General features: G+C 41.9%; 6 protein-coding genes across 11 annotated transcripts; 2 read left to right on the top strand and 4 right to left on the bottom strand.

Moving 5' to 3' along the window:
- Positions 1-653: 653 nt before the first annotated feature.
- On the bottom strand, positions 654-121,564 carry CFDP1 (chromatin remodeling protein CFDP1). The gene is made up of 7 exons (XM_004437105.2): positions 121,418-121,564; positions 113,769-113,886; positions 112,062-112,281; positions 111,609-111,736; positions 101,036-101,155; positions 13,505-13,663; positions 654-992 (listed from the first exon to the last, which is right to left on the bottom strand). The coding sequence occupies exons 1-7, from the start codon at positions 121,479-121,481 to the stop codon at positions 902-904; spliced, it is 900 nt and encodes a 299-aa protein (XP_004437162.1). The 5' UTR covers positions 121,482-121,564; the 3' UTR covers positions 654-901.
- Positions 121,565-122,208: 644 nt separating this feature from the next.
- Positions 122,209-123,870, top strand: LOC101394087 (tigger transposable element-derived protein 1). The gene has a single exon (XM_004437141.1). The coding sequence runs from the start codon at positions 122,209-122,211 to the stop codon at positions 123,868-123,870; it is 1,662 nt and encodes a 553-aa protein (XP_004437198.1).
- A 3,521-nt stretch (positions 123,871-127,391) lies between these two features.
- TMEM170A (transmembrane protein 170A) lies at positions 127,392-145,812 on the bottom strand. Of its 4 annotated transcripts, none has more exons than XM_004437104.3 (3): positions 145,540-145,812; positions 133,327-133,497; positions 127,392-130,580 (listed from the first exon to the last, which is right to left on the bottom strand). In XM_004437104.3, the coding sequence occupies exons 1-3, from the start codon at positions 145,670-145,672 to the stop codon at positions 130,450-130,452; spliced, it is 435 nt and encodes a 144-aa protein (XP_004437161.1). In that variant the 5' UTR covers positions 145,673-145,812; the 3' UTR covers positions 127,392-130,449. The 4 variants fall into 4 exon arrangements, with proteins under 4 accessions (XP_004437161.1, XP_014648163.1, XP_087276046.1 ...); XM_014792677.2 differs by having other exon boundaries at positions 133,396-133,497; positions 145,540-145,811; XM_087419920.1 differs by lacking the exon at positions 145,540-145,812 and adding an exon at positions 144,472-145,428.
- A 2,274-nt stretch (positions 145,813-148,086) lies between these two features.
- CHST6 (carbohydrate sulfotransferase 6) lies at positions 148,087-162,424 on the bottom strand. The gene is made up of 4 exons (XM_004437103.3): positions 162,352-162,424; positions 161,902-162,211; positions 156,160-156,235; positions 148,087-155,146 (listed from the first exon to the last, which is right to left on the bottom strand). Exon 4 carries the CDS (start codon positions 155,127-155,129, stop codon positions 153,942-153,944), a length of 1,188 nt encoding a protein of 395 aa, XP_004437160.1. The 5' UTR covers positions 155,130-155,146; positions 156,160-156,235; positions 161,902-162,211; positions 162,352-162,424; the 3' UTR covers positions 148,087-153,941.
- Positions 162,425-164,273: 1,849 nt separating this feature from the next.
- Positions 164,274-187,700, bottom strand: TMEM231 (transmembrane protein 231). 3 transcript variants are annotated; one of them, XM_087419918.1, is made up of 8 exons: positions 187,428-187,680; positions 187,152-187,321; positions 185,940-185,994; positions 185,611-185,693; positions 177,649-177,777; positions 177,168-177,311; positions 168,051-168,132; positions 166,167-166,607 (listed from the first exon to the last, which is right to left on the bottom strand). In XM_087419918.1, exons 1-8 carry the CDS (start codon positions 187,564-187,566, stop codon positions 166,486-166,488), a joined length of 924 nt encoding a protein of 307 aa, XP_087276044.1. In that variant the 5' UTR covers positions 187,567-187,680; the 3' UTR covers positions 166,167-166,485. The 3 variants fall into 3 exon arrangements, with proteins under 3 accessions (XP_004437159.1, XP_087276044.1, XP_087276045.1); XM_004437102.3 differs by lacking the exons at positions 185,611-185,693; positions 185,940-185,994 and adding an exon at positions 164,274-166,142 and having other exon boundaries at positions 166,502-166,607; positions 187,428-187,673; XM_087419919.1 differs by lacking the exons at positions 166,167-166,607; positions 168,051-168,132 and adding an exon at positions 174,435-175,086 and having other exon boundaries at positions 187,428-187,700.
- Positions 187,701-193,456: 5,756 nt separating this feature from the next.
- On the top strand, positions 193,457-203,512 carry GABARAPL2 (GABA type A receptor associated protein like 2). The gene is made up of 4 exons (XM_004437101.3): positions 193,457-193,601; positions 193,931-193,986; positions 195,139-195,311; positions 202,905-203,512. Exons 1-4 carry the CDS (start codon positions 193,568-193,570, stop codon positions 202,993-202,995), a joined length of 354 nt encoding a protein of 117 aa, XP_004437158.1. The 5' UTR covers positions 193,457-193,567; the 3' UTR covers positions 202,996-203,512.
- Positions 203,513-208,977: the final 5,465 nt, after the last annotated feature.

Genomic DNA, 208,977 nt, shown 5'->3' with positions numbered 1-208,977 from the left:
AAGAAAGGGTCCTTCACAGTCTTCTTTGACAAACCAAAAATTAAAGAACTATTGAGGTGGGAGCACATCTGAAGTTGACTTTAACTTTGGGAAGAGGAAAAAGGCTGAAGGGAAAAAAATCCCTAATTCAGCAATAATATATCCTTATTTTCAGCTTTACACTATACCAGTAAATCGGAATTCCATTCAGGAGGGAGAAAGAGATCAGGGGAGAAGCACGAGCAGAACAGAGAACAAAACTGCCCAGGACCAGGCCGGCCCCACGGCCTAGTGTTTAAGTTTAGTGCGCTCCACTTCGGCGCCCAGAGTTCACGGGTTCGGTTCCTGGGCATGGACCTTCACCACTCGTCAGCCATGCTGTGGTGGCAATCCACATATAAAATGGAGGAAGACTGGCAACAGATGTTAGCTCAGGAACAATCTTCCTCAGAAACCAAAACAAACCAAACCAAAAAAACCCCCCAAAACTGCCTGGGCCTGGTGTTCCATTGGCACCAGTGAGCCTCCTTCCCTCAGTCTTCAGGGCAAGGCTGACTTCACAAAGAGTCCCATGGCCCCAGAACTGCACATCCAGGCTGGTCCAGACAGGCCTGGAATGTACTGACTTGGCCTGGTAGACTTTGCAGCAGAATAAGGGAAGGTAAGCGGTGTCATCATCTTCGCCAGCCTCTCATAGGACCAACTTGTATCTATTTATTTATTTATTGTTTTTTAAAGAACAAACTTTTAAAAGTAAAATGAATGAAACCACTGAGATCAAGATACAAAGACAGAAATTCAAAGTAGAAAACAAGACCTTGCTGGGAAACAGTTGATGAGAAACACCGGAAACATTTCACAGATGCACAAAAAGCTCACATTGTAAACAGGATTAAGCCGCTATTGATTTTCCCCCACAATATCAGGGTTTCATTTTGCTCAGCCTGAGATCTCGCTCAATTTCAAACTGCCTGTGATCCACTCGGTCTAGAAAAGCTTTCCGTTCAATGTACCTAGAAAAAAATGAAAAAGATGTTTGTCAGCAGAATCCAGCAGGAGAAAATGCCTCCTCTGCACTGTCCCATCCCCGCCCCCCCGGTGTGAACGGGTCCACTTCGCCAGTGGGATCACCAGGTTACAGCAAATGCAAACAGATGACCACAGTTGGTGCCCAGACTGACCACCCACGACTCAGTAACATCCAAACCACTCAAGTTGGATCTAAACAAGGATATTTTTGGTTCAGATGTAAAAGAAAATAAAATGAAAAGGAGAAAGGAACAACTTATCAAAGGAAAGTACGTTAGAGACTTGGATGTTCCAATTTTGCAACAAGGTTTTAAGGAAAGCAGCAGCAGGCTTAGTCAAGCCCAGTTCAGAGCCCAGCTCCGTTACACATTAGCTGGGCCACGCTGGTCAAGGACTGACCGTCTCTGAGCCTCATTTTTCTCAACAGCAAAGTAGTGATGCCATATTTCCTGGCCTTAGTGGTGTGCAGAGTTGGTAGCAGAGAGAAAGCTATGCATCCTGCACATATACATCAAAATGTGAAAAAAAAATGCATCTGAAAATGGAAGAAATAGGGTAGTAAAAACTACCCCCTAGGGCGGCAGTGAAGGTGCAGTGAATTGAGAGGTACATAAAGCGCTCACTGGGCCGGCCCTGTGGCTTAGCGGTTAAGTGCTTGCGCTCCGCTGCTGGCAGCCCGGGATTCGGATCCCGGCCGCGCACTGACGCACCGCTTGTCCGGCCATGCTGACGCCACGTCCCACATACAGCAACTAGAAGGATGTGCAGCTATGACATATAACTATCTACTGGGGCTTTGGGGGAAAATAAATAAATAAAATTATTAAAAAAAATACCAAAAAAAATTAATCATTAAAAAAAAAAAGAAAGCGCTCACTTCAGAAGGGATTTAACTGCCTCCAGTCCCCCACCCCCACCTTTCTCTCCTTGTATTCTCCACCCAATTGGGGCCAGGCTGCTTCTGCAAGCTTGACAGAAGAGCCCTTTCCCTAAATTCCTCTAAGGGAATCTTAAGTGCCTCTGCTGCCCGAAATCCACATATAAAGGTCAGGGCTCTGCTCCCTAATCTGGGGCCAGGTTCAGTTGACAAGGGTTCCTTTGGTCCTCCCAGGCAGGATGGGAAGGCAGCAGAGGGCTGAAGTGGGCAGTCTGGCTGCTTAATGAGACACAGCTGCATTTCAATGCACCTTCTTGCCATAAAGTGTGCTGCGATTTGCCTGGGGGGAGGGGATCTCTGCAGCTAATTAACCTATTGAGAGAGCAAAATTGCCACTGAAAATGGGAGACATAATTGAATCTCTGCACTAATTTTTCTTTTGTTGCACTGTGGAAAATGTGCACCTGTCATTACAAGGTCGTTACGTTTACGGTGAGAACACTACCAGGTTCAGGAAGCTGTGTTCCTTTGCTGAGTTCAGGGCCTCACATTCCCTCCCAGAGCACCCTGTGAAATGCAGTCCATCCTCTTTGCTTTCCAGCCAAGCCTGTGGCCACTAACCCTATGCCTTACTACAGAAGGGGTGGCGGCTCTGAGTTCGAATCCTTACTCTGCCACTTGCTGGCTGTGTGATGCTTGGTAACCCATGTAACCTGCCAATTGTGTTTCCTAATCTCCCCCCCCACAAAAAGAAAGGATAATCATCCCTTCTCTGAAGGGCTGTGTGAGGACTAAATGAAATAGTGTACATATAATGCCTAGCACAGAGCAGGTGCTCAATAAAATGGCAGCTAACGTTGTCACCATCATTTTGGGAAGCCAGCTTCTGCCAGGGTCCTGAGGACAATCGATCCAAGAGGAGCAGTCAGCTCTCTTGATGAGTGTTATCAGTGACCAGAAACCACTACCTGGTCTGGGATCAGGAATTAAGCTGCTGTGTCAAAACCATCACCAAGGGCCAGCCCTGGTGGCGTAGTGGTTAAGTTTGGCACTTGCTGCTTTGGCGGCCCAGGTTTGGTTCCCAGGCGCGGACCTCCACTTGTCTGTCAGTGGCCATGCTGTGGCGGCAGCCCACATACAAAAAGGAGGTTGGCAGCATATGTTAGCTCAGGGTGAATCTTCCTCAGAAAAAACAGAAAACAAAGCAAAAAAACAAACAAAACCCGACCACCAAGAGGCCAGAATGGCTGGAAACACAAAGGGCAGGGCCTGCTTGTCTGACACAAGCCCTCAGGGTCAGGCTGCCAGATTTAGCAAGTGAAATGCAGAATGCCCAGTTACATTTGAATTTCAGACTCCCTGGCACAGAGGGAAGCCACAGACATTGTGGACCCCTTTTGCTAAAGAAAGAAAACGGGGGACAGTGGTGGCGAAGTAGACACACAACAGAACAAACTCACCTTCCATCTATCACCAAGGGACCCATAATTCTCCAGAGGGGGCTGTTAACCAAAATTGACGGATGGGCTTTGTTACACTACGACCATCATCCCTCTCCACCCCAAGCCCCCTGGTTCTGGGTGAAGATTGTGATGGGGACCAATGTTTTGACAGCGGTGTGCTTTAACTCCCTCTTGAAGGTCCAGCAGAAAAAAAGGGGTGAACTGTGGCTAGAGAGGAATTTAGGGCATGTTTCAAGAGAGCCATTACCCAGTGCTACCTGTCTGAGAGAGTGGGCCAGGGGGAAGGAAGAGAAATATGCAGCTTTGAACATTTGTGGTCTTTCTTCTTGACTTTCTTTTAAAGAAGAAGAAGTGATACTTAAATTAGGATGCTCACTGAGCATGAATAATGGCCTTGCAGATTCCTGGAAGCTTCTCTGGGTCCAGCTGAACCTAAGACTATCCAGAGTGAAGCCAGGCTGGGTGCTCAGCAGGCAGGGGCAGGCAGAGTTCAGGTTTAGGGAAGGCCTCAGGCAGCAAAGAGGGGCACATGTGCAGAATGCTACTAAATTCCCAAGGGCAACCCAGACAAAGGCCATCAAGGCAGGTTTGGTGACTTCATTCTCCCATTCACAGCCATCTGCAGCTGCTAACAGGATCCTTGTGATGGCTTTAGTTTACTGCCAAGAGCTGACCAGGAACAAAACTTCCATTAGACATGGACTCCCCACCTCCCAGAGATAGAAAAGGTGCTGAGGATGAGAGTGGCTCTGACATTTACTATTTGTGAGACTTTGGGCAAGATACTTAATTTTCTGTGTCTTATTTTTCTTCTCTGTAAAACAGGAATAAAAATTACAATACTTCTGACAATTTAATGAAACTGTGAAAAGTGCTTTGTAAACAATAAAAACAAAAATAGCTGTTGAGTGTTGCCGGGTTCTTGCTTCCCATTTCTGACTTGATTCTATCACTACAAAGCCTCAGAACCTGGGACAGTTGGAACAGGGACCAAGAGACCAAATGTTCCAGAAAGAGGAAGGGCTCGTGGGGAAGGCCACCTCCTCCAAGGTGGCCTGAGTGGATGGCCTATTTAAACTGAGCCTCAGGAAGTTTTCAGGCACGTTAAGTGGGTTACAGTCTCGGCACAGAACCGCCAGCTGACAAGTGCAATGATGCTTTTCTAGCCTGGGTGCAGCACTCCCAGGGACCCAGCCTGATTTGGCCCAGTCCCCTGGGAAGCCAGGGGTGGGGGTGGAAGGTATCATACCTTCCCCCTATTACTGCCTTATGTGGCCCATTTAAGAGGCAGCAGCTCTTCGCTTTCATTAATAAAATATGCTAACAGCATCAAATTCTAAGGGATTTTCTAGCTTTTCCCTTCAGAACCAGGTTAGATACAACAGGCTTTGACATATTTTTGATCTTTCAACCCAAATTACTTTTCTGCCACCAATTCTCTTGAGATCCAGGCCAATGGGGAGAGAGAGAAAAATGGAAGAGGACAAGAGAAGGGTAGAAAATGCTTCTAGGGAACATGTCAGTGCCTACTTCTGGGAACCCATGCTGCAAATTAAAGGATGGCCATCCATCCTCCAAGACGTCAAAGGTCTTTGAGGGTAGGAGGGCCTAGTGGGTGTGCTGGGAGCTCCAAGAGCTCTGTCATACGGTTGACCACTCACGAAAGGCTTCCTGCCCACTGGCCAGGAAAAGAAAGAGCACAGGGAGGTGCAGGGAAATCTGAAGAAAGTACATAACTGAGGGCATTTCAGGGCTGTGTTACTACTCTGCTCCAAGCACAGCCAGCGTTCAGTTCCCCAAGCAAGCATTCAGCGCAGCACAAACATGAGAAGGAAAGTGGGTCAACTTCAATTCCCAGCACCAGAAAGCAATGGGCAATGCAGGCACTCCCAGGCTAGAGTAAAGATCTGTGATGGATGTAATAAGATACGCACTTTTTTACTCTGTGAAATGCAACTGAAAGAAGTAATCTGCCCAATATTGCACAAGCCTGTGGCACCCCAACCCCCATGGAAGAGGCTGTGACTTGCAAACCTCTTGAGGGCCAGAGTGAAAGAGTGGTCATTTTAATTAAGTTTCTTCTCCATTGCTTTCCTCCCATCTTACCTCAAGGTTGTGCTGGTTCTGAAAGAGCGACTCTTGAGGGTCATAGAGATAGATTCTTTGGGAAAAAAAATTATTTTCTCTGGTCTCTCTTTCATGCCTCTCCAAATCACAAACACACCTGGTTTCCAATCATCAAGCTCCATGACCTTCAATCTGACTGCCAGCAGCCCCAGTCTGGGGGCTTTATTTCTCTCATTTTCTGTGCATTGACCCCTTCCCCCAAGCCTGCTGGGCCTCTGCCTCAGCAGTGTTGGCGAACATTGCCGGGGAACCTGTGTGATCGGTTACAGGGCTAGACGGAAGCAATGCTAACCGCCTGAGTGCAGACTGCTGACACCAACCCTGAAACGCTGGACCATGCTGGACTAGGCCATGGGAGGCCGGGGCTCAGAGTAAAAGCAGTGATTCTTTGCTGTGCAGACAACTGTCTTTGGTACAGGCATTTTAACCAACTTTGCTGACTGAAAATGATGTGTGGGTGGAGACATCATTCTGATGTAGCATGCCTTTCTTTTCTGGGTAGTTAATTCCAATCCTACTAGGCCCCAAAACAAAGCCATGGCCATCTGATATCTAGTGGGATGGGCATTTAGACAGTGCGATGGCTCAGCACCTGCTCCGGGCTAGGTGCTTTTCTAGGTGCTGGTGACGGAGTGTGAACCAGAAGCTGCCCTTGGGGGCTTATTATACAAGAAACAAGGCACCACGATACATATCAGTTGATAATAAGTGTGACGGAGAAAATCAAACAGGGCGATGTGATTGAGGGCTCCTGGGGGGAATGGGGGCTACTCCAGAGAGTGGCAACACGTTGAGCCCTGAGTGACAAACAGGAGCCTATCATAGAGGAGGAGCCGGAGGAGCATTACAGAGGCCAGACTGCTGTGAGCAGGGGGGAAGAGGATAAGAAGTGGCCAGGGGACAGCTCAAGGAGGGCATGGAATGCCAGGGTAAGGAGCTGAACACTGATTTTAAGTGCAACTGGAGGGCTTTCAGCAGGGAAGAGAAGGAAAATGGTTTGTATTTTTAAGAAATCATTTTCGCTGCTATGTGGAGCAGAATGGAGAAAGGGGTACAGATATAGAAGCAGGCAGCACAGCAGACGTCTGTGGCTTGTACTGGAGTGGTGGCAGGGGGCTGGACAAAGAGGGATGGACTGGATATTTTACTATAGAATTGTCTATTGGATTTTCAGGATTTGAGTGGAAAGAGAGGAAATCAAGGATGACTCCTAGGTTTTTCTTTTAACAGCTTGGTGGATGGTGATGGTGTCATTTTCTGAGAAGTCTGAGGAAGGAGTCCATTTATGGAAAGAAAGCAAGTATTTGGTTTTGGATGTTAAGTTTGATGTGTGTCTTAGACATACAAATGGAGCTGTCAACTCAACAGCTGAGATGGCAGTCTGGAGCTCTGTGGAATGGTCAGGCAGGGAATAGCTTTTTTGGGAGTCATCAGCAGAAAATGGTATCTTAGCCATGGAATGTGAGGACAGAAGGCCCTGGGACTTCCCAAGTTCAAAAGCCCAGAGAAGGAAGAAAGTCCAGCCGGGAGACTGGAGGAGATGCCCCCAAGCTGTATTTGCCACCATTGTGGAAAGTATTCCTGAAAGGTTGGCAGGAATATACCAGGAAGGGATTTAAAAGAATAAAAGCACCTGGCTTTCCAGTAAAGCCCTAGACTTGGCGAGGTCAGGAATAGCAGATGGAAGAAGAGTGAGCAAAGGACTTGAGGGAAAAGGGAGAAGATTCCTATTTATAAACATGCTAGACATTTCAACTACTTATTTAATTCCCATAGTAAACCTGAGAGGTATACTGAAGAGTTTCCACTTTACAGATGAAGAAACTGGGGCTAGAGCACACGGCAGGTTTGTAATAGAGCCAGGATTTGAATTCAGTTTATTGTAAAATATCACGCACATACACAGCAAAGTGTTTAAAATGGGCAAGGCAAATGAGTCATTATGAAGCAAGCACTCACAAGGCCACCACCACGTCTAGAAGCAGAATGCTGGCAGCCTCGAGGAGGCCCCTGCACACCTCTTACCCCAACACCTGCCCAGCCAGGTGTAGCTCGCCCACATTTCCCTGCCTCCCTTTCAAGTTTCTGTTCCCTCGACATTACAGTCTAGTTGTGCCTAATTTTGAACTTCACATAAATAGACTTACACTGTGTGTATTCTTTTGTGACTTGCTTCTTTCACAAATTGACCTATTGGACACATTGGTTTTCCCTGTTTTTGACCTTCATATAAATGGAATTATACTGCATGACCTTCTCTTTGTTATTATGTTATTGAAATTTATCCACGATCATTCTCATTGCTAAAGAGTATCCAGCGTGTGAATATATCCCACTTTGTCTATTATACTATTGATAGACATTTGAGTTGTTTCCATTTTGGGATATTATGAAAAGTACTGTTATTTAAATTCTCACACATGTCTTTTGGGGAACATATAACCGAATTTTTGTTGGGAATACAGCTAGGAGTGGAACTGCCAAGTCACAGGGAATAACTACACTGAGCTTCAGTAGATAATGCCAAGTGGTACATTTGAATCTGAATTGTCTTATCTCCCAGATAAACTGAATTTGAGACTGCCCTCTTTATTTCTGGTAACGTTTTTGCCTTAAAGTTTATTTTGTCTAATATTAATATGGCTACGTCAGCTTTCTTTTAGTTACTGTTTGCATGGGTTATCTTTTCTCCCATCTTCTTATTTTCAACATTTCTGCATCCCATTGTTTTAGATATGTCTCTCATTTTTTAAATTTTATTTTTTTTCTGCTAAGGAAGATTCACCCTGAGCTAACATCTATGCCAATCTTCTTCTGTTTTGTATGTGGGTCGCTGCCACAGCATGGCTGCCGACGAGTGGTGCAGGTCCACGCCTGGGACCCGAACCCATGAACCCACGCCACAGAAGTGGAGTGTGCCCAACTTAACCACTATGCCACAGGGCCAGCCTCTAGATACGTCTCTTTTAAACAGCAAATAATTGTTCTTTATTTTTTAATTCAATATGTCAATCTCTGTCTTTTAACTGGAGCATTTAGTTTATTGATATTTAATGGAAGTTCTGATAAATTTAGTTTTAAAATCTATCATCTTATATTGTGCTTATTATTTGTCCTGTTTGGTTTCTTTAATTCTCCTTTTGTGTTTTCTTTTGGTCAATTAAAAAAAATCATTCCATTTTTCTCCTTCCATTACTTTGGAAATTATATACTCTGTCTCTACTCTAGAAATTTCAATATGTACACTTAGTCAACACCTTTACCCTCCTCCTGGATAATACAAAATCTCTGGAAAACTGAAGTCCGTTTACCCCCTCCCAACTTTTACGTAGTTGTTGCCAGGTATTTTAATACTATCTTGCTTTAACAACTTACAAGACATTAATATATTATTTTATATAGTCAATGCTCTGGGGCCGGCCCCATGGCGTAGTGGTTAAGTGCACATGCTCCGCGGCTGGCGGCCCGGGTTTGGATCCCAGGCTCGGATCCCTGGCGCACACCAATGCACTGCTTGTCAGGCCATGCTGTGGCGGCGTCCCATATAAAGTAGAGGAAGATGGGCACAGATGTTAGCCCAGGGCCAGTCTTCCTCAGCAAAAAGAGGAGGATTGGCATGGATGTTAGCTCAGGGCTGATTTTCCTCACCAAAAAAAAAAAACAACAAAACACTATATAGTCAATGCTCATTTAAATTACCACATATATGCCTCTTTGCTCTTCAATGAGTCTTAGACCTTCCATCTGGAATGATTTTTCTTTTTTGGGGGGAAGATTCGTCCTGAGCTAACATCTGTTGTCAATCTTCCTCTTTTTTCGCTTGAGGAAGATTAGCCCTGAGATAACATCTGTGCCAATCTTCCTCTATTTTGTATGTGGGTCGCCACCACAGCATGGCTGATGAGTGGTGTAGGTCCATGCCTGGGATCCGAACCCATGAAGCTGGGCCGCCAAAGTGGAGTGTGTGGAACTTTAACCACTCGGACATGGGGCCAGCTCCTGGAATCACTTTTCTTTCACTAGTGTATATCCTTCATCCTTTGGGTGAAGATCTGCTGGGGGCAACTCTGAGCTTTTATTATTCTGAAAATGTCCATATTTGCCCTCATTCTTGAAGGAGATACACACACACACACAGTCATTCATATCTATATCTACACACACATATGTAAAGCAGAAGTAGTTGTTTATTTCAGCACTTGGAATAGATCATTCCGGTGTCTGTTGGTTTGCGCCATTGCTGATGAGGCCACCTGTCAGTCTAATTGCCTCTCCTTTCTTTTTTCTGGCTGCTCTTAAGATTTTTCTCTTTGTTTTTGGTTTTCTGCAGTTTCACTTTGGTATGTCTAAGTGTGGATTTCTATTTCATTTATCTTCCATTCTTTGGGTTTAAAAAAAATCTATAAAGAGGTTTCTTTTGTCTTTTTCCACTCTGTCCTCCAGGCTGCTTAACTTCTCTTCCATTATTTTGTCTTTTTGTCTCTCTGAACTATTTCCTGGATAATTTTGTCTGACTATTTTCCAGTTCATAGATTTTCTTTTCAGCTGGCCTAACTACTGTTAAATCTATCCATTTACGTTGTAATTACGGTTATTATATTTTTTATTTCTAGAAATTCTGTTTGGGTCTTTTTCAAATCTCCTAGGTCACTTTTTATAGTTTCCTCTCCCTGCAAATATTTTCAAGTTTGTTGTTTACTTCTGTAAACACAGTAGGCATAACTGTTTTAAAATCCGTATCTGATATTTTCATTATCTAAATTCTTTGCAGATTTGATCCTGTGCCTGCTGTTTCTCAAGGTGCCTTGTTTCCTTATGTGAATATTTTAAGATAGCAAAATCACCTTTTAAAAAATTGGACAGGGGCTGGCCTAGTGGCGCAAGTGGTTAAGTGCGCGTGCTCTGCTTTTGTGGCCCGGGGTTCACAGGTTTGGATTCCGGGCATGCACTGACGCACTGCTTGTCAAGCCTGTCATGCTGTGGCAGCATCCCATATAAAGTGGGGGAAGATGGGCACGGATATTAGCTCAGGGCTGATCTTCCTCACAAAAAAAAATAAATAAAAATGAAAGCTTCATTTAAATAAAAAATAAAAAATTGGACAATAATAACCCAATACTGACCAATCTAGCTTCGAATTCTATCAAATATTTACAAGGAGAAAGATATGATAGCACTTACTGAACTGGAATTACTATCAAAACACAGAAAGCATGACATAACCTTTTAACCTCAATCCAATCTTATTTTAATCAGGACTGCATAACAGGAATGTTTTTATCACCATTCTTTACCTAAATTCTACGTATGAGGATCAATTTAAATAGGGTGATTGTAAAAAGGTCATGGTCTCATAATAAACATCGCAGAGGCCAATCATTACTTTTAGGTAGCTTTTCTGAGACGTTATCAGTACAACCTTTCCCCCTTCAGTTTCAGCAAAGATCACTTTTGTCCCAGGGGAATGCTTCTTGGGATTCTCCACATATTCCCTCAGAGTATCCTCTCTGCAAGCGATGCCTTTGCTCTTGCTGGCATGTGTGTAAGAAAATTTGGGGGCCTGACCTGCCTCTGCCCAAACAGACCTTACCGGTTTGGTTCTTATGCTTCCCTCCCTTCAACACTGTGGCACTGGGCATCCTTCTTAATAGAAATCTTCTTGCCCTTCTCAACATCCCCTGTTTTGAAATCAGCTCTCTAGTTACATATGTGCTGGAAAGGCTCACCCAGCAGCTGGCTGTCTTGCTCTCGTCTCTAGAATTTTGATGCTGTGGTCTAGTGATTCTCAACCCTGGCTGTGCATCAGAAGTACCTGAGGAGCAATTTAAAGATATAGATATCTGTGACACTCGATTCAGAAGCTCTGTACAGGGGCAGCTTTGTCACCTCAACTTTGGAAAACCCCCCAGAGGATTCTCATGTTTAGCCAAACTAAGAACCAGAGCTACAGTCCCTTCTCTGGACTAGGGGCTGGGCCTTTTAATCTGCCTGCAGGAGCCAGGGAAGGCAAGGGAGTGGAGGTGTGGGGGCGGGTGTTGGAGAGGGCAGGTCAAAAGAGCCGAAGGCAGAGCACAGAGTCATCAGAGCTGCACTGGAAAAACACAACCAGACCTGTGGAATCACCTGGCCGGGGAGAATGTCTCACAGAAGGGAAAAGCAGAGCGCTTAGAAGCTGAATGCTATTTGTTGTTCACCAACCCAGTTATGTGATTTTCCATTGCCTGAAAAAGTCCTCACTGGGCAGATGACCTTTTTAATTTTATTTTCTCTTCCAGTCTACATTTTATTAACTCTCCCTTATCTTCAACAGCACCACTCCTTATTTTTATAAGCCCTCTATTAACTTGAGCAGAATGAACACTGTCCAACCCATATAATCAATACTCAGAGACGTAATAAAGTGTAGCACACACTGGCAGTTCCTCTGCTGCCTTAGATCACTAGGCAAAAGTGGAGAAGAGGGAGCTGTGAGTTATTAGAGCTGAGTCAAAGAGGTTTGGGGCAAATATCGCGGGCCTTCTCTAAATACCATTGACTCCTGCCTGTGCTTTATCCTGGGCCTACCCCAGATGGCTTTGGCTCCACCCCTGTTCTGTGGCATTCCATCTTTGCAGTCTGACTTAGAAGTCTGGTAGTTAAATAAGCTGATACAGTCATAAAAAAAAATATTTTTTTAACATACTGCTCAGCTTCCAGGTTCATTCAAATAATCTTGAAGCCTAATTTAGAAATATGACCCTCTGGGCCGGCCCCGTGGCCTAGTGGTTAAGTGTGCGCTCCGCTGCTGGTGGCCCGGGGTTTGGATCCTGAGCGCGCACCGATGCACTGCTTGTCAGGCCATGCTGTGGCGGCATCCCATATAAAGTCGAGAAAGATGGGCACAGATGTTAGCCCAGGGCCAGTCTTCCTCAGCAAAAAGAGGAAGACTGGTGACAGATGTTAGCTCAGGGCTGATCTTCCTCACAAAAAAAAAAAAAAGAAGAAAAAGAAATATGACCCCCAAAATAAATCCACCTGTCTTTATTATAATTTAGCTTATAAATAACCTGAATGACTACCACTTAAAGCACACCTTTATGTAACAGACACTCTGCAGAAGGTTTCATGTAATTACATATATGTATCATACATAGATTACATATATTATCTCATGAGACCATCACGACCACCCTGAGGGTGGTATCATTATCCCAATTTTACAGGTGAAGGAGCTAAGCCTCAGAGATACCCCATGTACTCCAGGGAGAGCCCTTACAGACGAGGGGCAGGGACGATGAGCACCCAGGGCTGTCTGATGGGCCTCGTAACACTTCCTTTCACTCTCAGGGGCCGGAGTGTTGACCTGGAGCCACGGACCTACTTCTGTAGTAACTTTGTTCCTTAGCTCCTTCTGAGGTTCCTAAGTACTCACTGAATATCATTTCTTTCTTGATATTCCTGAATACATAGGTTAGGGACATCCTCCTCATATTCCAAAGTGACAAGGAAGGGGGTGCAAGTGATGACCTGGGTGGTGTCTGAGGGCTGGCACGTCACAAAGGTTGAAGCCAAGGATGAAGCCCCACCCTTGGCCATAATGACATGGACAAAAAGAATCCCATGATAATGTGACAATATCTAAGCACTCTGTTGGCTCTGCTTTTGAAGCATTCAGCTAGCCTGGTTTCTCAGAAGGCCAAATAATTCAGATCAAGCCAAGGCTGATACAGTGAGCCAGATCTGACCATGTGAATCGACGAGGTGACTTACAGTTCACAGGAGCTGTAATTCAGCAAATTCAGCTTGGCAGACATCACTGTCCCTGAGAGAAGTGCTGCTCACACGCCCTCCCTTCCCATCACTCTCAGTGTTTTTCTCACCAACAAGACCTGCCCCACATTAGAATAGAGCTTCACTGACAAACCCAAGTACTCACACTTTTCGTTTCACCATGAAAAGCTCCTGCTTGCTTAGATTGGGTGGGCTGTCTGCAATAAACTATTTCAGAGTTCTTAAGATTTTCAGAGGAATGGAATCTATTACTTCTTACCCTTCCTTCCCTCGATTATGGATGGCTAGTTCTTCACCAATGCCCTCTTCCTCCTTGAAGCTCTCCCAGTCCAATTTGGACTTCTCTAGGGTGCTCATCTTCTGCTTCTTGGCTCCAATTTTCCCCAAAAGGCTGCTCATGCCACTTGATCTTTTTAACCTAGGGAAAGCAAAAACATGAAACATGTAGCACATAAAAACTATAATTTCTTGATTAATGGTTTTTCTGATTGGCATGGGGCTCCCTAGATTCAAGCTATTTATCTTAATGGCAGCCGTGTTCATATCTAGGATACTTCCTGTCTGGTGTGGAGAATACCGTAAGTAGGCCAGCTTTCTAATGCACTTTTCCTGTTTAACATCTCTGACCGCTCTAAGGACCCGGGGAGAGGAAATCCTAAAGACCTCTGTATGCTCTGTATGACACGTCTCTGCTTGCAAGGAGGGAGAAGCGCAGCATGATTCAGACACGGTTTTAGAATCACATGCCTAGGTTCATATTCCAGCTTGAACTGTGTAACTTTAAGCTAGTTACTTAACCACATCTGCTTCAGTTTCCTAATCTACAAAGTGAATACTTACTCAGGGGGCTGTAGTGTATCTTATGTGTAAAGTGCTTAAAACAGCACCTGGCACAGAGTAAAGGTGCAGTAAATGTTAGCCATACTGAATCACCATCATCGTTTGTGCACTAAAGCCCCAGGGAATTCTTTTAAGAGAAAGAGAACCAGATCCCAACACTGACGAGCAAGAAGTCACAATTATCTTAAAAGGACTCCAAGATCAGTTTCCTTTCAACTCCAGTGAGTCAGGGCCCTGGTTTTTCCCAGGAGGTGAACATTCCTTACCCTGTAAGCAGGGAATGTACAGCCTGTGGCCTACTTGCTGGTGATGCTATCATGGACTGTGGGAGAAACCCCATATGCCCAAGTTCAAGTCTTGGCAGGTCAAATGCTTCTAGTCAATGTTAAATGTACGAAATAAAACAGGAAAAACAGAATACAGCTAGTTAGTAAGAAGGTGATATTAGGGGAAGGAACTATGGAAGGAACATGGCTTTTGGTCTCTTTATGAAACTAAAACAAGTTATATACTAGCATGTAGGAAACTGGAAGTTATCTTCTGCTTTACTGGGATATGCAAGAAAATTAAAACATTTAAAAACTTTACGAGCTAACATCACAAGGCCTACTGATAACATTGATAATAATACCTTTCACTTGCCTAGAATGCTAATTCTTCAAGTGCTTTCATAACCATTTTCTCATCTTATTCTACCATGGCCTGTGAAAGAGGACCACTGAGTCTCAGAGTTGGAGGAGCCTTTGAGATGATCTAGTGTCTTACTAACCATTTTGAAACCCCACCTCCCTGCAGCACAATGCTGGTGAAGGACAGCTCACGACCTCCGCCCCGGAGTGAGCTGACAGGCCAGTGTCCACACTGAACACAAGACTCTTGGGGCTGAACAACTGCCCTCCATACTCTCATTCCACTCATGTTGGTCGAGAGGATGTTAGCTTCCCTGTTGTGGTTGTATCCCACAACATGCTATTAGCTTAAGATCAACTCAGAATAGGCCGGGCAGGTATCATCATTTTCATTTTGAGTTGGACAAATAAAGTTCAGAGAGGTTAAATGATACAACAAAGGCCAAACTAATAGAAAATGCAGATCGAGGACAAAGCAAGGTCTTTCTGACTCCCAGTGTGGTATACTGTGCTGTCTCTTCTCTAAGGTGAGCACTTACTTGAGATATTTTCTGACAGTAATTTTACTTCCCAATTTGCCTAAGAATTTTCTAAACAGCTCTTTATGAGTTTTCAATTCACATTTTCTAAAAATTATTTTCCAGATAACTCAATCTCTACAACAATCTCTCCATCAACACAAACACAGAAACACACACACACACACACACACACACAGACTGTATGTTACCAGGAGTAGAGCATGAGTAGGGATACAGAAACTTAATACGTCTCAAATCTTTTCACTTCTCACTTGCCTCACTGCCACTGCCCTGGTTATTATTATTATATTCTCTCACCTGGATGATTCAACAGCCTCTTCACTGGTCTCCCTGACTTCTGTTTTGTCCCACTCTCACTCACCTGCTCCATCCTGTCATCTAGTCTACATGCTGTCAATAGAATAAATTTTCTAAAACACAAAGCTTATCATTCTTTCTGCTTAAATGTCTCTTCCTTGACTCCTTATTGCTCTTACAATAAAGTCTAAACTCCTTAATGTGCAAAGTTCTTCCTAAGCTTCTCTCGCCACATCTACCCTTGCAATCTATGCTCCAACCATAGAGTCCTGAAGCTGCATTTCGCCTCTACCTGCCTCCCTCCCATTCATCTGGTCTTGTCTCAGCTGAGAAACCACCTCCTCGGGGCCGGCCCGGCGGTGCAGTGGTTAAGTGCGCACGCTCTGCTTCGGTGGCCTGGGGTTTGCAGGTTTGGATCCCGGGTGCACACCAACACACCACTTGTCAAGCCATGCTGTGGCGGCTTCCCATATAAAGTAGAGGAAAATGGGCACGGATGTTAGCCCAGGGCCAATCTTCCTCGGCAAAAAGAGGAGGATTGGCACTGGATGTTAGCTGAGGGCTGATCTTCCTCACAAAAAAACAAAAAACAAAAAACCACCTCCTCCAGGAAGCCCTCCCGGACCCTTCTCCCAATCTCTGGATTAGATACCTCCTGGTGGTGTTTCCATTGCACCCAGTTCTTTTTCTATTATAGCACTGATCCTTTACACAGCAGATGCTTGAGGACTCTAATTTCAGCTGCCGCCCCACTGGTCAGTTCTGAGCAAGCTCAGAGTCATTGCAGACAACATCCTACCAAAGGCACATACCTGGAGACTTTCCATTTCTGGCTGCAGGGCCTCATTTGACCCTGCCTACATGTCACAAGCACTGCCTGGACATGTGGTGGAGTTCATGCCATTAGGGCCTTGTCGGGGACAGGAGCTGGTGGCTACAAGGCCCAGCCACCTGTCCTTACACAGGCATTCTAGGAGGTACAGGTTTCCCCTGCTATCCAAAACTAGAGGGTTCCTATGAACTCTTTCATAAGCTGAACTGGTGTAAAGTGAAGAAGCAGTTACCTTAGGACACATCTTGCTAATGAACGCACAAAATAAATCGAGATGCTCACAGACAGTTCAAAGCTATGGTGGCTTGATGCTGAGTGTAGTCCCGGGGAAAGAGCTTGGTGGTGCCACTCTCGCTGCTTGGAGTGTGCGCTGCCTCTATGACGGTTCGAAGCAAAACAAATGCTGAACACTATTTTCATAAAAGTGAAAATCCTCTTTGGATTGCTTTTGGTTAGCAAAAATAGGTACTAATGTAGGCTTTTCGTAAAAGCAAAATGGTGTAAAGCGAACTTTTGAAAAGTGGGGGAAATTTGTACTCTGAATGCTTCTCAGTTCTGGTGGCATTGAGCCCTCGTGGCCTCGGAAATGCACTCTTGTATTGGCTTTTCCTCCTTCCCTGTCTCACTCTCCCCACCTCCTCACTCCTGCTTCCTAGGATGACTTCCCAAGTAAACTACCTCCAGTCAAAGCCTTAACTCAGGTTCTGCTTTGAGGGGAATCTAAGTAAGATGTTTAGGAGAAACATGATTTTCCCTGTGCATCCTCTCTCTTTGCGGATACTTAAGTTCTGGGTCTCCAAATCTCTATAGCACATGGATATAGTTCTGCAAGCAGCTGAAAGCTCGATAAAGTCAACAAAGTCACCTGGATCCTAGAACCAATTAGTGGGAGAGAATCAGATCTTTGTAGAATAAAAAGCGTTCGGAACACTTTTAAATTGGGGAATTCTAAGGGGAATAATTTCCACTCCTATGCGCCAATCTCTCTCAACAAGCTCTCAACAACCGAGGGCTTCCCATTTTATCTGGGCACCACCACAGGCTTTGTACACAATCTCTCCCCCTTAGCCTACACTTCCGACGGTTTCCCAGATTATACGATCTTTTCAACAAATCACTCTGAGAAGTCTATGAGAAAATGATTTTTCGCTGTATAGCAGTGAAGAGGGTTCCAGAAAAGGAAGAAAGCCATAATCCCCCTTTGCCTTGTTCACCGTTAAACATCAGCAAAATGTCACCTGTGCTATTATGCTTTAGGGGAAAGCTTCTAGGTCTGCCTCACTGGATCATTAACATGGTAGGATTTCCTAATCTGATAGTCTCAAAAGCAAAATTACCTGTCTTTTATTTGAGGCTAAATCAAAGTGAAAGACACATTTAGAGTAACAGCCAAAACATGCAGAGGCTCATCATAACCGAAAGACTGGCACTTTCTTCCTGGAACCTGGCATGTGGGGTCTCTGCAGGCTTTTCAGCTCTCACATTAGCTCTCTCACCTTGACATTGGGCTTTATCTTGGCATAATCCTGGTGTCATACCATTGCAGCTTTCAGGATGGCAGATTTCCCATGACCTTGGCCCTATCTCTGCTGTTAAGGTTCATCAATCAGGTTTTCAGGAAAGCTGAGGCAGGCCAGAAAGAATCAGATTCTGGGCAGGGGCTGCTGGCTCTCTATGCTGTGAAAGAACATTGCCGAGAGAGCACTGCAGCGGTATGTCTCCCCCTCTAAGAACTGTGCTAACTAGGAGGGAGTAAATCAGCACTGATTTTCCATAGGCATTTGGCAGCTGTGTACACTGGAAAACTGTGGAAAGGGGGAGGTCAGAATTCCCTTGGAGACCTCTTCTGCTGTCAGCAGGAACCAGTGCAGTTTCAGACACCAGATCAACAGAACCACTGACTTCTCTTTGTTCTGGATCCTAAACCACAAGGGCAAGGTACTACTAGAAACTTGACTTTGATAGACCACCCCTGCCCGCAGCCATGGATTTTCTGGTCTTGGTTCTAAAGTGTGGTGAGCTGCGTCACAGAAGACCACAGTACGTCATTCAAGAGAATCCTCATCCACCTGCTGCAAGTCAAAGTTCAAAGAAATGCACCATGCATCTGCTCACTCACAGATTACATCCAGAATGTTATACTCAGACATGCCCAGAATATTGTTGCCAAGATGTTTCCAACGTAACAATGACATTTCAACCACCTCCTCCTGAATGTCATGCTACTCTATTGACCTTACTACCATAAGTTTGATGTAAAAACTAATCCTCGGGCCGGCCCCATGGCTTGGCGGTTAAGTGCATGCGCTCCACTGCTGGCAGCCCAGGTTTGGATCCCGGGCGCGCACTGACGCACCGCTTCCCTGGCCATGCTGAGGCTGTGTCCCACATACAGCAACTAGAAAGATGTGCAGCTGTCACATACAACTATCAACTGGGGCTTTGGGGGAAAAAATAAATAAATAAAATTATTAAAAAAACCCAAAAAACAAAAAACTAATGCTGTCCAAGGAACGTGGCCTTTGCTCTAACTAGCTGGCTTCCATGCTATAAGAGAGCATGGCTGAGTGCAGTAGGCATATCGGTGCAAGAGACTCTTACCAAGCTTTTCCTTCTTTCGTATTCTGTCCAGTTATCCATCAATCAGCAATTATCTTCAATTCCCTTCCCACCGCACCTAGCCCAAAGACCTATCCCAACACCAGACACCAACCAAGACCTCACACAAAAGATTCAGAAACTAGGAAAAGCTCAGGCCAAACAGGTACAATGACAGTGGTCTTTTTCCTTCCTGAATTCAAAGTTTACAATAATTTGCTAGAACTTACTCTGCTTCCCTTTAGCCCCAGAAATTTAAGTTTAACAAAATTCATTGCAACTAAATGATAAACTCCACCCTGTTGAGTCTGTCACAAAGACATGATAGTAACTTTTCTTTGCTTCAGCCCCATGAGCATGGACTCAGATTCACTTGTAGCAAAAGCACTCCTCTATCTGGCCACCCTCAGTGATGCTCTGGATCCTCCCGTTTATTTATAAGAGATACTAAAAAGGAGCTGGGAAAATAACTTCTTAAGTGGAAAAAGAAAGGAAGACAGGACACAACTGGTTATGAAGGAAAAGTGGGAAGATCTTTCCCCATGATCTTCAAAGTCAGCCTCAGGCACACAGCCATCCCACAGAATAGAATTTTAGCTTTGGGAATGAATTTAGAGCCATTCATTCATTTTACTCATCCAACAGAGATTACTGAGAAATTACTATATACCAGACGTCGTGCTTAGAATTGGGGACACATAAATATACATAAGGCATAATCTTTGGCTCCAAGAAGAAAATCTAATAGAGGAGATCATCTTACAGGCAAATTATAACCACATACTATGAGGGCACAAAAGAGGGAGCAGCTGAGAGGCTGTTTAATCCAACCTCCTTATTTTAGAGATGAGTTAACTAAAATCCAAGAAGGTTAAGAAAACTGCTCAAGTTCACAGTGGGAGACTTGGGACTAGTACTCAGTGTTTTTGACACCCACCCTGTTTTCTCTACCTTGCTGATGTTAGAGTTGGGGATAGATAACCTCTGGGGGCCCTTTCATGCCCCAATTTCTATCATTGCTAATTTTGGGAGGGTATTCTTATTTTCCCTGTTGTCCTGGCCCTCATCTTACTCACTCTTGACTCACCCACAGTGTAGGACAAAGCCTTGCCATGGTATGTGATCATATCACTACATGTTTAACGAACTAAATCTCCGTGATTTGACAATAGGCTTATTCAAATGAATTTTTTCTCATAACAAAAAGATACAACATTACACTTGAACTGACAGGCCAGAAAAGGTAGCTCCAAAACTGGACCAGCAAGGATAGGGTCAACACACGTGCACGGAAGCACTACTGACCTTTACTTAGAACATGAACATACAGAGCCTGGCTCAAGTTTATGCCTTCCATCTCATAACTTGTATAACCACTAAAATGCAAATTATTTGGAACAAAGATTCTTTGGCAGAGATATGTAGTTTCCTTAGTATATGTCATCTGTTTACAAGGCAGTAATGGACTTGTTTGTAGCTCTCACATGAACTATTTTCCAGAGCCACACAAGGGTCTGGAACTAGCATGGTACTCCCTAAGAAATGGGAAGAAAGTTTATGATGATAATTCTTCAGTGAGAGCTGTCTGCTTGGAACTGCTGTTCTCTTTCAAATCTTTTCTGGATTTTGCTGAAATCTGTAAGGATGAAAAGTAAAGCCCCAATCCCTGGGCCAGTTTCACTCCCAACCTGTATAAATCTCTAAGTAATCTCCTCAAAGCGCAAGCCCAGACCACTCAAGGAAATAGACTGGAAACCAGTGGCATATTAGGGAGAGACTTTAAATCCCATTCACTTCCCAATATTGATTGTACTGACAGTATTCCATGGGACATTGGGCTTAGGAAAGTGGAAAACTAGAAGTAAGACAAGAAGTTCCAAATGATCTTAAACATTTTGTGGCTTGAAAAATTTTCAGTACTCTTAAATCTATTACTGACATTGATACAGTGCCAGCAAAAAAAAAAAAAAGGTGGGATCTATCAGCAAAAGGTGAAAATAAAAGCTGGCAAATAGCAGCAGCTTCACAGTTTTTATACAAATAGAAAATGATTTGCTACTCAGTTTTACTGCTCTTATGCCCATCCTAGAATGAAGAGCACTTAAGTTTGTCTGATTTGATTTCAGCTGCTCTACATCTTTATAACATGTCTATAAAACATACCTGATTATTCTGGTGGCAAAAGTCCTGAATTCTAATCTCTTCTGAAACAATATGTTACAGAAAGCCCTTTCCAATTCTTCCTTCCAGATCTGTTAAACATAGAGGTCTGTTTGCCCTGCTCTGGCCTCTCAGCTGATGCTAGAAAGACTAATTATTCTAGCTGACTTGGTTCTATTTAAATGGACAGCTCTTCCTATAGAAGACACATCATCCATTCATCATCAGTAAGACAAACTGTTCTCCCCAAAGCAGTAGATGTCCTCTAAGCGCACAGTCTCCTGGTCTCTGTTGTGCTCAAGGGCATTCATTTCGAGACAAGTAACTGAGGTTAGGGGCTCTCAAGTGACATTGAAATGGACCTTTTCTCTGGGACAAGCTAATTGATCTGCTGGGCAGTATGTTTATTAGCATCATATGCCAAGAGAAAGTTAATGTTCCTCTTCTCTGTGAAGAATAGTTCTCTACTGGTCTATTGTTCTGCTGAAACCAGCCAGCTCAGTGGGCTTGGATCCCTTGCCACAAAGGGTAATTGTTTTTCATTGTTGTTTGTTTTTATTAATCTGCCTAGTCCATGGTCCAGACCTTTCAGAGAGGGTCAAAGTTAGACAAATGTTGGGAAAGAACAGGTCCTTTTCTATGCCCTTCCTTGGTGTACATCAGGCATCTATAATGCTTGATTCGCATATATAATACAGAGAGAAATGTTGCATGAAGATTCAAAAGGATTTGTATTACCAGTCGGGCGTGTAAGCTGTAAGGCATGTGAGCATTCATTTCACTCCTGCTTCTGAGGGATAGAATATAATGGCACTCAGCACAAGAACTCCGGTATGGTCTGGTGAAAAATCTTCCCCAACTTTCTAGTTTGAAAAATGGCAAACTGACGGAAAAGTTGAAAGCAGGAAATAACTATTATCTGAATATTTTTCACTTAGATCCACCAATTATCAACATTTTGCCACACTTGCTTTCTCTCTCTATATATAAATATAAATTTTTTTTAGGGGGCAGGGTGTGGATCCATTTTTAAATAATTTGCAGAATTCATGCCACTTCACTTCTAAATACTTTGGCATGTGTCCCCTAGGGACATTCTCCTACATAAACACAACATATTATACCTAAGAAATTTAACACTGATATAATGATGCAACCTAATTTAAAGTCCATATTCAAATTTCCATCAGTGCCTCCCCAAATGGCCTTGACAGTTGTTCTCCATTCCCTCCCATCAGGCACCATATCTGAAGTTTCCTTAGTCTCCTTTAATCTTTTAATCCAGCACAGTCTCCTGCCTTTTGTTTTGTTTTGTTTGTTTGATTATTGGTCTTTGATGTCACTGCCAATTTTTTGAGTCCAGGTTGGTTGTCTTATAGAACATTGCTCGTTTAGGATTTGTCTGTTTCCTATGCCAAATATGCCACATAGATGTGGCTGGGTACTTCTTACTGCACCATCACATAGTGATGGGCACACAGTGTCAGGTCAGCCCAGGACTCATGATGCTAAGTGTGGTCCCTTGGGTAAGATGGTGACTGCCAGACTTCTCATTTGTAAAGGTACATTCTCTCCTCTGTAATTAATTTGTAATTAATGTGTAACATGTAGGAAAATACTCTCAGGAAGTTCAGGAAGTTTTGACTGCTTCTTATTTCTGATGCCTAACTCTATAATGCCCTGGCCATGTCTAAGGAGAGACTGGGGTGAATGGATAGTAAAGGATCCTATTTGAAGGACAAATATTCAGAAAATCCTGAAGGGATCATACAGCTCTGGCTGTAAGAAAGTCTCTAAAAAGTGAAAGAGCGGTAACTAGAGAAAAGGCCAAGGGTTATGAGATCATCAGCAGAGTCCTAGATTGGACGGGCCAATGGCAAGTACCGAGGTCTCTGGCCAACGCTGAAGTATTCACCTAGATATCTGAATACTCTTCTCAAGGGCCTGGTGGCCTGGTATGCATAAGGGTTAAGTGACACAAAGTCAGCAGCAAAGAAAAACCCTTCTGGCCCGCCCACTAGACCTCTAGGAAATGATACTTCTGAATTTCCCTTCTCCTTTGTCCCACTCCCATGTGGTTTCATCTCATTCCCTGGGAAAGAGATAATGCCACATCCCTTCCTGTCTCTGCTCCAGCAATATCCTTCCTTACACCATTCCCATGGTGGGAGGATCAGGGCAAAGCAGGGAAGGGCCTCCACCATTTTATAGCAGTTGGGGAGTGAAGAAGGCCTGAGGGCTCTCCAAGGAGGAAATGTTTAGTTATTGAGAATGAGGATTATGCCTGGGGAGGATGCTTTCCCCCCGAGGTGCAAACTGCTGTTGCTTTAATTTGTATGATCAGGCACAGCTGGGAATAAGAATTTACTGACCAACATAAACAGACCATTTACATTTGTGAGACAGAATTTTAAAGGAATTATTAAATACAGATTCTAACAAAGCCCATAATGACATTTTTCTTTATGCAGAACCCTGGGAGCTCAAATGAGAAGGGCAGGGCTTGTTTTCCAGATACTGGTTCCACATGGGCTCCCAACCCATCACAGCCACAGAGGCAAAGAAGAGATGAGGCAGAATCAGGACCTGGCAGCTAACAAGTCAATGACCTCTCGAAAGGAGAGCTTTGTTGGCTTTTTCCAGGGACAGCACTAAGCCAGTGTGGGTCTGCAGACTACCTGCCTGGTTCAAGTGCAGGAGCCATGCTCACCCTGATCACTGCCATCAGGAAAAACGGTTGGGCAAATAGCACATCTCTCCAACTAGCCAACGTGAGAAACAAAGCACAAGGCACAGAAGATAAATGTGCCTCGATTATGGGTTGTCTGGCTAACTGGTGATTAGGGAGTTGGCATGCTTTCTCAAACCTCAGTATTCTGCTTTTTCTTTCAGCTTTCTTTTTCCTCCAGGCAGGTCTCTATCTCGTCATGAAAAGGTCTGAGGATGTCAACATAAAATAAATTTTAAATTCTTGGGCACCTCCTAGGTTGATCTCAGGTTAAAGTTTCAGCATGTGGGGGTATCCTCGGTCAGACCAGAACTATTCCTTTAGTTTTACATCATAAAGACCTCACTGAAAATGAGTCATGCCTGTGCTCCTTTCTAGAAATGGGTAGGCACATTAACCACACGGCTTTAAATGAAAGGCATATGAGTTGGATAGCACACATTTTGCAAAATTACTCCCCCTCCCTCCCAAATTTCTCACTGCTACTAAATAAACATGCTAAATTCCAAATGAGAAGGATATGGACGTTGGACACATCTGTGAGTCCTGACACCTCAACGTTCTGTCTAGAGGGGAATGTGCTTTATGGTCCTTTCATTAGACAAGGCTGACGTGGTAAAAAAGCTCATTTTGCAGCACTTGTCGCTCCTGCTGGGGCCCTGACTCAAAATCCCTCTCATGATGGCATCTGCAACATGGCTCATTCACTCAGTTGCCAGGGTATCTTCTCTGGCCTCCTAGAAACCACAATCCTGCCAACCTCAACAGGCCACTCAACGAGGTTCAGACCCCAACCTGCTCCCCTCCCTGGGGCAGATCCTACCTCTCCTCAAAAAGCCAGGACACACCATCATCAGTACCAGCAGTCTTCCCCTTGTCACAGCACCCCTCACAATCTAGGATTTAATTATCTGCACAAGGGTGATCAAAAGAAGGGGGTTGTTTCAGCCTGTGCCCAAGATGTCACTTTGCTAAGGGAATGCAATGGATTTTAACAAAGAAATATCTGTTCCCACAAAGTTTGGTAGAGAAAGCAGAAAACTTTCTTTTTATTGCACACAGGAAATGGTTTTCATAGATGCTACCCGCAGCTGGGCAATCTGTATAACCACAACATAGTTTCTCTTTAATAAATGGAAGATTTTTACCCATTGCATCACTGACCACCAAAAAGAATTTCCACCCTCCATCTCTAAGGCAAAAAAACCAATAAGTAGACTCTCTTTCCTTAATCTGCCAGCCAGGGGTTGCCAAAGCAGCTTTTTCATTCAGAAATATAGATTGTTCTACAAGGTTCCTGTCACCTGACTCTAGTGCCAAGTGATGGATGAACCTTGAACAAATACAGTTTCTTTGCACTCTGGCGCCCCCTCAGAGCACCTGCTTTTATGACCACGATCCACAATGGGTCATAATGTACATGTATGACTATGGGTCACGGCCAAAAAGTTTGAAAAAGGTGCTTTGGCAATCGCTGGCTGGGAGATGAAGGTCTGCTGAAAAAAAGCTGGCCAACTCTGCCATGCATAGATGGTATGAAGGAATTAAAACAAAACAAAACAAATGTGATCAACTAAACCTGCAAAGGGTGGACTATTCAGTTCTTCGACTTACCCTTGTATATTAACCATTTGCTCTGGGAAATTGGCATCACTCTCTCCCTGCTGTGAGAGCAACGCCTCTGACCCGTGGCTCCTTGCCCTGAAGCCAGCAGAGCAGCCTGTGAGAGTCTGTGCCCCTCTCCCGGGAGGCCAGTGGCTTCATGATGCCCTTCTGGTCACTGTGAGGCTCAGCTGGTAATTCAGCAAAGACTGCATGAGCGTGTTCATCATTCTCACTGCCCAGTGGAAGGAAGGAGGCTCAGAGCTAGGGGACACTGACAGTCTCCTCTGAATGATACAACTAAACTAAAAAGGGCACGCAACCAACCAACCAACCAAACAACCAAAACCCCCAAATGACCTAGTTGTACTGAGGAAGAGTTTTCCTCTAAGAGTGAAGAAAATGGAGACAATAACCCAAATATATAAGCTACTGAATTTATTTGTATTCTGAAAGAATGCTGGAAAATCTGATGACCAATCATTTCTTATTCTCAACGAATACTTTTAAAAACAGCATTACTGAGATACAATTCACATACTAAAGAATTCACCCAGTTAAAGTATGCAAGTCAATGGTTTTTAGTATATTCAGTAGTGCAGCCATCACCACAATCCAATTTTAGAACATTTTGTCACCCCCTCAAAAAACCCTCATACCGATTAAGTCACTCCCGTTTTACCAGCTCTAGGCAACCACTAATCCACTTTCTGTCTCTAGAGATTTGCCTCTTCTCAGCTAATACTTTGTTAAATCATAAGTTTAAGACTATATTAAAGTTTTCAGAAGCAATATCTCTTAGCTGGTATCTACTACAGCTTCCTACAGGAAATAGATTTAAACTTTCAATTTGTCCTGTATGTTGCTGGTCATATATAAATTTCATAGGGGCCAGGAAAATCAAAAATCTAGACTTCAGACAACAATACTGGAATATTTGAGCACTGCTTGTATCACTAAGTCCCACATGTCAACAATACTATTTTGGAGCTGTGTTTTTAAAGCAGTGGGGTATAGTGGGTTTGCCGTCAGTGTAGAAACCTGCCCCTGCTACTTAATCGTTTTTTTAAACCCTGAGTGAGTTAATTTTTCTCTGAGCCTCAAGTAACCAATTAGTAAAATGAGGATAATAACAACTACCTTGAAGGGTGATGATTAAATGAGATATTCATCAACTTAGCCCTTACTTATTGAGTGCCTTCAGTGTGCCAGACTCCTTGCTGGCCACTGGAGAGAGAGAGACAGATTTCTTACCCTCATTTAATTCATTCACCCAACAGACTGATATGCAAACAAGTAATTACATTGCAGAAAACGGCTACACAGCAAGTGCATAAGAGCGTGAGTTGGGGAAAGCTGCAGAGAGGGAGGTAGAGGTGTCAGAAATTTGAAGGATGAGAAGGAATTTGCCAGGGGGACAAGATGGGCTAGAGAAGTCCAGAAAGAGGTAATGTTTGCAGTGTTTGTGAGTGCACTTAGCACAATGTGTGGCACATAGCAGATAATCAATACTTCCTGTCGTCCCCACTCTTATCGTCTTATGTCCGTGAAAAAATGCTCTCTCTAGAATCCAGAAAGAAATTAAAATCTTGCTGCTGCTAGAGAAAAATCAGTGGATCTGGGACTTTAGGAGTTGCTTGTTCTATCTTTTTTCTGAGGGAGCAAAGTATATTTTAAATTTCGACTCCCGGGGCCGGCCAGGTGGCGCAAGCGGTTAAGTGCGGGCGTTCCGCCGCAGCAGCAGCCTGGGGTTCGCCAGTTCGGATCCCGGGCGCACACCGACGCACCGCTTGTCAAGCCATGCTGTGGCAGTGTCCCATATAAAGTGCAGGAAGATGGGCATGGATGTTAGCCCAGGGCCAGTCTTCCTGACCAAAAAAAAAAAAAGACTCCTTTTTTCCCCACAAATTTTTCATTTTGAAAAATTTCAAAGCAAGATAAGCTGATCTCCTTTAATTTAGAACAGTCCCCCTGCCTGTAGAACGGGCCTAAGACAGCTTAATTAAAACACAAACAAGGGGGCCAGCCCCGTGGCTTAGTGGTTAAGTGCGTGTGCTCCGCTGCTGGCGGCCCGGGTCCGGATCCTGGGCGTGCACCGACACACCGCTTCTCCGGCCATACTGAGGCCGCGTCCCACATACAGCAACTAGAAGGATATGCAACTATGACATACAACTATCTACTGGGACTTTGGGGGAAAAATAAATAAATAAATAAAATTATGAAAAAAAAAAAAACACAAACGGGACAGAATTAAGTGGAATGCTGGATAAATTGTTGCTCTTTTTTTTGTCCATGATAACAGAATTCGCAAAAAAAAACAGGTGATATTTGGATTCATTTCATGTGAAAATGAAGTTGTGGAACAACCAGGTCAGGAGACCTACAGAAAGACTTAGCTGTGTGGCAAATGAGTTCTTTCCCTTGCCATTGGCTACCTCACAGCTGGGCTGCTTCTGTTTGTTTGGTTTTGGGGGGCTAGTTTTAAAGTCATATCCACTACTATGACTTATGAGCCAGAAGCAATGCCTGAGTCCAGTCTTGAAGCTAAAACCAACACTGAAGGGATGTAATTGCAACGATTAGCTAACTCAATACTCAGTCAACTGAACAACTTGTTGTCAGAATCTGCCGTAATTATTCAGATATACAGATCTGCTACAAGCAGCAAGCTGAGCTGCAGCAAAGATGACCACTCCCTCCAGCTGTCACAAACAACCATGTCAACGTAAGAGAATTATGCAGATCCTTGCTCTCTTGTTGAGTGGGAATTGAGCTGGTGTACACAGTGGAAGGGATAAGACGGTGAAAAGGAGCTAGAAAAAGATGCAAAAAGGAACTGGTGCTTCTCACTGCTGGGGGTCTTTGGTGCCTGGTGAGAATCCCAGGGATAAAAAGATCCTAAAAACTTCCAAAGGCAGGGGAAGAATGAGGCCATATACAAAGATTCAAGACTTCCAAATGGCTTCAGACTTCTAGAAGCCTGACCGTGGAGGAATGTCCTCACAGTTCTGAAGGAAAATCATTTTCCATCTATAATGTTATACCCAATAAAACCACTAATAAAAAAGTGAAGGTAGAACAAAGTCATTTTCAGACATGTGAAGTTTCATCTCCCATAAATCATTTCCTCAGGATGTTACTGGAAGATGAGCTCTATCAAATGGAGAAATAAACCTAGAAAGAGGAAGACAAGAGATCCAAGAAACAGGGGAGCTCCGGAAAGAAGCATAAAAGGCAGGCCCAGAACAAAAGCTGCACAGAAAGCCAAGAGAACAAAGAGCCCCGACTGAAGCAGGAGGATGGAAGGCTCCAGAAGGGATGGGGGGAGGGGTAAGTGATGGAAATGACTGATTATACGACATAGTCGACAACAGTATTGAGAGGGATTTTACAGCCCTGTTGGAGAGTCTGGAAGTATTTGTAATAGAAAACCAAGCACACTAACAAATATACATATATATACGTAAAAGGAAATATAAGCCTAGTCTATACCCTGGTTCAGTAGCGAACAATGCTAACAGTGATAATAATGTCATTAAATTGGGAGAACGGAAGGAGAACCGGGAGGCTGAGGGGCAGGGGTGGTACAAGAGTGTTAATTCCTCCTCTTCCAAAACAGGAGTTGGTGCTTCTTAAAAACTAGAATTAACAGGAAGTTAATAAATTAACGTCTAAAATTGATAAATCAAGAAATAACAGTATACTAAACACATTAGTTTAAAATATGAACAAAAAAATAGTAGAAGAACTAGATAAAAGAGTTTAAAGAGGTTGCCTCTGGAAAGCAGAACCCAGGACTGGGTCAGGAGGCTGCATAGTATATTTGGACTTTTCAAACTATGCACCTGGTTGACTTTCATTTGATAACCAATCTGGGTTAATAAATCTTAATGTTCCTTTTAGCAGAAAAAGAAGAGAAAGGGATTCTTCTGAGGAGCCATCAATCTGGCCACATGAGGCTCTTGGTCTTCCTAATTTCGCATGTGTCCCCTTTGACCTCAGCTGTGATTGTCACTTAACATGTTTCTTATTCTTTATTCTCAATACAGACTTTCTACATATATAATCCTTTCCATAACACTGAAGTACCTGAATTAAGCTGTATTTAATAGCGTTCTGTGTGTAGGTCACTTGTTCACTTGTTTTAATTAATATATTGACTCGTTCAAAAGGCCTTTACATTTCTACTATGTGCTAGCATTCACGCTGATGCCAGGGATACAAAGAAACAGCAAGCCTCCTTACTGTTCTTAGGGAGCTGTAGCCCCTGACAGTGCCTGACACATAAGAAGAATGAAATCTTTCTTGCTTCTCCCTAAACACCTTTAATAATATTTTTTAGTGTTTCTCAGTGCTGTCCTTCAGAATCCCCTCTGGTTATTAAAAACGCAAACTCCAGGGCTCATCCCTGACCTCCTGAATCAGAATATCTGGGAGCAGGGCCCTGGGATCTACACTTTACTAGCAGCACACTATGATTTGAAGGCCACTGTTTAAGAGGAAGTTCCTGATGTCTCGCATTGAAGCACATTACCGCATAAGTAATGATCCAAACACTATGGTTTGAAGAGAAACCGAATGGGCTGTCCAAACATTTGGGCAAGGCTATGGACTCAATTTGGGTCACTCAGGCCAAGTCATTAGGCAGTTTTCAAAAACAACGATGGATGTATAGATTTAGGATAGAGGAGAGGCCAGGATGGGGGTGGTTCTGTCTTCTACATCTGGTTCTGAACTCATTAGGCAAAATCACTCAACTTGTTGCTATTACTCCATTGGAAAAAGTTGGTGAAATGCATCTGTTCCCCAGTGAATGCACTGCTAAAATGATGAAAGAGATGAAAGCTAGAACATTCTTCCATAAAAGGTTTTGCAGAAACATATTTATTTCTCAGTAGGTTTTGTATGCTTTTAACTAGAATATGAAGAGCATAAAACTGTTTATAACTCTCATGAGAATTCCCCTAGTTTTACTAACAATCAAGCTCCACTGTCCATCCCAAGTACACTGAGTCCAAGTAGCACAATTTTGCTATTATTTTGAAGGCTGTCTCTCAGGCAGACAAGCCAACCCTTATGATGACAAAATGAAGCAAATTCCAGTTATTAAAAGTTGGAAAAAACACAAAGTGGGCCTTATTCACCAGGGCTACTTCAGGGGCAATGGGACTTACTAACCACAGCTATTCAGGATGGGCCTCCTCTTCCATCAGACACTGCTCCACCTGCTGTGTGTGGGCATCAAACACTGACGGCTGGCTGTGGGCTTAGAAGGAAAAATCAAAGGAGCAGCACCGCAATGACTGGAACTTGCCTCCTTCCAATGGTGGTCAAATGCAGTTTGTCCAGCCCCCTTCCTGGGCTCAGCAAGTGTCAGGATTTGTGCACTGGCAGCAAAGGAAGAAGGATGAGAGGGCTCTGGCTCAGTCACTCCTCTCTTTCCTAGCAAGCCTCCACTCGCTTTTTTTTTTTTTCTGGCATTGAAATTTACATAAAGTGAAATACACAGATTAAGGGTAGAGTTTATTTTCCATCAGTTTTAGCAAATACATACTCTGTGTAACTCTTACCCTTACTCAAAACACAGAATACTTCTATCAATGCTGAAAGTTCTCCTTCCAGTAAACTGCCCTCCCACCCCCACTCCACTATTCTGACTTCTATCATCATAGATTAGTTTTGCCTTGTTTTGAACTTATGGAATAATACAGTATTTATTCTTTTGTGTCTGGCTCTTTCACGCAGCACAATGTTTCTGAGGTTCATCCATGCTGAGTGTATCAGTCCATGCCAGGGGTATCCGTGGTTTGTTCCTTGTTATTGCCACCTTGTTTATCCATTCTCCTGTTCATGGGTACCTGGGCTGTTTCCAGTTTTGTGCTATCATGAATAAAACATGCTTGTACAAGGTTTTGTTGTAGAAATGCTTTCATTTCTTTTGGATGAAAACCTAGAAATAGAATTGCTGGGTCATAGAGTATGTATATGTTAAACTTAACAAAAAATGTAGAACAGTTCTCCAAAGTTATGAACTCTCATAATTTACACTCCCACTAGCAATGTATTAGAGTTCTGGCTGCTCCATATCCTCACCAACATTCTGTGTCGGCAGTCTTTTTCATTTTAGCCATTTCAGGGGGTGTGAACTAAGATCTATTATGGTCTTAATTTGTATTTACCTAATGACTAATAATGAGGAACATTTTTTTATGTGCTTATCTGTATTCTTTTGTGAAATGTCTGTCAATTTTTTTTTTGCCATTTTAAAAATTGGTTTGTCTTTTATATTATTGTCATAGTTCTTTATATACATATGTCAGATATATATTTTGCAAATATTTTCTTTCGTTCTGTGGCTTGCTCATTCACTTAATATCTTTTGATGAGCAGGAGAGGCATCTACAAGGCTACTGGGTCACATTAAAAGGGAAAAAAAGTATTAATGTTACAGATTTAAAGAAAAAAACTGATCAGCATTTCTTCTTTAAACGATTTGTTCTTTTTTGTTGTTTATTGCAGTAACATTGGTTTATACAGTATATGCAGTTTATGCAGTAACATTGTATACATTTCAGGTGTACTTCATTATACTTTTATGTCTGCACGGATTACATCATGTTCTCATGTTCACCACCCAAATACTAATTACAGTCCATCACCACACACGTGCCTAATTATCCCTTTCACCCTCCTCCCCCCCCCTTCCCCTCTGGTAACCACCAATCCAATCTCTGTCTCTATGTGGTTGTTGTTGTTATTAAACTATTTGCTTTTAGAAGCTAAATTTCAGAAAGACAAAAATCTTTGATGGCTGCCCCTTCAGATATATGCTGTGCTGCAGAGCCCAAGTCAATCATAGGAAATGGCTAAATAGGGTCATGCCTCTGTCAAATGAGAATTAGGAAGGGAAGTCCTGAAATGCCACTGAGATTGTCATCAAACCAGCAAGTTTCTGTTTTCGTTTTAAATTGGGGGAGGGAAGTAAAAAGGCAATAAAAGGAAGTCTTTAAAGCCTTTCATACCACATTCTGGTTATTATACAGCCCATTCCTTCTTTCACTCTCTCCACAAGCTGATTAAAAATAAGGAAGGAAGTTACGGTGGTTAGAGCAAACATTAAGATGGTATGACCGCTGGGCTGCATTCCTAATTCATATGCTGTGTGGGGTGCCCCCACCCTGGATAAATCACTCTTTCACATTTTCTACTTCAGTGACTGAGACACAGAGAGACCAATTTAACTCTGTGAGAGGCCATGAGCATTATTAATCACTAATGCTCTGCAAAAGCCTCTGTGGAACAGAGGTATTGCAGTATTAGCCACTCATGATCATCTGGAAAGGCCAACAATCATCACTACCCTCCCCCATGGATCCATGACTTGTCTCCTGGTAGCACCTGACCCACTGCAGCTGTGGAAAGGTTTGCTTTTTCTTTCTTCTCCTGTAATTAATTAATCCAAACAGAATACTTTAAAACAACAGAAACAGGTGAAAAGGACCAGGAAAGAGGATAATAATAAGGATAAACTGTTGCAGAGAATCCTGCCAGCCTGAAATGCTCCAGAGAATATCTGCACTTCCCTAGGATGCAAGGCCCAGACAAAGGCTGTGGGCCAGCCGACCCAGCCTGGGGCTGCAAAGCAGAAGCCAACAGCTGGAGGCTGTGCACTGAGTAGAGGAGGTTTCCAACAGAATAAAGGAAGGAGAAGGGAGAAAAGGTCATGTAAGGCACAATAAGAAGTCACTTGCCCCACCTTTTACTATTCATGTTAAACTCTGTCAAAACAAAGTTAAAGAAGAAACAAAAGGTGGCACACTCTCAGCATACTCTAAACCCTACCGAACTATCTAGAGACAAAGAAAAACGCCTATTCAGCAAGCCAATTGATGAGGTAAGGGAACGCATACGGAGGCTGATAAATTGCTCAGGTGCCCCTAAAATTAGTCTTCCAGTGGGTATAGTCCGTGGACCAACTAATTAAATGATTCTTCTGGAGCCAGCCATCAATTTTCCGTTGGTCTTACCATCTTTTAAATGCTGTAACCTGCCCTCTGGTCAGGTTTCAAATACCCCCAGCTCTCTTGATTTACAGTGAAATGTTTTAAGCTATTAAAATATCAAGTATGGAGGCCCGCCTGGTGGCTTAGCGGTTAAGTTTGTGCACTCTGCTTTGGCAGCCCGGGGTTCGCTGGTTTGGATCCTGGATGTGGACTTACTGCTCATCAAGCCATGCTGAGGTGGCGTCCCACATAGAGCAACTAGAAGGATGCACAGCTATGACATACAACTATCTACTGGGGCTTTGGGAGGAAAAATGGAGGAAGATTGGCAACAGATGTTAGCTCAGGGCCAATCTTCCTCAAAAAAAAAAAAAAAAACCAACATGAAGTATGTATTTGCCAGAAATCTTGTCAGCAACTCTTTGCCCTTGGGCAGGGGGGACCCTTAAACCTTTATTTGACCATATGCATACGGTCAAAATTCAAAATGAACAAAAAGGGACCCAGAGAAAAATAATGTCCTACCAGTTTCCCAGCTACCAATTCTATTTCTCTGAAGCAACCACTGTCACCAGTTTTTTGTGTCCTTCCAGAGATATTCTCTGCCTATGCCATCATTGACAGCTCCTAGACTACTCCCTCCAGTAGCTGATTTCCTAGCGTTACGAAGAACCTAATTTCCTAGCTGATCGTTTGTGACAAATCTCCATATATTTAGTTTTTGTCTGAGTCTGGAAATAGAGCTCTGCAAATCAGATTTAAAAAATCTGTTTCTTCCTCTCAGAGCTATTTCATGCATGTACAAACAATGGATATTTGTATATATTCTCTCCTCTTGAACATAAATGGTTGTATGCCCCTGACACTATACTGCTCCTTGCTTTTTTCACTTATTTCAGAGATCATGACCTATCAGTACATAAAGTACATCCTCCTTCTTTTTCAAAACGCATGTTGTTCTATTTTATGAAAGAACCATCATTTATCAGGCAGTCACTACTGATGGACTGTCAAAGGCAATCTTTTGCCACTATAAACATGGAGAACCACACCCTTGTCAAAGCACTGTTATCAAACTTTGGGATCTCTGCCAATCTGGTGAAAAACAGCATTTCCTTGTCATTTAAATTTGTTTCTCTTTTTATTAGCAAAACTCAGCATCTTTTCTAATGTGTAAGAGCCTCTCTGGTGAGCTTTCCTTTTCCCTGTTATTTTTTTTTAATTAATTATTTTTTTTGTGAGGAAGATTAGCCCTGAGCTAACATCCGATGCCAATCCTCCTCTTTTTTTTTTGCTGAGGAAGATTGGCCCTGGGCTAACATCCGAGCCCATCTTCCTCTACTTTATATGGGGCACCGCCACAGCATGGCTTGACAAGCAGTGCATCGGTGTGTGTCCAGGATCCGGGCCTGTGAACCCTGGGTAGGTGAAGCAGAGCGCGCGCACTTAACCGCTACGCCACCGGGCTGGCCCCTCCCTTGCCCTTTTAAAAACTGGGCAGTTGATATGTTTCTTATTGATTTCTAGAGGCTCTTAAGAGGGAAATTTGCACCTTGGTTGGATTTGAGTTGTAAATAGTTTTCTCCTAGTTTACTTGTTTTTGTTTATGGTGGTCTTTGCCATGCAGAAGTTTTTTATTTTTATGAATATATCAGCATTCTTTTAAAAAGGCTTCAAAGGATGCTGTGTCTTAGTTAAAATAGACTTCCCCACTAAGGTGGGTGATATCAAGAACAGTTTGCTGATGGGAATGGTCCAGCTGAAAGGGAGAAGACGGTGCAGGAGAGTGAGGGCATAAGTGCAGGAAGGAGCACAGTCACCAAGAGGAGTGGGGCACAAGTGCAGAGGTGGGCCAGAAACTGTACTAGAGAAAGAGGGCAGGATCCACAGGTACAGGTGCTGGAAGGATGGTGGAGCTGCTGCTTCCAAAATTTCTCTTTTTTTTAGCCAAAACCTGTCCTACTTTGAAGCACAGGTCATCAAGCTTTACTGCCCTTTGTCCTTCCTTATTGTTACCACCCACTAACTTCTCTGGTCACTCCCGTCGCTGACTTACCCCTTCACCCCACCTTGCTGGCTCTTGTCCTCCCTCTCTCTGTCAGGACACTTCAACATCCACAGATGATCCAAACTTGGCCTCGCAATTTTTCTTTCTTAGAGCCAACTAACCTTTTCTTTAGCCCAACTCAGCCACCTATTCACATGTGCATTCTCTGATACCCAACAAAACCTCCACAACCTTTATTTCAAAGCTTCCATTCTCTGATCATTTCCTCTTACCCTTCTTGGCTCAAATACTTTAATACTTCCACTAACCTCAATGGCAGATCCAGGAAGGAGAAGGAAAGAGAATTTGGAAGTAGTAACGGTGTATAAGGGAGACATTTACTTCACATCCAGGTCTTGGGAAATGTGAAGTGTAGGAGAAAAAATAGCTTCCGCTTGAGGTTGCTTGCAGGGGAAGCAGTGTTTCCAGGAAACCACTGGGCCCAGTTTCAGTGAAGGCAGAAGGAAAAGGGATCATTCATCAAAGAATCTAAAACTTCTTTGGGTTTCAGAATGTGTCACCCCAAAATATGCCACTTTGGCATATTTTATTATTTTGAATTAAAGGTACTTGAGAAACAGCCAGTGCAAGGAGAATACTCTGACCCACTTGTGTTCTCCTAAAAAGGAGATAAATCTCCCATGTGAAAGGCACCCTGCTTGTACCAGAAGGGTAGAGGTCATCCTTATCACCAGAGACAGAGAATTTAGGGCCAAGAAGGCTGTATAAACAAACCTTTTTACTTTTTCACTAATTTACTACCTCAAGTCCAAATCCCTTTGTCAATTCTTCACAAATTTACTGTTCCTTTATCTAAAAGGTATAAAAGCTTCCTGCTTTGGTCACTTCTTTGAGTCTCATATTTTTATGGGGCTCCTATACATAACAAAATTAAATTTGTTTTTCTTTTGCTAATTTCTTTTATGTCTATTTAATTATTAGACCAGCCAAAGAACCTAGAAGGGAAAATGTTTCTGCTCTTACAAAACTGAAGGAAGATCACTGGGTCCCAAAATGCAAGTGGGTATGAGAGGATGGGGAGGGGCAGGGTGCGGACGAGCATCTTAAAGATGAGCGTAATCTGGAGGCCTAGACTTCTGGTGACAACCCTGATGGATGTCAGAGCATACTGTGATTGAGGACCTCTGGGTGGCTGCTTTTGCCTCTGTCTACAGATGTCATTGCCATCAGGAGCACACAGCAGCTCAAGTTCCAGATTATTGACCTAACACATTTCCTGGAGTTTGTTTTTTTTTCCCCATCAATACTTCTTTTGTTTCCCTTTTCATTTTTCTGGACAACATCCCTCTGGTAATTCTATAAAACAGAGATCATGAACGGGAAACTGAGTTCTTGCATACCCGAAAAATGTCTTCATTTGCCCTTAATACCCAAAGGATAGCTTCCCTGGGTATGGACTTTTAGGTTCTACATTATTTTCTCTAAGAACTAGAAACACGTTGCTTCATGTTTTTCTTGCATCCAGTGTTGCCAGTAAGACTCTGATGCCAATCTGATTCTTGCTTCTTTATAGGCTGGACTGTTTTCTCTGTCTGGAAGCTTTTAGGATTTTTCTTTATCCTTAGTGTTCTGAGACTTCCATTATATGTGTAAAACACTGAGTCTTCTTAAATTGATAATTCACGGTGGGCACTCTTTGGAGGACCCTTTCATTCCAAGGATTCTTGCTTTTCTTCTGTTTGGGAAATTTTCTTCCATTATTTCTTTGAGTATTTGTTTCCCCCTCCATTTTCTCTCTCTTCTTTTCCAAGAACTCATACTGGATGAACCCTGGAACTTCCGAAATGACTCCCTTTATTGTATTTACTTTTCTGTCACCCTTTCTATCTCTTTTTATTATTTTATATTCTAGGAAAATTCTTTGGCTCTTTCCTCCTGCTCACTAATTCTCTTTAGTTTTATTCACTACATTATGCAGCCCCTTGAACAAGGCTCTAGCTAAAACTCATGTTTTATTTCCAAGATCCACGAAATAAAATACATTCTTTCCCATAATAGTCTGTTCTTGTTTCATAAATGCAATATTCTCTTTTTATCCCTTTCAGGGTATAAACATACTTCCCTTCAAGTCTCCTTCTTTATCTTCTAATTACTTGGACCCTCCAATGCTAGCTTTTCAATTTCTTGAGTACAGAGCTTCTCTTTTATGACATTGGTTTTCCTCTGATGTTTAGCAACTCTGAGTTATGTGCTTGCTAATGTGATGTTTTAGATACCCAGTGTATAAAGGCTCCATCTATTTACCACAGCCCGTGTCTAGTAATTATGAGGTAGAGAGGGGGGACATGCAGGGCTTTTGGACTCCGATTTCTACCTTTAATATGATTCCATCTGCCTTCTGCCCTTCAGGAATTCCTCCAATTTCTAGAATACTCAGGACATTCTTTTTTTTCAGCATTGCTAAAGACATATCTTTCGGATGTATTTAGGGATTTGGGGCACATGTGTGGTGGCATGTGCTCAATTTACCATCTTGAGCCATCTTAGCAGTGGCCATTGAGCACTGACCAGGCAGATAGTGTTCTAAACATGAACTACTAATACCAAGTACCTGATAAATACATGCCTTATAGTAGAAGACAAATATTCCTTAAAAGTCTCCAAATGGTATATGGAGAAGGTATCTTTAAAATGATGAATCCAGGGGCCAGCCCGGTGGTGTAGTTGTTAAGTTCCTGTGCCTGGGCGTGGACTTACACATTGCTCATTAGCCATGCTGCGGCGGCATCCCACATACAAAACAGAGGACGACTGGCACAGATGTTAGCTCAGGGACAATCTTCCTCACCAAAAAAAAAAAAAAGAAAAGAAAAAGAAAAAGATGATGAAACCATTTTTCTTTTCTTTCCTTACCAAAGTCTCCTGTCACTTTTTATGATTTTCCAGGTACTGGTTTTGGGATGCCTCAATAGGACAAACTCTGCTGGTTAACGAAACAGTAATTATAATTAATAAATAAGCATTATGGTTTTCTTTTTTGTGTGTGTGTGTGTGTGTGAGGAAGATCAGCCCTGAGCTAACATCCATGCTAATCCTCCTCTTTTTGCTGAGGAAGACTGGCTCTGAGCTAACATCTATTGCCAATCCTCCTCCTTTTTTTTTGTTTTTCCCCCAAAGCCCCAGTAGATAGTTGTGTGTCATAGCTGCACATCCTTCTAGTTGCTGTATGTGGGACGTGGCCTCAGCATGGCCAGACAAGCGGTGTGTCGGTGCGCGCCCGGGATCCGAACCCGGGCTGCCAGTAGCGGAGCGCACGCACTTAACCGCTAAACCACGGGGCCGGCCCGCATTATGGTTTTCTAAACCAAATGTAACATGAGTCTTATGAGTATGGCTGTCATGAATCAGTTCATCAGACTCTGACTGATACAACCACATTTCTAGAATTTCAAAGCCGAGAAATAATCCTATAACAGAGGTATCTACAACAACCCTGGGGCCCTTTCACATCATGGAACATCACCAACAATCAATCACTAAAAGAAAAAATAATTTGAGAGAAGAAATAATTTCTGGTTCTCAAAGATAACCTGATTTGAAGGAGACTGTTCTTTCTCTAGTAAGCCGAAGAGAGGATCTGCCAACTTTAATAAATGCTAGGTTAATAATGTTTGCTTACAGAAGTAAAAATTTCTTTTTTTTCCCATACATTGAAATGCTTACATAAAACTCAAATACTTATTTTGCTCAATTCAAAGTAGTTTCTTGTGAGAGTAATAGGTGGGGAAATCCTTCAAAAAAAAAGTCATTGCCTTACGGTAAAAGGCAACATAACAAACACAACACCAGTTTCATTAAGGTTCTGCAGTAAGAGGCAAATTTTTTTCTGAAAGAAATTTTTGTCTGCATGTGAAGTTAATGTCCAAATAAAAAATATTAAGAAACAGAAGCTCCTTGGTAGACCCTCCACTTCTCTGCCATGTAGGTTCTTTTCTCCCCTTCTGTTTCTCATTTCCTAAGTAAGAAAGAGTTAACTCATAAATTAGAGGAATGTTGTTTCAGCTCCACAGAAAGCTTTTAAGGATAGGGTCAATGCAAGGACCAGATTCTTCATTAACTCATTAACAGGACAGGTCACTGTGGCCTCTGGGTTCATTTATCAGCAGGAAAACCTCAGCTGGTAATGGCTGGTTGTTTCCTGCACATCTCAAAATTCAAAATGGAGAAGTAGACTCCATTGTGAGTCTGCTTCCTGACTTGGAAGGAAAGAAAATATTTTCATGATGACTATTCCTTTCTCAGGCTGGTGTTACCTTTGGCTCACAATGGGCAAGCATGGGGCTTCTATTCCCAGAGCACTTTCTAATGCTTTTTTGTTCTCAATTATGTTCTAATGTTAATTATGTTCTAATGATGCTATGTGTAACCTCATTGGGTTTTACTGACAAGGCACTAGTTTTTAAATGAATTTTTATGTAAATGTTAATAGCTGTAAATTAGGCAAGTCTCAGCAGTAACTGCCCATCCACCTGTACCACATACTATCAACTACAATTCTCCTTGATGGCTGCTGTTCTTGACTGTGACCTACTGTTCATAATCCAAAATGGATTCAAAGCTATTAATAGCCCTATGGAAACCCAACTGGTTTTGCTATGATGCTCAGAAAGGCTTTCTTTTGTAATGTTGAGCTTGGCATCTACCATGAGGAGGAAAACAATGAGAGACTGAGAAATCATTACACTGTCAAAAGAAGACTGGTAGTTTCCCTCCAAAAAAAGCATATTGGTTGGATTAGCAGTGAGTTTAAAGCAAAACTCCAAAGTGAAACTTCTCAGTGGGGGAATTAAAAGTAGAGCTCCTATGTATTTGTTTTTTCATGTGTGTGTGTGTGAGGAAGATTGGCCCTGGGCTAACTAACATCCGTGCCCATCTTCCTCTACTTTGTATGGGACACCGCCACAGCATGGCTTGATAAGTGGTGCGTAGGTCCGCTCCTGGGATCCGAACCTGCGAACCCCCCGGCCTCCAAAGTGGAGTGCACAAACTTAACCATTATGCCACCGGGCCGGCCCAAACTCCTATGTATTTGGCATCGCTCTGGCAATTGAGCCTTCAGAAGGTTTCTTTGGCCTTACCAAAGAAGCAGATTTCAGCTAGGGTATAGGAAAAAAAGACCTGATTTCCCACTCTCCCCTCTCTGCCTTGAACCAGCAATGCTGACACACCTTCCACAGCTCCAAGAAAAGGCAGCCCCAGCATTTCTGGAGGAAGCAAAGCTGCCGTGTTCTCTTTCCACTTGCTTTTGCATTTGGTACCATTTTTAAGACTCCCTTTCTGTGCTCACTTGATTGCTTTTCTCCAGCAGCCAGTTCAGGAGGCAGTATGGCACAACTGAAAAGACCTGGCTGGAGGAATCAGAAGGCCCAAGTGTTTTGACTCTGCTCGAGGCCTTAGCCTCTCTAAGCTCCCTTTCCCATGGTCTCTTTCACTTCTAAAATTCTAGTGCCATTTTCTTAATTCCTAATACTTGTATAGCACACACATTCCAAGCAAAACCCTTCAAATATGCACCTCAGGCGCGTGAATATTACAGGCCGCACAGGATGCTCCCAGCTGCTAGCACACTGCCACAAAATTCACTGCCAGAATCAACTTGAGGAGCCTGCTACGCTAGGGGTTTTTAATCCTCTGTTGACATCAGAGTTTACTTTTTACCACAAGATGTAGAGAACAGTGGTACTTTCCAACTATTATTGTTGGGAAAGATCTGAGATTTACTATTTTGAAAAACTGCTACTCACTATAGTCACAAATCCTTGTGGGCACTTCTATTTTCACTGGTATCCTTCCCCACTCTCCAGGAAGAAAAAGTCAGTATAACAGGAACTTATGTGTACAAAACTCTATGTCTCTCTTCATCATAGCTTTGGCAAAAGAAGATTGTTTTCTTTACCAGATGACTCATTAACAGAAAGACTGTAAAAGTTTGTTTAATTGGAACAAGAGGGGAAGGTAGTAAGGCGGTCACTGCTGGCTCAATCACGTCCCATGCTCAGTGGTGCCAAATCCAAATCCAGTTACAGTTTTGACAACTCCTATATATCAGCATACCCGCTCTCTCTCTCTGCACACAAAAGCAGAATAGGCATTCTTTCTCTAGGCTTTTACTTGGGAGAAGAAGAAAAAATATTTTAAGGTTAGGTGGCTGGGTTAAGAGTCAGGAACTCTCTTGGGGCTGGCCTTGTGGTGCAGTGGTTAAGTGTGCGTGCTCCGCTGCAGTGGCCCTGGGTTCGCAGGTTCGCAGGTTTGGATCCTGGGCGCCCACCGACGCACCGCTTGTTGAGCCATGCTGTGGCGGCGTCCCATGTAAAGTAGAGGAAGATGGGCACGGATGTTAGCCCAGGGCTAATCTTCCTCAGCAAAAAAGAGGAGGACTGGCATCGGATGTTAACTCAGGGCTGATCTTCCTCACACATACAAAAAGAGTCAGGAACTCTCATCTTGCCTTTGGGAGAAACCGTAGGTCAGTTGATTCTCAACCTTGGGTGATTTTGCCCCCCGGGAACATTTGGCAATGTCTGGAGACATTTTTGGTTGTCATAACTTGGGGACGGGGGAAGAGGTAGACTAGCATCTAGTGGGTAGAGGCTAAGGATGCTGCTCAACATCCTGTAATGCACAGGACAGTTCTCTACAATGAAGAACAATCCAGCCCAAATGTCAGGGGTGCAGATTTTGAGAAGCCTTCCCCAGGTGAAATGGCACTCCCTCTACCCAATGGGAGCAGCTCTGCAGATCTGCTGCAAGAACAGTAGTCTCCCTGATAGAGCACTGAGAGCTCCTTGGAAGAAAACAACTAGATTTAAGGTCTGGTCGACCAGTGAACACACCCCACGAGTCCCAACTTCTGGCTGTTCTTGGGAAACATGGAGACTGGCTTGGTCCTTCAGAAAGTGGAAAAAGTCTCTGGGCTGAATTTAAAGATTCTACTGCACGGCACTAAACATTTCTAAATGCCATTCAGCAAAAACTCTTTCACATTTTAGCTGGTTAGAGAACAAAATGCTGGTGGCACTACAAAGCCAGTTTTCTCTGCATGTACACGTTCTTCTCTCTTGTTTAATGGCAGTTCCTTTGTTGAGGATTCCACCTCTGAGCAGCCTTCAAGTGGTCTGGAAACAGCCTAGCTACAATTTCCTCATACTAGTGTGTTGATTCCATTTTTCTCCAGCAAAAAAGGCACTGGTCCACATCATGCAGATGAGAAACAAATGCTAATGGAACTGTTCCAAGATGGAAAGGAATTTTAGAGAAAATATATGTATTTGACAAAACAGCTAGGGAAATTCCCACAGTCTTTAGGGGAGCACAAGGTCCCAGAGCACACGAGGGAAGCCTGGGAGGGGGTTCATGACTTCATCACTAGTTCAATTATTTTAAAAGCTTCCAAACAGAAACTAAGCAATAAGCTTTGGAACTGCCTTAGATAGTAAACTAAGCAGGACTCTCAAAGGCAGCCTGATGAACTAAAAACGATCAATAGCCTACCACTGACTAACCCTGCTCTCCTTCCCGCCATACCACTGTAAATCAATTAATCAATGCAATATCAGCTCATGCAAGGTTGATTTCCTAAGAAGGCAAAGAACAAGGAATAATTTGGTGGAAGATTTGATAGTTGAGTAGACTGAGCAATGGATGAGTATGCCACATTTTATGCCGAATTTTTTAAAGGTATTTGTTTAATTACGAGGACATTTCAAGAATCTCTAGTAAGAAACAGTTTTTCCCTTATCCCCAAATTAAAGCAGCATGAACAATTTTAGAACTCTTATTTAATGTAATTATGGTAGGACAATGGGCTGTAATAAACCATAGTTACTTAAAACCCGGGGGACCAATTCCTTGGCTGTTGGATGGAACTAACTAGCCTCCAGCACTAGTGCACAAATTCTGAAGCCAATGAAAAGCTTGCCCTGTCAGCATATATAAGGCTTTGGGGGCCTGTATGTGTTTTTTCATTGCTATATACAAACACAGAAAGGAATCAGGGTGATGACTGCACAACAATGTGAATGTACTAATACCAATGAATTGTATGATTTAAAATGGTTAATTTTGTGGTATGTGAATTTCATTTCAATAAGAAAACAAAGGAATCAGGAGTTAAACCATTTTAATTGCTTTAGAAAACAAAATCATGGGAAGTATGCCCATTAGAAAAATACCTATAAAATAATGGTACAATTCATGACCAAGCAACCATATTATATTATAGTTCATGTTCAGATGTTTTACAGAAGTGTATTCACATGGGAAGAAAAGCAAAAAAAAGAAGGAAATTTGAAATGAAAGACTACTCAAAATAAATTTTGAAAATGAGATGATCCTTAAGAACAGCCCAGAAACAACACCTTTTAGAAAGAATGTCCCCAAAAGCTATGAGAGTTTGGTAACAGATCAAGATCATTTGTTTTTCTGTTGTGATTGGTTTGAGGCAGACCAATGCGGAAGCTGGAATATATGAAAGTAACTGAGTGAACTTTAAAATCTTTGGGGGGCCAGCTCCGTGGTATAGTGGTTAAGTGTGTGTGCTCCACTGCTGGCAGCCCGGGTTCGGATCCTGGGTGCGCACCAATGCACCGCTTGTCAAGCCATGTGGTGGCGGCATCCCATATAAAAAAAAAGTGGAGGAAGATGGGCACAGTTGTTAGCCCAGGGCCAGTCTTCCTCAGCAAAAAGAGGAGGATTGGCATGGATGTTAGCTCAGGGCTGATCTTATTCACAAAAAATAAAATAAAATAAAATCTTTGGAAATGTTGTTAAGACACATGTTGTTTGGTCTTAAGTTGGTCCCAGCTGCCACAAGACCTGGCCAAGTAATCAGTGAGGCTGAGGCTGTGCCAGGGAATAACCAAGGTCTTCTTGAGATGAGGTCTGGTGACTTCCACGTCTCTACCCAAGAAGAAATCTGAATGTCCAACAAGAAAAAATAACAGAATTGGATGGTAGTGTGAGCAACAAGGAACGATGGCTCAAATATAAATGTTCAGTGTTCACAATACATCTCCCACGAAGACTCAACATGCTTAAAATCTGCTGGACACACAACGCTTACCAGCACCCGTCTAGTGTTAATAACAGAAAGGTGGTGAGATTATGCCTGGATTCTGACATAACTCTTGGTGAAACGTAAACGAAGTAGCCCAAGGACAGGAACGTTAATTTGCCAAAGTTCTCTGGGAGTAAATGCTCTACTGCACATAGTACCAGATGGACAGACAGGATGAAAGAAGCAAGAATAAACTACTAAATTTCTAGATATCCTACACTATGAATACTTTGATTTTCTAAGATAGCTCTAAAAACTTCCACTCAAAAAAAGTCAACACTCCCTACAAAAAGATTAGTATGCCATCCAAACTCCGGAAATAACCCCACTCCATTCCTCTTCTCTGAAGTAGTATTTTGCTGCCTAATAAAGACTTGGAAGTCCAGTCAGTCATTAGGACTTCCCCACCCCACCCCAGAAAAGTGATTTGGCTTTCCTTAGGAAAATGCAGATGGTCTCATCTATTTTCCCTGTGTAACAGCAAGTGAGTGGCTGGTGTCACAATGCATTCTGGGAGCTCAAGTTCAGTAACAAGTGTCAACATTCCTTTACTAATACCAAGAGAACACTGATCCAAAGTGGCCTGAAAAAAACTGAAAAATGAAGCAATAAAAAAAGATCAATTTAAAGGGAAACAATAGTAACTTCATGGTGGAGAAACCTGGCAGACTCCACTTTAACCAAATGATCAAGGTTAACATCACCAGTAATACGTTGATATCATGTGCTGTAAGAAGGGCATGTCATCTCTCCAGCAGTCTTTACAAACATCCATAATTCCAGACTTATCAAGAGAAAGCATGAAGCAGACTCAAAAGGAAAGACATTCTACAAAACATCGACCAGTACTCATCAAAAGTGTCAGTCATGAAAAATAAAGACTGAGAAATTGTCACAGATTGGAGGGCACTATTAAGACATGACAACTAACTGCAAGGTGAAATCCTGGTTTGGATCCTGAACACAAAAAGGACATTAGTAGGAAAACCGGTGAAATCCGAATAAAGTCTGTTTAGTTAATAGTATTGTACCAATGATAATTTCTTAGTTTTGATAAATGTACTAAGGTTATGTAAGATGTTTTAACATTAGAGGAAGTTGGATGAAGGGCTCATGGGAACTTTCTGTACTCTTTACAACTCTTCCATAAATCTAAAATTATTTCAAAATAAAAATTAAAAAACAACAAAAATAAATAAATTTAAGCCCAAAGCCCAAAATTTCTTGGGCTCTGCTTTGGTGGTCATTGTCTTGTCTTGAATGGGCAAGAAATGCTCATTTAACATGAAAAATTAGAAAACTGAAGTAAACGGCACGTTATTTTTTTCTGTTTTGGTTTATCTTAAACTTTACTGAGTCAATAATTTACTGTAAGCTCTTTTTTTGTATTGAGATATAATTTGCATATCATAAAATGCACCCTTTTAAACTAATTTCAGTGGTTATTCATATAGCCACAAGTTGTTTAACCATCATTACTATCTAATTCTAGAACATTTCCATCATCCTTCCCCCACCCCAAAAAAACCCGGTACCCATTAGCAGTCACTCCCCATTCGTTACCCACCCCAGCCCCTGACAATCATTAATCTACTTTCTCTCTCTATAGATTTGTTTATTCTGGACACTTCGTATAAACAGAATCATACAATATGTGGCTCTGTGTGTCTGGCTTCTTTCACTTAGCACAAGGTTTCCAAGGTTCATCTATGTTTTAGGATGAATCAGTAATTTACTCATTTTCATGGCCAAATAATATTCCACTGTATGAATTTTATACCATATTTTATTTATTTATTCATCAGTTGATACGCATTTGGATTGTTTCTACCCTTAGGCTATTATGAAAAAAGCTGCTATGAACATGGATTTGTGGGGACAAGTAATATCCACTTGTCCTAGTACCATTTGTTGAAAAGACTCAACTTTCCCCACTTAATTGTCTTGGCATCCTGTTCAAGAATCAATTGACCATAAATGTGAGGATGTATTCCTGAATTTTCAATTCAATTCCACTGATCCACATGTATATCATTATGCCAGTACCACACTGCCTTGATTATTGTAGCTTTGCAGTAAGTTTTGAAGTTGGGAAATGTGAATCCTCCAATTTTGTTTTTCTTTTTCAAAACTTTTTTTGCTATTCTGGGTCTCCTGAGTTTTCCATAAGATTTTTAAAATCAGCTTATCAATTTCTACAAAGAAGCCAGCTGGGATTCTGATAGGAATTACAGAATCTGTGGATCAATTTTGGGAGTACTGCCATCTTAACAATATTAAGTCTTCCAATCCATGAACATGGATGTCTTTCCATTTATTTAGATCTTTAATTTCTTTCAATAGTATTTTATAGATTTTAGCATAGAAGTCTTAAAACATCTTTGCTAAATTTGTTCCTAAGTATTTTATTCTTTTTGATGCTTTTTAATATGGAATTATCTTCTTAATTTCATTTTTGGATCATTCATTGCTAGTTTATTGAAATACAGTTGACTTTTGTATATTGATTTTGTATTTCACCTTGCTGAACTGGTTTATTAGTTCTCCTAGTTTTTTTTTTTTTTTTTTTGTGAGGAAGATCAGCCCTGAGCTAACATCCAATGCCAATCCTCCTCTTTTTGCTGAGGAAGATTGGCCCTGGGCTAACATCCGTGCCCATCTTCCTCTACTTCATATGGGACGCTGCCACAGCATGGCTTGACAAGCGGTGCGTCAGTGTGCGCCCAGGATCCACACCTGTGGACTCGGGCTGTCAAAGCGGGGTGCACGCAGTTAACTGCTATGCCAGCCCATAACGGGGCTGGCCCCAGTTCTCACAGTTTTTTTTTTTTAAATCTTTTTTTTTTTTTTTGATAATTTTATTTATTTATTTTTCCCCCAAAGCCCCTGTAGATAGTTGTATGTCATAGTTGCACATCCTTCTAGTTGCTGCATGTGGGACGCGGCCTCAGCATGGCCGGAGAAGCGGTGCGTCGGTGCGCACCTGGGATCCGAACCCGGGCCGCCAGCAGCGGAGCAGGCGTACTTAACCACTAAGCCACCGGGCCGGCCCACAGTTTTTTTGTGTGTGTGTGAAGATGATCAGCCCTGAGCTAACATCTGCCAGTCCTCCTCTTTCTGCTGAGGAAGACTGGCCCTGAGCTAACATCTGTGCCCATCTTCCTCCACTTTATATGGGATGCCGCCACAGCATGGCCTGACAAGCGGTGAGTTGGTGCGCGCCCGGGATCTGAACCCAGGCTGCCAGCAGCAGAGCACACGCGCTTAACCGCTACGCCACGGGGCTGGCCCCTCACAGTTTTTTTTTTCTTTCGTGAGGAAGATCAGCCCTGAGCTAACATCCATGCCAATCCTTTTTTTTTTTTTTTTTTTTTTTTTGCTGAGGAAGACTGGCCCTGAGCTAACATCCGTGCCCATCTTCCTCCACTTTATGTGGGATGCTGCCACAGCATGGCCTGACAAGCAGGGCATTGGTGCGCACCCGGGATCCGAACCCGGGCCGCCAGCAGCGGAGCGCACACACTTAACTGCTATGCCATGGAGCCAGCCCCATCTCACAGTTTTTTAGAAGATTTTATTTATTTATTTTTTTAAATTATTTTATTTTATTTTATTTTATTTTTATTTTATTTTATTTTATTATTTTATTTTATTTATTTTTCCCCCAAAGCCCCAGTAGATAGTTGTATGTCATAGTTGCACATCCTTCTAGTTGCTGCATGTGGGACACGGCCTCAGCATGGCCGGAGAAGCGGTGCTGGGCCGCCAGCAGCAGAGTGCATGCACTTAACCGCTAAGCCACGGGGCCGGCCCTAGAAGATTTTAGAAGCTTAGGATTTTCCATATACAAGATCATGTCACCTGTGAATAGAGATTTGGATGCCCCTTATTTCATTTTCTTGTCTTACTGCTGTGGCTAGAACCTCTAGCACAATGCTGAATAGAAATGGCATGAGGGGACATCCTTGTTTTGTTCCTATCTTAGGGGAAAAGGAAGAATCCAGTGTTTCATGATTAAGTATGATGTTAGCTGTGGTTTGGTTTTTCATAGATGCCCTTTATTAGGTTGAGGAAGTTCCCTTCTATTCCTAGTTTGTTGAGTGTACTTCATTCTCTTTTTTATTTTTGCTCTTTGACAACTGAATAATATTCCACTATATGGATGTGGTATAATAAGAAATATATTTGGTCTCTGTCCCCAGTTCCTGGAATACAGCTCCTAAAACCCTTGGAATTTCCTGAGCGATAGGAATGTTTTTTGTTATTCATAATGAGAGCTCCTTTTGATCACACTGGGAATTTATGCTAATGAGGTAACGTAGGATGGGGCCCCTAGATAGCCTCAGGACGTAGCTGGTAACCAGAAAGACCAAATTATTAGAGAGTTGGAACATTTGACCCCACTCACTGACCTCCAAGAATGGGGTGGGGGGCATCAGAGGAGATTAAGCTCTATAAAAATTCTAGAACAGGGAGGTGTGCTGAGCTTCTAGGTTGGTAAACATATCCAGGTGCTGGGAGGGTGGTGCACCTGGGAATGGCATGAAAGTTCTCTGCACACTCTCCTCAATACCTTGCCCTATGCATCTCTTCCATTTGACTGTTCCTGAGTTGTATCCTTTATAATAAACTGATAAACTTAAGTAAAGTGCCTCCCTGTGTTCTATGAGCCATTCTGGCAAATTATCAATCCTTAGGAGGGGGTCATGAAACCCCTGATCTGTAGGTAGTTGGTCAGAAGTAAGGGTGGCCCAGCGCTTGCAACTGGCATCTGAAGCAGGCAGCAGTCTTGTGGGACTGAGCCCTTAAGCTGTGGGGTACACACTAACTCCGGGTAGTCAGTGTCAGAATTGAATTGAATTGTTGAACACTCAGCTGATGTCTGGAGAATCAGAGAAGTGGGTGCTGGTGTTGCAAAAGACTCTAGAATGGATGTACAACATTTTGTTTATCCATTCATCAGCTGACAGACATTGGGTTGTTTCTACTTTTTGGCTACTATGAATCATGGTGTTATGAACACTTGTGTACAAGTTTTTGTGTGGACATAGGTTTTCCTTTTTCTTGGGTATATACCTAGGAGTAGAATTGTTAGGTCATACAGAAAATCTTGTTTAACTTTTTGAGGAACTGCCAAATTCTTTTCCAAAGCAGCTACACCATTTTACATCCCATCAACAATGTATGAGGGTTTCAATTTCTCCACACCCTCACAAACACTTGCTATTTCCATCTTTTTGATTGTAGCCATCCTAGTGGGTGTAAAGTGGTATCTCATTGTGGTTTGATTTGCATTTCCCTAATGAATAATTATGTACTGCAAGCTCTTTTAAATTAAATATTGTTGTTATTTTAAAGTTATTGCAGACATTTAATTGGACACGACTTAAGAATAGCCTTAAATCACACTGAAATCCCTGCCAAAAACCACAAAAACACATAGGCATAAGACTATTCATTGCAAGACTCTTTATAATAACAAAAGACTAGAAACAACTCAAATGTTATCAAAGAAAATTAACTGAATAAACTCTGGTACACTCATACAGTGAAATACTACCTTGCATCTGAAAAGAAAATGAATGAGGAAACTCTAAGTAGTACTATCAACTGACCCCTAGAATATATTATGAAGTGAAAAAAAGGAAGGCAGAGAAAATTGTATATAGTATACTATTGTTAATCTAAGTAAAGGGAGATAAATGTATCTTTTTGTGTATGTGAGGAAGATCAGCCCTGAGCTAACATCCTATGCTAATCCTCCTCTTTTTGCCGAGGAAGATTGGCCCCGGGCTAACATCTGTGCCCATGTTCCTCTACTTTTTATGGGACACCGCCACAGCGTGGCTTGACAGGCGGTGCATCGGTGCGCGCCAGGGATCCACACCTGCGAACCCTTGGGCTGCCGAAGCGGAGCATGTGCACTCAACCACTATGCCACCGGGCTGGCCCCAAATGTATCTTTTTTTTAATGGAAGGATCAACCATTAAAAAAAAGATTACTTATGGTATAAAGAGAGAATAGGTGGAGGGAATACAGACAGAAGCTAAACTTATTTGAAAATTTGTTCATTTTATAGATTTTGCATAAGTACAAAATAAAATTTAAGTAGAAACCAAAGCAATCCCTGAAAATAAAAAACAAATGAACCTAATATGTATCCAATTGGTGGCATTACTATAAAAAGAAAAACTAGGGCCGGCCCCGTGGCTTAGCAGTTAAGTGCCCACGCTCTGCTACTGGTGGCCCGGGGTTCGGATCCCAGGCGCGCACTCACGCACCGCTTGTCCGGCCATGCTGAGGCCGCGTCCCACATACAGCAACTAGAAGGATGTGCAACTATGACATACAACTATCTACTGGGGCTTTGGGGAAAACAAAAGGAAGAGGATTGGCAATAGATGTTAGCTCAGAGCTGGTCTTCCTCAGCAAAAAGAGGAAGATTAGCATGGATGTTAGCTCAGGGCTGATCTTCCTCACAAAAAAAAAAAGAAAAAGAAAAACTATTCCAAGTGACTTTAGAACACACTAATTTGACTATGCATTTTTAGTGAAATTTACCCTAAGGATAAAAAGAACTACAAAAACAAAACAAAACAACCCAACTTAAACCATATGTACTAATCACACTTGGTGGTGGTGTCCGTACTGTCATTCTGAGACTTTTGTGTGTATATCATGAAACAAAGCAATTGGATATTTACAATATTCTATCATTCCTCTTTTTTGTTCTCAGTTTAGGAAGGCAGAAGCTTCAGATTTAAGATAACCCAAGAGTGCTAAATTTGGTTTGGAAGTAACAGTATTGCCCTTAGAGTAAGGAAATGAAACAAAAGTCTTTGCTTTGTGTACTGAAAAGTCCTTGGGACAATGACCAACTCAGTAGCAACTAGCACTCCTTATCCCTAATGTCCTGAAATAATGTTTCCCACTAAAAGGCACTAGGGGTCCTAGGTTAGAAAAATGGATACCAGGGGCAGGAGATGTACAAATTGGGCCTGGAATATTTTGTCATACCGGATAACATGGAAGCTATCAAAGACTACTGGGTCATTGTCAAAAGGACTACTTACTTGAAGAAGTACTTATTGACCAGATGAAACAATTTAAGAATCGATAAGGATAATGACTGCGATGGACTAAAACAACATCAGATGTTTAAATTCATGAGTTCATAATAAAAAATACTAATTGGTTACTATTGCAACATGTTAGTGAACCAACTCATTTTGAAAATGGATAAATAAAAAGGAAGAATCAAGCATCTATCCTGGGTTCCTATATGACTTGGGAACCAAATATATTAAATTACATTTACAGAAGCATTACAGCTAATAAATGAAGAAGAAACAATAGAATCAGACTGTCAATGCTACTGATCGAATGTTTGTGCCCCCCCAAAATCATGTTGAAACCTAATCCCAACGTGATGGTACCTGGAGATGGGGCTTTCGGGAGGTAATTAGGTCAAGAGGGCATTAGTGGATTTTTTTTTTTTTTTTTTGTGAGGAGATCAGCCCTGTGCTAACACCTGCCAATTCCCCTCTTTTTTTTGCTGAGGAAGACTGGCCCTGGGCTAACATCCGTCCCCATCTTCCTCCACTTTATATGGGACGCCTCCACAGCATGGCTTGCCAAGCAGTGCGTCGGTGCGTGCCCGGGATCCGAACCGGTGAATCCCGGGCCGCCGCAGTGGAGCACATGCACTTAACCGCCTGCGCCACCGGTAGTGGACTGAATGGGATTAGTACACTTAAAAAAGAGACTCTAGAGAACTCCCTTGCCCCTCTTGCCATGTGAAGACAGTGAGAAGAACACGAACCAGAAAGCAAGCTCTCACCAGACACAGAATCTGCCCCTGCTTTGATCTTGGACTTCCCAGCCTCCAGAACTGAGAGAAATCAATTTCTGCTGCTGATAATGGTAATCTGCTACAGCAGCTCGAATTGACTAAGACAATCACCATTTTGCAACCACAAATGGATCTAGGATTGAAACCAGGGACCTGAGGGTTAGTGTAAATATTCAATAAGAACATGATTACCCTTCGACCTTGTTCCCAACACAGACACAGATGGAAAGAAGTTAATCTTGTTAATTTGCTGTTTTCTTGTTTAACTTGAGGGGTGACTCAGGGTCACAAGGATTTATGAGCTTGTTTTGCAGAAGAAAAAGAATGCCTTTAAGGAAGTTATGATCACCAGAAAACCAGTCCCCAGCTTTGGTTGACACCCAGAAGTCTGACTGCCCAAGGGCTTATCTGTAGTGAAAGAAACACGGATTTCCCCTTTGCTTCTCTGAAACTCCTCCTAAGCCCCTTAGCTCAATAAAGACCCCGTTTTCTTCTTTCTTGTTAAGGTGGATTTGAGAGAATCTATCCTTCTGCCTCCTCATTTTGGCCAATTTGAATAAACCTTTCTCCATCTCCAAGAACTGGTGTCTCAGTGATTGGCTTGTTGTGCCTTGGGCACATAAGCTTGAGATTAACAGGTCTGGTATCGGGATCATCCATAGCTACCAACATCAGAAAAAGAGAAAACCAGACATTATGTCTATCCTAATAGAACATCACTTTAAAGATTTTTATTTATTTATTTTTTTCCCCCAAAGCCCCAGTAGATAGTTGTATGTCATAGTTGCACATTCTTCTAGTTGCTGTATGTGGGACGCGGCCTCAGCATGGCTGAAGAAGCGGTGCATTGATGCGCGCCCAGGATCCGAACCCGGGCCGCCAGCAGTGGAGCGCGCGCACTTAACCGCTAAGCCACGGGGCCGGCCCTAGAACATCACTTTAATACAGTCTTGAAAATACAATTACGAGCCACATAATGACATTTCAGTCAACAATGGATCACATACACAACAGTGGCCCCACAAAATTAGTACCATATAGGTGTGTAGTAGGTTATACCATCTAGGTTTGTGCAAGTACACTCTATGATGTTCGCACAATGAAGACAATGCCTAACAACGCATTTCTCAGAATGTATCCCTGTTGTTAAGTGATGTATGACTGTAAAAATTATATACATATATAACTGGAACCTGATCAAGTCTTTAGATCCAGCTACCTATTTACAGGAAACACAGAGACCAGAGGAACATGTTAAACTCTACCATATGGATGTAACCAGCAAAATCCAGGATGTGGGAACTCTACAGAACAACTAACCTAGTTTCTTCAACAAACACATTTCAAATGTAAATAAAATAAAAAAGATGAAATGGAGGGGGCCGGACTGGTGACGCAAGCGGTTGAGTGCGTGTGCTCCGCTGCGGTGGCCCGGGGTTCGCTGGTTTGGATCCCGGGCGCGCTCTGATGCACCGCATGGCAAGCCATGCTGTGGCGGCGTCCCATATAAGGTGGAGGAAGATGGGCACGGGTGTTAGCCTAGAGCCAGTCTTCCTCAGCAAAAAAAAAAGAGGATTGGCAGATGTTAGCACAGGGCCGATCTTTCTCACAAAAAAAAAAAAAGATGAAATGGAAATCTAAAGATGAAAAGGGACTAAGAGATATATCAACCGAGTACCATGTCTGGACCTTATTAGATCCTGATTCAAACAAACTAAGACAAATAACCAAACATATGAGACAAACTGGATATTTAAAAAATGACTGGATATTTGGTAATATTATGAAAACAATTTTTTTCTCAGGTGTGGTACACACCTCACCAAAAAAAAAAATTCCTTATTAAAGTTTTTAAATCCCTTTTTTCTTTTTTTGTTGAGGAAGATTCACCTGAGCTAATATCCATTGCCAATCTTCCTCTTTTCTTTGCTTGAGGAAGACTGGCCCTGAGCTAACACCTCTGCCAATATTCCCCTATTTTGTACGTGGGTCACTGCCAGAGCATGGCTGACAAGTAGTGTAGGTCTGCACCCGGATCCATACCTGTAAACCCAGGCAACCGAAGCGAAGCGCTAGGAACTTTAACCACTAGGCCACGGGGCCAGCCCGCACCCTCCACCTTTTCATTTTAAAGCTTTTAATCATTTTACTGGATCTTTGTTCTATGCCTCTTTCTGGGAACAGAAGAGACTATTTGTACTTAAAGTGGAATGCTTATACCCTCTGCTGTAATTACTTTTTTTTTTTTTTTTAAAGATTTTATTTATTTTATTTTTTCCCCCCAAAGCCCCAGCAGATAGTTGCATGTCATAGCTGCACATCCCTCTAGTCGCTGCATGTGGGACTCGGCCCCAGGATGGACGGAGAAGCGGTGCCTTGATGCGCACCCAGGATCCGAACCCGGGCCGCCAGCATTGCAGCGCGCGCACTTAACCACCAAGCCACGGGGCCGGCCCTGTAATTACTTTTTATGTTTAAAAGAATTTCCAAAGAAACTACCATAAAAATTCATTCTAAGAACCTTAACTATACCAATCATGTCTCCAAAGAAATAGATATTTACCTGATACCAATATTATAAAATATTTTTTTTACTGTAAGTAATGTAAAACGTTAACAGAAAAATAAGCTTGCTTACTTAATGAAATAAGTGGTTTTCACTGGGAGTATATATAAATATATAAGAAAAGTTAAAGGTGGATCACAACCTTCACGTAATTCCTGTTTCTCAAAGAATATTTAAAGTCCAGACAGAATGAAAGCCATTCATTTAGAAAACTGACAGGGCAAATAGCCAAAGGGAAAATTATCACTTATAGCAGGAATGGCAAGTAACTAGCAACACGTCTATGGTCTATGTCTTTGCTTCCTGGCTTTTGTCTCCTTGGAAAAGCATCATGATATTGTGAAAGGAGACCAAGCTTTGAAGTCAGGCAAACCTAGGTGTGAATCTGCTGTTCTGCCTCTTATTATTTTGGGCAAATTAACAAACCTACCTACACCTGTTTCTTTATCTGTAAAATGGGCATAAAACTATTTCATAGGATTAGAGACGATACATATTACGCAGCCATGGTAGGTGTTCACTAAATGATAACTACTATCATCATTCTCTCCTGAGACTTGGAGGAAGAATGTCAACCCATTACTGCTACCATTACCGGAAGGGTGGCAGAATGTATAGCAGAGTTGAGGAAAGGAGACATTGGCCCACAAAGAAATGCTGAACTATCTGCCTTTAAGATCCACTCTTAGGTGAGCATATGTGGAAACCTTGCAGTGAACTCTGGTGATCTGTGAAGAGCAGACAAGGACGTACACAAGCCAAATGATTCTTTAAGTGGGCTAGAGATGACTGCTTCAGATCAACAAGTAAGAACTTGTTTTAGAGTTAGTTGTTAGTTGTGTCTTCTCCACTAGGATTTGAGTCCTCGGACAAAGGACAGAGACCTTTTTCTTTCTTCTTTGTATCCCTAGCACAACACTTTACCAAAAGTATTTTACATTGCTAGGCAGTTAAAAAAGAAATAAAGAGAGAAAAAAAGCCAGCCTCACTTAAGAACGAAGCAGCAGCGTGTTGAGTGCCTGCCACCATGCACTGCATATGCCCACTTGTGAAGGAGGAAACTGCAGCTCAGGGAGGTCACACAGTAGGACATAGCTGGGGTGAGATGCAAAGCCCCGGTCGGCCAAACTCCAAGCTTGAAATCATGCATGAGACTCACAAATATGGAGGTTTCGAAAAATATAAGACATATCTCCAGGTGAGGAGTCCTCATGATAGTATAAAAACGTGGTAGCCTCATTAGTCTATTAGTTCAGACAAAGGCACTGTGGTCACGCAAGATGTTCATGCTAAGGGAAGCTGGGTGAAGGGTACATAGCACTCTGTTCTATCTTTGCAACTCTTCTACAAATCTAAAATTTATTTTCTTAAATGGGGTGGGGAAAGGGAGGAAGTGCTGTTTCAAAAATTGCTGCCTAAATGCAATGGGGTATTCTAGATTGAATCCTGGAACAGCAAAAGGACACTCATGGGAAAACCAGAATAAAGTCTAGAGTTTAGTTAACAGTATTGTCCCGTTGTTAATCTATTAATTTTGACAAATGTTCCATGATTATGTAAGATGTTAACATTTGGGGAAGCTGGGTGAAAAGTATATGGAAACTCTCTGCATCATTTTAGCTACTTTTCTGAAATAATAATCTATTTAGATTACTCGATACAAAATTATTCTAAAATAGGAACTTTGTTTTTACAAAAAGAACAAAGCAGTAAAAATTAAGTAAAATAAATATTTTATATACCATAATTATATTTGTAATGAAATAAAATACAATGTTATTAAAAATGAGGTTATTAATTTATTAAATCTTAATACTTAATTAGGTATCTTTTTAATATTCTATTTTACAAAATGGGAAGCATCAAGCACTTCTGCCAAGAGTGGTGGTCTCCAGGAAAAGCGTTTGTGCAACTGAGTTGTGAGCTAAATAATCTGCTTTTTCCAGATAAACTATGGTTATTCATATTTGGGTACTTGGCAGACATTTTCTCATTTCTGAAAACTGAACTGTCTGTCACTTCAAGGAGACCAGCTGACAGTATTTGCTGCCAATGATAAATTTTGAGCTTTAGAATTTTGAAAAACTTCTATCTACCACTGTGAGCTGGACAGCTTCCCAGTATTTAAAGACTTTCTGATGAGACTGGTGGTGATATTAATGAATGTGACTTGTTAATGAAATTAGTCAACATTAGTAGATCTGTATAACCCAGTGAACTAGTACTTTCCAAATGACTAATGCATGGTGTCACAAATCACGCATATTGGTAAAAGAAAATTCATTCTAAGGGTGAGACCAAAGATTTTAATGTAATAGCACAAAAAGTTTATCAGTATGGTTTCAGATTCCACATTGCAACTAAACTTTAAGAAACTACCACTGTTCAGATTTTGGTGTAGTATCACAGAAAGAAATCCAAAATTATCCAAATAGGGGCCAGCCTGGTGGCGCAGCAGTTAAGTTCACGTGCTCCGCTTCAGCGGCCTGGGGTTCCCAGGTTCGGATCCCGGGCGCGGACCGACGCACTGCCTGTCATGCTGTGGCAGGCATCCCACATGAAGTAGAGGAAGATGGGCATGGATGTTAGCCCAGGGCTGATCTTCCTCAGCAAAAAGAGGAGGTTTGGCAATGGATGTTAGCTCAGGGCTAATCTTCCTCACACACACACACAAAAATTATCTAAATAGCTATTGAAATACTCCTTCCTTTTCCAACTACCTATCTGTATGAGGCTGGATTTTCTTCATATAATTCAACCAAAATAACATATCAAAACAGACTGAATGGAGAAGCAGATCTGAGAATCCAGCTATCTTCTATTAAACTAGACACTAAAGAAATAAAATCACAATACCACCACTCTCCTCACTAATTTTCTGGGAAAATATGGTTACTTATTTATATTATGTTAATATGTAATGGGTTTAATATTATTATTTGAAAATAAATTAATAAATATTTTAAACTATTCTCAGTTTTAATTTTTTATACTATAACTGATAGTTATAACCCACTCAATAATTTTGAAGAGTGCAGAGGTCCTGAGAACAAAAAGTTTGAGACCTGTCGATGCAGAGAAGTGTGCACACAAGTTTCTTTTTTCCAAAAGGAAAAAAAAAGTGCCAGATGCTTACTAACAGGGAATAATTTACACCACTGGCTCCAAAATAGCAAAGCTCTGCAGAGGCTGATATGCTGTGAAGTGGATCAAGTGTTGAATCTTTTGTTAGTCTGTGCACTGATTTTTTTTTCCCTAAAGACTCTTAAAAAGCAAAAAAGTAAGACAAAGCAACAACAAAACCACCAAATCTCATGCCTTGGGTTTGCCAAACCATTAAGCCAGCGTTTCCTGACACTCCATGCCTTCGCAACCTGTAGGCAGTTTCCCTGACCGTAAACACCTCCACTAATCCAAGTGGCTCACCTTCTATCACATTCTCCTATCTTTTCTCCAGGGATAACAGCCCTAAGCAAATTTGGAGACATATTCAGGACAATTAAAAATAATTGGTTTTGAATTCAGAACAAAAGGATAACAACCTCTGGCCCAATAGGGATGTGCTTCGCTGTCTACTTGACCAAAGTCAGTTCTCTGAGTGCCAGTGTTTCATTATTACCATCTAAACTTTTCAACGTTTTGCTTATTGTGCTATTAAACCTTACATTTGTCTTGCTAATGGATACTCTCCAAAGAAAGCTGCAAATGCTCTACTGAGAGACAATTAATTTTCTACTTGGCAGAATCTTGTATACTTTCTACCTTTTCAAAGGCTGATCTCCCAACAGAACTTGGAATACTTGTTTTGTGACTTAACCCACACACGCCCCTTATCACATCAAATAAAAGATGGCCTCTGGGAGGAAGTCATTTCAGAAAGTAAACACAAGGGTCCTTATACTACAATACAGCTTTATTTCATAGACTTGGGGACTTGGGGGTGAAAAGCAGGGAAGAGCTGGAGGCGTCACTAAAGAGGATAATGCATCTAATTAGTCTCAACCCCTGACTGGGTGGTGAGTCAGGTGGCTGGGTAGTGATAAAGTTCCTTGGAGCCAAAGTAGTGGGACTAATTTCTAAATCCTGGCATTAGATAAATAAGAGAAGCCCTACGGGAAATAGAGCTGAAAAATTTCTATGGTACTGACAGATAAAGAAAGCATAAACCATTTTTCTTTTAAGATCAATTTACACATGTAGAATTATATCCACCTATCAACTACATCAGTAACATGAACAAAGTATGTTGTATGTAAGTGGGGTCCATGTAACTCTTATCAGTTACCAAGCTGTCACCAAGGCCTCCAGGCTACTGGATTATCCTGTCTATTAAGATTTAAATAAAATTGGTTCAATCTATCATCTTATATATAGAGAAAACATGCATCCCACCCACTCTCTTCTAGATATTCTTAAGGTCTTTCATTAGTTGCTTCCAGCTTCAATTTTTTGGGTTGTGTTAAATTCCTAATTTCTGCTCTGTGACTCATCTTTAGCACACACCGTTTATAGACACAGCATTCTATATGTTGGCGCTCCATTATGGACACCAACCCATTTCTGGAACCAATGAAAACTGTAGGGCCTATCAAACTTTTACAGAAGGTTTCAGGATTTGGAGGGGGGGTGTTGGTGTGGAGGCATCTCTCTTTCTGGGAGTCCCTGAGAACTTCTCACCAGCTATCTTTTCCCCTGAAAGTCCTAGAATGGTCAAGAACTCTCTGAAATTGTATGTCAAATTTATGTACATGCATATACATTATTTTTCTAGTAAGTAGGTCCATAATTTTCAAAGGCCTCAAGATCCAAGAAAAGTTATGAACTACTTTATATTTAGATGAACATCAAAGTGCACTCTAATAGTTCACAAAATTGTCACCCAACTAGATAATATGATCAGTAATAGGGAAATACAAATTAAAACTATAGGACATACCATTTCATACCCATGAGACTGGTAAAACTGAAGTCTGCCAATACCAAGGGCTGTAGCAAGAGGAACTCTTACTTGCTGCTAGAACGGTTCAACCACTTTGAAAAACATATCAACATAATCTTCTTAGGTTAACATTTAAACATATTCTAGATCCAGCAAATTCATTCTTAGAGTAGTTTTTCAAACTGCTGGTTGTAACCCAATAGATCAGGCATCAATTTAGCGGGTCACAATCAGTATTTTAATGAAAGAGAATGGAAGAGAATGTTATATTTTTACTTCATTACACATAAGTATTGCATTTTACCTTATTATATGTGAAGTAGTATGTAGTAAAATTTTTGTTTCAGTAGTGTATGCAGGTTAGTGTGTGTGTGTGTATTGGGGTCACGATGAACACATATTTCTTACTATGAGGTCATGGTTAAAAACACTTCCCAAAACAACGACCTGGAGAAACCCCTACACATGTGCACAAGGAAACATACACGGGAATGTTCGCAGCAATATTTTTACAATAGCAAAAAACTGGAAACAATAGAGGAAAATGCAAAAACTATGGCATGTTCATACTATGGAACATACTAAAGCAATGAATATGAATGAATAAAGCTACTGCATCAATATGGATCTCAAACTAAGGTTCAGTGAAAAGAAGTCAAAGAACAATATATACTGTAAGAGATCATTATTTAAAGTTCAAAAACAAGAAAAACTAAATGATTATTTAGGGGTATTCACATAAGTGGTAAAAAAAACCCTAAAGAAAAGTAAGAGAATGACAAAAGCAAAAACTAAGATGGTGGTTACTTACCTCTTTGGAGTTGAAAGGAGATGCAATACAGAAGGATACACAGGGAATTTCTGAAGTTTAGTAATGTTTGCTTTCTTAAGCTAGATAGTGAGTGTATGGCTGTTTGTTTTGTTTGTATTTCTTATATATACATTACGTATATGTCTTTTGTAGGTAGGAAATGTCTTATAATGAATAGGAAAACAAAGCTCTGTCACTAAAATTAGTTTAACAGCAACAGCAGTACTTGTGCTGGTCACCACCACTCATGAGCTCCCTTGAGCCTAGATTTTGATCTCTAATACCTCAGTAGTCTCCTTTTATCCACGATTTCACTTTCTGTGGTTTCAGTTACCTGTGGTCAACCTCAGTCCACAAATATTAAATGGAAAATTCCAGAAATAAACAATTCATCAGTTTTAAATTGTACACTGTTCTGAGTAGCGTGATGAAATCTTGTACCATCCCAATCCATCCTGCCCATGACGTGAATCATCCTTTTGCCTGGCGAATCCACACTGTATATGCTACTCATTCCTTAGTCACTCAGTAGCCATCTTGGTTATCAGATCCACTGTCACGGTATTGCAGTGCTTGTGTTCAAGTAACCCTTATTTTATTTAATAACGGCCCCAAAGTGCAAGAGTAGTGATGCTGGCAATTCAGATATGCCAAAGAGAAGCCATAAAGAGCTTCCTTTAAGTGAAAAGGTGAAACGTCTCGACTTAATAAGGAAAGAAAAAAATCATATCCTGAGGTTGCTAAAATTTAGAGTAACTTTTACTACAGTATTTTGTTACAACTGTTCTATTTTATTATTAGTTATTGTTGTTAATCTCTTACTGTGCCTAATTTATAAATTAAACTTTATCATAGGTATGTATGTATAGGAAAAAACTTAATATATATAGGGTTCGGTACTATCCAAGGTTTCAGGTATCCACTGCGGGTCTTGGAATATATCCCCTGCGGATAAGGGGGGACTATTGTATTACTCTCCATTAAAAGGCATCAGGACTCCTTGGATGGGAGATAACTCGGTGGCTTGGGGCAAGAAAATAATCAAGACTGTTCTAGTCCTTTCTAACATTGCAGAAAGCAAGAATACTTGTAAATCTGTCAGAGTTGTGCTGAAAGGACAAAGGAGTAGCTTAAAGACAATGCTGTTAGTCAGATTGTGACAATTTGAGCATCAAAAAGAAAATAACTATGGTTAACTGAAACAAACTAATCTTCTAAAAATAATTTAGCATTTTTTTTTTTTTTTAAGATTTTATTTATTTATTTTTCCCCCAAAGCCCCAGTACATAGTTGTCTGTCATAGCTGCACATCCTTCTAGTTGCTGTATGTGGGACGCGGCCTCAGCATGGCTGGAGGAGTGGTGCCTCGGTGCGCACCCGGGATCCGAACCCGGGCCGCCGGCAGCGGAGCGCACGCACTTAACCGCTAAGCCACGGGGCCGGCCCTAATTTAGCATTATAAATAGGATTTCCTCAGGGTCTAAAATGGTTTTCTTTTTTTTGCATGGAAAGGAATAGAAGCCCTCTTCCATCTCAGTAACACCCAAAGGGAGCATAGGGTAAAGACAAAAACAGCAGATATGACAATAAGCTCTTTGTAGCTGATTAAAATCTCCCCTTCCTAGTTTTCTATTAACTGCAAAAAAACAAGATAACTAGAAAGTAGCCACCAGTTTACTCCCAAACCAGACAGTAATAAATTTTATAATAATCATATTTTAATACATTTTTAATCTAAGTTGTTTACAGTGTTTAAAAGAACAAGCCACATTAAATTTTAATTAATGTTTAATATTTAAATAACACTGATTTTCAATAGACAAATTAAGTAATTGACTATTAAACAAACCACAACAATGTTACAGGTAAAATGTTAAAAAGTTGCATATAAGACTTTTTTGTTTTTGCTGAGTAAGGGTAGCTCTGAGCTAACATCTGTTGCCAATCTTCCTCTTTTTTTGCTTGAAGAAGATTCACCCTGACCAAATATCTGTGCCAATCTTCCTCTATTTTGTATGTGGGTTGCCACCACAGGATGGCCGCTGACAAGTGGTGTAGGTCGGTGCCCGGGAACTGATCCTGGGCCACCAAAGCGGAGTATGCTGAACTTAACCACCAGGCCGCGGGGCCGGCCCCAAGACTTCTTTTTTTAAAGCAGTAGTAAGAAGAGCAGTTGATTGTCTAGATGGTCCCTATAATATTATCCAACTTCTTAAGTGTTAAGTTGCATTTCTGGCTATCCTTTTAAACATACCATCCATTCACTAATTTTCTTTCTATAATCATTCATTAATTCAACAAATATGTATTGAGTGCCTATTTTTAACACCAACTGTTCTAGGTGCTGCTTGATATAGAGGTGAGTAAACAAAGCAGACTGGGTTCCCACTGTCTTGGGGCTTATGACCTCATTGTATAAACATGGCCCTGTACACATGACAATACCTAACCACTACCCAGTAACACAGACTTTCACAGGTGAAATTCTGGGTTTAGTTATAGATTCAGGTCCCCATAAATGCTTCCCAGAATGATACTGTTATCAATGTTACAGAGTTTGCTGCTTTGGGATAAGAGATCCAGCAGGAACTATAAATCTCATCTCAAAACAGAATGTTAGGTCAGATATTACAAAAACTTAGAAAGGCATAATGATTTAAAAAGCTCAAAGAATGAAAAACTTTTACAATACACAATAGAACTGCCAAGGCACCTGTACCCTCCATAAATATACCATAGAAAATAACTCTGAACACACAGACATGTTCTCTACTTGTCTGGTTTCTTTCTGACTTTCTCACGTCTGTTTCCCCTTTGGTTCCCCTGGTTTCCTTCTATTTGTTTTCAGAACTTTTGTTATTTCTTTGCTCTCTTCCTTCTCCTATTCCACAGTGTGCACCTATGGCCTGGGCTGGAAGCGAGGCCCAAGAAAAACAAGCAAAAGAGACTGTCTTGACCAATAATTCCCATACCTACAGGAAGTTATTTGTATAAGACGAAAAATCAGAAAGACCCAAAGTAGTCAATGAAGTTATTCTTTTCCAGAGGTGCTTTGCTGCCATCAAACACTTGCTAGTTCCTACAGTGTATGATCTACACAAATTAAGTGGTGAGAGTGACATGGGACAGTCCTGGGTCATTACTGTCTTCTCCTGTTTCCACTTGTCTGCCGTATAGGCTTCAAGGCAAAAATATCCTTCATACTAGAAAACAAGTCTCCATACAGACCAATGGTTTTGTCTATAGTCTGTGGTGTAGCATCCCATGTTGGGTAGAAAGGCAGGGCCAGGATGCAGCTCTAGGAGTGCTGATATCAACACTGTGCTGAAAAGATAGTAAAGTGGAAATTAAAATATAGGCTATTGCTCTTTTAAGAGTCAATCTCCTGTCTTCCTTCCAGGCAAGGCAACCCTAATGTTCTGGATTTTCCAGGACAGTCCCAACTTTTTTACTTTACTCTTTAATGTATAACTACATCTGACTTATTTTCCATTATGAGACCTTTCTGGCAAATAAATCCAAAAATAAAAAAAATACTGTCAGAGCAGGTGTGCTGCTGATTTTTGGCTTGGAAAATATGCTCACCATAGCTCAAAGAAACATGTAGCACAATAATAAAGCCAGTCTCAATCTATAACACAAGTTGTGAGCTAAGGTACCCTCCAGAAGAGTACTCTCTGCTCTTCATTCCTACACTTCAGTTCAAGCTCTGCTTATAAGAGGGAAAAGAAATACTTTACTACAAAACTGTAGTTCACTGTGGGCCCTCCTACTAATGACTACAAACCTTCTGCTCCATGGGGTTATTTTATATAGAACAGACGCTAATTCTTTTTTTAAACAATGATATTACATGGAATCAGAGGCCAGAGCAGGAGGCCTCTGAGTGGACCTCAATGGCTGCAGCAAGAGCTCCAGCTGAGGTTTTGTTACTATGGCAAGGGCAGATCTTGTGGCAAAGGAGGGTCTTGTAACTATATAAGCAAACTGCTGGTTCTGAAATCCAGCCGCTTCCTCTGCCGACCCCGTGGTGAATGGGCAGAGAATACTGAAAGAAGCACCACAAAGAAACAGATGAAACATTTGGCCAAGTTCATCCAGGCACAAAGAAGTGTTTGGTGTAATGCTCTTTACTCTGACACTAGAGACAAATTTGGTACAAATCCAAAGGAGGTCTTTTTTATTTTTATTTTTTTAATTTTTATTTATTTATTTTCCCTCAAAGCCCCAGTAGATAGTTGTATGTCATAGTTGCACATCCTTCTAGTTGCTGTACGTGGGACGCCGCCTCGGCATGGCCGGACAAGCGGTGCGTCGGTGCGCGCCCGGGATCCGAACCTGGGCGGCCAGCAGCGGAGCGCGGGCACTTAACCGCTAAGCCACGGGGCTCCCTCTTTTTGCTATTTTAAAGATTTTCTTCTTGGGCCGGCCCCCTCTTTTTGCTATTTTAAAGATTTTCTTCTTGGGCCGGCCCCCTCTTTTTGCTATTTTAAAGATTTTCTTCTTGGGCTGGCCCCGTGGCTTAGCGGTTAAGTGCCCGCGCTCCGCTGCTGGCCACCCGGGTTCGGATCCCGGGCGCGCACCGACGCACCGCTTCTCCGGCCATGCCGAGGCGGCGTCCCACGTACAGCAACTAGAAGGATGTGCAACTATGACATACAACTATCTACCGGGGCTTTGAGGAGAAAAAGGGAAAAAAAAGGAGGAGGATTGGCAATAGATGTTAGCTCAGGGCTGGTCTTCCTCAGCAAAAAGAGGAGGATTGGCATGGATGTTAGCTTAGGGCTGATAGTCCTCACCCAAAAAAAAAAAATGTAGCAAAAAGATTTCACGTATGAAAGCCTAAGCACAAAAGAACCATTTTGTGGCCCCCTCCTGTGACATTCATCTTCTAAATTGCTTATTAACACTCACTGCTCATCTAGTGCACAATCTATGGGGAACTAGAACAAACGCAGGAAGCTTTTTACCCACGCAAAAATGGTGTTTGGGCAGGACGTGTCTTCTGGCAGCTGTCCAGAACTGCTCAGCACTGACAAACGGGAAATTGACGTGAGTTCCCCAAAGATCCTCATTCATTTAATAAATATTTACTGACAAACTACTATGAACCAAATACTAAATTGAGAATAGTGAACAAACAGCTTTGATCCATGCCCTCAGGGAGCTAACAGTTTAGTGGGGGAGAAGAGGGGGGAAAAAAATAAAATATACACTAAAATCTATGTAATTACAAATTGAGGTAAGAGCTACAAAAGAAAAGAATAGAGACTATGAGAGATAATGACAGTGGGAACCAAATTTAGATTGGAGAGAGGTGTCTCCTGAGGCTATTTTCCCCTCTAAATATATGTATCTAAAATAAGATAATTAAAAAACATATTACTTTAAGCACCTTTCTGCCAGAAGGAAGATAAGGGCTTTTTAAAAATAATACACCTTTTTAAAAATGGTAATTAGGGCCGGCCCTGTGGCTTAGCAGTTGGGTGCGTGCGCTCCGCTGCTGGCGGCCCGGGTTCGGATCCCAGGCGCGCACCGACGCACCGCTTCTCCAGCCATGCTGAGGCCGCGTCCCACATACAGCAACTAGAAGGATGTGCAACTATGACATACAACTATCTACTGGGGCTTTGGGGGGAAAAAAAGGAGGAGGATTGGCAATAGATGTTAGCTCAGAGCCGGTCTTCCTCAGCAAAAAGAGGAGGATTAGCATGGATGTTAGCTCAGGGCTGATCTTCCTCACACAAAAAAAGAATAAATAAATAAAAATAAAAAATAAAAATGGTAATTAATGTATAAGGCACAAATTCAAATTCAAATTCAAAAAGTATTTGAAAATAAGCCTCCTTTCTTCTCTCCTCTGTCTTCTAGCTACCAAGCACCCCTTCTCCTGCGACAAATACTGTTATTAATTGCTCAAGTATCTTTCCAGCGATATACTAAACCTACAGTACTCAAAGTGTGGTCCATGGACCCCTGAGATCTTTTCAGGCAGTTGTGAAGATTAAAACCATTTTCATGACAACACTAAGATATTATTTGGCTTTTTCTCTCTCATTCTCTCACAAGTGTACAGTGGAGTTTTCCAGAGGCTACACGATGGGTGACGGTATCATCTGACGGCTAACGGAACATGTGAAGCAGATATGAGAATCTGGCTATCCTCTATTAAGACAGATATTAAAGAGATTTGTAAAAATGTAAAACAATACCACTCTTCTCGTTGAATTCTTTTTTTTTTTTTTTTGGTGAGGAAGATCAGCCCTGAGCTAACATCCATGCCAATCCTCCCCTTTTTTTTGCTGAGGAAGACTGGCCCTGGGCTAATATACGTGCCCATCTTCCTCCAGTTTATATGGGACACTGCCATAGCATGGCCTGACAAGCGGTGCATTGGTGCGTGCCTGGGATCCGAACCTGGGCCGCCAGCAGCGGAGCGCGCGCACTTAACCACTACGCCACAGGTCCGGCTCCTCACTAAATTCTTACGTGGTCTGTTGTTGACCAAAATGTCATCACGTGCTACATGACTGTATTTGAAAATAAATATTTTAAATTTCTTAGTTTTATTTTCTAGCACAGTAAATATCAGTAGATATCAAAAGCTCTTTGGGGTCCGCAATAATTTGTATGAATGTAAATAAGTCCTAAGACCAAATAGCTTGAGAAACACTAATCTAAGCATTTATAAATGTACGTCAATTGTTCATTTTTAACCCTACTAGTCATCTATTGCATCATTTTGGTGGATGTTTCAGGGTGTGTTTCAAGTAGATGGGTGATGAGGAAAAAATCAAGTTACTTATTTGTGGCTACAATGTGTTGTGGGTTATTTGGCCATCAACACAACACAAATTTCACCATGGTGACTGGCTAGTTGTTTTTCCACATCATCTTAAACTTTTGGTGTATTAATATGTGGAGTTACCCCAAGCCAATAAAGAGCTTACAAATCAGAAAGTAATTATAACATACATGTGATATCTGAAGTTGAATGACAAGGTTAATACATACCTGTGGTGAGAGAGTAAAGAGAGAAGCTATTTTTCAATGGAATAACACGATAACGGTGGAGTAGCTTTTTTGGACTAACTCTCTCACAGTCAGATAACAATGATAAACTCTGGACAAACACGAAAAACAAGTATATAAAGGCACTAGAGAGCAACCAAAACCAGGCAGAAATTGGAGTGTAGTCAACCCTCAGACCAAGGGAAACAAGTATGAGAGCTGAGTTATATATAGCGTTTTGCCTGTGGGCACTCGCCAGTTCCTGTGCACAGAATGGCTAGAACTCAAGGAGAAAACTGCATCTTCATGGCTTGAGGAGACAGAGTACTTAGTCTGGCTGTCAGAGCAGCTGAAAAATGAGGGGGGGATATCTCAACTCAACAAAAAGATACACAATCCATAACCCTGTTCAAAAATAGGCAAAAAATTTTAAAAGACATTTCATCAAATAAGATACACAAATGGTTAGTATACACATGAAAAGAGACTCAATATCATTAGTCATTAGGGAAATGCAAATTAAATACAACGAGGTACCACTACAAACCCACTAGATCAAAAAGACTGACAATACTAGGTGTTGGTGAGAAAGTAGAGAAATGGGAACCTTCTTACATTGCTGGTGGGAATGTAAAGTGGTGCAGTCACTTTGGAAAACAATTTAGCAATTTCTTAAAATTTCTTTAAACGTAAATTTACTGTACCATCCAGCAATTCCACTCTTCCGTATCAAACAAGGTTTTTTTGTTAAAAAAAAAAAAACCTTACGATACTATTAAGGAAATATGAACACTCCATACTTGATGAAATCAAGGAATTATTGTTATTTTTCAGATGTAATAATGGTAATTTTTTCTAAAAGAAAACTTACTTTTTAGAGATACATATTGAAATATTTACAGCTAACATGACATGATCAAGTTTTGCTTTAAAATATTTGGTGGGGGTTGTGGTGGGAGAGTGTATGGGGCTATCATAGATGATACACAGATGGGACATGTGATAAGTGTTGAAGCTGGGTAATGTGCATATGGGGATTCATTACACTATTCTCTACTATTGTTTGAAATTTTCCATAATAAAAAATTAAAAAGGGATAATAATATCTACCTCGTAGATGTAATTTGTGTATTCAATTTGATAACACATACAAAAGGCTTATCATAAAACAAGTTTGGCAAAATGTTGGTAATTGTTGAAGGTTGATGATGGGTAGAGGGATTCATTATACCTCCCTCTTTACTTTTGAATATATGTTTCAAGTTTTCCACAATAAAAAGATTTTTTTAAAAAAAAGAGTCTTGAGACCTACATACTTCATTACTGGTATCAGCTCTTTGATTTTTCCATTTTTCAATAATTTAAAGTAAGAGTAAAATGCAATAAAATGTTCAAATATTTACACACAAAAGTCAAAACTCAAAACTAAATACAGTCCTCCTTTCCTTTGTATAGTTTTTAAAAGTAAAATGAGACTGATTTCTTTAAGCATCAGAGAAATTTATTTTTATTTTATTTTTTTGAGGAAGATTGGCCCTGCACTAACATCTGTTGCCAACTTTCCTCTTTTTCTTTTTTCTCCCCAAAGCCCCAGTACACAGTTGTGTACCATGGTTGTAGAGTTGTAGCTCTTATATGTGGGATGCCGCCTCAGCATGGCTTGACGAGCGGTGAGTAGGTCCAGGCCCAGGATCCGAACTGGTGAACCCAGGGCTGCCAAAGCAGAGTGCACAAACTTAACCACTATTCCATTGGGCTGGCCCCACTTTTTTCTTTTTTGCTGAGGAAGATTTGCCCTGAGCTAACACTCATGCCCATCTTCCTCTTTTTGCTGAGGAAGATTTGCCAATCTTCCTCTATTTTGTATGTGGGTCGCCGCAAGAGCATGGCCACTGACAAGTGATGTAGGTCCATGCCTGGGAACTAAACCTGGGCCACCGAAGCGGAGCATGCCAAACTTAACCACTGGACCATGGGGCTGGCCCCTTTAAGGAATAATAATAATTAAAGAAGTTTAAAGCACATATTGCTATGTAGAAGTTTAGCTAGATAAAGGCTTCTGCTTTAACTACTCTATACATTTAGACTCAAGGCTATGCAGTGGGTAGCCTATTTATTCTGTAATAATCTAAACACAGACTATTGCTAGAGATGTATGTCCCCACAACTTGCTTCCTCTGATGAAATTGGAAAAGCAATGATTGCAAATTTGTCCACCAGACACAAAGGGGATTAGGAGGAGGAAAAAGAACCAGTCTATTCTCTACTCTAAGCTCAGTCTATTCGCTACTATTCAGAGTCTCAAGAACTGGTTAAGGAACCAGATCAGAGTTTCCCAACTGGCCTGCTTTTGTTTGACCCCCCACATTGTTTTAAAAAAATAGAAAAAAATTCACACAAATTCACATGAAGTCCACATCTCCAACATCTCTTGAAAAACCATAAGATCTGGTAACCTTTCCATGTGGCAACAATTAATTGGTAGATGTTAGAGTTTGGGACCCCTGTCCTAGACTGATATAAAGACAGACATGATGTTCTCTGTCCTTCTGTCAAACAGGTACAATTAATTCAATTATAATGAATGTGGTGGAGTGTGTGGGTGTGTGTGTCAAGAGGTTCCTCTTAAAATTTTTTTTCTCTCTTTATAATGCTATATATCCTGGCACTTAAATATAGTCCACCTTATATTTTTTGCTGCTTCATATATTATATACACCCTTAATATAAGGGCTATATCAAATACTTCATTTATATTCCTTAGGAGCTTTTAATTGGCACCAGACTCATAACAGTCAAAAAAAAACACAAAACAGTCCATAAATCTTACTAAACAAAATTTAAGATCTGCAGAAATCAGCTCATTTGCAAAAGGACCTGCCCACAACAAAATTCAAGATGAGACCTACCTTTGTTTGTTTATTCATCAAATATGTCCTTATGAGCATAAAATGTGCCAAGTGCAGAAAAAGGCCAATTTCAGAATTGTAAAAAGCAAACTGCCAAATGTTCACATGGGCTTCACTGTAGTGCTATGCAGAGTTTCTCAAGTACTGGGCAGTACTGATATTTCGAATCCAACAATTCTTTGTTGCAGGGGGCTGTCCTGTGCACTGTAGGATGTTTAGCAGCATTCCTGAAGCTCTTACCCACTAGATGTCAGGAGCAACATCTCCCCACCCCCCCCAGGTTATGATAACCACAAACATCTCCAGATACTGTCAAATGTCCTCTGGGACATGCTACAAATGAAAACTTTTTAAGTAATGTCAGTAGAAATATACACAACTTCATAATTAATTATCTCTTTCTCTCTATATATACATATACAAAATGATCAAACACTGGCTAATTAATGATATCTTATGTAAATGAAACTGTGGACATAAAGAAATAGTGATGGCAAGGCAAACTAAGAAAGTTAAATAAGATTCCTATAAACTCAAAAAATATTTTTTTAAACTAATATCTCCATCTTTAAGTCCTATAGTTAAGCTTCCTCTGTAGTGGAGAAGTTCTTATTCTGCTAACTCAGGCTCTTATACATTCTAATACATTAATATAGCCTAACATTCACAGGAAGAACCTCTGTTTCTGAGTCTTCCCTCTCAGATGTTTCGTTACACATTACGATGAGCAGAGGAAAGAAAATTAAGTGAAATTTCAGTCAGGGAGTATTCTTCTCTAATTCCAAGGTTTCATTTAGTAAGAAGAGGATGAAAATATTGATTAAACCTACACAAATTTTCAATTAGTTTTAAGTTTCATTTATTTGTTAACTCTGCTTCCTATTTTTCCTGATGATTTTATAATTTCCTTGTCCAAATATTAACTAGCAAGTAAAGATCAACCTTGTTGTTTAAAAGGGAAAAAGGGAACAAGAACTAATTTTTATTGAGCCCTTCTTTGCCAGGAACTGTATTAAGACACTTTATCTCATTTCATTCTCAAAACAGCTCTATGAGACAGGAATTACGATTCCCTTTTTACAGCTAAAAGAATTTTGCAAAACTAGGGTTTGAAGCAGGCAGGGCTAGCCAAGTCAAAAGTACATATAATTATACTCTACCTACTTCCAAAGAAGGAGCCAGTAGTAATATTCATGACAGCGTCCTCTTCCCTCTACTATAAAATATAAGAGGCTCAAAATAATAGCTATAAGAAAGGTCTTAATCTGAAGAATTTGACCAAGAGCTAAGAATTCCCAAATAAAAAGAAAAAAGCGAACATAACCTAGTGGTAACAAAATTCAGATGTGTATGGTTTTCGTATCTATTCACAAATAACTCAACACTGGGCAGCAGGAACACACCCACAATTTCAAGACTCCAGCCAGGAGTGCTGACTAGCCTCAATAAAATGTCAACTTACTGCCAAATGATCCAGATCAGTGGAACTTTCCAGTTCTCTAAGGAAGCAATATATAGCAGCCTGCAAAATGGTTCCAGAATCCACTAAGAACTAGAAATTAAAAAAAAAAAACAAACCTCAGACCAGGCTCTGAGCATCAAATAGCTTCTTCATGAAAGAATCAACAGAAAATCTAAGAGAGGTACTCTAGTTGTGCCTCAATCCAGGGTTTAAGGTCTGAAAGTCAGTCTACTTTTTCAATTGCGTGCAAAGTTTTAACTTTTCCTTTCAGGTTTTGTTTCATGGAAGAAAAATAACACCATCATCTTTAAAACACCACGGAGTGCTAACTTTTCCTCCTGGTACCCCTGTCCCCTACATATTTAAAAGAAAACAGACACACACACCCCCCTTCGAATGCCTGTTTGAATCCTAAATAAACCAGAACACATGTGTCAGGGAGGGGACAATAAAAGCCTCAGAAAGGAAACATTTTAGTTCCAAAGTTCTAAAGGCAAACTGCTAACTGAAAATGGAAATTAACTTTACCAACTGTAAGATAAAGAAAAAAGTTCATGACCCTGTTGTTTTAAAGGAATTCCCAGGCATGGAATCAGATCATAGATTTAATTCCCAGTTTAGGAACTGAAACAAGTCTGGCCTGGAGATAAAATGGTGACGATTTGCTTGACACACCTCTGCCGGAGCAGCTGCTCCCATCTGTCCACTTCCCTCCCTTCCTCTAAAAGCTACTTTAATGTCTGGATTTATCAGTTACACGTGCTAATTGAAAAGAAGGCACATTTCCCAGGCCACATTTATGGAAATAACATGATGCCACATTTATGGAAATAACATGATGACCCATTTCAACACTCACACACAGATGTTAAATTGACCAAAGTATATTTAAATAATCTCATCTCATTCATTCTTGCTAATGCTTACAGATTCATTCTCTCATGGGACTTTCTTCCCACAAAATGACTGGCCATATACTAAGTTTTATAAATATTAGGAAGGTTGTTTTGCTCTGAAGAAAGGAAAATAACTGAAGAAGAGGGAAGCTTTCCAAAAGAAATTTTCACACGATGGGCATTAAAAACTCCCTTAGGGGCTGGCTCTGTGGCGAGGTGGTTAAGTTCGGTGCACTCTGCTTCAGCAGCCCGAGTTCACAGGTTCGGATTCCGGGCATGGACCTACACCACTTGTCAGCCATGCTGTGGCAGCGACCCACATACAAAGTGGAGGAGGACTGGCATAGATGTTAGCTCAGGGCTAATCTTCCTCAAGCTAAAAAAAAGAGGAAGATTGGCAACAGATGTTAGCTCAGAGCGAATCTTCCTCAGCCAAAAAAAAAAAAAAAAAAACCCTCCCGGAAGCTAAGACACAGAACACTGGGTTCTTTTTATTTGACCCTCTATCCTGCATAAACTCACTCTGTAACTGATCATGAACAAAAGAGAGGCACAGTTTGAACTCAGGCAGGAGAAATATACTATATTTAAAGGGCCTGCTTCCCCTAAGACTGTTCTGACTATAGCTATGAAGCCATTTTGTCATTCACAAAACAAGCCTTGACTTCCTTTACACAATTCACCCATCTTAGCTGTAGTAACCACTTCTTGTTTTTTTTGCTGAGGAAGGTTCGCTCTGAGATAACATCCACTGCCAATCTTCCTCTTTTTTTTGTATGTGAGCCACCGCCACTGCCATGGCCACTGACAGACAAGTGGTGTAGGTCTGCACCTGGGAACTGAACCCGGGCCACTGAAGCAGAGCACACCAAACTTAACCACTGGCCACTGGGGCTGGCTTGTAACCATTACTATTTGAGAAGAAAACTCTGAGTTTTATCACCTTTCTAAATATGAAGCAGTCTCTACAAACACATTGTTTATCAGAAAGCAAAATGGTAAACAACCTAAATGTCCCTATAGGGAAGTGGTTTTACAAATCACAGAACATTCAAAGCTGTCCAGTTGAAATATAAATGGGAACCACAAATGGAAGCCACATATATAATTTTTAAATTTTATAGTAGCTATATTAAAGAATATAAAGGTGAAATGCATTTTAATCATTTATTCTATTTAACCCAATATATTAAAAATGCTACCATTTCAATAATAAAATTGATACAAAAATTATTGAGATAGTTTGCTTATTTTTTTCTTATGAAATATTCAAAATTTAGTGTGTACTCTACACTTACAACACATCTCAATTTGGACTAGCCACATTTCAACGCTCAAGAGCAACATACTGCTCACTAGTGATTCCTGTACTGGACAAAGGAGGCCTAAAAAAGAGAAGCATCAATCTATTAACTTTCATTTTGTCTTCTACATCTTCCTGTACTGTTTGAATTTTTTAAACAACAGCCAGGTATTACTTTTATGATACTTTTAAAAAATCTAAAAAGTGACTGTCTATATATAAAAATTAATTCAAGATAGATCAAAAACCTAAACATAAAAGCCAGAATCATAAGGTTTCTAAAAAATACAAGAAAAATAGGAGAAATCATCTCAACCTTAGGAGAGGTAGATTTCTTAGGACACAAAAAGCACTAACAATACAAGAAATGAACTTCATCAATATTTAAAATTTCTGCTCATCAAAACACATCATAAAAAAGTGAACAGGAAAGACAGATTGGCAAAAATACTAAAAATAGTATTTATACCTGACAAAGTACCCATATTTAGAATGTATAAAGAACTACAAATCAACAAGACTGATGAAGAACCCAATAAAAAATGAGACTGGAAGTGACACTTCACAAAAGAAGACATACAAATGGCTAATAAGCACATGAAAAGAGGCCATGATTATGAGTCTTCAGAGCACTGCAAATTAAAACCACAGGAGATACCATTTCACACCTACTAAAATAAAAAAGACTGACAACACTAAATGTGGGCAAAGATATAAACTAAGTGGAATCCTCATACACTGCTGGCAGGAATATAAAATAGTACAATCATTCTGGAGAACTGTTTGGCAGTTTGTTATAATATTAAGCACACATCTACCCTATGACCTAGCAATCCTATTCCGAGGTATTTACTTACCCAAGAGAAACAAAAACATATGTCTTCAAAAAGTTTTGGAAACAACCCAAATGTCCATCAACAGGATAAACGGGTGGTATATTCTCATACAATGGGAATAAAAAGGAACGAACTACTGATAGTCACAGCAACATGTCTGAATCTAGAAAACATTATGCTGAGTGAAAGAAGCCAGGCACAAAAAAATTACACAATGTATGATTTGATTTACATGAAGTTCTGGAGTAGACAAAACTAACATATCATAATAAAAATGAGTGGGTTGCCCCAGGGTGTGAGGCGATGGGGAAAGAGAACCAACTGGAAAGGGGCATAAGGGAACTTTCCGGGGTGATAGATTCATACTACACTTTATTTTGGGTGGTGGCTACATGAATGTACACAACTGTCGAAACTCATTGAACTGAACACTGAAGGCCCCTGTGATAACTAACCTACCTCCTGTCACGAAGGTCAAATGCTATAGGGAACTAAAAAACACTTAATGGATGCTATTTAATATATCTTCTGAATAGATGAAGATGGAGAAAACAATGAAGCTTGGAATATGCAGAACTATCACTAAAATGCTCTCCATCATTCTTCTTTATCAGCCCTGAGCTAACATCCATGCCAATCCTCCTCTTTTTTGCTGAGGAAGACCGGCCCTGGGCTAACATCTGTGGTCATCTTCCTCCACTTTATATGAGACGCCGCCACAGCATGGCCTGACAAGCGGTGCATTGGTGCGTGCCCGGGATCCAAACCCGGGCTGCCAGCAGCGGAGCGTGGGCACTTAACCACTATGCCACGGGGCCGGCCCCTCCATCACTCTTCTTGATGCAAGTCCACACAAATCTCTTCAACATATTTTCCTCTAGTTTTCTTATTTATAAATGAGATGAAGGAATACTAACCACAACTAAAATGATATCCTTATCTCTCTAAAGTCTCGCTTTATTTATATATCTCCCCTTTTCTTGAATATTTTCAACAAATGTCCATATAACAAGGCATTTGGCTGAAGTAACAACAACAAAAAAAAAGGTGGCAAAGAAGAGAAGAAACCAAGCATGAGAGAAGATATAGGAAAGACTTCCTGTGCTTAACTGGCTTCCTAGCCAATTAAGTTTCAAAGGAGGAAAAACATGAAGCCATTAAACATATGCTCATAATTGAAAGTCAGGGAAATCACTCAAAAACTTTTCCCCATCTCACTGCCCTTCCCCACAGGCTTATTCAGTTCTATTTTTTCTTGCAGTAAAAGCCATAAGAAAATCCCCCAAAGCAATGAGGTAGTCAACCACAAACTACCTTAGCAGTAAATAGGATATAGTGCCAAGCGGCAGAATGTTTAGCTCACGTCCCTGTAATGTCTTCTACAGTTATTCAATCTACTCTATATAGAGACTTTGCTAGTGGTCACCAGCTACAGCGTGGACACTTTAATAATGGTGCAAATTATACATCAAAATCCCTTAGGTACATTTTAACCCAGCACCTATGCTAAATAGGAGAAAACAACTGAAAAGTTGCCCATAAGGAAACCCAAAGTTAAGTGCAGGAAAGGCTGAGGGAATACCATGTGCTTCCTGACTAGGAAACACGGCTTCCAGGCACACAACAGAGCTTCTGCTCACTCTGACAAGAATGTGCGTTGTGAAATGTATTGCTGTGGAAACATTTCTACAAGAGGACAAGTCAATCTGAAATAAAGGAAATAGCAGGAGTTGCGAAATAAGTCTTGTGGAATGAGTAAGGAACTTCCCACATGTCTATGCTTGAACTATGGCATGATTAAGCTGAAATAAAATGTCATTCCAATCATATAACAGACATTACCGTCTGTTTCCGGGGTCAGTTACTTGTCGAACACAAGCTGTAGAACCAAAAACACTGTGCTTTTAAGATTAAGACTGATAGGAGAATACATATAACCAAAAGGATAATAAATGAAATCTCCTTAGATCAACGTTTACCAAAGAATTTTAAAAAATAGTAATCATTAATAAAAGATATTCATTTATTCATTCATTCAACAAACATCTATAAATTATTTACCATGTACCAGACTGGACAACAAAAAAAAGACACAAGGTCTAAGCCCTCAAGCTCATAGTGTAGTGGTAGAGACCAACGTGAGTTGACAGAGTACGGTATAGCAAGTGCTACAATAAAGGCTATTAACAAATGCCATTGGAAAGGGATATTTGGGTTTTTAGATTTAAGACACAGACATTGACTCTGGCTGGTTTAGACAAAAAAGCAATTTATTTAAAAGATATTGAGGGCCAGCCCCGTGGCTTAGCGGTTAAGTGCTCGCGCTCCGCTACTGGCGGCCCGGGGTTCGGATCCTGGGCGCGCACCGACGCACCACTTCTCCGGCCATGCTGAGGCCGCGTCCCACATACGGCAACTAGAAGGATGTGCAGCTATGACATACAACTATCTACTGGGGCTTTGGGGGAAAAAATAAATAAATAAATAAAATTAAAAAAAAAAAAAGATATTGAGGATAAAAAAAGATATTGGGCTTTTCAAGCGTCCACAGAACATATACCAAGATAGACCACATCCAGGGCCATAAAACTAATGTCAACAAATTTAAAAGAGTTGAAATCATAAAGAGTGTGTTCTCCAACAATGGAATCAAACTAGAATTCAACAACAGAAAGACAGGAGGAAACCTCCAAACATTTGGAAACTCAGCAATACGCTTCTAAATAATTCATGAGTCAAAGTGAAAGTCTCAAAGGAAATCAAAAATTATCCTGAACTGAATGAAAATGAGAATATAACATATCAAAATTCGTGGGATACAGCTAAAGTAGTGCAGGAGGGAAATTTCTAGTACTAGATACATACATTACAAAGAGGAAGAAAAGTCTCAAATCAACAGTCTAAGCTCCCAACTCAAGAACCTAGTAAAAGAATAATAATATATATGCAAAGAAAGCAGAAGTAAGGAAATAATAATGAGCAGAAGTCTATGAAATTGAAAACAGAAAGACAACAGAGAGAAATCAATGAAACAGAGCTAGTTCTTTGAAAAGATCAATAAAATTGATAAACCTCTAACAAGACTGACAAAAAAAGAGAGAAGACACAAGTTACCAATATTAGGAATGAAATAGGTGATCACTACAAACCCCACACACATCAAAAGGATAAGAGAATGCTACAAAGAATCCTACCCACATAATTTTAACAACTTAGACAAAATGGGCCAACTCCTCAAAAAACACAAACTACCACAACATATAATTTGATAAGACTTACTAAGGAGACAGAATTTATAATTTAAACACTCCCAAAAAGCAAATCTCCAGGCCCAGATGGTTTCACTGAAGAATCTACCAAACGTTTAAACAAGAATTAACATCAATTTTACATAATCTCTTCCAAAAATCAGAAGAGGAGAGGACACTTTCCAATTCATTTTATGAAGTTAGCATTGTCTGATACCAAAACCAAAGAGAGTAAAAAAAGAAAAGAAAATTAATACCAACATCCCTCATAAATATAGATACAATCTTTAAAAAATATTAGCAAATAGAATCCAACTATATACATACAGAATTATACACCATGACCAAGAGGGGTTTATTGCAGGGATGAAAGGCTGGTTCAATATTAGAAAATTAATTAATGTGTACTGGCATGGGCCGGCCCTGTGGCTTGGTGGTTAAGTGCGCGCGCTGCGATGCTGGCGGCCCGGGTTTGGATCCCGGGTGCGCATTGAGGCACCACTTCTCTGTCCAGCCTGAGGCCGAGTCCCACATACAGCAACTAGAAGGGTGTGCAGCTGTGACATACAACTATCTACTGGGGCTTTGGGGGCAAAAAATAAATAAAATCTTTAAAAAAAAAAAAAAAGTGTACTGGCATAAGGATAGACATATAGATCAACAGAATAGAGTTGGGAGTCCAGAAATAACCCTAACTAAGGTCAATTAATTTCTGACAAAGGTACCAAGACAATTCAATGGGGAAATAGTTTTTTCAAAAATGGTGCTAGGACAACTGGATATCCACATGCAAAAGAAGGAAGCTGGACTCCCACATCACATAATATACAAAAATTAACTAAAAACAATCAAAGACCTAAATGTAAGCACTAAAACTAAAACTTTTGGAAGAAAACATAAGGATTAATACCTGTAATCTTGGAGTAGGCAATAGTTTCTTAGATATGACGCCAAAAGCACAAGTGACAAAAAAAACAGATTAATTGGATTTCATCAAAATAAAAAAAAACTGTGCTGCAAAGGACATGATCAAGAAAGTGAAAAGGTAACCCACATAATGAGGGAAAATATTTGTAAATCATATATCTGATAGGGAACTTGTATTTAGAATACATAAAGAACCCTTACAACTCAAAAATAGAAAACCCAACTAAAAAGGGGAAAAGGATCTGAACAGACACTTCTCCAAAAACGATATACAAATGGCTAATAAACACATGAAAAGATGATCAACATCATCAGCCACTAGGGAAACGCAAATCAAAACTACAATGAGATAGCACTTGACAACCCTTAGGATGGCTATGATCAAAAAGAGGGATAATGACAAGTGTTGAGGAGGATGTGGAGAAATTAGAACCCTGCTTGTGGGAATGTAAAATCTTGCAGCTGCTATGGAAAACACTCCGGTAGTTCCTCAGTTAAACACAGTTACCATGTGATCAAGGAATTCCACTCCCACCCAAGAGAAATGAAAACATGTCTACAAAAAAACTTGACCACGAATGTTCATAGCATTATTCATAATAGCCAAAAAGTGGAAACAACTTGAATGTCTGTCAACCAATGAATGGAAATCCATACAATGGATTATAAGGCAACAGAAAGAAACAAAGTACTGAAATACGCTACAACATGAATAAATCTTGAAAACATTATGCTAAGAGAAAGAAGCCAGACACAAAGGACCATATACTGTATATTCCATTTATATGAAATGTTCAGACTAGGTAAATCAATAGAGAAAAAATAGATTGGTGGTTGCCTAGGCCAGGAGTGGGAGGAATGAGGGGAGTGGGAGAAAATGGGGAGTGACAGCTAATAAGTGCAAGATTTCTTTTTGGGAAGATGAAAATGGTCTGAAATTGATGGGTTTACATCCCGATAAACCCATCGTAAATCAAAAATATCTTAAATCCAAAATGCATTTAATACAACTAACCTACTGAACAGCACAGCTTAGCCTAGCCTACCTTAAATGTGCTCAGAAAAATTACATTAGCCTACAGTTGGGCAAAATCATCTAACACAAAGCCTATTTTATAATAAAGTGTTGAATATCTCATGTAATTTATTGAATATTGTACTGAAAGAGAAAAACAGAATGACTGTATGGGTACAGAATGGTTCTAAGTGTATTGGTTGTTTACCCTCATCATCACATGGTGAACTGGGAGCTGCGGCTTGCTGCTGCTGCCCAGCATCACCAGAGAGTATCAAACCGCATATTGCTAGACCAGGAAAAAATCAAAATTCAAAATCTGAAGTACGATTTCTACTGAATGCATATTGCTTTTGCACCATTGTAAAGTCGAAAAATCCTACGTCAAACCATCGTTAAGTCGGGGACTGCCTGTACTAAAAAACACAGAGTTGAACATTTTAAATGAGTGAATTATATGGTATGTGAATTACATCTCAAGAAAGCTGTTATAAAAAAACAAATCAATGTAATTCATCACATTAACAGACTAAAGGAAAAAAATCACATGACGACATCAATCTATACAGAAAAAGCATTTGACAAAATTTAACACCCATTCATGATACAAACTGAAAAAATCAGAAACTGAGGGAACTTACTCAACTTGATTAAAAGTATCTACAGGGCCAGCCCCGTGGCTTAGCAGTTAAGTGCGCATGTTCTGCTGCTGGCGGCCCGGGTTCGGATCCCGGGCGCGTACCAATGCGCCGCTTCTCCGGCCATGCTGAGGCTGCGTCCCACATACAGCAATTAGAAGGATGTGCAACTCTGACATACAACTATCTACTGGGGGTTTGGGGGAAAAATAAATAAAATAAATAAATAAATAAACAAACAAACAAATAAATAAATAAAGTATCTACAAAAAACTTACAGCTAACCTTATCCATTGCAGTGAAAGACTGAATGCTTCTCCCCAAGACTGGGAACAAGGGAAGGATGTCGACTCTCATTGCTCTTATTCAGCATAGTGCTGGAAGTTTGAGCCAGTACAATAATGTAAGAAAAGGAAAAAGCATACAGATTGGAAAAAAATAAAACTGTCCATATTTGCAATAATGAGGAGCTACACAGAAAATCCCAAGGAGTTTATTAAAAAGAAATTCTAGAACTAATATGTGAGTTCTGCAAGGTTGCAGGACAAAAGATAAACATACAAAAAATCAATTATATTTCTATATATTAGCAATGAATATGTGGACGCTGAAATTGAAATACAATACCATTTATAATCACTCATAATAAAATAAAATATTAGGTATAAATCTAACAAAACATGTATAGGACTTGTATGCTGAAAAGTACAAAATGTTGATGAAAGACATCAAAGAGTATCTAAATAACTGGAGAGACACACCACATTCATGGATTGGAAGGCTCCACATAGTAAAGATATCAATTCCTCTCAGACTGACATACAGGTTTGTATTAGTCTGCTTGGGCTGCCATAACAGAACACCACAGACTGGGTGGCTTAAACAACAGAAATTTGTCTTCTCACAGTTCTGGAGGATGGAAGTCTAAGATCAAGGCGATTGGTGAGCCTTCTCTTTCTGGCTTGCAGACAGCTGCTTTCTTGCTGTCTTCACATGGCCTCTTCTCTGTGTGTGCTTGAAGAGAGAGATTTCTGGTGTCTCTTCATCTTCTTAAAAGGACATCAGTCCTATAGGATTAGGACTCCACACTTATGACCTCATTTAACCTTAATTACCTCCTTAAGGCCCTATCTCAAAATACAGTCACACTGAGGATTGAGGCTTCAACATACGAACTTGGGAGTGGGGCACCATTCAGTCCATAACAACGTTTAATGCAATTCCTATCAAAATCCCAGAGTTTTGTAGATACAGACAAAATTATTCTAAAATTTATATCAAAAGGCAAAGAACTAGAAATAATTAAAAGACTTTTGGGAAAAAAAAATAACAATATGGGAGGAATCAGTCTACCAGATTTCAAGACTTATTATATAAAGCGAGATATTATATAATCAAGATTGTGTGGTATTGGCAGAAGGATAGAGACATGTCAATGGAACAGAATAGAGAGCCCAGAAATAGACAGACCCACACAAATATGCCCCATTGATTTTTGACAAAAGTGCAAAAGCAATTCAATGACAAAGGTGCAAAAGCAATTCAAAGAATTTCAACAAATGGTGCCAGAAATAGGATAGCACAGGCAAAAAAATTAATCTTGACCTAAATCTCATACATTATAAATTAACTCAAAATTATCATGGACTTAAATGTAAAACATAAAACTATAAAAATTTTAGGAAAAAGCAAAAGAGAAAATCTGTAGGATCTAAGACTATGCAAAGAATTCTTAGATTTGACACCAAAAGTGACAATCCATAAAAGGAAAAATTGATAAACTGGACTTCATCAAAATTAAAAATATTTGCTCTGTGAAAGATCCTCTTAAAACAATAAGACAAGCTACACACTGGGAGAATGTATTTGTAAACTGCATATCTGACAAAGGACTAATATCTAGAATATATAAAGAACTCTTCAAACTCAACAGTAAAAAGCCCAAACAATCCAATTAGAAAATGGTCAAAAGACATGAACAGTTATTTCACCAAAGAGGATATACAGATGGCGAAAAAGCACATGAAAACATATTTAACACCGTTGGCCATTTGGAAAATATAAATTAAAATCATAATGAAGTATCACTACACACCTATCAGAATGGCTAAAATAAAAAATAGTGACAATGCCAACTGCTGACAAGGACATGGAGAAACTGGATCCCTCATACATTGCTGGTGGAAATTTAAAATGGTACAGCCCCTCTGGAAAAGTTTGGCAGTTTCTTATAAAAACTAAACAAAAAACTACCATATAACTCAGCAATTGCACTCTCTCAGAGCATTTATCTTTGAGAAATGAAATTTTATTATGATAGACAGGATAATGGCCTCCCAAAGATGTCCACCCTCTGCAATCTGTGAATTAGTTTGCTTATCTGGCAAAAGGGACTTTGCAAATGTGATTAACGGTATGGACCTTAAAATGGGGTAGATTATCCTAGATTGTCTGTGTGGGCCCAATCTAATCACAGGAGTCCTTAAAAGCAGAGAAATTTTCCCAGCTGGGTTAGAGAGACGAGACAGGAAGGAGCAGAGATTCACAGCTTGAGAGGGAATTAATCAGTTGTTTCTGGTTTTGAAAATAGAAGGGGGTCATGAGTCAAGGAATGTGGATGGCCTCTAGAAGCTGGGAATGGTCCTTAGCTGGCAGTAAGTAAATGAGGACCTTAGTCCTATAATCACAAGGAACACAGACCTGCTTTGATTTCAGTATAGTGAGATCCATGCTGCACTTCTGATCCACAAAATTGTAAGACAATAAATTTGTAAGACAACTTAGTTGCTGTTTAAGCAACAAAGTTTGTGGTAACTTGTCATAGAGGTAACAGTAAACTTATGTTCACACAAAAATAATACATTTATATTCACACGAAAACCTGTATATGAACATTTTTGGCACTTTATTTGTAATAGCCCTGGAAACTGGAAACAATACAGATGTCCTTCAGTGGATGAATGGTGAGATGAACTGTGGTACATCCAGACCATGGAATACTAGTCAGCAATAAAAAGGAACGAACTATTGATACACATCACAACCTGAATGAATCCTCAGAGTGAAGAAAAGCCAATCTCAAAGGTTATATACTATATGCTTCAATTTATACAACATTCTTGAAATGACAACATTATAGATATAGAGAACAGATTAGCAGTTGCCAGAGTTGGGGGCAGGACAAAAGTGGGTATGGTTATAAAAGCAACATGAGTGATCCTAGTGGATGGGAACTGCTCTCTATCTTGACTGAATCAATGTCATTATCCTGGTTGTGATATTGTAAGAGGTCACTATAGGGGGAAACTGGGCCAAGGGTTCAAGAAATCTCTCTGTATTATTTTAATCAACTGCATATGAGTCTACAATATCTCTCTCAAAAGAAAAAGATATTGGGTTACTAACAAAATCCAGGAGGACCCAAGAATCAAGTTCAGAGGCCAGAAACAATGCCCTTAAATCACACCATAGACCCAGGCTGGTAAGGATGCTGTTGTCATGGCTGCCATGCACACACTGCAGTGGGCACCCCAAAGCGGGCCCAAGAAGATTTTTGGAATTCCTTGCCTCTGGCTCACTAGCCCTGGACTCAAAATCCTGAGATGTCTGATTGATGAAGCCAAGGTTCCTGACTGAAAACTAGATATAAAAGAGGCTGGGAAATCAAGGGTTTTGAATTTTCAGCTCCTTGCCTCCCATGAAAGGTGCCATCTCTGAGGTTTCTTGAAGACCTCTGAGGTGGTCAGACACTAGACAGACAAACAGAAGATCTACAATAATGGGGGGTAAAGGTTTTTCAAAACAGACATTAAGATGGAGCTGAAAGGGGGGTTACAAATAGACTGACATAGATACGAGGGAATTTCACTAAGAAAATTCACGGATATTTTAGAGACCATATCAAAAAATATTCCCAGATATTTTGTTTCTGAACAGAACAGGGAAAACCAACGAAGAGACCAACGTAAATAGCTCAAAAGAAAGAAGAAAAGCATTAGACATTTAAGATACACAGTGTTTTAAGGGTGAAAATCATAGGTCTTGGGTAGAAAAGCAGCAATTCATATCTGTTATGAAAGGTAAGTATTTTAAAAGGGTATTGGGCATTTTTTCTATGCTCAGAGTAGTCAGAAACATTTCCTTTAAATCACTTCAAATTCATCAAATATAATGAACAACTTTGTACTAGTGGCAGGGAAACATGAAAAAAAGCAATATAGGGTGTCTGCCCTTAAAGAGCTCAGCATGAACTTCCAGCTCAGGCAAGATGGATGTTTAATATAACCAAATATTTCCCAGATAAAGACCTAGAAATGCTAGATAAAACATACCAAAAATTATTTTAAATGTATAGCTAAACTCATAAGAAAAAAAGGGAAACCCCTGGGTGCCAAGATCAAAGAAGGAACTGAAAACCAAAGTAGCAGCACATGAGCTGATATTGTGGCTAAAAGGGGTGGGGTGAGGTGAGTGGGGTCAGGGAAGAAGTTTCAATAACTTCCAGCCTGGGTTTTGTCATCCACATGATAACAGGACTGGTCTCGAGCTTATAAAAGGTGGAAAACTAGAACTAAAACCCCAAATAAAGTGGAAACTCTATGCATCCTCAGGGAAAAGACAGACAAGGAAAAATTCACCTAATAGCCCAGGGAACAGACAAGAAAACTTATCTCTGCTTGGGCTGTAGCGGATGGGGGAAAAAAGGTGTCTCTTAAGAACTGGAACCCTGGGCCTGTAATCACATGAATTTGGGGTTCACAATTATTTCAATTACAATACCTGAATGTTCCAGGAACTCCAAAGCAAGAAATTAACACAAAAATTAGCTCAAGTCAGGGCATTTAGACGAAGCAAATTCATCTCCATTTTGGAAAAGCACAACTTCACCCCAGGCCATATGAGACCCCCCCACAGATAAAACCTTGCTAAAGATGAATAAACACAAAAGGAAAGAATCCAACATAAGAAAGCCCAACAAATAAAAAAAAAAGACAGCTTTAGAACCCCAAGAACTTCTGGTTAAAGAAACATTAGACAGAAACTATAAAGGAAATATACTTAAAATGATTACAAATATAAAAGAAAACTTCAAAACCATAATAGGATCCTATGGAAAAGAACAAGCAGATTTGAAAACCACACAGAATTTCTAAAAATAAAAAACTGTGAAATTAAACTCAATGGACAAGTTAAAATAGATTAGACACAGCTGAAGAAAAAGGAAAGAACTGAAACACAGGAGACAGTCAGAAGGCAACTCAGAGAAATAATGAGATGGAAAATACCAAAGAGAAGTGAGGTGATATGGAGGACAGAATGAGAAGATCTGACATACCTAACTGGAATTCTAGAAAGAGATAATAGAATGCAAGGAGGCAATATTCAAAGAGATGACACTTGAGAATTTTCCAGAACTTTCAAAAGCCATGAATGATCAGATTTAAGAACCAAAACTAAATCCACAGCATCCACATGGTATTGCAGAAATCCAAAGTCAAAGAGAAGATCTTAAAAGAGCCTCTTTCTAGGGCATGAATAAGAAAGAATAAAGTAACTATATTTCATGGTCAAATATTCAAAGGGCCATTCGTGGAACAGGAATACAAAGAGAGAGAGCGTGTATCTGTGGGAGGGCAGAGCTGGGGCTTGAAAAATGGGCAAGATTCCCATAGATGGAGAGAGAGAGGGGCAACTGGGGAGGGGAGAGAGCAGTTTGAACAAAGTTGAGGGAGAAGAATACGGATCAAAGGCAAGGACTCCTTTCTGGCTGTCAAACAGAGTAACTCAGAAGAAGGTGTGGCTAGCTGGAGCTAAAGTATGGCGTTCACTAATATCAGGCTAAAGAATTTGAACTTAACAGTAGGCAACGAGGATCAAATTTTTGAGCAAGTGACAAGATCTAAACTGAATCTCTGCCAAATTATCCCAGCAGTGGCACGTAGGGTGGATACAGGAAGAGGGACTGTAGGCTTTAAGTAAACTTAGGAAATAATTATAATAGTCCAAGCCTTTCAAAAGACTTTAGAAAATATTCCAATTACACAGAGACAGACGCTTCAGAAAGCAAGACCCAGAAAAAAGGCAATGGGAATGGAGATGAAATACTGAGAGGAGAGGGAAGAGAGGGAGGAAAAGAATATAAATGAATATCTATAGACATTTTGAAGGTGGAATTAAAAGGACTTAATGGATTGGGCAGTTGGGGAGGCAGGAAAAAGAAAGGGAAGAACTGAAGACAGCACTGAGGCTGGGGCCTGAGTGATGAGGGAACAGTGGTGGTACATTTTTTCCTCCAGGGACATACAGGCAGTTTGGCCCAGCAGATGAGAACACTGGATTGGAAAGAAGCCCTAGATTCTAGTCCAGGCTCTCCCTCTTGGACAAGCCACTTAACTTCACAAGCTCCATTTCTTCAGCTCTGTAAAATGGGAGAATCTAGAGAAAATGAGTTGAATGGTGGACCAGTGTGGTGTCAAGGGGATTCAGAATAAATTTCTAGCAAGCAGTGAGAAATATGGGTCTGGGGGCCAGCTGGGTGGTGTAGCAGTTAAGTGTGCACACTGCACTTTGGCAGCCCGAGGGTTCGCAGGTTCGGATCCTGGGTGTGCACCGATGCACCGCTTGTGAAGCCATGCTCTTGCAGCGTCCCACATAAAGTAGAGGAAGATGGGCATGGATATTAGCCCAGGGCCAATCTTCCTCAGCAAAAAAAAAAAAAAAAAAAAAAAAAAGAGGAGGATTGGCATCAGATGTTAGCTCAGGGCTGATCTTCCTTACACACACACACAAAATAAATAAAATAAAGAAATACGGGTCTGGAGCTCAGGAAAAAAGCAACACTGGAAGTAAAGAGCAGAGAATCACCAATATAGAAGAGATGCTTAAAGCTGCTGGAGTAGGGCCGGCCCCGTGGCTTAGTGGTTAAGTGCGCACACTCCGCTACTGGCGGCCCAGGTTCGGATCCCCAGAGCACACCGACGCACTGCTTCTCCGGCCATGCTGAGGCCACGTCCCACATACAGCAACTAGAAGGATGTGCAACTATGACGTACAACTATCTACTGGGACTTTGGGGGGAAAAAAAAAAGGAGGAGGATTGGCAATAGATGTTAGCTCAGAGCCAGTCTTCCTCAGCAAAAAGGAGGAGGATTAGCATGGATGTTACCTCAGGGCTGATCTTCCTCAAAAAAAAGCTGTTGGAGTAGATGAATGATATTAAATGCATAAAGAGAAGAGGCCTGTGAATCTTGGGACAACCCTAAACAAACATAGAAAGGGTAATAGTAGAAAGCTCAGAGGCATACCAGTCTTATCAGGAAGGAGTGACCTGAGATAATGTATCATAAATTAGATGACATATCACATTGGGAGAAGGAGTTGTGTTCCATTTTCCATTGCCAACCAATTTCCTCAGTGATTGATAAAATATAAGGAAAATAAAAGCCTTTATCACAAACTTTCTCTACTATGCCTGGGAAACAAAGTCCTATTTCAAAGAAGTTAAAAAAATATATAACTCCAATTTCATAAAGACAGATACTTCATAATCTAAGCCTTCACAGAGCTGAAATTCTGCCTGGCTCATTCTGGAATGATACTTTAAAACATACAGCTGATCCAAGTTAGCCCAGTAGGAAAGCTGGCTTCACCACATCAAGACTGAGAAATTGAGGTCCAGACTGGCCCAACGTAAGCTAAATCAGAATGACTTTCTGAAATGGTATAAAAAACTTGGATTTAGTTAACCCACAGCACAACACAGAAATAAGGCTGGGAAGCAGACACTATGTCTGTGGTTACTGTTCTAAAGGAAACTTTTCCTCAAATCTTTTCTTTGAAGCTAGTTACACTAGACAAGAGACCAAGATCCAGAGTATTTTGTATATGGTACTCCTTGGATCTTTATAATTCTCACTTATGGTCCAAACAAGTCATGTCACGCTCTATCTGACTGTAGGAAAAAACTCTTCTTCTCCTTTGATTTCCACCTCCTACAGCTCACCATCTCACAAGCAGCTGGGGCTAAAGGATCCCAGTTTAAAGCAGAAACCAATGCAAAGCATGGGTTTTTCCTGCTCATTCTCAAAACAGCAGCTACTGAAATCACACTTCAAATTCAAGGAGGCGCCGGCCCACTGGCATAGTGGTTAAGGTCTCGCGCTCCGCTTCAGCGGCCCGAGGTTCGCAGGTTTGGATCCCCGGCGTGGATCTACGAATCACTTATCAAGCCATGCTGTGGCAGGTGTCCCACATATAAAGTTGAGGAAGATGGGCAGGGATGTTAGCCCAGGGCGGCCAATTTTCCTCAGCAAAAAGAGGAGGACTGGCAACAGATGTTAGCTCAAGGCTAATCATCCTCACCAAAAAAAAAAAAAAATTCAAGGAAAGGCTAATAATCAAAAGGCTGTGACTATTTAATGGTCTTATGTATCCAAAATTACTAGATCTAAAAATGAATACTTGTTCAGAATCTTCCATTTTCTCAATGATATGGAAATATTAGCCTAGTTTAGAAGTTTTAAATTATTTCAGCTTAAATTTATCATAGGTTCCCTTGGGTAACAAGGTTTTGGCAAGAAGCCAGGGTTAAGTAACTGAATACAGTAAGTGCTGGACTTCAGATCAGCCTGATTTTCAATCCCTGACCAAAATAATTAGTACACAGCTGCTCAGCCTCTCCCATAAAAAAAATCCTCCAATCAAATTAAAATATTTATCTAATATGAATCTTTCTGTATAATCATAACCTTCTACGAAATAGCAGCAAGATGCCTATATTAGAACCTGAACAGAACATAAGAATCATTGATTGCTATGCTTAGGACAAATGATATTCTTCACTGACGTTAACTTCCAACACTAATGACCCAAGAGAGAAGTTATTACACATCACTTTAAAGAATCTATAATACACAGTTCCTAAACTGGCTCACAATTTCTCTCAGTGTTTATAAAATTCAGACTTTTACCTGAGCTGTTAAATGACTGAGAATTAATTAATTTTGATGATTTGATATAGTATGGAGACTATGCATGGCACCCAAATCTTACTTTATTCTTTCTGCAACATTTGACAGATGCACAAAAATGCAGCATTAGATTAATTCTTGGAAAAAAAGTTCTTTTTGGTAAAGGTTTTCAAAGGAGGGGAAATTTTAAGCCACAACTCAAACTAGCAAGTTATGATGATCCAGTTAATGTAATGATTGTGGAGAAAACTCTGATGAATACTGGTAATGGTATGCAGAAATGGGCCCTGTGACATAACACTGGAGAGACTTCAAATTGGTATTGCCTATTTGGCAGCATCTATTAGGATTCAAGGTGCAGAGATCTGATGACCCAGCAATCCTACTTCTAAGAATCTATCCTCTAGAAATAAAAGCATGAGAACATAAAAAATATATGTGCAAGGATTATTACAGAATTACTCATAACTAAAATTTGGAAAATTAATGTTCATCAATAAGGGAATGGTTACTCAAATTATAGAATATTCATACAATGAAATACCACATAGGCATCAAAAAAAAAGTAGATGTTTATATTGGATCTGGAAAGACCCCCAAGATAGACTGTTAAGTAAAAATACAAGTTGCAGACTAACATAGATAGAGCCCATTCTTGTTTTAATGTATGTATGATTACAATATATTAGCATAGCATAAGAAAGGATCTGCACAAAACTGATAACCAGTTAACAACTATTAGCCTCTGGGACTGGGAACGAAGGAAAGGCAGGTAGCAAGGAAATAACACTGCCTTGTTCCCGAAAAAATTTAAGTGGTGGCACTACAGGTCGTTTTTACTTTCTTATTTGTAGTAAAAAAAACAAGAACAACAATAAAAGCTTTTGCATCTCAAGGGAAAAAACGAGAGAAGAAAAATCATCTTTCCCTTTTTAAGCACAACAGTAGGGTTGAAAACAAATTCTAATAAAAGAAAAATGTAGAAACTGTATAGCACGTAGAAATCTCAGACCGAGAGACTAATCTAATTAGGCAAAGAAAAATGTACAGCACTCATATACCAAATCTTAGGAACGCTTCATGTTCCTGGGATCTTGTCAAAGACAAGCTATCTTTTCAGGGCGGATTCTGCCCTCTAGTGCATACCAGAAGAAGCTAAAGCACGTGAAGCAATTAAATCAACAAATTAGTGAAATTTAGTGATTTTATTAGTGAAATGAAGTATTTTCACGTCATTCCTAGAGCATTACAACCTTCTCCTTAAATGAAGGCCTCTATACCTTTGTTTCTAAATCAATTTCCTATTATCATGCTGAGTAAACTGTGAACGTCATAACTTCAGCTACCTATTCCTTCTATTCTTTCCTACACTCCCAAGAAGCACCCAAAGGACTTTACTGACTCATATTTCACACCAAGAAAAATGCGGCACAACTAAGGGTATATGAATATAGCAAAATAAGGTATTAAAAGTTTATAACATATATAGGCACCTGGCTCTTAAATTCATAAGATTTTTTTTTTTGGTAAGGAAGACCGGCCCTGAGCTAACATCTGTTGCCAATCCTCCTCTTTTTGCTTGAGGAAGATTGTCCCTGAGCTAACATCTGTGCCAATCTTCCTCTATTTTGTATGTGGGATGCTGCCACAGCATGGCTTGACGGGCAGTGTGTAGGTCTCTGCCTGGGATCTGAACCTGTGAACCCTGGGCCGCGGGAAGTGGAGCGTGAGAACTTAACCACTATGCCACCAGACCAGCCCTGAATTCACAGATTTTTAAAACTTGTTGGCACTATAACTCAAGGCTAAGTAAGGGGCAATAATAAAGTTGTAATAAAGTTTTGTGTAATAAAGTTCATCTCCTCATAGGATATTCTAAGAACACTGGAACTCATTCAACTCAAAACCACTAGGGACACTTCCTAGGTTCATAGTATTTGCTATAGGTATTCAATCCAAACTGACAGAAGTTAGCCCATCCTGGTGACCACAAATGAAAAAAGTTCTTGCTTTGAAAGCTTTTCTAGGTTTGAGACCTCATTTATTTATTTAGTTTTTCCCCCCAAAGCCCCAGTAGATAGTTGCATGTCATAGTTGCACATCCTTCTAGCTGCTGTATGTGGGACACGGCCTCAGCATGGCCGGAGAAGTGGTGTGTCGGTGTGTGCCCGGGATCCGAACCCGGGCCCCCAGTAGCGGAGTGCGAGCACTTAACTGCTAAGCCATGGGGCCGGCCCAAGAGACCTCATTTAGATGCTCACATTGGCAGGCACTTCATCACTTGATCCAAATGTCAAATATTCTCCCCCCTCAAAAAAAAAATAAATAAGAATATCACTAGTCTCTCCATTCATAATTCTTCCAGTTACTAGCTTGGCCTGGAACAGTCTCTTTGCATAGAGAATGTGAATGAGATCACCTTTAATAAATTCAAAATATTCCAACTATTCATGGGGAAATCTTTAAAGAATTTTTAATTTCGATTTCAAATCCATTTATTCCTACCTGCAACATCTATAGGTATTTAAAAAACAAGTTAATAGTAAGCTTTAAAAAACAAGTTAAGAAGAAGTTAAAACCAAATGAAGCCAAGTATTAGCATCCATTGAAGAATATGAAGGTCAAAGTCTGGTACAGGGTTTTCTTACCCCAACACAAAGCACATCATTCTGAAGCTGATAAGTAAGATAACAGCAGTACCATCAAGGCTGCCAGAATCAATTATTTTCACTGTTACACTAGCCCCTTGAAACATCCTCTTAAAAGTTATTTCTAGCTATTCTTATCCTGGAACAAACGGCTACCAGAAGAAATGCACTTAACACAAGCTGGGCAAGGATATCACCTACACAGCTTCTCTGGCAACACCCTCACATAAACTGCCTACAATGTAGGATGCAGACCTCAGCAGGAGTCCAATAGCCATTATTCCCCAGTTCACTGATCACATCTCATCCACAGCTTCACTGTTGACCGTTAACAGATTATCAACATATGAACACACTGGAACTCATTTTTTAAATCGTGTTGGCTCCTTCAATTTCATGAAATAGGAATGAGACTGAAATTAAGGAAACTTGGATTAGCCATGGTTAATGGGGAAAGGGGCTTACAAAGGAAAAGAGAAGAAACAGTCATCTCACTTCCTTTAAAAATAACAAGGGCCGGCCCCAAGGCTTAGCAGTTAAGTGTGCGCACTCTGCTACTGACGGCCCGGGTTCGGATCCTGGGCGCGCACCGACACACTGCTTCTCCGGCCATGCTGAGGCCGCATCCCACATACAGCAACTAGAAGGATGTGCAACTATAACATACAACTATCTACTGGGGCTTTGGGGAAAACAAAACAAAACAAAAATAACAAAATAGCTTTCAAAAAGTCCTTCATCAGATATAAAGCTGAAAAGAGATACTTTAACAAAAAAAGGCCAATTAGGAGGTAAGAAAGAATGGTTACATGGAACAGTGGCTGAGAGTCCAGGCATTGGTCCCAAGTAGATCTGGACTGGAATCCCGGCTCCACCATCCATCAACTCTGTAATCTCAACAAGTTAATGGCACCTTCCTGAGCCTGTTTCCTGATCTGTGAAATGGGCACAGTCAGTACCTACCTCCTGAAGCGTTTATGTGGATTAAATGAAATAATACACATAAAACACTTAGCACTGTGCCTTAAACTTGGGATGCTGTAGATAAATAGGAGCTATTTATTCTTTTAAAAAGGGTAAAGAAATATTTAACCTGCAGTCTGAGAAGATAATATGTCTGATATTTTATCTAGAGAACAAACTGGTTTCGAAAGGAAACTGACCTGGTCATTAAAGGGAAATATGTCATCCCAGAGCGTGAGAAACATATGCCTACAGGAGCCAAGCAGGTAACATAAATGAGTGAAGCAGCTGAGTAGGGACCAGGAAAGGGCAAACCCCATCTACTTTGCTTCAACTCACTGTTGCCATAAGGAAAAAGGGAAGACAGTAGCACCACTTCTCATTTCTGAAGAAAAGCCAGTAATCCAGATTTTTATGTCAACTCTCCTGATTTTTAATACCAGCCAAACAAAAACATCTAAGAACAGATCTGGCCCATGAACCACCAGTTTGTGAATGCCTACCCTGGAGTGGAATCTCAAACCAGAAACCAAAGGGAAAGCTCAGTGGTTAGATAAGCGAGGGACTCCAGCTCCCTAAAACTGTGTGTCTCAAAGAGGACACCGCTGACCTTCTGGAAAAGAAAATTCTTCTCTGTACAAACTGTCCTAGGTAAAGCAGAAGATTTAGTATCCCGGAACCCTATCCACTAAGTACCAATGGTTTCCTCAAGTCGGGACAACCAAAATATCTCACCACACACTTCTGAAAACCTCCTACTGGCAGCACCACATCCGCTAAGAATAACAAAGTTAAATTCAAAAGTTAGTGGGAAGGTCAAGAACATCTATTTACAAACAGTAATAAAATAAGGACAGGGCCAGCCCTGAGTCAACTAAACTCAAATCCTAGATTATCACCAAACAGGAAATCTCACTGAGCAGAAAGTTTAAAGCTGGTTGTGGGAACAAATCAAAAGGCTGAATTCCCTCTCCTTACCTCTAGAACTAATTATGACAGAAGGAAACCATCTTATCTTTTTTCCAGCCATCGCTTTTATAGTGTTACTGGACATGATAGTTTTCCATCAATCTCTTTTTCCTACAGCAGGATCTTATATATAGAGCTGTACGTTCGGGGCCAGCCCCGTGGCTTAGCAGTTAAGTGTGCGCGCTCTGCTACTGGCAGCCCAGGTTCGGATCCTGGGCGTGCACCGACACACCGCTTCTCCAGCCATGCTGAGGCCGCGTCCCATATACAACAACCAGAAGGATGTGCAGCTATGACATACAACTATCTACTGGGGTTTTGGGGGGAAAAAAAAAAAAAGAGGAGGATTGGCATGGATGTTAGCTCAGGGCTGATCTTCCTCAAAAAAAAAAGAACTGTACATGTTTCAAAGAAATCATGGTGGAAGAAACGCTGGCACCCAAGTCACCCAACCCTTTGGTAACACTCCTGGATTCTTCTCTTATGGCTCATCCTCCTATTCAAGAGTATGTCCAAATTACCATAAGATTCAGCAATTCCATGCCCAGGTATACACCCAAGTGAAATAAAAACACATGTCCATACAAAAACTTGTACATGAATGTTCATAGAAGCATTATTCATAACAACTAAAAGTGGAAACAATCCTATGCCCATCAACTAATGAATGGATAAACAAAATGCAGTATATTCATACAATGGAATATTATTCAGCTATAATGACTGAAGTACAGACACATGGATGAACCTTGAAAACATTATGCCAAGTCAAAGCCAGACACAAAAATACAAATATTGTGTGATTCCATCTATATGAAATGTCCAAACAGGAAAACCTAGACACAGAAGATAGATCAGTGGTTGCCTGGGGTTGGGGAAGTGGGGTGGGGATAGAGATGGAGAGTGACTACATTTCTTTTTGGGGTGATGGCAATTATTGTGGTTGCAAAGCTTTATGAACGCACAGCTCTGTGAATATGCTGAAAACCAATAAACTGTATAATTTAAATTGTTAAATAAATAACAGCTCAATACAGCTGTTTTTGAAAAGAGAGAAAAAAGCATATCTAATTTTAAATTATTAAATGGACAAATACCCATTCGTTCTCTTCAAGACTAGAGTCCAAAAAATATCACAGGTCATGTCTGCTGCAATATCTGCTTTCTTCTAATTATATTGATTATTATAATAATTACCAATAAGCCCTTACTTATGATATTCACTCTTTTGAAACAAGATGACTTTCCTCTTCCTGGAACGGCCATTCTCTAGACATTCAGTAACCTCATCATGTATATCCGTTCACCAGGCACACACCAACTGATCAGGCATTTCATGAGAGCATCAAACCAGGAGATGAAGTCAGATTTCTGAGGTAACTTGTCTTTTTTTGTTTTTGATGTAAATATATCTGCTGTGAATAATTCGAGGGTCATTTCTTCTCTGTTAGTAAAAACACTTGAAACATAATTAGATCTAGCTCTGAAATGCTCCTCTCAACATGAAAGCAACTCCTTTAAAAGTAAAAGGGCCTAAAAAAATAAATCAACATACGTCAGAGGTCTGATTGATCATCATAAGAGATTCTGATCAAAAATTAGAAATGTTTCCACCTAATCTTGTGGCTATGTGTGATTTTTGTTAGAGTATAATTCTCAATGCCCTCTATCAAAAGACTATATTGAAAAATTTAAAAACTTACAAGAGCCAATGAAGGTGTTAACTCATGTCTGAGGAGACTGGGAGAGATCAGATTAACTGCTCAGACAGGAAGACTCTGTTGCACAAACTAAAGGTTCCTGGGGACTGACTGGTCAAATATGCTGCATACTGATAAACCACAAAAACAGTCAGGCATTGCTGTCTTCTCGCGTCTTTAGTCTGGGTCTTCTATCTTCAGTATGACACCGTGAGGAATTCTGTCTCTTCTATCTTTGGGGCAAACACTGCTAAACTGACACCACCCATGATGTTGTTTGAGACTCAACAATAAGGCCCTTTGTTTTGCTCAACAGGCCAAGAAGACAAGACAACTACATGGGAAAATGATGTTTTTCACACATTTTATTGCTCTTAACTTAAATAGTAAGCCCTTAATTAAACAAATTAATGCCTATGGCTAGGACTATAAACTTTAATTAAACTAATAGCCGGCTAGCAGCCCACTGCTGGAATAAGGTAAGCAGTAAATGTGCGGCTGAAGGCTGACCAGCCAAATAACCACAAAAACTGTAGGAGCTGGGTTCAAGTGCCCAACGGTCTCGGTAGTGAGGATGGGGGAGGCTAAAAGGGGGGCGGGGGAGAAGTGGATCAAGAGCTTAGAGTAACAAAACTACAGGAATTTAGACACACTAAGCTGAGCATTAGGCTTTCTACTACCAAATGTAGAGAGTGCTTCTTGTCATCTCTGATTCCTGCATCTAATTAAAACTCTCTGTTTGGTTTACTCCATTCCCAAAGCATAAACTTTGGCTTTTTATAGCCTAAGCAGTGTGCTATTTTAAACATGTAGAGGAAATGCATTTTCAGTTACAAACATTTGCTCCTGTGAATCTGCTCTTATTTGCTAGCAAAGGATGTGGGACAGGATGTTTTACTCTCCTGCTCTGGTTTTCCTGTACTGCTTAAATCTGTTTAGAGAGAAGAAAAATAAACAAATAAAGTATTTCTGCTGGACAATTTCTATAAACTGAAGCAACTTCAAAAATGAAAATGAAAAAAATGTGGAAAAAATATTAAAATAATTTTCTTTCAATAAATCGTGATTATTCCTATAGATTCTCCCCCTGAAACGACTTTCCATGTGCAGCCTGCAGCAGATTTACTAATGTTTGCAATGATAAAATAGGCCCACTTAGACACCCCAGGTCAGCTGAATTCCTCTTGACTCCGTCTTTTCCCCAAGCACAATCACAACTCTAGATGTTTTTTCAGATGCATTTTAGAAAAACAATCATGCCAACCTTGAAGGTTATCTTCTGGATTTATTCAGAAATTCAAGATACATGGTATCATAATTAAATGTGTTCCCACTATCATGCACAACTCTGAGGACTTTTTTACTCAAGCATATTCTTGTAATATTCTTGACATATTCTTGTAATCTGTTATAGCTTTCAAAGAAACTGATTTCGATCAAATTTCACTTTACCGCTTTATAAGGGAGTCAGTAGTTCATTAATCCACTGAAAGATATTTTACTGGTTGGTCCCTCCAGATTCTCTCTACATCCTTCTCTATATTGCTTTCTGCCTCAGATGCTGTCCTGGATGCACAAAGGACTTCTTGATCAACCCTTAGTCAGGCTTCTTTGAGCCCTCTTCTTGACTAGGCCTCAATCTTGGCCCCTGTCCTTGCTGGGCTTGCATAGCAAGAATCCTGCAAAGTCAGTTTAAAGAGAATCCCCCGCTCTTGATATCTGATCACGTTCCTCATGTCTCACCTTTCATGTATAAGTCCTTGGCCTGTCTTCAGCAAGAATCTCCCTACCCTTGATGCATCCTCTTAGTAATATTCCATCTACTGCCCCCATCTCCCTCATTCTGCTGCCTGGCTATAAATCCCCAGCTGGTTCTGCTGTATGCAGAGTTGAGCCTGATCCTTCTCCCCTATTGTGATAGTTTTAATACCTATTGCAATAATCTTGAAAAAGTCTTCCTTACCATTTTAACAAGTGTCAGAATAATTTTTTCTTTCACAAGCCTCAGTGGCCAAATGAAGTGTCCTAACAAGAGATGGGAGGGAGGGAAGAATGGGAGATCTGGATATTTATTCTTCTGGTTTCCCCCTGGAGGGTCCATCACTCAAGTAAAGGTCTTAGCTTCTGTCAGGAGGCCCTCTCTGTCTTCACTGCAATAAACTGTTCCCCCTCTTGCCCCTTCAGGTCTAGGGGTGGTAATGGAGCCTCATTATTACTAGCCTAGGGACACTGCACTATTCCTATCCCCGTGGTTTTTCATCACTTTGTGAGTTATTAAATTCTCCTCAAAGTATCCAAATTTGAGGATACCATCTGTTTCCTGCTGGGTCTCCCTAATACAGATATCATCTCAGCAGATTTCTTATCCTAGAAAGAAAAGAAGGCATGGATACAGAATGCAGTGAGATTTCCATAAGCAACTTAGTAACTTAAGGTGACCTTGTTAAGCTACCACTTCTCCCTCCTCTAGTTATCTTCATAATTATAGTAACAGAGTACTTTCTGAAACACACAGTTTCCAAGTAGAATCTCTAAGCATCAATAGAGATTAAGAAACACTCAAGGAGACTAGAAGTAAAAATTGTGCTAGTTGAAACTAACTATGCTAGAAACCTAAGGTAGAAGAAGCTTTGCCTTTATTTCTACCTGCTACTTAAATCCAGAGATAACTTTCACAGTAACAGATTTAATAAATGCAAGAGACACTGTTTAATAATACCAGATACAAGCTTGGTAACCCAAGTCAAAGCCTGCAAAAGGCTAATTCTATATGTCTAGAGCAGTATTTGTCAAATTCAGGTTGTAGAAGATTGTGAAATCAATTCAGTGGGTCCTAACTTTCTTTGAACGACACATACTATACACAATAATGTAAAATATAAAATTAGAGTTCATTGTATATACTAATGGAAACATTACTTCACCAAATTTTTATTTCATTTTTTTACATACCTATATTTATGGGTGTACTAGGGCATACTGTAAAATGTATTCCTTATTGTGGGTGGCAGTCAATAGTTTGAAAGCTGTTGGTCTCAAGAGAATCCCTTTCATACAATATATTATTTTAAGGTTAAAAACATGTTGCTTCAGCCTACAGTCTCACATTTTTTTAATCTCAACCCTCACTAAAAATAGAGTTTATTTTGCCACCCACTACAAGCACATCAATAACCGAAATAAAAATTTTATGAAACAATATTTACTCTTACTACATGATGTACTATGATATTTGTTATTCTATTTTTTTTTTTTTTTAAATGACAATTGCAAACCAGAGCTTGGAAAGTACTGGTCTAGAGTATTAACATGGCCGGGTCTAGAGAATTCTGTTCACGCTACTTGGCTCCTTCCTTGGTGTTTACATCATTTCCACTGTGGCAGCAAGCACTCAAATCCTTTTCCTTCATAGGTTTCCGTGTAACTACTACATGATATCTGCTACCTAGTCGCTCCAGTGGGAGAGAAATACTTGGAATAAGAAGCAGATAAAGTATGAAGCAGACGTGGATGTGGCCCCAGCCTCACGTCCTTGCACTCACCACCAGGGCACACCCTGAGAGCAGCATCTGACTGCAAGCACCTCAGCTTATGGCCTAAGGATTGAGGGCAGGTGGAAGCAGCTGAGCCAGTGACTGATGGGAGTTAAATATCCCAGCCTCCTCGCCCTCGCCGTGTTCTTCACCATCTCCCTGAGTTGCAGGGAGAGCTGACGACCAGCCAACAGCAGCAGTCACCTACTAGGGAACACACCCTGCACTGGAGTCCTTCCCACCACCCCTTTTCACCTCCCTACTGGAGCTTCCTGGAATCACCTCCCACATACATGACTTGCACTCACACCTTCATCTCAGGGCCTGCTTCTGGGTAAATGCAACCTAGCGAGCATACCAGTGTAACACAGCGTTGTTTGGAGCCAGGGTTGCAAAGATGAGAAAGACCTGTGCTAGAAAAGCTCATAATCTGACAGGAAAACCAATGATTTCTTTTAAATGTGAAAAACAAAACAAAACTTTACTGTTCGCAGCAATGATGTAGGTATGTTTGGGGAGGGAAGGAAGAAGCGACAAACTCTGACAGAAGGGTCAGAGAAGCCCCTATAGGTGACTTGTTCTACCCCAAACATCTCAAAGACACAGAGCTGTCCACAGGCGTCAGCGGGTAATCAGTGCTACCCATGAGGTGTGGTCCATGCTCACTTCCCTGTAGGCTTCTCATATTTACTATGATGCTTTACTTCTTTCATACAGGTTAAGAAGAAAGAAATTTTTATTTCCTCCAAAGAGAAAGAATTCTAGTCTTCCGCTGAAAATAACTCAAGAAATACGGAAAATATGAAGGGAGAAAAACTATTAAGTTCCTGATAATGTGTTAATAGAATTATTTATAAATCAGCTTTAACCTTTTTATGTTCCTTTGAGGTCCTTGGGGGATGGGAGTGAGTACTCAACCCAAAACTTGAAGTTTTGATGAACTGCTGATATTTTCATTCAAAAATTATTTTTTAAATGTAAAGTCTACTACATGGTCAGCTCTGTGGTTAACAATGTAAATCAGGACTTTTTTCAGGCTGGTATCAAATGGGAGACCTATGGCTAATTTTCCTTTGCAGCTTCCATTTTGGCAAATATTTCAACAAAGGCAGAGCAGCAACAAAATTCCTTTTCTCAGGAAAATAATCATGACAGTTACAGTTAAAGCAGGTCCTCATACTGAAAACAGCTTCTCCAATGTGCCAGGTACACCTGGGCCTGAGAGGAGAATACTCACCCTGACCCAGCAGGGAGTGACGGCAGAGCTGCAGGGACATTAGCCTGTGGTTTTTCTTTCTCATTTTGCTTGAAGAAGGATTTGGCTTCTTTAGATGTAGCATCCACTTCCTTAGTCACCCTGTGCCATGGAAGGAGACGTCAAGTTTACAAGAGGAATAAAAAGAGAGAAATAAAATCTAAGAAAAGGGAATAAATGACAACAAGGAAAATACCCACTGGACTTTCAGTAAGTTCTGGCTACTGAGTTTTATGGTTAAAGTTTACTACAACAGTTCTAGACAAAGACATTTTCCCTTACTGAATGAAACAACGGTGTATGTAAATCTGACCTCTCTAAAATCCCCTCCATTACTTCTGTCAGTATGAAACACACTTTGGTAATCACTACTGAATCACAGCCCCTAGGGGTTACTGATGTGAAGGCTGAAAAAGGCTCTCCCACTGTGCCTCACATGGAGATTAGGACTCACAGTTAAAAGCTGGAATGAGGAGATGGAATATTTGGGAGAAAAACAATGGCATTATTTTAAGGAGAAAAGCAACAGTATAAACAAATGAAAATACTCTGTAGAAGCCTCCTTTTCTACACCTAAAACAATCCAAAGATGAAACAAAATCCCTTAAAATGGGCTAAATAGGTACTACTGATTTGGGAGTGGAAGAAAGCTATGATTGAGAATCCCTTCCAATTTCAAATCTGGAAAAACTGCCCTCAATAAAACTGCATCCTAAAGGGTCAAACAAAGATATTTATGGTGCCTGAAATTTCAGATAAACAGAGAAGTGCCTAATGCCTGCCTGCACTTGCCAAGTCAACAAAAACATCTGAGGAATTTTGTTTAAATTCCAATCTATCTGTGGGAGGGTCTAAGATTATGGTCATTGTATTTTGAGTGTTCAATCAGGTCATCCAGAATAAGACTGGCCAAGAATAATGACAGGTGAATCCCATAAATTCTAGCTTTGCAGGAATATAAATCTCTATCTCTTTTCTCCTTCCTTCTACGCTTCTTGGGACCAGAACCAAATTTTCTTATTAAGAGCCATCTAACTCCTGCATTCCGTACTGTGTCACTCACACAAGTGGCACAGAATAAGAATTTGAGAGTTTTATATTAAGAATCTTCACTGGTGGGGGGACGGCCCCATGGCGTAGCGGTTACTTGTGCATGCTCCCCTGCTGGCGGCCCGGGTTCAGATCCTGGGCGCGCACCGACACACCGCCTGTCAGGCCGTGCTGTGGCGGCATCCCACGTAAAGTGGAGGAAGATGGGCGTGGATGTTAGCTCAGGGCCAGTCTTCCTCACTAAAAAGAGGAAGATTGGCATGGATGTTAGCTCAGGGCTGATCTTCCTCACAAAAAAAAAAAAAGAAGAAGAATCTTCACTGAGAAAGACCGTCAAGTTAATTTTCAAGGGAAACTTTTAAAACCTCTGTTAAAAACTGTATTGTCGTTACCAGGGGCAATGGGGGTAGGGGATGGGCACAAGGGGTGAAGGGAGACATGTATATGGTGATGGACAAACAAAAATGTACAACCAAAAATTTCACAATGTTATAAACTATTAAAACATCAAAAAACAAAACAAAACAAAAAAAACGCCTTTGTTACTCCCCTGCTCAAGTTCTTGTGATGGTTCAGTATTACTCAGAGATCAAATATAAATGGCTGAACCTTGCATTCAAGACCCTCCAAAATATGGTCCCACTCTCTATCAGGTTTAATTTGTGTGTCTCTCTACTCTCCCAAATGAACCTCTCAGTAGTAAGAGTCAAGAGTCAAAAATAAGGGGGAGAATTTGTGTGATAGATTAGACCATCATTCAGCAAATATTCACTTCCTCCCTGTTGACCAAGAAGATACTTCCCCACCCCACCGAGAGCTTGGATAAACGACTTGCTTCAACGGTCAATGAGATGTTAGCTGATTTGACAGGAACAGAAGCTTAAATGTGTTTGTGCTGTTTCACTTGCCCCTTGAGTTCCTCCCTTTAGCCATAAGAATATGCCTCAAGTAGCTGCTGGCCAAAGATGGCTGAAAGACACATGCTGCAGACCTGAACTCAACAAGCAGCTTGGAACCAAGCGCAGATCAGCTGAACCCCAGATATTCAGAAACACATGAGCAATAAATAAAAGCTCATTGGTGTATACCACTGAGTTTTGGGATGGTAGCAGAAATGCTACAGCATTTCTGTAGCAACAGCTGACACATTCACATTTCATGAGTGAGAAAACTAAAATCTAAGGGGTTAAGAAGTTACTTTTTCAAGACTATCCAGAGATTAAGTAGCAATGCTAGAGAAAACCCTGTAATAAGCTCTATTTTCGAAGGATGATTGCCACAAATTTCCCATCCCACATGATCCTCCAGAACCTGACACTACCCCAATGAGAGGGGCAGTGTATGTCACCACCCCCTGAAACTGGGTGGGCCTTTGTGGCTGCCCTGACTCATAGAGTTCAGGGGAAGTGGCACTACATGACTTCTGAGGCTAGCTGATAAAAGGTGATACAGCCTCCACATGGCTCTCTCCCTTTAGAATGCACCTTTGAAATCCCAAGTTACCACACAAGAGGTCTGGCTACTCTGAAGCCACCATGCTGGAGAGAACATATGGGAAGACCACATAGACAGAGATGCCTGAGAAGTCTGTTCCAGTTCCCAGGTGTCTGAGTCTTCCTAGCCCAGGCACCAGATATGAGAGGAACGAAACCTTAGAGATGGTTTACATGAGAAACTTTCCTAGCTCAGACCCAGCCACTAACTACAACTGCACGAGAGACCCTGAGCTTAGAAGTGCCTAGCAAGAACTGCCTAGCTGAGCCCAGCCACCCCCAGAACTATGAGAAATTACAATAAAACAACTGTTTTAAGCCACTAAATTTTGGCATGATTCCTTACACTGCTATATAGACAACCAAAATAAACTCACTTTCAAACCTAAGGCTTAATGCAGAATCCCAGAGTACTGGACTAGAAAGTGTTGCTTTACATCTCCTTGCCCTGGGTAGAATCTGGGGCAGATCTAAATGGCTCATGAAGAACAGTGGAAAATTCCACTTTGAAATGGTGGTCTGAACACGTGCTTTATTCTCCACTCCCTACCAAAACCCCACTAAATAGTGGTAAATAAATTTACCAAGGCAAATTTACACAAGGATAATGAGAAGAGGTATAACAGAAAAAGGATGTCAATCACATTTTTTGAAGGTAGAAAGCAAATAGAGAAGTAGTAATTGGCTTAGGTTTTTGTTTCCTCTGATCTCCTAATCCTGTAGGCATATGGAATGGCCAACAATAAGCAAGCCAATTTGTAACGCTATTCTAGAAAGGCTCAGGAGATTGAGACACCAAGAACCTTTGAAAGTGGGGGAGAGGAGTAGGGTTGAAACCAGTTGAAAGTTTGCCTCAGGAGAAATTAGGTTCCAGATCCCCTTCTCCACCTCATCCCAGAAGCTATTTTCTGCCACCCGACTCAACAGAACCCATTACTCTTTGGAGAAATGAAAACCACAGAGGTTCCAGACTCAAAGAGCAGGGCTGAAGTCTCATTCTGAAAACAAGGGAATTAAATGAGAATCTATTCCCTCTTCCTTTGCCACAGAAACCTTGAAGGCTATGTGATTTGGATGGCTGAGTTACAGGACAGAGTGCTACTCAATCTGTATTGGACTTTGCACCAGTAAGAAATAAATATGCACTATGTTATGCTACTGAAATTCTGGGTTTATTTGTTACCCCAGCATAGCCTAGCCTAGCCTTACATGAACTTTAACAGGAATTTTAGAAGAAGGGGAAATATGGGAGAGGTCATCAACAAAAAGAAAATTTCCTAAAAGCATGAGTTTCCACAAAATGAATGTTCCACAGAACATCTGACGTGGCAAATTTAAAAAAGATCCACATCAAGGCACATCATTGTGAAATTTTAGAATGGTTTAGGTTGGTGATGAGAGAAAATGAAGATCAAGTGGCCCAAGTTACAGGCAAAGTAAAACAAGTTTTGATGTAAAGCATGTTTGGTTTTGTTTTTTACTTGTTTTCCCACAGGACTAACAAAACTTTTATAGCAGCCACTTAAGACAATTTTGTGAAAATTTTCTGAAAAGAAACCTAGATCCAGGTACTGTGTTAGATGTGGGACATACTAAAAAATATGACATGGTCTCAGTTCCTAAGGGACTCACAGTCTATTGGGACAGCCAACCACTGAAAACAAGTCATGACAATACATGATATATAGTAAACGCCATAAAGGAAGCATGGAAAAAGTATAACTTGTGGGATTATCTCTGTTAATTTCTTAGTGTCAAAGTCCTATTCATATTCACTAGGAAACAAGTTCTATAAACTGGTACATTTCTCTCAGGGACTTTGGTAATCGACACAAAGTAACATTAGCAGACAACTGTTCATTGACAGTATGCCTAGAAGAACTCCACTTTTACTAAGCAATAAGAAGAGATCCAGTGATCAAAATATCTTCAAATAGGAGAACAGTTAAGTCAAAGACCATTTTTTATATATGAGAGGGAACTGACAGGAAAAGGCCCACTATTAGCAATAGTTAATTCAAACATTATCAGCAGAAATTCCATTTTAACTTCATTTTCACTTACTCAAAACTTCCTGAAAAGTCCTTATTTAGACAGAAACTTTCCATGACTGGCCTCTTCCAAAAGGTGAATCATCTAGGAAAGTCTGAGCTAACTGGCTCAGCTGGTTATGTGATAGAGAAGAATAAAAAAATACTATTTTTCCTCATTCCCCAAGGTTAATAAGCTACACATTTTTCAAGTGGGAAAAACAAAACAAAGTTAAAATCCAAAAATTAACAATTAAACATAATTAGAAAAAACTAAAAGACTAACTTTGTGCTAACACTACCTTATGCTTATACTTACAAATTCTTCCCAGTCATCACTAGCTCTTTCTCACATTTCTTAAAGATGTAGTAATGCTCTTAACTCGATACAAAGACAAAAAGAAAAGGGAGAATGACATCAAGAGATTAAAAAATATGCTCAAACCCATACACCAAGTTTGCATCTGGTTGTCAATTAAGTCTGGCCTCCCAAGTTCCTATATGAGGGTTCCTCATAACACCTAAATTTAAGTATAAATAATTTAAGTTAAAAAAAAAATCCTGCCAACATGCCAGCTGTTAACAGGGTTTCTGTTTTCTTTACGAGGAAGGAGTTACAGAGAACCTTCGCTTGTCATGTTATATATCTCTGCAATGTATGTTTTTTAAAGTAATAAGTATATATTACTTTTGAATATGTGTGTGAGAGTGTTATATTTATGGGAAAAAAAAGATGCTTCTCTACTCACATTTCTTTGTCTTGCTTTTGATAGAGACATGGTGCTGCCCTCTTCTGACAAATGATAGAAATAGCAGGCTCCCTCCCCCACCCAGTATTTAAAATACCATCCACTTGCTTTAAAAAATGAAATAGGAAATTTGTCAGACAACTATGTCTATAAATATTAAAGTCCACAAAATTTAATTTTATCAGGAAATTTAATGATTTCTCATAGCAACAGTTATTCACAAGCTTTTCTGACTCTCTATGTAGGGTCAGTGGTCAAGTTCTCTAATAAATCTTTCTTAGATATCCTATATGACACATAGGAAATAATGCAAGCCAAGAAAGACTTCTAAAAATTTTAAAACCTATATTCCTAATCATGTATTAAACACTTTCTGTATCATTTGTGTAGGACTTTCAAACCATTAAATGTTTACTGTCAGTGTTCTGCTACCCTCTTTCAGACAATTCAGTAGTTTCCAGTGTGATTTCTGGAGGCAAAATACATTACTAATTCACATCATCAAGAATTATTTAATGGATTCCGCAAATGACTGATTATCAAAGAAAAAGGTGTTTTACAATGGAGAATTCTGACAGATACTGCCTTAAGTGATCTAACTTATCACCACCAGTATTGGATGCTATTGTGGTGATGCACTGAGGACAAAACATCATTGGTGTAGTATTTTTGTCTAAAGTGATTAATTTAAAGCTAATAAAGAGGAAGCAACTCACAATCCAAATTGAGGAACATTCTGCAATACAAATGGACTCAAAAGATATATATCAATGTTGTGAAATACAAAAAGGCTTAAAAACCGTTCTAATAGGGCCAGCCCTGGCAGCCTAGTGGTTCAGTTCGGCGTGCTCCACTTCAGTGGCCCGAGTTTGGTTCCCGGGTGTGGGTCTATCAGTGGCCATGCTGTGACAGTGGCTCACACCCAAAATAGAGGAAGACTGGCAATAGATGTTAGCTGAAGGCAAATCTTCCTTAGAAAAAAAAAACCAGTTCTAACTTCAAGGAAGCTAAAGGCTAAATGCAGAGTGTAATCCTGCACTGGATGTTGGACTGAACAAAAAATAGAGCTATAAAGAATGTTACTGGAACAACAAGAAAAATTTGAAGAGAATTGTATATAGAGCTACCTAAAATGTGGGCTGCAAAACTATCTGTTATTGGTCCAAGACAAGATGAGTGCAGAAATTGGAACTATTTAGAAACCTGTTTAGCAATCTGATAGTGTCACAATATTCATGATGCAATCAGTGGACTCACTGCATTAAACAGAGTATAGACCAATTCAGGTATTGTCAGACTTGCAAGGTGCTCACACATGATATTAATGTATCAGTCATGTGCAGTAAGACCACATTACAATGTATGTGATAGGTTAGGGTTATTCTGTCAACTAAAATCCAAAAATGTGATAAAATCTAAGCATTTCTACAATTGTTATTTTTACAGTCATTTTAATTGTTAACCAAGTGTGAGTTTTAAAATTTAGAGTTTAAAATCAGTTAACTAAATTAAGAAAGTAAAATTGTATTATTTCTGGGCCGGCCCCGTGGCTTAGCGGTTAAGTGCGCGTGCTCCGCCGCTGGCGGCCTGGGTTCGGATCCCGGGCGCGCACCGACACACCGCTTCTCCGGCCACACTGAGGCTGCGTCCCACATACAGCAACTAGAAGGCTGTGCAGCTGTGACATACAACTATCTACTGGGGCTTTGGGGGGAAAAATAAATAAATAAAATAAAATTATTAAAAAAAAAAAAATTGTATTATTTCTTTTTAATATGTTTTTTTCCCCCTCCTCAAAGCCCCAATACATAGCTGTATATTCTAGTTGTAAGTCCTTCTAGTTCTTCATGTGAGCTGCTGCCACATGACGGCTACTGACAGATGAGTGGTGTAGGTCCGTGCCTGGGAACTGAACCCGGGCTGCCAAACTTTAACCACTAGGCCATCAGGGCTGGCTCATGTTATTTTTTTTAATCCTAATTTACTGATGGCAAAACAAGCCTCACTGTACGTTTCTGTAAAGAAAACACATCTTTTCTGAAGGCAGCTGTAGTAGTAAACCACATGCTGATAATGGAAGTGGTTCCACAGAAACGAAGGCCAACCGAGGTCAAACTGCTTTTAACCTATAAGCCCTCATATGTTGAGTTTGGTTTTTGATCATGCAGTGTTAAAACCACAGTGAGTTCTTTGCAGAGATGTTCTGGCTAACGAAGTGACGAATTCGTCAGAACCTCAGCGGCATTTACATATAAAACATAAAGAAATAAGTTTAAAATCAAAAGAATTCTTTGAAAGAAAGAGTATTGAACTAAAAAGCCAAAAGAAACAGATGCAAAGTTTCATACATTAACATTAGTGCATTGCAGCCTTCTGAGAAAGGAGCACTTTTGGTTGCTAACTAAAAAAAATATACCTTTGCCAAGACATTAGTAAGACTGTATCAAAGATGTTTACTTGGAAATCTTAGTGAATCTGTGACAAAGAAGGTGGTTCAATTACAACTTTCCAAGGATACCCCAGGCTGAAGCGCTCAGGATCTGGCTTATAATAGTGAAAACTATAATCAAGTTAGCAAAGTGTGTTTTTCCAATGCAATTTGAAGAATGCCACATTACTGCTAACATGAAAATTATTATGGTATATGTGTGATTTAAACATGATGGGGAGATAAAGGATTCCTCCATTAGTTTCTTGCTGACAAACACAACTGACATTCACCTGTATAATAAAACTAGGATCACATTCTGTCAACAAATGCAATTTGAAGTTTAAGTGTTTGGAAGAATATGTTCCAATGGTGGAGTTGCAAGACAGGGTTAAGGAGCCTGTGCTAAAACATAAATGAATATACTGCTTCCTTCATGGAGAAAAATCTTGCTACCAAAAAAATCACTGTTCTTGGTACAGTTGTAAAAATTGTGAATTATGTAAGGTTAATGCATTAAATTTTCATATGACTCTTCATATGTGATAAACAACGCTGATCATAAACGTGCATATGTTATATTGCACGCTGAGGTACACTGGTTATAAAACAGAAAAACGCTGTTGAGAATGATGAATTATGGAATAAACTTAGTGTTTCTAAAACAAAAAACCAATTGGTCCCCAATTTTAAAGATCTCAATTGGACAGTAAAACTTGCTTATCTGTCTGATATTTTTGCTATTTTTAATAATCTAAGTACTTCTAAGCAAGGAAGTGATTCAACATGTTTTTCAGTAGCAAATAAATTATAAGGGTAAAAATGAAAGTCAGAAGCCTGGAAGAACAGAGTTTCTACAGATTAACATGTTTCACAGAATGTTTTGAATTATATTTTCTATCAAAACAATATCCACACATAGGAAATTCATGCATTTAGAATTCCTTTTTGCACTGAAATATAATTTATATATAATTATAACTTGACAGGATAAATTGTTGGAACTGGCTACTGATGAAGCATTGAAGATGCACTTTGAAAATACAGTATCACTGGCTTCACGTTGGATAAAAGTAAAAATGAAAATCCCTAACTTAATAAAATGGCTTTAAAATCTATACTTCCATCTTCACAAAAATATCTCTGTGAGATGGGTTTCTTTATGACGAGTGTTATTAAAAAAAAAAAAAGAAAACCAACATAGAAATAATTTATATATGTATACTATCCTACAGGAGTAGTGCGGTCATCCATCCAACTTAGATTAGATGAGTTAACAAGAAAGAAATAAGCTATTTTGTCATATTAAAAACTTTAAAAATTAATACACACAGCATTTATTCAAAGTGTGTGCCTAGATGTCAAGTATTGAGAATTGATATTTTACTGTTTTTTACTTCAATTACAGAATAAAAATGTATATATATAATGATTTCCTGTAGCAATCATTTATACTCACATTTTTATTACATAGCTTACGTAGTTATATAATTCTTTCCCTTTTCCTATTTTATGTTCATTTTGACTATACTTATTAAATGTAATTTTGTATCTGTCTATTAAATCTTGTTAAAAATCTGGGCTTGTATTTTGTACTTTTTATTTTTCTAGTAATTCCTTTTTATTGTTTTACAAAAGTATTGACCTGCAACAGGTTGAAAATTTAAAATCAGGGTCCTTCACCACAGACAGTTTAGATAATAATCTGCATTAATGTGAAATTTACTGGATGTGCGAGTTATATCCTTAATCAAGAAGGAGAATGCCCTTGTTTTTATGAAACAGTGCTGAAGTATGTAAGAGTGAAGTGTCATGATGCCTACAAGTAATTCTCAAATAGTTCAGCCAAAACAAAAAGAGAGAAATACAGATATAGGTGGTGGAGACAGAAGCAAAACATCAACAAGTGATGAATCTGTATGATAGGTATATGGTGTTCACTGTAATACTATTCTTGCAATATTTCTCTAAGTGTGAAATTTTTCAGGAGAAAACGTTGGGGAGAAAAATTTTAAAAAGTTTTGCTCCACACCATTTTTAAAACTAATAATGTCAAATTCTTTTGTCCAAGATGTATTTTCACTGCATGAAATAATTGTTGGAAACTAGATATTATTTTTAAGAATATCGATTTTAGGGGAAATTATATTTTCAGAGAGCCTATACGGGTCTAATTAATTACTGTCAAAGAAAATAAATGTGACCATCTAAAAAACTGATTGGCACTTCATCTATTCTCATTTAGCTCTAAATCACAGATCTGCTGTTTTCACATAATAAAATTTAAATAAACGAGGAAAAGGAAATTCTATGCATGTGGCTCTTACCTAGAACAGCCAGGAGGTTAAGACTCTACTCTTTTTCTAAACTAGTAACAAACCTCATGAATCAATTTAAAAAAGAATACTAAGGTGAGGAAATAATATTGGAACCAAATTTCTCTCCTAGTACTTTCAATTCTTACCTGATTTCAGAGGCTTCACTGAGGCTCATTGTTCAGAGTCAAGGAAATAAAGGGAGAAATGACTTAGCTACAGTCACAAATCATGGCAATGAGTTAACTGGAACCATATAATTAACTCTTACATTTTCTTGTTTCTGTTCAGCCAATCACTTCATAATACCCAAAAACTACATTACCATACGTGAAAGGAGCTTTCTCATGTTCCCTGATAATTCATGCCATTATTTTCCTTTAGTTCAAAATATTATGATGGGTTGGAATGAAGACAGATGTCTAAAACCATGTAGAAATATGCTTATTTTTAAAAGTACTAATTTCAAAGTTTGTGAAGGTCATCCTACCTGACTTCTTCACCAGCAAAATCAAACACCTTGGTGATTTTAACTTTTTCTGTTTCTTTAGATTTCTCTAGCTCTTCTGCTTTGACCAACAATTTACTTGAACTCGTCTCTTTAGTCTCCTCTCCTTTCTATGAAAAAAGTAAGAAATGTAATCAGTTTCACTTAAGGATGAAACCTAAAAGAACCATCCAAACATGCTATTTATGGCTATTAAATGTTTCATCTCTAAACAGTTAAAGACCTACTGGAAATTTATTTGATGAGAAAGGCTTATTTTTCCTACCATAGGGAATGCTTGGCTTTTCACTTAGTAGAGTTACTACTATCAAAAGGCATCTAGTCTGATTCTGTTGTAAGCTTCAAATCTCAGTTTGTAAATAAAAAAAAAAAATCTATCTAGGAAACTTAGGGTATTTCTGGGGAAGCATTCATCTCATTCATCTATCAACTTACTTTAACATGTGTACTTGGGGGCACTTTTGATTTTGGTCCTACATCGTTGAGGAAGCTGGCCCATAGTTCATCCTCCTTCTTTTTCCTCGCATCCTCTGACCCAACGCCTTCTTCGTGTACTGCAGCTGTGTCTTCCTCCTCACTGCTACTTGCTCCAGATTCCGCATTGGCATCCTCCTCTTCCTCTTCTTCTAATGAGAGCCCACCTTGTTTTCTCTTCCTAATCACCAACATCACAAGGAAAAGGAAGGACAAGACAGACAATGCAAAATGATTTTTGTTATCCTTTCCTCAATTCCAAACATAATATTGCAAACGCAAGAAAACTTTTAAATATGGGGACTACTGATTAACACTGGAGGAGACTAGGGGAAGTAAGCTGAGATTTTTGTGGAAGAAAAAAAGAACTGAGCTCTTACAGTTAGCATTTTCCCCATACGCTTAGAAACAAAATATAGTGTTCTCAGTCAGGACCAGCCATTTTCACCAAGAAAATGGTGATTTCCCAAAATCACCTCACAGAATCAATCTGTCCAGAAAAAGCATTCCAAGAATATATACATCAGATATTTTTGACTTTTTAAAGTCACTCTACTTGGAGAACATGTTCTATCGAGGATAGCCTCAGATTTACTGGCATTGTTTCTTCCTAGAATTCTCAGGGGGAAAAAAAAATCCATGTTTCTTCTCATTTTCTGAAGATATGAAAGCTGGAATACAGAAAAACCCAAGGACAAAAGAACTGGGCCCAAGATTTTTAAGACTAAATTGCTTCTTAAACTATTCTGACTTCAAGTGAATCATCTAATACGTAAAATTATTTTTTCCCTTTTTATAAACTACAATTTGCTTTTTGCTTCAATGCCCAGGAAGACAGAAACACCAAAGAGAATAAACGACTTCTTTGAAAGATTCCCTTATCTGAGTTAAATAACTGATCAGAATTTTCATAATTTTTGGTGGGAGTGTAATTCAGTACCACGCCTATGGAAGGTAACTTTCTAATATTTATAAAAAAGTTTTTTTACTACATATAACCCCAGATCAACCAATTCTACTTCTACAGATTTGATTTACAAATATACTCCTACACGTATACAAAGACATATACAGAGAATATTCACCGCAGTCCTGTTTGTTGCAGCAAAGATGAGGTATAATCTAAATGTCTCTCAATAAGGGAATGCTTCAATAAAGTAAGGTTTATCCATATAACATAATACTATAAAGTCACTGAAAAGATTAAGGTATAGCTAAATGTACTGCCACTGTACCATCTCTAACAAGTGAGATAATGAAAGTGAGAAACAATATGCAGAGGATGCTACTGTTTATATATTTTTTTAAAGAGAGTAGGAAATATATACATACATGCTTGTACATACACAGAATATTTCTGGTAACATAGTTCTTCTGAACAAAGCAACAAGGGCAAGGGACAGGGTACACATTTTTATAGTAACTGAGCCCTTCATTTTAACCACGTGTACATATTATCTATTAAATTTTTTTAAATTAAAGCTCAAAAACATTTTAAAGCTTGCCAGAGACCAAGAATTGAACACTAAAACGACACCAAATGTTTCGCTTGAAGAGAAAAAGGTAAGAAAGCCTGACAGTAAGAAATCTATCATCAGACCAATCTCAGCAATCAGGATGGTTGTGACAACAGCCCCTGACTTCTAAGGGCCTTGAGGGCAGCATCACCTGGCCGGAATGCTCTGAGCCTTTCTTTTTTTCCCTTTGGTTTTCTGTGTCTGCTCTTCACCATCCACTTCATCTTCCTTCACTAATTCATTTACATCATCTTCACTATACTCTCCACCTGGAATCACATAATAGGGTGGTCAGACAGGCAGGAATAAAGATTTTCACATCAAGATGAGACATTTTCATTATGAATAAAGGTTTTCACATCAAGATGAGACATCTTCATCATGAAAAAAGTCTAGTACTTTCCTCTATTCTTCACCTAACTAAATTATCACTTCCTTAGCCAAGTCTTCTCTGTCTCTGAAGAGTAGGTTAAGTTCCTGAATTCTAGGCTTCCCTGGCAGTCCACGTTTTCCACCATAATTAATTCCCCTTATACTTAATGTTTGCAATTTCTGCTATGTTCTACACACCACGAGGTCATGGATCCTGTTTGTCTTTGGATTTATTCAGTGAATGAATAAAAATTCCAATACTACTACTATACTTTGCAAAGAAGAAACTGATGTTCCCACCTCATCGTGGATATCTTTCAAAAGGAAGCAAAAGATACCTTGTCTTGTGAATAAGAGATTTAGAAAGAGGCCTACAGACGTCCAGTTAGACATAGCAGAAAGAACAAACAAATTTATTTCCCATCCTCAGACACTGACATTCAAGGGTCCCCAACAAAAGAATGTTGCCTGGATGCCCAGTCTGACCACACTCTGTGGGCACCAGTCAATAAATCCTGTCCACATGGAGAATCAACTAACTTTTTTCTTTTTTACTTCATATAAACTTTTTTTTTTCTTTTTTTTTGTGAGGGAGATCAGCCCTGAGCTAACATTCACGCCAATCCTCCTCTTTTTGCTGAGGAAGACCGGCTCTGAGCTAACACCTATTGCCAATCCTCCTCCTTTTTTCCCCCCAAAGCCCCAGCAGATAGCTGTATGTCATAGCTGCACATCCTTCTAGTTGCTGTATGTGGGACGCGGCCTCAGCATGGCCGGAGAGGCGGTGCATCCGTGTGCGCCCGGGATCTGAACCAGGGCCGCCAGCAGCGGGGCGCACACACTCAACCGCTAAGCCACGGGGCCGGCCCCCCAGCTTCATATAAACTTTTATTTGAAGTATATCACACATACCAAAAAGCACACAAATCTAATCACAGCTCAATGAAATTACACAAAGTGAACACACTTGTATAACCAGGACCCAGGTCAAGAAGCAGAACACAACCAGCGTTCTAGAAGGCCCCTTGTGCCCCCTTCCAGTCACTAGCTACTGCACCCATCCCAAAGGTAACCACTATCCTGACTTTTAATGCATAAATTAGTTTTGCCTGTTTTTTAGCCTTAAATAAACAGAAGGCTTCAGCGTGTACTTTTTTGTGTCTGGCTTCTTTCACTCAACATTCTGCTTGTGCAAGTCACCCATATTGTTGCAATTAGCTGTAGTTTATTCATTCTCATCCCAAAATAGTAATTCATTGTATGACTATAGCACAATTTATTTATCCATTCTTCTGCTGATGGACGTTTACGTTGTTTCCAGTTTGGGTCATTACAAACAGTGCTGTTTTGAATATTCCTGTACATACAATCAGTTTTTAAATATTTCACTCACAACGAACCGGGGACCACCAAACACTTGAGGAAAGCCTCTAATATGAAAGGCAAGACTGAAAACAAGCAGCAAGGAATTCAGAAGAAATAGAATTTGGGGGAGAAAAGAAAATAAAAACTTAAAAAAAAAACCCAAACTCTTGAAAACTACAAATATGATAGCAAAGATTAGGAAAAAAGAAAAACAAAGATGCTGAGAAGCAGCCAGCCATGTGAAAATCCGGAGAATAAGTATTCGAGGCTGAGAGAACAGTAAATATAATAAGGGTTATAAAACAGAAAGAAGCTTGGTATCCATACACCAAGGATAAGTAAAAAGTGTTTCATGAAGAGAGGAGTGAGTTCCAGGTTAAGAAGGCAGTTTGAACACACAAGTAATTTTGCTTCCTCCTGAAACCCAGTAAAATCACTACAGCAAAAGAACTTTTAAGACATAAACCACAATGGTGGGTAGTTAGCTGCATTGTACATGTTTATATTTGCAAAAGGCAATACTGGAAGGATAAATAAAACAGTAATGGAAATAGCTATCTATAAGGGTCAGTGTAGAACAGGGTGGAGTAGGGAGAAGTGGAAGCAAGAGTTCTGTGTTTATCTTTCTATAGAATTTTGAAAACCCTTTAAATTAAGAACAGTTTGAATAAATAAATAAACATAAACATAACTGTATGCTCAAATAATAACATAACCCACAAAGGAAGGATTTATTCCAAGGACTTTAGAAATACAGTTTTTTGACTGTACATCCTTAGCAAGACACATTCTAAAGACAAAAAAAGTTCTATTCTTTGTAGTAACATCAATGTTGGTATTCTGAAACTATTTCCTTTACATTATAGGTTAAAGCAAGTAAGTAATTATGTTAATAATGTAAGGAAACCAGATCTTCAGAATAAGACAAATGACACACAATTATAAAATCAGAGAAATTAAGTGAAAACAAATGTTAAAACTGAATTAAAAATATCAATATGATCTCCAACTCTCTTTAAAGATATTTTCTAGTCTGTTCACTGAAATAGCACAGAACCAATGTCACTCTAGTAGCAACAAGCATTTCTTTAAAGTTCAGATCACATTCTTTGATATGATTCATCACTAAAAGGGCTCCCTGAAAAAAACCCAGCTAATCTCAGGTCTGAGGGAAGGAAAGCTTTACAAGGTTAAATTGGGACATTTTGCTGTGGCTGAAAGCAGGGAAGTTATTTAAGAATAATGGGTCAAAAAAAAAAAGAATAATGGGTCACGTTAAAAGGACATACGATTCAGCTTGAAAGAAGTCCTAGTAGCCAAAAGTGATGACTTGAGCATTAAAAACAATAACTGTTAGCGGACTAAAACACATTGAATGGATAAAAATCTGTGAACCCTTTATAACACTCAGGAAAAAGAAAAAAGGAAGAAAAAATAATTTGTACCATTTTAGGCTACTATTAAAATTACTCCCCATTTTGAAAATTGGTAATTAAGGGAAATGAATTAAACATTTATCCTGCCCCAATTGATGAGGAAAAGCTATACTTTACAGAAGAACATCAACTAATAAATGTGGAAGAACCAAGAATTATAAAAACATCACTTCTCACACTCTGATAGTAGTAATTTAGGCAAGGATTATCAAGTAATGTTAAACAAAACAAAACAAAACTTAAGTTTTAACCATTAAGTATATTGCCACACAGAATACTTTCCAGTTCCAAAACAATTACACAATAAAGGCTTCAGATTATCATCTTGTTCCAGTAGTCACAACTACAGAAACCAACCAGTTATCATGTGTCTTCTGACGTTATGCATTATTAAACACACAAGTCATCTATAATGTGTTCTAGCCAAAAAATATTTTATTTGAACCCAATTTACAGAAAATGCAAGGGACAAAGGAACAACCTAAAACAATACCATGAGGGAGCAACCAAACAAATCCAGAAGGTGAGACATTCTGCAGGACATACAGCCTGATCTCTTAAGCAAATCAATGTCATTAGAGAAAGGGGAGTGTGCTAGATTATAATACATTTAAGAGATGGAACAGCTAGATTATATATATGTGTAGTCCTGAACTCAATTGTGATTTGGAAAAATAAGGTATAACTATTTTTGGATCAATTGGAAAAATCTGAATATGGCTTGTATATTAGATGAGTTGCAAGTTTACTGAAATGGATAGGGAGAGACTGTTCACTGAAAAGAGTAGATTACAAAGTAACACGAAAAAGTATGATTTCAGGTTGGGGAAAAATACAAATATCTACACCCAGGTGTAGAGAAAGATCAGAGTGGGTATTCACTAAAGGATTAATACTGATAATCTCTGGTTGGTAGGAATGTAATGATTCTCTTTTTTATGTTTAATTGTCTGCATTTTCTAATTTTCTACAAAGCTCATGCACTACTTTTGTAATAATATAGTTATTTTTCATCATAAAAATGGGCAAATGTTACATACAGTTCAGAGAAGGAGATGTACATGGCTGTGGATGTTAAACATGTAAAAAGATGCTCAATCTCATTGATAAGAGATAAGCAAATTTCACATTACACAAAACAAGCAAAAAAAAAAAGATCAAATTCCATGCAGTTACTATGAGAAAAAAAAAAGAATAAGCAGCAGAATAACATCCCTATAGACAATGAAGCACAAAATGAACAAATCGTGTCCAAAGACTCAGAGCTTCCATCACGTTTTTAGTCCTCCATGCTTAAATATGAGCCAGACAACTAAGAATCACAGAACATCTGAGAAGGCGTCTAACATAATAAAGCCCAAACAAACATACAGGTGAATAAAATCACCTTGGAGGAAACAGACTGTTTCCTCGTTTTATGAGGCTAGCATTATTTGATACTAAAACCAGACAAGGAAATTATAAGAAAACTGCAGTCCAACATCCCTCATAAACACAGATGCAAAAATCCTCAAAAAAATATTAGCAAACCAAACTCAGCAATGTGTAAAAAGAACAATACATCATGACCAAGGGATTTTTATCCCAGAAATAAAAGGCTGCTCAAAATTTAAAAATCAATCACTGTAATTCACCACATTAACAGACAAAAGAAGAAAAACCACACATAATCAATAGATGGAGAAAAAGCATTTGACAAAATTCACCTCTCAGCAAATCAGGAATTACAGGGAACTTCTTTAACCTGATAAAAGGCATCTGTGAGAGGCAGTATATGCAGAGGGCCAGAGTTCAAATAGCAGCTCAGCTACTATCTAGCTGGGTGACTCTGGGTGCCTCAGTTTCTTCATGTGTAAAATGGAGAGTACAATACCACATATCTGGTAGCGTCAGGTGATTGAATTAGTAATGAGTTAGTCAAATAAAGTGCTTAAAACACACGCACACAAGAGGCATCTGCGAAAAACCTATAGCTAACATTATACTAAATGGTGAAACATTGATGCTTTCCCCTTAAAATTGGGCACAAGGCGAGGATGTCCACTCTTCACCACTCCTATTTAATACCATACTGGAAGTCATATCAAGTACAATAAGGCAAGCAAAAGAAATAAAAGGTTTATCTATTGAAAAAGAAGAAATAAAACTGTTACTATCCACAGACAACATGATCTATGTTTTTTGGGGGGATGGGTGGGAGTAGCCTTGAAACTGTTAATTCTGGCAGTGGTTACATAACTAAGCATTTGTCAAAACTCACAGAACAGTACACTGAAAAGAGTGAAATTTACTGTATTTAAGTTGAAATTTAAAAATTTTAAGTATTATAAATATCCACAGAGCAAGACATACTGCACTTATGAAACAAAAACTTGATGCTATAAAAAAGGAATATTCAAAGAACAAGTTATTCAAAATTAAAAATATGAAAGGAGAAAAAAACTCAATAAAAGAGATGGAAGATAACATATTGAAAATTTCCCATAAAGTGGAAAAAAGTCATAGGGTTAGAAAACAGGAAAGAATAAAAATTAGAGGACCAGTTCAGCAGGTGTAATACAAGATTCAATATACGCATAATGAGGATTCCAGAAAAATAAAACAGAAAATGAAGAAAATTGTCCAAAAAAAAAAAAAAAAAGTCCCAGAAGGCCCAGCACAATGGATGAAAAGAGACTCATACTAAGGTATATCATTGCGAAATATCAGAAAATATCAGGAACAAAGAGATTTTATCAGCTTTCAGAGACAAACAGATTTCACATAAATGAACACAAATCAGGAATAGAACAGGCTTCTTAATAGAAACACTGGAAGCTAGAAAGTAACGGAGCAAAACTTTTAAAATCTGGATGGAAAATTATTACTACAGAACCTAGAATTATTATTATACAACACAGAATTCTATACAAATTATCAAGCATGCCTGAGGGTCACATGTTAGACATTCAAAGTCTCAGAAAAATGTTTCTACCACGCATCCTTCCTCAAGAAGTTATCTGAGGATTTACTCTCATTTTGGTGGACTGCACCAAGAAAGAAGACAACATGGGACCCAAGAAACAGGGAATCCAACAAAGAAGGAAGATACAGGAAACACCCACAGTGGTGATGATGATGGAAGATCCTAGGTTTAAAACTGGTAAAATCAGGCCAAACCGGAGCAGCTCAGAAGGCAAAGATGGACTTCAAGATGAAAGTGAAAGATTATCTAAAGAATCTAAGTATCTTGGGAGGTGATTTAGACAATTCTGAGAGTTTAGGGTCAAATGAGTGGTAAGTATATAAACTAAGCAACAACAATAAAATGGCAATCATCAACTCCGGAGAAAACAAGTGGTGCAGGAAGAGCAATCGCAGTATACATATCACGTGGTTCAGCGGTGAACATGGGGTTCACACAGTCATTAGGAAAAAGTAAACACTGAACACTGATCTAACCAAAACTGGACATAGGAACAATGGCAGGCTGGGAAGTTGGAGAGGGCCTGAAGGTGGAAGGGTGTGTGTGCTGGGAGGGAGGGGAATGAGGTAAGTGGGTATTAAAATAAAGACATACTACGCATGGGTTAAGTCAACAGACAATGGAAATACCAATTTTTTTTAAAAGTGGAAAAATTTTGCTGCTGGGGAGGACCGATAGGGATGAGGGATGAAGGGAACTACCTGGTTTCAAAACAAGCCTTTTAGAAATATTTGACTATTTTTAAGTATGTGCATGCATAACTTTGATGAAAATGAAAGCAAGTTTTCAAATGATCACTCTGGCCGTTTCCGTTAAGACCCGTGTTGGTGGACAAGAACGGAATCAGGGAAACCAGCTGGGAACCTATGGCGAATCCTAGTAAAGGATAATGGTAGTTCAGCAGCAGTGAGATTGGCGCGAAACTGATTTTACACGTGGACACAACAGAACTTATTGATCGGTTGGACCAAAAGAAAGTAAGGATAACTCCTCGGGTGTTTTTGCTTTTTACCTGAACGATTGTATGGGTAGATACTTTCAACGAGATGGCAAGTCTGGGGAAAGGCGCAAGATGGCGGAAGGGATAGGTTTGGGTGACAAGATTTTGGCCTCGCTTGGTTTGAGATGCCAATACGTGAAAAAAAACAAGTTCTGAGAAGATGGCAATAGGTATACACGTTGCAAAGAAGCAAAAGACATCATCACGTGAACTTTCTAACAACCAGACCCCTTTTAAGGGCACGAAGTGGACAGATCCATCTTAGACGTGATGCTAGCTCGCCATTCCCTGGGGACTGAAGGTCTGCCAATGACTTCCAACGCCCAGACTGCCTTTCAGAAGATTTCAGCGTTGGTGTGGTTAGGGGACCACCGACCACCGCGAGAGGCCGGGCTGTGTCCACGTGCCGGTTCCTGCGCTCCGGGAGGGGGCGGAGGCCGAAGCCAGACCGCCCGGAGCGGACGCACGAGACGTCACCGTGCACACCACCCGGGCCACGGAAACGGCGCAGGCAGGCGGGCGCCGGGACGGGGGGTACGGGGCCTCCGGGACCTGCGGGGCCGAAACTGTGGAGACCCGCGCCGCCGCACGCCAGGCCGAGCGCGCCTCACGTGAGCGCGGGGCGGGGCCAGCCGCCTCCCGTCTCACACGGAATCGCTCACCCGACGGCACGTAGTCCTCGTCCTCCTCCGAGGTGGAGAAGTCTTCAGAGTCGAATTCCTCCATGTCGTTGCCGCGCGGGGTCGGCCGAACCACAGAACCGAAGCGGGTGCCCCCAACTGCAAAGATCTAGAGAGAGACCATTGGGGGGCGGCAGCGGCTGGGGCGGCCCCGCAGGGTGTACACATGCGCAGAGGTACTACGTAATCGAAACGCGACATTTCCGGGCCAATGCCTCGGGCTTGAAGCTACTGTGGCCGATGACGGACATGGGCGCTGTGCTGAAGCGGTGCATGCTGGAACTTGTAGTCTTCAGCGCTACCAAGCCGCTTAGCTTTAGTGAATGTGCTTAAACAATTACAAAAAAAAAACAAAATTGTCTCTGGGAATACAGTTGACCCTCATTATTCACGGGTTGGTATTTTCGAATTCGCTTACTTGCTAAAATTTATTGTAACCCCAAAATCGGTATTCGCGGTGCTTTCTGGGGTTATTTGCGGACATGCGCAAAAGGTGAAAATTTGAGTCAATCAGCGTGCGTTGTACCAGCTGAGGTTGAACAGGGCAGACGATCCGCTTTATTGCTTCAACTTTAATATTGTAAATAAGTGTCATTTTCGCAGTCTATACAGTGCCACGTTTTTTGCATTTTTGTGGGGTTTCTTTGGTGATTTCGCTGTTTAAAATGACCGCCAAGTGTAGTGCTGAAGTGCTGCCTAGTGTTCCTAAGCGCAAGAAGGCTGTGATGTGCCTTATGAAGAAAATACGTGTGTTAGATAAGCTTCGTTCAGGCATGAGTTGTAGTGCTGTTGGCCGTGAGTTCAATGTTAATGAATCAACCATCCGGTACATCAAGAAAAAGGAAAAGGAAATTCGCAGATCTGTACGCGAGGCTGCTCCGGAAAGTGCTAAAGTGACGTCTATAGTGCGTGAGGAAGCTATGGAAAAGATGGAGAAGCGGCTAAATTTGTGGATTCATGAGATGACAACCGATCAAAAAGGTGTGGTGGACAGCATTGTTGTGAGGTTGAAAGCCAAAGAAATTTATGGTCACGTTACCCGGGGTCAGAAAAATGTTAAACCCTTCTCGGCTAGTGCCGGCTGGCTTGCGCGTTTCAAAAGGCGATATGGTGTGAAAAATGTTAAATTTGCAAGTGAGGCAAGTTCTGCAGATCAGGAGGCCGCGGAAGAATTTAAAAAACACTTGTTAAGTGTTATAGAGGAAAAAGGATACGTGGCAGAGCAGGTTTTCAACGCCGACGAGACTGGCTTATTTTACAAGGACGTTGGCAAACGAACCTATGTAACGCAAATGGCCTCCGAAGCCCCTGGCTTTAAGTCATTCCAAGACTATGCAACCTTGCTATTGTGCGCCAATGCCAAGGGCGACTTTAAGTGCAAACCTCTAATGGTCTACAGAGCCCAAAATCCACAAGCGCTTAAAGGGAAAAGCGTGAACCATATGCCAGTCCATTGGAGGTGGAACAAAAAAGCGTGGATGACGTCCGACTGGCTCCACAACTGCTTCATACCAGAAGTCGAATGCTATCTCCAGGGCAGAAACCTTGCCTTCAAGGTTTTATTAATTTTGGATAATGCCCCAGTCTATTGCTGTGAAGAACTCAAAAATGCCCACCCCAACGTAGAAGTTCTTTTCCTGCCTCCGAACACTACGTCTCTCATTCAACCCCTGGATCTGGGCATAATAAAAGCGTTCAAGGCTCACTATACCAGGGAACTTTATAGCAAGGCTTTGGAGGCCCTCAAGGCCAACAAGGACACCACCATGATGGATTATTGGAAGTCAGTCACTATATGCAACGTTATTGATTATGTTGGCACAGCCTGGGACAGCATCAAGCAGGCTACTATCAATAACTGTTGGAAAAGTGTTTGGCCAGACTGTGTGGAAAATTTTGAAGGCTTTGAAAGTGTTACAGAAAGTATAAAGAACAGTATCAAAAACATAATGCACATCGCATGGCAAATAAGCGGAGAAGGCTTTGACGACATGAAAGAAGATGACGTGGAGGAAATTTTGGCAGAGAAGGCGGTAGAACCCACCAATGAAGACCTGGACGAGATGGCAAAACACGGCATTCGAGTCAGCAATGACGAAGACGGGGGTGAAAGTCAGCCTAAGACCCCAAGAATTGTCCCTCTTACAGTGGCCAAAATATCAGAATGGAATTCTGCCTTGGAAAAAATTTTCAATGATATGGAAGAGTGTGACCCTATGCTTGATCGCAGCCTCAAATTTAAGCGGCTAACCTCCACTGCGTTTGCCCCTTATGCCGAGATGCTTAGAGATTTGAGGCAAAAAGCCAAGCAGACAAGGCTGACCCAATTTTTCCAGCCAGTTTGGGAGGGAAAATTGCTGGCTCCATCAACAAGTCATGAGAGCCAAACTCCTAAAGTTGAACTGCCAGATGCCGACATGCCATCTGCGGAGTAAGTTCCACCCACCCCTCTCTTGGTTTTCCTGGGGCAAGCCAAGGTTGAGAGATTTAACCACACTATACACTGCCATCACACATCCTGCAGCTCCATCAACAGTAAGATTTTAGTTAATGTTTTTATAAAACTTTAAACACTTAATCTTTAATTTTTTCAGGACTTTATTTGCATTACTGTACAGTATAGAGTATGTGTTCATGGTACTGTGTTTATTGTATGTGCATATTGTATAATATGTTATACTGTGTGTTCACTGTACATACTATATATGGGTACTCTGTGTGTATGACTGAGGGAAAGAAAGTAGCACAATCTCAGTATTGTAGAGTAGGTTACACAGAAATGCTGTCACTGAAATTTTGTTTCCTTGTAAAGAAATACTGCATATAATTATTTGTAAGAAAGATACATTAAGTAAGTTGTCTTTGAACAGAAATGCACATAAAACAAGGTTATATACTGATCAGTTGACAAAGATGTTGTGAACAGAGACTCACGTAACTACTGTGAACAACAAGAATTGACTGTAGAGTTCAGACATCATCCACTTGAATCCTTCCTTCAAGTTAAGCCATATGGAAGTAAAACCATATATAATCTTTACTTTATCAGATTAAAAATTTTTGTTTAATTATAATCAAATTATGGGAGGCAGTAACCAGAAGCAAATGCAGATGAGACATCGACAACTAACATCCTATTTGTTCACGTTTAGGGTTTTTTCAGCTGAAAATTGCTCCTTATTGACATTCTGGACTAGACTGGGTCAGTGTCACCCAGTCCTAGAGTTATCTAAATCAAGAAATAGAGGAAACATGTCTGTGATTAAAAGGACATGGCTCTATGCCAGCAAACTTTTTAAAACAGCATGATTGAAACATAATTCACACATCATAAAATTTACCCATTGATTCAATAGTTTTGGTATATTCACAGACTTGTGCAACCATCACCACAATCAGTTTTGGAACATTTCATCACTCCAGAAAAAAAGCCCTTACCCCTCAGTAGTCACTCCCCATTTCTCCCCAGTCCCCAGCCTCTGCGAGGCGAATCTTGCTGTTTCTATTGATTTGCCTGTTCTGGACATTTCATATAAATGGAATTATACAGTATTTGGTCTTTTGTGACTGTCTTCTTTCACTTAGCACGTTTTCAAAGTCCATTTCTCTTAGGTACATGCCTGTGGAATTGCTTGATCGTATAGCAACTCTGTGCTTTACCTTTTGAGGAACTGCCAAATTGTTTTCCAAAGCGGCTGCACCATTTTGTGTTCTTGCCAGCAATGTGTGAAGGTTCCAGTTTCTCCACACCCTTGCCAACACTGTCTTTTTGATTATAGCCATCCTAGTGGGTGTGAAGTAGCATTTCATTGTAGTTTTGATCCGCATTTCCCTGATGACTAATGATGCTGAGCATCTTTTCATGTCTTTATATTTGGAGAAATGTCTATTCAAATCCTTTGCCATTTTTTTTGTTTGTTTGTGAGGAAGATTGGCCCTGAGCTAACAACTGTTGTTAATCCTCCTCTTTTTTCCTGAGGAAGATTGGCCCTAGGCTAACATCCGTGCCCATCTTCCTCTACTTTATGTGGGACGCCTGTCACAGCATGGCTTGACAAGCAGTGCATTGGTCCGTGCCCAGGATCTGAACCTGTGAACCCCGGGCCGCCAGAAGTGGAGCACGCAAACTTAACCACTACGCCACTGGGCTGGCCCATTTGCCCATTTTTAATTTGGGTAATTTGTGCCCAATTGAGTTGTAAGAGTTCTTTATATATTGTAAATACCAGTCTCATAAAATATATGACTTGAAAATATTTCCTCATATTCTGTGGGGTATGTTTCACTTTCTTGGTGGTGGCCTTGGAGGCATAAAAATTTTTAATTTCAGTGAAGTCCAATTTTATCTATTTTTGTCTCTTGTCCCTTGTGCTTTTGGGATTGTATCTAAGAAAGCTTTGACTAACCCAAGATCACAAAAGTTACTCCTGTGTTCTTCTAAGAGTTTTATACTAGTTTTAGTTCTTACATTTAGGTGTATGATCCATTTCAGGAGATCTTTCTTATGGGAGAATAGAAAAATAGATGTGAAATTAGGACCCAGTATTTGGGAGTTTACCGTTCTCAGCCTCATTTTCCTTGTACAGCGTAAAAGGACCCTGCAGTGACAAACCGAGATGTAGCCTTTTGCCCCATCACGGGGGGCTGCATGGTGGGAAAAGGATACATTGGCGTTCTCCAGCTGACTCGCTCCTCCAGTGTCATCCCATTTCTCTCAGTCTCCTCTTCATAGCTCATTAGCACTCCATGCATTTGTTCAAATTGACAAAGTTTCCAACCACTTTAAGGGTAACCAGGAGAGGAACTATTTTCTATTATGTCAAGTAGTTTAGGAAAGAGGTAAAAAATTGGTTTGCAGGTCAACAAATCCAACTCTAAGACATGCAACGTTTGACCTGAAAAGCATTTTACATGAATTTAAATTAGTTGCCGGCACTTAAAAATTGAGATTTCAAATAATCTAGATTTCCAACTTCCCTTGAAAAGCTGGAGAATCTGGCAACTCTGGGCTCATAATCCCACAAAGTAGAAATAGGCTGGACTGGGCAATGGCTTTAGACAGGGCTCTCCAGTTGGCCACAGTACAAATCTCCCCAAATCCCTACAAAATTCCTAGTTTACTATTACTGTGGTGTCTTAGCAATAATTTATGGGGTCCTCTCTGCCAAACTCAGCACCTTTAGCCACTCATCTGCCATAGTCTCTTTCCGCTGTCTAATCTTGGGTTATCCCCTTTTTGAAAATTGAAAGAAAAGTTCCTCCTTTGTTGGGTCCTGGATACATACGATCTTGGGGACTTCTGGCTGAACTCTGCATGTATCTTTCTGGGGTGCTAAAAACGTTCTGTATCTTGATCTAAGTGGTAGTCACATAAGTGTATAAAAATGTAGAAATTCATCAAGCTATACATTTAAGATTTGTGCACTTTACTGAATATCATACCTCAATAAAAAAAAAATTCGAGTCCCCTGACACTGTATGTCTGTCTGCAATGCCTGGAACAGCAGCAGTGATCTTGTGACCATGGGGTAACCTACCCAAATTGGACAATCCAATTTGCTGAAAATTGCAGAGCAGAAAAAAATTTATGATGTCACAGAGTATTAAACCAACCTTGGAGCCTCTCTTCATGTGGACTTACTATTGAAATAATAAATTTTTTCACACACTATATCAGCTTTGAGCCATCCCAGTGTGTAATCATACAAAAGCTTCTTGATGGTAATGTATAGCCCATAGAGTGGACTTTGTAAGACTCAAGTTCACATGTAAATACAGTTTAATCATATCTTTGAACAAGAATTTTACCATAAATTAGGAAGAAGTTGAACATAAAAGAAATACAGTTAAACATATATGTTAAGTACTAAGTTATTTAAAAAACCCAAAAACTTAAATCAGACTTTATTAAAAAGATTAAATTCATTGGCCACTGAAAAACAACAGTTCCAGTTCACAGAATTGAAAGTAATTCTTTATTGATAAACATTTATACCAGAATTAGAAATGTCAGTAGAAAAATAAAATTTAAATAATTTTCTATTGTACAAAGATTTGATCATTTTGACTGTAGCAGTTAGTGAAATAATCTAATACAAAAAGTTAAGCTGATTTTAGTCACAACCAGCCTAAGACAGTGCACAAAAAAGAAATGCACGTACACAAAACTTCCTGCGTGTGGAGAGCTAATGGCACTGGGGCTTCACATTCCAGGAAATGGGTTCTTAAGGAAGGCTGGTATGCACTGCAGTTGTAATAAGAACTTAATTCAAACCAGAGCAGTCAGGACATTGGAATCAAAAGCCAACATACAATTTAAAAACTTAAAAAACATGAAGAAGGGTTTAAAGGTAGTTATTTGCATGAACTTTTTCTCACTACTTTAGACATTTCCTAAGAAGTAATGTTTTGATGCAAAAAAAAAAAAAAGTTAATAGCACAGAGAGACATCTTTCTCTTGGAATATTCATTACGCATTTGTATATGGACTTAAGTTTTCATGAAATGGCTTTACTTCCAAATCCCCATATTAAAGAATCCAGAAATCAGCTTTTATGGTTGGGGGTTGCCTCCCTCCTCTGCATAAAGAAAAAGAAAAGTGAGTGCAGAGCTGGGGGAGGGGTGGTTGTATATGTCTCTAAGAAAGCCATTGTTGGCAAAAATTCTCAAAAAACTATACATGGTAAAATAAAATGTTCAACATAAATGCCAATATTTTTTCATCTGAGCAACCACCCCCAAATAATTGTGTATTTGAGACGAGAAATTTAAAAACAACAACAAAAACAAGAGAGAACAGACATTCTTTATCAAACAGTTTCTCCCTGAAAACATTTCAAGCTACAAAGCTCAATCTATATAAAGTCTATATACATTTATTCACAGGAGAACATTCACATAGTGGGATGGATGAAACATTCAATAATTTGAAGATACATACATTTTATATTTAAAGTTTTTAAAAAGAGTGGATAATCAAAATATAGCAAACAAGAAACAAATGGAAACAAAATGCATTCATTTTTGTGTCGTGGCTCTAAAAGAAAAATAACCAAACATTTAAATCATGGATCAATATATTCAAGAATTAGTTCAGGGGAAGGGGCCCTCCAACCACTGGCCCACATGTTCAATTTGTGAAATTCTATCCAAAGGAATGTTTTAGGTGAGAATGCTAAGAGGCATCCTTCAATAGAGATGATTAAAATCATTTCCTATAATAAAGGATACAACATCCACAGATTTCTTAAACTGAAGGGGTACTTTTCAAAATCACAGCTCCTTGAACTGAAAAATGGAGCCTTTAACTAAAGACTTAAAATTTGCTTGAAAGATTTGAGCATTGGAGGGTAGTCTTGTTGGGGCATTTTTAAGGACATCTGCCTGCATTCCAGCTCTACTTGTAATTTTCCACCTGGTCTTGAGTATAAGTCACTATAATTTTGACAAGTGGTCTAATGGCCTATTAAAACAAAATGTCCAGTTAATTTTTGTGATCTCTTTGTAATTTTTCTCTTTGACTATCTCTGGTTAAATTGGTCCTCCTGGCTATTTTTTAACCAGAAGCCGAGTGCCTATTGCTCTTATTGGAACAGATACATTCGTGTGCACATGACCTCATGAGCCTACTCTCACAATCAAAACTTTCCTTTAAAAATGTCAGCTTTAATTACCAGAAACTATTTTGAAAACAGAAAACAACAGATTGTATTCCATACAAAACAGTTTAGGTGGGAAGGATCAAGTTAGATACTTCATTTTTGCAATTCTCTTTTGAAGGTCACAGTTTTCAGGCCTTTTAATGAAAAAGAAAGGCAGTAGAAGAAAAATTAAAACAGCTAAAATTGGGTTAAAAAAACTCTCGATATTTAATTCTCTTTAAGGATATAAATTCTCTTGAAGGAAAATGCAGAGGGCACAGTGGAAGGATATCTGAAAATTAACTTTAGGCACTTTCTGGGAGTGACACCCAATACTGTCAAAGTGGGCTGAAGACCCACTGCTAGGGAAGCACGTTAAGACTAAGAAATCCATAACCATGAACTCTACTTCAAGCTGCACTTTCACAATTTTTCAAGAGCCATTAATAAACCAAAGTCACTAAGAAAAACTAACAGAATGTTTAAGTATCTTTTTTTTGTGTGCCTCCATGTTAAAAGAGTAGGCTAACCGCTCTGGCTTAAAATTTCTAACTGGAGCTACTTAATATGGTATGTTTCCAATTAAACTAAATAAAATTAATAGAATAAAACTGATAGGAAAGAGCGGTACAGAAATTCAGAAAAAAAAGTTTCCATTAGCTAGCTTATTTTCACAAAATGTACAAGAAATTCACATCTCTTAAAATATATTAAATAATTAGAGGTCAAGCTAGTTATCCATAAAATGTCACATCATTCTGTGGGTATCTCCTTTGTCTTTAAATAGTGGAATGAAAGCCACTACTTGTGTTACAGATTTTTTTTTCTGTTTTTGTTCTCAAAGCTATACTCAGCCGAAACCTACTTGGCACTGACTGTCATGAGGATGTAACAAAAGAAGAGTCTGCCAGATTTTAATCAAGATTAGACCAAATAAGATTTTAGTATGTATACTCTGCTCAGAAATAAACCAATATTCTCTATAGTTTCTCTGAAATATGCAACATTGCATTTTCTCACAGATCATTGTAAATTTCAGTGCAAAGGATGCTAACCCAGAAGCACTGTCGACCTGGCGTGGGTAAAGGTGCACCTGTAAAACCGCTTAAATTAAATATCTACCAAAAAAAAAAAAAAAAAAACGAAAGAAAAGAAACTTGATCTGTTTTGGTTGAGAATAATAGGAGTCCAGAAAGATCTTCCATTCAATTCCCAGAACTTCAAACTGAAGAAAGGGCTGAGATGTTGTTCTTCGCATACTTTTTCATCTGAGTGCTTCCACTTGAAGAACTAAGAAAACACTACATTCCATAATGTATTCTTTTGGAGGATTCTATAAAACTTAGGTTCGACATCATAGCTTGAGGGTGTATGCTATAGAGTAGCTAAAACTCGTAAAAAGGAGACCACCACTACACAAAACGTCTGTCCAGTGCCCAAGGTGAGGGCTTCAAATGGTATCATTTCCTTTCCTGCTGCTCGGTACACTCCAGCAATTGCTGCACCTGTTCAAAAATTCAAGCATGTTAAAAAAAAAAAAAAATCAAGGTTAATATATTCAGGAAAATATAGCACTTAAAATTTTACTATAAGTAGAATGTTCCAGATTTTTTACATTAAAATTTAAATACTATAGAAATGTTTGTTTTCCCTATTCTTTTTGATGACTACTCTAGGTTTTAAGTATTCCTTATATGGTTTGCATATCACTGACGTGCTTTTAGATGTTGAAAAGTGACTCCTTAAAACTGAGATTTACTGAATAAAATCATCTGGAAGTCATAACCCAAATCACAAAGATTGCAATTTCCACATGACCTGATTACAAACTCAAAAACATCCCTTTATTCCCCATGCATTTAACAGGTACCTAATACATTCTTGGCAAGAAATGACAAAGAATTTTTTGTGTAGGACTGAGCAAGAAATATTTCAGGAGAAGCCACAGGGACTCCCCACTCCACCTTCTACTATACTCGGTTCCCTTCAAGAAATGGATGGAGGCGGGAGGAGGGGGGTGGAAAAGGAAGAAAGGAGGACCCTAAGCTTATAAATCTATTAATTCAAAGGGCATGAGAGGAGAGATCCTCAGGCATTCCTTTCTGTTCCCATATTGTTAATCGTTTTTGTTATGTTAGTCACTACAGCTTCCTAGAAATTGAGTACACAAAACAAACACTCAATTCTGTATCTACACAGGTACCCATATGAATTGCTGCAGGGACTCAGCATTGTATCAAGAAAGTCAAGATTTCATTAGTTTGGAAAGGACAGATCCAAAGTTCCCAGATGACACCCCCTCCCCAAAATTCTCCAAACAAAATTCTCCCTGGTCACAGTGTATTCATTCATTCAAATATTTATTTACATCTATGTTTTATAAGATGTGATCCCTATTCTCACAATACTCAGAATCTAGCTAGGGACAAAAGACAGCACAAGCATGAAACAGATTTTGAATAATTCAAGATAATATATAGAACCTCAATCAAATGTTTATGTATTTTATAAATGTGATGTGAAGGTATATTAACATATTTTAAGAAGAAGAAAGAACAATATTAACCAATACCCGTGTTGGTTGCCTGGAACATTTGCAACTTTGAAATGCCCACCTCCAGTGGCCCTGCATGCACACTGTGTGACTAACATCTGGAAGGCACCTGTTCCATTGGGCCCCTTCATAATTTAGCTCCAAAAAACGTGAGCTGGGTAGAAAGAAGCTTAAGGAACTTGAACTGGGCCCTAACGTGGGATTTGGATGATGATGAAGGGAAGAAAGGAAAAAGCAAACCAGAAGGAGCAGCAAAATGGGAAGGAAACAGATTCTATGCACTAGTCTTAAAGACAGAATGAACATGCCATTTATTGTGCAATTACTATGTGTTAGATATTCTGTTAAGTATTTTGTACACACGTTATTTCATTTAGTCATCACACAGCATATGAGGTGGGTTTATCATCGTTATTTTACTGATGAGAAATCTGAAACAGGTCCTCAGGGCCTGTAATCCAGTAAGGAAACTGGAGCAGAGGGTCCCTGAAGATAACAGTAGGTGAGATAGTTAAAAAGCTTGTAAGGGCCAGTTATGGAAACTCTTTAATGCAGGCAGGAGAAAACTGGCTTCCTCCCTGTGTTATCACAAAGGTTTCATCATCTACAGAACACAGACAAACGAGGCCACTTTGTCCCAGAAAAAACTCTCAAGAGACAGAAGGAGGTATCTGCTTGAAGCTCAAGGTTTAAATTCACAGTGAAAAAAATACAAAGTAGGAGAAATATTATGTTTCTATTTTTTAAGAATATGTTTATGGGGGCCGGCCCCATGGCTTAGCGGTTGAGTGCGCGCGCTCCGCTGCTGGCGGCCCGGGTTCGGATCCTGGGCGCGTGCCGACGCGCCGCTTCTCCGGCCATGCTGAGGCTGCGTCCCACATGCAGCAACTAGAGGGATGTGCAGCTATGACATGCAACTATCTACTGGGGCTTTGGGGATAAAAATATAAATAAATAAAATTATAAAAAAAAAAGAATATGTTTATGTTTACATGTATACCTAGAAAAAAATCTTAAAGCATATACCAAAATGCAAACTGTGGTTATCATTTAGGACTGCAGCAATGGAGAATGTTTACTTTTGCTTTCTTATAATTTTTAATTTATATAAAATATACATGTTATTTATATTTAATTATGAGCTTTAAAATGATTTAAACTTATTCTCATCCCTGTGACATGAGCAAAGGCCAAAAAAAACCAGGTAAAAATAATTTATGTTACTCCAATTTTTATTCAGAAAGTATTGAGGGGAAAAAAATAACTAGGTACTTTTCTAAATGAGAATTCTTGTCATTAGAATTATTCTTCAGTCCTTAAAGTAATCACACCTGAATGAGGGGAAGTAATTCATCAACCATCTTGTGATGCCATCAGTCAGGTGCGAGCTGATGAGAAAGGAGTAGTAGCTTCCAAAAAGACAAATGTCTTTCTTTTGCTAGTGACCTATCTCACAAAGCTTAACTTAAGGCTTCTCTGAAGCCAGCGAGAGAAAATCTGACTCAGGAAGTCAAAGATGTTAGCCAAATAATGGGGAGTTGGGGGTGAAAAAGAAACGATACATAAAAAAACAGGACGTGTGGTTAAAGGCCACTCTTTTTTCTTTATCCCACTCAGACATGTTTCTAAAATGGGTCCTGAAATGAACTGACTATTCATATGAAACGTTTTGACTGGTATTTTAATGTCTAACATACTTGTCAAGATTCCAGCAGTAATTGGTCCCACGATGCCCATCAACAGGATGCTTACAGACATGAACCTACCATATTTGTGATGTCTGAGGGTGAAGAGGGCCAGTAATCCAGCAGGGACATGAAAGAAGAGAGAGGACACCAGTGCCCACAGGAACACACCATACCACATCTCTACAAGGGAAAGCAAAGAAAGGTCGAAAATCACTGCCTTTCCCAGGGCAATCATTACAAAGGGGGTGTCATTATACCCAGTTATTTCATTTTCAAAACCACTCAGTTGCAATGTAGGTTCATCAATCAAATATCCAAATATTGATGGTTTTAGAGGGTTCAGCAAGCGATGGCCACCACCTGTTTTTGTACATAAAGTCCTACTGGAACAGAGGCACGCCCATTCATTGAAGTCTTGTCTCTGGCTGCTTTCAAGCTACAAGAGCAGAGCTGAAACAGTACAGAGACCACATGGCTCGCAAAGCCTAAAATATGCACTATCTGGCCCTTTACAGATAAAGTTGGCCAACCTGTGACTAGCTATCTCTACTCCCAAACGCTGGAAAAAAGGTTCACCCAGATTGGAAAATTGACCTAAATAATTTCCCTCCCATAAGAAGTACAAGCATAAGTACCACTGACAGGGTACTATGCGATCAACGCCTGTTGATCTTTCCAAACTTTTTGATTATTCAGTCTTCTAAAATGGAAAAGCTGTACAATTATATTCGTTCAACAATCATTTTCAAGACAATGCAGTAAATATCAAGCTATTGCCTCCTATTAGGATATCAAAGCTCTTTAAGATATGAAATAAACACCAGAAAATATAAATGTTTGGCTTAAAGACAATGGCAAATGAGGGGGCAGGTTAGAAGAGGAGCTGGTTCCTACAAAGAACCTCTAGTCATTCTTAAGATGACAGTAATTCAGGCAACATTAAAATACTTGATACCAACTATGTATACAAACCTATGCATGAGATACCTTGGAAAACACAAAAAAGGAGGAGATACCATCCTGCCCTCTTGACTTGACTTTACATTTGGTAAATGGTAGACACAGCATTTTCCCCCACTGAGCCCAGGCAAGGCTTCAGAATTCTCATGACAGCTCTTTAACTACCCATACGGATATAATGAAGGTGTCACATTAGATAAAATCTGTTGTCCATCCCTGCGCTAGAGGTGGGTAAGTTAACAGGCAATCTTAGAGATCAGTCAAAAGCTTAACTCAGGGTTTCTTGACCATGGCACTACTGACATCTGGACCAGGTAACCTTTGTTGTAGGGGGCTGTCCTGTGCATTGTACAATGTGGAGCAGCACCCCTGGTCTCTACCCCCTAGATGCCAGTAGCATTCTTCCCACAGTTGTGACAACCAACATCTCCAGAAATTGCCACATGTCCCCTGGGGGCAAAATTGCCCTGATTAAAAATCACTGGCCTGACTGAAGCAGAGGGTTTATAAGAGTAATAGCAGCTAAAGCTACAAAGATAGATAGGGTCCCATCATGGTGGGCTTTGAAGGCCAGACTAAGAACTTCAACGTAAAAGCCCTGGAAGTACCAGTAAAGGTTTTGAGCAGTAAAGGGTTGTCAGGACATTATTTCACAGGTCCCACCTTACACTCCCAGCAGGAATACAAACTAGAAAAGCTTTCTGGAGGGTAATTTGGAAGTGTGTATCCAAAAAGTCAAATGTGCATATCCTTTGCCATGCGATTTTACTTCCAGGAATACATCCTACAGGAATACACATGTAGGCAGGGACAAGGTCACAAAAATTCCAGGCAGTAATAGCAAAAACTAGACGCCAACTGCATGTCTATCAATGCAGGACTTGTGAAACATGTTTTGGTGTATCCATGTAAGGGAATATTACACAATCACATAAAAATATGAGACAGCTCTGTAAATACTGATGGGTAAGATGCCCAGCCACATTGGTAAGTAAAAAAAGCAAGTTGCCGAATAGTATGTAGAATAAGATCCTGTTTGTGTAAAAACAAAAACTAAAGAAAGAAATGTGGGGGCCGGCCCCATGGCTTAGCGGTTAAGTGCGCGCGCTCCGCTGCTGGCGGCCGGGTTCGGATCCCGGGCGTGCACCGACGCACCGCTTCTCCGGCCACGCTGAGGCCGCCTCCCACATGCAGCAACTAGAAGGATGTGCAACTATGACATACAACTATCTAATGGGGCTTTGGGGGGAAAAATTAAATAAATAAAATCTTAAAAAAAAAAAGAAACAAATGTGTGTGTAGATGCTTCTTTGTACTCAGAGAAAAGTCTGGACATATGTTTATTTAATAAATATTTATGACACACACAGGTACTGTTCTAAGTGCTTTACAAATATTAACTCATGTAATCCTCTAAATAACTCTATGAGGCACATATTATTGATATCCCCGGCTCTCGGATGAGCGAATGGAGGCAGAGGGGGGTGAGAAGGCTTGCCCGAGCCCACACTGCCAGCACAAGGCCGAGCCCCGGTTCAACGTGGCTCCAGAAGCCAGGCCCTTGTCCTTTTTGCCGCCTCTTGGTGTGTATTAAGCTACAGAAAACTGTTATTTCTGGGGAGTGGGATAGGTTGAGGGGAGAGTTGATGACAATTCACTTTTTCCTTTGATAAAAAAGCCAAAGCTTTTGTTTTAAAAAGAACTGTTCAGGAAGGTTGGTCGGATTGGGATGAACAATTAAAGACAGACCAATGAGGAGTGTCAGTTGGCTTGGGGAGAGTGGAGACAGGGAAGGGAAGGACCAGGGGCTTTTCCTGAAGCTGTGTTTGAGTTGTAAGCATAGTCTTTTTTTTTTTTTTTTTTTTTTTCCCTCCAAAGCCCCAGTAGATAGTTGTATGTCATAGCTGCACATCCTTCTAGTTGCTGTATGTGGGACTCGGCCTCAGGATGGACGGAGAAGTGGTGCCTCGGTGCGCACCCGGGATCCGAACCCAGGCCACCAGCATCGGAGCGCATGCACTTAACCACCAAGCCATGGGGCCGGCCCTGTAAGCATAGTCTTGAGTGTGTGGTTTTTCCTAGATCAATTTCTTATTCTTGTTGGGGGGAAGCCTTACGGGGCTAATGGAGATAGCCTCCAAGCCACCCTTGGCATTGTCACTGAGGACTGCACTAATTCTTTGCTCATTTTAAGTCAAATAAAGCTTCAATTAATACCATATTCTACATACACCTAAATTAGGACACCTAGGTCTTGTTTTGGATGAAAGGCTCTGAATGACAGCATCAGAGGTGCCCCATCTAGGGCTCAATGCTTATTAAAAATAACAAATGACGGGCCAGCCCTGTGGCTTAGCGGTTAAGTGCGTGCGCTCTGCTGCTGGCAGCCTGGGTTCGGATCCCAGGCGTGCACCAACACACCGCTTGTCCGGCCATGCTGAGGCCACGTCCCACATACAGCAACTAGAAGGATGTGCAACTATGATATACAACTATCTACTGGGGCTTTGGGGGGGGGGGATTAAAAAATAATAAAATGGGCCGGCCCTGTGGCTTAGCGGTTAAGTGCGCGCGCTCCGATGCTGGCGGTACCGGTTTGGATCCCGGGTGCGCACCGACACACCACTTGTCCCACCATGCTGAGGCCGCATCCCACATACAGCAACTAGAAGGATGTGCAGCTATGACATACAACTATCTACTGGGGCTTTGGGGGAAAAAAATTAAATAAATAAAATTAAAAAAAATAATAATAATAAAATAAAATAAAAAATAACAAATGACTGGGGGTGTTCTGGCACTTTTGTTCTAGTGAAAAACTATTAGACAGCTACAAAGGTTTCAAACCATTTGTGAGCTTATTTTTCTTTCTGCTGAACAAGATACACCTTCAGAATAATTTTATAATACTGTTGAAACTGCTCTATTCTGTTTGATGGTGTTTGGCAAATTGTTAAAACAAGTTTAAATCACACAACATGGAGTATAAAGTGATTAAACAGTAACGTCCCAAGCTTAAAAATTAAATATGTAACATAAAAAATTAATATATAGGGGCCGGCCCCATGGCTTAGTGGTTAAGCGCGCACACTCTGCTACTAGTAGCCCAGGTTCAGATCCCGGGCGCGCACCGACGCACCGCTTGTCCGGCCATGCTGTGGCAGCGTCCCACATACAGCAACTAGAAGGATGTGCAACTATGACATACGACTATCTACTGGGGCTTTGGGGAGAAAATGGGAAAAAAAAGGAGGAGGATTGGCAATAGATGTTAGCTCAGGGCCGCTCTTCTTCAGCAAAAAAAGGAGGATTGGCATGGATGTTAGCTCAGGGCTGATCTTCCTCACAAAAAAAAAAAATAATAATAATAATATATAAAAATATATATGTATACTAACTACTGCCATTCCTCCACCAAAGAAAAACCATCTTTCCAGTCAACAGTGTTGACCAGAAATTGCAGGCAGGATTCTCAATCCTCAGGGTTTGAGCCCCCATCCTCTTTGGAAACAAACCTCTACTACTGCAGACTCCTTTCCAGCCTCGGACCGGCCACCATTCTTGCTTCTACTGCCCAGGAGACTTGCTCTCTCTTCTTGGCAGCAGCTCTGGGGGCTGCAACATCTGGTGTCCAGGTACTGCTCCTCCCCAATAAATGTGCATCTGCCTGAGCTCTGGCACCCACAGATCCCTCCTGCCTGGGCAGCTGCTATTGCACCCTGGCTCAGTGAGAGCAGCCTGGCCTCCCCAGCCTAAAGACCCCTTGAACACCACCCACCACCAGCTTATCCCCAAGCCAAAGCACAGCACCACACAGTTCCCTTCCAAAGCAGGAACCCTATCTTCAATCGCATAGTCCTCACCAGCTACTGCCCAAATCACTCGGAGACTCGGACCTCCATAACACCAGAAAGTTCTATGTGTGCAGAAAGTTCTATGATGGCGCCAGGAATGCCACTGTCCTGGGGTAGACAAATGGGATACAAACCTGCCTCCAAGAACTCAGAGCAGTTGCCATCCTGGCTGCTGTCTGCCACTACTGACCTCAGACCACTCCTGGGCCCTGCTCTTGCAAGGCTTCTGCTGGAACTCCCCAAGTGTTAGAGATGAGCACTGCTTTCCACAGCAACTCAAGGCACTACTGGAGCCTCACTTCTTACTGGCTGCCGCAGAGCCATCGGGCCAGTGAACTGGGAGGTGAGGCCTTGGTCTGCCAGAGACACATTAAGTTGGCAACTTCAGTAAAAGTGGGTCCAGACACTCAGGTGTGCTACTCAACTGCTATGGACTGAATTATGTTCCACCAAATTCACATGCTGAAGCCCTAACCTGATAGGACTGTGGCCTTATAAGAAGAGGAAGAGAGAGATCTCTCTGTCTCTCATTCTCTCTCTCTCTCTCCCCCCATCATGTGAGGACAGACCAAGAAGGGGCCCAAGAGAGCTCTTACCACATGACCATGCTGGCACCTCGATCTTGGACTTCCAGCCTCCAGAACTGTGAGAAAATAAGTTTCTGTTGTTTAAGCTACTCAGTCTATGGTATTTGGTTATAGCAGCCTTAGCAGACTAACACACCAACATTCAGCAGTTCCCACTTCCCCTGGAGCACAGCACCTGCCCAAGAAGGCCTGCTAGGCTACCAACCCACATCCTCATTTTCCTAAAAACTGAAAGGCCTATTCATGAACAAGATCTGGCGTAGCAGGGCAGCACCTCCCTGAGTTTCTGACAAGCGGAAGCACACTGCACCCTCCTACAACCCAGGGCTACATCCATTAGCGACTTCAGTGCCTACATATTTTATATAGCATCACTTAAGTCACTTTAAGTAGGAAAAAAGGCCTTATTATATTAGATGAGTAGTACAGTTTATAAAACACTTCGCAGACGGATGGGATTATTACAGGACTCTAATAGCAAAGGCAAACCCCAATCAATAAAACACTTTTAAAAAACTAAGTGATTTCCCTTTAATCTACTGTACCTTAATTTGCCATCTATTTAATAACTATTTATTGATCATCATATAATACTTTTCATTTTCCTGGCTCACACACTGTCAAAAATCTTTGCTACATATCTTACAGTATTTCCTTGTTCACTGTTTCAAATCAAGTGCATTATCTTCAGCTTCGTTTACTCTGGCAGCTAAAGTCACATAACTTCCCGATGCTGAAGAATAAATCAGGTAATTAATCTCTGTAATAAAACATTATAAGGGGAAATCAGATTAAGCATTGGTGGCAGAATGGGTCCCAAAGATGTCCACATCCTCATCCCCAGAGCCTGTGAAAATGTGACCTTACATGGCAAAAGGGAGTCTGCAGATGTGATTAGATTAAGGGTCTTGAGATGGGAGAGTATCCTGGATTTTCCAGGTGGGCTTAACACAATCACAATAGTCCTTGTAAGAGGGACGCAGGACGGTCCGAGTAAGAGAGATTTGAAGATGCTATGCTGCTGGCTTTAAAGGAGGAGGAGAGGGCCGGCCCCCTTGGCTTAGTGGTTAAGTGCGCACGCTCTGCTGCTGGTGGCCCGGGTTCGGATCATGGGCACACACCGACGCACCGCTTCTCCAGCCATGCTGAGGCCGCGTCCCACATACAGCAACTAGAAGGATGTGCAACTATGACATACAACTATCTACTGGGGCTTTGGGGAAAAAAAGGAGGAGGACTGGCAGTAGATGTTAGCTCAGAGCTGGTCTTCCTCAGCAAAAAGAGGAGGATTAGCATGGATGTTAGCTCAGGGCTGATCTTCCTCACAAAAAAAAAAAAAAAGAAAGAATCTATTTTACAGGGGCCCATCCGGTGGCATAGCAGTTAAATTCGCACGCTCTGCTTTGGCGGCCTGGGGTTCGCAGGTTTGGATCCCAGGTGCAGACCAATGCACTGCTTGTCAAGCCATGCTGTGGCAGAGTCCCATGTAAAGTAGAGGAAGATGGGCACAGATGTTAGCCCAGCACCAGTCTTCATCAGCAAAAAGAGGAGGAGTGTCATCGATGTTAGCTCAGGGCTAATCTTCCTCACACACACAAAAAAGGTACTATTTTTCAGACAGACATTTCAGTTAAAGAGAAAAGCTGTATAGATTGCAGAATCCTCTAGGTGAGTTCTGTATTAACAAAAGGGGTTTGCGATGGCCTGCTCCCTGGCCCTCTAACCTCCACAGCTGAGTCACCTAATCTCCAGGCAAGGCCTCAAGACCAACCTGGCCCCCATCAGCAGGAATGGAAGGAGCCTAAGCCAAGTGGGCAGTGTAAGGCTCAGTACTCCGCCGTCCTTTCAGCTGGTCCCACTCTTACCTTAGGGTCCAGGTCAAACTGTATGAGCACGGCCAGTTCCTCCTCCGAAGCCAGGGTTCTAAGTGGACCACGTCAGCCTTCCTGGGAACTGTAGTCCTATCTGGTCCTGCAACTTGATACTAGACTGCCTTGATGCTAATCGCCCATCAGCCTGCATCAGTCCACACTGCCCACTGTGAGACCCCTCTCTTACCAAACCCCACCGACCTACCAGGGGCTCCATCTGTTCCCCTTGCGAAATATTAACAAATGCATATATATTGGTCTCTGTTCTTTGTTCTTGACACAGAGCTCCCAAACCCTTGTAAATAGGGGTGCTAAGAAAATCTTTTGTTCTAATATTTAGTCTTCGACTCTGGTTCCTGATACAAAGTTCCTAAGACCCCTGTAATTTCCTGATCAGGAGCATCTGACAGAGCTCCTAAATCCACTGGAATTTCCAGGAGCATCTTTTTTTCTCATGCTGTGACGCTTAGTGGGTTCCTGGGTGGGGCTGGTCACCAGGAAAACCAAGCCATGACTGGAACTTTCATCCCCACTCCCTATTCTTGGGAGAGGGAGGGCGCTGGAAGTGGAGTTAATAATCAATCATGGCTATGTGACGAGGGCTCCATAAAAATGCCAAAGGTATGGAGTTCAGAGAGCTCCTAGACTGGTGAACACATCTATGTGCTGGGAGGGTGGCACACCCCAACTCCACAGGGACAGAAGCTCCTGTGCTTGGAACCCTTCTAGACCTTGCCCTAAGTACCTCTTCATTTGGCTGTTCATTTGTATCCTTTATAATAAACCCGTACTCTGGTAAGTACTGCTTTCCTGAGTTCTGTGAGCTGCTCTAGCAAATTAATGGAACTCAAGGAGGGGGTCAAGGGAACCTCCGATTTATAACCAGTAGGTCAGAAGCACAGGTAACAACTTGCAATTTCAAATGGTGCCTGAAGTGGGGGGTGGAAGCAGTGTTGTGGGACTGAGCCCTTAACCTGGGGGATCTGACGTTAACTCCAGGTAGACAGTGTCAAACTGAACTGAATTGTAGGACACCCAACTGGTGTCACAGAATTGCCTGATGAGTTGAAAACCCACACATCTGGCGTCAGGAGTGTTGTTAAGTGTGGTAGTAGTGTGAGAGTAAAGGAAAACAGTGAGTTCTTCCTGGATACCCCCCTCCTTTCCTCCTTAACAATGATGACTTGCCCACCAGGACTGCCAGCTGTGGGCTGCCCCCTCTCCCTGATACCACTGCCTGACAGCCCTCTCATCCCTGGTTTCTGAGTGGGCCCCATGGCCTGCCTCACCCCAGTGGTCTCTTGGTCCTAGCCCGGCTAGATCTTGTCTGTCTTAATCTGGCCTTCCGTCTATTCACACAAAGCCAGAAAGTTAGTGCTAATGGGTATGAGATTTCTCGTGGAGTGATGAAAATATTCTGAAGTTCATTGTGGAGATGGTTGCAAACTCTACAAATATACTAAAAATCACTCCATTGTACACTTACAAAAAAAGTAAGAAGGATCCTCCCTCCTCTGCTCAAAACCCTGCAATATGGCCCTCGGGGATCTGACCTCACATCCTCCTCCCCGCCCTGCCCACGCTGTTCCACCCTCAGCACTGGCCTCCTTTGCGTTTCTTAAGCAAGCTCCTGTTCCAGGGCCTCTGGACCTGCTGCTCCTTGCCCAGAACGCTCTTCTCCCAACAGATGCGTGGCCCGTTCCTCACCTCCTTCAGATTTCAGATGGCATCATCGCCAAGGGCTTCCTCATGACCTTAAGTAAAAGAGCATTCCACCCTGATAAACGAGACCTGCCACTTACCATCCCCCTACCCTGTCTTACGCTCACCACCAGCTGTTCCTTTCCATACTTTTTAATTTTATTTGTTTATTTTCTCTCTCCTCATTATCATGAAAGCTCCTTTGTTTTGTTCACTATAGCATCTTTACTTGGTGCCTAGAAAACTACAGGCACGCAACACACACTGAGTAAATATTTGTTGACTTAATGGTCCAATGTGACCCATTCTTGATTCCAGCAACGGCACAACCAAAACATTAGGGAGTTTAGTTTAACTATCACAAGATACACTTTGATGTGGATTTTAATGAAATTCATACTTTCAGAAAGTTAATGTTATTCCTGATACAAAGAAAAGATCTGCCTTTTTTGGCAGTCAGATTTGTTAAAAATGACAATGACAACAAAAGAAATTTGAACAACTTGGAATAAAGAGCGATAGGCAGAAATCTAAATGGCTAAATTGCAAAGGCAGGTTAAAAAAAAATCAATTCAAAGCTTCCTGATAGTGACAAACCACAGAATATCTCAGAGCAACGATTTTGCCATACTGAGTTGGCATAACGTGCAAATAACCTTTTCTGTGGGGCCAAAAGAGAAACTATTCCAGATTCAGGACAATGAATGAAATTCACCGTCAGCGGCTTTGGTGCCTCTACAAAGACCAAACATCATGTACCTATTACAGCCATCATTCCAGCTAAGATGAGACAGAGCAGGGAGGCTGCGTATTTACCCAACAATTCTGATCAACCTGAGGTCAAGGGCTACCTCTCATGCATGTTTATACCCCCAGCCCAAAGGCTGCACTTGGCCAAATGTGTATTTGCTGAATGAATGACCCGTAGTGATCAAAACTCCCAAGTTATATATCTATGGAAGTACCCATACACTCAAGTATATATCGCAGTTTCATATTTTCAGAACAATTTCTGAAAGCAAAAACAATTCCCATGGCACAGATTCTCTACTATAACATGTTAAAACTATCATCCCAAATCCACTTGTCTCAATCTTTTCTTAAAGAAAGAAAAGGCAACTAAAAGCCAGACAGACCGAACAGAATATTCAGTTTCTAAGTATCACCCCACATATGACTCAATTACTAAAGGATTAAGTTATCCTTACCGTGGAGAGATGTGATAAACACCACCTTCACCAAATGATTAAACTTAGCATTATCAATAAAGGTACAAATTGACGCTAAATGTCTCCTGATGTGATGCACTGGGAAGGGGACAACATCACCTATGTAGATAGTATTCTGACCAAGAATGTTTAATCTGAATCTGATCATGAAGAAACAATCAGATAAACTTAGATTGTGGGACAGTCTACGAAACAATTAGCCCAGACTCTTAAAAGTGTCAATCTCTAGAAATTGAAACAAAGATGGAGGAACTGTTCTAGATACAAGGAGACTAAAAAGACATGATAACTAAATGCAATATGTGATCTTTGATTAGATCCTGAAATTAAAAAAAAAAAAAAGGAAAAAAGCTATAAATGACGTTAGTTGCACAACTTGGGAAATTAAATAAGGCCTGTACATTAGATAATATTCTATCAATGTTAAATTTCTTGGGTGTGATATAGTTTTTTGTCTACGACAGAAAATGTCCTCGCTTTAAAAGATACATGCTGAAGTATCAGGCATCAAGTGCCACCAATTCTAACTTTCTTTCAAATGGTTCTGCAGAAAATAAAAATGTTATGTGTATGCATATATACATATAGAGAAAGAGAAAGCAAAAGAATAAAAATATTAATGAATCTAAGTAAAGGATATATAGGTATTTGTTATACTATCATTTCAATTTTTCAGTAGGTTTGAAAATTTTTTAAATAGAGAGTTGGGGGGAAAATAAGGAAACAAACAAAAACAGACTAATCTGGTCCAGTAGTGCCTCCAGACAGCATAAACATTTCATTTTTTCGACGGTGTCTCCAGAACGCCATGTATTTCCGTTGTCGCTATCAATAGTGACCTTAGTAACTTCTGAAACAACGTGAGCTGCCAGATTATCATTTAGGCATGATTTGAAGCTAACTTCTGCATCTGCCCCAACATGGTTATTATCTTATCAGCTATTTCACAAACCTGCCGGGAAAATACTAGGCAGGTAACACGCTGCAAGTCCCGGGTGTCCACTGAATGGCGCCTGGCAGTCGCTGCCCAGAGGATGAGAAATCACAGGTGCCTCGTGCATGACCGCAGTCAGTAATCCAATCCTCCTCCTTTTGCAGGTCTCAGGGCCCCTTTCTCTCATTGTTTACTAAGATATCAATCAGCTTTGCAGGAGAGCCCAACCTCTCCCTTCGATCGCCACTGTTCTCAGTCTTCTTGCCTTTAAAGGTACAACACATGATTGTGCCCTCTCCTCAGAGCCTTTATTAGCCCTTCCAAGTGATTTCTCCTCCTCTCAACTCTCTGAGCGCAGAGAGCTTTCTACCTTGTATCATAATTTTGAAAAACCCTTAGATCGGGCCCAACAGAAGCTCCGGGGGCGGGGGTAAGAATTGTTAAAAAGAAGCTGTGTCAAAGATCTCGAACGCACGAGTGGGAGACTCGGCAACAGGTCTCAGAAAGCGATTCCGAGAAAGACAAGCTGGTGGAGTGGGTGGATTTGGACAAGGTGCAAGCGATCAGCAGACAACCTCCTGGTGCAGAGGGGTTGGGCTGGACTAGAAACAATGGGAGTGTGAGCTCTGACTGCCCCTCAGCCTGGCCGGACGATTCAACGTTCGAGCTGCGAGAGCCTAAAGGCCGGCGCGGACCAGAGCGGCCAGGCGCATCCCGCGCCCCAAACAAGACGGGGATGACCGCCTCCAGGGCTCTGTCGATTCAAGTCTGAACCTGGGGCGTTTGGACACTCCAAAGAGCAAGACCAGTTTGGGTGGTGGCCGAGCTCCCTTTACTGACCGGTCCGCCCGCGGCCGCTCCCTCCGACCTCGCCCATGCGAGGACTCCGGGGGGCCCGGCCAGAGGGAGCGACGGGGGGAAGGGACTATATCCTCCAGCTCTCGGGCGAGGGAGCAGGAACCTCCTTCTAGGAGGAAAACAGCACCCAGCGGGCGGGGCAGCGGGGCCCCGGGCGCTACGCGAGGAAGGGGCGCCTCACAGATGGGCGACCGCGGCGGGGTGCGCAGGCGCGGGGCGGGGCGGTACCTGGGAAGGAGCAGAGAGAAGTGGAGTTGGGGCACAGGGTCCCGTTGCCCACCCGTGGGACGACCTTCAGGCTGAGGATCTGCTGCAGGAGCCCGGCCGACCCCCCGCTGCCGCCGCTCCCCTCGTGCTCCATCCCGCCGCCATTCACCGCAGAGAGAGGGGGGAAGAGCGTCCAATGTGCTGCCGAGGCTCGCTTTCACTCACAGCCCTCTCCGCTCTCCGCAGCTCCGCTGCCTCAGCGTCACCTTCGGCCGGGCCCTCTTCCTCCTACCCCAACGGCGCTGCCAAGTGATGGTTCGTCCCTCCAATCAGAGCGCGCCGCAGATGGCAGGGGCGGGGCGAGAGTTGTTCCCGCCTCTGACGTTGCGTACGGCCCACCGAGACCCAGCATCCACGGGCTACGCCCCCTACTGGGGAAGTCTCTTCTGCTCCTGCAGGGCTCGCTCTGCTCTGCCCTTGTCTGCAGCGCCACCTATAAGAAAGAAGGAGAATTGCATACGCCCCCCCAGACCAGAGATGTAGATTTAAAACACATCTGGCAATGAGAATCCGATGGCTCAGCAGCCAAGTGAAGGAGGCTGGAAGACAATGCAGCAATACCTTCAATATTTGGAGAGAAAATTAGTTGTTTGAAAGCTTAACTTAGTTTAAATTAAAAAGCATTGTGGGGGCCAGCCCGGTGGCACAGCGGTTAAGTACGTGGGCTCCACTTCGGTGGCCCAGGGTTCGCGGGTTCAGATCCCGGGCGCCCACCGACACACCGCTTGTCAAGCCATGCTGTGGCGCCGTCCCATATGAAGTAAAGGAAGATGGGCACGGATGTTAGCCCAGGGACAATCTTCCTCAGCAAAAAAGAGGAGGATTGGCATCGGATGTTAGCTCAGGGCTGATCTTCCTCACACACACCCACAAAAACAATAAAATGTTAGGGGCCAGCCCCATGGTGTAGCAGCTACGTGCGAGCCCTCCGCTGCTGGCAGTCCCGGTTCGGATCCCGGGCGTGCACCGATGCCCCGCTTGTCAGGCCATGCTGTGGTGGCGTCCCATATAAAGTAGAGGAAGATGGGCACGGATGTTAGCCCAGGGCCAGTCCTCCTCAGCAAAAAGAGGAAGATGGGCATGGATGTTAGCTCAGAGCCGATCTTCCTCACAAAAAATAAATAAATAAAAATAAAAAGCATTGTGTACAAAATACATAATATTACCCTTTTAATTCAAGAACATGAGCAAGATTGTTTATTAGAGTTCCCTCTTGTAAACCTTTTTTATGAAAGCTTTCTATACCAGTTCCCTAAGACTACAACTGGGATTTCACATCAACCAAGCAACTTTTATAAAACAAAAATAGTAAGTATAAAAAAAAAAGTCATGAAATATTTAATAATGCCATCTTTTGGTACATTTCCCAGACTGGCAGACTGTATAAGAAGTAGAAGAAACCAGTTATTTTAGGGTTATATAACAATCATTGTGTATCACATTAGGAAACGTTATTTTGAATTTAGAATTCTATCCTCAGTCAAATTGTGAATCGAGAGGTTAAAAAAAGAGACATTTAGACTTGCAGGACTCAGAAAATGTATGTTTCATGTTCCCCTTTTAGGGAAGCTGAGTGTGTACTCCAGCAAAGTTAGAGTAATAACTAAGAAAGAGAAAGATGTGCAGTATAAGAAATAGTGGATTTAGGGCCTGCCTGGGTGGCGTAGTGGTTAAGTTTGCATGTTCTGCTTTGGTGGCCCGGGTTCACCAGTTCGGATCCTGGGTGTGGACCTACTCATTGCTCATCAAGCCATGCTGAGGTGGCGTCCCACACGGAAGAACTAGAAGGACCTACAACTAGGATATACAATTATGTACCGGGGCTTAGGGGAAAAAAAAAGCAAAAGAGGAAGATTGGCAACAGATGTTAGCTTAGGGTCACTCTTCCTCAAAAAAAAAAAAAAAAAATAGTGGATTTAACCAGAAGTGTTAGACTGACTTCTGTGCAATAGTCCTAGCAGCCACCTAACCAGATTAGAACAGAAAGAAGAGGGTCCTCGGGAAGAATAATGGAAGTGACTCAAGCTATGGACAAAATGGTAAGAAGCTCAAATTTTTAATGACAGGGTAAATCATGTACCCATTTCTTCTCTCAATGGGAAAAAAACTGAAAAGCAATACAAACTCCAGGAAAAACACAAACCTGCAAGAAAATTATGAAGCAAATATAAAGCAAACAAAAGCTAAGTTTTTATTTTTGTTTTGTTGTTTTTTAGAAATCTACTCTCCTACTTGTTTCACTTATAGTGAGATGCAGAACTATAAAACTTTTAGAAGACAATATTGAATATCTTTATGGTCTCAGGATAGTAAAGGAGTTCTTAAACAAGATACAAAAAGCCAAGACCATAAAGGAAAGTTTTGATAAATTTAACTACTTTAAATTAAGAACTTGTATTATTCAAGAGTTACATAAAGAAAGTAAAAAGACAAGCCGCAAACTGGGAGAAAATATTTGTAATACATATAACTGACAAAGGAGTAGTATTCAGAATATATAAAGCACTCCTAAAAATCAATAAGAAAATGACAAAGAGACAAAAGACCTGAATAGGTACTTTATCAAAGAGAAATACAAATGGCCAACAAAAATAGGAACAGATGCTTTACCTCATTATTAATCAGTGAAACACAAAATGAAATCACAATAAGATATCATTTGTCAATCACCTAATAGCCAAAAATTTAAAAGTTTGAGAACACCAATTGTTGGTGAAGTTGTACAGCAACTGGAACACTGGAGGTATAAATTGATATAACCATTTTGGAATAGTGTTGAATGAAGATGGTCAAGATCCAGCCACTTCACTCCCAGGTGAATATTCTATAGCATTTGTACCAGGAGATACGTACAAGATTGTTCCTAGTAGCACTGTAACAGCAAGTAACTAAAAACAAGCCAAGTGTTCATCAAGGAAAGAATAGATAAATAAACTTGTGGTATAATTTTCAATAAAATACTATTCAGTAGTGGAAATAAATGAGCTAAAGCTGCAAGCAACAACATGATGAATCCCAGGAATATAAAGTTGAGGGGGAAATCTAAGTTGCAGAAGAATGCCACAGTGTGATTCAATTCCAGCTTAAAAACTTGCAAAACTGGGGCCAGCCCGGTGGTGTAGTGGTTAAGTTCGTGCATTCCGCTTCAATGGCCCGGGGTTCCTGGGTTTGGATCTCAAGTGTGGACCCACACACCGCTCATCAAGCCATGCTGTGGTGGCATCCCATATACAAAAAATGGAGGAAGATTGGCACAGATGTTAGCTCAGCGACAATCTTTCTCAAGCAAAAAGAGGAAGATTGGCAACAGATGTTAGCTCAGGGCCAATCTTCCTCACACACACACACACACACAAAAAACCACCTTGCAAAACTAATAATATACTAATTCAGGATACTTAACATAGGCAGTAAAATTATAATGGAATATTTATTTAACTGGGTACTTGTTCTATTATTTTTTTAATACCTGACATATTACACATTTATATGACATTATATTTATATTTATTTATTCAACTAAGGAAGGCCATAGAGCAAAAGTGGCCTTGGATACCCTCAATCTCACTCCAACCAAAAGCCAAAGTCCTCGCCAAGGCCTACAAGGTCCTGCGTGATCTTACCCCCTCTCTCTTACCTTCTTACCTCCTAGCACTCTTCCTTGGGCCCACCATACCAGAACTATGAGCCCCTTGCTGTTCTTCCAGTATGCCAGATACATTCCCTCCTTAGGATTTCTGTATTACCTGTTTCCTCCTCCAGGACACTCTACCCATAGTTACCCCTTAATTAACTACCTCACCTACTTTAAAACTTTGCTCAAATGTCACTTTCTCAATGAGACCTACTGTGATCACCCCATTAACAATCACAGCTCACACCCCTACATACATACATTCCTGAGCCACATGATCCTTCCCTACTTTTGTCCTTAGCACTGGTTGGTGCTCAATCCATAATGTGTGTTGAATGAATGAATGGAGGTGTGGAGGACTTGAAGACTGGGATCAGAATAGCACCAGAACTGCAAGGCCAACCAAGTTCTCCAGTCTTACCTGCAAGGGAGAAAATACTCAATCAGCTGAAGGTCTTGCCACTCTGGGAAAATTTGAGGTCCAGACTGTGGTGGTTGCTTCAGTCTCTGTGTGGTTCGCCAACTCCCTTCATTTCAGCAGCACTCTCACACCCTCCTGAGGCTACCAAGGCTTTTGCTCCAGTTTTTTTCTTTTTTAAGACAATTTTTTTTAGAGCAGTTTTAGGTTTACAACAAAATTGAGAGGGAGGTACAGAGATTTCCCATATACCTCCTGCCCTCACACATGCATAGCCTCTGCCATTATCAACATCACTCACCAGAGTGTTACATTTGTTAACAAGGAGGAACCTACATTGACACATCATAATCACCCAAAGTCCATAGTTTACCTTAGAGTTCACTTTTTATGTTGTACATTCTATGGGTTTGGGCAAATGTATAATGACACATATCCATTATTATAATAGCACACAGAGTATTTTCATTGCCCTAAAACTCCTCTGTGCTCCACCTACTCAATCCTCCCCTCCCCACTCCCAGCTCCTAGCAACCACTAATCTTTTCACTGTGTCCATAGTTTTGCCTTTTCCAGAATGTCATATAGTTGGAATCATACAGTATGTAGCTTCTTCAGATTGGCTTCTTTCATTTGGTAATATGCACTTCAGGTTCCTCCATGTCTTTTCATGGCTTGATAGCTCATTTCTTTTTAGCACTGAATAACATTCCATCAGGTAGGTAAAAATGAAAATGATTGATTTGACCCTGTACAGGTGATGGCGGTGGGGTGGGAGCGGTTGGGAGGAGAGGGTGACAAGGCATTCTTGACACTCTTCCAAAGAGTATAAGTTGGTACTCCATTTTTAGAGTAATCTGGCAATTTCACATTTAAAAAATGAATGCTCCTTGATCCAGCAGTTCTACTTCTAGGAATCTTTACTATAGACATACAACTCTGTCATCTCCTGGGGGCTTCTCCCATCCCATGAGCCCAGATTCCCAGGAGTGAGTCTTTTATTTTGTCAAGGAAACGTGATTCCAAGGGACCAATCCCTCAGTCTCTGTCTGCCTCGGTTTCTTCATCTCATGTTTGATTAACTCATATTTATCCTTCATTTATTCAAACCAAATGTTTCCTCTTCAAAGAGGTCTTCCTGACGCCCCATACTAAAGAAGGTCGCCCTCTACCCATTCTTATTGTTTCTTTTAAGAGCACAATTGACATTTATGGTTACATGTTTATCTGTGGGACTATTTATTTTGGGTCTGCACTCCCCACAAGAGCAAGGGCTGTGACTGCTCTGTCTCCCACTATGTCCCAGGGCCTGGCATTGGCCTGACTCATTGAAGCACTCAACTGGCTACTACCTGTTTTTGTCCTGAAACTTGACCTGGGTTCACCTGAGACCTTGCCTGGAACCCGTGTGCCAGGGAACTCACTCAGAGGCTTGCCCAGAGTGTCCCATATGCAGCGAGTAAAGTCTAGGAGCCAGTCATCCCCATCCTTGGGACCCCAGGAGTCAAATGAGAATGGATGAATCACATAGCAAGGGCCATTAATTATGGCCATCAATACAATCCGTGACCTGAGCAGGGCAAATGCAACTTGTGGGATGCCACTATCAGGCTGGGCTCTGAGCCCCCAACAAAAGCCTTCCTGGACCCCACCAGAGATCAGTGTCTCCTCATTCTTAGCCTCTGGGCCCATGAACCTCTTGCTCATCCTTCTTTGCCTGAACACACCATATTGCCCAGGACCGTTCCTAGGTGGACTCCTCCATTTGACAGTGCACTTCTTCCAAAGCAGGCTGCCTTTATCCCCAGTGGCCAGCACAGGGTGGAGGACAGGGAGGGGCGTGCAGGGAGGACAGGGGCCAGCGGCAGGGGCCCCAATGCCTCAGCCAACTGCCCACCATACCTTTCAACATTCTGCTTCTTGAGATGTTTGCAGCCAAATGCCAGGACGGCTCTCTGACACCCAGAGACCCATGTCACCATCAGGGAGAAATGATCTGGTTTTCCAAGCCTGTGGTGGGGTCCTTTGCTGCATCCCCAGTTCACTAAGTAAAGTGAACGGTAAGTATTTAAGTCAAAGAAATGAGTTCGAGTCCTTGCCCATACATTAAGCTATGTCACTTGAGCCTTTCTAAGCTGCAGAGTCTCCATTAATAAATTTGGGGTTTTAAATACCTTCCCCATGCTATTATGAGCAGGGGCAGATAGAGGTTTCAGGGGCCTGAAGCTTCTACAGCTTGAGAGATCCTCAAATGAGCCATCTGGAAGCTTCAGCTTCAAGGTCAACATACCTCTGCTCCCCGCAAAAAAAGCAGCATAAAACGCCAGATCCCCCTCGCCCCTCCTGCTTTGCAGCGAGGATGTGGGTCCACAATCCAGGTCCCACCAATGGAAGGCCACATCCAGGCTGAGAATCAGAAGTGAGCAACCTCGGCCAGCCCCGTGGCTTAGCGGTTAAGCGCGCGCTCTGCTACTGGCCGCCTGGGTTTGGATCCCGGCCGCACACCGATGCACCGCTTCTCCGGCCATGCTGAGGCCGCGTCCCACATACAGCAACTAGAAGGATGTGCAGCTATGACATACAACTATCTACTGGGGCTTTGGGGGAAAAAAAAAAAGGAGGAGGATTGGCAATAGATGTTAGCTCAGAGCTGGTCTTCCTCAGCAAAAAGAGGAGGATTAGCGTGGATGTTAGCTCAGGGCTGATCTTCCTCACAAAAAAAAAAAAAAAAAAAAAGAAGTGAGCAACCTCCAGAGTCCCTTCTGGTGACTGATGGCAACAGTGAGGGCAGCTCCCTCATTTCCAGAGGTAATGGGCACAGTAGTTCTGGTGGCAAGTGGCAGTCCCCAGACCAACTTTGTGCCCCAGTGGGGCTTGGGGTATTCTATTTGTATGGACTCAGATTTGCTTCCCTGTCCTTCCCAGAGGTTCTGTGAGGTTTTTGGTTTTTTTCTTTTTAAACATTTACTGAGCACTTGCTGGCTCTCATTTCCTAAGCTCAGGACTAAGCCCTCTACACATTGAGTATCCCTCTAGTAAGTCTCCTTGCTGCCAGAGCTAGGGGTTGTGGCTTGCACTTAGGAATCTTACTCTGCTCTCCTCCAGGGCCTGGCCTGGAAGGACGGAGGGAAGACAATCACCCCAGAGCCGTTTTTCTTCCAAGCTCACAGCAAGCCTGATTTGGTTACATTCACCCTGTGACCTGCCCTCCAGGCACTGATCCTGCTGCCAACCTCTTGCTCCTCTGCACTGAACCTTGCTGTCCAGGCCTCCCCAGCCTTCACTCCCTCCACCTTTCCTCCTCACAGCCTCCCCCCAGGCTTATCCAGGAGGCTCCCTAGATTCTGCACTCTGGGCCCAGAACTTACCACTTCCCATATTCCACAGCTGTGGCCCCAGCCATGGCAGCTTGCTCTTCCCTAGGGCAAATAAGAGGGGAAAATCTGGCCCTTCTTTGTCCAGGAGACAGGTCTCTGCACGCCTGATTCACCCTCTTCTCCCCACTGCAGCCCCAGAGCCAAACCTTCCGCCTCCTTTCATACTCCTTATCTTGTGACAGTGGACAAGTCCGTGTTTTGCCTGTCAAACTTTACAGGCTATCAACTAATCTGTACCACATAGGTTAATTATTATGTTTATTTCTGTAGGTAGGAGCTTTCCTGTTAGGACAAATCAAAGGTTCACCCTACCTGGATAGGTGATGGGGGTGTGTGGGCTCCTGGGAGGTGGGGCAGCAAGAGGATAAGGGGAGACCACAAAACAAAAGAAATCTTGTCTGATTTCTCGCTGATGATACAAGTGAATATAACCGCCAATGGCTTTGATGGAGTGGTGCCAGCGGGATGGGAGGAACGAAGGGGGGGGGATGTATGGGGGGAGGAGGGGGGACGACGACGACTTACAGAAGCTCATCATAGTGCCCCTCCACTCCCAGGCAGGACTGGGCCACCCTTCTCAGCTGCTGGATGATGCATCCCAAGGGAGGAGAGAGTTAAGGCGAAAGAAAGCGCTTGAGTAGGAGCCAGGTTGTCTGAACTTATACCCTGTGCCAAGAGGAAATGGGGGCACGAGTTTTGCTTTCTATGAAGTGTGCCCGGTGGGAACCTCGCTCCTAAAGAGGACCCAAAGGAAAGTCAAGAAGTAGGGGGAAAAGAAACATGTAGTTTGGGGACTCAGTCCTTTCCTACTACAGGGGAGGATTCCCCAACTCCCGGCCCCTCCAGTAGCTGCCTGCGGCCCCTGTGCCCCGGCTCCCTCCCTACCGTACTCTAGTTTCCCGGCCCTGGCGACCGCCACAACTGGGGGCCTCCGCTAAGGCCCGGGATGCGCGGCAGTGGACGACGCCCAGCTGAAGCTGCTCCGGCCGAGCGGCAGCACCAGATCCAGGGCGAGGTTGCGCTGTTCTTTCTCGGAGAACACGGGCCGGTAGCCCAGCAGCTGCAGCGCCCCGGCACACAGCTCCTGTACGCGGCGGATCTTGCTGAAGGACAGAGCGTGGCGCCAGGCCTGGGAAACGTTGAGCGCGTCCCTGGACGTGGTCTTGAAGGCCTCGCGGCGCGCGCCGGGCCCGGACCCGTGAGTGATGTTGTGGATCCAGGCCTCAAGCTGGGGCGTGAGGCTCAGGCCCGCGAAGTTGTAGAGGGCGCGGATCTCGGACAGCGGCGCGCGCGCCAGGTCCTCGAAGCGCACCAGGCGGTAGCGGTCCCGCAGGAAGGGCGGCGGCTTGCGCGTGGCGGCCTCGGCGATGCGCACGTGGCTGCGGCACACCTCGCTCACCACGCGCAGGCCAGGGTCGGCCTCCACCCACGTGCCGTTGGTGCCCAGCACTATGCCGTTGTCGCGCGCCAGCGCCTTGGCCGTCTGCTCGCGCGAGCGCAGCACCGCCCGCGGGTCGCGCACCAGATGCACGATGCGCAGGTTGAGCGCCGGGTCGTTGAGCAGCGGGTAGAGCACCTGCAGGTTGAAGAAGCGCACCTCCTTGAGCACCACGTGGCTGTAGGAGCGGCAGGCCTCCTGGGCCACGCTGAAGGGCCGGCGCGCGCACAGCGGTTTGCACACGGCCTCACTGCTGATGGCGCCGCGCGGGAAGGCGCTGCAGGCCGGCGGCGAGCACAGCGCGCGGCTCACCGCCGACTGGAAGAGGTCCGACAGGTTGCGACGCCACGGCAGGTAGGCATCGAACACGTCCATGTCGCACAGGAAGACGGAGCGCACCAGGTCGCGCACGGCCATGTGCAGCGTGGGTGCGCTGCCCTGCGACAGGGCGGTCCACACATGCCACCCGGGCTCCATCAGGTAGAAGACATCGGGGTGCTGGCTGAAGAGCTGGCCAACGAAGGACGAGCCTGAACGCCACGAGGACAGCACCAGTACGTGCACCCGCTGCTCGCCACCCACTGGGGACAGCGGCCTGGGCCTGGAGACCAGGAAGAGCAGGAGGCCAGACTGCGCCAGCAGGAGCGCGGTCACCACCATGCTGGAGAAGCGCGACAGCCACATGCCGCCGGCAGTGGGGCCTGTGGAAGGAGAGCGCAGCCGTTTGGGAGCTCGGCCTGCTCGCCCCTCCCACACCCCACCTCCTAACCAGCGCTTACAGGGAGCGCCCCGGGCCTCGACCACCCAAGCCGTGGGGGCCGCCCAAGACCACAACCGTCTCAGTTTGGGCGCTCCCCCCGGAATGTGAAGTTAAGACATGGCCACGGGGCCGGCCCTGTGGCTTGGTGGTTAAGTGCGCGCGCTGCGATGCTGGCGGCCCGGGTTCGGATCCCGGGTGCGCATCGAGGCACCACTTCTCCGTTCATCCTGAGGCCGAGTCCCACATACAGCAACTAGAAGGATGTGCAGCTACGACACACAACTATCCACTGGGGCTTTGGGGGGAAAAAATAAAATAAATAAAATCTTAAAAAAAAAAAAAAAAAAAAAAAAAAAAAAAAAAGACATGGCCACGATTTGGTCCATGCAGAGCAAAAGGCCAGTTGCAGAATACTGTGGGAAATGTTTCTTTTTATCTATCTGGGGAGGGAAATGTTTTTAAAAGAGAACTCTCACCTTGTGCTTAAGAATTCCTTTTAGGGAGACAATTTTAAGTTGTTTAGCTGAACAGCTTGATGGGTGATTTGGCTGATGTAAGAGCACCACCAAGCTCCCTCAGGTTGAATCTTGGCTCAGCCACTTCCTGGCCTGTGATCTTGGACCAAACTCTTAATCTCTCTGTGACTCGGCTTACCCAACTGTAAACAGGGGATAATACTGGTTTTGGGGTATTGGAATGAGCATGGGGGTGGAGGGGCTTGTAGTAACTTCCATAACTAAGAACTTGTACTTTCTACACAGTGTGCTTCTGCATTGTATGATTTTTCTTAAACCAGCAGATACAACTTTTGGGAGGGTATCTTGCTGGAACTGTGTGAGTTTGCAGAAGCAGCCAGTTAAAGGAGAGAGAGGATGGAGCCAGAGGAGGGGGGAGGTGAGAACAGAGTCAGGCTCCCGCCCGCTGCTTGCCCCTTTCCCTGCTGAGGTTACTCACCTCTGTCCAGGACTGCTGGGAGAGCTTCCCACCCCAATCACAAATCCATGGGAGATGTCTGGAGGGTCCTCAGGGTCTGAGAAAGCAGGAGGGAGGCTGGGTCAGAGCCCCATAAGGGGAGATAGCCCTGCACACCAGGAGGGCTCTGCCTTCCCAGACTGACCGACAGTTCCTCATGGGTGGGCGTGGAGCTGCCCTGGCTTTGGCTGGAGCTGGGCACGGACCAGGTGCTGGATACATTTTTCCAAATGATGGGAACTGACAGGCTCTCCTGCTGGGGGCAGGAGACAGGGCTGGCTTTGAGTCCCTTCATGCCACTTATGACTTCTGCAAGGCTCAATTTCCTCTTTGAGAGAATGAGGATGGTAGCATTTAACTTCTCAGCGTTGTTGTGAGGAATGCTGCTACACAGTGAGGAAAGGGCTTGGTAAAGTGCCACACGTGTGCCCCAGGTTACCGATACTGTTGTAGTGTTAAGCTGTGTCTGGAGAGGAGGAACATGGGAGGTCTCCACCCAGATGAGACACCCTGAGGTCACCTGTGCTTGGGATCCCAGCATCTCCCAGGCCCACCTCTAGCCCCCACCCACCACTGAGTCCTTCCGTGGATCCTCAGAATGTCACGCGTGTCCTGCAGAATGAAAGGAACACCGAGCCCAGCTTCCACACCCGAGGTCCAGAGTTTTCTCCTTTTTGCACTTGTTGCTCCTGCAATAATCTCACAGATGAGCTGCTTTGAAAGGGAGGGGCCTGGAAGTTTCCTCCTTGCTTTCACAGCATTTGGATCCCATTAAACCCCCACCCCTGCCCATGTCACCACTGAGAGAAGCCGAGGTCTAAACTGTGAGCAGATCCCATCTCTGCTCCTTCCCCTTATTGAGAGGCTGCAGGAGTGAGTGGAGGATACCCAATAGCTCTGTCATCTCCTGATTCCAGAAGTGTCTCCTGGATCCCACACCCACTCCTGGAAAACCTGGAAGACAAGGAGAGGAGCCACTATCTGCTCTGCACATGTTATCTCCTCTCCTTAAGGTGTGCTTTCCCTGAAAACAGGGTGCGGGGGAGGAAGGGAACTCATAACTCGGATTTCCTGAGAGAAATTACCTCAAGTGCTAGATGCTTTACATCCACTCTATGATTTAACTCAATGGCCCCCTGAGGTGGGTGTTATGATCTTTTTTTTTAGATGAAGGACCCAAGCCTTGGGGAGACATCCGGGTAACGGGACCCCAACCCAAGACTTCCATTTCTAAATTCCTAGCACTTACCCATCACAGGCTGCTGGCCTTTCCCATCCCTGGGAGATCCCTGCAGAGGGCAGGACCCTGATGTTTGGCCTGAACACAGCTGCCCTAGCCAGCCCAGCCCTCTCCTGGGTAGGGAGGATCTTGACCCCATGCCAAGGTGTTTGTTACCTGCACTCCAGGGAAACCAGAGGTTTTCTTAAGTGACTCACACAATACAGGAACTGCTATTTGATCCTATTATTGGAACTCAAGAACTAGGAAGGAGATCAAAATATCCTACACCTCAAGGGGTGTCCAGAGAAGTCCAGGTCCCAGCTGGGAGTCTTCCAATAAGCAACCATATGTTCAACACACCCATTAATTGCCCCAGGGTTCAAAGTTAGGAACAACATATCGGGCAGGCCTCTGATGTGTACATACTTTATCTTCATGACTGAATCTTATATTATCATCCCTAGGAAGCAGAAATTATCCCTGTCTGTTTTAATTGAGGCAAAGGGGCTCAGAGACATGAATACTCAGTAAGGGACAGGGAAGGGGTTTAAGTCCAACAGTCAACCCTCAGGGGAGGGCTCTGGGGTGGGTCCCACTGCTAAGCCTTTGCCCAATGAAGTCCCCCATCTTGGAAGGCCTAGCCCCATCCCCTATAAATTCTTTCATTTTTAAATTCTTTGTGGGGGGGGTATATGTTTATTAGATGTTTAATTTTTGGATAAAGTAATACATAGAGGTGGCACAAAATTATAAAAGTACAGATGAGGGCATCATGGGCTCATGTTTTATTTGTGAAAATTAGAAAAGGGGCCCCATCCTCTGGCAGACACAGCCCCACACCAGAGTGCCAGGGCCACTCAGTCAAAAGGAAGTGACATTCTCTGTCCCCTACACCTCCCCCATCCCCCAGGCCATCTTCAGAGGCAACCCTGCCTCCAACTTCCACCAAGTCTTTGATGGTAATGATGGTGACAATGAAAATAATTATATATTTAGGGATTGGGGTGTGGTGGGAGTAAAGTACAAGAGGCCACAGAAAGAACAGAAAGTTCCCCCTCCTACCCTGATACCCAGGGTCACCCTACAGAGTGGTCTTTCTTAAGTCACTGAAACTTTTTTTTGTCATAAAGTCTTTTTAAAATTTATTTTTGTCAAAATAATACACATAGCTTGAATAGGCATAAGCTATCCCTGGAAGTTTATACAAGAAAGTAACCATGTTAGTTTCCCCTGGGTGGGGAATGAAATAGCTGGGAAAAGACATTTCACAATAAATCCTCTTTTGTACTATTTGAATTTTGACCCATATGAACATATTACCTATTTAAAAATAATTAAATTAAAATAGTTTTAAATGTACATAGTTTAACAAGTCAGATAGTTATCACAAGTCATTCTCTTGCTCCAAAATCCTATTTAACAAGAGGTAACTGCTTTCAAATTTGTTAGTTGTTTCTTTTGCTAATTACCTTCCTATTTCTTAAAAAAAAAAAAAAGCATGAATTGTTACGGTTACAATTTATGGCATTTTCTAATGACTTATTATAATGAAAGATAAAGATTTATCTTCTCTCCACACACACACAGAAATAAAGGTAAATACACACTTTCCTTCTACCCCTAGCCTCCTAAAATAATTTTTGGTTGTCAATATTTAAAATTCACATACTTTATAAAACAGCTCACAACTGAAGCACATAATGCGCTAAGAGTGCATTTCCTTTCTTGTACAATCTTTGTCTTCATCAGAGTTAAATTGCTCTAGAGATTAAAATTTTACTAGGAGGGTTGAAAGATAAAATTGAGGCAATGGAGAAAGTAGAACAAAAAAAAAAAAAACAGATGATGGATAAAAGACATAAAATAGAGAAAAAAAAGAAAGCAAGAGGATCAATCCTGGAGGTCCAATGTTCAGGGCTCCTATCATGGTGGAGCCCACAGTCTAGTTGGGAATATTAAAGACACACCCATGAGATGGTCAAGGGACCAGATGGTGGTCCGAGAGAGTGGCCTGGACATCCAGTGCCACAGGAGGGTCCTGCTAGTCCTGGCATCCATACTTCTCTTCTGGATTCTGGCAAACTCCCCCACCTAGCCTCTCTCTAATCCATCTTGCACCGAGTCACCACAGACGCCTATCTGATCATGACATTCTCCTCATCAGCAACCTTCACCGTTCCAACCTCGTTTCCCAAAATTTCTGCATTTTCCAGATAGTCTACAATAGACTTTTATTACTTTGGTAATCATAAAATCCATTTTTTCTTGTTGATTAAAGGAGGCATGGGTGGATTTTGCCTGTTCCAGCTTTCATTGCAGGGAGAGAAGGGCCTGCAAATCCATCTCCCAGCTGACCTGAGTACCCAGTTGGCCAGAGGACAGGGACATGGGATGAAGAATTACCTCCTACGCAGTGAAAGGTGCCAAGGTCCCCAAGCCCACTCTCAGTCTGGAGGCCTGTGGGCTGGGCCAGGCTGTGGCAGAAGACGTGCCTGGCCCCAAGCCCTGGCCACATCTGCTGTTTCTCTGCCAGCCCTGATGAGCAGCAGTGTGGCAGGAGCCCCAGGCAGGGAGGCTGGAGTTGCAGAGCCCAGATGCTGCTGGAGGAAACTTCTGCCTGCAAGAATCTATGGGAAATGAAATCAACTTCATCTTCTTCAACAAGAGCCTGCAGTCTCCCTGGCTCAGCCCTGGGGCACTTCAGAGCAGATGAGCAGATATCAACACATAAACCCTTTGCCCTGTGTCTGAGATTTGGGATCCTCAAAGTGCACTTTGCACAGCACCTAATTTGGTCTAAATTGTAGAACCTGACAGCTGGAAGGCCCTAAAGTCTGGGGGCTCCCTCCTCTTCTCTGCAGTAACACACACAGGGTATGGGGGTAGGGAGCACACATTTAACACATTCCACTGTGTTCCTTCAGGTGCTCACTGAGCTCTCTAATACAGAGATAATCTGGAATGTTCTCTGGTTTATTTTTTTAACTTTTTGTTTTGATTAATTTATTTTTTAAAAAATGTAAATTATTCATACCAGTCAATGACATAAAAAGAAAAAGGAAGAGACTGTTTTAGAAGAAAATAAGTCAAAACACATAGCCAAATGCAACGTGTGGACTTTGGATTCTGATCCAAACAAACCAACTGCAAGAAGGTATCTTTGAGGTAATCAGAGAAATTTTAATATGGACTGAATAGTAGGTGATATTGAGAAATCATTGTTAATGCTATTGTCACTACCTAGAATACTCTTGTTCATGCATTTCTGTCCCTATCTCCCCTTACTAGACTAGGAGCAGGACCTGGCTCTCATCACAGGGAGTAGGTGTAGCCCAGTGGCTAAGAATATGAACTCCATTTGTTCATTTAATGTGTGATCTTGGACAAGTTACTTAATCTCTCTGTGCCTGTCTTTTTTTTTTTTTTTTTTTTAATCTATAAAATGGGGGAAATAATATAACCCAAGTCATGGGCTTGAAGATTAAATGAGTTAATATTTATAAAGCACTTAAAACAATGTCCGGCACATAGTATTATAAGCATGTGTTCAGAAATCTTCCAAATCCTGGGTCACAACTATATTCTTTGAATCCAAGGGAAAGCCCTTCATAAGGAAAACTCAAGGACAATAGCCTAACCAGGTTCAGGTGACCCTAGCACCAAAATGTGGGGCAGAACATGTACATACAAACAGAAGATAGCGAATAATGGCCAGAAGCCTGGCTTCTGAAGCCAGACTGGGTTCAAATCCACCTCTACAACCAGTGAGGTGTGCGACTTTGAGCAAGTCACTCCTAACCTCTCTGTGCTGCAGCTGACTCCTTTGTAAAGGAGGCCATAACAGCACCTAACACTCCAGCTGGAGGAGAGTAAATGGAACAATATAACCCTCAGCATGGCCAGCACTCACCCAGCAGCCTACTATTCTTATTAGTTCTGATGCTTGGCTCACGCACTCATGGCTTCAGATCAGCCAAGTCCTTTCTGCTCTTAGGCCTCAGTTTTCCCACCCTCATGCCTCCAATACAAGAGAGAAGAGAAGAGAGAGTTATCATTTGCTTGGCACCTATGCTGAGGCCAACAGAGATCTCTTTTGCTGCCCAAGATCCAGCAGCCAGAAGCAGGGGCCGCCAGACTCAAATTCAGCTGGATCTGGTTTTAAATTCACTCACCAAGATGCTCTTCTTCACGAGTTCTGTGGGAAAAGCCTTTGGAGAGCTTTCTAGATTAAAGTCATTCCGTTTGAAACTCAAGTTTCAACGGATAGGGGTCCCCCAACAGTGATCTCCTGTGCAGCTGAAGCCCAGGAAGACATTTGCAAACCAGTGACTGGGACGGAGATGCCCTTTCCACGTTGCTCATAGAGCAACCACACTTAGTTCCTCCCCCCACACCCGACCCCCAGCTTTAAGATCAATGCCCTCCCAACTGTGCCATTGGTCCAGCCCCAAGCCTGCCCAGGGTGGGGGCATCGCGCGCGGAGAAAGGACAAACCAACGTACCCCAAAGCTTGGCGTCCCTGCCCGACCCGGCGAGGCCGGGAGGCAGACACCCTTCTCCGGAGGCTCAGCAAAGGCTCCTTGACGTCGTCTCTGTCTCTTCCAAGTTCCACTCCACCGCCAGCTCTGTCTCTTCACTGCGCGAGTCCGCAGGGGCTGATTTGTTCCTTATGGTCCCAAGGCTATTAAGGGGCACCCAGTGACACCGGGGAGGGGGCTCTAAGAGGCGTGGACAGGGGTCTGCGGATACCAAGATATGGGAGACACCTGGAGACCCAAGGCAGAGAGGACCTGGAAACAGGGCAGGAGTCCCCTAAAAAGAGAGAGGCGTCGTAAGAAAGGGATGTTGGGGGTGGAGGGACAGACCTGGGGCAACGTCAAGAAACAAACTACGGCCCCCCGGACCCGAACCCGGACCTGAGCCCGGCTCTGCGCCCCCGCGCCCTGCGCTACCTGCGCGGCAGCCCGCGGCCCGCGGCGCTGCTCTGCGCTGCCGGCCCGGAGCGGAGCGCACACAATGAGGCGCTTTCAGACGTGGCTGCGGTCCCGGATCCGGCGGGCGGGAGCCAGGGCGGGAGGGGAGGGAAGGAAGGAAAGAGCCGGTTGGCCCCCAGCTCCCGCTACACGCCCCCCGCCACAGGACCGAAGAGCCACGCCTCGGGGGAGGGGCAGCTGCTTAGAGGCGGGCGCAGGAGGGCTTCGAGTAAGGGAGGGCACAGGTGGGCCCGGTGGTCTGCCGGAGGCGCACTGTTTGGCCAAGGATGTCAAAGGGCGCTCGCAGAGTCACCTCTCATCTCACTAATGGACCAAAAAAGTTGTCTCCCCCTCCAATCACCAGAGAAGGGAGGATTCTGGGAGCACAAAAGGCCCTTGTGAAGGAAACTGAATCTTAATCTTGCCCCTCCTCGCTCTCAGTGGCATCCTCACAGCGAAGTGACTTGGAATCTAAATCACTTCCCAAGCCCCCAGTCTCAGCCCTCAGCCAAGTCCACGACACCTTGACGCCAAGCACACCGCGCTGCCTCGCCCGCCCAGGCCAGCGGGCGCAGTAGCCAAGCTGGGAAGAGCGACACACCAGGTGGCCCTCAGGAGCTAGGCCCACAGCTGGCTGTCCCTTACAGATAACAGAGCAGAGTCCAGACATCTGAAAAAGATAAGAGAATTTGGACCTTTTGTAATCCGTGGTGGGATCTAAAAAAAGTCTCTTTTTGAGACTTCTCAAATTAGTGCATTCTTTCCAGGATTCAGTTTGGCAAGATGAATTAAAATCCTTAAGAATAGTCATAAGTTTTTTGAATTAGTAATTCCTTTCTAGGATCTATCTTAAGAAAATAAACCAGCAACAAGGATTCATACACAAGGTTCATAGAAGTGTTGTTTATGATAAGAAAAAAATTAGAAACAACACAAAAGAGGAGAAGGATGTGTACCAGAACGCTAACAGTGATAACTTCTGGGTAGCAGATTTATAGACAACTCATTTTCTTTTGATTACAGTAATTACACATTTTCCCCAATAGGCATTTAGAACTTACATGGTCAGAAAGAAACAAAACTTCTTTTAAAAACCATGAACATGGGGGGCCACCCAGTGGCACAGCGGTTAAGTGCGCGCTCTCCGCTTCTGCCACCCGGGTGCGCGGGTTCAGATCCGGGGCGCTCACCATCACACCGCTTGTCAAGCCACGCTGTGGCAGCATCCCATATAAAGTAGAGGAAGATGGGCACAGATGTTAGCCCAGGGCCAGTCTTCCTCAGCATAAAAGAGGAGGATTGGCATCGGATGTTAGCTCAGGGCTGATCTTCCTCACACACACACAAAAAGCATGAACATGAAGAGAAAGAAAGGAGACACAGAGAATTACTTTATGAACCTTAGATGATGGGACCAAAGCGGGACTTTAGGGGCCTCTCCTGATTCAAACAGAAACTGGATAATCATTTGGCAAAATTAGGGATCTTCCCCAACCCCAATATTGAGTAAGTGTCTCAAACTCTGATTTAGCTATGGGTTACAGCTCAGTTGATAAAATCCTGGATATTTCTCATCTTTTTCCTCCTTGCAACTACACTGTGTGATTCAGGTTCAGAAGCTACCAACATCTGATCTGTAAATAATTTGCTATTCACCAGATGCAGTAGTAATTTTCCAGCCTGTGGTTTCCACAGGCCATGTGGATTCCACTGAAAACTCACATTTACTTGGGGCTGGACCAGGGGACTTCTGCCCAAGAGCTAACAAAAGCTCCAAGGTCTCTGGGCAGAGCCCTGGCAAAGCAAGGCTGTTGGTGAGTAACTTGGAGAAGTGTGCGCAACCTCTGCCCTCCCTATTCTTCCTCCTTCCAAACTTCCCCTCTAAAAAGCCACATGCAACCTTCCATTTTGAACATTTTAATTAGAAAGTTACAAAACATCATAGCTTTTTACACAAATTTTGCATTAAAATAATTTAACAAAATGCAAAGCAATGTTTATACACATCTTTAGCTATCTTTCCATATCTCATTATCTTTTTGTGATTCAAACCAGCAACCATTTTTCATTTAAATCTCAAGAAAAAATTTTTAGGCATATAAACAGCCCTAAACATTAAAAAAAAGGCAGAGGGGCCAGTGTTAAGATATTTTTGTGCTTGAATACTTCAAAATAGCTTTGTTTCCAAAACTCTTATTTTTGTCAGCCTGGAAGAAAAGGTGCTTTGGAAATAACTAAATCTCCAAGGTAAACTGAGGCAGACACTGAGTGTGTTTGGGGGTGGGCATGAAGCATGGATCACAGCGAGTATGTCCTGCTAGTGCCAATGACATCTTGAGATCATAAAGCAGATCCATCCATCCTTTGAGGAAACTGCATGTATCCTTGGGATGAGAACGGAGAATCAGTCTTCTGTGTACAACAGAGGCCTGTTCCAGTGGTCTCTTCTCCTGCAGACGCTCATTGAGCCACGAGGGTAATCTGGCTGGACTGCTTGTTAGTCTGCTAATGGCCAAGCTGGATTGGGCTGCCTGGGCTAACATCTTCTTTATCCCCTCACTGCTACTTGTGTGTCCTCCCCAAAGCTGCCGGCGCCGATGGGCACCCTGTTCCTTAGTTGAGGGAAATACAAGTAGCTGGGCTTCTTGCTAGCCCTCTAAATAAACTCGGTGGTTGTCGGGCAGTGGGAGCCAATACCAACAACAGTTCTTCTGTCACCCATGTCCTTTTCAGGAAGGGGGAGGGCTGTCAAGGAGGAGGAGTGGCAAGTGTCCAGGCTGTTGGGTGAAGGCCAGAGAGAAAGAACCTGTTGTAAATCCTTACTTCCCCCACTGTTGCAGAGAGGATTGTGAATGAAACAGCACTTCTGACTTCAGCCTGCTATTCCAGGGGCACAGACAGAGGGCAAAAGGCAGGGCAAAGAGCCAGCCACAGCAGGGCAGGGATAAAGGGCTGTTCCGCTGAGCTGATGACAGACGACTGTCTGTTAGACTGAGGGCAGGTGGATGGTCCTGTTGTCAAGTCACTCACCCTCATGTACAAGCATACATGTGTTCTTGAGCGCTCTCTTTCTGTTTCTCCAATTCTCCAGTTAAAGCCCTCTCAGGTCTCGAAATCAAAGTTCTGAATGGGAAATTTATATGCCCAGGAGTGGAAAGTGCATGTGACCTGCATATCTATCATAAGAGACTTCCGAAAAGAGTAAAAAAGTGGTTGACAATAGGGGGAAGAAACGCATAGCATGTTTCTCAGTTCAAGAGAGGCAGTCTTTGCTTGACCAGAGATGGGACTCTTTCCAAGATGTCTGAACTGACTGTAGTTTTCTCCTGAAATTCAAGTCTAAAGCAAAAAAAAAAAGGCAAATTATAGCCCTCAGACCTTTCCACAAACTAGTCCCTGATGATTTGTTAAGTGCTTAGAAGATATGGAATTTGTGTAGAGAAAGAATTGCTCTTTGTCTCTGATAGGAAAAATACATATGTTGGCATGTGTCCCTCGGCTCTTTTCAGAAATGTCATAAGATGGCAGTTCTGGGAGGACAATGATGAGGTAGTCAGGGTCCTGCTTAGTGTTTTCAGAAATGATCTTCTTATGATAAGTGCTCCTTATACAGTTCTCCCTGGGGCACTGCTGTTACAGGGACTGTGGTGACTACCTGATTTTGAAACACAAATCTTTTGATTCTTTCAAACACCCAGAGAAAGATAAGCAGGATACTGACATATTGGATCCAGGCAAACTTTATCATTTCCCAGAATCCTGGTAGATAAGTACACACAGTTAAGGAGTCACAGATGACCTTTGCTAAATAAATGTTAAACCAAAGTTTAGTTAGACAGAAAATGGCAAAAATGTTTCAAATACCCTTAAGATAAAAGGGATAATAGAAGATTATTAAGTCAAAAATATGGATGATTCTGACCTAGAAGAATGGCTCAGAAAGAAATATGAACAGGAAATGAATTTTTTCCTGTATGAACAGCAGACAGAGTCATTCGTGTGAGGCTACAGCGCTGTAGCAATTTCAAGTCTAAGGCTTCCCACATCTGTTCCTTCTTGGGACAACTGAGGAATCCTTCTTTTCTTTTTCAAAACTGAGCTACTGTTGGCTCTTTAACAGAAAGGATATGAAATGACTTCCACAGGATATCGAATGACAGCATTAATCACAAATGGAGCTTCAGCGGCCCTTCCCACCAGCCAGATGGGGTTGGGGTCAGTCAGGACGGTGGTTACTGCAATGCAGACAATCAGGAGTTAATCAGGAGTTAATCCATGAAAGCTCTCTTTAGCAATAAACTATTGAGGGCTGTAAAAAAGTTCTTTGACCTCTCAGGCAAATTCTATACATCAGAACTCATCCCAAAGAAATAATTCAGAAGGAAAGAGAAATGGAACGTGCAAAGTTGCTCACACATTGTTAAAATAATTGTCAAAATACTTATGTTAAAAACATAGAAACAGTCCATGTGTTCTTTTGTAACTGCTAAGTGTCTAACCAAAGGAATACTATGCTACCAATAAAAATAATACCAATTAAAACTTTGTAGCAGCATGAGGAACTACTTATATTACAAAGTAAATAAAGATAATTGGATCCCAAAGTGTCTCTAAACTATGAGAGCAGCTGTACAGAAAATCTGCATATGGACAAAGACTGGAAGGAATGAGGAAAGAAAAGTTGATTTGTAGTTTTTTTAGTTTCAGTGTTTTAGTTCAGTTTTAAAATTCCTTTATTTTTGGAATAATGCTGCTAGAATATTAAATAAAATCAGGAAGAAATACCGGAATTGGAGTCCCCCCACTTATTAAGTGTCTGTACGTAGTACCTGTATGTAGTATCCATGATGTCTGGTTGCCAAGTAATACTTTAGATGCCTTTAGAGAAAACCTCAGACCACCAACCAGCCAGAGGTGCTGAGTCAGGCACATGGGATGGCCTGAGTGCCTTGCCTCTGTAAGGGATGGACACACTCTGCCTTCCAGCCAGAACCTAGGGTACTTCTATTCTCCTACTTTGATTACTAATAATTACACTTATACTCCCTATTTCCATCTGAAAACTATGGATAGTAATTTGTCCTTGGTTTCTTTTTTTTTTTTTGTGAGGAAGATTAGCCCCGAGCTAACATCTGTTGCCAATCCTCCTCTTTTTTTGCTGAGGAAGATTGGCCCTGGGCTAACTACCATGCCCATCTTCCTCTACTTTATATGTGGGACGCCGCCACAGCATGGCTTGATAAATGGTGCATAGGTCTGTGCGCAGGATCTGAACCCACAAACCCTGGGCCGCCGAAGTGGAGCGCACGAACTTAACCACTATGCCACCGGGCCGGTCCCAATGTCTTTGGTTTCTTTTACATGTGTGATAAAGGGAGCAACTAAATTAGGCTTATATTTAAAAAAAGGAAACTCATCCAGCCAGTGGTGAGATAAATATGGCAATTAATCAGCACTAACCTGCTGGACCATAGGAGTCAGGGGAGGGGGAGGGCATGGGTCTTCAGATCAGGAGAAAAAGGACAAATCCTAGGTAGCCTGTTTGCCTCTCACCACTGAGCATTTCTGGTTTTGACATTTTCATCATGACAAAGGCTCCAATTCTTTTTCTCTCCCAAGACCCCAATAACCTGGAAAGTCCTTGAGAAGTGTCTGAATGAACTCTACCCATGACTCACCATTCCTTGCCTGGTAAGCAGCAACAATGTGGGTGAGGTCGTAGTCACAGGCAAAAGGGCTGGTCCCGTTGATTACAGACACCTGCGATACAGCAGGAGGATGTGGTGTGAGTACCCGGACAGCTTTCCTCTCCTCTTTCCACCCTGCTGCCCACTCAGGCTCATCTCAGAGACCACCCTCTTATTCTTGGTGGCCTATTCCAGTATTAATAATCTTTTCTTCAAGGATGAATGAACACTCTTGCAACAACTTAAATTATTTACTCTCAGTCTTTCTCTTTGTGGGGATGGAAACAGGGGTCAATAACCACTTTTTACAGGTTTTAAAGATATTTTATAAAATACCCCGCTCTATTCCAATGGGAGAAATAATTCTTTTAGTTTTTTGGGGGTTTTTGTGGTGAGGAAGATTGGACCTGAGCTAACATCTGTTATCAATCTTCCTCTTTTTTGCTTGAGGAAGATTGTCGCTGACCTAACATCTGTGCCAATCTTCCTCTATCTTGTATGTGGGACACCACCACCACATGGCTTGATGAACAGTGTGTAGGTCCATGCCCGGGATTCGAACCCGTCAACTCTGGGCCACCCAAGCAGAGAACACAAACTTAACCACTATGCCACCAGGCTGGCCCCACTTTTAGGTTTTTTTAATAGACCGTATTTTCAACTCCTTTGTTTTTTTCTTGCTCTTCTCTGCATGATCTCTAACTTCTTTCTCTTTTAAATGTAGATATGGAAATAGGATAAAGTGCAAATAGTAAGCATATAATCCTCTGAAGAAGGAAATTACTTCCTGCTCTCTAATATCATATTCCTGTTGATATAAACCTTCAAATAAAAAGTGCTACGGGTTTCCAGATGACGACTGGATTCAGAATGCTGAGGACTTGGAGGAGGCATTAAAAACGTAAAAAAGAGGTTCCATTCCAAGATGGCAACATCAGAGCCCCCTGAACTCACCTCCTTCCACTGACACACTGAATCTACAGCTACATATGGAGCAAGTCCCTCTGAAAGAAATTCAGAAACTAGCTGAATGACTCATACATTTTGGGAGAATGAGAAAATACTCACATCACCCACATCGAAATGGGTCTTGGCACATCCTCACTGGGAGCCACTAAGAACAAAGAAAGTGGCTTGGACAAGATAAAGATTTGAGAGACAAACAAGAGCTCAGGCTGGGCTGAGTGACAGATTCATCTTCTATGTGAGACTGCTCTGTCAAGACTGAGAGAGGGGGCTGTTTTAGCTAATGTGCAGAAACCAACACAGAGAGTCAAGGAAAATGAAGAAACAGAGAAATATGTTCCAAACAAAAAAAACAAGATAAAACTCTAGGAATAGACCTTAATAAAACGGACAGGGCCGGCCCGGTGGCGTAGTGGTTAAGTGCACGCGCTCCGCTGCTGGCGACCTGCGTTCGGATCCCGGGCGCACACCAATGCACTGCTTGTCAGGCCATGCTGTGGCAGCATCCCATATAAAGTGGAGGAAGATAGGCACAGATGTTAGCTCAGGGCCAATCTTCCTCAACAAAAAGAGGAGGATTGGCATCAAATGTTAGCTCAGGGCTGATCTTCCTCACAAAAAAAAATAATAATAAAATAAAAAAATAAAATGGACATAAGTGATTTACCTGACAAAGAGTTCAAAATGACAGTCATAAAAATGTTCACTGATGTCAGGAGAATAATGCATGAACAAAGTGAGAAAGGGCAATGCAAGAAAATCACAGGCCAATATCCCTGGTGAACACAGATACAAACATCCTCAACAAAATATTAGCAAACCAAGTTCAACAGTACATTAAAATGCTCAGACGCCATGATCAAGTGGAATTTATTCCAGGAATGCAAGGATGGTTCAACATCCACAAATCAATCAATGTAATATACCACATTAACAAAATGAAGAATAAAAATCATATGATCATCTCAAAAGATGCAGAAAAAGCATTTGACAAAATTCTATATCCATTCATGATAAAAATCTCAACTAAGTAGGTATAGAGGGAATATATCTCAACATAATAAAGGCCATATATGACAAGCCCATAGCTAACATCACACTTAAGCTTTTCCTCTAAGTCAGGAACAAGACAAGGATGCCTACTTGTGCCACTTTTATTTAACATAGTACTGGAAGTCCTAGCCAAAGCAATTAGGCAAGAAAAACAAATAAAAGTCATCCAAATCAGAAAAGAAGAAGTAAAATGGTCTCTATTGGCAGATGACACAATATTATATATAGAAAACCCCAAAGACCACCAAAAAACTGTTAAACCCTAATACATGAATTCAGTAAAGATGCAAGATACAAAATCAGTTGTGTTTCTATATGCTAACAATGAAGTATCAGAAAGAGAAATTAAGAAAACAATCTCATTACATTGCATCAAAAAGAATAAAATACTTAGGAATAAATTTAACCAAGGAAGTGAAAGATCTGTATACTGAAAACCATAAGACATTGATAAAAGAAACTGAAGAATACACAAATTAATGGAAAGATATTCTGTGGTCATGGGTTGAAAAAATCAACGCTCTTAAAATGTCCATACTACCCAAAGCAATCTACAGATTCAGTGCAATCCCTATCAAAATTCCAATGGCATTTTTCACAGAAATAGAAAATCAATCCTAAATTTGTATGGAACCACAAAAGAACTCCAATAGCCAAAGCAATCTGAGAAAGAACAAAGCTGACGGCATCAAACTTTCTGATTTCAAACTATATTACAAAGCTATAGTAATCAAAACACTATGGAATTGGCATAAAAACAGACACATAGATCAATGGAACAGAATAGAGAGCCCAGAAATAAACCCAAGCATATGTGATCAATTAATTTATGAGAAAGGAGCCAAGAAACCAATGGGGAAAAGGATGTACCTTTAATAAATGGTGTTGGGGACACTGGACAGCCACATGCAAAAGAATGAAATTGGACCCCTATCTTACGCCATACACAAAAATCAAATCAAAAAGGATTAAAGTCTTAAATTTAAGACCGGAAGCTGTAAAACTCCTAGAAGAAAACATGGGTCTTGGCAATGATTTTTTGGATTTGACACCAAAAGCACAAGTAACAAGAGCAAAAATAAATAAATGGGACTACATGAAACTAAAACACTTTTGCACCACAAAGGAAACCATCAACAAAATGAAAAGGTAACCTACTGAATGGGATAAAATATTTGCAAATCATATATCTGATAAAGGGTTAAAATCCAAGATATATAAAGAACTTACACAACTCAAAAGCAAAAAACAATCTGATTAAAAAACGGGCAGAGGAATTGAAAGACATTTTCCAAGGAAGACCTACAGATGACTCACTGGGACAGGCACACCTTGTTTTACTGTGCTTCGCTTCATTACGCTTCGCAGATACTGCGTTTTCTACAAATTAAAAGTCTGTGGCAACCTTGCATTGAGCAAGTCTATCGGTGCCATTTTTCCAACAGCATTTGCTCACTTCGTGTCTATGTCACATTTTGGTAATTCTCGTAATATTTCAAACTTCTTCATTATTACTATATTTGTTATGGTGATCTATGATCAGTTTTCTTTGATGTTACTATTGTAATTGTTTTGAGCCACCACAAACTGCGCCTATATAAGACCGCGAACTTAATCGATAAATGTTGTGTGTGTTCTGACGGTTCCACTGACCGACTGTTCCTCCATCTCTCTTCCTCTCCTCAGGCCTCTGTAATCCCAGAGGCACAACAACATTGAAATTAGGGCAATTAATAACCCTAAAATGGCCTCTAAGTGTTCAAATGAAAGGAAGAGTTGCAAGTCTCTTACTTTAAATCGAAAGCTAGAAATGATTAAGCTTAGCAAGGAAGGCATGTTGAAAGCTGAGACAGGTTGAAAGCTAGGCCTCTTATGCCAAACAGTTAGCCAAGGTGCGAACGCAAAGGAAAAGTTCTTGAAAATTAAAAGTGCTACTCCAGTGAACACACGAATGGTAAGAAAACAAAATAGCCTTATTGCTGATACGGAGAAAGTTTTAGTGGTCTGGACAGAAGATCAAACCAGCCACAACATTCCCTTAAGCCAAAGCCTAATCCAGAGCAAGGCCCTAATTCTCTTCAATTCTATGAAGGCTGAGAGAAGTGAGGAAGCTGTAGAAGAAAAATTTGAAGCTAAGAGAGGGTTAGTTCATGAGGTTTAAGGAAAGAAGCCATCTCCATAACGTGAAAGTGCCAGGTGTAGCAGCAGGTCCTGATGTAGAAGCTACAGTGAGTTATCCAGAAGATCTAGCTAAGATAATTAATGAAGGTGGCTAAACTAAACAATAGATTTTCAATGTAGACAAAATGGCCTTATACTGGAAGAAGATGCCACCTAGGACTTTCATAGCTAGAGAGGACAATGCCTGGCTTCAAAGCTTCAAAGGACAGGCTGACTCTCTTGTTAGGGGCTAATGCAGCTGGTGACTTTAAGTAGAAACTGATGTTCATTTACCATTCTGAAAATCCTAGGGACCCTAAGAATTACGCTAAATTTACTCTGCCCGTGATCTATAAATGCAACAACAAAGCCTGGATGACAGCACATCTGTTAACAACATGGTTTACTGAATATTTTAAGCCTAGGGTTGAGACCTACTACTTAGAAAAAAAGATTCCTTTCAAAATATTACTGTTCATTGACAAGGTACCTGGTCACCCAAGAGCTCTGATGGAGACGTACAGTCAGATTAATGTTGTTTTCATGCCTACTAACACAACATCCATTCTGCAGCCCATGGATCAAGGAGTAATTTTGACTTCAAGTCTTATTATTTAAGAAATATATGGGCCGGCTCCGTGGCTTAGCGGTTAAGTGCGTGCGCTCTGATGCTGGCGGCCCGGGTTCGGATCCCGGGCGCGCCCCAGGGCACCACTTCTCCATCCAACGCGAGGCTGAGTCCCACGTACAGCAACTAGAAGGATGTGAACCTGCGACATACAACTATCTACTGCGGCTTTGGGGGGAAAAACATGAATAAATAAAATCTTTAAAAAAAAAAAAAAAAAAAAAGAAATATATTTTGTGGGCCGGCCCCGTGGCTGAGTGGTTAAGTGTGTGCACTCTGCTGCTGGCGGCCCGGGTTCGGATCCCGGGCGCGCATCAACGCACTGCTTCTCCGGCCATGCTGAGGCCGTGTCCCACATACAGCAACTAGAAGGATGTGCAACTATGATATACAACTATCTACTGGGGCTTTGGGGGAAAAAAATACATAAATAAAAATCTTTAAAATTAAAAAAAAAAAAAAAAGAAAAGAAATATATTTTGTAAGGCTATAGCGGCCATAGATAGTGATGTCTCTGATGGATCTGGGCAAAGTAAATTGAAAACCTCCTGGTAAGGATTCACCATTCTAGATGCCAATAAGAACATTCATGATTCATGGGAAGAGGTCAAAATATCAACATTAACAGGAGTTTGGAGGAAGTTGATTCCAACCCTCATGGACGACTTTGAGGGGTTCAAGACTCCAGTGGAGGAAGTAACTGCAGATGTGGTGGAAACAGCAAGAGAACTAGAATTAGAAGTGGAGCCTGAAGATGTGCCTGAATTGCTGCAATCTCATGATAAAACCTGAACAGATGAGTTTCCTCTTATGGATGAGTGAAGAAAGTGGTTTCTTGAGACAGAATCTACTCCTGATGAAGATGCAGTGAAGACTGTTGAAATGACAACAAAAGATTAAGAATATTACATAAACTTAGTTGATAAATCAGCAGCAGGGTTTGAGAGAATTGGCTCCAATTTTGAAAGAAGTTCTACTGTGGGTAAAATGCTATCAAACAGCATTGCCTGCTATAGAGAAATCATTTGTGAAAGGAAGAGTCAATCAATGTGGCAAATTTCATTGTTGTCTTATTTTAAAAATTTGCCACATGGGCTGGCCCCGTGGCTTGGTGCTTAAGTGTGCGCGCTCCGATGCTGGTGGCCCGGGTTCGGATCCCGGGCGCGCACCGAGGCACCACTTCTCCGTCCATCCTGAGGCCGAGTCCCACATACAGCAACTAGAGGGATGTGCAGCTATGACATACAACTATCTACTGGGGCTTTGGGGGGAAAAAATAAATAAATAAAATCTTTAAAAAAAAAATAAAAATTTGCCACAGCCACCCCAGCCTGCTGAAGCAACCACCACCCCGATCAGCCAGCAGCCATCAACATCGAGGCAAGACCCTCTACAAGCAAAAAGATTATGACTCCCTGAAGGCTCAGATGATGGTTAGCATTTTTTAGCAATAAAATGTTTTTAAATAAGGTATGTATATTGTTTTTTTAGACATAATGCTATTGCGCACTTAAGAGACTACAGTATAGTGTAAACATAACCTTTATATGCACTGGGAAACCAAAAAATTCGTGTGACTCACTTTATTGCGATATTAGCTTTATTGTGGTGGTCTGGAACCAAGCCCACAATATCTCCGAGGTATGCCTATACATGAAAGGTACTCAGCATCACACTAATCATCAGGAAAACGCAAATCAAAATCACAATGAGATATCACCTCACACTTGTTAGAATGGCTGTTATAAAAAAGACAAGAGACAAGTGCTGGTGAGGATGTGGAGAAAAGGGACCCCTTGTTCATTGTTGGTGGGAATGTAAACTGGTGCAGCCACTACAAAAAACAGTGGGGAGGTTCCTTAAAAAAATTAAAAACTGAACTACCATATGATCCAGCAATCCCACTTCTGGGTATACATCCAAAGGAAATGAAAACAAGATGTTGAAGAGATACCTGTACTCCTCTTTCTTTACAGCATCATTCACAATAGCCAAAATATGGAAACAACCTAAGTGTCTGTTAATGAATGAACGAATGGATAAAGAAGATGTGATATACACATACAATGGAATATTATTCAGACATGAAAAGAAGGAAAGCTTGGGGCCGGCCCTGTGGCGTAGCGGTTAAGCTCGTGTGCTCCGCTGCTGGTGGACTGGGTTCGGATCCCGGGCGCGCACCAATGCACCGCTTGTCAGGCCATGCTGTGGTGGCGTCCCCTATAAAGTAGAGGAAGATGGGCACAGATGTTAGCCCAGGGCCAGTCTTCCTCAGCAAGAAGAGGAGGATTGGCATGGATGTTAGCTCAGGGCTGATCTTTCTCACTAAATAAATAAATAAATAAATAAGGGGCCGGCCCCGTGGCTTAGTAGTTAAGTGCACGCGCTCCGCTACTGGCAGCTCGGGTTCGGATCCTGGGCACGCACCGACGCAACGCTTCTCCGGCCATGCTGAGGCCGCGTCCCACATACAGCAACTAGACGGATGTGCAACTATGCCATACAACTATCTACTGGGGCTTTGGGGAGAAAAAGGGAAGGAGAAAAAAAAAAAAGGTCAGTTTAAAAATAAATAAATAAATAAACAAACAAATAAATAAAAAAAGAAGGAAAGCTTGCCATTTGCAACAACAGGGATGGACTTTGAGGTGTATTACGCTAGGTGGAATAAGCCCGACAGAGAAAGACAAATACTGCATGGTATGACTTATATGTCGAATCTAAATAAAAAGTCAAACTCATAGAAACAGAATAGAAAAATGGGTTGCCAGGGATTGAGGGGTGAGGGAAATAGGGAGAGGTTGGTAACAGGGTACAAACCTTCAGCTGTAAGATGAATATCATCTGAGGATCTAACATATAACATGACGACTATAGCTAATACTAATGTATCATATAATTAAAATTCGCTAAGAGAGTAGAACTTAAATGTTGTCATACACACACAAAAAAGACAAATACGTGAGGTCATGGATGTGTTAATTAACTAGATGGGAGGAATCCTTTCACAATGTACACATATATCAAATCATCACAATGTATACTTAAATATTTTACAATTTTGTCAATCATACCTCAACAAAGCTGGAAAAACAAAAAACCAGCAAAGACCTTTCCCAAGCAAAAAAAAAAGGTGTCATGTTAAGTTTATGTGTTATACTCCCCCTCCCTTTTTTTCAACTTAGGTTGATTACAAGCTAGAGTGACCATAAATCCCAGTTTATCTGGAACAGTCCTGGTTTCCACCTATAATAACTAATAATATCCCACTTTCATTTTCAAAAGTGGCCAGCCCAACTGATATGGGCCCCCTTGTGATAAAATAAAGATTACTAATGAGTGGTCAGATGCATGAGTTCTGGCCTCAGGCAGACAATTCGTGGCCTTGTTACTTTCCAACTGTGGAACTTTGGGAGAAGTAATTAATCCCTGGAAGCCCCAGTGTCCTCGTGTAAAACGAGAGCTCACTCTTTCAACAAACCTGTCTGAGTGCGGACAGCGTGCCAGGCACTGTTTTAGGCACTGGGGTGAGAGTACAGGAGATATCAGTGCTTTCACCACTGAGGGAGACGGCAAATAAACAAACCCAAAACGACTCTTTCATATTTCAGGTGGAAGTAAGAAAAGTAAATCTGAGTGAGGGATGATGCAATGACAGGGGAATGCTATTTTAGAAAGAAGTATCCGGAAAGACTGTGCTCAGAGACATTTGAACAGGGACCCGAATGGTGTGGCAAAACAAGCTATGTAGATACTTGGCTGCGGGAAAGACAAGTGCAAAGGCCCTGAGGCAGGAGCTGCTTTGTGGGTTTGAAGAAGAACAAAATGGCAGTATGGCTAGAAAAGAGCAAGGGGGACAATGATAGGAAAAGTGGCTGGAGAGCTGGGAAATGACAATAGTAGGCATCTTGTGAGGTTGCTGTGATGATTAAATGAGATGATATATTTAAACCTCTTACTCAGAGCTGGCATATGTTATATGCTTAATAAACAATGGTTAAAACATTTTTCAAATGTTTTACAGGAACTGAAAAAGATCACTTGGAATATGCTGTGTGTGTGTGTGTACCTGAAAACAATAAACAACTTTGTTCTTAGATAAAGACATATTTTTTTCTCTCTTTGTAGATGTAATACAGGTATCTCCATATTTTGAAAGAATTCATAGCAAGAATTCCTCAGAAATCCTCTTTTACGCCACTCACAGAGAAATGCTATTTCCAATTTTCTTTCCTCCCTCTTCAAAGAATTTGATAATCTGTAACATAGAAACAAAGGAGATGAATAAGAAGCATGCTTACATTGTATCGAACGTCTAGGCCGCCATAGCTTAGGGGCTGCTTCTGCTGCAGCCTCAGGTCTCCGTTCACATATAACTGGGACCCTGGAACAGCGAAGGAGGATTGGAGAAACGCCATGCTCTGCATCACGAATGTTGACATCCTCTGAAATTATTAGAGCAAGAGACAATAGCGATTTTGGTGAGTTCTGAAGATCTCTGGGTTCTAAGTGTCACTTGTCCGTGGTTGAAGCCTAAGGGTCCCCCACATACCTGGTTTAGCCATGCAGGAAGCACTCCGCCCAAAACCTTCTGTGCTATTAGTAGCTCACATAAATTAATATGACCCCAATGAAAAACATTCGATTTGCCTAAGTTAAATCTCAAACTACGCCTCAGAAAAGAGCCTTCTTCAGTATGGGTTTTCCTAGAAATCAGAATGAGGGCTTTGTTCTTTAAAAAACAAAAGGTAAAGGATGGGCTTCCCTTGGGAATTGACTCACGTGCAACTGGTAGGAGAAAGTCAAGATGAGCTGCACGGCCACAACATGCTCCGTGGACTGCAGGGGCAGCTCCAGTTTAAAATGTAACATGTCCATCTTCCCATCCTGGTTCCTGTCTTCTTCTCTAGTCTAGAAACCCAAAGAGGCCCAGTGACCCTGGTCCTTAATAAGTCGAGAAAGATCCATATTACTGTGGTACATACACAATAACCCATTGTTCTGCCTTACACAGGTATTTTCTCTCTTACCGAAAGAAAAAGAGAAAAATAAATAGGTATAAGTGGATCAATGCTGGGGAAAGAGACACAGTGGGCACGGCCCCTGAACTTCATACTTGTGCTTCTTGAATGTTCAAGGGCCAAACTGAATGGCAACTTGAAGTGGCAATAACAACAATAAACATCTGGACGGCATTTTTCTTCTTTGGTTGTCTCATTTGATCTCTTTTTTGTTTGTTTTGTTGCTCGCATTTTCTTTTTTATAAACGTGCCAGAGTTTGTATGGAAAATTTAAATAGCACATTAGAATTGTCCTCTATTTGTCTAGAAGTCAACTTTTTAAAATAGAAAAGAAACTCATACTAATCATTATGCATTCCCCAAACAGACTCAGCAGAAAAACACCAAGCTCTATTTATATCTTCTTTAACCACAAGCGTCTTTGCTTCCGATTCTCATTGTTGGACCTCACCTCATCATTGATGTCAGGACTTTAAAGCCCAGTGCATCTTTTAGTACCAATCAATAAAACGAAAAAGGAAGCTAAGTAAAATCAGTAAGGCATTAAAACTACACCAATACTTTATAAATTATGGACATGAAAGCAGGGAAAACAGAGATCTGAGGAGGAAAAAAGACAAATTACAGCTCATAAAAAAACAGTGGTATCCAGTCTTGCCATCCATAATCTTGCCTCATAGTGATCCTAAAATGACTAGGAGAAAAGTATGGTTATGAAATGTGATCACTGCTGACATGATCCGTTGGCACAACTCTGGATTTTGTTGCTACAACGGATCCTTTTCTGCTGTAGGTTCCCAGAAGGATTCTACTATGGTTTATCAACATTCCTACCTGAATTCTCCATCTACTGATTCATTCTGCTTTCCACCAACACCATTATGTGAGGAAGAGATTCTCTGTTCTTTTTCAGGCTAATAAGGTCTTTTGAGATGGAGATATCTGTTTGCAGAAACTTTCAATCATTTCTTTCCTTCTAGACAATAATGTCCTTATCCTAGGCCTTGCTACAGAGAAACCTACCCTCCCTCTTCTCTTGGACACTATTTTTTTTCTGTCCTGTTCCATCAGGTTTGCAGGTGCAGGGGAGGGATATCTGTTACCAGAGCTGACGATCAAGTTACTGAGACAATTATGTATTAGCAATTACGAGTAGGATAGCAAAGAGGCTGCCTTGTCTCCAGTGAATTTTCTTCACTTGGTATCTGGGAAGACTTGGAAGACAAAGTCAGATTAACTCTCTGTAGTGGATCCATGCCTTCTGGATCTTTAGGGTTGGACAGGAAGACAAAGATCAAATGTCTCAACTTGCAAGAGAGGCCAGTGGCCAGGAGGAAATTGCCAGAAGAATCCAGACTCCAACACAGTGTGGGAAGGAGAGAACTGCATTTCATTTGAGCTCTACAATAAGCCTCAGATAAGCAGAGCAAGTATTATCCCAACTGTATAGATGAGAAAATTGAGGCTCAGGGAGGTTAAGGGATTTATTGGATACAGCTAGTAATGGTCAAGACAGAATTCAAAACCATGTCTTTGACCTTGATTCCAGGACTAAAATGTCTAGACTTAAAAAAAAAAACTCAGGGAGAAGATGTAGGGTAGGACAAATCTTTTCGAAAAAAGCCAGCATCAAAAGATGAGTGTAAGTCTGTATACCTGCTCGTACACACACTTTTACTCCAAGTTCACAGAGATCTGACACAGCACTGTAATTAGTGTCTACTTGTTAAATTCACTCATTAATCTGTTAAGTATTTTTTGAGGGCCTACTATGTGCCAGGCCCTGTTTCAGGTGCTGGGAATAATGGGAAACAAAATAAAGTCCCCACTCTAATGGAACTTACATTCCCAGCCAGGGAGGCAGAAAATAAATCAATAAACAAGTAAATATCAGATGGCGATAAGTGCCACAAAGGAAAATGAAGCAGACTAAAATTAGAGAATGACAAGGGTAGACTTAAACAGAAATTTTTACAGAGAACATTCAGGAAGACCTAACTGTCAGAGACCTGAAAGAAGTGAGGTGATGAGGCACAGGATACCTGGGGAAGAGTGATCCAGGCTAACAATGTGTACGTGCTCCAAGTACAAGCGCACCAGTGCTTAAGAGAGTGCAGCGAGGCCGGTGCAGCCGAGCAGAGTGAGTGAGAGAGGATGAAGAGGGCCAGGAGAGAGCCAGGGGCATCCCTCACAATCACCTATCACTCAGGTAGACTCTCGCTCCCCCAGGGCTGGCAAGGTAGGCTACATTTCTATGCTATCACTTGGACCACTGAGGAAATCAATTATTTAATTCCATTTAGTTCAAATCAAGCTTAACACATGTGCAACGACTATAAAGGCAGGCATTCAAAGGGCTAATACTTCTTTAACACAAGCTCAAGGTTAGTATCTAAAATCCAATGGGTGTGTCTGGCTAAGAGATTTCATAAGTCACACCATCACCTTATTTTTATAAGGTATATGTGCAATTTGGAACAATTTTTATATCTGTTGATTGTCCCATCTGATCTCTGTGCATATCCCAAGAGAGAGGTATTATTACTAACAATAGTAATAATTAGAGAGGTAGGTACCATCATGCTCTTTATATAGATAGTTACATTGAGGCTGAGAGAGGGTATGGAACCCAATGACAGAACTGGGGCTAGGTTCTAGGTTTGCTGACTCCTGATTCAGTGCTCCTTCTATGATAGCCCATAAGAACTCTAATTTCAAAGATTTCTGGTGGTTAAAGGAGGATAATCCTTTACAGGTATAATGTGAAATCAATATTAATATACTGGATAGGATAAATATAGGCATTGCTGGATTTAGTCAACGCATATCAGCCCACCTGTATCAATCAGGGTCCAATCAGGAAAATAGAAACTAAAATAAAGTTATTTTAACAGAATTTAGTACAGGGGATAATTGGTCACACAGGTTTTGGAGGACACAGGGAATGCTGTGATAACATAGAGAGGATACCTGCAGGAAGCAGCAGAAAGGGAAGAGGTTGGCATTCCCTTAAGGAGCTGGGACTTAGATCTCAAGAAGGGAGTGCTGCCCAGCTGGTGCTGGCGCCTCCGGAGCTTGGAGGAAAACCCACCAGAGGTAATTGATAAGGCTGAAGGAAAGACTTACTCCTTCCCATTTGCATCACCCCAGCAATGATTCTTCACCCTGGCAGCAGCAACTGGTTGCAGTTCCCAGTTTTTTCCCACTCCCAGAACAAGGCTCATCATGCCTCCTACTGGCAGAGCCTAAGAGGGAGCCAGTGGGCAAGGAGAGTGTGGTTTTCAGGACCTCAGTGTGAGCATCACAAAGCAGAGTAAGGGAAGGTGGATTTCGAGCTGAGACAAGACCTAATAACAGCACACCATCTCACTGTAAGAACTGCTGTAAATTTAAGGAGAGGCATTGTTTCCAGAGTCCCCTGACTGGCAACATTTTTTCCATCATGGATTCTACAGTATCTGATGGCTTGTTTTCATCCCTTTCATTCTTTTGAATCATATTCTCTTACAAAAGGTTAATTTCTAGTTTATACCAGTGTCCATTTTACCATATATTTGTCATCACTGGGTGTTCCATTTTTTTCTTTTTATGCTGAAAATACTCTTTGGCAGTCTTTGGGTCTCCAGCAAAGTAGGGACCACTACTTCATCACTCCTAGACTCACCAAATCCTTGCTATCTGTATTTCAACAAATCTAAGATACCATCCATCATAAAATGCACCATTATTTTATATACCAGTAAGAAAGGAAAAATATTTTCAATTAAACTATGACAACAATGCTTTCTAATCACTTAGAGTATTTTGTACTTATTGAAAGAGCTTTTAGACACAGGTATATCTGATATATTTATGCACATACAAAAATATAAGCAAAATAAATTGATCCAGGGATTTCTAAAACTTCATTACACTGTGATTCTTTTGAATTACCTTTTGACTCAATGATATCTATAGTTTTCTATGCAATTTTGTCCTTTGTGCCATCAAACACATTGATTATAAAGCATTTTAAAAAACAATTCATAAAAGGAACTAAAATCCATTGGTCTAGGCTCTTAGGCAGGCTTTAAAATTATGTACAGCTAGCCTATTTTTAATTGCCTCTTGAACCTTCCCCTACCTGCTCTCCATTTGGTTCTTAGGGGTTAAAATACTGTTTTACTATCTTACTATTTTGTCAATTATACCTCAATAAAGCTGAAAACTACGTTTTACTATCGTCTCTGGGGTTTTCTTTTAAGTTGCTGATGTCCCCTCTGCAAGTTTTGGTGCTGGCACTTTTTTTGTGAGGAAGATCAGCCCTGAGCTAACATCCATGCTAATCCTCCTCTTTTTGCTGAGGAAGACCGGCTCTGAGCTAACATCTACTGCCAATCCTCCTCCTTTTTTTTGCCCCCAAAGCCCCAGTAGATAGTTGTATGTCATAGTTGCACATCCTTCTAGTTGCTGTATGTGGGATGCGGCCTCAGCATGGCCGGAGAAGCGGCGCGTCAGTGCGTGCCCGGGATCTGAACCTGGGCCGTCAGTAGCCAACTGCGCGCACTTAACTGTTAAGCCACGGGGCCGGCCCGGTGCTGGCACTTTTTTTTTTTTTTTTTAAAGATTTTATTTATTTATTTATTTTCCCCCCAAAGCCCCAGTAGATAGTTGTATGTCATAGCTGCACATCCTTCTAGTTGCTGTATGTGGGACGCGGCCTCAGCATGGCCGGAGAAGCCGTGCGTCAGTGCATGCCCGGGATCTGAACCCGGGCCGCCAGCAGTGGAGCGCGCGCACTTAACCGCTAAGCCACAGGGCCGGCCCCCGGGGCTGGCACTTTTGATGTTTACATATATGTAGGCAATGAGGACCATGCCAAGCCTGTCTCTTGTCCAACAGCTATTATAAGATACCACAGACAGGAAGACACACTCTGTTTCTCTTGGAGGTAATTCCATATCAGTATCTACAGATCCACTTCATTAAAAAAAATAGCTATGTAACATTCCCCTGGGTAATTTCTTTAATGAGTCTTCCATTGCTACATAGGTTGTTTACAATCTTTTGCTATTACAAACAATGCTGCAATGAGCAACTTTTTATACGTCATTTCACATGTGTGCACAAACCTCAGGACACCTTACTGGAAGTAGAAGCAGGCACATGCATTTGTAATTTTGACAAATATGGACAAACAGTCCTTCAAAGAGGTTATACCAATCTACACTCCCACCAGTGATACACAGGAATGCGTCGCTTAACAACAGAAATATGTTGAGAAACGCATCCCTAGACGATTTCATTGTTGTGTGAACATCATAGAGTGTATTTACACAAATCTAGATGGTACAGCCTTCTGCACACCTAGGCTAGATGGTATTAATCTTATGGGACCACAGTCGGGCATATATGTGGTCTGTTGTTGACCGTTATGTGGCACACACCTTATCGGGAATGCTTGCATGCTTCCCTATGTCTTGCCCACAGTGTTACCAAACTTCAATTTTTGCCAATTTGATAGATAAACTTGGTATCTTAATGTATTCTTGCATTTCTCTAATTATGAGCGCAATTTCATATGTTTAAGAGTTATGTGTTTCCTTTTCGATAAACTATTCATATTCTTTGCCATTTTTCTATTAGGTAGTTGGTGTTTTAATTATTGATCTGCAGACACTTTGTTAGGAAAATTAGCCCTTTACAAGTGACACAAATGATAAAACTTTTTTCCTAGTTATCAGTGTTTTGACTTTGCTTATGGTTTTCACCATGCCAGTAATTTTTAAAATTATTTTTATATAGTTGCATTTATCAAAAATGTTTCTTTTATGGCTTCCAGATTTTACGTCATACTTGGAATGGCCTTTCCTACCCCAAGATATAAAAGCTTTCACTCATCATTTGTTTCAGTACTTTAATGATTTCATGTTTTAAATTTAATTTTGATCTAGCTGGACTTGATTCTGGTGTACAGTCTGAGGACTGGCTTCATTTTTACTTTTTCCAGATGGCTTCCTAGTCGTTCCCACACCATTTTATTGTATAAGTCATCTTTCCAAACTGATTTTATTTATTCATTCATTCATTTATTTTTTTTTTTGTGAGGAAGATCAGCCCTGAGCTAACATCCATGCTAATCCTCTTCTTTTTGCTGAGGAAGACCGGCTCTGAACTAACACCTATTGCCAATCCTCCTTTCCCCGCCACCTCCCCAAAGCCCCAGTAGATAGTTGTACGTCATAGCTGCACATCCTTCTAGTTGCTGTACGTGGGACGCGGCCTCAGCATGGCCAGAGAAGTGGTGTGTCGGTGCGCACCCGGGATCTGAACCCCAGCTGCCAGTAGCGGAGCTCGAGCACTTAACCACTAAGCCACGGGGCTGGCCCCCAAACTGATTTTAAATGCCACCTTTGTCATATTTGGGTTCATTTCCATACTTGTTATACAAGTCCCCAAACTACACTGCTTTACTTAGTATACTTTAAGGTATAGTTTAATATCTGGTAGAGCTATTCTCCTTGTATTACTCTTCTTTTTCTCCTAGAATTTTTGTTTATTTTTCTATATATCTATTTCTCTTTCCCCCAAAATTACGTTTTCATTGAGATTGTATTAAAATTATAAAGGAATTTAGGGAGAACAGACATCTTTACAATGTTGAATTTTCCTATCCAAGAACATGACATAAATTATCATTTTTTTCTTATCTCTTTTGTGTCTTTCAGCAATCTTTTAAAGTTTTATTCATAGAGATCTTGTACATTTCTTAAGTTTACTCCCAGGTAGTTTATCTTTTGGTTTGCTGTTGAGGTCTGTACTTCCACTGTCTTCTCATTTCTTGTATCTCATGATTTCAAACTATTCTCAAACCAAGAGCTCAGGTAGGAAGGAAGCAAAGCATTTATTGAGAAAGACTGTAGATAACAAGGCCATAAATTACTTATAGACACTGGCCTAGAATGAAGGGGTAAAAAACTAAGAAAAAGGAGCTTTGGTTTTGTGTCTGACAAAAATTACCCAGTATGAAAGGATTAACGGTTCCAGGCACCAAAAAAAAAAACAGGTAGTCTTGGCTTTGTAGATTTAAAATCGGAATTCACACACACCAGAAGCAGGGGGAACATGGGCAATGCTCTCAAGGGAGCAGTTTCTGGTTACCGAGATAAGAGGCTAACACAGCGGTCCAACCGGGGAGCCAGCCACTTGTGGTGGATGAACAAGTGAAAAGAACGAATGAACGAAACCTAACGCTATATCCCTGTTTTCATGATTCTTTTACATTTTCATGATTATTTCTTAGACTCAAGTAACCAGAAGAATAAGATAGAGAGGAATATACAAATGTAAAGAAAAAAATTTAAGACAGGGACTGCTAACCTAAAGTAAACCAAACAAGTTAATTTTTTATTTGGAATAAAAAATCCTTTGTTTCCATTTTTGGAAATGAAACACACGCACATGGAACACCAGAAGTACACTGGGTACACAATGAAAAGTAAGCATACCTCAACACTGGCCTCTCATCCAGTCACCCTTCCCAAGAGGCATTATAATCTCAAATAATAAAAATGGGCAACGTGTCATGATTAGTGAGGAGCTACCGAAAGAAATGTCTCCTACTCCAGTTCTATTTTTAAAATCAATTTAAAAGACCTAAGCATTTAAAGAATCAAAGTGTTCAACCATATTTGTTAGAAAAACAGACTTCCACTCCCATAACAAATATTTTCATCTCATTTACCTGATTATTTAGAAACGTATCTCCATGTTTTAACATTTGAATTGGCACTTCTCGATTTCTCAGTTTCAGGCATTCTCCATTGACTTCCCACAAGGAAAGATGAAGATTTAGTTTTCTTCCCCTCACCTCCCACCAGCCCCCACCACCCACACCCATACCCACACACACCCTTCCCATTCTTTTGGTTAGTCAATACTCAGTGTTCACATAATTATGACTACGTAAATACCATTCACAACTCTGATTACTTTTCCTTTCTCACTGTTCCTTACTTTTTCTTTCTCTGGAGTTACTATTTTATTTGCTTGCTTAGTTTTCCATGTACTTACACAATTTCAACAAACAGCTTCCATTCCAATTCAAAATCTTGCTCACTGCAATATTCTAATAGTGAAAAAGTAAAAGCAAATCAAATATCCACCAACGGGGAACTGGTTAAATCCATCATGGTTTTTCTATATTATGAAATACTTTGCAGACCTTAAAAAGAATAAGGTTAATTAACAAGTATTGATTCATGTACCAAACTAAGCCTTTAATTTTATGCCTTTCTGTATACCTGTAACTTTTTCATATTTTACAATGAGCATACATTTTTATAATCAGAAAAAAATATAAGAAAATGTAACCAGAAAAAAAGTAATCTGAATCATATTTTGTTTGTAGTTATTCATATAACAATAAGGTTTAAAACTTTTTTTCATTTTATTTAGCTGCTGGAAAAAAGTCTGAATTTTTGTTTTCAGCTGCACAAGTCTGGCTTGTAGGCCAATCATCTCAGAGATGTGTAAAGAGATTCAACTTTGGAAGAAGGAAAACCAGAATTTTCATACTTCCAAAGCAAAATGTTTTCAGAAAATGTGCGGAAAGGGGTGACTGTCAAGTAAGCACTCACTTATCCTGAACCAAAGACTAAATTACAAATAGTAAAATGCTTCATTTCCATCCCAAACAGCTGCAGGATGGAGCAGCATCTAAAGGTACAAGCCCAAGGACTGGGCCAGCCCGACTTTCTGGGGAGGTCGCTGAACCAATCACCGCCTTGGCTTCCATGTGTCAAGTCTGCATAAAAACGCCTACCCTTTGCGTTCCCACCGTGGTGCGATGCACAACTGCAGCGACATGATGGGGTTACAACAGGAACACTGCTCGGCCTTCATGACCCACGAACTTTCCCGACCACCCTTCCATGAGGCCAGGCCCGGAAAGGACGGGGCCAGCGACAGGCTGTCCCCAGGCTTCTGCACTGTCAGGACGCAGACGCTGACAGCAGTGGCTAACCTTCTTGGGGTTGGAGACGGCTTGGAGAAGTCGAATGAAACGAGAAATTTACCTCTCAGTAAATTAAACCAGTAAAAGAGGCCAGTAAATAGGCTTAGGCCAATGAGCCTGTGCACACAACCTCCATGGGTTCGCGAACCCTTAAGATCCACGCTGGGCTCCCCGGGGGCTCAGGCCGGGCAGCTCGCTACCTCCCTCCCACCGCCACCACCGCCCAGTCCCCGGGGTGGGGAGGCTAGAAAAGGGCAGGAATCACGCACCGAAACGAGCGGGACGCGCAGGTGATCCCCCTGCAGCCGGTTGAAGGCGGGGAACGTGCTCCACGCGAGGAAGCCGCCGCGCTCGGGTCCTAGCAGGGCTACGAGCAGCACCTGGTGCTGGAAGCGCACGGTCGGCTGCTCCTCGTAGCTGCTCCGCTTCAGCCAGAACCCTGAGGTAAAGAAGGCGGGAGGGCGGTGGGGAGGAAGTCAGGAAGGCCGGCCGGGGCGCCGCGGGCCGCGGGGGCTGTGCTGCGCACCGGCCGGGGGCAGGCTCACCGTGGCTCCGGAAGGCCACCAGCAGCGGCGGGATGTACGTGAGCACGGCGGCCAGCAGCAGGAACACCGCGGCCTTGGAGCAGAGCCCCGCGCGGTAGCCGCGCTCGGCCGGGTGAGAGTAGAGCTCGTAGAGCGCCATGAGCTCCCCGCGGACTAGCGCCGCACGCCCGAGACCCCTCCGCGGTTCGAGAGGAACGACTAAGTTTGGCTTCTCCTAGTGGCCATAGCTGTGGTCTCCACGGCAACCGACGGTGCAGGGAAAGGAACCAATAGCAAGGAAGCGGGGCCCCCGTAGGGGCGGGGCTGACGGGGGCGATGCGGGCTGGCGGACGCTCGACCCGCTTTACGCGTTGCGTACGTTTCTCCAAAGGCTGGGTGGAGGTAGAATGTTTGCGTGCACGAAAATCATAGCCACCGCCCGTGTTAACACTTGTGTAAAAGAAGATTTTCATAAAAGTTGCCTTACAGTAAATAGCTGTTTGTATGTTATCTGTTAATCCACAATGTGGTTCATACTTAAGTCCAGCTAGTCACAGCACACCCTACATGGGAGGAAAACACACAGAACATAAAACTGGCCGTGATCCTCCACCTGTTCCTGGGATAAGACAAAAACCAGGTCCCTTTGTCTCCAAAGTTTCTGTTGCTTTCACTCTACTCCATAGTAGGACAGACATAGAAACAGGACACAAATGTCGCGGCTCTTCGTGGGATAAAGGATAATTACTACATAGCTCTCTGCTATACTTTGTTACATGTATTGGGTACAAGCCTGGCTACTGGTTTTAGAGGAAGCTATGGTCCTCCCCAAAGATAACATTGGCTTATCACTTAATTGAATGTTTCTAACCCCCAAACCAGTATTTCGAGCATGGCAGAAGGATTTTTTTTTTTTAAACCATGGTTCACAGCCAAGTTCTTCATCAAAGGGGCTTGAAGGATCACACTGCAGTGCCAAGAGATAGTGTGAAGTTTGTGCTTAGAGTGGAGTCCAGTAGTTGATGCCCCTATTTTGAAGGCAACCTAGAAGTGGCTTTTAGATGAAGAGAACAACTGAGATCCTAACAACACAGACAGAGGGAGGTCAGGATCTGCCCATTTGGGATAACTAGCTAGGGCCCTTACCATAGTCCAAGGTGACAGTGTCATCGGCCATATGATGCTTTTGACATATCTGGTCTAGTCCTACTCATTCTTGCTTTACAGCTTTTCTGGGATGGCAACACAGCTCTTAAATACAGCAATTGTTAGCTTAAAGCTATGTTATGATTCTGACATTATATTGTATCTATGGTTTAGTGGATGACTTTCATTTATTTAAATAACCATTAAAATAAGATTCTAGAATAAATGGTTCTACTATCGCATTGTGAGGGTGGCTCTGAGGAAAGAGGTGTTTCCCTCCACAGGTCCTTCTTTCAGCAGGAAACACACTGTAGCTAGTGTCACTTGGTCACTGCTGAAACAGGGAGGTGACTGCTAAGAATTTAGGTGTATGTGTTGGGGCCCGGTCTGGTGGCGCCGCGGTTAAGTGCGCGCGCTCTACTGTAGCGGCCCAGGATTCGCAGGCTCGGATCCCGGGCGCGCACCAAAGCGCCGCTTGTCAAGCCATGCTGTGGCGGCGGCCCATATAAAGTAGAGGAAGATGGGCACGGATGTTAGCCCAGCGTCAGTCTTCCTCAAGAAAAAAAGGGGAGGATTGGCATCAGATGTTAGCTCAGGGCTAGTCCTCCTCACAAAAAAAAAAAACAAGACAAAACAAAAAGAATTTAAGTGTATGAAGTGCTTCAGCCTCCCCTGAGATGCCATGAGCTTTGCAAAAGTATTTAATAATAACAGATACTAAGGGCCTGCCCTGTGGCTTGGTGGTTAAGTGCGCATGCTCTGCTGCTGGCGGCCTGGGTTTGGATCCCAGGGGCGCACAGACGCACTGCTTCTCCGGCCATGCTGAGGTGGCGTCCCACATACAGCAGCTAGAAGGATGTGCAGCTATGACATACAACTATCTACTGGGGCTTTGGGGGAAAATAAATAAATAAATAAAATCTTTAAAAAAAATAAAATAAAATAACAGATACTAATATTTACTCTTTGTTTCCATGATTTGAGGAAGCTAGTCTTTGTGTTTTTATTTCAATTCTTTAAGAGAATATTAGATTTTTTTAAATGCTAAAGATCTGTGTATATTTTGTCATTTTCACACATTCATGACTGAGAACTGACTTCTCAGTTTCCATTTCCATAATTTTCTCATGTTTCATACAATTTACCTCCAAGATCAAAGAGAGTTGTTCTCTTAAAACTACACATTTTAATCATGTTTTACCCCTTTCTAGAAGCTCCCATTCAGGGTCTCTTGAATCAGTTTAAAATTCCTGAATTTTTGCTTCAAGGCTTTGCAACATTTTTTTCACATTGGCATTTATCTATATTGCTGAACCTTTGGCTTTCCAGTTCCCCATTCCAACTTCAGCCTTTGTTTCTATCTTTTTTTTTTTTTTAGGGAAGATTGGCCCTGTGCTAACATCTGTTGCCAATCTTCCTCTTTTTTCTCTTTTCTCCCCAAAGCCCCAGTACATGGTTGTGTATCATAGTTATAGAGTTATAGCTCTTCTATATGGGACGCTGCCTCAGCATGGCTTGATGAGCGGTGAGTAGGTCCGCCCCCAGGATCCCAACCAGCAAACCCCGGGGCAGGCCCCCAAAGTGGAATACTCGAACTTAACCCCTATGCCACCAGGCCCGTCCCTGTTTCTATCTTTTAAGGGAAGTTTATCCTTTAGAAAATGTACTTTTCTTTCTGAAACATAAGATTCACATTCTCTGTGAAGTCTTTCTTGATAAGCCTTGCTTGGCTTTGTGTCAGCCCCCATTGCCCTAGCCATCCCTCAGTATCCATGTTCACACACCTCTCCAACATTTGAAATTTATTCTGTGTGTGTTATAAGTCTGTTAATGTGTAATTGCATATATTGATGATCCTATTTCTCCTCCTGACTCACCTCTTCAACTAACCACCCCCTCAAGGAAGGCATCCAGTGTCCTTAGAACATTCAATCAGCTAAATGTAATGACCCAATAGGCGAAGAAGGTGATGCATATCATCAAGGCAGATCAGAGAACCCAATTAGAATGGTGAACTGGAAAAAGACATCAAGAAAGTAGGTAAAGATAGAAGACAGAAAGACATTGCACATCGAGACAGGTGACACGACTATCAATTGGGTGAATGGTGGATCTTCCCCCTGAGAAGTGTACTAAGCTCTTCCAGGCGCAAGGTGGTGTACACATGCCTTGGACTAGGACACAATGACCAGCTCTGTAAAGGGAAGCAGGGATCTTCAGTTCAATTCTAACTCCTCCACTGATTCACAATCAGATGGTGAACAACCATCTTCATCCCTCAGTGTTTAATTCTATTTGCAAAAAAGGTATTTTCATTTTTTCACTCACTCTCTAGCTGATCTCATCCAGTTCAATAGCTTCAGTATTTCTCTTCTGAATCTGAGACTCATAGATCCATTCACCTACTCTACATCTTCACTTGGATGTGTCTCTTGAGCATCTCATACTTAATATATCCAAAACCAAACTCTTGATTCTCACTCCTCAAGCTAGCTCCACTCTATTTTAGTAAATGGCAATTCCATCCTTTCAAAAACCCTGACTTGACTTGTCCCTCATACCTCATATCCAATCTATCAGCAAATTTTGTCTGCTCTACCTTCAAAATATATCTAGAATACAACTGCTTCCCACTGCCTCCACGGACACCATCTTGGTTTAAGCCAACATCATCCTTCACCTGGATTATCACAATAGGCTCTTAACTGTTCCCTTTGCTTCCATCCTCAACCCCTTACTGTCTACACAAAAGCTAACCTGATCACTTAAAAAGGAAAGTCATATCATGTCACACCTCTGTTTAAAACCCTCCACTGACTCTCATTTCATTCTAAATAAAATCCAAATTTCTTCACATGGAATTCAAAGCGCCACACAGCTTTGTTCTAGATCTCTTTGATCTCATCTCCTAACACATTCCTCCTTGCTCATTCGCCTCCAGCCACAAGTGGATCCTTCTTATTCCTAGAATATGCCAACCACTTTACCTAATTAGCATTCTATCCCACCATCACTCTCTAGTCTCCAACCCTGCTTTATTTTCCTGAAACAGCACCTATCGTTACCCGACATATCTATTTTCTGTCTTTTTTTTTTTGTGAGGAAGATCAGCCCTGAGCTAACATCCATGCCAATCCTCCTCTTTTTGCTGAGGAAGACCGGCCCTGAGCCAACATCTATTGCCAATCCTCCTCCTTCCCCCCCCCCCCTTTTTCTCCCCAAAGCCCCAGTAGATAGTTGTATGTTATAGTTGCACATCCTTCCAGCTGCTGTACGTGGGACGCGGCCTCAGCATGGCCCGAGAAGCGGTGCGCTGGTGCGCGCCGGGATCCGAACCCAGGCCGCCAGTAGCGGAGCGTGCGCACCTAACCGCTAAGACACGGGGCCGGCCCCTATTTTCTGTCTTGTCCAACTAGAATGCAAACTCCATCAGAACATGGGTGTTGTCTGTTCTGTTCACTGCTTTTCCTGAACACCTAGAATAGTGCTCCTATATGCAACAACAATAATTTCTAGGTACAAAATTCAAAGGATTTTTCACTTCATTAAAGACAAACAAGGGCCGGCCCTGTGGCTTGGTGGTTAAGTGCGCGCACTGCGATGCTGGTGACCCGGGTTCGGATCCCGGGTGCGCATCGAGGCACCACTTCTCCGTTCATCCTGAGGCCGAGTCCCACATACAGCAACTAGAAGGATGTGCAGCTACGACACACAACTATCCACTGGGGCTTTGGGGGGAAAAATAAAATAAATAAAATCTTTAAAAAAAGACAAACAAGCAAACAAAAACCTATTTTGGTTACTCAGACACACAATCTTAAAATAACAAAGATACCTTTAGAATGAAGCTAGATTCCACAGCATCCATCAGGAATTTCAACTGTAGGAAATGATGAATGACAATGTTCAAACATACAGGTCTTTCAGCTGCATCAGAATCACAAGCACGCGGCAAGGATCATGTGCCCAATTAAGTGAATAGTCTTGTTACATATTTACCATCTCATAAACAGATGATGACCCAGAGCAGACTGCCCTGATGACTCTGCTAGGAAGAAAGGAATGACATCACTGGAGAACCTCATGGCATATGCTCAGGCAGGTGACACATACAGTGTAGGCTGTGATTGCTGAACCCTACGCTGCCAGTCAAAGAAGCCCATCTCATGACCAGCTCTTAGGGGAATTCTCCGAGCCTGCTACTCACCTCTAGCTCCTCTGCCAGTTAAGATTAAGGGGGCTCTTTGTGCTCAGTGTGATGTTACACTCTTCAAATGCATATTTGTGATACTTTTTCTTATATGTTTATTCAAACATTTACTCATGAACAAAGGGAGGAAATGGGATTTGTTTAAATTCAATTTTTAGGTCCGAGGCAACCTATTATGGCTGTCCCCAATACTGAACCCTTGGGAAGTCATCAGCACCCCCCCACAGTCTCCTCAAACTAGTCACACACCCCATATTGAGCTCCCAACCTGTTACCACTCCAAACAATACTCCCCAAACTGTCAAGGCCCGAAACAGACTCCCCCTGCTATCACCAACCACCAGAGACCCCTCTTCTGTCATTCATACCACCAAAATCCCCCTCCTGTCACCAACGCCCCAGTCAGACTGCCCTCATGAACAGCCCTCTACAAGAGCCCTACCCTATCAGCCAGACCCTCAAATTCCCCTTCTCGTTACCAACGTCCGCCGAGACCCCAAGTTCCCGAATATCCTCTCCCCAGTCTCCAATATAGCTCACAGATGCCCCTGTCATCAACATCATCACCCCCTCTCCCCTGGCGGGCCCTCGCCGCGCCCTCTTGCGTGTGGCCCCACCCCTTGGCGTGGCGTAGGGACGAGCGCGCCGGAAGCCCCGCCCCCGGCCGGTTGCTAGGCTCCAGCAGCCGGAAGTCCCGCCTGCCGTGTAGTCGCTGCTGCCGCTACCGCCGCCGTCGTTGTTGTTGTAGTTGGTTCGCTGAGCTCCGCGGCTCCGAGAGCCGGGTGCGTCTCTTTCCGCCGTCGCCATGAAGTGGATGTTCAAGGAGGACCACTCGCTGGGTAAGCGCTCGGCCACTGGCCGGGCCGTGGGGCCTGTGGTGGCAGGTGAGCCCCCTCCCCCACTCAGGCCGCCCTGGCCTGGGCCCGGCGGGGCGGATGCCGAGCTCTGGGCTCGGGTAGCCAAGGTCCCAGCCCCTGGGTCAGCTGCCCACGGAGCCCGTGTCGCCATCCGCAGGCTCTGCGGGAGCCAGGGCACCGAGGACCGAGGCCGCCAGGACGCCCAAACGAGGGCCCGGGGGGTGCGCAGGTCTCGGGGGGAGGAGGGCCAGGGGCTTGGGAACCAGCTAGCGGGCAGACGCGACCGTCAGCTCGGTGTGTTTCTCTCACAGAACACAGATGCGTGGAATCTGCGAAGATCCGAGCGAAGTATCCTGATCGGGTTCCGGTGAGTGGACTCCCCGCCCCCTCACCCCGCTGTCACCCCTGTCGTCTAGGACTCGTGATAGGGCCCCAGGCCATTCAACAGTTGACAAGTTGAGCTTCCGTCCCAGTTATAGTAGCAGACGGGCCAGACTGGGTTAGGGGCTCTCCGGGGGCCGGGGCGTGAGGGGTTCGAGCTGGTGCTGTTCGGGGTGCCTCAGTGCTGAATCTCCCAATCTAGGCCAGCGAGCTGTCTGCAGCCTCTGGGCTCCCTCGCCAATTATGTAAGGAGCGATGTTCTAGGACAGGGCAACAGGTCACTGCCACTTTGGGGAACAGTGGTGGAGGGAGACTGTCACTTTGGTCTTGGAAGTGGTACTTGTAGTCTCAGGACATTCATCTTTAACTTTGAGCCTCCATCTTTACCGGACTTCTAGCGCCCTTTCTTCACCCTGACCTGGTCATCCTTTCCTGACCAAAAAAAATCTGAGAAATGGCTGAAAACCCTTTCTTCCATGGTTTCCCCTTAATTAATAATAAAAATGATCCTATATTTTTTCCATGGTAGGGGAGATAGTTTCTGTAATCCTTATTGATTTTTAAAGGACATCCAGGCCTGTTATTGTAGCTCATTGCTTGTGAACAGTTCCTTTGGGGAGGGGAGGGGGTAAGAGGGACAAACTTGAAACCTAGTTCAGAGAGAAGCAACAGGCCAAAGGAAGAGCTTGGTTCTTGGCTGGCTGGGATTGCCAGTCATTCCTATTAGTCCATCCATTTTTGTTTCCTATGTTCTTTGGGATCTTAATTTCTCTGTAGTGTGAAGGCAGATCCATTCTGGGGTCCTGGAGTAACAGCCTCATCAGATATTCTCAGGTCTGCCCAGACAAAAGGTTGAAAAGCTTTGTAGTAAGGGCTGTGTTTCTCTTATGCATGTTGAGATCAGGGATGAGAAATATAATAACTGACCACAGAAAAGCACTTACCGTTTCCCTAGAAGACATTTATATCAGTTCTTAACCTCCAGAGTGTGTGGTTTATTAAGTCAGGAGCATATTTTCTCATGTTACACAGTTTCCCACCCACCTCCTTGCCCACACATTGTTCATTAGCTTCCCAACAGTGCAAGGCCAGAGCCTCACATTAGAAATCCAGTCCTGACCTCTCTTTGCTTTCCTAGGTGATTGTGGAAAAAGTCTCAGGCTCTCAAATTGTTGACATTGACAAACGGAAGTATCTAGTTCCATCTGACATCACTGTGGCTCAGTTCATGTGGATCATCAGGAAAAGGATCCAGCTTCCTTCTGAAAAGGCGATCTTCCTGTTTGTGGATAAGACAGTTCCACAGTCCAGGTGAGAGGTGTTCACTGTATTGGCCATCTGCTTGGCTGCTTAAGGAACTCAAAACTTGGGAGGTCTGAAAACTCTTAGAGGTTCTGACTGGAAATCTGGATTTTGTGCTCCCTGACATTAGGAGCTCAAGGGAAATAAGAAAAGGCTGCAATACATGGGAGTGTACTTTGGGTTAAGAAAATGGAACAAGGCCTGGACTTTTAAAAAAAAATTATGAAATCCAGCCTCAGTCTCCCCAGGATCCCTTAAAACAGTTGAGGACTATCTTAGGCTTAAGCCATTAATAGAACTGAAGCCTGAAATGAGGTTTTCTCCAAATGATTCATATAATAAGACCTGTCATTCTCCACCAGGAGCTTGTGGGCCCTGCTGTAGCTCAGCTTTGGTTAATCACCTTGCCTACTTGCTCTCCAAACTCAGTCAGCTCTGTGCCACTGTGAGGGTCTGTAGCTGCCTAATCCTCATGTATGCTAAAATGGCTGCTGTCCAGCAAAGTGCCCTGAGGTCTCTTTACAGACTTACATCTCCCTTGGCACCACCTGCTCTGCCTGGCAGAGTAACTGCCCTTTGCTCTAGCTGTTGTGCTGCCTGGAAGCAATCTTTGGGATAACTTGGGGCCTGAATCTAGGCAGGAGCATTACAATTCCCTTCTTCTGTATAGTTGACAGCCCAGCTTTAGTTCCCTGTGGAAAGAGGAAAATGGATTGGCTCAGTCTAAGTCCCTGGTCAGTGCTTTCCTGTTACTGATTGAGGACTTCTAGGGCCTGAGCCAGATGCTGGCCCCTCTCCCCTGAGTGTGAGTTCCTGGCTGCGTCTCATCTTGGTGACCCAAAGTAAGTTTCATTTGTTACCTCCCAAAGGTAGCACTTCTAAAAGCTAAGACTTTCAGAATCCCTGGGAACTAGCCCAATGTGGCCAAAATATATTCCTTTTGAAAATCCTTGAAAGCTCCAGAGAGGCCTAAGCCAAATTCCAGTCCTTTCCCTACAAAAGGTAGAAAGCTCTGGCTATATTTTGTTCTGATTTTCTCTCTTCCAGTCTCCACCACCTCCACTTCCTGCTGTTTGGCAGAGGAGCAGGATAGGGGAGAAACGGAAGGTTCTTCCCTAAGGCCAATGTCTTGTCTGGGGAGACAGGCCAGGCCCTGCCTGCTGGGTGCCATTGGTCTGCCACAGCTATAGCTCAGGAAGCTGCGATATTGCCAGAGGTGATCTTGTCACCCTGTTGGGTTCTTCCAGCCTTCCTTCCCAGGCCTCTGGGCAGTGTGGTGCTGGGTGCACTCTTCACCAGGGGAGGAAGCCCTGGGCCCCTGTGGTCACTTGTGGCTTCCTTTAAGGTGGGAGAGAAGGCAAATCTTTATTCATACCACCTGCAACTTCTGCAGAGCCTTGGCGACCCTGTGTTTCCTCCTTCCTGGAGGTGGTTTCTTAGTGGGAGGAAGTAGGTTAGTAGGACCTATGGCATTGAGTTTATTTTCTTTAATTCTGATCCTCTGATACTTCTTGAAGGAAATGAATCAGGCTCTGGAGACATTAAGATTACTCTGATGGCTCCACATTAATCTAGCAATTAAAATGGCTGCAGATTTTAGCAACTGCCCCCTCCCCCATTATCCCTGAGATATAAATAGAATTGGAAATGAAAAGTGATTCTCAGGGCAGCAGAGTCTGCATCAGGGCCATTTTCTCTCCAAGTCCCATTTGCCTTTCCAGCCTAGTGAGAATCTACCCTAAGGCAGATTACACCAGTGACCCAAGTCAGGATTTTAGGATCACTAACCAGGGCCCCTCTGCTCAGGCCCTGAGTGCCTTTGGCCCCAGTTAATGTCTTCCTGCCCCACACTTAAAGCAGCAGTTCTTTGTTTGTTTGGGGGTTTTATTCTTACAAACAAATTTGTTTATAAACAAGAGAGGCATGTGACATCATTGGGCTTTATGCAGATGCCAATCGCCTGAAAGCACAAACAAAATTGCTACAGGGTCTCCTTCCTGAGTGACTCAGCTTCACCATCTCCTCCTCAAGGCAGTTTAGCAGCCTCTTCCTCAGCTTTTTCCAGCCTCCTTAGGGAAACGCAGGGCCTCCTTTAACCTTCAGCCAGTGCTTGCAGCCTTCAGAGAGTGGCTGGGGAAATCAGAGTTGAGAAAGGATGAACCCAGGCCTGCAGGAGCCCTCCCCATCCATAACAGGGATCGCTTATGTCTGAGGCTGAGCGGAAGTAACTCCATTTATTCTTGCCTTGGAATGGAACTTTGGGAGAGTGTTCTGGAACACAAGTGAGCACCATGTAAAATGTCGTGATTATTGTTTAGAGTAGTTAGTATTAAATACTGATTCTAGAAATAGAGATAGGCAAGTCCCTAAGAGTTTTACTTCCTAAATTCTGATTTATGTTTTTTTAAAAAGGGGGAGAATCTCAATTGCCTTTTCCCATTTAGCATTGGAAGGTTGAATTCTCTGCCTAGGTGCCTGCATCCAGAATCAGGCCGAAAACAAAAGGAGAACTATGCCTTGGTGCAGACAGGACTTGAGAAGGAACATCAGTGTACAAGTTTTCCAGTCATGGTGTTAGAGGGGAACCCAGGCAATTGTGCCTACCTTGTGGTCTTTTTTTTCGAACACAGACTAGAGTCTTGTTAATCTCCCCTTTAAAATAGAAACAGGAGTATATTATTATTAAATAAACTGTCTCTATGATGTTATAATTTGGGAATGTTACATTGGGAAACCTCTGCTGTGTTTAAGATTATGGTGTTTAGTTGCTTCTGGATCTTAAAGAGGTACTAAGTAAAAGGAAGTTGTGATGTCTTATAGTCCATTCAAACTTTATTTAGAAATGTGCTTAAATTAAGCACTCTGGATCGTTTCTGGGTAAGTATCTCTTCAAGAACAGGGTTTATTTCAGCAGTAGAATAGGGTTTATTTATATCAGAGAAAAATCTGATAAAAGGAACAAGCAGTAGTTAATTTTTATTTTTTAGAATCTCGGGGAGGCTTCAGGGCCATATTCACTTTCACTTTGAGGCGAGTGCCTTTCCGGGATCCACAGCAGTGGCCATTGTCCTCGTACCTCACCCCGCCTGTCCTCCCCCTGCTGGAAAAGAGATAAATCCAGGTCCAGTGGAAGCATGTAGGCTCCAAAGCAGATGGGTGGCCAGGTGTGCCCATCAGTCCAGCCAATTCATGAGTCAGGCTGGATCCCACAGCCTCCATGACCTGACCTTGATCAGGGGCCAAGGGGAGGTTCTGCGGGGATTGGGCAACCCACACAGTTCTAGGTCAGCCTCCCTCAATTCACAGGCTGCTGAGAAGCTTAAAACTAGTATTTGTCCTCAGCAGCATGGCCATTCCTGGATGTGGATCCTTCTGAAAGCTGCCTTTATTATTGGTTAGTTGGTCTGGATCTGTGTGACCCTGAACGGAGGGGTAGGGGACAGGGTTTTAGGGAGCAATTTAGGTTCATTTCACTCAGTACTTCGGGGTCCCACCACACCTTAGATTGACTCTATCGCTTGAATCTGATGTTTTCCCATTTCTTTCCTTGTCAGACTCAGAGCTTGGAAGGTGGCAGTACCCCTGGTAGCCCTGGTACCCGGAGGAGTGTGTGTAATACTCAGTGCCACAATGGTGTGCATTAGTGTTAGGGACTGGAGGCCATCTCTGGTTGTCTTCTGTAGCCAGTAACTTAGGCTGGAAGCCTTGGAGTTGCATTGCTGCTTGCGAATTGTCAGTCCATCCAGCAGCCTTCGCAGCTTAGCCTGACAGATGCATTAGAGCTGCCTCTGTGCTTTAGGATCCTCAGGCATTCCAGCAGTGGCCTGCCTAGTGCTGTGTGGCTCAGGCCTCTGAATTCTGAGAGGGAAGCTCATTGTCTCAGAGGCTTATGGAACTTGTTCTACACTGACACACTAGCCTTCTGCTAGAGACTGCCTGCTGACTAGGGTCACGTTTTCCTCCCTGCACTTCCACTTGACTGTTCGTTTAATGGGACTTAAAAACAATTTTTTTCAACTGTATTAGTGGCCCAGCTGTTTTTGGCTCTAGGGCAAGTTATTCTGACTCTGTATGTGTGTGGCCTGATCTCACAAGTGCTATTTTCAAATCGTACTGTACAGATGTGCCAGTCTTCTTTCATGGCACCCAGCAAAGCCTCGAAATCAGGCGTTCAGTCACAGGCTGCTGAATGGAGTGTTTAGCTCCCAGAGTTGAGCGTTATCAGTTTTCAAGTTCCTGCCCAAGGGTACCCTGAGAATAAGGACACGGTGCTGCCGCCAACTAAATAAAGTTTCCACGCGAGGCTGCGTGACAGAGAAAAGGAGAACAGTGAGAGGACTCTTATTAAAGTCACTAGGCACAGCCATCTAGTCGTCAGATTACAGGATCTGAAGGGGAGAGTGCTGAGACTTGGCTACTCGATGTGTGATGCAGAGGCTGGCAGCAGTGGCTTTAGCTGGGAACTTGTTAGAAATGTAGACTCTCAGGCCCCACTGTGACCTTCTGAATCCAAACAGGCACTTTAACAAGACGTCCAGGTGATTCCGTATGCATGTTTGTCTGTGTGAGAAGCCCTGTTCTGAGGGAGATCGCTGCAGAAGGTACAAGGACGCTGACATTAGGTCATTAGAACAGATCTAGCTGTGTATTCACTTGGAGGCAGCACAGCCTAATGGTAAGAATGTCTCCTAGCTTTGTGACCTGGGGTGAATTATTTAACCACTCTGTGCCTCACTTTTATTATCTATGAACTATGGATTATGATACTGTGTCATAAGATTGTTGTGAGGATAAAAAGTTAATATATGTAAGGCAGTTAGAACAGTGCTTGGCACGTGTTTACTATTATAATTAGAATTTTTACGATCAGCCTCTATAGCTGCTAGGGCACTGGATAAACAAATTTATAAACCCAAGTTTTACTTAGACAATGGAATCTGAAGGCAGAAAGCTACCTGATTATGGGCCCTCCCTCTGAAAGTCTCAGAGCCTGCCTTAGACAGTAGTGGTTCCAGTGGTCATTGTTCACTGTGGACAGCATATAGAGTCTTGGATGGGCCACTGGTGTTTATAAAGCTCCTCAGGTATCTCTAATTCAGAGTGGAATTTAGAGTCATTGCACTAGGCCTTCTAACTTGCTAGGAAAAGAGCAGAACTTTGTCAGATGGAACCAAATGTGACATAGGCACCAAGGGGTGGCTGCCTTTGAATTGCACAAAATGTCTGCTACTTCTGCGTCTAAAGCCTTTAGTGATGGTAGTGGTGGAGACGGTAGGACAGGTCTCATCAAGGTCAGCCTGGATGCTTGTACCAAGAAAGGCAAAGAGAGTTGTGGCAATAGCTGTAGCTCTTTTCCCCTTAGCCTCATTCTGAGGCGTCTCAGAGAAAAGCAGGGTTCCTCGGGGCACTCCCAACCACCAGGGTGGGTCTTTTTGAGAGACTCAGCTACTTATTCAAGCCCTTCACTAGCTGCTGGCTTTTCACTCCACTTCCTGGCTTGTCAGTCCCTCTACTTCCTAATCACATGGCTCTTAAAAATCAGCATCTTCAAAAAAAAGACAAGCATCTTTCTTCCTTTGGCAGAGGGACTGTTTCTCAACCTGGCTGCACCTGGAATCGTCTTGGGCATTTTAAAACATACTGATGCCTGGGTCCTACCTCCAAAATTCTGATTCAGTTGGTCTGGGGTGGGGCTTGGGCATGGAGATGTTTTTAAAGCTCTCCAGTGTTTCTGATGTGCAGCTGAGGTTGAGACCCACCATTCCAGGTGTTCTCATGAGCCCCTTAGGGGTTCCTCCCTCTATCCACTGCCCCCCAAGTCCTCACATGTTCCAGAGCAGTGCTGTCAATAGAAATGGCATGTGAGCCACATATGTAATTTTAAATTTTCTAGTAGTCACATTAAAAAAGAAAAAAACAGGTGAAATTAATTTTAATAATGTATTTTATTTATCCAGTATATCCAAAATGTCATCATTTCAACATGTAAACAAAATTGAGATATTTTACATCCTTTTTTTATACTAAGTGTTTGTAATCTTTTGTATGTTTTACACTTACAGCACATCCCAGTTCAGACTAGCCACATTTCAAGTGCTGAATGTAGCTATGTAGCTGAATGTAGTGCTGTATTGGGCAGCAAAAATACAAGACATTTCTATCATAGCAGAAGTTTCTAGTGGACAGTGCTGTTCCAGGGAGTCCTTATTTTACAAGTTCCAGGTTAAGAGATCCTCACAGGGAGCACTGTTGTACAAGAGGCTGATGACAGGCCATTTCGTATTCCCACTCCTCCACCCCCACGTTGTTACTCAGTAATTCTCATCTACCCACACAGCCAACTCAGCTAAGCTTGCAAATGGGGCAGGAAGAATAGGAAAGGAAAAAAACTCCTTTATAAATGTGGCCTGTATCCCTGTTTACATGGACGTCCCACTCAGTCTGCCAGCAGCAAAGCAGCAGAGTGGGACAGTCATTGCTCCACCAGCTTGAGGCCCTGGACCCTGTCTACCCCACTGGCCCTTGTTTTACTGAAGCCTGCATTTAAGTATCTCTTGTGACCTGTCTGGACTAGTGACTTCTGATGTCTCGAGCCGGCTCTCAGCCTCCTATTTTACTGCTGGTTCTGGTTGACCCCACCATGCATAGTCACAGTGATGTTTAGCACGTGTTGGCGCCTTCTGCTCATCTCTAATAGTACAGTCACGTGGCCAGAGCTCGCCTGGGGTTCCAGGTGTTACTAGTCTCATTCTGGAGCCAGTACAGCTCAGTTCCATGGCAGAGAACTACATTAGGTCTCCTCTCCTGCAGTCTGTTTTATGGCTTAGGGAAAGCCAGCTTTCCCACCCACACATGTTTAGTTTGAGCAATATCTATTTCTGGAGGGTTCTTAGGAAGGTTGGGCAGAGCTTCTCTGGATTCCACATACAGTCTGAGAGCTTTTTGCATCATGTGTGAGGAAAATCACTTCTCTTTGATGACGCTGATGCAGATCTCTGGGGCACAGGGTTTTTGGCAGGGGAGCGTCCACAAGAATGAACCTACTGTACTTAACATGTTAGGTACAAATTACAAATCTTCAAATAAACCAGCCTGAAGGAGAAGAAAGCCCCGTGTACTCTTCCTTCCTTTGGTCCTCCACCCACACTGGGATCGGCCTCTTAGGCTCTTAATTTTGCTTAGTTTTTTTCCCTTGCCCTTGGCATTCAGAAGGCATTCTGAAAGTACTAACTTGTACTAACCAGCCAAGCCCACTCAAGGAGCTAGTGCTGGCCTCTGAAGGATTTATTTGGTGTGAGGGTGAGTCAAGTGGCCTTGCCTTGGGGTAAGGAGGATGGAGACTTGATTCTAGCCTTATTTACTGATTCCCAGAGGCCTAATTTATCTTAATTTTTTGTGGCTCCATTTCCCTTCTGTAAAACAGGATTGTAGGCACACAGCAGGTAGTGAGATCTGAATTACTTTTACCACTCACCACTAGAGGTGTGGTAGAGAGTAGCTCGTTTAAGTAGTCAAGTTCCTTATCCTCAAGCCATCTTTCAACAGCTGGACTCAGTAACCAAACCCAATTCTCAATGTTGTTTTTTGTTTTTCTCTTTCAAGCCTAACTATGGGACAGCTTTACGAGAAGGAAAAAGATGAAGACGGATTCTTGTATGTGGCCTACAGTGGAGAGAACACTTTTGGCTTCTGAGGGCCAGTGCTGGGCTAGGTGCACCGTTCCTGCTTGTGTATCTTGTAAATAGCCGGCCATTTTCAGTTACTATACCAGAACCTCTTCACATAGACCTATTAGTGCATTTGTAACTGGATTTATTTCTTAATATATTGGAAGGTTTTGTTTCCTTAGACTAGTAAATTATCATACAGAGTTTTATTTTGAGTTTTTCTTTTTGTGCACTGTCCTCATGGCTATACTCTCCAGGGAACTTGTTCCTCTGGGAATCATATTTAATGAAGATATTTCCATATTGAAGTGCGGTAGGTGGGTATTAAAGTGAAAGGGAGGGAGATGATGCATTTATTCTGGATTATGTTTGAAGTGTTAGATGGCTAAGTATTAAAAGCATCCAAATTAAATTCTTAGCAATCAGAACACTTGCTTCACTAGATTTTGCCAGCTGCCAATCATGTTGGACTGAGCTAATCTGTTCCTCTTTCTGAAACTATTAAGGTAAATAATTAACAATAAAACTTCCTCTTATAAAGGCCTTGCAGTGTGACCATATCCTTTATTCACCTTCTTTAGATGGTCAGAGAAGTAGCTCCTACGTCTGCTGGGCCAGGATGAGGGCTTGTGGGGGCCATGGCAGCACAGCCTGGGACAGGAACAGTGGCTTGTGTCATAAGGAGGGAAATCTTTTGTTCTGAATGGTTAACATGTTCATGTGGTTCAGATATCAGGACTCTCTAAAAAGGTATACATTGGGAAGTCCTGCTCCCACCACTGTTTTCTTTTTTTTTTTTTTTTTTAAGATTTTATTTATTCAGTTTTTTCCCCCCAAAGCCCCAGCAGACAGTTGTATGTCATAGGTTCACATCCTTCTAGTTGCTGTACATGGGACTCGGCCTCACGTTGGACGGAGAAGTGGTGCCTCGGGGCGCCCCCGGGATCCGAACCTGGGCCGCCAGCATCAGAGCGCGCGCACTTAACCGCCAAGCCACGGAGCCGGCCCCCACCACTGTTTTCTGACTACCCTAGCCCTCCACCCTATGGGAAGCTACTTTTACTGGCTTGTTTCTTTTCGGTTTTTATTTTTGGAAGTACAATTAAGTATGAATATGTGTCCTTATTTTCGTCTTTTTCTTATACAAAAGAAAACATTATATATATTTATGTACATTGCTTTTCTTCATTTAACAGTATATCCTGGTGATCTTTTCATATTAGTTCATAGAGAGCCTTTTTATTCATTTTTACAGCCAAGTAGTGTTGCACTGTATGGATATATCATTACTTACCTGGTCCCCTATTAATGGCATTTGGGTTGTTTGCAGTCTTTTACTAGTAATTACACAGTGCTGGAGTGATAACCACATACACACATCCTTTATATGTACCTCCATTTTTTAAGGTGTTGCTCTCCAATCCCTTCTTCCTAAAAATCATGATTAGATTTTTCCAGTCCCAGAAGTTTCATAATTTCTCACAAATTAGTATAGATGTGTAGGCTTGCCAGGACACAAATGCCTCTAAGAGGAAACGCTTAGTTACTTTCCTAAATCTTCCTCAGATGGACTGTGTTGGAGGCTAGAGCCCCACATAGATCATGAGAATAAAGAAATTAGATATCACCCAGTGATCTAAGAACATGTAGTTAAAATGACATACACCCAACTCAAACTGGCTTAAGCTAAACAGGCAGTTTATTATTTCAACTATCATATAGGGATGGTTCACTGGCTTCAGGCATCGCTTGAAGCAGAGATCAAATGATAATATCAAAACTCTTTTGGGGCCGGCCTGGTGGCACAGCGGTTAAGTTTGTACATTCTGCTTCAGTGGCCTGGGGTTCACTGGTTTGGATCCTGGGCGCGGACCTACTCACCACTCATCAAGCCACGCTGAGGCGGCATCCCACATAGAAGAGCTACAACTCTACAACTGTGATACACAACTATGTACTGGGGCTTTGGGGAGAAAAAAGAAAAAAGCAGAAGATTGGGAACAGATATTAACATAGGGCCAATCTTGCTCGAAAACAAACAAACAAACTCTTCATCTAGGTTTTGTTTTCCTCTGTGTTGACTTCATTCTCAGGCATATTCCTCCCACGTGATAGCAAAGATGGTCCTATCAGCTTAGCAACTCCAATGGAAGGAAGAGTGTTTCTTCCGAGGACAATGTCAAAGGTCCCTGGGAGGACTCTGGCGTCACTGAGTTACCAAACAGCCCCCGCTTGAGGCAGGGACTGCTGGGAAGGAATGGTAAAACCCTCCTTAGCCGTGAGAGCAGAATGGGAGTATACAAATGGAGGAGTGATAGCTTTCCAAACACCTTTTGATTTGTTTTTGTTTCACAACCACAAACCCACAAATGAAACTGAGAATAGCTAGGGAGAAGAAAACCAAAGGGCAAGTATCCGAAGCCACTTGTGTTTTTCTTTCTTTTAAAAGTAATTTATTTTTTTTCTCCCCATTTTTTTTGAGGAAGATTAGCCCTGAGCTAACGTCTGTTGACAGTCTTCCTCTTTTTCTGCTGAGAAAGACTGGCCCTGGGCTAACATCCGTGCCCATCTTCCTCTACTTTATATGGGACACCGCCACAGCATGGCTTGATAAGCAGTGCGTAGGTCCACACCTGGATCCGAACCTGCAAACCCCCAGCCACGGAAGCGGAGTGTGTGAACTTAACCGCTATACCATGGGGCCGGCCCCGTTAATATAGTCTACATTGTAGATTTCTCCCTCCTTGAATCTCCTAATTGGCTTTCTCCTGATTCTCCCCTGGCCTCCAGGTCACACTCTTTCCTGTGCTTCTCCACCTGCTCCTGAACTCTCCATGTTCCCCAGGGTTCAGTCCAGGGTCCCCTTTTCTTCTCATTCTATACACAGTCTCTCTGGATGATTTTACCCTAACCCATGTCTTCAAAGACTTCCTATAAATAGGTGACTCCAAAATCTCTATCTCCAGCCCGTCTCTCTATCCTGAACCCCAAACCAGTCCCTCCAAATGCTCACTCGAGGTCCTTATCCCATGGTGTCACAGAAAACCCAAACTCTGAAACGGAGCTCGTTGTCGCCCGCCTGCATCTCCTGCACCCCACCCCAAGACGAGCTTCTCTTCCTGGATCCCCTTTCCTGATACATGGCACCACATTCCATCCTGTCACCTACACAGTAACCTAGGCGCCATCAATGTTCCCTCATCCTTATCCCCTCCCTTGCCTGCAGTCAGCCAATCAGCCTCACCAGCCTCTGCGTATTTCTCAAGTCAGTCCCCTCCCTCTGGCTCCTAAAACTGTTATTGTCTGGGCCTCATCATTTCTCTTCTACTTACTGTAGTAATCCTCCAACTGTGGTCTCTCTGCCACCATCCTTGCCCCCGTCATTCCATCCTCCTTGCTACAGAGGAGAGCGATCTTTCTAAAATGCAACTTCCATCCCAACACCCTTTTCTCAAAATCCCTGAAGTGCCAAGTTGTCAGGATAAAACCATTTTCCACTGTGGGACATAGAAAGTCCTCCCCAACATGGCCCAAGTGCCTCTCCAGCCCCTCCCATGCTCTGCCAGCCCAGCCATGCTGTGCTCTCATTTCTGGCCTTTGCATATGGTGATTGTCTACTTCAAATATCCTTCTTTCAAAGTCACCATATGCACTACCATTTCTCTTTGCTTGCTAACTGCTAATCCTTCCTCCTTCACTTTGCTCAAGTATACCTGGGCCTGTGAAACCTTCTTGTGCCCCTCTCCCAGGCTGGGTATTAGACCTCTACCATAGCCATCCTCACACTGTGCTGTTCCACTGCAGAGGCGCTTGCTTGTCTTTCCCATCAGTCAAGCAGCCACAAGGGGACTATCTCCCATCCTTGTATCTCAGGTGCATAGCACAATGCCTGGCATATTGATGGTGTTCAGAAGGCATATGATTGGTCTACCTGAAGCTGGGAGCCTACTTAACAAGCACTAATGCATCTTAATTTTGCAGCAGTGGCCGAAACACTGTGGCCACATGGAGGGCATGGGGCAGGTTTGTGTACCCAGGCACCAATCCCAAAAGTGGCTCAACGATCTCCTTCAAGAATTTGGAAGGAGGCGCTATAAATTTTGTTATTCTCAAAAGACTCACTCTTCATTAGACCAAATGTTAGAATGCTTTAAAAAGTGCAATTGGTTCTTGTTTTCATCTTTATTTCCTTAGGGAGAAAAAAACAACCCTAGTGGTTGACATCAGGGAGGTAAAGCCACAAGAGTTAGGTGGGAGGATCTATATATACCTCTGTGATAAACAGCTTTGCTTCGTTGCCTGCTTAGCTGCTGGAGACAGGCTGTTGCTTCCAGATGTGCAATGCAAGCAGTGCATGCAAGCAAACGTGCAAATGCCTGGTACGCAGCAAGAACATTTGCTCAACAGGCTCCTCGTGAGGATAATCTCTTACATTTATTAGCACAAGCTCTGGAAACTGAGACTACCAAATTGGAGAGAGTCACTCATGAGCTGCAGTGGCAGACCAAGGCTGGCGTTTCCTATGTGCCAGGCTTGGGACATGTGGTAGGCAGACTTCCTCATACCTACGTTGTACTTTATCTCATCTTATCCCTACAACCCATTGTCGGGGGGTGGGGTGGTGCCCGCATTTCAAAGGCGAGGACACCAACGCTCTGAGAATGTACTTACCTACCCAAGATCACACAACCAGTACATCCTGGAGCCACAATTCAAACTCAGGTCTACAGCCAAAATCCATCCTTGTTCAGCTAGACCAGAGGTTATGAATTGAAGGCCCGTGTCTGTATGTGGGCCCTAGACGTGTATGTAAAAATCCAACATTTTTGCTTCTCCTGAAAAAATGCTGAAGATCTTTGACAACAATCAGCTGGAAGATAACGGCTCCTCATTGGACAAAGGAATACACTTCTTAGTTCACTGCACCTACTTTAAGTTTCCTATGCCTGGAAATATTTGGGTGTGCAAACTTGGCACCATCGTTTGTGCCATCCTTTATTTTAGAACAGAATTCCTCCAAATATATGCAAGCAAAATACTAACCCATTTTGCCCTCATCTTTCATGAAAGAGGCAAAGATCTGCCCTCGTTAGCACAGGTGAGTGAACACTGTCGTCTGGAGCCGGCTGAGACTGTACTGCCACTCCATCACCTGAAGGCTTGTTTCTTCCACTGCCAGCTGGTTGCTCAGCCCCACACTTACTGATGTGCTAGGATAGAAGGGCATTCACAATGGCACCGGATAAACGAGGAACAAAAAGTACAGCATGAAAATACCAGCTGAAAAGGCACTCACAGGAAGTCCAAGAGTCTGTAAGCGTTCGCAATAAAAAAGGAAGTTGATGAAATCTTGGGGAGGGAGGATATACATCGAGAAGAGCTCTCTTCTTTCTCTCACTTAATAGAATCTAATTCAACAAAAACAGGGGTGAACAGGGGTGAACTAGTTTGAGTGTCATGTGTTGTTGGGCAAAGCTTGGGTTGCCCACGGTATAATTTCTCTGAGATTTCCTGAGAGGTTGCACATAAATGTCTTGTTGTTGAACTGCAGAAAGACGCTGGGAATGGGCTCTGTTATCCTGCTCTGTTGTCAGGTTGGTTTCACCACCAAGCGGCCCACCCTGCCTCTCCCCATGGAGACATGCTGGGTTTCAATGTGCTTTTCATTCTCTTGGCTGCCTCAGCAAACAGCCATCACTGTTTCCATTGTGAGTTCTTCTCCTTCTGGAGCCGAGCCCAAGTTCAGGGAACATGTGCTTGAGACCAGTATTTGGCAGCCTGGGTCCCCACTTGGAGTGACTTTCTGCCTTTGCCTTTTCCCCATCAAGACACTTTCCTGCATTTGGAGATTGAAAAGCAGTGCTGAACACGCTTAGTTCTAAAAGCTGGTTCCTTAACCCTGCTGGCTCATTGGGATGAGAGACAAAAATATGCACACCCAAACTCAGAACCCAGGTTATTAGACAAAGATAAGAATTATTTCCATCCCTCCCTTGTTACTAGTATGA

This window comes from Ceratotherium simum, chromosome 30 (assembly GCF_057802395.1).
Source record: "Ceratotherium simum simum isolate JZ-2026a chromosome 30, ASM5780239v1, whole genome shotgun sequence".
Classification (NCBI taxonomy): Eukaryota; Metazoa; Chordata; class Mammalia; order Perissodactyla; family Rhinocerotidae; genus Ceratotherium; species Ceratotherium simum.
The sequence above is the reverse complement of the archived record's forward strand: the minus strand, read 5'-3'. Positions and strand labels throughout refer to the sequence as shown.

What these genes read in the sequence shown, in the direction of transcription:
- CHST6 (XM_004437103.3), bottom strand. Translation starts at nt 155,129, where the DNA reads ATGTGGCTGTCGCGCTTCTCCAGCATGGTGGTGACCGCGCTCCTGCTG.
- CFDP1 (XM_004437105.2), bottom strand. Translation starts at nt 121,481, where the DNA reads ATGGAGGAATTCGACTCTGAAGACTTCTCCACCTCGGAGGAGGACGAG. An exon ending in GCTCAGAGCATTCCGGCCAG is followed by an intron (nt 112,282 to 113,768) that starts GTGATGCTGCCC and finishes GTTGGTGATTAG; the next exon opens with GAAGAGAAAACAAGGTGGGC. An exon ending in CCCCAAGTACACATGTTAAA is followed by an intron (nt 111,737 to 112,061) that starts GTAAGTTGATAG and finishes CTTTTTTCATAG; the next exon opens with AAAGGAGAGGAGACTAAAGA.
- TMEM231 (XM_004437102.3), bottom strand. Translation starts at nt 187,566, where the DNA reads ATGGCGCTCTACGAGCTCTACTCTCACCCGGCCGAGCGCGGCTACCGC. An exon ending in TGCGCGTCCCGCTCGTTTCG is followed by an intron (nt 177,778 to 187,151) that starts GTGCGTGATTCC and finishes TTGGGTTTCTAG; the next exon opens with ACTAGAGAAGAAGACAGGAA. An exon ending in CTTTCTCCTACCAGTTGCAC is followed by an intron (nt 177,312 to 177,648) that starts GTGAGTCAATTC and finishes TAATAATTTCAG; the next exon opens with AGGATGTCAACATTCGTGAT.
- LOC101394087 (XM_004437141.1), top strand. Translation starts at nt 122,209, where the DNA reads ATGAGTTGTAGTGCTGTTGGCCGTGAGTTCAATGTTAATGAATCAACC.
- GABARAPL2 (XM_004437101.3), top strand. Translation starts at nt 193,568, where the DNA reads ATGAAGTGGATGTTCAAGGAGGACCACTCGCTGG. An exon ending in CAAGGAGGACCACTCGCTGG is followed by an intron (nt 193,602 to 193,930) that starts GTAAGCGCTCGG and finishes TTTCTCTCACAG; the next exon opens with AACACAGATGCGTGGAATCT. An exon ending in AGTATCCTGATCGGGTTCCG is followed by an intron (nt 193,987 to 195,138) that starts GTGAGTGGACTC and finishes TTGCTTTCCTAG; the next exon opens with GTGATTGTGGAAAAAGTCTC.
- TMEM170A (XM_087419920.1), bottom strand. Translation starts at nt 144,640, where the DNA reads ATGAGAGAAAGGGGCCCTGAGACCTGCAAAAGGAGGAGGATTGGATTA. An exon ending in GCCTAGTATTTTCCCGGCAG is followed by an intron (nt 133,498 to 144,471) that starts GTTTGTGAAATA and finishes TTTCCCTTGTAG; the next exon opens with AGATGTGGTATGGTGTGTTC. An exon ending in TACTGCTGGAATCTTGACAA is followed by an intron (nt 130,581 to 133,326) that starts GTATGTTAGACA and finishes ATTTTTGAACAG; the next exon opens with GTGCAGCAATTGCTGGAGTG.